Here is a 280,732-nt window from a genome sequence, read left to right on the forward strand (position 1 = left end):
CAATAGGATTATGCAAACTGAAAGAAGAGAAAACAGTGTTACTGAAACACTCTGTTGCTGACGGGAATAGTTGAATGTGTTAAAGGAATGATGGATGAAGAAAAATTTATCTCTTTAAGTATCAAGGCTGTTCTTAAAAGGAACAACATTACTTATGAACAGGAAAAGAAAGTCTGACTTGAAGTGGACAATTATTACAGCACTTGTCATGACTCCTTTTTAAATGGATTTCATCTCATGAAGAATTTGATTCTTTTACATGGATATTAGTAATATTCTTCCAGCGTAGGAACAAATAGAATCATCACATGTAGTGTTGAAGATGAAAGGAATAAAAATTGATGCCAATACTCTTTTTTGTCAGTGGACAACATCGTGTAAAATTATTGACCAAGAGATGCAATGTAATACTGAAAAATGGAAAAGCAAGTCATGCCATGAAAGATGGTATTTGCTTCAACAAACCAAATTTGAAGAGCAATTGTCAGGGTTGTTAACTTATCCTAGTACATGTTCAGTATACTACTGGTTCATGATGCAAATTTTGAGCATGTTTTCTTATTAATGAATGTTCCACAGACAAAAAAACTAAATAAGTTATATGTGACCACTGTAGAAGCTATGATACAGAGAAAATGAACATAGATTATATCTGCACGGAATTTTATAAGCAAATTGCACAAAATGAGGAACTATTAAAGAGAACCAAATGGTCAGAAAAATATAATTTTAAAAAAGAAATATATAATTTAGATACTTATAATTTATTTCCTATAAAGACTTTTTTAGTATATGTCCCATGTCATGCAGTATTTTTTTATATTACTGTACATATGCATAAGCAATTAGATATAATTCCAATTTAACTGGGCCCCCTGTTTTTCGTTTGCTAAATCTGGCAACCCTAATCACGGATGGTCTGAGATACTATAGGTAATCCACTTAACAAGGGCCTTAAAAAATTTTTTTCCTCAATAATCTTCTTTCATGGAGGTATAATTTCCTTACAATAAAATGGATACTAAAATGTACAGTTCAATGAGTTTTGACAAATGTATACAGTTGCAGAATCATTGCCCCCCTCAATCAGGATACAGAACATTTCCATGACTATAGAAAGTTCCTTAGTTTTGTTTGTTCTTGAAATTTATGTAAATGGAATCAGCATAATGATTTTGAGATTCATTCACTTTGTTATACATATCAGTGGTTTATTCCTTTCTACTGATGAGTAGTATTCCTTAGTTTGGACATAACATAATATGTTTATCCATTTGCTGGTTGATGGACATTTGAGTTGTTTCTAGTTTGGGGCTATGTATAAACTCCTATAAACATATATGTCTTTGCATGACCATATGTTTTAATTTTTCTTGGGTAAATACTTAAGCATGGAATTGCTAGGTCATATGGTACATGTATATTTATCTTTATAGGAACCCATCAAACAGTTTTCCAAAGTGGTTGTGCCATTTTACACTCCCACCAGCACTATGAGAATTCCAGTTGCTCCATATCCTCAGCAACACATGGTAGTGTCAATCTTGAACTTTAGTCATTCTCTTGGGTATGCAGTGGGAACATTTTCTCTCAGTCTGGGGGCTGCATTTTCATTTTCTTAAGGGTGTCTTTTATAGAGCAGACTGTTTTAATTTTCACGCAGTCTAATTTTTTTTTTTCGCTTATTTAAGAGGTGAATGTGGCTGTCTATTGTGTTTGGGGGTGTAGGAACAGGGAGAAGGGGGAAGGCCTGGACCAGCTAAGAGACCTTACCTAAAGTAATGATTCCCCTCCCCTCAATGCCTCAAATCACAACTTGAAGATGCAAAATAATAAAAGCTTGAACAGATTCAATTTTGATTCTTTTGGCGAGACTATTTCATAACTGCCTATGGTGGTCTGGAAGGCTCCTCTATAGAAGTTTCTCTGTATGTTTGTGCAGGGGGTCCAGAAGATGAATGATACAGATATTATTTAAAAACACACTGTAGGGGCTGGCCCTGTTGCCTAGTGGTTATGTTTGGTGCACTCTGCTTCGGTGGCCTGGGTTTGGTTCCTGGATGCGGACCTATACTGCTTGGTGGTGGCCATGCTGTGGCGGCGACTCACATACAAAATGGAGGAAGATTGGCACAGATGTTAGCTCAGGGCTAATATTTCTCAAGCAAAAAAGAGGAAGATTGGCAACAGATGTTAGCTCAGGGTGAATCTTCCTCAGCAAAAAAAGAAAAAAACCACACTGTGTTCTAAGCACCTTTCATAAAATCCTTTGTTGTAGCCAACCTCCAAGATGGCCCCCAATGATCCTCACCTCCTATATTCATGCCTTTATGTAGTGTCTTCCCACACAGAATCATTTCTGGCCAATGACCAGTAGAGTATGGGGGAAGTCACAATGTGTGACTTCCAAAGCTTGGTTATAAGACACACAGGTAGCTTCTTCCTTAGCTCACCTGCTCTAGAGAAAGGCAGTTGCCATTCTGAGGACACTGAAGCAGCTCTATTAAGAGACCTACATCGTGAGAAACTGAGGCCTTCTACCAAAACCCAGCACCAACTTGCCAGTATGTGACTGTGTCATCTTGGAAGCAGATTCTTCAGCTCCAGTCAAACCTTCAGATGACTACAGCCCCAGCTGACATCTTGACTGCAGCCTTATTGCGAGACCCTGTGCTAAAACCAGTCAGCTAAACTGCGCCTGAATTCCTGATCCACAGAGACTGCTTAAGATAATAAATTTTTTTGTGGTTACAAGTCACTATGTTTGGGGGTCACCTGTTATGCAGCAATACATAACTAATATATCCTCACAATAGTTCTATAAGGTAAAAATTAGGTACTTTCCATTATCCAAATAAGGAAACTGAGAAAAGTTAAGTGTCTTGCACAAGTAAGTATCAGAGCAGGGTTGGGTTTTTTTTGACAATTTAAATTTTTTCACAATTTCCATGGAGAAACAATAAAGAGAAACATCACAGCTCAGATAACAAATCTCCTCAGCCCTCCTTTTACCTCTTTTATTTTTACCCGGAGTTTCATTGTCTTCTCTCAAACACCTTCAGGCCTGCCCAACTGTCCACTCCCTTCTCTACATCCTATCATCTTGTATTTCCCACTAAGCAAAGCAAACACTGGCTACATTAGACCTGAGTTTTGATTCTAGCTCTATCTTTCTCCAATGCCCATGTTCCCAAACACTCTGCTTTTTTGAAGGGAGAGAATACGGGAGAGGCATTAGAGGCAGAGAAAAGAACAAATACAAAGAAGTGAGGGTTTGACAGAATCCAGCTGCTTCTGAGGGAACAGAAGGTCAGTGGTTCAATGTGGCTAGAGATTAAACTTCCCGGGAAAGGAGACAGCAGGGTGAGGCAGGAAAGAAGTTGGTAGCTGGTATGGAGAAACATGTAGGCCATGCCAACAATTTTGGATTTCTTTACAATAAAAGACTTTAGGCAGGAGAGAGATGTGCTTATATCTGAGTTTTCAAAAGACCCTTTCGTGGTTTAGCAGACACTGTTGGTGCTCCTTGGCATGCCGGCCCACCTTCCATGTCAGCAGGCTGGAAGGGCTGGGGAATTAACGCCCGCTGGAAACTCTCAATCAATGACTGAAGGGAGTTGTTGTATAAATACCCCAGTTTCTCACCCTTCAGGTGGGATGACTCTGAGGCACACGTCCCACAGCATTTCTTAGGGTTCCCCAGGATTAAGCTCCATTTGCTCACAGTGATAACTTCCTTGAGAACGTGCACTTTATTAGCTGCTTTCCCTTCCCTGGCTCTCTTCCCCACTCTCCTGCTGGTTTTTCCTGGGATTACCTCCCAAATAAGGTACTTGCACTCAAATTCTTACCTCAGGGTTTACTTCTGTGCAGGGGGAGAGGGAAGACTACAAAGTAAAACAGATGAAATAAGAAGCAACATATCCCATGTTTATTCAAATGCCCATTAAAATTCTTCCCAAATTACTCAATGAATTAAATTTAATTTCCAACAAAATCCTAACAGGATATTTTGAATGGAACTTAAAAAACTGATCCCTATGGTCATTAACAGCAAAGTCAATTGTGGAAAAGAAGAAGGAGAGGGAACTTGCCCTACCAAATAGCAGGATCTATTATAAAGGTATTAGTAATTAAGATTTACTATAAAGCCACCATAATGGCACAGGGAGAGATAAACAGACCTAAACATATATGAGACTTTGTTTTATAATAAATGAGGCATTACAAAACAGTGGGGAAATTGGAGGACTGGTCAACAAGTAGTGCTGAACATTGACTACCCATGGGGAAAAGAATTAAATCTCTATGTGATATGATATACAAAATAAACTGCAGCTAATTTAAATATGAAAAACAAAAACTTGAAATTTTTGGAGAATACCCTTATAACTCAGGGAAAGGGAAGGATTTCTTAAAAGATAGAAAAATCAGAAATCTAAAAAAAAAGACTGATCTATTTGACTAAATCAAAATTCAAAACATACGTACAATAACGCCTAGTATAACCAAGTTAACCATCCATACAATAGCCTGGATGGAACTTGAAAGCATTCTGCTAAGTGAAAGAAGCTAGTTGCAGAAGACTGCATATTGTATGATTCCATTTTTATGAAAGATCCAAAATAAGCAAATCTATAGAGACAGAAAGTAGATTAGTAGTTTCCAGGGGCTTGGAGGAGAGGGGGATCAAGAGCGACTGCTAATAAATTCAGGATTTCTTTCGGGGATAATAAACATGCTCTAAAATTAGATTGTGGTGATGGTTGCACAACTCTGACTAAAACCCAATGATTTGTACACTTTAAATGGGTGAATTTTATGGTATGTGAATTGTTTCTCAATAAAACTATTTTTCATATAGGCAAGCCACACACTGGGAGAAGATATTTGCAATGAACATTACTGGCAGAATATATCAAAGAATCCTATAAAGCAATAAAAATGACAAATGATCCAATATAAAAATGCACAAAGAATTAGAATTGGCAATTCAAAGATGAAGAAACTGAGGAAACATATGTAAATATGCTCAACATCATTAGTAATAAGAGAATAGAAAATTAAAATAATGAGATACCATCACACCCATTAATTTGGGAAAAAAAATTTTAAAGCTTGACATTATTTAGTGTTGCCAGAATATGGAAAAATGGGAACCCTCATACACTTCTGGTGGTAGTATAAATTGATATAACCACTTTGGACAACAATTTAGTAAAATCTAGTAAAGCAGAAGATGCTTATATGTCCCTACAATCCAGCAATTCCACTTCTAAAGAAACTCTTTCATATGGGAACATGCGAAGTAAAAGATGTTTATGTCATATTGTTTGTAATAGTAAAATTTGGGAGGGGGGATTTAATATCTATCAATAGGAGATTAAATGTGAAATATGAATCAAATTTGCAATATTCATTCAATATTATATGACAATCAAATGTATATGGATAAATCTCAGAAACACAGAGTTCAATGAGCTACAAAAGAATATTTGCAATATGACACCTGTATTGATCAAGGTTTTCCAGAGAAACCAAACCAGTTTACCTGAATTATTATAAGGAATTTGCTCACACAATAAGGAGGCAGAGAGGTCCCACGATTTGCTGTCTGCAAGCTGGAGACCCATGAAAGAGAGTGGTATAGTTCCAGTCTGAGTCAGAAGGCCTGAGAACCAGAGTGCTGATGGTATAAAAATTCCAGTCCAAGAGCAGGAGAAAACTTAAGTCTTAGTTCAGGGCAGTCAGGCAGAGAGAGTGAATTCTCTCTTCTTCCACCTTTTTGTTCTCTTCAGGCCCCCAGATTGGATGATGCTTACCCACATTGGGGAGGGCAATTTGCTTTACTTAGTCTATTGATTTGAATGCTGATCTCATCCAGAAACACCCTCACAGACACACCTAGAAATATCATTTAACCAAATATCTGGGCATCGTGTGACCCAGTCAAATTGACACATAAAATTAACCATCACAACGCCATTAATGTAAATTAAAATAAATATACCTGAAATGATACTATGTACATTGCAGCACCCTTAAATCCCTATGAAAGTATACCCCATAGAAAATGGACAAATGATACAAACAGGCAATTTACAAAGAAAGAAATACAAATGGCCAAAAAAAAAAAGAAAATATGTCCAACCTGGCCAGAAATGTGGAAAAGGAAAATTGAAATGACAATAAAATGGTTTTTTGCTTTTTTTTTTTTTTTTTTTTTGCCTGGAGAAGATTTATCCTGAGCTAACACCTGTGCCAATCTTTCTCTATTTTGTATGTGGGTTGCTGCCACAGCATGGCTGACAAGTGGTGTATGTCTGCGCCTGGGATCCGAACCTGGGAACTCAGGCTACTGAAGCGGAGCACGCCAAACTTAACCACTAGGCCAGGGGCCAGCCCCACTTTTTGCTTTTTAAACTAATCCATCCTAAAAAAATAATAACCAATATGGAGAAATGAACACTCTGATATCTGCTGAATGGAGTATAAATGGGCATGATCTTGCTGGAGGGCGCTTTGGCAAAATATATGTAGCAGATTCTCAAATTCATTTTCAATCTGGCTTGAATGTTGGATTGATTAGGATTACACTACCCTGTGAATAAGTTTGACCCTGTGAAGGTCAATTAACAGTAGTTTGACCTGGGTAGAAGATTATACCTCTCTATGTTGAAGGTGTGGTGGCTGTGGGTCACAGTGATCTCAGGAACCAGGGCCCCTTCTAACCTGTGCCCGTGCTGGCCTTCGTTCCCTAGGTCACCTCACAGTGCTAGATGTCTGTTCCTGCTCCATTCATCACATATGCGTTCAGGCTGGCAGAATGGAGGAAAGGACAAAGAAGAAGGAGCAAAGGGTGATACCAGCTGTCTCTTAAGGAAGCTTCCTGGAAGCTTCCATATAATAATCTGACTTCATCTGGTGTCCAGAACCTAGTTATATGGCCATGCCTAGTTAGAAGAGAGTCTGAGAAATGTAATTTTTATTCTAGATCAGCTAAATTATCTTGGGTTTTTTGTTGTTGTTGTTTGTAAAGGAAGCAGGGGAGAATGGATATTAGGAAAGAAATAGCAGTATTTGCTATGGATATGTAAAGAAAATATAATAATTTTATTTTGAGATGGTCTTTCATGATCCATGTATTAGATGCTGTCAGTGCCCCTTCCAGATCCCTTTAACCCAGCTACTGTACCCAATCCCCAGCTGTTGTGAGATTTTGTAGATCTCAGATCACAGCCCCTCCTTTCTTTAGGGAATTGCCTCTGGCCTACAGCTGGCATCTCACAAAGAAATGCCTGGGAAGTTATACTCATCCCAGGGGACAGAGAGACAACCAATGATTTACTGACATAGGGGTGAAAAAGCCTAGTTCTTGCCTCAAGAGGAATACCTCTGTAGTACAATTCCCCCTCCAGAGCTCCCCTATGGAATCAGGCTGAGACTGGACTCCAGCTGAGACCACATTCTTCACTCCCTCTCTGATACACATTTTTCATTCCTGATCTCTTCCTTCCCCTTTCCTATCCTTGTCTCACCTCCTGACATGTTTCCCCTGAAAGCACTTTCTCAGTAAATTATGTACAGAAGCATCCCCATCTGAGGCTCTGCTTCTAGGGAACTTGACCCACGACAAGTGCCTATCTACTGGGTACAGGAAAAAAATGAAATTTCTGTCCTCTCTAGCAATCTTAGTCTAATATAATAATTTGTATGGTCTTTTTAGGTAATGCCTAGTCCATGCAGTAGATTGGATTATTGTTCCCAATTTGTCACTCCCTTCCTGATATACGTTATTCAGTCCTGCCCCATTGACTTTGGACTTGGCTGTGAGACTTACGTTGGCCAATGGAATGTTAGTGGATGTGATATGAGCAGAGGTTTTAAATGTGAGTGTGGTTTGGCTGGGTCTTTTGCAGTCCTGTCCTCTGTCATGAGAAGAGCACGTCATAGTAGCCACTAGTCCCAGAATGAGGAGAACTGTGGAATAGACTTGAATCCTACTCATGGCCTGGATCCAAGTCCAAATGATCCCAGGTGAAGCCAGCAGAGCTGCAACTGAACCTCACACCCATGAGTAAGGAAAAAGCTTGTTGTTAAAAGTTCACTGTGTTTGGGGGATTATTTGTTCCACAGTAGAAGTATGACTAAAAGAGTCTTTTGGGAATAAATGCTCAGATTCTTAGGTTTTTGCACCCATCTCATTTTCAAAGAGGACATCTAGATGACCAAGGTGAGGTGGACTTATGCATCTACCTCCTACCTAGTGACATCCACACCTGATGAGATCCATTCTCTTTCTCAGTTTGAGTTGGGTCTGGTGGCTTAGCCTCTCATTGGCTTTTGCTTGCCCTTTGGACACCTATTAGCCCCTATTAGCCCCTGTTCTGTCTCCTCTGTCCCTGTCTGTGGTGGTCAGTCCACCCAGCAGCCCCTGCTGTCCCAGGATGGCTCACTGGCTCTCAGCTAGCCTTCACTCCACCCAGGGATCATGGGAATCATGACAAGAGCCCAAGGAAAGCTATATCCCTGCTTGGCCACTCTGCACATTGCTCTTCACCAGGTTCAAGCAGGTTCAAGCATCGCTCTTCTACATGATGGCCTCCTCCCAGAATCCCAACTATGCAATGGAGTGATTCCTCCTTGAAGCCTAGCTGAATTCTCAAACTGTCCCTCTTTCTCCAGGCTCAAGTCTAGAACAGGGAGACTGGGTCTCACACTTCCCATATCCTGCCTCTCCCTCCTTTTCTTCTCCATAGTACTCTGAGTCCAAGGCCTACGTTTTGACAGCACACCATGGAAGAAATGCTCCAATCTGAAGCTCTTGATATGTCAAATGGGAGCTAAAGGAATTTAGAAAATTATTTACATCTTGGTAACGCTTCGCTTTGGAGCCTATTGATTTGCAGCAAAACTCTATTGTGCGTGTCCGAAGCTAAAAAAAATTCCTCTTTGCTTATTTCCTGCAATAAATCAAATCCTCACCACCCTAGTAGGATGGATGAATTGTGGTATACATGATGTGCTGCCCAGATGCCCTTCAAGGAAAGACTTGCTGCCCAGCTGCAGAGAACGTGGTTAGCAGGCAGCCTCCAGCTGTCAGCTCCTTCAGGGTCTGCCTCAGATGCAGAGAGCCGCCTCTTCAAGATCACACCCTTCCCAAGGCAGCCTACATGCAATAACCAGGTCAGGTGGAGGTGTAAAGGCCTCGCTATTTTGGTCCAATGTGCGACACTCTAATGGGCAATACTCACTCAAAAACTCCCTGCTGGGTTGGTTGAGGCTTCACTGGGCCTGCATCACCATTTGACTTCTTCCTGGGCCCAGTCTGGCTTCTGCCTCTTCTTTTCCATAATAAATGCTTCACACACCAAACTCCATCTCAGCATCCAATTTCAGAGAATCTAATCTATGACATGGATACTTTGAGCTGCACATAAATGTCCTTCTACACACAATGGAATATTATTCAGCCTTAAAAAGGGAGGAAATTCTGACACGTGCTACAACATGGATGAATCTTGAAGACATTATGCTAAGTGAAATAAGCCAGTCACAAAGGACAAACGATGTATGATTCCACTTCTATGAGGTACCTAGAGTAGTCAAATTCATAGAGGTTGAAACTAGAATGGTGGTTGCCAGGGGCTGGGGAGAGGAGAGGAAGGAGAATTATTGTTTAATAGGTACAGAGTTTCAGTTGGGGAAGATGAAAATGTTCTGGAGATGGATGGTGGTAATAGTTGCACAACAATGTGAATGTACTTAATGCCACTGAGCTACACACTCAAAACTGATAAATTTTATGTTATGTATATTTTATCACAATAAGAAAGTATTGCTTAAAAAAGTCAGCCATAAACCAAAGAATGACACACTACAGGCAAATTTATAATATATAAAGATGATTAAATACTAGGAAATTTATTAATATAATTCACCACATTAACAATACAAAGGAAAAAAAAATCTGATCATGTCCATAGATGTTGAAAAGGCATTTGATGAAATTTAACATCAATTTCTAATAAAATTCTTAATGAAGCAGATATAAATTGATTCATCTTAATACGACTAATAGTCTTTATCTAAAAACAAAAACCAGCAGTGTACTTAATGGTGAAACACAAGAAGCATTCCCACCAAAATACCAAACACTCATTATCGCCAGTAATTTAAATTTTTAAAAATCTGAAGTATAAAAATAAAAAAGTATAAAATATAAAAAGAAAAGTATAAAATTGGAAAGTATAAAATATGTATAAAAGTCAAAGACACAGAATATGAAAAGACTATACACAGAAAACATGTTCAACATCCTTCCTAATAAGAGAAATGCAAATTAAAATTTAGTTTTCGCTAAGATTAGTGAAGTTAAAACAGTAGACACTTTTATATTTGCTGATAATGTGAAAATTGGTACAACTTCTATGAAGGGCAATTTGACAACATCTAAAAAATGACAAATATACACACTGGACATATCTTTTGACCCAGACATTTCCACTTCTGGGAATTTATCTCACAGATTTTTTCACATGTGTGAACTTACCTATGTTAAACTATGCAGCAGATACTGCTAACTGTCCACCAATATCCATTTGCCTTTTCTTCCTTATAAAGGAAACTTGATCTTGTTCATGGTGACAATATGCCCAATTAAAACCTATCATCGTGCAGTCAGAGTAGCCACATGGCCCAGGTCTGGGCAATGAAATATAAGCAAAAGTCATTGTTTGGACTTCAATGAAAGTTCTTTGAGAAGGATAGAACCCATGGACATGCCTTTTGGCTCTTTTCCCTCTACTCTTTGCCTTTTTTCTGGCCTGAAATACAGAAGCAATGCCTGGAAGAGCAGCAGCCATCTTGTGAGTATGAGGATAAAAGCCACGCACTAAGGGAGGCAGCGAGGGTAGAAGGAGCCTGGCTCCCTGAAGATGATATTGAGCAAGTTTCCCTGTCCTGGAATTCCTTCCACTGGACTTCTTGCTATGAGAGAAAAATACTTCCTATTTGATTAAGCTCTATTAAGTTGAATTTTCTTTTACCTTCAGCCAAATGTAATCCTCACTGAATCAAGAGTTTCATTGTAATACCAATTGCTACGTTGTTTGTAATACCAATAAAATTGAAAACAATCTAAATGTCCATCAATAGGAGACAGTCTAAATAAATAATGTTACATGCCTACAATAAAATACTACATAGTCAAAAAGATGAATGAGGGGCTGGCCCGATGGCATAGCGGTTAGGTTCGCGTCCTCTGCTTTGGTGGCCCGGGTCCATGGGTTTGGATCCCAGGCATGGACCTACACACCATTCATCAAGCCATGCTGTGGCAGCGTCCCATATACAAAATAGAGGAAGACTGGCACAGATGTTAGCTCGGGGACAATCTTCCTCACCAAAAAAAAAAAACAAGAAAAAAGGATGAATGAGGAATATCTACAGGTATTGATATGCAACGATCTTCAAAAAACATCATTAAGTGAAAAAGTCAAGATGGATAAAAATGTGCTTATTGTGCTATCATTAATGTAAACAAAAAGGTGAGGGTGCAGTTCAGATAACTGAGGGGAGCAGGAGGTCTGCAGGAAGGCCTGTCTCCCAAGATCCCAGAGAAACAAGGGAAGCTCCTGCTGGAGGAACAAAGAGAAGTGAGGAAAAGGGAGGCTGTTGCCCCCTAAATCTCTTATTTCCCCCTCTTCCTCTTGTGGAACATTTCCTTGTGTTATAATACTCCAGGGTGTCAAGTGGGCTGATGAGAGAGTTCCAGGATGGGCAGCTGGTTGGAATGAGAAGCCTGTGACCCAGAGAGCAAGTCTGGCAAGGCAGCGCTGACTAAGCCACTTTCCTCTGGCAAGCCACTATGGACCCATTTCTTAGTTCCAAGGAGAAAGAGGCTGAGAGTGGAAACTGAGTGGTTGTCACGTAAAATCTTGATGAAATGCTGGAAGTCTAAAGTGATCCATTTGGGACCATAATGTAAGAAAGTGGTTTCAAGGTATATTTCAGCACCTTCAGCACAGAGTGACCGTGGTATTGGACAGATTTCATAAAGACAAAAGAAATGGGGCAGAGTCCATGCTCACTCTTTTCATACAGCAGAGGCCTGGCTGATGACATTTCCAGAGGGAGAATGGAGGGTTCTGAGGGGACTACACAAGAGTCTTTCCTGGTCACTTCCAGAACGTAAGGGAGGCTGTGGTAGGAGGGAACTGAAGGTTTCAAAGCGTTGATCATGTCCATTAAATAAGCTATAGTGTTTAAAATAGCTGTGATGTCATGATGCACAGGCCCCTCCCTGATTTGACCTGATTTGCTTAAAAATAAATCTGGGTCCAGAATATCGGTAGAAATATTAAGCGATAGTATGTCCATCTCACTGCATCACATCAGTCAGTTTGTCACATTAGTAATGGTGCTAAGAGTAATCCTTGGTCAAGATGGTAACCACCAGATCTCTCCACGGTAAACGTACCTTTTCCTGTTTGCAATTACAAAATATTCTTAGGGTGATCCATTCAGGCTTTTTGAATATATTTTTTCCCAACCCTTTTCATCCTAATGGTTTTATCTTTCATTGATGACTCTTGTCTGAATCAATTATTACTAGAATGTTTATAAAATGATGATTTTTTTTCCATTTCTATCATTCCTTCTACATTGACTAGTTGGCATTCTTCTATGAAGAAGAGCTTTCCTTTCTATCTCCCTTAAAATATTTTGTGTTAATATCAATAAAGATGGATAGATTCCTTTTTATTCAATATATTATAATCTATCCTGCATTATTCATCTGAGGCTGACATTGCCCCAGATTTGACATGGGGCCTCTTTAAAATGTAGATTCCAAGGCACTTTCTTCATCCTCTGAGTGTGGAGTGTGGGGTTCTATATTTATAACTGGCTCCCCCTGCTGCTACTTGTACCCATTAAAGTTTGAAAAGCTGAGGCGAAGCCCTTCTAAAGGACCATCTGAGGGGTTTTTGCTGACAATGGCTCCATGCCCACAAGGCAATACACCTAAAACTTAAAAAGGTTCCTCCTCTGAGGCAACGAAGGCCAGAACACCAGCAAATGTAAATCTGTCTTCCAGGGCTGGAGAGGGACAGTAAGAAGTGGAGATGTTGGGAGACAAGATACCTATTAATTCTTGCAACATTACAGCAATGTTTTTCTGAATAATGGGAGCCATTGGCTTCTATCCCCAAAGGTGTGTCAACTTAAAAAGCAAATTCACCTGTTATTTTATCCTCAAAACAAGTTTATGCAGGAGTAGCCAAAAGAATTGCAATTCAGGATGTGCATGCTATGGCAAACCATAGGCAAGTCCAGAAAAGAAAGGAGGGGTGCTGCTTTTATAGAGAAAAAGGGGGAGTAGGGAGGGGCTGTTCTAAACAAAAGTCCATTGGGGGAACTAACAGTTTAGGGTGGCAACAGCTTCTCATTGGCTGGGCTGATGACAGGTGGAGAGAGGAATCTTCCTTCAGTAGTAAAGTAGTTTTATCTCCTGTCCAAGATGCAAGCCTCCTTCTCTTCCAGGTTGGCGTAATTGACAATGTGTGATAGGGCATGCGAGCTCCCCCTATAGGCCTTCCTGACTTCAGTTTAGTTAAGGTTTCGTTTACTAATTTCCACAGGTGTGGAGCTCTTTCATAATTGGAACCAAACATTAATGTAATCAGGAAAAGGCCTAGATCAAGATGATGACTAGAACACATCAATACACACTGTCATTCCTGCTGAAAAGTCCCAGTGAAATCCAGAAAAGTAGTGAAAGAGGGAAAGTAAAGGTCTATAGCAGCATCAGGAAACTGAAAAATCAACAGGCCAGGCATTTTAAGCAAGTCTCGGAAGATAAAGAGCAGAAAGAAGTGTGTGGTTAAAAAAGGCAATTGAGTTTAAGTGTTTATGCCTGCCTCCTCCCCAAACCTGACTAGAATAACAGTAAATTAGATTAAAAAACAACAAAAGCACAAATCCTACAAGGATGAAAAGAAAAGGCACTGAGACAGGCAAGACCATTAATATATGAGATGTTCTTACCTGACATGGGGAGAAAGAGAAAATGAGTCCACACTTGGAAAAAAGCAAAATTATGGTTGTCTGCTTCCTGATATCTCAAGGAAACACCTTTTCAAACTGTTTAAATGAAAGCAGAACCTCCTGTCCTGAGGAATGTAATTCAATTGCTACAATGTATCTAACTGATCCACAGCTATCTAAGGAACACACAGTTTTATGGTCCTACATAGTTATAGTTTAACTTCAGAAACCAACAGGTTCTATGGTTTTATAGCCTGGTTGTGTAGTTAAATACAAGGATTTTATTGCCCTGTAGAAAGTTAATCAGTCTTAAATCTTAACTAGTAAATTGTCTTTGGGATTCTTTTCATTAACTCTAACTCTGTGTACACACACACACACACACACACACACACACACACACACACACACGCATCTCTGTTTTTCAAGCCCTGTTAAACCAGTTTTTTTGTCTACCTGCTGATTGCCTCCTTAACAAGTTAAATAAAATTTTGATAGATGCTCATAATCTCTTGGTTTCAGAATTTTGCTTTAATATTGCTTTCAGTTTTCTCAGTTCTGCCAAGTAGATGGGGGTGAACCAACAAGAGGAAAACCAGTTTGTTCTTCAGTACCCCAGAAAGGCTCAGAGGTTGGAAATATCACATAGCTCTCACGTCAGGAGTGAGGGCTATTGGAAGTGGAAGACATAGTTGAAAATCTTGGTCCTCCTTTACTAGGACAGAAAACTAGAGATTGCCATCTGGAAAGGTTGGACCCCAAAGCTCTTGGCATAGATAGATTAGGCACAGCTGAGGGTGAGGCTGTTGGCATGGACACCAGGAAATTGAGTGAAGACTGCATTCTGAATGGAGATCTTGGCATCATCCCCTGCTCTGAGCCAGGCAGATTCCACCACCAGCCATTCTCTCCCTTCCACTCACACATACATACACTTCCTCCCGTTGGGTAGAAGATAGGAGGAGCCTTCTCTAGAGAAACTGATTAGCCCAGAGAAAAATAGCTACAGAAATTGACATTTGGGGGAGTCCCCCAGTGAAACTTCCAGGATCTTGCCCATCCACTATTATGAGGCCACAATCATTAAACTCCACCTGCAAACACAAAGCTCCAGTTCACATGCATGTGAACACAGGGCGATAGGTCACCTAACATGGAAAGTTGCTAACATGGAAATTAGATATCTAAACAAACAGAAAAAAGGAACTTGAGGAAACTCTTCCCACCTTCCAGTATTCTGCCAGTGCCTCCCAGAGGCCAAGGGAGCTTAAGTTATGAGGTCAGCTACCTGTAAGCACAGAAGGGGAGGCAGGGAGTAGCTGTGTGAGCAAATAGGCACCAGACCAGCACCCCCTTGAAACACCAACTGAGTTCAGACAGAGGGAGACAGAGAGACAGAGACAGCAAGACAGACACAGAGAGACAGAGATAGACTCAGAGAAAGAGAGAGATGAGATGAGAAAATGGAGGGAGGAAATTGTAAAGGAGATAATCTAATTTCCCAAAATCAAAGGTCACAGATTTCTGGTTGGAAAGGTCCCATCAGGAACCCAGCACAATGAATGAATTTAAAAAATATAAATACAGACAATCAATATGAACTCTTGTTTAGCTTAACATAATATACAGATGGATAGATATAGAAATAACTTTAGGGGCCGGCCCCGTGGCTTGGCGGTTAAATGCGCGCGCTCCGCTGCTGGCGGCCAGGGTTCGGATCCGGGGCACGCACTGACGCACTGCTTCTCCGGCCATGCTGGGGCCACGTCCCACATACAGCAACTAGAAGGATGTGCAGCTATGACATGCAACTATCTACTGGGGCTTTGGGGGGAAAAATAAATAAATAAAAATCTTAATCTCTTAAAAAAAAAAAAAACTTTAGACATAAATATGTGGATGTTAGCCCAGGGCTAGTCTTCCTCAGCAAAAAGAGGTGGATTGGCATGCATATTAGCTCAGGGCTGATCTTCCTCACACACAAAATAAAAAGAAAGAAAGAAATGTGTGTATATGGGTAGTATACATACATTTATTTCCTAACTCTGTCTGCAGAGAGCTCCTGGGAGCAGCGACACTCCAATAGAAATAAGCACACTCAGTGCTCAGATCTTGGTTTCTAATACCATTCTCCAATAAAAAGAACCAGGACTCCTTGAGAAATAACTGAATTTAGGGCTGGGGCAAGGAAAACACAAGATGAGCCCAGAGCATTTTGTAGTACCAGAAATCAAGGAAGTGCTCAAAATCTACATGACAACAACAACAAAAAAGGATGGGACATGTCAAAGGGACACCAGAGCCACCTTGGAGCAGGTCATGGCCAAAGCTGAAACAAATTGGGAAGCAAAATAAATAATGTGGTGTTGAATTTTAACTCCAAGTATAAAACAAATATACATGAGTCCATACTTGTGTCAATAAAATGATTGAATAAATCAACAAATGGGGGAGAAAGGACTAATATCTTTACAGAAGAATTTCAAATAATATAAGTAGACACACTTCCCCCTTTGCAGAAGGTACAGTTTAATTCTTCTCTCTGTGCCCTTTGAGTTTGGGCTGGATTTGGTGATCCACTTCCAAATAATAGAATGTGGAACTTTACAATGGAGAAATCTGACAAAAACCACCTTAACCAAGTGATCATGGTTAATATCATCAGTAATATATTGTGTTGATATTATTTGCCCCCAGATATGATGTGTTAAAAAGGATGCTTCACCTCTCTGCTATGCTTCCCCAAATCCCACAACCTCAGTCTAGTCATAGGAAAACATCAGACAAACCCAAATTGAGAGACATTCTACAAAATACCTAGCCAGTACTCTTCATAAAGATAAAGGTTATGAAAACAAGGAAAGACTGAGAGAAGTTGAATGTAAAAGGATGGGAAATACATACCATGCAAACACTAATCAAAAGAAAGCTAGGGTAGCTATATTCATATCAGACAAAACAGACTTTAAGGCAAACAGAACTTCTAGAAATAAAGAGAAACTTTTCATAAGGGTAAAATGTTCAGTTTGTCAGGAAGATAGAATAATCCTAAATTTGTAGGCACCTAATAACATGGTCCTCAATATGAAAGGCTAAATTCATAGAACTAGAGGGAGAAATAGATATGTCCATGATCATGGTGAGCCATTTTAATGACTTCTTTCAGAAACTGACAGGCTAACCCCATGGCTTAGCGGTTAAGTGCACGCGCTCCGCTACTGGCGGCCCGGGTTTGGATCCCGGGCGCGCACCAACACACCGCTTCTCTGGCCATGCTGAGGCTGCGACCCACATACAGCAACGAGAAGGATGTGCAACTATGACATACAACCATCTACAGGGGCTTTGGGGGAAAAAAGAGGAGGAGGATTGGCAATAGATGTTATCTCAGAGCTGGTCTTCCTCAGCAAAAAGAGGAGGATTAGCACAGATGTTAGCTCAGGGCTGATCTTCCTCACAAAAAAAAAAAAAAAGAGAGAAAAGAAACTGACAGGACAGACGAAACAGATCAGTGAGCCTGTTGTTTGCCTCTTCCTTCTTTCCTTCCTTCCTTTCTTTTTTCTAATTAATTTGCTAATTTATTACAAAGTCAAGAATTAGCACTATAAGCACGTTTGTTAGAAATATGGATAGAAATACCAGGAGAAATAATTTCAGCACTCAGGTTGGGTGGGATCATGAAAGGAAGGTCTACTTTTCATTATGAGCTTTGTGATGCTGTTTTATTTTTTAAACTATTTTCATTCATTTCTTTGGTAAAAATCAACAATTTTAAATAAAATTTAAAATTATTGAATAAAGAAAAATGGATAGAATCAGAATTATGGAGAATAGGAGCAAAGAGAGCCACAGCCAAAAACATGCCTGTTTGTTAGAAAATGTTGAGGACCAAGTAAAAAGCAGGGCTTCCCAATGAAGTTAACTGTTATTTAAACAACCTGGTGTTGTTACAGGACTAGAAGACCAGATCAACGGAGCAATGCATAGTGAAGAAACAGACCCACATAAATGCAGAATTTAGTTTGCAATGAATGTGGCATTTCCAACCAGTGGGGAAAAGATAAGACTATTCAAATATGTAGTTTTGGGACAATGGGTTTTACATATGGGAAAAAAATTAAGTTAGATTTCCACCTCACGTCATAAATAAAAATACATTCCAGATGGAATATAGATCTAAAATGAAAATATAGTCATGTGCCGCATGATGACGTTTCATTCAACAACAGACTGCATATATGGTGGTGGTCCCTTGAGATTAGCACCATATAGCCTATGTGTTAGTAGGCTGTACTGTCTAGATTTGTGTAAGTACACTCTATGATGTTTGAATAATGACGAAATTGCCTAACCATGCATTTCTCAGAATGTATTCCCGTCATTAAGCGATGCATGACTGAATAAAATTTTATTTATTTATTTATTTATTTTTAGTGACGTCATAATAGTTTATAACATTGTGAGATTCCAGTTGTACATTATTGTTTGTCAGTCACCATATAAATGTGCCCTTTCACTCCTTGTGCCCACCCCCAACTCCCTTCCCCCTGGTAACCACCAAACTTCTCTCTGACCATCTGTTAGTTTATATTCCACATATGAGAGAGGTGATACAGTGTTTGTGTTTCACTGTCTGGCTTATTTCACTTAACATAATACCCTCCGGGTCCATCCATGTTGTTGCAAATGGGACAATTTTGTCTTTTTTATGGCTGAGTAGTATTCCATTGTATATATATACCACGTCTTCTTGATCCAATCATCAGTTGAGGGACACTTGGGTTGCTTCCACGTCTTGGCTATAGTAAATAATGCTGCGATGAACATAGGGGTTCATAAGCCTCTTTGGATTGTGTTTTTTTTTTTTTTGAGGAAGATCGGCCCTGAGCTAACATCTGCCAATCCTCCACTTTTTTTTTTGCTGAGGAAGACTGGCTGTGGGCTAACATCCACGCCCATCTTCCTCCACTTTATATGGGCCTCCAGCCTGGGTTCCCCTCATCCTGATGCTCTTAGTCCAGGGGAAAAAAAGAGTTTTTCTCTCTCTTAATCATCTCATATTTCAATGGCTCTGTCTGGGTCACATGACCACACTAAACAATCTCTGTGGCCACAGGAATGTGATTGGTCAATGTGAGTCATATGCCCACCTATGCACTCAAAGAGAAGTCACCTCCGCCCAAAGTAGAGGAACCAAGAATAAGAGAAAGGAGTAGTTTCTTCCTCCTTCCTCCAAAATCGATGTACTATTACCAGAAGTAAAGTGAAGTACATGTTAGGGAATAAACATATATTTACTACAATGTTCTTAAATGTAGCTTATGACCTTAGAGACAGATCTGCTTATCCCCAGAGTCCATATCAATGCCTCCAAAGGCTCTAGCTATGCCACAGCCATGTGTCTTCTCCTGGGCCAATCCATCATTGTGTCCTGCTGACTGGATCTTAGGTTAGGCATCCCAGAAGCAGAGCCTGAGACAGGGATTCTGCTGCACCTGATTAATTGAAAAAACCCATAAGGGAGTGAGGGAAGCAGGATAGGGCTGGGGAAGAAACGAGGCAAAGGTGAGTGTCCAGCTGCAGTCTAGCTTCAGTCTGATCTCTTGGGGGACTCTGAAGCATAAATTGCACTGCAGAATTGTCTCCCCCCACTGCTACCTGTGAGACAAAGGAGCTGTCTTTTCTATCTCCTTTTAGATGTGGAATGCTCCCAGGGGGCATATTATCCCTGGTAAATTGGCCCTTTCTTGCTGAGGGCAGTTCTCTGAAGAAAGTGCATCTGTGAGCCTTTGGCAGTAACTGAACTGGAGGATGACTGCACTGGCCAGGAAAGGAGATCTACCTGTGGCACTGACAGTGTCTACTACAATGAATTAACATGATTGGCTGGCTTGGGTCATCTGTACATTGTGACAGAGGAGATGGGCTTTCTGAGTGACAGTTCCTCCAGAACCATATGAAATGAGAGAAGGGTGATTCTGAAAAGCAGAATCAAATATTGTCTGCATTTTGCTTCTTTGACTGGCCAGCACTCAAACACACATGCCTGCAACTTTAAAAATGCCCCCATGTAAGATAATACAGATAGCTCACAATTGAAAAGAAGCTCTCTCACTTCTTGCAGCAGATGCTATCATTGCCTTGCCCAAATCCCCTTGTTGTCACCACTTTAGTGCATACGGGCCTGACTTCCAGCTGCCAGCATGTGCGCTTCTTTGCATAAGGGCTTTCTCTGATTGTTCCCTACTTTGTTACCTACACAGCAGACCAGAAGTGCAGAGGAATTAATGTTTCTCCCTTCCTGGTAGGAGCTTATGTATGAACACTCCAGCTCCCTCACTCCTTGTAGTAGAATAACACTGCGGTGCAAATTCTACACTGGCTCCCAGAGTTTTCCATGGGATTAAGCTCCAATTATAACTGGCTCACAGTGGTAACTGGCTTGATAATGCACCCTATATTGGTTGCCTTACTTTCCCTATCTCACTTCCCCCTACCAGCATTTTCCTTTATCTCCCAAATAAACTACTTGCAGTCCATTCTTTGTCTCAGGATATGCTTCTGAGGACACTCAAACTAAAACATCCCCTCCCCAGACAGAAATAGCTCAAGTCATGCCCTGTCTGCTGCCAGAGGGTGTGTGTAGGGTGGGTGTGGAGGGGTAGGAGGTGGTTTCCTTCCTAGTTGTGAGCTAGCTGCATTCTTCTAATTTAGGTCCAGATGTGGCTCCCCATGGTCCAACAACATAAATAATACTCTAAAAAAAAAAAAACCCACTCTTGGAAGGGGGATAGAAGAACTTCACTCAATAAAAACTCACATTTGGAACAGGAGAAAGAGAGAACATCGACAAGTGGTCACCAGTTCACAGCACACACTACCTCTCTGCAAGACAGGAGCAGCAAGCACTCTTTGCTTCAGCAGCAGACAATGTTCTTGGTTCAGTCCATCTCGCTGCCTCCGGGCTGCTCTCTGTGCTAATCCTCCTTGTTCATTGTCCTCCATGGCCGCGTCTAAAGGGTTTGTGGCATGGATTCCTTTCTGAATTCTGCACAGCCTTAGCAGCTCATTTCCTGTTGATGCGAGATCTGAGGCCTGAGGATACTTGAAGGTAGTGCCAGCTATAGTTGCCTGATCATAAGACTCATTTGGCGTGCTTATTAAATACATAAATTGCCAGCACTGCTCTTCACCCCTCTGAAAGAGAAGATCCTGGGAAATTGTCTTTGCCTGGATTCCCTAGAGAACAGAACAAGAAGCAAAGGTTTCATGGTAGGGTCTTAATGAGAGGTACAATCCCAGAGCATAAAAGTTAGAGACAAGGAGAAAGAAAGAAAGCAAATGTAAGGCAGTACATTACTGGGCTCACCGCAGCTTCAATAAAACATACATGGTTGCTTAGTTACACAAGAGTCTTCTTAAAAAGTTATGCAAACCCACCATGTCTTGGAATGGTGCGCTGAGGGGTGAAACGGAAAGATTATTTGCTGGTTTCTTCCTATGTCTAATCTTGCACTGGCCAAAGTTCACCCATGTAGTGTTAACTCCCCCATGGCCTGACATTCTTTTCCACTCCTACAGAAGGAGAGGCCAAGTTCCTTGACCAACAGGTTCACTAAGTCATGGGTGATAGGAGAATAGCAATTCCCTCAAACGAGGAAATGCAGGCAGAGAAAAATTAATTCACAGAATTTGCAGGTCATAGGGCAAGGGGTGATATTCAAGCTATTTAACAATCAATACACCATGAGAACATTTGAATCAGAAATTATTATAGGTATCATAGGACAAAGAAAATGAGTACTTGTGTTGATGACATTAGGAACCAAGACTCTTAGCCCACGAGAAAAGAGATACAAACATAAAATCAAAGAAGTTAGGTAAAACTTTGTAGTCCTAAATTTGAATTTGGAATATCAGTATGAACTTAAGATGCATTTTCTTTAAAAAAAAAAACAACAAGATTATTTCCTAGTTCTGTATACTTAAAAAAATATCAAAAACAACAACCAAGTCACTGGGAAGGAGTACCCCTATAACCCAGATTGTGGTCTCTGAATACTATTCTTCTCTAAAGGAATGGGCTACTTGAAGAAATGTCTGACTCCATGTCTGGGGCAGAAAATGTACAAGAAGAGCCTGAAACATCTTATATTAGGGGGAAAAAAAGACTTTAAAACACTACCGTAGGAACCAACCTATCATATGGGAAAATTTAAGCATCAAAAAGAATAGTAACTACAATGAACTGAAAGATGTCAAACACGTTGTTCATGAGTTCATAATGACATTCAAAATAAGAAAAACAACAAAATGTTTTGATTAACTTTGGAGGATGCCAGGGAATCATCTCAATATTCTGAATATTGCTAAAAAAAGGCAAATAAGTACTTACCATGCTTTTACTGTATGAATTGTACCTCAGAGTAACTAAATAGTTGATGAGAGGATATTTATAGAACAATTACAGCTAATATATGTATAAAGGTTGATAGAATCAGAGTGAAATACTGGAAATTATAAATATTAGAATTAAAATGAAATAATGGTTCTAGGCTAGCCTAATATAACTTTCTGCAATGATGGAAATATTCTATATTTGCATTGTTCAGTACAGTAGCCACTGTGGCTGTTGAGAACTTAAAATATGGCTAGTGTGACTAAGGAACTGAATCTTTAATTTTATGCAATTTTCATTAAACTTAGCCACATGTGGCTAGTTGCTATTGTATTGGACAGTAGAGTTCTAGGGCATGATTATCTTTGGCTACTAAAATCATTAGGTGAAAAGAGTGGTGGGAGTTTACAATGGATGGATTAGGATGACTACTCCTGAATTTACTGATCAGTTGTAAAATCACAAAAAGAGACAAACTGACATTAAATCTCCTGATGTGATGCAACAGGAAGTATATAATACCACCCATGAAATATTCTTGCCAAAAAACCAAACCTGAATCTGATCAAGCCTCCAGATCTAACTACCAGTTTAGGAAATGTAGGGATCAGAGGATTATGATAAACAACACCACAGCAAGAGAGATCAGCAAAATCTAGAATGTAGTAAACTCCTCTGAACAAACAATATGATTTATTACGATAACCAAATAACTGCAAGGGAAAAGAAGTGGGAGCACATGGAACCTATAGATCAGAGACACCTAAAAGACAGATCAATCAAATGTGAAGTGTAGACCTTGTTTGGAACCAACTGTGTCTTAGCCTGAGTCCCCCAGGAAGCATAACTTGATTTAAAAAAAAAAAAAAGCTATGTGCAGAGACTTTATAGAGGAATGCAATCTCGGAGCAGGATTGAGGGACACTAAGTGAAACAGGAAGCAGGTAAAGCATGATCAAGTTGGTGACCACTAAGGGTGATTCCTTCATGCCATAGACTTTCTGAGAAGCTGCATGTACTGCATCTTAGGACGGTTGATTTGGGGATGAAAGGGAAAGCAGTTGTCCATTGGTTCTCATTCTCGATCAGTCAAAGTTGCCTCAAAAAATGTTAAGTCCCTGGCACTTCTGGGTTGTGCATGCCTGGGTGCCAAGCAGATTTCTGTGGTATCCCATACTGCGGCATTAAAGAGAAGCCCTGAGAGGTGCCAGGCTACACTTGTGTGAAGCTGGCTAGAGCCTGTGCCGAATGATCTAGGCAGCAAGGGCTGAATTAAGAGACAGACGAGCCTGAGAGGATCTGGAGCTATGCGCACAGGTGTCTGATACAAAGAGAGAGGGGGAGGGAGAAAGAGAAGCAATTGGGGATGTTTGAATGCTGACTTGATATTTGGTGATGTTAAGGAATTATTGTTAGATTGTTAACTTTTTGTATAATTTTTGTTATATTGATAACTTTTTCTGTTAATGGCATAGTTGTTATGACATTTCTTCAGGGAATATCTTTTAGAAATTCATACTGGGGCTGGCCCTGTGGCTTAGCGGTTAAGTGCCTGCGCTCCGCTACTGGCGGCCCGGGTTCGGATCCCAGGCGCGCACCGATGCACCGCTTCTCTGGCCATGCTGAGGCCGTGTCCCACATACAGCAACCAAGAAGGATGTGCAACTATGACATACAACTATCTACTGGGGCTTTGGGGAAAAAAAAAAAGGAGGAGGATTGGCAATAGATGTTAGCTCAGAGCCGGTCTTCCTCAGCAAAAAGAGGAGGATTAGCACGGATGTTAGCTCAGGGCTGATCTTCCTCACAAAAAAAAAGAAAGAAAGAAATTCATACTGAAGTACTTATACATGAAATGATATGATGTCTGGAATTTTCTTCAAAATAATCCAGTTGCTAAGGAAGAGTGGATGCAGGCATAGCTGAAACAAGATTGGCCATGAGTTAAGTGCTGGTTTTAAAAACATTCACTAACTTGGCCATTCCTCTCTTCAAAAGTTAGAGCCTAATTTCCCTCCCCTTGAGTGTGGATGGGATTTAGTGACTCGTTTCTAATGAATACAAGGTGGTAGACGTGATCTGGTGTGTCTTCCAAGACCATGTCATAAAAGTTAATTCACCTTGCTCTCTTCTGGATCATTCGTTCTGGGGAAAGCCAGCCACCATGCTATGAGGACACTCCAACAGCTCCATGGAGAGATCCATGTGGCAAGAAACAGATGCCTCATGCCAACACCTTACTGGCCATAGGTGAGAGTCACCTTGGAACAGATCCTTTATGCCCAGTTAAGGCTTCAGATGACTGTAGCACAGGTTGACAACTTGACTGCCACCTCATAACAGAGCCTGAGCCAGAACCACTCAGTTAAGTCACTCCTGAAATCCTGACCCACAGAAACTGTGTGAGATAATAAATGTTTATTACTGTTTTAATTTGCGAAGTTAGGGTAAATTGTTACATAGCAATGGTCGACTGAAATAAGTTAATAATTGTTGAAGTTGGATGTTAAGCTCTTTGTATCATTCTATTTTTGTGTATGTTTATTTGCCATGATAAAAATTAAATATTGAATTCCTATATTGCATTATCATATAAATAATTTCTAGGTGGATTAAAGACTATCTGTAAAAAGCAAAAATGCCTAGTAAATTATCATCTTTGTTACTTTGAGGTAGGAAAGAATTTTTTAAACAAGACACAAAAAGCACAGACTCTAAGGAAAAGATGGTTAAATTCATCTACATTAAAAATAAGAACTATCTATTGAATTATTCCATAAAGATGAATTATACCATAAATTATACCATAAAGATGAATTATACCATGAATTATACTAATTATACCATGAACAGATGAATCAATCTGGAAAATATTTGCCAAACATATAATAAAGAAAAGATTAGTAGCTGAATACATAAGTAACTCCTACAAATTCATAAGAAAAAGATAAACAACAGAATAGAAAAATGGGCAATGGATATGAATGCACAATTCACAGAAGGGGACACCCAAATGACCAATAAACAAATAAAAGATTGATCAACCAGCATCTGCATCTCTGTGTTGGTCCCCACAGTAATCAACACCCCCTCCTCGAGCAGCCCTCAACAATGGCTGACTGGAGTTGGTACGTAAATACCCTCAGATACTCCAGCCCCCTTGCCCCTCTGAGGCGTGTGTTGCACACCATGTCCCAGTTGCCTCTGTGGAATTAAGCTCCAATTGCTCACACTACTAACTGGCTTGACAACCCATTTTGTATTGACTTCCCTTCCCTTCCATGTCTCATTTCCCCACTCCCCTACCTGCTTCCTGGGGTTGCGACCCACATTAACCTTGAATCCTTGCCTCAGTGCTTTCTTCTGGGGGAACCTAAACTAATATAAAATTGTTCAAGCTTCCCTGCCAGTATGGGACAGAGTCTGAGCCCTGGCAACTCTGTGGGAATTTTCCATATGAAAAAAACCTATAGCCTCCCTTGAAATGCATAGGTGAGAAGGGGCCTGATGGCTTCAAGCCGGCCTTGAGGGTGGGGGCCCCAGACCACACACATAGCACAGATTTCAAAGCTGCCCAAGCCTGGGACTCCGGCTCATGGTCCTTTCTGTCCTCTTTGAACCTTGTCCATAATCAGTGCCCTTGGCCCTGACTTGCTGGGGTGCATAGCTAAACTCTCCCTGTTCCCTGAGCCATTTTTGATATGCTGATCTGGCTTCAGCCTGTTTAGCCTGGTAAACACTGCAATCTGGGCCACACCTCTAGTCACAGGCCAGGCTTTTGGTCAGCTGGCTCTGCACACATGGTTACCTGCCATCCCTCCCCCACCTTGGGGTTCCTGCCATAGTGACAGTACAAGTGAATGCAAGAACCACTTTGCTGTAATGAAGACTGCATTGCTGCCAGTGGTTTCTCAGATGTAGGAGTTGGTGCCAGTGGCTCTAGAGCAACATTAGATAGGGACCTCTGTGTTGGCATCAGAAGCCTTGATCACAACACTGGCAGCAGTCTGTATCAGGGCCTTGGGCAAGCACTGAAATAGAGGTGGTGCTTCTGATGGCACCAGGATAGTGGGCTTTGATGGAAGTCAGCTTGGAGAGGAGATGGCTTCTCTATGAGCCAAAGAAGGAAACAAGGAAATGGATATCTTCCATGGGTTTGCCACATTGTCTCAGTGGTAATATCTCCTATTATGGTATTGGGGTGTATGTAGGGAGACTTCCTACTCCTGTTGCCTGTATTAGTAATCTATTGCCATGAGAAAAATCATCCCCAAATTTAGTGGCTTACAATAATGACAACAATCACTTATTATCCTCACAGTTTCTGTGGTTCAGAAATTTGAGGGCAGCTTGACTAGGCAATTCCAGCTCAGGGTCTTTCACAAGGTCGCAGTCAAGATGTTGGCCCGGGCTGCCATCATCTGAAGCCCTGACTGGGGCTAAAGGATCCATTTCCAAGTTGGCTCACACACATGTCTGGCAAGTTTGTGCTGGCTCTTAGTGAGAGTTCTTAGTTCCTCCCCACCTGGGCCTCTCCACAGGCTGCTTAAGTGTCCTCATGACATGATGCCTGGCTTCCTCCAAAGCAAGTGAAGAGAGAGAATGAGGGAGAGAGAGAGAGGAAGAGAGACAGATAGACAGAGGCTATCCTTTGTATGACCTAGCCTAAAAGGTCACATAGCATAATTCCACCACATTCTAATTGTTAGAAGTGAGTCACTAAGTCTGACGTATATTCTAGGGAGGTGAACTAAACTCCAGCTTTTAAAGGGAGTATCAAAGAATTTGTGGACATTTTTTAAAAAATCACATTACTTTTAGTTCTGTAGCTAACTATAACTTGGATTATAAGGTCTTTTCCAGCTTCTATTTCTAACTTACTCCATTTTTCTATTCTTTCCTTGTGTAATCAGTAAAGTACAAATTGTGAGTTGGAGATACAGTATGGTCAAGTCCTATTTCTCTAATTAATAATTAGAACACTTATCTGTCCTTATTAGGAGGAAATCCAGTATCTTCCTCTTGAATTCCTCTCTCTTTTTTAGTGAATTACCCAAGAAACCTGGGGCTTATTCAGTCTAAAGTGGCCATCCAGCTTCCAAACAAGTCAGCCAAGCCACGGTTGTACATCTAACTTGTGAAAAGTAAGACATCTAGAGAGGATACTGATTGAGAAGTTATCCCATTCATCTCCAAAGAGGTGGTTCGAAGGAATACTGCCAGGTGTGGCGGCCGTGAAAATGTATTGCTTGGATCTCCTGCTGTGGGAAGCTTAATTGACTAGCAGTCCACCTGCTGCCCCTCTGGCTCTGCCACCACATTTGTGCTAATACAAGCCCATTCCTGCAGGATGCAGGGCTCCTCCAACTGGTAACTTTGGCTCCAAGACTCCCCATTGGCCTGGAAAATCTTTCTTGGAACTTTGCTGCTGTCTGAGACTCTTCTTAACCAATCTTTCCTTCCCCCTTTCCTTCACAGATGTCAGATTTTTATTCCAGTCTGAATCCTCTCCCTGCCTTTTCCTGCTTCCTTCCTCTTTATCCTTCACACACATTTCCCATAATAAGTCTCTTGCATGTCTAATTCTGTTTTGGCATCTGTTTCTCGGTAGACCTCCCAGGCATACATACAGTGCTGGAGCTGGTTCCCACTGTCTTGTGAGAGCAGATTCTGTGCATCTCTTCCCAATTCTGCATTTAGTGACATGATGTTGGTAACTTGAAATAGGTTATAGTGGGCGTAGTTACACCATATAAGTCAACAAATGCTACACACGAGGGCTTTCTTCCCCCCGAGCGAGCTGGTTGTTAAAACATTTAACAGCATACCTCTGGTATATACCCAACAGAAATGTGTACGTATGTTCACCAAGGGGCCTGTACCAGATTCCTAGACTGTTCACAGAATCATTATCCATAGCAGCCTCAGACTGGAAACCAACAAAATGTCCATCAGCAGTAGAATAGATAAGTAAATTGTCATATTATGGTATGTATATATTTTTACCATGGAATATAGAAATGAAAATAAATGACCTACTATATATAACATTAGGGATGAGTCTCACAAACATAATACTGACTGAAAGAAGCCAGACACAAAATAGTCCATACTGTAGCATTCCATTTACACAAAGCAAAAAACTGGCAAAACTGATCTATAGTGCAAGAAGTCAGAAGCGTGGTTCCCTTGTGGAGGTAGTGACTGGTAGTAACTTGGTAGGGGCGAAGTGGGATCCTGTAATGTTCTATTTCTTGATTTGGGCCCTGGTATACAACTGGGTTTACTTTGAAAATTCATTGAGCTGTATATGTATGATCTCTTCACTTTTCTGTAGGTATGTTATACTTCAGCAGAGAGTTAAAAAAAGAAGCATACCTAATTAGTTGTTCCAGGAAGGCAGGGATTTTTTAATATAATTAAAAAAATGTTTAGTTGTGATAAAACAAACAACATAAAATTTACCATCTTACATTTTTAAGTGTACAGTTCAGTAGTGTCAAGTACATTCACATCTTTGTACAATAGATCTCCGGATATTTTTCATCTTGCAAAACCGAAACTCCATATCCCTTAAACAACTACTGCCCATTTTCCCCTCTCCCCAGCCCCTGGCAACCACCATTCTACTTTCTGTTTCTATGAACTTGACTGCTTTAGTTACCTCATATAAGTGGAATCATATAGTATTTTTCTTTTTGTGACTGACATTTCACTTAGCATAATGTTCTCAATGTTCATCCATATTGTAGCATGTGTCAGAATTTCCTTACTTTTTAAGGTTGAATAATATTCCATTGTTTGTATATACCACATTTTGTCCACGTTTTGTTTATCCGTTTATCTGTTGATAGACATTTGGGTTGCTTCCACCCCTTGGCTATTATGAATATGTTGCAGTGAGCATAGGTGTACAAATATCTCTTCAAGATTCTGCTTTCAATTATTTTGGATATATACCAAAGAAGTGGTATTGCTGGATCATGTGATAATTCTATTTTTAGTGTTTTGAGGAACTGCCAAACTGTTTTCCACAGTGGCTACACCATTTTACATTCCCACTAACAGTGCACATTGGTTCCAATTTTTCCATATTCTTGCCATTTGTTATTTCCTGTTTTTTTATTTGTTTGTTTGTTTTTGATATTACCCATCCTAATGGGTGTGAGGAACAGCAGGGGTTTTCATATGCTTTTTCACTACTGCCTCTCCAGAGCCTAGATCTGTCTCTGGTGTATAGTAGCCACTCAATAAATATTAGTTGCATAAGTGAATGAATTGAATGAGTTGACTTCCTGTGTAAAAAGATTGTGGCTCCCCAAAAGATATGTCCACATCCTAATCCCCAGAATCTGTGAATGTTACTGTAGTTGGAAAAAGGGTCTTTGCAGATGTAATTCATTAAGGATCTTGAGATGAGGAGATCATGCTGGATTATCCAGGCGGGGGCCCTAAATCCAATAACGAATGTCCTTATAAGAGACACACACAGGAGAAGACAACACAGAGGAGAAGCCAATGTGATGATAAAGGCAGAGATTGGAGTGATGTGGCCACAAGCCAAGGAGGTCAAGGAATGCCAACAGCCATCAGAAGCTGGAACAGGCAAGGAAGGATTCTCCCCTAGAGTCTCAAGAGGGAATGTAGCTCTGCTGACACCCTGATTTTGGACACTCTGATTTCGGACTCCAGAACTGTGAGAGAATAAATTTCTGCTGTTTTATGCCACCAAGTTTGTGGTAATTTGTTATAGCAGTCACAGGAACTAATACAGGTTGTTACCTAGAATTCTGCGAAATTTTTATCAAAAAGGATGGCTTCAGTTGGAAAACCTCTAATCTGAAGTCATTCTTCATGGCGGTATTTAGCAAGGCCAATTGTCTTTTAATGCTATTACTGTTTTCATAATATCTTATTCATGTATGGGAGAAGCCTTTTAGTTCTCTATTGCAGCAATTTGGGAGAAGGGCCATGCATCCAGCTCATCCAATAGAAAGTCCAAGTCCTCTGCCTTTAAATTGGTGATCTCTTCCCAAGGCTGGGTCTTGTTTCTTGAGCCGATATAAAAGCCACTTCCTGTATTTGTGGGGCTTGTCTATGGAGGCCACCAGGAGCTCTGCCAACAGCCTCCCCCATCTGACTGAGGTCTTGCCAGAGGGTAGTACCATGTCTTTCATTTCCCTACTTTATCCTACATAGTCCCATGTAGGACACTGCAGCAAAAACATAACCTGCAAACCAGAATGCCAGTGCTAGGTCAAACAATAGGTTTCATAGAGGTATAGGAGGGATGTGTATGTGGAGATCTGGGGATGAGGCTGTTGTGCAGTTCAGCTTCACCAGGCTTGAAGGGGATGCAGAGTGAGGAAGGTCAGGACCTGGGTATGTGCGAGGGAGTACGTCCCAGAATCTTAGAATTCTGTGCTCTGAGGTAAAGCTGAGAGGCTCCACAGGTACATGAGGGGCTTTCTTCGTCTCCCAGGGACTGCAAGTTGCCCAGTCTCTGAGCTGGCTGCCATTAGGAATATTCCTCACAGCACAAGGCTTATGTCAGACAATGTACTGGTTATCTAGCGCTGAGTAATAAACCTCTATAAAACTTAGAGGCTTAAAACAGCAGCTAGTTAAGCATTTCTTAAGATTTTGGATAAGGCAACGTAGGAAAGACTTGTCTCTGTTCTAGGTAATGAGGAACAGCCCAGATGGCTGCAACAACCTAGATGGTTTCCTCCCTCAATGACGTCCCTCAGCTGGGATGGGTCCACCAGGTTCATGTGTCTGGGGTCTCACTTCTTGGTGATACCTGGGTCCCTCCTTTTCCTCCATGTAGTCTATGGGCCTTTCTCTTTCATATGGTCTCTGCGTATGGTCTCTCTACAGCAAGGAGGAAGAGGGGCAGCCGCTCAGAATTATCAAGAGCTCAAAATCAAGGTTGCCAAGTGTTCTTAAGCTCAGACATGGAACCGGCACATGGTCACTTCCACCACATCCTTTTATCGGTTAAATCGAGTCACAGGTCCATTCCAGATTCCAGGGTTGAGGATCACATAAGGTTATACTGCTACGAGGTATGTTTCATTCGGAGTCACCAAATTAACAAACTAGGTACCTGACAGGAAGGGCTCTACGGGCAGAGGTGTGTGGGCTGAGGGTGCTCCAATGCCTAATTTTATGCTGCCCTCTTTTCAGAGATGATAGGAGGGCAAATAGCGGAGAGTAAGGTAACCTCAAACTTCTTCCACATAATTAAAGGTGGTGGTGGGGGTCTGGTCTGCTACTGGATCAGCCTGAATCAAGGGAGGCTGGGCTGTGTCTTCATTCAGTCTATTAGGCATTTATCAAGCATAGCCTATGCGCTAGGTTCTTAACACACGAGTTAGGTCATTATCCCTATTTTCCGGAGAAGAAAGCAAAGGGTCGAACGCAGCACTCCTTCTACGGTACCGTAGCACCTAGCATCACACCAGGACGCAGCTCCCTGGGCCCCTTCTGCTCGGCAGCAAGAGATGGGGTAGAGCGCTGACGGGCGCCGGGGTCTCCGCGAGGGCAGCGCTCGACACGGCCCGCTTGGCTAGCAGAACGGCCGGCTTCCAGGCAGCCCCCAGGAAGAGGGCGCTTCAGGGCTGCTAACCCGTCACAGCCGTGTCTGGAGAAGGGCGAAAACTAGAGCGCTGGGCCGCTTCGAGATCGAGGCCCGAAGGATTCAGCAAGCCCCACACTCAAGATCAGCGAGTTGCCTGCAAGCCGCGCGTGCCGGAGCACGGCGCCTGCGCGCCGCGCTCCGCCCACGCAAGCGTCGGCCCTACCTTCCGCGCAACGCGGGTCCAGCCCTCAGGATTGACCGCCCGAGCCACCGTCCGCACAGCCCCGCCCCGCACGGCCAGGCGAAGCGGAGCCGGCCGTGCGGTGTGTGTGTATGTGTTCGCGGGCCGCCGTCTCAGCCCCGGGAAGATGGTGGCGGCGGCGGCGGCGGCGACTGAGGCGAGGCTGAGGGGGAGGACGGCGGCGACGACAGCGCCTGCGAGCAGGAACGGCGGGCGGTGCCGGGACTGGGACGCGACCCGGGCTGGGAGGCCGGGGCAGGGGGCCGGGCTGCGCCTCCCGCGGCGGCGGCTGCTGCTGCTGCTGCTGCTGCTCCCGCCGCTGCTGTTGCTGCCCTGGGCGGCCGAGGCCGCGGCGGCAGCGGCTGCGGTGTCGGGTTCAGCCGCAGCCGAGGCCAAGGAATGTGACCGGCCCTGTGTCAACGGCGGCCGCTGCAACCCTGGCACCGGGCAGTGCATCTGCCCCGCCGGCTGGGTGGGCGAGCAATGCCAGCACTGCGGGGGCCGCTTCAGGTGAGTGGGGGTTGGTGTCGGAGTGTCGAGCCCAGGGTGAGGCTGAGGCTAAGGGGCGCCCGAGACGGCTCCAGGTCGGAGGCGGGTGCCAGACAGAAAGTGGGGAGGGGAGGGGAGGGCCGCCCCACGGTGTTTGAGGACCGTTTGCTTCCTGGGAGATCATCGTCTGGGGCCTGGGGTCTTCCTGTACTGGAAGATGAAAAAGGTGCGAGGCAAGGCTGGGGGCACCCCAAAGGGATTTGGGTGCAGCAGACTACATGGGAAGAAAGGTTAGGGTCCCAAAGAGTATCAAAGCTAGTCTCTGAAACTGGGCCTTTTTCGGATAAACGAGGTGTAAAAGAAAAGGTGAGAGAGCCAGTCTTACTTAAACACTTCGTTTTAACATCCTGTTGTTCCCTAGGGCCTGATGAGTTCTCCTGATTGGAGATGTGGGGTGGTCTGAAGAAACAGGGCCCTGCAAGTGATTTGTTGGATGAGATAGAATGGAAAGGGTAGGACTGTGAGATATTAGAGATAGAAGAACCAGTGGTTGTTGGCTGAAGGAAAGTGAGGAAACTAGTCCTTTGAAGCTCACTGGAGGCAGCAGATTGGAACAAGGTCTGTTGTGGAGAGGGCATAGAAGGTTCCCGTTTGCCCTGGTTTCTGGAGAATATGGAGTTCTGAGTTGGCCTGGTTCAGAGCAGTACCTTTTGGAGAGATCATAAGGTAATTAGTAGTTATTTATTATTTGCTTCAGTTGTGCAAGGCTTTCTGGTAATACACACAAACAAATAGATTAGGCAGACTTTGGCCTAGTACACAAGGAGTTTGGAGTATAGCAAGAGAAAGATATGTACTTAAATAATCCGTATCATAAGGGCTACAGAGTCATTCAAGCCTTTGGCAGATATTTGCTGAACTTTTTTGATGTCAGATGAGGAGGAGTGGGGGAAATATGGAGCACAAGACCGACAGGGTCTCTGCTGTCATGGATCTTACATTCTAGTGGGGGAGACAGGTAGTTAAGTAAATAAACAAGTGAAGGAAACAAACAAGATAATGGTAAATGCTGTCAAGAAAATAAGACAGGATGGTCTGATAGAGAATTATAACCCATGGATAACTTTAGGAGAAGTGGCTCCTTTGAAGTGACATTTGATCTGAGACCTGAAGGAGGCAATGGAGAACCTGTGGGAATTCAGGGTTAGAGAGGTTGTGACTAGCTGGGAGGATGCAAGGAAAACTTTGTGAAGGAGGTAACATTGGGTTTGAGCATTTGGGCTAAGTAGGATTTGGAAATGTGGAGCTGGGGAAAAAATTCCAGATGGGAGGAAGGATGCAAACAAAATTGTGGAGACCAGAAAGTAAGGTATTGCTGGTGCCAGGGTATGTAGAAGAGAGTTGTGAGAGAGAAGTTTGGAATGGTGGAATTGTAGAGTCATGTAATGTCACATCTTCAGGGGAACTCAGAGAACCTTGAAGAGATGAGCTCTTTATTGTTATGGAGAAGCCAAGTGATTTCACAACCAGGATGTAGTGGGGCTGGTCTTGTAACTTACTTAGGGTGTTCTGATTTATGAACTACATTAATCTACACATCTTTTTTGTTTTTTTGTGAGGAAGATCAGCCCTGAGCTAACATCCATGCTAATCCTCCTCTTTTTGCTGAGGAAGACCGGCTCTGAGCTAACATCTATTGCCAATCCTCCTCCTCTTTTTTCCCCAAAGCCCCAGTAGATAGTTGTATGTCAGAGTTGCACATCCTTCTAGTTGCTGTATGTGGGACGTGGCCTCAGCATGGCCGGAGAAGCGGTGTGTCGGTGCGTGCCTGGGATCTGAACCCGGGCTGCCAGTAGCGGAGCGCGTACACTTAACTGCTAAGCCACGGGGCCGGCCCAATCTACACGTCTTCTTAAGGGCTACTCTGGGTTAGGTTGTGAGATACAGTGGTAAACAAGATAGACAAAGTCCTGCTCTTATGGAGCTTTCATTTTAGCTTGGGAATAAGAAATCCAATAATCACTTTATTATGATTTTGCTTAAGGCTGTGGAGGTGAAGAGCAGGGGACAGAGAACTTGACTTAGTTTGGAATGGTAAGGTTGGTGACTGAATAAGTGACTTTTGAGTTGAGATCTGTGGGGTGAGATGGCACTACCTACATGAGGGGTGGGTACTGAGGGGCCAGCATGTACAGAGTTTTGGGGATGAGAGGGATCATGGCAGGCTGGATAGAAGTCCTCGTGGCTCGAGTAGAGAGAGCAAAGGGGAGCATGGCAAGACTGGAGAGATAGGCAGGGGCCAGGCCATGTGGAGCCCTGTTGGTTGGGTTAGAATTTTGACCTTTAGTCCATGAGCAGTGGAATGGCATAGTTCATTTCGTTTTCACAACATTACAGGCTTTTAGATTGGAGCCAAAGCAGGAATGGCCTTGGAGGAGAGGCCAGAGCATTTTGAATTTGAGGAGCTTCCAAGATCAAGTGAATGGATGGTTGGGTCAGAGGAGAGTTCTTCAAGATGTGAAGATCTGGGATGGTGTGGTAGGCAGTAGGGGCCCACCATGTGGGGAGGAACATACGTAGCAAGATAAATCTATCTAATGTTCAGAGTAGGTGAACTCACTTTAAGCGTGAGAGATGATGGGCAACTAGGTTGGAACTGTTGGCATGAGTCAGGACAGCAGTAATGAGAACTTGAGATAGACTGTAGGAATGGAGGCAGGGATAGGGGCTAGATGGTATTGTAGAGATAAGAGATAGGTCTTTGAAACTGGTTTGCTCTTGGGAAGAGAGAGAGGGATGGTGAGGGAAAGAAAACTGCATCCTGTCTTGGGTTATTGAGAGGATGGTGATACCATTAACAGACACAGGGACACAGGAGGAGCAGATCTGGGAGAAGTTTATTTTTGCACACACTGAGATTGGGGTGCTCTGAGGATATCCACCTGACAGGACAAGTGTAAGCGTTGTAGTCATCTACTTATGAGGGAGATTGCCAGGGAGAGAGAGCAGATCTGAGTGTCCACATGGACAGTCCAGAGGATTGGAGAAGAGCCATTTGTTATGGCGAACAGGCAGTCCTGACACTAGTTGTCTCAGATCGTGTCACGCATGAGTGAAGGGGCTCCCCTGGTTATTGTGGATGCTCCCTTTGAGCTGGTGTCAGTGCCTTGGGACAACAGTTAAGACTTTGGTCCTCATAATTCCATTACATTTTGTGGGCTTCTGGAATTTGCATTTTAAAAAATGAAAATAAGAGGAACCTATGTCCCCTGCCTTTTAAAGAAACTTCATTAAATTTTTAGTTGAAAGATTTTTTAGGGGAAGAGTGAAATGTTGGTTTTGATTATAGTGGTGTGTACCTTGATTTAACTTACAAACCTCTTTTTTATTAAACTAAGAGACATTAAAGTGAATACCTTTCTGGTTTGGAATGGCATCAAGTTGGTGTGTTTTTAAAGCTTTTTAGTTCCATAAATCCTGTGTTATAATTGCTGTTATAAAATCTTTTTCATTAATTGAAAGGAACATAGGGTAATAAGAGGATTAGATTTCACTAAAGTTATCAGTGAGTGCATGCTGTATGCCAGGGACCTGGTCAAGCATTTTCATATACATTGTGCCCTTTCATCTTCAGGACAACTGTGAGGATGTTGTATAAAATTTGGATTGTGTGGTTGTAGTTAGAAAATCACTTGATTTTTTTCCAAATGAAAGATACTGTAGAAATGATTAATTATAGAGGATAAGGTTATTGGTGTCGGTTTAATAAAAATAACTGTGGACTCTTTGGTGAATGATTTCTAAAACAGTGCTACTTTCATTCATTTTTATATGACTTCCTAATTCAGTGATCATTTTTTTCCTATTTGTGACATCACCATCGAAATTTTTCTTTGGATGATAAATGCATCCCATCAAGTTAGAGAATAAAGATATTAAGCCCATTTATGAAATTAATATGCATTTAATTCTTTTAAGTTTTTGCTATACAAAACTTTGGGAGGAAAGACTAGAATAACATAGTGAATTGGAGCCTTATAGATACTTATGATGTTAAGACTTACCTTGTATAGAAGAAAAAGAAAAGAAAGTAAGCATTAACTGAGCATCTGTTTTGTGCCCAGCACATGTGGTAATAGTAGTAGTAGTTGCAGCAGCGGCTGCCACCATTTCTCCTTTTTTTTCCAGGTGTTGTGTCAAGTGCCTTTTAGGAATTACCCCTTTTAATCTTAGAATGAAGTTATTCCCATTTCACTTATGGGTAAACTGAAGCTTGGAGATATTGAATAACTTTCTCAAGGTCACACAACTTGTGAAAAACTGGACTGGGACTTGAACTCAGGCCTTGTCTAATTCCCAAACCCATGCTTTCCATTGTACCATTTGGCCTCTCATTTTTTCTGGGTCCAGTCGCCCTTTATGAACGTTCTTTGGAAGTGCTGACCTAATTCCAACAAACACTTTGAGAAACAAGGGAGGGAAAATAGATTTGTAAAAACAGGAAAGCTAGCATAAAAAGAAACTTAATTCACTTGAATCTGTCTGGTGCTAGTCCGAGGACATAAATACCTTTCTGGCTAGTAAAATGAAAATTCTGCAAAATAAAATTTGAAAAAAGAAAAAGGTGAAAAGAATTTTTTTGCTTATACTATTAAGCAGTATTAGCCTGAAGCCCTAAATTTATGTTTGTGAGTCAGATTGAGGCCTCTTTTCCCTAGTGGAATATAAGTTCTGTGAGGGCAGGGATTTTATCAGTTTTGCTCACTCTTTTATTCCTAGAGCCTAGGACAGTGCCTGGGACATAGTGCTCAATAAATATTTGTCGAATGAAGGAATGAAATTCTGCAGTGTATTTTTTTATGACTTAAAAAAGTCATCTTTACCTATGTGACTGCCATATCTTTTTTTTTTTTTTTTTGAGGAAGCTTGGCCCTGAGCTAACATCTGTTGCCAATCTTCCCCCGTTTTTCCTTTTTTTCTCCCCAAAGCACCGGTAGATAGTTGTATGTCATAGTTGTACTTCCTTGTAGTTGCTCCATGTGGGACGCCACCTCAGCGTGGCTTGATGAGCGGTGGGTAGGTCTGCGCCCGGGATCTGAACTGGGGAACCCCAGGCCGCCGAAGTGGAGCGCTCAAACTTAACTGCCAAGCCAGCAGGCTGGCCCCCTGTCTTTTGTTCTCATATTTCTCCTGAACTTCATTGTTTTATCTTTTCCTGTTTGCTGGGCATCTTTATTGGGATGTTTTACTGCTATCTCATAATGAGCCATGTTTAAGACCAAATTTCTTATCCTCATTGAAAGAAATAGTCTTTTCCTTTGTACTTCCTTATTTCAGTAGCAAATCCTACTTTAAATAACCAAAGGTCAAAATTTAGGAGTAATCCTCTGCTCTTTCTGTTTATTCTCTCTTCTCTAAAGTGTTAGAAATTTGTTCTTTATCATTCTTCCTGCTGCCATCCTAGTGCACCTGGCCCTTCACCTCATTGCTGACCTGCCTCTGTTGCACCCGACTGGTCTCTTGAACCTCCAGGGTCCAGTCTACACTTTGTCATATAATTTCGCTGAAAACATGAGTTGCTCAGAAATCTTTTTTTTTTCCACTCCTCTTATTACCTATAAAATGACTCTCACCAGGAGGCTCCTACTGCCTTACACACATTACGTTTTCCCTAACCAAATCCTTCTACTTTGTAGTTTTTCTGCATATTTGCTAAATTCGGCACTTTTCCTCCTCCCTGCCCCCACATTCTTTCTTCTCTCCTTATGTAGATTCTACCCCAAGATCCATCTTGAGTTTTCTATAATCTATAATAGCCAATTCTCTGAAATCATACCTGTTATCCTCTTTTGAGATGTCATCAATGTGTTCGATTCATAGATAGCTTCTGAATGATTATTATGTGTTAGCTACTGTGCACTGCCTTGAGGATATGAAGGTGGGTAAGAATCAGGCCTTGCTGTCCCATTGGAGAGCTCATAATTCTTTTTTTTTTTTTAAAAGATTTTATTTATTTATTTTTTTCCCTCCAAAGCCCCAGTAGATAGTTGTATGTCATACTTGCACATCCTTCTAATCGCTGTATGTGGGACGCGGCCTCAGCATGGCTGGAGAAGCGGTGTGTCGGTGCGCACCGGGGATCCAAACCTGGGCCGCCAGCAGCGGAGCGCGCGCACCTAACTGCTAAGCCACGGGGCCGGCCCCAAGAGCTCATAATTCTGAAGGGAAGACAGCTATGTGCACAGGCACTTAGAATTTAATAATAAAAATATAGGCAATATGTGGTGCTGGACTAATATGTGGTGGAGAGACTAACTCTTTTGGGGGCTCTGGTGGAAGGCATCACAGAGAAGAGAACATTTGGGCAGATCTGAGAGGCTTAGTGTGAATAGACCATCAGGGGGAGAAGGGCATTCCAGAAGGAGCAAAGAGCTTGTGCAAAGGCAAAGAATCGTGGACTATCATACTTACTGAGTGTATTAGCTTCCTAGGTTGGTTGTAACAAAATACCAGAAGCTGGGGGGCTTAAAACAACAGAAATTTAATCTCTCACAGTTCGGAGGTTAGAAGTCTGAAATCAAGGTGTTGGTAGGGCCATGCTCTCTCTGAAGGCTCTAAGGGAGAATCTGTTCCATGCCTTTCTCTTAGCTTCTGGAATTGCCAGCAATCCTTGGCATTCTTTGTCTTGTAGATGCATCACTTCAGTCTCTTCCTTTATCACTTCAATCTCATATGATACTCTCCCTGTGTGTCTCGTTTCTCCTTATCAAGATGAAAGTCATACTGGATGTATGAGTATGATCTCCTCTTAACTTGAGTACATTTGTAAAGACCCTGTTTTAGAATAAGGTCACATTCACAGGTTCTGGGGGTTAAGACTTCAGTGTATCTTTTTGGGTGACACAGTTTAACCCACAGCACTTAGATAACTAAACCTGAGGAGTGTTGTTAGAGTATAATTTGTGAGGGGTGCATTGGAAGGGTGTGATACTGAAAGGTGATAATGGCCCTCCCTCTTCCCTTCCTAACAACCTCCAGCTTCAGGGTACGTGCTTGACTTAGGCTAAGCCATCAGGGCATTCTAGTCTCCGGCTGTAGTGATTGTTTTGAGGTAGGCATGTGACCTACACTGACTCAATCAGAGTCAATCTCAGGGCTTTTGCTGGAGACCTCTCTCCTCTGTGGGTGTTTATGAAGGAAATGCTTTGTCATCTTCTGTTTATGTGGTGAGGATGTGAGGCCTAGAACTGTTATAGCTACCATTGCTGTTGTGATAGGAGCCCATGTGAGGTCAGAGCAACTACTAGAAGAGGGAGGATGGCAGAGTAATGGAGCTGGAGACTGGATGACTTTCTGAATCTCTAGATCAAGCCTTGCCTGAAGCTGTACTTTTTGATTTTGTGAGGTACTGCAGTCTATCTTTTTCTTAAGCCAGTTAGGATGGGATTTCCTGTCTCATACAATATAGAACAATTTCTAACATACAGAGGGACATAGGGCCAGCTCAAGAAAGTCTTTATATTCCACACTGAGGAGTTTGGGCCTTATCCTCTTGGAATTGATAACATGGTCTAAATTCTTGACATTTTACTACCAAGTCTCCCAATGTTCCAATCTTGATGGGTGCGTGATCTGAACTCTGAGTTACCACAGGCAATATTTTAACTTGTTTCTTTGATACTGCATACCTGGGATTGCCAACTTCCAGCTGGGGATGAGGCTGTTTTCACTACCCTGTACCTCAGCTCTATTTAGCCAGTTTCACATTTGAGGACTCATTAATTGTCACTCTATTCGTAAATTGTATTGGATATGGTTTCTATCAAAGTTCTTTTAGTGCCAGACACCCAACTCAGACGAGCTTAAGAGAAAAAGGTGGGAGAGACTTATTGGTTCATGTGACGGAAAAGTCAAGGGGATATTGTTGGCTTCATGCATGGCTGGATCCAGGGGACTAATTGGTCTCTTTCCCTCCATCTCTTAGCTTTGCTCTGCTCTTTACTGGCCTCACTCTCAGGCAGACTCTCTTAATGTGGTGTGTCCAGAAGCCAGGTCAAACTGGCTTAGCATCCTCCACTGGGAAAGAGTGACTCTTCCTTAGGAGCTTGTAGCATATAAGGAGAGGTGAGAGTCTCACTGGTCCCTTGTCCTTTACTGAAGCAGTCACTGTGGCTAGGATCATGGGAAGGTTCTGACTCATCAGACTTGAGTTGAGTACCTGTTCTGGAGCTGGGGGGTGAGATCCAGCTCCATTAGATGGCAGAGACTGAGAAAGGGGGAACAAGGAGAGGAGAAATGATAACACATGTAACGTTACCAGAGTCTGGGCAGATGAGAATAGTGACATGCTTGCGTATTCTTTTTTTTTTTTTTTTTTGTGAGGAACATCAGCCCTGAGCTAACATCCATGCCAATCCTCCTTTTTTTTTTTTGCTGAGAAAAACTGGCCCTGGGCTAACATCTGTGCCCATCTTCCTCCACTTTATATGGGACGCCGCCACAGCATGGCCTGACAAGCGGTGCGTCGGTGCGCGCCTGGGATCCGAACCCGGGCCACCAGCAGCAGAGCGTACGCGCTTAACCACTACGCCACCGGGCAGGCCCTCCTTGCGTATTCTTAGAACCTGCCATTTGGTGAATACCCAGTAAGTGTTGATGAAGAAAATTGGAAATAGTCTGGAAGATATTGTATTAAGTAATGAGATGCCGGTCCCCCAGTTAATTGGGAATTCACTCAGTCATTGTGAGGAGTTATGAGGGACCCACTACATGGAATGCATTATGCTGGCTGTTTGAGATTACTGCAGCAGGGGCTGTCCTCTGTTGTTTCAGTCTAGTAGAGCTAAGTCATTGAATGGTACTTATTAATCCCCTGATTTTGTGATGGGGGAAATAGGATTATGAGAGGAAGCAACAAGATACCTGTTTATATTGTGTGAAATTATATTATATTGGCTGAAAACTTAACTTGATGTAAAATACTTACATAATAGACATTTAAAGTTTTTGGCTGATTCCTGGAAGATAGAGTTTACTTATTTGAAAAGGTAAAACATATGTTTATTGAGTAAAAAGAAAAATTGAACATGAATGTCTTAATATAATTGCATAAGTTACGATATGTTTGAAAGCCCATATGTGACATTTAAACTTTACCTCTGTGAAGGGTTCCCAAGATGGGCAAATGCTTCTTATTTACTACAGTATAGAGGATAGACAAATATATAGGAGAAAAGCAGAGTATGTTGATGATCAAAACAGATTTTACTAAATATGATTAACTGATTTAATAAATTTGTAGGTTATTTTTACCTTGAGAATTATAGAGAAGTAGGTACCTGGTACTGTGGTTAAACAAAAATCATACTGGTTTTTCTCTTTAACACAATCTTATTTCTAAAACTGAAATGAAACTGTAGTCGTACTTTTTGAAATAATTCTATCTGGAAATTTATCAGGCACTTATTATGAAACTTGTTTCCCACTTATACTCTTTACCATCTTCTGTGATTTCCCAAATGCATTGTGGCAAAAGTGACTCCCATATAATATATACTAATCTAATCCTTCATTTCGTTACTTTCTTCCATTTTTCCTTTCTTCCTTATACTTTCAAATTTTTCTCCTTAGGGTGGCTTTCTTGTATTTGTCTCGCTTTTTTCTTTTTCCTCATTTTATTGATGTCATATCACTTTAACTGCCTTTTTTTTTTGGCACTTGAGACCCTGGTTTTATTTTATTGTTTCCAATTTTTAATTCTTTAAGTTTTCTGTTTTTTCAAGTTACATTTTGAGTGAACTTCAGTTCTAGCTATTTATTTACATATTTACTCATCTAGAGTTCTTTTTCACATGTAGAAGTTAGTTTTAGTCATGGCTGAATTGCCTATTTATCTTTTTAGAATTTGACTTTAACAGTGTACAGTTATTAGGTTGAATGAATTTTCCAGTTAATTCCTCTTGCTCTTTTTTGCATTCTAATTAAGAATTTTCCAATTTATTAATAAGCCTATAAGCATTAAGGGCTAGGATTCTGTCAGGTGCTATTAAGAGACACAGACGTCACCTCTCTTGATTAGTGTTTTCTATATTTTTTGATTCACAAATCCTTTCACAAAAATGTATAATCCTATGGACTCTCTCAGGTATTTAAAAAAATAACTTTTAAAAAAGTATCCTATTTTTGAAAGATGATTTTAAGTAGAGTAAAAAGTAATTTCTTAATAAAGATTATAACTTACATTTTAAATACAATTTATTAGATATTCACAATATAAAAAGAAAAATTTGACCTTTTCCCTGTTTAACATGTGGTACATGTTGTTTAATGTATTTTAAATTACTTATATAAGAGAAAACATGATGTATAGACAAATAAAAAATGGCATTTAATTTTGGGATCGAATGTATATTAAAATAGAGATTGAATTTGACTCTCCTTTGTGTTATAGAAATAGACAACTTTCGTGTACTAATGTTTGGTATTCATACATTTGTGCTTTCAAAATTATTTCTTAGAATTTTTTTGTGTGTTTTGTTTCTATATGATAGCAGTTTTCAACTATTTGTAAGCATTTCTCTGCAAATAGCGTATTTCCTGTGTGGATGGTTTTTTTCAAAATTGAATGAAAAGGCCAAACTAGCTACAATTGTCATTTAATTTTTCCCTTTTAACATTAGTTTTTGAAGTTCTAGAGACGTCTTGCAAAGCTATACAAGGATTTTGATCAGAAGGTTTGGCAAGATGATCTTGAGGCAAATTTGCAGAATTAGATTTATTTTATGCCCTTCTATTCCATAACTTGTATTTCTATACCGTGTCTTATGCTTCTCTTTTTTGGTTAGAAAGATTGGCCCTGAGCTAACATCTGTTACCAATCCTCCTCTTTTTGCTTGAGGAAGGTTGTCGCTGAGCTAACATCTGTGCCAGTCTTCCTCTTTGTACATGGGATGCTACCACAACATGGCTTGATGGGCGATGTGTAACTCTGCACCTGGGATCTGAACCCGCGAACTCCAGGTTGCTGAAGCGGAGCGCACCAACTTAACCACTGTGCCACTCTGCTGGCCCCACGCTTCTCTTTTAATAGATGCTATTACTGCCTTTTAGTTGGAACATCATTTGGACCACTGGTTGAGAAACACTGACCAACCCTGATCAAGTAACTGGTTGCTTTAAAGCAATCATATTTTTGGTGCTGGTTCAGTCTCTGGGCTAACTTTAACTTCCTTTTAATATGAAACATTTTAAGCCTGTGGAAGAGAGAGAATAATAAAGTGAACATCTGTGTACCTACAACCTAGCTTTGCTGAATCTCCTTTATATTAATATTATTACTACATATAATATTACAAAAATATTACTACATATAAAATATTACGATACCAACCAAAGTCTCTGTTACCCTTCCCCTAATCCTCTTCACCTTACTCTCCTCCCAGAGGTAGCTAGTATGGTGAAGCTGACATTTATTATTTCCCTTGCATGTTTCTACTTTTACTACAGATACACACACACGATGTCTTGATTCCAAAAACAAGATCATGTTTTCAAACTGTATAGATAAAGTAATTATTCTGTAACTTTTTTTTCACCCCAAAACCCATTTTTTTATGCTTTTGAGATTTGTTTGTGTTGATAAATGTAGCTCTGGTTGATTCTTATCTATATTCATTACGGAATTCCAATTTATTTACTCATTCTCCTGCTGATGGGTGTTTAGATTTTTCCAACTTGTGCTATTACAACAGTGCTACAATTAACTTTCTTTACATATTTCTTGTGCATCTGTGTATGATTTTTCTCTAGGGTAGTAATCTTCAAACTTTTGAAGCACTTCCAAAATAATTTTAAAATTCTGTTTACTTCCTTGTATACTTTTAGATTGACATGCAGTTGACATACACCATTTTAAAAAAAGTAGATTTATATAGTCGCAAAGAATGTAATTTCTGGTGTATTATAAATAGAATTACTGAAAAAAACCCATTATATTACTTTTTAAAATTTATTGGGTGGAATCCAAGTTCCATAGTAGTTTGATAACCATTCTCATTCATTTAAAAAAAATACACGTGTAAGGTCTTCTTTAACAGTCATTTTTCGCATTGTTCCTTTTTTTTTTTTGCTTAAATTCTTATTTTCATTCTAATTCCTCCATGTAATTTTTTCTTTCTGGGTTATGAATTCTGTCTACTGATTTGGATATCACACACCACAAATTCCACCATTTTATTTTATTTTATTAATATTTTTTTTTTGTGAGGAAGATCAGCCTTGAGCTAACATCCATGCCAATTCTGTTCTTTTTGCTGAGGAGACCGGCCCTGGGCTAACATCCATGCCCATCTTCCTCCACTTTATATGGGATGCTGCCACAGCATGGCCTGACAAGCGGTGCGTCGGTGCGTGCCCGGGATCCGAACCTGGGTGCCAGTAGCGGAGCACGTGTACTTAACTGCTACACCATGGGGCTGGCCCCCAATTTTACCATTTTAAAGTGTACAATTCAGTGATTTTTAGTGTGTTCATAAAGTTGTGCAAGCATCATCACTATCTAATTCCAGAATATTTTCATTATGCCTAATAGAAACCCTGTACCAATTAGCAGCCATTCCCCATTTCTCTTCCTTCCCAACCCCTGACAGCTGCAATCTACTTTCTGTCTCTGGATTTGTCTCTTCCAGACATGTCATATAAATGTTATCATACAATATGTGATTGTTTGTGACTGACTTTTACTTAGCATAATGTTCTCAAGATTCATCCATGTTGTATTGTGTCAGTATTTCATTCCTTTTTATGGCTGAATAATATTCCGTTGTATGCATATACTACATCTTATTTATGCATTCATCAGTTGATGGATATTTGTGGTGTTTCTGCCTTTTTGCTATTTTGAATAATGCTGCTGTGAACTTTTGTGAACAAGCTTTTGTGTGGACATACGGATATGTCTCTTGAGTGTATACCTAAGAGTGGAATTGCTGGGTCATAAGGTAGTTATATTTTACTTTTTGAGAGAGTACCAAACTTTTTCACAGTACCTTCATCGGTTTACATTCCTACCAGCAATGTATGAGGGTTCCATTTTCTCCACATTCTCACCAATATTTATTTTCTGTGGATCTATCTATCTATCTATTAATTTATATAATGTGTTGAATAACCTTGTACACATGTCATTTCACACATTTGTGGGTCTGTCTTTAACATAGTTCTCAGAAGTAAAATCGCTTCATCAGAGGGATATATGCATTTTGAATTTTGTTAGGTATTGCCAAATAGCTTTCCATAGAGATTTCCCCAATTGACATTACCAGCAGAAATAAGTTATGGCTTGTCTTTCACTTTCTTTATGATGTCTTTTTAACAGAAATTTTAGATTTTAATGTTGTCAGTTTTACCACTCTTTTCCTTTATGATTTGTGCTTTTTGTGTTATATTTAAAATTCCTTCCCTGTACTAACCTTGTAAAGCTATTTTCCTATATTTCTTTCTCAACTTTAAAAATTTTTGCTTTTTCACATTCTGGTCTTTTATCTACCTGTAATTTATTTTATGCATAGTTTTGTTGTAATGACCTAATTTAATTATTTTTGTTTGGTAAGCAGTTGTCCCAGTCTCATTTATAAAATAGTATGTTTTTCCCTGTACAGATATGAAATGTACCTTAATCATATAAAACTTCAGATTTGTCTTGGTTGTTTTTAGCTCTTTGCTCTTCTAATTTCAACAAAAGTCCTTATTGAGATTTTGATTGGAATTTCATCTGATATTGAGATTAGCCTAGGGAAATTTGTCATCTTTTTTTTTTTTTTTGTTTGACGTGAGAATTAAAACAAGAGTTTTAATACTGTAATAGCAAAAACTGGAAAAATTTGTCATCTTTATGATATAGTTTTCCCATCCTGACATGCTTATTCCTGACATGATTTATATTTCTATTTATTTAGGTCTCTTTTATGTCTTTAAGTAAATTCTTATAACTTTTTTCGAAATGGTCTGACATAACTTTTATTAGATTTACCCCTAGATGTATAATTTTGTTGCTATTACTATAACCTAATTGATTACTGTAGTACATAGGAATGGAATTTTTTATTGTTATTATTTTTATTAGTATTATCATTATAACACTAAGTAATATTTAGCTTGTGAGTGTCTGTGGTTGTCTGGGTGACTTGGTGGATCTCTACTGAACTTACTTCTTTTTTTTTTTTTTTTAATAATTTTATTTATTTATTTTTCTCCCAAAGCCCCAGCAGATAGTTGTATGTCATAGCTGCACATCCTTCTAGTTGCTGTATGTGGGATGTGACCTCAGCATGGCCGGAGAAGCGGTGCGTCGGTGCGTGCCCAGCATCCGAACCCGGGCCGCCAGCAGCGGAGCGCGTGCACTTAACCGTTAAGCCACGGGGCCAGCCCTGAACTTACTTCTTTAGGTGTAGGCTGGAGCTTGGCTGGGCTCACCTGGTGGGAATAGGGTGTGTCAGAACTGTCTCCTCCTCCTTGGACCAGAGGCTAGCTAGGTCTTACCATCATGGTGATGGCAGAGGTGCAAACCCAGAATTGATTTTCTTATATATTGAATTTGTTTCCGGGAAACTTTCCCAAATTCTTGTAGTACTGATAGTTGACTATGGATTCTCTATGGATTCTCTTAAGTTATCTATGTTGATAATCATGCTGCCAATAAATTGTGACAGTTTCTTTATTTCTGATCTATATACTCCGTGTTTCTTTTTCTTATCTAATTATTGAGCTGTTTAAGGTCTACAGGACATTGTTGAATAGTCTTGTTCCTGACTTTAAAAGAAATCTTCTAGAATAGTGCTTGGTACATAGTAGGTGGCTGACAAGCTCCTGGATCACAGGGAATTACAATCTCTCATAGGGCACCTATAGAGTTGGCTAGCATGCTCACTGCTCTGGTTTTCATGCCTCTATTTATTTTTGGCCCTTAGTGGTCTTTCTTACTTTTTTTCAGGTCCAGCTGTGCAGTTAAAATGATGCAAATTGCATATTGCATTTTCTGCTTGATTTTAATGTAGTCAAGTGTATTATTTTTTTCCTTTACAGTGAACACTTTTTGTATATTGTTGCAGAAATCTTTCTCCACCCCAAGGTTATGGAAATATTCTTCTGTGTTATCTTCTGGACATTACATTGTTTTGTCTTTCACATTTAAATCTAAAGTCTACCTGAAATACATGTTTATGTTTGTGTGTGTATGTAATGTGAGGTAGGAGTCAGGTTTGTTTTATTTTCCTTACATATGTTCATTTATCCAGTCCCATTTATTGATAAGACCTTTCTTTCACCATTCTGCAGTGCTACCTTTGTTATAAATCAAGTGTTTAAATATATATGTCTGATCTGTTTCTGCACTCTCTATTCTATTCCATTGGTCTATTTGTCTATCCTTATGCCAGTAATACCACACTGTCATAATTAGTGTAGCTTTATATTAAATAGTTTTCCCATTTTGTTCTTTTTCAGGTTTATTTTGGCTATTGTTGGTCCATGGCATTTCCGTATAGATTTTAGAGTCACCTTGTCCATTGTGACCAAAAACATATCTTGAAAATTTGGTTGGGGATGTACTAAACCTATAGATCAATTTGGAGAGAAGTGACAACCTTTATAATTCTTAGGCTTCCAAAATAAGAACATGGTGTATACCTTCATTTATTTAAATCTTCTTTAATTTGTCTCAATAATGTTTTATAATTTTCTATGCAGAGGTCTTATACATCCCTTTCTAAGGTATTTGATATTTTTGATGCTGTTGTAAACTATATCTTTTAAGATTTCTTTTTTTTTTTGTGAGGAAGATCAGCCCCAAGCTAACATCCGATGCCAGTCCTCCTCTTTTTTTTGCTGAGGAAGATTGGCCCTGTGCCCATCTTCCTTCACTTTATATGAGACGCTGCCACAGCATGGCTTGACAAGCGGTGTGTCAGTGCGTGCCCAGGATCCGAACCTGTGAACCTCTGGGCCACCAAAGCGGAGTGCGCGCACTTAACCGATGTGCCACTGGGCCCGCCTCTAAGATTTCATTTTTTAATTGCTGCTGTTTTAAGGGAATGCAGTTGACTTTTTGTCTGTTGGTCTTGTGTCCAGCAACTTTGCTAAACTCTTTTATTGATTCTAGTAATTATCAGCAGATTACTATTTCGCTGGGAAAGAAACCTCTCCCTTGATCCCATGGCTCCTCATGTTGCCTCATTTCTGTGTTTCTTTTTACAACAAAACTCCTGAAAATGAAATTGTTGTCTGTTTTTGCCATCTCCCACTTCCTTGCTTCCAATATTCTCTTTAACTTGTTACGTTCCGAATCGAAAGGAGCAACAACTTCCACAGCCTCCCAAATCCAGTGGTTAATTCTTTCATCTTATTAAAGTTTATAACATTTCATACTTCCTTTTTGAAAACTTGGTCTGGGCTTCTGGGACCCTTAGTTTTTTCCTATGTTTGACTGACTGCTCATTTGCAAACTCTTCCTTCTTCTGGGCTCCAAAAATTAGAGTGCCTCAGGGCACTCTCTGTGTATCTGCACTCAATCCTCTTCTGTATCTACACCTCATATTCAGATGTTCTTCTCAGTCCCAGGACTTTAAATACTACAAAATGGAACCCTTGATTTTTTTCCAAGCCTAGTCAATCTTCAATTTTCTCAGCACAAAACCTGAGTGTTTTCTTTACTTATTCTCTTTTCTATGCCTCCAAACTATCATCAGATCTCATCTCTAAAATTTATCTGAGAACCTGCCGGTGTTCTTTTTTTCTCCATTTGTAGGTAGGAGCCAGATTGTGTATGTCTTTGAGTCTTTTTTTTTTTTCCTATGAGGAAGATCAGCCCTGTGCTAACATCTGCCAATCCTCCTCTTTTTTTTTTTTTTGCTGAAGAAGACTGGCCCTGTGCTAACATCCATGCCCATCTTCCTCCACTTTATATGGGACGCCACCACAGCATGGCTTGCCAAGTGGTGTGTTGGTGCGCGCCCGGGATCCGAACCGGCGAACCCCAGGCCCCCGCAGCGGAGTGTGCGCACTTAACTTTTTGCACCAATAGGCCAGCCCCTGTCTTTGAGTCTTAAATAACCATAAAAACATTCTGAAAAGTGCACGGTGGTATGCAAATAAAAAGTGTCATAGCTAGGAGGAGTTGGAGTTAAATGTGAGGATCCTTAAGCTGCTTTTGTTTCTTATCCTTGCTCATTGCTTTTTCTTTCCTTTCATTACTATATATTTACATGGACTCTTTGAAAGAGATGTAGTTACAAAGAGCTGATTGCCAGTAGGATTGGTCTTTGGTTGAATGTAATCCTATTTTGTGCTTATTTTTGCCTAATATTCAGGGCCCTGTGAGGTTATTGAATACACAAGAAAGATTGAGAGCATATACTAGAGAGGGGAAAGTGTGTGTGAGTAGCTGGATCGACTTTCCAGGGAGAGACGGGGAATGTGGTATGAGTAAAAGCACAGCAGAGATGAAAATGGGCCTGGAGTGTTGGGGGGCAGTGATGGAAACTAGCTTATCAAGGTGAGATCAAGAATTGATATTCTTGGGGCCGGCCCCGTGGCTTGGTGGTTGGGTGCGCGTGCTTGGCTACTGGTGGCCCGGGTTTGGATCCCCGGTGTGTGCCGGCGCGCCACTTGTCCAGCCATGCAGGGGCCACATCCCACATACAGCAACTAGAGGGATGTGCGACTATGACATACAACTATCTACTGGGGCTTTGGGGGAAAAAAAGGAGGAGGATTGGCAATAGATGTTAGCTCAGAGCTGGTCTTCCTCAGCACAAAGAGGAGGATTAGCGTGGATGTTAGCTCAGGGCTGATCTTCCTCACACACACACACACACACAAAAATTGATATTCTTAGTAGCCAGGATGTCAGGATCAGCAATGTAGACTTCATTCAGTAGTTTGTGTAGAGTCATTGTAAAAACTTGGCAAGGGTAGTATCATGGTGGCATTGGTGCTTTAGGAATGGTGTTGTGGCCGTAGGGTGCATAATAGACTTTGTGGGCAGGTCTTGGAAGCTGTGAAGATAGCCAAAGGCTTTGGCAATAAGACTACTGTGAATTGTTTTGATCTTGGGGTAGACTGTAGCAGTGGGAATGGAGATGAAGGGATGAATCTAAGGAAGCCTTTGATGGCAGTTGTATCATAAATCGGTCATATGTTTGATGAAGGGGATAAAATAGAGGAAGAAGCTAACAAAGGTCACACAAACATTTTGGGCCTGGGAGAATGGGTCTGTTTTATCATTTCAGGTGGACTGTAGTTGAGTGGAAAGAAATACTCCCCCCATAAGATTAATTTAATATCTCTAGTTATTAGCTAAGTATGTGTCTAGAATCCTGGAAGAAACAAGGGGACCACACAGAGCAGACCACAGTATAGCTTATGACAGAACCAGATTTTTTGGCTCCTGGTTTCTTTGTAGGGTTGAGTTTTGTTGTTTTTGGACTGTCAGTTGTTGCTGTTGCACTGCCCTTTTATGCTCTGAATTTTCATTTCTATTTAGAAAAACATAATTCAAACGATCCTTATAAGGCTGTTTAAGGGATACTTTACATAAATTACTGGACTCTCCTGGTCCTTGAACCAAACTAGGCATCCACAAGGCACCTCCTCATCTGAGGGGTTAGAGTAGAGTCAGCGTTCATATGTCTTTGAACAAAGGCTTTACCTTCAGTTCTTTAGCTTCTGAAGTGTTCATCTCTCCAGACTGTTGTGGATACACATACATATCCTGGACTTTCTTTGTAGTAAACTGCAAGTAATAAGAGCTTGAAAATTTTGTTGTGAAATTTTGCTGGAATTGATATTGTTATTCATCAGGCAGCAAACATTACATGAACATCTATGATGTTTTAGGCACTGAGGAAAAAGAGTGAATGAGAAATCATGCTAGTCTAATGGAAAGACATATTCTTCTGTATGAGTAATAATCAGACCACATCACAAGTCTGAACACAGAGAAGGCATCACTCAGCTCAGTGCAAAAAACACTGGGCATGGTTCCCAGAATTCCAAAGGACATTTGAACTGAGATCTTTTTTTTTTTTTTTTTAATGAAGGAATCATCTTTTTTTTTTTTTTTAAAGATTTTATTTATTTATTTTTCCCCCAAAGCCCCAGTAGATAGTTGTCTGTCATAGCTGCACATCCTTCTAGTTGCTGTATGTCGGATGCGGCCTCAGCATGGCCGGAGGAGTGGTGCGTCGGCGCGCACCCAGGATCCGAACCCGGGCCGCCGGCAGCGGAGCGCGCACACCTAACCACCAAGCCACGGGGCCGGCCCCTGAACTGAGATCTGAAAGAGTGGTTAGGAGTTTATTAGGTGGGGAAGCAAGAGAGAGGGAAGAAGGGAAGTTATTCTACACAGAGAAGTCAGGATATGCATGGGGATTTACGGACAGGTGAGTTGAGGGAGGAGAGTGACATTCAGTATTGCTGCAATATGGGCTGCTCAGCGTGGGGAGCAGTGGCTAGAGATGAGCAGGAGAGGTAAGTTGAGGTTGGATTGTGATGGACCTTGTTGCAGTGCTAAGGCAAGCAAAAGTTTCTAAGCAGGTTTTGACATGATCATATTGGCCTTTGAGGAAGGTGACAGATGACTCTGTAGAGAACTGGCCAGATCAGGGAGTTGGGCTGAGCCTTTGCAGGAGACCAGGCTTGGATGAGGAGCATTTGAACTAGGGCATTGGCATTGGCAGTGGGGATAGAAGAGGGACAAAAATAAGAGTGATTTTTGTAGGCTGAGTGAATGGGGTGAGGTACAGGAAGAGTTGATAAGTTTTGAAAGATAGGGTAGATGATGACAAAATGGTGAAAAGAAAACAAGAAGTAAAAGAAGAAGAGGATTTAATGATTTAAATTTTTCTCGTAGGAAATATGAGTCTGAAACATGAGTCTAGCTTTGTGCTGGAAATGTGGCTTGAGTAGCTATCAGCATATAGATGGTACATGAAGCCGTGAATGCAGATGGGATTACCTGTAGGGATCATGGAGAACTGGATCCGGGATAGGTCCAAGGACAGAATCCAGAATTTGAGCAAAAGAATGGTCTTTTACTTTTGTTGAGTCTTTCAAGGTCAATGATTTATTATTTTTTAAAAATATGAGGGAGCCATATTATTTTATGGTAGTTTTAATTATCATCATAGGTGAGTACAGTAGGATATCTTAAACATTAAAACATAGCACTCATTTGTAATGTTATATCATTTATAGTAGTTATAGATTTATTATTTTTAATAATTAGGACAAATGCTTCATCTGTTACATTTTAGGGCCGGTAGTATGAATAAATTTTCACAATGAACTTTTTTTATTGTATTTTTTTTTTTTTTTTTTGTGAGGAAGATCAGCCCTGAGCTAACATCCGTGCTAATCCTCCTCTTTTTACTGAGGAAGACTGGCTCTGAGCTAACATCTATTGCCAATCCTCCTCCTTTTTTCACCCCCCCCCCACAAAGCCCCAGTAGATAGTTGTATGTCATAGTTGCACATCCTTCTAGTTGCTGCATGTGGGATGCGGCCTCAGCATGGCCGGACAAGCTGTGCGTCCGTGTGCGCCCGGGATCCGAACCCAGGCCGCCAGCAGTGGAGCGCGCGCACTTAACCGCTAAGCCACGGGACTGGCCCCTATTGTATTTTGATTTTAAGGAATTAGATAAAAATTTTCTGACTAAAGGTGAAACTTCAGAACATGGAAATATTTTCAGTATTGGTGCCAAAATTTCAGCCACCTTAATGTCTAGAAATTCCAAGATTGTATATGGAAGATTTGTTCTTAATTTGGAGTATGTGTTAGAATCATTTAGCTTTTAAAGACACCAATGCGTTGCTGGATCCCACCTGAGAGGGGTTTGTGTTGGGGCCCCAACATTTGTGTTTTTTAAAGCTTTGTGGGTGATTGTGATGTGTATTCTGGTTGAGAACCCTGTACCAGGGGTTTGAGCAGGGGCTTTGTTAATGTATTTTGTTTCTTGCTCTTATAGTTAACTTCTTTGCTTAAAGCTGTGACAACAAAGGCCATAATACCAGCAAGTTAGTTGATCTGACCATCATGGTGAGACCATTTGAATTTTATGTGAATGTAAATTATAAAACAAAATTCAAAAGTAGTCTGGGCTCAGATCATTAGAGGACTGGTTAAGTAAAATATAGCATGTCCACACAATGGAGTACAATAAATGAGGTAGCTATAAAAAGGAACGAGGACTATCTCTATGTATGCTATGTGGTTGTCTCGAACATATATTGTTAAATGAAAAAAGCAAGGAGCAGAACAGTGGTGTTGTATGCTACCATTGTGTATATACATAGACCCACCAAAGGAATAATAAACCAAAAACTAATAAAAATGGTTACACTAAAGAGAGGGAGGGAATGGGCTAGAAGAAACAGGGATGGAACCTAGACTTCTGAATGTACTTTGTTTTGTGGATTAGTCTTTAGAACCGTACAAATTCTTTACCATATTATAAAACAATTTATAATTTATTATAATTTATAATTTGAATTATATATTATAAATATATATTTATATATTATAATTTATTATAATTTATTTATAACTTATTATAAAACAATAAATAAAAATGAGAGAAAAAAGCATTCCTTAAAAATCAAATGCAGAATGAAATAAGTGAACCTAAATGAGTATCAAGTTTGAGGCCAAAGCACATAGAGAGTATTTCAAGTGAGTTTGAAACATAGTGATTTGACCGTATGTTACTAGTGGGATATACCCCCAAGGACAAAGAACTGCAAAGGTGTCATGAACTGTTTTTAGTAATCAGATAGTTGGTAGTAATATTGATATTGTTATTCTGGAGGTGTGTGTTGTAAGGTAAAGTAAGTGGATAATTATATTGGGTTGAAGCCTTAGATTTTGGTGTGGAAAAGAAATATAATCAGAGAAGTTGGGTAAGAATCCTGGGATCCTAAATTTGAGCTGCAAATGTTAGTATGAACTCATGATGTATTTTCTTTCTCTTTTTTTTTTTTAAGTGTATTTTCTTTTTTAAAAGTATATGTCCTAGTTTCTTTCTGCTGAAATATCCCAGAAACCAACCTAGGTAGTATTAAGCACTTCTAGTGCCAGACACTGTTCTCTAAATAATAATTCTCACTAAAAGGAGCCTAGGGTACCTTGGAAAAATGGAGCCAGGAACTCTATAAAATGAGCCTGGAACATCTTTTCATATCACAAAACAAGCTGCTTGGGAGATTTCTGTTTTTATCAGTGATAGAATAGCTTTTTCTAAGCCACACTCTAACTGAGAACAACTAGAAAAGCTGGAAAATATTTTTTTAAAAATCTGTTTGAAGACTTTGGAAAGTGAGCCAGGTAGACAACAAGGACTTGAGAGACCAAAATTTTGGAGGGAAGAAAAGCTCAGAGGGGTGAGGCCAACTTTTGGTATAGCTTTTCCCATGGAGTGATTGACTGATTTGAAACGTGCAGCTAAGAGGTTGAGCAGAAAGTGGTGGCAGAAACGGTGAGATACTAAGCAGAGTTTTCTCGGTAGTTATCCAGAGTTGGGTGACAAAACTGGAGTTTAGGGCCTGCAAAGAAAGAAGGGCACTGGAAAACACCTCGGGCTTTTAGTTGGGAATTCTGAAGGATAGGCTACATCCTGTCCTTAAGGATCAGCTCTCAAAAAGGGTGAAGCCCAGCTTTCAAACACCTCAATCCTTGATTGGATTAAGGAGATCTCCTCCTTGCTTGATTGCTTGCTAGAAACAAATGTAAGTCTTCGCTGGAGGAAGACATCATTGACCATTGATTTAAGTTATCTGTATAGTTTTATATATTTAGTGATAATATATGATTTGTACTTATATATAACTATATGTAAAAATATTATATTTGTGTCTTAATAAATGTTTATAAAACTTAGTCTAGCATTCAGTAAAAAATGAGATATATAAAAATAAAAGAATTTACTAAAAATCAAGAGAGAAAACAGATAATTGAAACAGACTCATAGAGAGATTTCCAGTAGAGATGAGATGATATAGACCCATTTTCCCTGCTAAGTCCAACTGTCAATCTTGGAATTGGTGCAGAAGACAACTTTTTTTAAGAAGAAGGTGAGCTGGTTTGGGACCACAGGACTAGAAGAATAGCATAGCTGTAGGGCCTCTTGGATCCCCCCACCCAACAGAAGAAGGCTACCTAGTCCCAGTTTCTTGATCCCTCTACCTAGCAACAGAACACAGTCCAGGTAGGCTCATTTCTCTGCTAAATCAAATGGAAGTCCCTCTGAAAACTTCAGACAAGCTTGATAGCATCAGTGAGGGGGATCAGTTGGGAGCCCCACTGAATATAAGTGCTGAGGAGAATCATTGTGTTTCCCTACCTGTCTTGAGACTTCTGTTTTCTGCTGAGAGATATCAAGGCGGGTGGGCAGAACTGGCGAGAGAGATTCGAGTGCAACAAGCATTCCGGTCTGAGAAGCATCTTTGTCCTTGAGGACTCAAGACTTTCCTCTCCCACCCAAAGACACCAGTGTGAGCACTGCTGGCAAAAGGACACGGCTACAAGCAGCCTAGTCCAGAGAATTCTCTTTGGCCATGTGGGCCTTAGCTGCTGCTTCTTTACCCAGAGACACAGGGGCAGATAGGTGGAAGTGGCAAGAGAGACCCAGCTATAGCAAGTGGCACATTCTGGGAAGCCTCTTTGTCGTTGTGGGTTTAAGACTTGCCTTTCCCATTCAGAGACACTGGGAAGGCGGGGGGCAACCTGGGGTCATTGCACCCCTCCCTCACCAAGAGATACCCGGCTACCTGGCTTGGGGAAACTCCTTTTGCCCCCTCAGGCAGCACCAGCAGGGACCAGTGGGAGCCAGGTGGACGCAGATAAACAAAACAAGCCAAATAGCACCACAAAGGCTTGGAAAATTAATCTGCTTTTGGAACAGTAGCCCAGAAAAATAGGCCAAGATCCACATGCTAAAACTGGACAGCGTGACTACCTGCTAAAATAAAAACATAATAAGACCATATGTTAGTGATTTCTGATGTAATAGACAAAATGTTCAAGATACAATAGAAAATCACTTGTCATACCAGTAACAAAGGAAACTGCAACGTGAGTCAGAAAATATAATCAACAGACACCAACACAGGATGAATCAGATGTTGGAATTTTCTGACAAGAATTTTTAAGCAGCCATCATAAAAACCCTTCAAGGGGCCGGCCTGGTGGCGCAAGCGGTTAAGTGCACGCACTCTGCTGCGGTGGCCCGGGGTTCCCAGGTTCGGATCCCGGGCACACACCGATGCACTGCTTGCTAAGGCATGCTGTGGCGGCGTCCCATATAAAGTAGAGGAAGATGGGCACAGATGTTAGCTCAGGGCCAGTCTCCCTCAAGGAAAAAAAAAGGAGGGGGGAGGATTGGCATCGGATGTTAGCTCAGGGCTAGTCCTCCTCACACAAAAAAATAAATAAAAACGCTTCAAAATCAGTTAAAAATTATCTTGAAAAACATAAAAATACAATATCTCAGCAAAGAACCAAATAAAATCAATTAGAACCGAATTAGTGACAGTGACAGAGGATAGAATCAGTAAACCTAAGAACAGAATGATAGAATTCACTCAATTTAAACAACAGAGAGAAAGCAGACTTGAAAAAAATGATCTGTGGGAAAAAGATCTAACATTTGTATAATTGGAGTCTCAGAAGGAAAGGAAAAAGAGAGAGGGGCTGAAAGACTGTTTGAAAGAAACAATGGCTGAAAACTTACCAACTTTGGCAAAAGAAATAAAGCTACAGACCCAAGAAGCTGTGCAAACCCCCTACAAGATAAGCCCGAAGAAATCCACACCAAGAAGCATTGTAATTAAAATCTTGAAATCTAAAGGTGTAGGATACAAGGTTAATATACAGAAGTCAATCACTTTCCTACATTCCAGCAATGAAGTGGAATTTGAAATTAAAAACAAAATATCATTTACATTAGCGTCCCCAAAAATGAAATACTTAGGTACAAGATCTATATGAGGAAAACTATAAAACTCTGATGAACAAAATCAAGGAAGAACTAAGTAAGTGGAGAGAGGTTCCCTCCTCATGGATAGGAAGACTCAATATCGTCAAGATGTCAGTTCTTTCCAACTTGATCTGTAGATTCAGTGTAATCCCAATCAAAATCTCAGCAAATTACCTCGTGAACATTGATAAACTGATTCTAATGTTTATATGGAGAGGCAAAAGACCCAGAGTAGCCGACACAGTATTGAAGGAGAAGAACAAAAGTATTGGAGGACCAACTCTATCTGAGTTCAAGACTTACTATAAAGCTATGGTAATCAAGACAGTGTGGTATTGGCAAAAGAATAGACAGATCAATGGAACAGAATAGAGAGCCCAGAAATCTAAAGGTAAAGAAGAAGTCTTGAAAGCAGCCAGGGAGAAATTATGCATTACCTATAGGGAACACCAAATAACAGTAAATTTCTCATCTGAAACCTTGGGGGCCAGTGAAGTGCACAATATTTTTCAAGCACTGAAATAAGAGAATGGTCAATTGTGAATTCTGTATCCAGCAAAACTCTCAGGAATTGAAATAAAAACGTGCTCAGATGGTGGAAAACTAAAAGAGGTTGTTGCTGGCAGACCTACCCTTAAAGATTGGCTGAAGGAAGTTCTTTAAACAGAAAACAAATGTTGGAAGAATGAATCTTGGAGCATCAGGAAAGAAGGAACAATGGAGAAAGCAGAAGTATGGATACATATAATAGTAGACCCTCCTTTTCCTCCTGAGTTTTAGCAATCTCATTTGATGACTGAATAAAAAATATAAAACCATCTGTTACTAAATATGGTGATACTTAAAATAATGAAGATAAAGGACCTAAATGGAAGTAAGGTTTCCACACTCCACTCAAAGTGGTAAAATGTTATTACCAATAGATTGTTATAAGTCACATATATGTATTCTAATACTTGGAGTAGCCACTAAGAAAATTATACAAAAATATAAAAACAATATAAATAAATCAAGATGGAATCTCAAAAAATGTTCAAGTGACCTGCAGACAGGCAAAAATAGAGAAACAGAAGAATGAGAACCAGAGAAAACAAATATAAACCAAATAGTAGAGTGACAGACTTAAGCCTTAACATATCAATAATTACCATAAATGTACTAATAATTACCTTAAATGTAAATGCAGATTCAATGAAAAAAACATGACTCAACTATATGCTGCTTATAGGAAAGTCACTTCAAATTCAACAACATAGGCGGGTAGAAAGTAAAAGAATGGAAAAATTATACCAGGCAAACATTAATTAAAAAAAAACAGGAATGGCTTTATTAATATTTGGTAAATTAGACTTCAGAGCAAAGAAAATTACCAGAGACAAAAAAGAATATTACATAAAGATAAAATGACAGATTAAACATTGCCAGGGGTTAAGGATGTAAAGTCTGTGTGGGAGATATGGGAGGGAGGTGTGTGGTTATAAAGGGGCAGTACGAGGAATCTTTGTAGTGTTGGAACTGTTTAGTATCTTGACTCTGATGGTGGATACATGAACCTGCACAGGTGACAAAATTGTATAGAACTTACACACACACACACACACAAATGAGTGTAAGTAAAATTGTGGAACTCAGAATAAGGTTGGTTTATCAATGTCAGTATTCTGGTTGTGATATTAGACTGTAGTTTCGAAAAATGTTACCATTGAGGAAACTGGTCAAAATGTACAGGAATCACTCTGTATTATTTCTTTCTTTTTTTTTGTCTTTTTTTTGTGAGGAAGATCAGCCCTGAGCTAACATCCATGCCAATCCTCCTTTATTTGCTGAGGAAGACCGGCCCTGAGCTAACATCTATTGCCAATCCTCCTCCTTTTTCTCCCCAAAGCCCCAGTAGATAGTTGTATGTCATAGTTGTGCATCCTTCTGGTTGCTGTATGTGGGCCGCCGCATCAGCGTGGCTGGAGAAGCGGTGCGTCAGTGCGTGCCCAGATCCGAGCCTGGGCCGCCAGTAGTGGAGCGTGCGCACTTAACCGCTAAGCCACGGGGCCGGCCCCTCTGTATTATTTCTTGTAACTGCATATGAATCTATTATCTCAACTAAAATTTAAATTATTAAAAAATGCAGGTTCAGGGAAACTAAGAAGACGTGGCAACTAAATGCAATGTAGGATTCTGGATTGGATCTTGGAACAGAAAAAGGACAGTAGTGGAGACACACACAGACAGGAAAGTCAGCAACTAGAGTGATTAGAATCAGATTTTGAAATAAATGATTAATATCTTTAAGAATTTAAATGACAAGATCAATAATTTCAGCAGAGAATTTGAAAATATAAAAAAGAATTAACAGAAACTGAAAATACAGGAACTGATTTTAAGAATCTTAGACACAGATGAAGAGAAAATCAGTGAACTGTAAGATATGTTGGAAAAAATACCTGAATAGAAGCACAGAGACAAGGGATGAAAAACACTTTTTGTTTGTTTGTTTTTGTGTGTGTGAGGAAGATCAGCCCTGAGCTAACATCCATGCCAATCCTCCTCTATTTGCTGAGGAAGACCGGCCCTGAGCTAACATCTTTTGCCAATCCTCCTCCTTTTTTTTCCCCCCTTTTTCTCCCCAAAGCCCCAGTAGATAGTTGTATGTTATAGTTGTACATCTTGCTAGTTGCTGTATGTGGGATGCTGCCACAGCATGGCCTGACAAGTGGTACGTCGGTGCACGCCCGGGATCCGAACCAGGGCCACAGTAGCGGAGTGTGCGCAGTTAACCGCTGAGCCACGGGGCCAGCCCCAAAAATACTTTATGATTTGCATGCTTGCTTGCATTGGTTCTCTCTCTCATGTACACAGACGTGTACACACACAGTTTTCTTTTCCTTGAACCATCTGAGAGTAAGCTATATATATATCATGGCCCTTGACCCTTTAAATTAAAATATTTTAGAATTTATTTTCTGAGAATAGTGGTAGTTTTAAGAGACTTAAGACTTAAATCTTAAGGTACAGTTTTCACCTTCAGTAAATTTAACATTGATATAATACCTTAATCTACTGTTTGTACTCCATTTTGTCAATTGACCTAATATCCTTTATATCATTTCCCCCTCTCCGGTACAGGATCCAGTCTAGGGTTTGTATTGCATCTAATGTAGAACGCAGGTCGGCAAACCTTTTCTGTAAAGGACCAGCCTAGTAAATATTTTTGCCTTTGTCTCTATCACAGCTACTCACTGCTGTTGTAGCGTGAAGCAGCCATTGACAATAAGTAAGTGAAAGGGTGTGGCTGTTTCCAGTAAAAAAGTGGCAGGCAGGATTTGGCCCAAGGACTGTATAGTTTGCTGATTCCTGATCTAGGACATTTCTACTGCTTTTCTTTTCCTCTTTTTTTTTTTTTAATGTTATTGACATTCTTTCCTGCATACATCCCTCCTCTTTTAATTCAGTGTCTTGCTTTGCTTTTGTTTGATGTTTTCTCATGGTTAGATTCAAGTTATGCCTCCTTGGCCGGAATACTGCATAGGTGAGGGAGTCTCCTCAGGTTATCACATCTGGAGACACGCAACACCTATCTATCCCTTATTTTTTATATTAGTTTTGTTTTCTTGTTTGAGGTGTTGTCTGGTTTTTCCACTATCTACTTACTATTTTTTCTCCTCATTGCAGCCAATAAGCAGTATGTGGGGAGACACTTTAAAACCATGCAGATGTCCTGTTCCTCATCAGATTTTCCTCCTGCATTTTTTTTTTCCCCTGAGGAAGATTTGGCCTGAGCTAACATCTGTTGCCAGTCTTCCTCTATTTTGTATGTGAGCCACCATCACAGCATGGCTGCTGACAGACGAGTGGTGTAGGTCCACGCCCAGGAACTGAACTCAGGCCACTGAAGCAGAGTGCTCCAAACTTAACCACTAGGCCACTGGAGGTGGCCCTCCTCGTGTTTTTTAATGTCTCTTAATCTTAAAAATATTTTAATACTCCTCTCTCAGTAATTAGTAGAACAAAGATTTGAAAACGCCTGACCCAATTGACATATAGAGAATACTGTACTGTATAGTTGCTCTGCTCCTCTAAATATTCATGAATCAAAGAAGAAATCACCCTAGAAATTTGAAAATATTTTGAACTGAATGATAATGAAAGTATTATATGTCAAAACTGAGGTATACAACTAATGCCATGCTGAGAATTAAAGTTATAGGTTTAAATGTGTATGTTAAAAAAGAAGAAAGATTGAAAATTAGTGATCTGAGTTTTCAACTCAAGAAAATAGAAGAAGCGCCACAAAATATACTCAAAGTCATGGGAAGGAAACAATAAAGATAAGAGAGAAATTAGTTTAATATAAAACATGTGCAATAGAGAGGTTTAACAAAAGCAAGAGTTAGAAAAGACTAATAAAATTGATAAACTGCTGGAGATATTGATAAAGAGAAAAAGAAAACAAATTACTGATGTCAGTAATGATAAAGAGGACATTACTATAGATCCTGCAGACATTGGAAAATATTAACATAGAAGGATATTAGTAACAAGTTTATTCCAATAAATTTGAAAAATTTAGATGAAATGGCAAACTCTAGTAAAACCAGCTTACTAAAAAGAAAGCTTTAGGCCCAGATGGCTTCATCAATGAATTCTTCCAAACTTTTATGGGAGAAATAGCTCTACGCTTGCACAGACTCTCCTAGAGCATAGGAAAAGACCTGAAATTTCTTTCTTGTTTTTATACAGCCAGCATAATTTTGTTATTAAAACCTGACAAAGAAGGAAAATAGCAAGTCAGTCTAACTTACAAAAATATAACAAAACTTAAACAAAATATTTGCAAATTGTGTCCAGCAAAATATAAAAAGAATCATGACCATATTGGGTTTATTTGAGAACTTCAAGATTGATTTAATATTTGAAAATCAATATCATTCACAACATTAACAATAAAGGAGAAAAACCAAATGATCATTTCATTAGATACACAGTTTAAAAAAAAATAGAACTGAATACTCATTAATGATGAATCTTCAGTAAACTAGGAATGGAAAGGTACTTTCCTAAGCTGGTAAGGGTTTTGTACAAAGAACTTAGGGTAAATATCATACTGTATGGTGAAATATTGAAAGTTTTCCCTTGAGATTGAGAACAAGGCGGGAATACTTACCATCACGAATTCTTTTCAGTATCATAATGGTGATCTTAACCAGTTGTACTGGTTAAGGCAAGGAAAATAAAGTGATAAATGATGGAAAGGAAAAAAATGAAATAGTCACTTTTTACAGAGGATATGCTTGTATTATTCATAGTTTTTGCCTGGGATAACCAGGAGATTGGTGTTACCATTGTAGAGATGAAAATTTCATTGTTAAAAATATATGTAGATGGTATTTAAAGCTTTGAGACAGTATGAGATCACCTACCCAGTGAATTTAGGCAGAGAAACAGACTGCATTAGAGATTGGGAGAAGCAGGTGGACTTTTCAAAGGGAACTGAGAAGAAACTGCCTGTGAATCCAGAGTGCAGAGTTTTGGGAACCAAGTGAAGCAAGTGTTTTAGGAAAGAGAGAGTCATCAATTATTGCAGATGCTGTGGGAAAGTGAAGTAAGAAGGGATCTGAGAATTCACTTTTGTATACCTTAAGAAAAGGATTTCAGAGGAGGGGTGAGGATCATAGCCCAATTGGAATGGGTTAAGAAATAAGGAGATGAGAGTAGATAATTCTCAAGATTTTTGCTGTAAAAATGAGTGAAATAGTAGACAGTAGCCTAAGAGGAACATGAGATGAAGGGAGTTTATTTTTTAAGAAGGGAATCCGACAGCTTGTCTTATGCTGATCCAGTAGAGAGAAAAAGTGTGGGATCAGGGTTAGAATTAGGTTTGTTCTGGTATTGCCCTTGATTGAGTAGAGTTTAAGAATTCTGGACCCAGGTAGAGGGGTGTGGCTCTAGATGGATTTAGACAGTTGATCCATTGTAACTAGGGGGAAGGCAAAGTACATGCATTTGTTAATGGGAAGAAAATATAGTTCTCTCCTGATTTATTTCTTCTTTCCACAGCTATTCACTTAGTGCCATTAGGATGCCAGGCACACTTATAGGCACTGGAAATAGTGAACAGAACAGACAAAAATCCTTGCTGTCATGAAGTTTACATTCTACTGGGGGAAAATAGATATGAACAAGTGAAATAATCCACTGATCATCAGCTGAAATTGAAGAGAGGGAAGAGGGTTTGGGAAGTTGAGAGATAATAAGATATAAAAGTGAATTGACCAGGGAAATGAAAGGATTGGCTGTCCCACAGTGCTAAGAACCTACTTGAGAGGTGTGTTTCTAAATGTGAAGTGAGACCAGTCAGCACAGTGTTGTGTTTCTAGCCTTATCCAGCTTCTTGGTTGTATACACAGCGTAAGCAGAGAGTTGAGTTCAACCAGGTTTAGGGTATGCCATATGTATAGCTGCAGCTTACTAAGATGCCATGAGTGTAAAATGTACCTTTACCTTGTGTACTACTAAGAAAGAAAAAACACTACCATTTAAACTGTGACCTACTGTTGATTTTACAATGTATCCTGGTTTCTGAGCTATTAGGAAAAAAATGTTCATGTTAGAATTGGTGAGGTAAGTAGTTGGGATGCTTTTAGTTGGAAGCAACAGAAAATCCCAACTCAGCTAGACTTTAACAATAAGGAGGAGGAACATGGCAGCCTGAATGGGGCTTGCTTCCCTGGCTCTCCCAACTGCAAGCACTCTGTTTCTCTTGAGCCATCTTACTATGGGGACCTACAGGAAACTGGAGGATCTAAGTTCTGTTGTGATCTTTCCAGACAGAGAGACCTGGTATGTAGCTGAGCCAGTGTAGCAAGGGGCAAGGACCATGAAGCTGCAGATCCTGGAAAGTGGGATGATGCACCCATGGAGTGTAGTAGGTCTTCATGACCTCCACAAGGCCAATATATTGGTGAATGGATGGGCAAAATTTTACTTGTGCTTGAGGCTGGGGATTACTGGGAGACCTGAAGGCAGAGAAGATTCATACCTTAATGATGAAAGTATAAGATGGTATAACCTCTTGGGAAACAATTTGGGAGTTTCTTTAAATTTAGGTGTATATCTATACTTTGATCCAGTGATTTCACTTTTCTGTATTTATCCAAGAGAAATGTCCACACATGTCCACGCAAAGGCTTGTACACAAGTGTTCTTAGCAGTTTTATTCATAAGAGCCTACAACTGCATAATCCAAGTGTCCATCAACAAGAGAATGGATAAGTTGTGGTATATTCATACAGTAGAATACTTCTCAGCAAAAGAACGAGCAAGCTGTTGATACACACAATCCTCAGAAACATGCTGATCAAAAGAAGTGAGACACAAAAGTATCTGTATGATTTTATTAAATCAGGTTCTATAAAACTGGTTTATAGTGATAGAAATAAGATTTGTGTTGGGAGAGATTACTTGCAAAGTGGTATGAGGGAGCTTTTGGGGGCAATAAAACTGTTTTCTATCCAGTTTGAGGGGGATTACACATGTGTGTACATTTGTCCAAACTTATCAAATTGTACACGTAAGGTGGTTGCATTTTATTATTTATAAATTACTCCCCGTTAAGATTGATTTAAAAGTTTGTTTGGAAGGAATCAAATCACTATAGCAGTCATTATGTAAATATGAATAGATTATATTGTGGCAGTAAAATTGTCAGACTAGGTTAAGGAACAAAACCTAACCATGTCCTGTTTAGAAGAAATAAACTTTTGAAAATTTGATATAAGGAAATACGAGAAGTAAAGAATTGGACAAAGATCTAAGGCTCAGGAAAACAACAACAGAAAAATCAGTAATTATAGTAGTGAAAAAGGTAGAATTTGAGCATCAAACTAGGTAAATGGGTTATTATCAAAAGGGACAATTTGTGAAGATCTAATAGTCATAAGCTTACTGAATGGCTAAATACAGAAGGCAAAAATAATGTGAGTGCTATGCTGGAGCAGTCATGATATGGGATTTCAGTATACCTTTCTCAGAATTAGATCTAACAGATAACAAGTAAGAATATAAAAGAATTGAATAGTGCATTCAATCAACTTAGTTATATATGTATATTTACAAATAGTAGTTTACATTCCTATGGTAGATTGTGTCTTTTTTTTAATGTCCAAGGAACTTTGGTCAACGTTTATCAATGTCCAAGGTACTTGACCATAAAGTAAGTCTTAACAGGTGAGAAAAGTTGAGGTTTTATAGTGCACATTGTCTCGTAATGATACAAGTAAATTAGAAAGAAATAATTATAAGATTGTTTCCTTTGAAACCTACCTCCTATGGAGGGTTCCCCAATTTTCCCTGTATTTGTTTCCTCTGCAGAATTACCCTTAGCCTATTCTTGAATTGGGAGATTGGTAGAAGCAAGAAGTTAATTCTTTATATTTCTGGTCTTGTTGAAAAGTCTTTATGTTTCAGTTTGATGCCTTTGTGTGACTGCTGGTGAAGTGGGCACAGAGTACCAGTATCCATACCTAGATCACCAGTGATACCATAAAACTTGACTTGAAAGTTTAGGCTGATATTCCAGGCCTTCCCCTTTTTGGTCTCTCTAAATTTTCAGTAACCACTTCTTGGCCGTTCACTAGAACACAGAGAATTGCAAATTGAAAACTGATAAAGTTTAAAAGAAACAAGAATATTTAATAGAGAGGGGATGTGGAGAACAGCATATTCTCATATATTGCTGGTGCAAATGTAAATTGTTACAGCCTTTTAGAAAATAATTTGGCGGTTTGGCTAACAATTAAAATTCATATTCCTTTGGCTCAGTAATCCTCCTCCCAAGATTCTATTCTTAGAAATAAAAGCACAAGTAAGGCCATATGTATAGGGATATTTATTGCAGCAGTGTGCATAATGCCAACCAACTGAAAACAAAATGACTGTTACTAGGAGAAAGGCAGAAAAAAAATGATACCTCCATAGGTTAGAGTATTATGCTACGTGAAAAAGAGTGAATTAGACTAATACCTGATTAGTTGGAGAGATTCCCACAAAGTTTTGTTGAGTGAGAAAAGGAAGATGCAGAAAAGTTTATATAATAATTTGTGTAACCAAAAAATGATTTAAGAGAACCATGCATATATCATGGGCACATGAGTATGAAGAAAAATAGTTAAGAATGCTTATTAGGTGGTTAAATGTTTATCTTAGTGGCAGTGGGGTGGGTGGAGTACTTGGGGAGAGAAGTAAAAAAAGAAGAATTGTCTTTTAGTTGACCAAAAAAAGCTGTCTGTGATCATGTCTATTCATTATTGTAAAATTATGTAAATGTGTTTGTTTAAAGATACTAAGTGAATATTTAAAATAAAAATGACCTATTCTTTCTAAAAGTGGCACTGATTTGCAAATACCTGAACACATCCGTGTGAAGTTCATGGAAACTCTTAGGAGCAAAACAGGCATAGCAGAAAGCCATAAAACTTTTTGAGTTAGAAGACCCCAGAACAAAGAATCAAGGAAAGACACACACACACACACACACACACACACACACACCCGCCCCCCCCCCCCAGTGGGAAATTTATTTATCCATAAAACTGAGGTAGTCGCTGTGGTTGGTTGGTACTGTTCTTCAGGGACCTTTGCATTCCTTTGGTTTCTTGTTCTTGGTGTTGGCTTTGTGTTCAGGCTCGCAGCGTGATGGCTGCAGTACTTCCAGCTGTAAAATTCAACTCGAGCAAAGTCCGGAGGGAGAAGGATGGTCTCTTTGGACGTCTGTTGTAGGTTGGGTTTCTTGGAAGCATTTGCTGAGATGGAGTTTGGGGTACAAGTTGGTTATAATAACCCATGAGAGGAAGGGGCAGGAAGCAGAACTGGACAAAGGAAGAAGCTGAGCTTCAATGCAGGCCTGACAAAGGGAGCTCTGGAGCAAAGGTTGCCTGTCTGAGTTGTCCCATGTTGGATTGAAATGCCCCAGTCATTATACCCCCTATGGTCTGGGCTGCCCTGGGCAGGGCATGACCTGGGGCAAGGCAGCTCCCGAAGGAACTGACAGCTGGAGGCTGTCTGATGACCACACTCCCTGCTGCACCTAGCAGTAAGTCCTTCCTTGAAGGGGAGACCTGAGTGTGCACCTCCCTGTCTACCACACTTTCTTTTTGAGAAAATATTTCCTAGAAGCCCTCCATTAGACTTCCCCCCACATCTAGGTAATAGATTACATGCTGTGACAGAGACTAATAGTTACCTTCACAGTGTTCATAGCCTTTCTCTAGTAAAGAGAATCCTGATTTTTCATTGGGTACATGCTAATCCGGCATAATGGCTACATTTCCCAGCCTCCGTCTACATTTAGATGTGTCAGTAACTTTTGGCTGATGGAATGTAAGTTGAATTGTCATCTTCGACTTGGAGGGGGTGTGCACTTTGTTTTCTTTTCCTCCTTGCTGTGTAGAATATGGAAATAATAACTGGAGTTTGAGCGGCCATTTTCGATTATGAGGTGGAAGCCACATGTTGAGGATGACAGAGCAACAAGATAGGAGAACATTAGGTCCCTTATGATCATGGAAATGCCTTGTGTGCTCTGGATTGCTAACCTTTGGACTTTATATGTTGGTTAAGCCATTGCTATTTAGGTTTTTTTGTCAGTTGCATTAGAACCCGAATCTTAACTGATACACATTTCTAATCAGTTATTGGCAAGGGGCACAGGAAACCATGATTGTCTCAGACTTAGATTTGGGGGATGGAACGGATGTTGGGGAGTAAGTAACAGAGACAGCTATATCAGGCAATACATCAGAGGGAGAGAAGGGCAAAGAAGTCAAGGGATTTGCAGGAGATGATAATTGTGATGGACCATGGAATCTTCACTAGGTAAGTGGGAAAGTGAATTGTGTAGGTGGTGGGTGATGAACAAGAAGTGGTAGTTCAGTGATTAGAGGTCCCCATGGGGATGAAGACTTAACTGGAAAGGGAGAACTAAGCTAAATGAACTGGAGAGATAAGAGACAGTGGCACAGTGTAGGATGCCTAAAATGGAGATTTTGGTGGTAGTGCTATTACTGGTAACCGCAGGGCCCAGAGGAATGGGTGACTGAAGTGGGGGTGGAAGAAAGATCGTTAATGGTGAAGTTAAGAAATGCCTTTTGGATGTTGATGCAGTTGAATGGAAGGCAGTGAACTAGATGCTAATATCTTTGGTGGGTGAGGAGGAATAATTGGGATGTCAGTAGATAACTCAGAAAGTAAGGGAGGCAGATGCAGAAGAGAGCGTCTGTTTCAGAGAGGCTGACATTGTTGATGGAAGAGGGAGGAAAAATAATCTGGAAACAGCAATGAGGAAGGAAATAGCATCCTTCTTTTTTTCTTTTTTTTTTTTTGGTGAGAGAAATCAGCCCTGAGCTAACATCTGTGCTAATCCTCCTCTTTTTGCTGAGGAAGACCGGCTCTGAGCTAACATCTATTGCCAATCCTCCTCCTTTTTTTCTTCCCCAAAGCCCCGGTAGATAGTTGTATGTCATAGTTGCACATCCTTCTAGTTGCTGTATGTGGGACGCGGCCTCAGCGTGGCCGGAGAATCGGTGCATTGGTGCACGCCCGGGATCTGAACCCGGGCCGCCAGTAGCGGACCGCGTGCACTTAACCGCTAAGCCGCTGGGCCGGCCCAAGCATCCTTCTTAAATATTAAAAATTTCCGGCCCAAGCATCCTTCTTAAATATTAAAAATTTCTCTGTAGCAAAAGATACTAGACACAAAGTATAAAGAAAAAATAAATGGAGAAAATACATGTATATTACATTTAACATATAAATTAGAGCTCCTTAATATGAAAAGAGCTCCTAAACGTTAATTTGAAAAAGACAAGTTGGTAACAAAGTGGGCAAAGAATATAGAATCTTAATTCACAAAGGAGGAAGTGCAAATGGCCAGAACATATGAGAAGATATTCAAACATCAGGGTTAGTACCAGTCAAAACATTAATGAGATACTAGGATATGCTTATCATAATGGCAAGATCTAAAAACATTGATAAACTTCAGGCTTGGCATGAGTGTGAGAAGACAGGTGCTGATGTACACTGCTCGTAGAGTGTGGTAGATTAATCGCCACTTCAGAAGAAGCAGCTAAATGGCTATGATGGGTCTGTTGTGTGTTGTGGCTTGATGTGCTTGCCCATCACAGTTATGCTCTCCACAGTGTTATTGTATTGTACATTTTACTTGTAACTTTAACTGTGATCTTATTTTTAAAAAACCAACTCATATTTATAAATAAGTCCTTGGGGCCATTTTTATGGTACAAAGTATAATTTTCCCATCTCAGCTAGAAAGATTTAGATGTTTTTGTTCGTTGCTGTTGGTTTTAATATATTTGTGTCTCCTTTTCTTTAAGTGTATGTATTTGTGTCGTCCAGATTTGTGTAATGTGAATGTAACTATCCAGTTATTTTCTTCTGTTTGTATAATATGCATTAATGTACCCACTATGCTTAACTTGGATTGTATTGAGAATTAACAAAGATATTAATATATGAAATTTTGATGGATTTGTTTTGTTTTTTTTGTATTACAGACTAACTGGATCTTCTGGGTTTGTAACGGATGGACCTGGAAATTATAAATATAAAACGAAGTGCACGTGGCTCATTGAAGGACGGTAAGTAGTAATGGCAAATTTAATTTTTTTTTTAGGATAGAGCTCAGTGTGGCATTGCTTTTCCTATAAGTAAAATTAACAATCTATAGCATAAAGTACTTAAAATATTTTTTATTTGATAATTTTTTGTTTGACAAGTGAATTGGATTTTCTTATTTTTCTTAATCTTCACGGTTAATTAAAAGAAAAGTTCATGTTGATTTAATGCTGCAGATGAATTGTACACAAATGAAAACTGTATATTTTCAATTGTAATAGTTAAAAAACTGTTGAGTATTTTAAATAGTTTTCTTAAAGCATTAGAAAATTACAATATTGTGTCATTTTTCTAATATCTATTTTTATTATAGGCAGGAAAAGCAGAATAACTGTTATTGCCCATACAACTCCTTCTCTGTGCCCCCTGTACCCCTCCAGCTATTGCCTTCTTTTTCTCCTTCTCTTCATGATAAACCTTTAAAGAGGTGCTTCTCAAACTTTTGGTCTCATGACCTCTTTACACTCTTAAATTTTGAGAATGCCAAATAACTTTTATGTGGCTTATATCTGTGTTTATCATTTTAGAAATTAAAACTGAGAAAAATTGTTTATTAATTCATTTAAAAGCAACAATAGTAAACCTACTACATGTTAGCACAAATGACATATTTTTATGAAGAAAGCAACCCCTACATTTAAAAAAAAAATTAAGAAGAAGAATGGCATTGTTTTACATTTTCGTAAATTTCTTCTACTTCTGGCTTAATAGAAGGCAGCTGGATTATATTTTCTTCTGCATTTACTTTGTTAAAATATGTTATTGTGGTTGAAGTATGTGAGGAAAATTAGGGTTCACTTGAATATGTAGTAGGAAAAAAGAGGACATTTTAATAGTCCTTTTTTAATTTTTTTTTGTGAGGAAGATCAGCCCTGAGCTAACATCCATGCCAATCCTCCTCTTTTTTGCTAAGGAAGACCAGCCCTGTGCTAACATCTACTGCCAGTCCTCCTCCTTTTTTTTTCTCCCTTTTTCTCCCCAAAGCCCCGGTAGATAGTTGTATGTCATAGTTGCACTGCCTTCCAGTTGCTGTATGTGGGACGCCGCCTCAGCATGGCCTGACAAGTGGTGCGTCGGTGCGTGCCCGGGATCTGAAACCTGGGCCGCCACTAGAGGAGCGCATGCACTTAACCGCTAAGCCACGGGGCCGGCCCTCTAATAGTCCTTTTAATAATTTGTATGGTCTTCTTTGATACTCTACCAAAATTTAATTTCAACTTCTTTGATACTATACCAAAACTTGTGGTAATTTCTTAAAAGGAAATTGCTGTGTGGAATCTGAAACAATGTTAATGAGCTCTTGGAACTTGTTAAATTAAAATCTATTGGTTTTCTTGTACTTCGAATGGATCTTTAATCCGTGCATGATTTTGTAACATGATATATGGTGAGTGATTTGGAAATACTGGTTCACTGAATTATGCAGATCTTCCAAATATTGAAATATTCCGTTATATATTTTAAAAATCACCTTGGTTAAAATCACCATCAATCTCATCGGAAAATTTTAAGTATTGGGAAGTTGCATCTGGGTGGCAGATACAGATTTTCCAAAACTCTAATTATTGCTTGAAAGCTTGTATTTTATCTTTGGCAACAAATACTGTCAGCTGTTTTCTTTGAAGTGAAAGCCTTGCCTTGTTCATTGTCAAGAAAATATCTGCCGGATATCTAAGTCTGCATAACCATAGTTTGTCAGTTGTCCTCTCAAGTAAAAATGGTAAATGGTGTTCCAAGAAAAAAGCGACTAGTTCAGCTCACAACTAAAACAATTGCACAAGTGATTTCCCTTGAGACCACTGTACTTTGTTGGACAGCAAAAGTGCTTTATGCATCCTTCCCATCTTGTCACGCAGAGTATTAAGAAGACGTGTATTATGGGGCAAGATTTAATAAAACTGTTAGTTTTTAATGCTTGATAAAGATATCCTTAAATGAAACTGTCATTTTTTCTTTTCTTCTGTGAGTGTGTGGTGGTGAAGAATAAGTGATTACTCGTACAGTTTGGTGCTGCTGCCTTGCTTTGTTCTAAGGTACCAGCAGTTTCATCCACCATGCTCTTGTACCATTACCAAAAGTTAACATGGTGATAAAGGCACATGATAGCTTAGTGTTTTTGTGAACATGGTTTTAACCTCTTGGAACCTCTAAAAGGGTCTCAGGTCTCTGGCATGGTGTAGACCACACTTCGAGAGCAGCACACTTGGTTGCTCTAAGGAGTTGTCTGCCCTTGCCCTTTCTATCAGTTTACTCCCGTGTGATGGCCTTCTACACCGTTGCTCTAAATGTGCTCTCAGTGGTTGCCTCCTCGGCCCAAGCAGAAAACTTAATTCCTCCTTTCCCTTATCCCCACATTCAGCCTGTCAGTAAGTTCTGTCCATTTTCCCTCTAGAAATCTCCCAAATCCATCTACATTCTCCTTTTCATCTTCATCTCCAATTATTGTAAGAACCACTATCCTCTCTTTCATGGGCCACTGTAATAGCCTTGAAATTGGCCTCCCGATTTTTGCTTTTGTCCCTTGCCCACCTCTCACCTTTTATATCACATGATTCACTCTGTTTGCCAACTGTCGGACATGCTGATTTTCTTCATGTTTCTCGGACACATCAACTTTTTTCTCCCCAAGACTTTAAGACCCTGCTGTTCCCTCTGCCTGATACATTGTTCCCTAGTCTTTTCACATGGCTTATCTCTCCTCATTCTAATCTCCTCCAAAGGTTTCTGGGGCATCTCCCCACCACCTGTTGTACTACCATATCACATTCCTTTAATTTCTTTGCAATACTCATCACCATCTGAGTTAACTCGTTCATGTACTTATTTAGTTGTTTGTTTAGAGATGTTAATATAGACAAATAAGTGTGGGATAGAGGAGATGTCTAGGCTGGAGACATATAATATGGCATCACCAGGATATAAATGGTGTTGGTATTACTAGGAGCTTTTTGAGTGAAGTGTTTGGGTTGAAGCCAGGTTAGAGAGCAAAGGGGTGAGTGGGATATGAGGAAATGGAGAAGGCAGAGTCTCCTGTGGAGTTTCATTCTATTCAGAGGAGAAAGGGGTAACAGCTGGAAGGAGAGTTGGGCTTTGAAGCTTTTTATGTTTTGTTGTTTTTTGTAAAATATGTGATACTTAAGGAGATTTAAATGTGGCTGTGGAAGTGCCAGATGAGAGGGAGATGTTAAACATTTGAGAGATGTAAGGAGGAGTAGGTAGGTGTATCTGTTTTGGAAAATGGGAATTTGAGAGATTTTTGTCTGGATGCTAAGCATAAGCAGGGAGGTGGGACTGGATGGTTTGAAGTAGTAATTGAGAATTAGTAGCAATTGTGAAGAGGGAGAGAGAGAGTTAGTAGTAGGACTGCTCGCAGAATTGAAGTGCCATTTGCAGTTGATGAGCAGTGACCAATACTGGAGCCAGCCTACCTAGTGGTGTGACTTTTTCTAGCACAGCTTAGTTTTTTTTTGGATTCAGTCTGAGTCAAAGCAGATAGCTGGTTTCCTATAGATCAGGGCTTTTGCCAGGTGGTTTCATGAAAAGGCCAGAGGGGCAGGTGAGTTTAGAGAATCGACAGGTGTATTTGTGAAATGATGTAGTTTGTGAAGTGATGTAGTGTAGAAATTCATCTTAAGTTGAATAAGGAAGAAAACGCAGAAAGGCTAATGCGTTGGTTCAGAGGCTGTTAAAGAATGGCCACTGTATAGACTGTAAGGCCCAAAGAGCCATAGACCATGTCTCTTTTGTTTACCATTGCATGTTTAGTGGTCTCCTGCACATAGTGAGTACTATGTAAATCTTTGAGAAATGAAGAAATACTGTTTATGTGCTATTAATTTCTTCTCTCCTTGTAAGTTCTTTAAAAATCTATATTTTTGTCTCAAATGTTTGATGGTTACGATGATTATTATAAATTACTTTTTCTGTTTTTTCCAGGCCAAATAGAATAATGAGACTTCGTTTCAATCATTTTGCTACAGAGTGTAGTTGGGACCATTTATACGTTTATGATGGGGACTCAATTTATGCACCCCTAGTTGCTGCGTTTAGGTAAGCTCAGTTATATAAGTACTAGTTAATCATTATTTGATTTCTGAAGTCAAATATATCTCCTAGATTACATTCCTCCCTGATTCACCTTTATTATCACTTAACACATTTATTTCATGGAAAGAGTACTAGTTCTAGAGTCCTGTTACTTGTGTACTAGTCCTCACTTGGTTTCCTGTAGCTATCGGTTATGTTTCTGGGCCGAGTACTTGACCTCTCTTTTCAATTTCCTGTTCTATAAAGTTGTAATAGTAGTGTCAAGTTTACTGCTTCTCAGGGTGGTGGTGAAGTTTACATTTTAAAGATGTTTTGTGAGTAATATATGAAATAATATTATTTCTGTGAAAAATTTAAATCAAGAATCATGTCCATCTTGATCCTTGTGTTCCTAATTGCATAGACCTTCAAGAGTTATTTGTTGAATTCAAATATGGTTGTGTGTGTGTCTGTGTGTGTGTATTTATTATATGCATTAATACGGGTGAGGAAAACTTTTTGGGAGAATACATGTAAGATGAACAATGGTTACCCATGGGGAAATGAGGAACATACCAAGTATGTATTGTGATTATTTTTTCAACAAGTGTATTCTGGGTTTGTAGTTAAACAAAATAGCTTAACACCAAATATATGGGGTGTTCTGAAAATGTTTTGGCATTTTAGTTTTTATTAACAATAAGTAGTTGTGTTGTTTATTATATTTTTGACCACATGAGAATTCAAAATCGTTCTTTTTTTCTTCCTTCTACTTGATAGAGGATTTTAAAAACATGTTATTCTAAAATGCACATCCCCTTAGAGAGAGCCATAGTTATCAGTTTTTCATCTGCAGCTGACTTTCTGGATTCTTTCCCTCAAACATTTTATTTCCCTGACTTTAAAAAGAAATCAATTCAACAAATATTTTTGGTATTCCTCACGTGGGGCTAGTCTGGTTGCTGTCTCATGTGGGTGAGGAGGTAACAGAGAATAAACAGTACATGAGGATCAGGGGACTAATGTGCCCTTGTGTTTCTTCACTCCCTTTGGCTTAGAAATCTCTCCAACATATCTTTGAACTGAGAACCAAGGCCACTTTCTGCGTTTCAAATATTGACTTACAGGGCCAAAGAACAGAGTGGATAGGCCATGCTAAGGGTTAAAATGTCATTGGCCAAGTGTTAGGCATATATATTTTTATGCCAGCATTTGAAGCATGCCTTGGATTATAGCAAGAGGCACTCCAAACTTGAATACAAGCATGAAAATTATCTATAGTATGATGTTATCATGATAGTACTTGTTCACTTGATACTGAGTTCATTAATCAAAATTCATAGAGTCCGTGTTATGTGCCAGGCACTTTGAATCAACTTGCCAGAAGCCCTTGTGGGAACATCAGCCAAACAGATGTGCATAACCCTGTGGTTCACCCGGACCGTGTATTTGATGAGCAGACATGTGAATCAACAGCAACAATAAAACAAGCAGAAGGCTGTAATTGTTCTAGTCAGTGACTTTTGAGAGAAGCCAAAGTATATGTACAGATAACAGGAGGATTTTTAGGTTTCTATAAAAATGTTGGTTAACTGGTAGTATAAATCAATGCATTGATTGTGTTAAAATTTATCTTATGATATATTTGAGTGTGAATTTTCTAAAATTATAGTGAGAATGTCTGTTAAAAATTGACATAGACCTGAAGCACAAAACCCCTAAAGCAGTGATGTGCAGAACCATTTGAAAACCTCTGTTTAGGCCATTATGTCCTGTCACAAGATGGGAGCTGAGGAATGCTGTTGTGTCAGGAGGACTTTGGGTAGAGGAATCAACCAAGTCTTGATATCCTGGGGGCCTGGAATGGAGAGAGCCTGGCGGCAAATAGTTTACCCAATAAAGAAGAGAAGAACCACACAGGATTCAGAAGATGTGGACTTTTAATCTGAGTTCTGCCCAAGTCTCTGTGTGAACTTGAATAGATTATTTAAGTGCTCTAGTCCTCAGCTTCTAAAACCTAAAATGAAGGTGTTGTACTTTGTTTTTCTCTAGGGGTATTGCAAACTCTAAAGTTTAATTTGACTCCAAACTGGTTGATCACATTTCTCTTTTATATATTGAAGTTCTGAATAAAATTTGTTTAACAAACAGTTCCATTACTAGACAAATTTGAGAACCCTGGGGCATGGCTCTTCCAGCTTGAGGGCGTTATGATTTGGTGGTGCATTCAGTTCAACAAATACGTAAATGTAGCCTTTGTGGAGCAGCTCCTCTGCTAGGATCTGTTGGTAGGGGATGCAGAGGTGGTAGTGGTGATGGAGGAGAGTAGTTTTCCTCTCTGAGAACATTCTTCAAAGAACATTATTTCTTTTAGGGTTTTTTTTTTTTTTTTGTAAAGAAAGTCCTATGTTGCTGAGGCACTTGTTTAGACTATGATGAAGAGCTATGAGAGGAAGTCTCCTGAAAGGGGGAGTCAGTCTGTCTGTCTAGCACCCGATTGAAACTGTGGTCAGACATGGCGCACTTAGAGACGGTGGTCAAAGGCAGGCACCTCTCTCATGTTTTTGGACCCTCCTTCACCAATCAGAAATATAGACCCTGCGTGACCCCATCACCAGGCTCCAACCCCTGACTTTAAGAACCTGGCTTATCTTCCACATCTCCCTGCCCTTGAGGAGCATATACTCTAGCAAGGAGACAGATGTGTCAAACCCAGGATTACTAGTAAACTAGTATGGTGTAGTTGGTAAAGTCAGGCTGTGCCCCAGGTGTGTTCAGAGAGCCCACGTCTACCTGGCACAGGTATGTTGAATTAAGAAAATATCTTAGTTGAGCAATTTTCAAAAATGGTTCTAAACAGTAGTACTCTGTGTTTAAAAAATATGATTATGAAGAACCCCAGGGCAGGCAGTTCTTGCTTTGCTCAAGTTGAAGAACTGACTGCAGCCTAAGCTGCGCCTGCGTTTATTTATCTACCTAGGGGCAGGGGATAGAGAGGTGGGAGGTGGCTCAGTGACAGTTGAATGGCATGCCTGCAGCACTGCTTTCTCCCCCACACGTTTTCCATTGCCTTGCATGCTGGGTTGAGGCTGGATTTGTATTCATTTACTCTGTAAAAATTTATTTTTGTCATAAATCAGTTGTTTTATTTTCACACTGGGAGAAAGCAGCACATTCCAAAGCTGTCACGATTTCAAGTTTTTGAAGTGAAAAGAAGCAAACATCTAAGGCTCTCTAACAGTGGGGAAGCTGATCCCCTTTCTCCAGCATCGTGGCCATCTAGTGCCCATGGCCCTCCCTTCTGTGACTCTCTGTCCTTTCTCCCTCTACCCATTCTACCATTCATCCTACACGTTTAAATGTCCCCATCATGTAAATGATAAATACCATTAGCCATCACTTGCTGAGCACACGCTAGTGTGAGGCACTATTGAAGCACTTCCCATGCTTTAAGAGTTTGATTCTCGTTACATCGCTGTGAGGTAGATAGGATTTGTCTCATTGTGCATTGGAGGAAACTGAGTCTGAGAGATGTCGGTGACATGCACAGGCATGTGGAGCAAGGATCAGAGCTCACATCTCTTTGCTCCAAAAGTTCATGCTAAGATAACAGAGTTCAGGTCTCCCACATGTGGCTGAGGCCCCCAATCCTCTCCTGTGCCAGTATTTCTTATGGGAAGATTGCTTTTGACATATGTACCTGTGTCTAGGTGGCCCTGCTCTTGCACGTATTTACCCCTTCAGCATTTCAAGGGGTTCTGTTGTATAAAACCAATGAAAGCATGATGATGGTTGAAACCTTCCTTTTAGATCTCTGATCAAATGGCACCTCTTCCAAGAGGCCTTCCCTAACTGCCGTTTCTAAAGTAGGACTTTTTCTTCTTTTACTCTGGTCTATTTCCCTTCATAGCATTTCTCTCTGCCTGGCGTTATATATACACACCGGGGAGTGGGGGTGTATCTGTGCTTATTTGTTGTTTCTCTAACGTGAGCTCCAGGAGGGCAGGGACTTTTTCACTGTTGTGTTCCTGGTACTTAGAACAGTGCCTCACGTGTAGTAAGTGCTTAGTAAATATTTGTTAGTTGAATACATAGTAGAAAATACTTCATTGTTTTGTACTTCAGAGTCCTAGGGTTCCTAGAGTTCTGTCTTCATATTTAAAACTCTCGTTGAATGAAAATCCAGTCCCCTCCTCCTCCCCATACCCTGCTTATGTACTCTTCCATTTCATCATTTTTGTGTGTATTTACATAAATACACATAAATGTACACGTATACTAGGCCCTTTGTTTTGCAGCTTGGTTGTTTTTATGACTTGTCAGAATGCCTTGATGAGCTCTTTGTTACTCCTGTAGACCTACAGATATGTAATGATTTATTCAACTCTTGTGGATGAGCATTTAGGTGGTTTTCAACCTATTGCCATTCTGAATAGTGCTGCAGTTAGGATTCTTGTATATTTTTCTTTGTGTATGTGAGCAAGTGTTTATTCTACGAAGAAATAGAATTGCTAGGTCATAGTGATTGAGCATTAAGATTATCATAGGCCCTAAGGTGAGAGTTTACCTTGTGTGTGCTTATAAGATTGTCACAGGCACTAAGGTGAGAGTTTACCTTGTGTGTGCTCTAGGAAAGCAAAGAGACTGGTGTGGCTGGGGCTGAGTGATTGAGGGAAGAGAGTAATGGGAGGTGAGATGTTTGTTCACTGGGTGGGGTTGTGTGTATGAAGCAGATGGCATAAGGCCTAGTAAAGATTTAGGCTTTTACCAATTGAGGTGGTGGTGGTGGTGATAGTCAATTGATAACTGGGCAAAAGGTGTGAGCATACAAAGAAATGCAACAGGTAAGTAAACATAGGAAAAATGATTAACCTCAAGAGTATAAAAGACACTCAAAACCACAATTAAAAAATCACTTTTCACTTATTAAATTAGCAGAGCTAAAATAGGACTGGTAATCTTCTTTGTTGGCAAGGTGAGATGGGATGGACCCCTTCACTCTCTATTGATGGGATTTCAATTTGGCATCTCTTCTGGAAAGCAAGTTGGTATATGGATCAAAAGCTTTAAAGCCATCGTTTAGACCCTTTGACTCAGTAATTCTTTCTCTCTCCAGGCGCCCAGCACGTACTATTATGTACTGGGCCCTGAATGAGAGTCTGAAAGCTCTGAGGGAGCTTTTAGTCACATAGCAAATGCTTATGGTATATTACTTGTAGAATAGAGTATAAGGTGTAATATGTTATCAATTAGACACAGAAAATACATCAGAATGCTAATAGTACTGGGATTATGGGTGTTTATCAAACTTCTTTATTTCCATTTTTACTTTTCATGTTTTTCAATAGTATATATTTAGTGTTGATCAACTCATAAAGTTTGTTACTTTCTGTGATTGTGGAGGTTTACTCAGTTTTTCAAAGGAACATTATAAAAAGTTTTATTAAAAAAAAAAGAAAGAAAGAGTAGGGCTGTTGATTTTAAATCTCATTAGAAATATAACCCAGAATAGAGGAGAGCCTGGCAAAAGATTCAGATCTGTTCCTCAGAGGGTCCAGAACTGATAGGGTAGCACTATGCATTTGTCACAGAAATTTGCCCCTCTTCCTGGAAGTGGTTTTTTAAATTGTAAGGATGAATTCCAGTTCTAATTTTGTGTCTGCCACCATGTGATGTGTCTGTAATTGTGCTTCTCTTTATAAGAAATGTGTTTTCATTTCAGCGGCCTCATTGTTCCTGAGAGAGATGGCAATGAGACTGTCCCCGAGGTTGTTGCCACATCAGGTTATGCCCTGCTGCATTTTTTTAGTGATGCTGCTTATAATTTGACTGGATTTAATATCACTTACAAGTAAGATATTTAAGTCTAATATTTGTGATTTTATTCAAAGACTATGTATTGTTTTAACAATAATAATGACTAGCATATCGAGGCTTATAATTTGCTGGGCATTGCACTAAAAACAGTTTGCGTGGATTGTCTTATTGAAAGTTCTTTTAAAAACTCAGGTACAGGCACTGTTTTTCTACTCATTTTATAATTGAGGAAACTGGTGGGAAAATATAAAGTAAGTTGTCGAGGTAGTCAGGCAACAATTTCAATCCAGGTCTTGGTACTGTTGAGCTTCTCCTGGAAGAGAGGGGCATTTTCCTGCCAGTGGATAAAAACATGGGGATTTTTTGCTAAGTACAATTTAAAAAATAGTAGTAGTTTTTATGTACTCAATAGTTGGCCCATTGATGACAACTTAGTTGAGGTTTCAAAGGAAATGTAGACAAACAGACTCTAGGCAGCTTTTGGAATTTGTTGAGGTGGGAGAGAGGCTAACTTTTGTCTTTTCTTTTTTTCCTCCTAAGAAATGTTTATTTTCGTAAGTAGTTAAATTCATAAAATGCCATAAGCAAGGTATCTGTGATAAAGAGCTTCTGTGGGCCACAAAGCCTACAATACTATTTGGTCTTTTACAGAATAAGTTTGCCAACTCTTGGCATAGGCAGTAACCGCCATGTGTAACCTTTGTGCTGGGTTCTTTTTCTGCCCATTTTCTCAGAATCTCGGTATTCTTTCAGGCCTGTTTAAAGCCGTCTCTATCTGGAGACGGTATGGTGATTCAGTTTTCCAGGAGCCCAGGGTTCTTGACTTGGCAGCCTTGGGCAGCTTATCACAGTAGTAGCAAGGTGATTTTTAGTGACACCAGTAGGCATAAAGGCTGGTTCAGGGAAGAGGCTGTTGAGTTTGGTTGGGTAGATGTCTGAGCAGGGTCTAGAGCTCAGAAGAGCTGTCAGGGCTGGGGATGTCAGCTGGGAATCACTGGCACATGGACAGTGACCGACTGGCCTATGGGGTGTGTGCACAGTGCAGAGAGGGACAGCAGAGGCAGGTAAGGGGCAGAGGAATGCCAGTAGGTTGTGTTTTCACAGAAGCCCAGAAAAGAAAGTCTCAAGAAGGAGGGAGCTGACAGCTATGAAGTTGAGTAAGCAGAGGAGGCCCTAGGTGACCCTGTGGGTGAAGTCAGGGGCCTGGTGGGGACACAGTTCAGGATGGAAAGTTAGAAAGTCATGGCATTGAGAGTGGGACACTCTGAAGAAGTTCGGCTCTGAAGGGGAGGGGCAGAGGTGAGAGGTGGGTTTAGGCCAGAGATTCTCAAACTTCACGTGCACAGAATCTCTTCGAGGGCTTCTTTTTATTTTTATAATTTTTTTTTTTTTAAATTTTTCCTCCAAAGCTCCAGTAGATAGTTGTATGTCATAGCTGCACATCCCTCTAGTTGCTGCATGTAGGACGCGGCCTCAGCATGGCCGGAGAAGCGGTGCTTCGGTGCGCGCCCAGGATCCGAACCCGGGCTGCCAGTAGCGGAGTGCGTGCACTTAACCGCTAAGCCGCGGGGCCAGCCCATGGAGGGCTTCTTAAGACACAGATTCCTGGGCCCTACCCAGAGATCATAGCTCAACAGAGTGAGAGCCTGAGAATCTGTATTTCTGATAAGCTCCTAGGTGATGCTGCTCCTGCCTGTTCACTGTCTGCATTCTTTTGAGTGGCACTGCTCTAGCCTTCATCCAGGCCCCATTCTGGGTTCCCTGTAGGTTCCTAGGTCCGGGGCTAGAGGGCAGAAGCTTCACTGTGGTAGGGTCCCTCACTGTAAGCCTTGGGGGAGAAGAAAAACTCCAGGGAGGGAGCACCCCAGGAGAGCAGGTACTTCAAACACCTCTCAACAATGGAAGCCCTCTGCCATATCACTGGAGATCTTAGCTCTGTGGCCAGTATCTTCCCCAGGAATGCAAGTTATTCTTACCCTGATTGGTCGTTTTCTTTCTTGGAGATGAGTGTAGGGGGAAGCCTTGATCTCTCTTAGAGACCAGAATTAGTTTTTGTTAAATGTGAAGAAGTGATGAGGTTATCTTAAATTTTATTAGCTTCTTGGTTCTAAGATCTCTATTCTTTAAAAAAGAGTCCTAAAATGTTTTAGAGGTCCCAGACCCTTTACAAAGCCAAATAAAATGGTGGTCGTTATTTCCAGAAAAATGCCCAGAAGCACTTACAGAAAACATTGTTATTCATTTTCCAGGTGTCCTCAGGTTGCGCTGAATCCTAGCTTTGGGCTGACCTCAGCTGGAGGACCCCTTAAGGCTTGTAGCCACAGCTATTCAGGTGTTCCCTCATTTTCTTTTAAAAGAAAAAAACCCAGATAGTTATATTTTATTTTCACACAAACTGGCACTTGATCTTATTTCTCATTCTGAGTCATATTTTAAGCATAGAAAATTAGTTCCATTATTCCAGTTTAGATTGATATACAAGCAGATGTTTTGACGTATTACCCACCATTTTCACTTTTTAGAGATTCAAAGATAATTTTTGTTTTGAAATTTTTTGTAGCTCACTGCTTTAAAGAGTGCTCAAGATTAATTTTGGCACATGAAGTACACCTATGCCTAAGGGCACATGAGTGGAGAAGTTGAGTTTCAAGGAGAAGTTGAAGTTATACTTTCCCTCCTGTAGTTTAAAAGGTGCTAGGGGTTACTTCCTCCTCTTTGTTTTTCTATAATGTTAAGTTTTGGTTGCATGCCATTTCCTCATATATGGTTAATGAGTGTGTCTGTAGGAAATTATTTGACGTATTATTAGTGTAAGGCATAGGTTTGAGCACGTAATGGAAATGTTTTACCTCAGTTTTCTTATAGGTCTTTTATAAAAATGAAGTGTGATTGTTGTAGCCATTCCAGCATAACAAGTCCCATCTGAAATTTAGACTTGATTTTCTGTAAACTGTTGCCTTGCAAAGGGCCTTTTTCTTAATAAAGATAAATTGACCTTTATTGAAGCTTTACTCACGTGTATGTATTAGTATATAGAGACAGTAGGTGCTACTTTCTAGAGGCCTACAAGAATGTCATTCAGCCTTTTTATCAAATACTTTTTTATTCTGCTTATGGGGGCTTGAAAAATAGGCATATGCATGTCATCATATTATAATTGTAGTATAGATTATAAAAATACTGATTTATAAAATTTTATTATAGATGTATCATAGACTAATATTTGGGTGTAGGCGTGATCATTAATTAGTTTGTTTTTGTAACTAATTCCTGATTTTCTGACATGCTTTGCTACAAAGTTTCTTTTTAGTTTTCTTTACAGGCCTTAGAAGAAATCTACACTCTTAAAGTATCTTGATAGTCCAGTTATCTCCCCCTTTTTAAAATCTGAATTATGTCTTTTCAAAGTGCTGCCAATATAATTATCTTGTCACATTATTATGAGACATATTATAGTTAAACTTCTGTATTCAGTTAAACCAGCCCTCCCTTTTCTTCCATTTGAAATGAGTAGATAAACTTACTAAGGAATTTTAAACACACCAATCTGGGCAATTATCTTAAACAAATTTTATAAACTTTCAGAGATTATCCAGAGGGATATGTACAATGAGGATGGTAGTGTATTGTAGTTTGTTTTATCTTTTTTCTCTCCAAACTTTGAAGCATGCATTTGGCAATTCTGTAATACTCGTCATTTGTGGGCTACCAAGAATAGGATAGTCATCCCACCCTTGAGAAGCTAAGCTTGGATATTTTACAAGACTCTCTTCTCTCTTTGTGATTTCTTTAACTTGTCTCTTCTGATGAGAATCTAACATGATTGATTTGATTTCGTTACTTGCCCTAGCTATGCAGTGTTGAGAGACCCCATTTAGGCTGAATGGTAAGTACTGCAATTATACTTGTGAATGGACTGGAGAGACAGTGAGATTCTTAAACCTTGTGTAGGGGAAAGTTCTGCTAAAAGTGTTGCTTTGTGTTGATCTAATTTCCCCCCACTGTTTTTATAGTTTTGACATGTGTCCGAATAATTGCTCAGGCCGAGGAGAATGTAAGATCAGTAATAGCAGCAACACTGTTCAATGTGAATGTTCTGAAAACTGGAAAGGTGAAGCATGTGACATTCCTCACTGTATAAATAACTGTGGTTTTCCTCATCGAGGCATCTGCAATTCAAGTGAGATCAGAGGATGCTCCTGCTTCTCAGAGTGGCAGGGTAGGAGCTTCTTTCATTTTTATTTTTCTTCCTGTTTATAGTATGTTCTTACAGTTTAATAAATTATAGATTGACTTTATTCCTAGCTTCTGTACCATTTGTGTTAGTCAAATATTGGGTAGCATTTAAGTTTTCATATCTCTTTATTTAGCTTCTTACAAATCTCTGAATTTCATAGATGTGTGGTTGTGGTCTCTTTAGAATTGTGGAGGGGTTTGACATTCTTTGCAGTTCATTCATGGAAGTTGGAGAACTTGGTCTCAGCTATAAGAAGACATAGCAGAGAACCAAGCTGGGACAAGAGCTGCCAATAGTGGTATCTCCTCAGAAGCTTTCAAAAAATTCAGAGAAAATTGGCATCAATTATATAGTAGAATCGTAAAGCAGTCACCTAATGGAATTATGTACAGATACAGACTCTTAAAGAAGCTTAACAAATTCTTTAAGGTGTGGGATAACAGCTGTTACTGATTTAGTGATTTTCTTTATACATTTACCCCTTCCTCAGAACACTTATTTTGAAAGGAAATGTGCTTGTTTAAATGCTTTAGTTTGTTTGGTTTGGCTGACATCAAGGAGTTAAATGATTGAAGCATTTGAGTACCTATCACTGTGCAAATGTTGCAGCAGAAGGCAAACCTCCCAGGAATGGAGTTTCTTAATTTTCCAGGAAATGGATAGTTTGTATGTTTACTCTTGAGACTAGCCTTTACATTTTAGCCCTAAAGTTTTTCATTTAAATTAATAATTCCTTTGTCTGCTCTTTCCTCTGAGAGCTGCTTAAACAAGTATTTTATTACTAAAAACTCCTAACCTGGATATGGTCAAGCCATCATTAGAAAGTATGTGATTTTGAATTTTAGTAGAGATTACCCTTGCTCACTAGCTTTAAGTAAATTGAAAGCACGAATTAAAGGGATTTGTCTGATATTTAGATGCTAAGGGAAAGGCTAAGTATTCTTTAGATATTTGTTGTGTTTAGATGATTAAAACTTGAAATGCAATAATTTTAAAGCTGCATTTTGTGAAGCTAATTTGTTATGTTTTATTAGGTCCTGGATGTTCAGTTCCTGTACCAGCTAACCAGTCATTTTGGGCTCGAGAGGAATATTCTAGCCTAAAGCTCCCCAGAGCCTCTCACAAAGCTGTGGTCAATGGAAATATAATGTGGGTTGTTGGAGGATATATGTTCAACCACTCAGATTACAACATGGTTTTAGCGTAAGTTGTTGTAAACATTTTTGGAAGAAGTTTAGTTTTCCATTTTGAAAATTTATAAAGTAGAGATAAGCAAAAAGAAAAGAAATCAGAAGTAATTCCATTACCAGAGGAAAATCCCTGTTAATATTTTAGTAGTAATATTCCAGACTTTTTTGACATATTCATAGTTTTATTTTTTGGTGAGGAAGATTGGCCCTGAGCTAACATCTGTTGCCAGTCTTTCTCTTTTTGCTTGAGGAAGATTGTCTCTGAGCTAACATCTGTGCCAGTCTTCCTCTATTTTGTATGTGGGGTGCTGCCACAGCATGGCCCGATGAGCAACGTGTAGGTCTGCACCTGGGATCCAAACCCGTGAACCCTGGGCCACCGAAGTGGAGCGCACGAACTTAACCGCTGTGCCACTGTGCCGGCCCCTATTCTTAGTGTTTGAGATTGGGAGCCACAAAGAATTCATGGTTGTAGTAAGCAATAATTCATCTTTTCCAGGTACTGTCTGTCATATTTTGCTTTAGGTACATAAGGTTGGGTCTATATAAATGGTGGATTGTTTTACCTCTTAATTTAATTAACATTTCTGTAGATCAAATAGTTTGAATTTATAGTTTGCTAGTGGAAATTATGCCATTGTCTGATACTTCCCAGGGTTCAAGGTCTATTTGCTGGTCCATGTGGCTCATCTTAAAGGGAGAATATATGTTCTCACAGTGGAATTAGGTATGGAGACTGACTTTTGGGAGAAATTTATGAACACTTATTCATGCTGATTTTGTGCCCTGGGAATTTTTTCTCGGCATGTTCTGTTAGTGAAGGTTGTTGAAAACCAGCATCTGTTCTTTAAGGGATTCTGGAAATATGACAGTGGTGGCATAGTTTCTGAATTCCCCCAAATATAGTCATTAAAACACACAGAACAAGTAGGATAGCAAAATCAAAAGCACATTGGTAACATCTATAACAAAACTTGGTCAGAAGGTATCTACACGGATGGGTGGGGCTAAACCATTGACAGCTACAAGACCTGTATGGTGTCAGCATCTGTGCAGCAGGAAGCAAAAGGGAGCAGTGGGCCAACCCACAGTCTCCAGTAACCAGAAGAGATCACTCGAAAACTCAGCAGCAAGCTGCTTTGAGAACAACAGGTGGAATTGGACAGACTTTGCATATTATATTAGGGGGTGAGTTCAAGGGATCTGTAGTAGGATCTGAAGGGCTGGAGCAGTGTGTGTCTTATTGAATATTGAAATGAACTAGCCAAAGTCTCTTTGCAGGAGGAAGTTCTACACTGAGGAGAAACTGCTGGGAAGAGAATTCAAATTGAACAGGACAGGGACAGTAGAGAAAAAGTAAAAGAAATTCTGGATAACAGTCAGGGAGGGGAACAGAGCCAAGAGATCTCAACAAGGAAGCTGCCATCTATTTGAATAGTACACTACAACAACAGAAAAATGGCCTAGAGAGCCAAAAAATTAGAAAAACTGTCCTAAACCAAGCCTCCCCTGTAAAAGTTCAGGGAAAAGTAATTTTACTTAAAATTGAGCAAGAGAAAAATATCAAAGTCAAATCTCATATAAAGTTATTACAGGAAATAAGAGACTAAGGAGTAGAGCAACACCCCTTCTTCATGAAAGCATAATAGGAAATATGCTCACAAAACTGATGAAAATTACAACTTACTATTCCCAAACAAGCTGAAGTACAATAAGAAAGTGATATAAAACATGAAAGAACAATATAATCAAAACTAGACAAATTTGGAAATGAGATGATAGAAATTAGGAAAGAATTTAAAAATAATTTCAGAGTTGATGACAAACCTAGAAAGAACACAGAATAAATAAACACAACAGATACTCCTTTAGAAATAGAATATGAAAAAGGAAATTTTAAAAAATCATAAAGAAATAAAGGTTACTTTCTCCTATTCTTTGTGGTAAGTACAGTTGAAAACCATGGACACTATGTATAAAACAAACATGAGAAGACTCTGAAAGGTAGAGAGAAGTCAGTCTGTCTAGGAACCTCAGGACCCACAGGATGACATAACAGTAAGTTCCAAGGTTTGTCTTATATATCCCAGACTTGATGTCGGAAAAATCAGCAATCTGGAAATGCCAATAGGCTTAAGCTTAAAACCTCCCAAGAAAAACCTGTTCTTTCTAGCTCGAGGACCAGGAAAGGGGCAGCTTGGCCAGACAGAAAACTTTTAGACAGTAACCACTCTACTCCAGCCAAACACCGCGCAAAGAACTGTGGCCCCACCCTCACCCCTGCTAGCAAAGTCTGAGTGGAGAGTCTAGATTTCCACCCTTGCCAGGATGTAGTGAGGTGCTCCAACCTCCCGCCAGTGTAGTGTTAGAGAAGGCCAGTTAGGGAGCTGGGACTTTTCTTCTCTACCAGGCAGTAGTGAGGCCTCTCCACTCCTGTGACATCAGTGGAGACTATGTGGGGAGACTGGATTTCTACCCCTACCTGGCAGTAACAACAGTAATGAGCTGACCTTCCCCCTCTCTGCTGGGGTGGTGTCAGAGGAGGCCTGCTATAACAGAAGATTTAAATAAGATCCAGAATTTCATGTTGTGGTACCCAAAATGTTCAGATTTCAATTGAAAATCATTTGTCATGCCAAGAGCCAGGAGAATCTCAACTTGAATGAGAAAAGGCAATCAAGAGATGCTGACACCAAGGTGACATAGATATTAGAATTATCTGACAAGAGTTTAAAGCAGCCATTATAAAAATGCTTCAGCGAGCAATTAGAGACACATTTGAAACAGATGAAAAAGTCTCACCAAAGAACTATGATATGAATGATAAAGAAGAATCAAATGGAAACTTTAGAACTGAAAAATATAGTAACCAAAACAAAAATCTCACTGGGTAGGCCCAGCAGCAGAATGGAGAGGACAGAGAAAAGAATCAGTGAACTTGAAGATAGAACAATTGAAATTCATCAATTTGAACAACAGAGAGAAAATAGCATATTAAAAAAACAGAACAGAACCTCAGAGACCTGTGGATTATAACAAAAAATCTTAACATTTCTGTCACTGGAGGACTCCTGGAAGGAAAGGAGAAAGATGTGTCTGAAAAAGTATTTGAAGAAATAATGATTGAAAAGTGCCCAGTATTGGCAAAAGACATGCATGTACAGATTCAAGAAGTTGGGTGAACTCCAGCAATCAATCCCTGACTCCCATAGGGGTTCACAATCCGTTGATTTCTTTCTCATTCCTTTTCTCATTCTCCTGCTCAGCTGTCATACTTTCTTTTCATTTTTCACATCTCTACGTTTTCTCCTATTTTCATTCTCAGCTAATGGTCTTGCTTCCTATTTCTATTTTGAAAGATAAAGGTTATCAGAAGAGGACTTGGACAAACTCCCACCACCACATTTAGCCATTACCTGTTTCTGTGTTCATTTATTCTGTCTTCTGTTTCTGTACATCGGAACTGTCCAGTGGACAGTTTCTGTTTTAGTCGTGATGGAAATCTTCTATATTTACTCTGTCACGTCACACTGTCGTGTCACTAGCCACATGTGGTTATTGAGCACTAGAAATTTGGCTAGTGTGACTCAGGAGCTGAATGTTAAATTTTAAATTCTTAGTCCTGGTCTTACTTGATCCTTACCAACGTTTGATACCACTAGTCCCTCCTTCCTCTTTTAAACACTTTCTTAACTTGGCTTCCAGGACTCCACATTCTCTTGATATTTTTTCTAACTGCTTATTCCTTCTCAGCCTCCTTAGTTGGTTCCTCTTCAGCTCACTGGTTTCTAAATGAGGTTGTGTCCCAGGGCTCAGCCCTTGGTCCTCTTCTGTGAGAGAGTATGTTCACTCTCTTGCTGATCTCATGTTAATATCTTGGCCTTCATGCTTGTGAAGTTCCTTATCATTTGGGCTTCCTCAGTATGGCTGCTTACTTCATCAGGCCACAAGGAGAGTCTTTAAACTGAGTCTTCTAGCAGAATGGATGTTATGGAAATGACATTTCATCATCTTTGCCATATTCTGTTGGTTAGAAGATGTCATAGATCCTGCTCACACTTGAGGATGGCAATTATACATGGGTATGAACACCAAGAGGCAGAGATCATGAGGACCACCCTGGTGTCTGTCTGCCACAATAGTTCAGCAAATCTTGTTAGCTCTACCTTTAAAATCTATCCCTACTCTGACCACGTCTCACTACTTCTAGTGCCATCCTCGCTTGAGAAGTAAAGGTAAAATTAAAAGTGTGAAGGTGATTGTCACTTCCACTGTTATACTAGATATTATGAGAGTCATATATTCTACCATTTATTTGATTTTTACTCTTGTACCTGGCATCATCCTCTCTCGAAGCAAGAAATCTGTGAGTCATTTTGATACTTCCTCTTCTTTACCTCCTCCTATCATAATCTCATATCAAGCCCCATCAACTTGGTCATTAAATACATGTCATATTCATTCTTTTCTATGACCAGCCTGCCATTATCTTTCCTAGACTTCAGCAGTAGATTCTTACCAAGTCTATCTGTATCCATTCATTCCTCTTAATCTATTTTCTAAATATCAATTTAGGGGGGCCAGCCCAGTGGCATAGTGGTTAAGTTTGCATGCTCTACTTAGGTGGCCTGGGGTTCGTGGGTTCGGATCCCGAGTGTGGACCTATACATCGTTCATCAAGCTATGCTGTGGTGGCATCCCACATACAGAATAGAGGAAGATTGGCAACAGCTGTTAGCTCAGGGCTGATGTTTCGCACCAAAAAAAATTTAAAAATAAATAGATGTCAATTGGGATGATTTTTTTTAAAGTATAAACCATATCATTTAATACCATCTTAAAACCCATCAATGGCTCCCCATTGACCATAATGGGCCTACCTGATCTGACCACTGCTTACCTTCCCAGGCTCAACTTGTTCCCCTCCTGCCTTCATTTGCTGTACTCCTGTCCTACCAGCCTTCTTTCTTTATCCAGAACTCACCATGTGCATCCTTACTTTAAGGGCCTTTGTGCTCACTGTTTCTCTGTCTAGACTATTCTGCTCTTGTACCTTAGGGCTGGTTTCTTCTCACCCTTTAGCTCTCAGTTAACTGTCTTGCGGAGAGATCTTCCCTCATCATCCGGTTCAGACAGGTTCTCCCTGTTCTTTTTCATAGCTTTCATTTCCTTTAGAGCAATTTTCATAATTTTTACTTCTGTCTGTGCCCATCGTTGTGCTTGCTCATTTCCTGCCTTTTCCACTCTACGTTCTCCAAGGTTAGAGACCTTGTTTACTTACTCAAGTCAGGGCTCGTTAGAACATGCTCAAATAAGTATTTATCAAATGAACGGGAGAATAAATGAATTATTTATTTCCTTCCCAAATATTTGTTCCTGGAGCTATTAATGTCACCTGTTGCTTTTATTTGACTGGTGTACCTCATGAGTCACATTTTGTTTTCTAGATTGTAACATTTCTTCTACTTGTACTTGATCAAAACATGATTTTTACAGCTTTGTGTATTTTATATAAATATTAATGTAGTTTCAAATAAATTTTTACTAACTCATGAAAAGTCATAATAAGACTCATAATAATAAGAGTCATAAATATAGTGAATCCTTTTAGAAGAAGTATTTCTGGAACTTAGATTGTAAATTTTATCATCATCTATACTCATATAAACATATTTAAGGAATTGTGCTTATTCTCTATTTTCTCCACAACCCTGTTAACCCAAAACTTTTAAGTTGCATTGAAAAGCAGTTCTTGTTTTACGTCACCCAAAGATCCTCTTGCAAAACAAATGGTCTTGATTTCCCGGGTTAAGATTTCCATTTGAAACTTTGTCACTGAATTTCCTTCCTTTGAACAAAAAAGTTTTCACACAGTTAAAAAACATAGTAAGAAATTGAGCAACAAGTAACCAAATAAGAAAAGGGGTGTCACTTAATCCAATAAACTTTAAACAGACTCACAGGGACAACAAGACTGACCCCTTCTCCATCCCGTAAAAACCATAGGAGTGAGATTCTGGGAGTTCTCACTAATAACCTCAACTCTAGAAAGAAGTAAACTGAATGTTTTTTTACTCTTTTAACTGAAGAGTAGGAGAAATCGTTGCTGGGGAGAATCAGGTAAAAAAGGGAGAGATTTATCAGGTGGCTGACTCTCTACCCAGCAGTCAGGGCTTCTATTTAATTTGGGGTATGCTTTGAACACTGGGGTAGGACACTTAAAATCTCAGAGGAGAGTAGAGTCGGGGTATTATATTCTAATAGACTGCACCCTCCCCCATCAGAGCCCCAACATTTCCTCAGACTTAGGAAAGTGGATAGAACATAAAATACCAGCTCTCACAGTAAAGCTAGGGTGAATAAGATAAACTTATCTTAGATACAGTGGAAAAAGAATTAAATCACCCACACTTTGCAAATAAAATATCTGGAGAGCAATGTTTAATCACAAGCAAGGTGAAAGAAGTGACATTGTAGCTAATGCAAATATTCTGTGATGAAAAAATAAAGAGAAAGAAAGAACACAGCATGTAAAAAGCTGACAAGAGCTGATCATAGAAGAAAAGTAACTTCAAGGATCAGGAGATTCCTTCCAACTGCTTCATGCTATAGATCAACTTGATGAGAATTTGAATTCAGGAAAACCAGCTGAAAGACAAGAAGATGATAATAACAATGTGAGATGAAATGGGAGACTACACACCTAAAGAAATATAAATGTTACATACAGCAAATACTAGAATGAAAATTGAATTAGTGACAGGTTAATAGAGATGATTCCAGTGAATACAGGCCAAAAGGTTGAAATAATTAGAGAAAAACAAAAACACATGGAAGATAAAAGATGATCTAATGTTAAGATAATTACTGTCACTGAAGAAAAGAACCTAACAAACAGAATAAAAAGATTGAAATAGCACAAGATGTTTCAGGAAAATTTTATAGGTGGTCAACAAAAAGACTTGATTTGATCAAGTTATTGAACTTTTAGGATAAAGGACAAATTACTGGGTAGGAAGCCTCAGGTAGTTCTTTGCCTTCTGCTGGCTGGGGTCACGTCCAACCTCCACAGAGCCTTTGCTGTGGGTTTTGGATGGCCAGATGCTGTGGTTGGAATACCAGGGCACTGTGGGTGGTGGAGCATGTGCCCTGTGGCATGATGGGCATTGTGTTACCAGCCATCAAGGAGGAGTTTGTGAGAGAGATGGCTGCAGTTCTATGAAAGACACCTATTTCTGAATTCCTGAAGTTTGTCTTTCTTTGCTTATCTTCTTGTCCAGGTCTTAGAACTAGTTATTCAGTATGCCATTATCTTGGACTCAGCTCCCAGAAGAAGGAGCATTTATTTGGTGCTTGGCATTTCTTATGTTTTATTGCATCAACATTGTTCTTGTCTTGTGTTTGCTATTCTGTGTTGTGAAAAGAGTGGCAGCCTGTTATGTAAGTATCTTTTGGCAGTTCATCTTAGCCAGGTTATGGGGACCTGCCAGCACCTTAGTGTCTCTGACCAGCTCTTGGGCTGACATACTGTTGACTGAGGAAGGGCAAAATGCCTTCACAAAAAGATTGAGCACCCTCCGTGTCACTTGAAAGAGATATGGATTGGATCATCTGGAAACTTGTTTCTGTGCTCCGTCTGTTTCTTTCCTCTTTTTCAAGCTTGCAGAAACAGGCCATGCTTGAACATAAGGTGTACATGATATGGTATATGAAGCCATGGTGGTCTTTCTCAGGAAACACTTTCCATAGCCAGAACTCCATCAAAGTGTTGCAGTGGTATACAGTCCATTTTGTAAAAACATTTCCCTGGATGGATTTAAGTTATTTCTACCTTAAGTAAAGTAGAGTATTGTGTCTTTAGAAAATAGTGAGAGAGAGATATATGTATACAGAGAGAGAGAAAGGGTGGGAGGGAGGAAATGAAGGAGGGAAGCAGGAAGAGAGAATGAGAATGATTGAGACTTCTTTAGGCTTCCAAGCAGAAAAGCAAACCACATAAAAGGGAAAAAAAAAATCAGACTGGCCTCAGACTTCTCCATAGCAAATGCAATACCAGCAACATTCAAGGGAGCAGTATCTGCAAAGTTCTATGGGAAAGAAAGGATGGCCCAAGAATATTATACCCAGCCAAGGTGTCATTCAACTGCAGAGCTAGCAAGAAGATATTTTTAAACATGAAAGAAATTTAGGCAATGAAGCACAGATGAGCTGTACTAGAAAAAAGCCACTTGACAGTAAAATTCAGCTGATTAAGAATTAAAGACTCAAGAAAGGAGAGGTTGTGGTAAGAGGACTGTGAGGAGATTGATTCAGCTAAAGTACAGATCTGGTGTAATTATAGAATGGAATGTGAATGTTATGAACCTGGACATTGTAAAAATTATATAACAAAAATTGGGAGAAGAAATGGGAGGAAATGTGGATGGTAAGATTTTCAACCTTCACAGTACAAGTTAGTGGATTCTGTCCAAAATCAAATTATATGTAACTTAAAAACTAAAGTGAATTCAACCTCTAAATAATTTTTCATGTATTTTTAAAAATGTAGAATATTAAAAAAATACATAAAATAACTGGTATTGATTTATCTACTATTCATATTTAATAAATATCACCATTTTGTTATATTTGCTTCAGATCATGTATAAAATATTTAAGGAAAAAGGAAAGGTTTGGAGAAAAATAATGAATACTAATGCATTCACCACCCAGGTTAGGAAATAAAACATTGCTAATATAGTTAAGCCCCCTGCATGCCCCTTCAAAATCCCAGAGATAATCAATATCCTGATTTTGTGGTGTTGTTTGTTCACATCTTTATACTTTTAATATATAGGCACATATATTAGAATTAATAAATTTTCTGTTTCTAGTCTTTATAGAAACAATATTCTGCAGTTTGCTTTTTTAGCTTAATGTTGTTTTGGGATTTATGTTGATAATAAGTTGCTTGAGTAGTATATTTATTTTTCACTCTGTATAATTGTTTTAGTATATAGATATACTATAATTTATTAATCCATTTTCTATTGATGAACATTTATTTGTTTTCTTTTTTGCTATAATGTGATAAAACTTTTACATCTTGTCTACATATAATAATGTTTTTCTTAGTTTTTAAAAAACTTGAATTATTCGGAGAAACTTATAGAAAATTAATAAACATTTAAAGTGTAATAATAACATTGATTTCCCTTTGAATTTTTTCTGTTAAATTATATAAAAATTAAAATTAACACTATTTATTACAAGTATCATCTATAGGGGCTGGCCCTGTGGCTGAGTGGTTGAAGTTCTATGCACTCTGCTTTGGCGGGCCAGGTTCATGGGTTCAGATCCCAGGCGCAGACCTACACCACTCATCAAGCCATGCTGTGGCAGCGACCCACATAGCAAAGAGAGGAAGATTGGCACAGATATTAGCTCAGGGCTAATCTTCCTCAAGCAAAAAAAAAAAAAAGTGTCATCTATAGTATGATCCCCTTGGTATAGATATATATTATCAATCTATTCTTCTATCTGTATATATCCATAGAAAAATATCTGGAATGATATTTACTTAATGATATTTATTCATCTCTAGGTAATGGAATGTGGGGTCATTTTTAAGTTTTTAGCTCTTCTTTTTTTTTGCGTTGTTTACATTCTTCATAATGAGTATGTATGATTTTAATGAAAATAATAGAGTGATGTTTTCCTCAAAAACAAAGTGAATATTCCAAGATATTCAATGTGATTAATGCTGCAATGCAAGATTGCATTTCTTTGGGGGCATTTTTGTATTTTAAAGGTCTTTAAATGTATTCATAGTATAATTGAAATGCTGTAATGATATTCTAGTTTTCTTGAAAATATGACTGTTGAAATCAATTGGATAAAGAGAAGATTAGAAATTTTATTTAATTATCATCCCTTTTTCAGTACGTATCTTCAATTTCGCATGATTACGTAAAAGAAAAGTTATGGTAATAAAAGTTTAAGTCCCTTGAGTATAAAGCAACCTTCAAGTGATTTAGACAGTGTATAGATGAGGTTTTCAGGAAGCGTTAGAAACATCATTAGATTTTAATTGTTTCTTGTTCCAGGGCTGTGCATGCTAGCCCCCCTTCCACAGTTCTCACATGCCCAGTGGGCCCATATGTTAGGTTTGTTTGTCCAGATGCCTCCCCGTGCCCATGGCAGATTTAATGAGCATCTTCAAACTGGATTATATCGCAAATAAAAGAGTACAAAATGTTCTGTTTTGTCATTTGGGTGAAAATATGATCTGTTTGTTTTGTAGGTATGACCTCGCTTCTAGGGAGTGGCTCACACTGAACCATTCTGTGAACAATGTGGTTGTTAGATACGGTCATTCTTTAGCATTATACAAGGTAACGCTTCTCCACTCTGTACTAAGCTAGAAACTCAACTCTTCCATGGTTACTTTATTGTATTATGTGGTTGAAAAGCAGTTAGTGTTGGGGTTTTTTCCGTAATCTTTTTTATTGTGGTAAAATACGCATAATGTAAAATTTACCATCTTAACCATTTTAATTGTACAACTCTGTGGTATTAAATACATTCATAATGTTGTACAACTGTCACTACCACCCATCTCTCTAACTCTTTTCGTCTTCTAAAACTGCAACTCTGTGTCCATTAAACAATAATTCCCCATTTCTCCCTTCCCCCAGCCCCTGGCAACCACCGTTTTACTTTCTGTCTCTGTGATTGTGACTTCAATGTTGGCTTGTAATTGGGGGAAAACCTTTTATTTTGGAAGGGTGTGTAATTGGCTAAATTATAAGTGGAAATTAAGGTTGAAACTAATTTAACCTGAGAGATTTTAATGGATTCAAATTGTACTGGGATATTATGATTGTGGTACTAAATGGTTAAAAATCAATACAGTGTGGATTAGCTTTTATGTTTATTAGCAAGTTTAGGCAAGAATAGCCACATGGTAATACAACTGAATAATCATTTTCATTTCCTTGTTTTTGTGGTTTATGGTAGGATGGGGGAATGTTTCAACTTTATTTTTCTAAGTCATTTTTTACTGTAAAAGATCTCATATGAGAAAGTCCAAGAAAAGGGGCAAAGTGTTATAGGTACAGAATATAATTTATTTTGTTCCTTTCTCCATCCTTTTCGTAATAATTCACTGAAAGGTGCATTTCACTAATGCTTTTTAAGTTAAGAATAGTATCGAGGTTTTGAATTGATCGTTTTTTGTTCTCAGATTTGATCCTTTCAGTGTTTTTTAGAATTTTATTTACATTTTTTCCCTAGGATAAAATTTACATGTACGGAGGAAAAATTGATTCAACAGGGAATGTGACCAATGAGTTGAGAGTGTTTCATATTCATAATGAATCGTGGGTATTGTTGACCCCTAAAGCAAAGGAGCAGTATGCAGTGGTTGGGCACTCAGCACACATTGTCACATTGAAAACTGGCCGAGTGGTCATGCTGGTCATCTTTGGTCACTGCCCCCTCTATGGATATATAAGCAATGTGCAAGAATATGACTTGGGTAGGTATATTTTTTCCAGTGGATCTTTTTCTGAATGTTACATTAAAAACCTTTACCCTTCTTATTATGACTGTTTAACGAGATTCAACCTAACCTTGATCCAGTACTTCATCTTGATCTGCAGTTAACATTTATGTATTATCAATGAAATACAGATTATTGATGCTGCTATGTAGCATATATTTGTTACTGTCAATTTGGCAAGGAGCCAAAGATGGCACTAAATGCTTTGGGTGTTCTAAATAAATAAAAATGATTCAAAACAACAAATATTCTGAAGAAAAAAATTTTTGGCTAGCCCTTTAGAGTTAGTTTAATGGAGTGTGATTTCCTCTTAATATGTAATCTTTCCTTTGGTTAAATTTTATTATATCTGTTGTTGTGGAGTAGGAGTACCAGCTATAATTGATATTTGGAGAAAGGAAGCCTGTAAAGTACATCTGTGTATTGGTTACTAAAGGTCATGGTGAATTAAGTGTTCAATTGAGGGGAATCTGAGTCTTTTAAATTTAATGTAATTCTTTTCCTACATGCCATATTAGAACATCTGAACATTTAACAGATTGAAGTTTGGCCGCCTGGCTTTGTTATAAGTTTTAGGTGGCCTTCCTTTAAAAATAAAAAGACAAAAGAAAGTTATATGTATCAATTCTCCTGAAATCTCTTCTCTTGTCCTAAGCTATTTGAATATTTTAAGTATTAGAGAGGAGGAGCCTGCAACATTTGCCTTTAACTGTCTTCCCTTTCCAGATAAGAACACGTGGAGCATATTACCTATCAATGGTGCCCTTGTCCAAGGGGGCTACGGCCATAGCAGTGTCTTTGACCACAGGACCAGGGCCCTGTACGTTCATGGAGGCTACAAGGCTTTCAGTGCCAATAAATACCGGCTTGCAGATGATCTCTACAGATATGATGTGGACACCCAGATGTGGTGGGTGGTTTTTCTTGAGCTTTCACTTTAAGGTGTGAATTCTGGCAGTTGCTGGGAAAATATTGTGCTATATTTTTGTTTTCAGGCCTAGCAGATAATTGTCTTCAGTGTTGTAAATAGAAAAATTGGGAAATGAGCAGGAGGTAGTAAAGTAGCTAGTATTTATTTTGTTGCATTCTATAGTTTTGTACTAGGTTGATTAGAAAATACTTGGTATTTTTTGTCTGGTTTTCAATTTTTGTATACTCAGTACCACTGTAAAATTTTAGCCCTTTAGAATCCTAAAGAATAAATTGTTCTACATAATGGAATTTATGCACACTTTTGTAATTAGGTAGAATATATCCATTTTTTAACCTTTTTTTGATGACCAAGGTGTCATCATTGGAGTTAGTTACTGGCATCATTCCATGAAATCATCAAACAGAGGTGGTCTCAGTACCTAACAGATTAGCACTCTCCTTATTCTGAACTATATATTGGTCTATGTAAAGTATGCTAATTTTAATAAATGTAAAGCAAATTTGAGTTAGAAAATAATATAAAGCAATGGTTTCTCTTCTTTCATTTCATATTTCCTCACATATTTGAGACCATGCAATGGATACCATTTTATGTTCTGTCTGTCATCAAAACCATCATTTTTAGTGGCTGTATAATACTCTGGTGTGGTTGTACTGAGCCTGTACAGTTGGAAGTTTTGGTTTCTAGCTTTTATCGTATCAGTCAAGCACTGTGCATAAGCCTCTGTCTGTATTTCACGTGATTTCTACCCGGAAACTGGAATTTTAGGGCCATAGGGTATGAACATTTTTAAGGCTCTTAGTATATGTTGTCAAAATTCTCAGAGATCTGTAAGATTTTTACAGTTTATGTATTGTTAAGAAAGTTACATATATAGGGAAAAATCTAGAAGTATTTTCACATTTGGATCTGAAGTTAAGAAAATGGTTATGTTTGCATTGGCAACTAGATGATAAGTATTCTAAAAAACTAACCTTGTATTTATTATTTTTAAATAAACTCAAAAGGACCATTCTTAAGGACAGCCGATTTTTCCGTTACTTGCACACAGCTGTGATAGTGAGTGGAACCATGCTGGTGTTTGGAGGAAACACACACAATGACACATCCATGAGCCATGGCGCCAAATGCTTCTCTTCAGATTTCATGGCTTATGACATTGGTAAGTTTCCCAAAACCATTTTATCTTCAAGAATCTTTTTTGTCTATAAGCAGCATTTTAAAGGAAACTGAAAATATTGATACTTAAAAATAGTTAGGCCGGGCCGGCCCAGTGGCCCAAGTGGTTAAGTGCACGTGCTCCACTGTGGCAGCCCAGGGTTCGCTGGTTTGGATCCTGGGCGCGCACTGACTCACTGCTTGGCAAGCCATGCTGTGGCGGTGTCCCATATAAAGTGGAGGAAAATGGCCACAGATGTTAGCCCAGGGCCAGTCTTCCTCAGCAAAAAAAAAGAGGAGGATTGGCAGATGTTAGCACAGGGCTGATCTCCTCACAAAAAAAAAAAAAATAGGCCATTTGAAAGAGGTCTGAATGGTATTTTTTATATTCATTTAACTAATGTTACATCTATTAAAAAGCATTACTTCTATATTAAATCCTTTTTGAAGTCACTCCCTTTAATTGGTTGAATGTTAATCTTTGAGGATGAGTTGGGGTAACTGGGTCTTCCTGTGTTACACATGCCTTACGTAGTAGTGTTATGTAGTAGTGACCACCATCATTGTGTTAAGTTCATTTACGTATAGCTTTATCTCATTCCCTAGAACCTGATTTCACACATTCTTGACGTATACATTTCACATGGAATTTTAACATTTTTGGTGTGGTAATATATTTGACCAGAAGAGGGCAGTATTTGTTCATGCAAAAACAAATACTAGAAATTCTCTTGTATAAATATCATCAGATGTTCTTTTTTAACAGGCATTTATGTGCCAGCCGCTGAGCTTGTACATTGGGAATTGTAAGATGAATAAGTTATAGTCCTTGGGCCTCATGGTGGGGGAGACAGAGAACGGAGCAGACAGTATAATTGCAATTCAGAGGGTTACTTGCTCTGAGATGAATGTACGAGAGCACCTATGAACATCCCTTAACTCATGAGGGGATAGAGGTTATAGACAGGGAAAGCCTTCTTGAGGAGGGGGCTTCCAGGCTGGGTCCTGAGGAACGCTGGGAAGTCAGCTAGGCGAAGTGAGGCAGGACTTCTCAGGTGAAGGAAGCTGTGTGTGCAGACACACAGGTGGAAAGAGACCGTGCCACATACTTGGGGCCTGTGACTAGTTAGTTTTGGCTGTATCATAGCAGCACATCCGGAAAGAGTGGCTTCAAGCAGAACTGGAAAAGCGAGTAGCTGTCAGACAGATTTTGAGGCACCTCTTATGTCACACTGAGGAGCTTGGGCTTTTTAAAGAATTTTACAGGAGAGGTGACAGAATTGTATTTGTGTTTTAGGAAGATCTCTTTGTGGCATGTGATGAGTAGTTAGGAAGGGGCAAGACGGGAGATGAGGCTAAAGTCCTAAGGAAGTTATGAACCAAGGCTGTGAAAGTGACAGTGAGGATAAAGAGATAGATGGGCTTGAGAACTACTGGGAACCTGAGGATTGTCTGGAGTGTGTTTTGAGAGAGATGAAACCATCTTTATTCCCAGGTATCTAGTGCAGGCCATGGTAGATGGTGCTTTTTTACCAAGGCTGGGAATGGAAATAGAGGGACAGGATCTGTGAGGAAGTGAGTAAATTGATGTTGGAGGCATATGTTCAGCTGGAGACACAGCTGGGACAAGCAGTGCGGAGGGCACTGAGAAGCTCCAGGAGGGAGCGTGTGTCATCAGGGATGAGCATCGAGCCAAAGGATAGATTGATAAAGAAGTCTGAAAGAGAATGGAGACTGAAAACACGTCAGAGGAGTTGGAGGAAAGTGAGGCAAGATTGGTGACTGTGAGGGAGCAGTTAACAGTGGCTGCACAGAGATTAAGTAAAATAAGGACTGGAGAGTCTTTCAGATTTAGCAACAAGGAGGTCATTTGTTACCCTCTAGGCATGGAAGAGTAGTCCAGATTGCAGGAGGCTGAAAAATAATGTAAGATGAGATGTACACAGTGAATGTTGGCTATTTTAATTAAAAAAAAACTTGTCTGTGAAGGGAAGAAAAGGGGTGAGTGTAGTGCCTCCTTGGGCATATTTAAATGTTGTGGTAAAAGTCAGATGGGATAAGAGGAAGGGATCCCTGCCACACTGTGGTTTTAGGGAAAGAAGCAAGGTGGGTGGGCAGGAAGCTAAGGGAGTTGATGGCCTCTGTCCTCCATGTGAGGAAGACCACAGAGTCTAGTGTGGGTAGGAAAAGGAAGTGAAAGCTATTGTTGAGGGTGAATAAAGGTCTGGATCCAGTGGAAGAACCTTTGCTTAGTGAGTGTGAATGTCTGAGTGTCTCAAAGAGGGAGACAGTGAGTGTGAGGTTGGTGTAGTTCATCAGCGCCAGTTGGTGTTAAGTTCCAAAGAGCAGTTACTAGCATGGGTCAGAACAAAGGAAAATTGGTAGATCTAGGGGATCTAGGAAAGGACTTGTAAAAAACTAGATAAAGTTTGAATTTGAATTAAATAAAGTTTTTTTTCTTAGTTTCAATTTTCCACCTATATTTTCCTGTTTTAGCTACTAAGTTTGGGCAAATCAATGTAGAATGGAAAATAATTATGGAACCCACATGTTTTACTTATATAAGCTTTGAAAAGTGTAAAATTTGCTTAAGTTAAAAAACATTCTAGAGCCAGGCCTGCTGGTCTAGTAGTTCAAGTTCAGCGCTCTCACTGCTTCAGCAGCCCAGGTTCATTTCCCAGTTGCAGAACCACACCACCTGTCTGTCAGTTGCCATGCTGTGGCAGCTGCTCACATAGAAGAACTAGAATGACTTACAACTAGGATATACAGCCATGCACTGGGGCTTTGGGGAGAAAAAAAAAAGAAGGATTGGCAACAGATGTTAGCTCAGGGCAAATCCTTCCCTGCAAAAAAGAAAAAAAAATTCTAGTGGGTAAAATTGACAGGCCACAGAATGAGTGATGTGGGTGTCATGAGTGTTGGATGCATTCACGCATAATTATGCATTATGGATGCATAATTCATGATTAGAATTGCCACGTGGTCCTGCCTTTCTTCCATGCCCTGCTCTTCTGCTGCTGCTGCATTTTACCTCAGAAATAATGGTGTGACTAAGGAAAACTGAGAGAGACATTTTATGAGGTTGTGTTTATTACAGTCTTATTCCCAAAGAAAATGTCAGTTCCTATTGATGATGAATGGTGGTCCCTTCTGAATGTGTTTTTCTTGCTCCTAGCTTGTGATCGCTGGTCAGTGCTTCCCAGACCTGATCTCCACCATGATGTCAACAGATTTGGCCATTCCGCGGTCTTACACAACAGGTAATTAGAGAAGAAGTGCTTACTTCTTTTCTCTTGTGTTTAAAGTGAAAAAATATGAGCAGTTGGAATTGGACTTACATATTATTCACAGGATTCCCTCATCCCATTAGTTTTTCAGAGTTATGTAGGCATGAATTTCCTGATTTATATTTAAAATATTTGATATGGATTTGAATTACTTTTAATGCCATGTTTGTTGACGTGGTTTTGTTAGCATGCGGGAGTGTGCTATGTTTGGTGTTGTCTGAATGCATGGGGCAACAGAAGTTATGTGCAGTTCTGTCTTATACCCTCTGCTATTTGCTATCATTTGTGGTGCTTAGGTTGTCAAGTTTCTCATAGTTGTAGCTGAGCAGTAAGGAGAGATTTGAAAAAAAGGAGAGAGGGCACTTCAGATGGGGGATAAGGAAGGTGAACAGAGATGGGGAAATTGGGGAGCTTCAGATAGGTCAGGTCTGTAGTCTTTGGATAGTCTGAAGTCTGCACTGCATTTTGTTGTATTGCTCAGAAATGACTGGTACAAACTAACAGCTCCTCACAAATCTGCCCCTGGAGAGGGCTCTGTTGTATAAGGGAGAGCCAGAGTGGCCAATCTACCTGTTCCTTACAGTGTGCTTGAAAGATTTTTGATTTGTTAAATGGCCTAATCATGTTATTAATTTTTCTCGTTTCGTTTCTGCTGTTATTACTGTTGTCTGCTTCACCTTTTAAAATTCTAGATCTTTTCAATCCTGGAACTGTTTAAATGGTGTAATGCCGATATTATGTTAGGAGGCTTTACACTTTCAGAATTTCTCTTGTGATGATGTGAGTTAGATGAAGGTTATTCAGCTTGGATTAGGAAAGATAAGAAAGCAACACATCTTGGAGATGTGCGAAGAATTCACAGGATAGAAACACTTAGATATTGAGAAAAGGTGACATCTTCTATAAAGTAATCACTTAGCTGAAATTTAGTGATAAATGTGGTTTTGCTGCGAGAACATTTAATAGTTACAGATTAAAATGGAAGGATTTTTGACTACTTTACTAATCTGAAGTGTTATCTTAAATTGTACCCTGATACTTCCTCAGTAAGGAAGACCCTTACAGTTTTCTAGTAAGTGCTTCTTGATATTTTCATCTGAAAAGCACCAGGACCATTTTGTCATCATCTTGCCTGTGGGTACCTGGCCTCAGCTCTGTTCATCTTTATATTCCTGGTGTTCTCCTAGCACAGGGTTTGGCACATAATAGGCGTTTGCTAAATGGCAGCTATTATTACAGTGATGGTAACTAGCAAATAAATAAATCTTCTATTAAAACATTCGGAGGTTTTTTACAAACTCAGAGAAATTGACAGTTTACCATAAGATGTAATTTAACCATGAATCAAAATTGGGACTGGCTTGCCTGAGTTATAATAATGTTTGTATTTTTGTGTAATTTCAGTGGTCTATTTGAGCCTGTATGTGAGTATCTGTGTGTATGGGGCAGGGGTGGGGGGGGCCAGGGGATGATGAGAGAGGCCATGTAGTAAAAGGCCATGGCTAGTTGAATTTTATGAAGTAATTTACTGAAAGAGAAACTTTGATTCACATGATTTCTTCGTGTTATGAATGGTGGTTCTCCTAATCGATCAGCAGCATTGGGTCAGCTGTGCGTCGGGTCACTTAGTTGTTACCCTCATGGTTTTTGAGGGAGGCAAGAAGAAGAGCGGGCTGTGAGGCATTGAGACTGCCGTGGATGCAGCTGATCTTTCAGTTGCCTGCTCCAAGCCTCTTTGAAGGACTCTGCCTACCCTCACATAGTGGATATGTAACCAAATGGATTCAGAATTGCTTGAGAATACCAGTGTACTGGGAGAGGGATGGAGTTTATTTGGTTTAAGCAACAAATTGACTAGTTGAATCCATACTGCTTAATGTGGTACTAAGTAAGCCAATCATGAGGTTAAAAATTAAACCTGGGGGCTGGCCCGGTGGCTTAGTAGTTAAGTGCGTGCGCTCTGCTACTGGCCGCCTGGGTTCGGATCCCGGGCGTGCACCGACGCGCCGCTTCTCCAGCCATGCTGAGGCCGCGTCCCACATACAGCAACTAGAAGGATGTGCAACTATGACATGCAACTATCTACTGGGGCTTTGGGGAAGAAAAAAAAGGAGGAGGATTGGCAATAGATGTTAGCTCAGAGCTGGTCTTCCTCAGCAAAAAGAGGAGGATTAGCATGGATGTTAGCTCAGGGCTGATCTCCCTCACACACACAAAAAAATTAAACCTGGTGTTCATTTTTTGGTTATTGCTTGATGTCTCAGTTTTCAGATATAGTAACAAATAGTTAAGAGAGCCACAAAATCTTTATGCTATTGTTAGTCCTCTGTTGATTTGAGGGAAATTGAGGCATAGTGAGAGTGAATTACTTGATACCTCATTGTGAGTTAGTACTAAACTTCCTGGAAGACCATAGGATCTCATAGTTGGAAGAGATCCTTGAAATCACCTGTTCCAGACTCCCACTTAATGCAGGCATCCCCTTTAAACATGTTCAGGGGTGGTGAAAATGCCAACCAAAGACACCCTTTTGAACATGTCCATGATTGGAAAACTCACATAAGAAGGAAGCTCCAGTCATTAGCAAGTTCTGCTTTATATCATCTGAAATCCACTTCTATATATCTTCTGCCTATTGGTCTTATTTCTCTTCTTCTTCTTCTTCCTTTTTTTTTTTGGTGAGGAAGATTGTCCCTGAGCTAACATCTGTGCCAATCTTCCTCTACTTTGTATGTGGGACGCTGCTACAGCATGGCTTGATGAGCGGTGTGTAGGTCTGCACCCAGGATCCAAACCTGCAAACCCCAGGCCGCTGAAGCGGAGCACGTGGACTTAACCTCTGTGCCACCAGGCTGGCCCTTTATTTCTCTTTTTTAAATCTTTGCAAGAGAAGCACAAATCCTCTGCCATGCAAAGCTCCCTCAGATATTTAAGGGTAGTGTTGTCTCTCCTGTCTACACAGCCCCTGGCCTAACTCTTTCTTCAGATTCTAATCTGACACAGTGGTTGGCAGGATTGAAGATGTCCCAGTGAACATCACACAAGAGGCACAGAGATATCATGTCTGTGGCAGATATGGCCCAGTGTCCTCTGTGATACAAACTGTATCATTTTGATAACCTTGTGGCCTTGTCTCCCACAATAGCATTCTAAGAACTTTTCCTGGAGCTATTTTATAATTGCTTTTGTTTGAATGTGTGAGATTCTGCGTATATGACCTATTAACAGCTTTATTGAGGTAGAATTGATATACACAGTAAACTGCATTATATTTAAAGTGTGTAATTTGATAAATTTTGACGTAATTATATGCTTGTGAAATCATCACTACAATCAAGAAAACATATCCATCATCTACAAAAGTCTCTCTCTGCTCTTGTTCAAAAATTTCCCACCTTTACTCATGGAGGATATTGCTCTGTAGTTTTCTTGTGATATCTTTGTCTGGCTAATACTGGACTCATAGAATAAATTGAGAAATGTTCTTTCTCCCTCTGTTTTCTGGAAGAGTTTGTAAAGGATTGGTATTAAACTGCTTTAAATGTTTGATGTTTGGTAGAATTCATTGGGGCCTGGGCTTTTTCTTTGTGGAAAGATTTTAAATTGCTAATTCAATCTCCTGTGATAGGTTTGTCTATTCAGATTTTCTATTTCTTGTTAAGCAGGGGTGGGTTTTTTTTTTTTTTGATATTTGTAAAATTATAGTAAGATATTCATAACATAAGAAGTACCATATTAATCATTTTTAAGTTTGTGGTTCAGTGGCATTAAGTACATTTACGTTGTTGTACAGCTGTCACCACCATCCATCTCCTTTTCATCTGTAAAACTGAAACTCTATTAGCAGTTAAACAGTAACTCCCTTTTCTGCCCCTCCCCCTGCCCTTAGCAACCACCATTCAACTTTCTGTCTCTGTGAATTTCACTACTTTAGGTACCTCATATAAGTGGATTTATATAGTATTTGTCCTATTGTGTCTGGCTTACTTCACTTAGCATAGTATCTTCAAGGTTCGTTCATCCATGTCGTAGCAAGTGTCAGAATTTCTTTCCTTTTAAGGCTGGATAATATTCCATTGGATATATATACCACATTTTGTTTATCTATCCATCAGTGGACACTTGGATTGCTTCTGCCTTTTGGCTGCTGTGAATAATGCTGCTTTGAACAGGGGCATACAAATATCTGTTAAAATCCCAGCTTTCAGTTCTTTTGGATATATACTCAGAAGTGAAATTGCTGGATCATATTGTAATCCTGCTTTTTAATTTTTTGAGGAACTAGTCAGTTTTGATAATCTGTGTCTTGCTAGGAATTTGTCCGTTTCACGTAAGTTGTGTAATTTGCTGGTATAAAAGTTCATAATATTTCCCTGTAATGCTTTTTAATCTCTGTCAGGTCAGTAATGATGCCCCTTCTTCATTCCTGATTTCATTAATTTGTGTCTTCTCTCTTTTTTCTTGTTCAGTCTAGTTAAATAGTTATCAATTTTGTTGATCTTTTCAAAGAATGAACTTCTGGTTTTGTTCATCTTTATCTACTATTTTTCTGTATACTTTATTGTTTTTTGCATATTCTGTATATTTTATTGTTTATTCTCTATATCATTTCCTCCCTTCTGCTTGCTTTGTGTTTAGTTTGCTTTTCTTTTTCTAATTTCTTTTTTTTGGTGAAGAAGATCAGCCCTGAGCCAACATCCGATGCCAATCCTCCTCTTTTTTGCTGAGGAAGATTGGCCCTGGGCTAACATCTGTGCCCATCTTCCTCTATTTTATATGGGATGCCGCCACAGCATGGTTTGAACAAGCAGTGCGTCAGTGCACGCCTGGGATCCGAAACTGCGAACCCTGGGCCGCCAAAGTGGAGATCGCGCACTTAACCACTGTGCCACCAGGCCGGCCCCCTTTTTCTAATTTCTTAAGGTGAAAGCTTAGGTTATTGATTTCAGATCTTTCTTTTCTGATATAGATGTTTAAAGTTGTAAGTTTCTCTCTAAGTACTACTTTAATCCCGTCCTGTAAATTTTGGTATGGCATATTTTTGTTTTCATTCATTTTAAAATATTTTCTAATTTCCCTGTGATTTCTTCTTTGACCCATAGGTTATTTAGAATATGTTATTTTTCAAATATTTGTGGAGTTCACAAATTTCTGCCTATTGCTGATTTTTAATTTAATTTCATTCTGGTGGTCAGAGAACATACTTTGATGAATACCTTTTTTTTAAATTTATTGAGTTTTTTTATAGCCTAGCATATGGTCTGTCCTGGCGAATGTTCCATGTGCACTTGAAAAGAATATGTATGCTACTTCGTTGGGTGGAGTGTTCTATAGATGTCAGTTAGGTCTAGTTGGTTAATAATGTTGTTCAAGTGTTTTGTATCCTTGCTGATTTTATGTCTAGTTGTTCTCTACATTATTGAATGTGAGATATTGAAGCCTCCAACAATTATGGTTACTTTAGTATTTCTCATCAGGCAGACCTGCTAGCAAAGAATTCTCTTAGTCTTTGTTTATCTGGGAATGTCTGTATTTCAGCTTTATTTTTGAAGAATAGTTTTGTTAGATAGAGAATTCTTATTTGACAATATTTTTCTTTCTACAGTTTCACTATGTCATCCCTCTGCGTTCTAGCCTCCATTGTTTCTTAAGCATTAATCTTAGTGTGATTCTCTTGTGTGTGATGAGTCCTCTTACTTTTGTTGCTTTCAAGATTTTCTCTTTGTTTTGGGCCTTCAGCAGTTTGATTATAATGTGTATAAGTGTGGATCTTTTTGTGTTTATCTTACTTGGAGTTTGTTAAGCTTTGTGGGTGTATAGATTAGTCATTTTCATCAAATTTGGAAAGTTTTCAGCCATTATTTCTTTAAGTGTGTTTTCTGCCCTTTCTTACTCCTCTCCTTTTGGGATTCCCATTATATGTACATTGAATGTTCGACGGTGTCCCAGAGGTCTCTGAGGCTCTTCTCATTTTCTTCAATATTTTTTTTTCTTCAGATTATATAATCACTATTGATCTGTCTTTAAGTTTGCTGTGTCTTTCCTCTGCCAGCTCATATCTGCTGTTGAATCCCTCTAGTGAATTTTTCATTTCATCTGTTGTACTTTTCAACTCCAGAATTCCATTTGGTTATTCTTCGTAATTTATATCTCCTTATTGGTATTCTCTATCTGTTGCGTCATTGATGTCATACTTTCATTTAATTCTTTAGACATAATTTCCTTTAGTTCTTTGACTATAATAGCTGCTTTGAAGCCTTTGTCTCCTGAGTTCACCATGTGGACCCCCTCAGAGACAGTTTTGATGGCCATTTTGTTTCCTCTATATATGGGTCACACTTTTTGTTTCTTTGTATATCTTGTAGTATTTTCTTGAAAACCAAACATTTTAGGTAATATTTTGTAACAGGTCTAGATACTGATTCCTCCACCATCACTACTAGAGGTTGTTGTTGCTGTTTGTTTGTTTAGTGTCTTACCTAGACTAATTCTGTAGAGTCTGTCTCCCCTAGTGTGCCACTGCTGATTTTTATGCCTTGTTGTTTTCTCTTGTTTTTATTTTTAAATCTGATTTCTAGAGATTGCTTCTAGGTCAGTGTTGTTTAGTGATCAGCTAATGATTGGTCAGTGGTTTTGCTTAAAAAAATTTAAGTCAATAAGGATTCCACTCTTTGCTGATGGATCTGGGTGTGACTTGGGGAATGTGTGCAGAGTTCATGAAGTTTACAGGTCTGCCCTGGCTTTTATATTCTGTGTTTTCAAAGCCTCATATTCAGCCAGGAACAAGTAGATAGCTAGGGCCTTCTCCATTGTCTTCTGGGCTTCTTGCAGCCTTGTTCAAACACACAGCCTTCCAAACCACCAGTGATATGTAAAATCATTATTAAAGGATACTATGATCACCATGTCTCTGAGGGGGAATTGAGCTTGACTTGAGGCTGAAAATCTTGGCACTGGACCCAAGGAGAACTTTCACTTCTGGCACCAGCCAACAAAGTCTCCCAGTGAAAGACAACTAAAAAGTATACAGTAAGGACCTAACAAGATAATGAAGAACTATTGGTCGGAAACTAAGAGATGAATAGAGTTCAAAGAGATAAATTGAGCTACTTCATCCTGTGAGAGTTTTCTCATCCAGTTGAGTCAGCTGAGAGATGAAGCTAAGGTTTTGGTGACTCCCCAGCCTGAAGGGACAGAGACTAGAGATTTTTTTGTACATAGTACATACTAAATATATATTTCTGGATGAATGAGTAAATGGATCGGATGGTTTGGATTTTGTTCTTTTTAGAGACAGATACTATAAATGATCATACTAAGATTTTTTTTCACCCTTAGACTATAAGCAAAATTAAACTCATTATTACATGTTAATATGCAAGTGATAATAGACTCATTTGTAATATTAGCCCCAAAATTTAATGTAGTCCTTGAAATAGAAAAGAGATTTAGGCAAAATGCAGATAAATCATGTACTGTGGGGTTTTTTTTTTTTTCCAAAAAAAGTCAAAAGTTTTTATTATGGAAATTTGAAACACATGCAGAAGAGAATAGTGTAATAAAACCCCATGTACCCATCATTCAGCTTTAGCAGTCATCAACTAATGGCCACCCTAACTCACTCTAGATTACTTTGAAGCAGTTCCCTGGCATATAATTTCATCAGTAAATATTTCAGAATGCAGTTGATTCTCATTATTTGTGGAATAGCTGTGTTCTGTAAAGTCACCATGAACACTGAATTAGAGAATATTGAATTATTGCTCCTAGGGGGAAATACAAGGGTAAGTTCCTGCAACCCTGTGGTCACATTTTCATCAACTAATCAATTCATAACCTCGTTTTATGTGTGTCTGTTTAAAGAACCTTATTTAATGTGTATTGTTAACTTATTAGCAATGAGCTCACAGCCAACAGCACCATAACTCATGCTTGAACAAAGCTTATCTAGTGCATGTGTTTTCTCTGTAAGGCACATCGCAGGCTTCTTGTGCTTAGCAGCACTAGACAGCACTTCAGCACTATGCTTAGGGGCCATTTTAAATAGCAAAATCACCAACATAAAGCCTAAAAATGTGAAAAACATGGCACTAAATAAACCATAAAATAGACACTTGTTTATAATATGAGAACTAAAACAAGAAGGCAGAGCGTCGCTTGTGTGACCTCAGCTGGGAACGTGCATCCACGTGTGTATCCCCAGCTGAGGTCAAATTTTTCTGTACATGCACATGTCTGCGAATTACTGTGAATCTGCTGCAAGTATTGGTTTTGGAGTTAGAAATAAATTTTAACAAGTAGGCTTATTCACAAATGTGGAATCTGCAAATAATGAGGATTGACTGGGTATCTTTTAAAGATAAAGACTCTCTTTTTAAAACACAACTACAATACAGTTATCACACTTTTAAAAGTGAATAGTAATTCCTTACTATCACTCAATGTCCAATGTTCAAATTTCCCAATTGTCTCATAATTTTTAAAAATTTAGTTTGTTCAAATGAGGATCCAGTAAGATCCATATATTATAATTGGTTGAAATGTGTTTTATGTTGATATATAGGCTCCTTATCCATCATTTTTTCCCTTATTTGTTAAAGAAACTGGATTATTTGTCCTATAGAGTTTCCTAAAGTCCAGATTTTGATTTTTGCATCCCCATGCTTTCAAATAACATATTGATCTCTCTCCTGCACTTCCTACAAATAAATTAGCTCGGTCAGATTCACTTCAATACGTATTTTGGCAAGATCAGTTCGTAGGGTTGATTCTTTCCCTTTATCAATTTTCAAATCATTGACTGATATTTTAGCATTCTCCAAAGATGACGAATAAGGTTTCTTTTTGGGGAGAGAGGGCATGTATCATTATGAACTCATGCATTTAAAAATATTTGATATGTTTCTTGATGCAAAAATCCTCAACAAAATATTGGCAAACCGAATACAACAATATATTAAAAAGATCATACACCATGATCAAGTGGGATTTATACCAGAGACGCAGGGATGGTTCAACATCCGCAAATCAATCAACGTGATACATCACATCAACAAAACAAAGAATAAAAACCACATGATCATCTCAATAGACGCAGAGAAGGCATTTGACAAGATACAACATCCATTTATGATAAAAACTCTCAATAAAATGGGAATAGAAGGAAAGTACCTCAACATAATAAAGGCCATATATGACAAACCCACAGCTAACATCATACTCAACAGGGAAAGACTGAAAGCCATTCCTCTGAGAACAGGAACGAGGCAGGGCTGCCCACTCTCACCACTCCTGTTCAACATAGTACTGGAGGTTTTGGCCAGAGCAATTAGGCAAGAAAAAGGAATAAAAGGAATCTAAATAGGTAACGAAGAAGTGAAACTCTCACTATTTGCAGATGACATGATTGTATATATAGAAAACCCTAAAGAATCTGTTGGAAAACTATTAGAAACAATCAACAACTACAGCAAAGTTGCAGGGTACAAAATCAATCTACAAAAATCAGTTGCATTTCTATATGCTAATAATGAACGAACAGAAAGAGAGCTCAAAAAGATAATACCGTTTACAATTGCATCAAAAAGAATAAAATACCTAGGAATAAATCTTACCAAGGAGGTGAAGGACCTATACAATGAGAACTACAAGACATTATTGAGGGAAATCCACGATGACATAAAGAAATGGAAAGATATCCCATGCACGTGGATTGGAAGAATAAACATAGTTAAAATGTCTATATTACCTAAAGCAATCTACAGATTCAATGCAATCCCAATCAGAATCCCAATGACATTCTTCACAGAAATAGAAAAAAGAATACTAAAATTTATATGGGGCAACAAAAGACCCCGAATAGCTAAAGAAATCCTAAAGAAAAAGAACAAAGCAGGAGGCATCACAATCCCTGACTTCAAAACATACTACAAAGCAATAGTAATCAAAACAGCATGGTACTGGTACAAAAACAGACACACAGATCAATGGAACAGAATTGAAAGCCCAGAAATAAAACCACACATATACGGACAGCTAATTTTTGACAACGGTGCTAAGAACATGCAATGGAGAAAGGAAAGTCTCTTCAATAAATGGTGTTGGGAAAACTGGACAGCCACATGCAAAAGAATGAAAGTGGACCATGTGCTATCGCCATTCACAAAAATTAACTCAAAATGGATCAAAGACCTGAAGGTGAGACCTGAAACTATAAAACTCATAGAAGAAAATATAGGCAACACACTATTTGACATTGGTTTTAAAGGAATCTTTTCGGATGACATGCTTACCCAGACTAGGGAAACTAAAGAAAAAATAAACAAGTGGGACTTTATCAGATTAAAGAGCTTTTATAAGACAAATGAAACCAGAATCAAGATGAACAGACAACCAACCAGCTGGGAGATAATATTTGCAAAACATACATCTAACAAGGGGTTGATCTCCATAATATATAAAGAACTCACACAATTGAACAACAAAAAAACAAACAACCTGATCAAAAAATGGGCAGAGGAAATGAACAGACACTTCTCCAAGGAAGATATACAGATGGCCAATAGGCACATGAAAAGATGCTCAACATCACTAATCATCAGGGAAATGCAAATCAAAACAACACTAAGATACCCCCTCACGCCTGGTAGAATGGCTATAATCACCAAGACAAAAAACAACAAATGTTGGAGAGGATGTGGAGAAACAGGAACCCTCATACACAGCTGGTGGGAATACAAACTGGTGCAGCCTCTATGGAAAACAGTATGGAGATTCCTCAAAGAATTAAAAATAGAGATGCCCTATGACCCAGCCATCCCACTACTGGGAATCTATCCAACGCACCTGAAATCAACAATCCAAAGAGGCTTATGCACCCCTATGTTCATTGCAGCATTATTCACCATAGCCAAGAAGTGGAAGCAACCTAAGTGTCCCTCGACTGACGATTGGATTAAGAAAATGTGGTATATATATACAATGGAATACTACTCAGCCATAAAAAAAGACAAAATCGTCCCATTTGCAACAACATGGATGGGCCTGGAGCATATTATGTTAAGTGAAATAAGCCAGAAAGAGAAAGACAAACACTGTATGATCTCACTCATATGTGGAATATAAACCAACACATGGACAGAGAAAACTGGACTGTGGTTACCAGGGCAGTGGGGGTGGGGGGTGGGCACAAGGGGTGAAAGGAGTCATATATGTGGTGATGGACAAACAAAAATGTACAACCCAAAATTTCACAATGTTAGAAACCATTAAAACATCAATAAAAAAAATAAAAAAAAATATTTGATATGTTTCAATTTATTATAGTTTTTATTCTTATTAAATTTCGAACATTTCCCAGTTTTGGCCAGCGAGCACCTCTTCATGTTAGCTCTTGAGTCTTTTTGATACTACCCTAGTCTTCCTTTCTTTCTGGCATGACAAGGTCTTCCACGCCCATCATGAACATTTCTTGTCACAGACATGAAATTAGATTTTTCTCTAAAGAGTCTTAGTTTTTTTGAGGGGTGGGGGAGAGAATGGTTTTTAGATACCACAGTCTAAGTACTAGTCATGTTCATTGCTGCTGGGTTGGTCATTGTTTCTAGACCTTTTAACAAGACAAGTTAAAGAGAAACTTTGTTGTTGTATTTGTTGTTAAAATGAAAAAATGAATTTGTGTGTGTGTGTTTTTGAGCTCCTTCTTCCCTCAGTAGATAAATGGTTGCATACTCTATATACTTTTCTCTGCATTTTGTTTTTTTTTCACTTAACAGTATATCCTGGAGATCACTCCATAGCAGTATGTAGAAATCTTCCTCATTCCTTTTTACATCTACGTACTGTTTTATTGTGTGGTTGTAGCATAGTTTATTTATCACATCCCCAATTGATGGACATTTTGGGTTGTTTGAGTCTTTGCTCTTATCATTAATGCTTTAGTGAATAGCCTCATGTACACTTCTTTTTGTATTTTTGCTGTTATATCTTTGTGGTAGACGTCTAGAAATGTGATTTCAGGTTCAAAAGATAAATACATAGTTTTGTTAGGTATTGCCGGATTCCCCTCTGTAGGCTTGTACCATTTTGTATGCCCAGCAGCAGTGTATAAGAGTGCTTGTTTCTCCATAGCCTCACCAGTCCATATATTGTTCTACTTTTGTCTTTTTAGGTGGAAAATGCTACCTCAGTGTAATTTTAATTTGCTTTTCTCTTATGACTGAAGTTAATTATCTTTTCGTATGCTTGATGTTTTGCATGTTTACCTTGCAAACTGGCTGAAGCTCTCTCTATATTACGGATATTCTTTTTCTTGCAACATAACTTGTAAATAATTTTTTATAATGTATCATTTTGCTTATAGCATTATTTTCTATGCAGAAAGTCTTTTTGATTTATATAATTGAATTACCTTCTGGATTTTGAGTCATAGGGATTTTTCTTCTACTCTCAGGTGATAGGGTAGTTAACCCATGCTTTCTTCTATTGCATGTGTGGTTTTCTTTTTTCAGGTTGTTTTCTGGGCCGTTTGGAATTTATCTTGGTGTAGAGTGAGAAATGGATTCAATTTTATCTTTTTCCGTGTGTTTATTTAGTTATCATGCTACCACTTACTGAGAAGTCCATCTTTTCCCCACTAGTTTGAGATGCCACTTTTACTGTGTACTAAATTTCCATGTGTACTTTTATCTGTTTCTTATTGGTCTATGTATTCATTACACAGTTTTAATTAGGGAGGCTTAATATATGCTTTTAAAATTGTACATATTTATTTTTAATATTTAAAAACGTGTTAAAAATATGTAGATGTAGTAATCCATGCAGAAATAGAAGTATAATGATGTACACCTGAAATTTATACAATGTTATAAACCAATGTTACTGCAGTGAACAAAAAATAAAAAAAAAATATGTAGGTGTAGAATTATGTGTTTAATTTTGAAAGATATTAACTTACCCTGACACCAGAATATTCCAGGGAATCATGGTTAAAAGTCACCAAGTTATTATGAGAACTTTTCATATAGTAGCTGTAAAAAGTTAGTGGATTATTGGAACTATTCTGGGGAGTCACAGGTCAGGAAGAAAGGTTGGAATTTCGGAGGGAAGGGTAGAAGAATGTTTTTTGAGATCTTGGAAAATAATTTCTTATAGGACTTTTGATATGTAAGATTTATGTGAAGACTGTAAAAAGTATATCATGTATTTGTTTAAGTTTTTAGTAAACTACTTCTCTCCCTTTTTTTTTCTTTTAGCACCATGTATGTATTTGGTGGTTTTAATAGTCTCCTTCTCAGTGACATCCTCGTATTCACCTCAGAGTGGTGTGAAGCACACCGGAGTGAAGCTGCTTGTCTAGCAGCAGGACCTGGCATCCGGTGTGTGTGGGACACAGGGTCGTCTCAGTGTATCTCCTGGGAGTTGGCAACTGAAGCACAAGAAGAAAAGTTAAAATCAGAGTGTTTTTCCAAAAGAAGTATGTTTTTTCTCTTCTTAAAATTTAATTAATTTGAGATCTCATTTTATCTGAATTATGAAGGTACTTAGCATATGTACACTTTTTATGTTCATTTTATTATCCAGAATTATTCAGTAATAACTTATGCAAAGTCTTTATGGGTATTTGAAAATTGGTTTGTAAACATCTTTACAGTGGATGGGAATATGCCATGTGGCTCCTAGAAGCTATCTGCAAATGATGGAGACAAAACCCCTTTGGCATTGTGTAGACTTTGGATACCAACTCCAGAACCTGGCTGCAGTGGGTCTGAGGCAGTGCAATCCAATGACCTTTTTTTGTGATGATGCAAATGTTCTATATCTGCACTGTCCCAGTGTGGTAGCTACTAGCCACACGTGGTGTCAGACACTTGAAATGAGATTGGTGTGACTGAATTTTTAATTTTAATTAATTTAAATAAAACACTACATGTGGCTAGTGGCTACCATATTGGATTATGCAGTTCTGACCTTAAGGATGAGATTAAGAGGACCAACTCAGAAAAGCTATGTTGGTGTAGATTGTTCTAGTGGATAGAGGTAGAGTTGCTGTGTTTGCAAAGTATTCTTTTCTAGCTTGTCTACTTGGGCACGGCAGTGATGGCAAGACAGACAGTTGCTGAGGATGAGAAGTGATCCATGCTATAGAACCACCCCTTATGTTTTCCAGGCTTTCTTCATCTTGCCTGCTTAGCTTATTACCCTTTGGTCTGACACATAGCACAGTGTAATTCAGTGAAGTAATATTTGAGACAGTCTTTTAAGAGTTAGAAAACTGTCTCTGCAAAACATTTGTTTACTTCAATTAGTTTAAAAGATGTTGACTGAATTTCTTAACTATTAGGCTTGGTGTAGCAGTTACCGTGAGAGTTATGGTGGATAGAGGCAGCTTTCACTCTCCTGGAACGGTCCAAAGTAAGCTGAACATAAATCCTCAGTAAGAATACCCAGGCAACTTCCAGGTTCATTGGTGGGCCAGTAAATGCTAGAGAACAAAGATGACCTGGTACGGTTAGTCACTGTCTCCTAAAAGGGATAAAATCAGTGAAATAGTTATTTTTTAACCAAATTTTAAAAGTTCAGGGCCGGCCCCGTGGCTTAGCGGTTAAGTGCGCGAGCTCTGCTGCTGGTGGCCTGGGTTTGGATCCCGGGTGCGTGCGGACACACCGCTTCTCTGGCCATGCTGAGGCTGCGTCCCACATACAGCAACTGGAAGGATGTGCAACTATGACATACAACTATCTGCTGGGGCTTTGGGGGGAAAAATAAATAAATAAATGAAAAAAAATTATAAAAGTTCAAATTAAATGTGCAAGTTTATAGGAAATAATATTTAATTACCTTAGGTGGTTCTGTGTGAACCCATTTGCTGTGAACTCATCTCAAACGTCACTTCCCTGGTTCACTCTGCTTTCTGTGTGGGCCCAGCCCTAGGGGTAATGACCAGGGCAAGAAGAGCAACCTAAGGAGCAGGCTGCTGGGGTCTTTGTGAGGGTGGGCCCCACCTTTTCTTGTCCATGGATTCCACCATTTGCCATGTCCACAGGTGGTTCAACAGATGAGGCAACATGGTTGTGCACCTTCTCTTTTGTTGTTGACTTTGGCATGTCTAGGGTCAATAGGAGATGCAGTAGGTCTGTAGGAACCCAGAAGTTCTCAAACTTGCACTCTAGGATTTACATGTATGTGTACAAAATGCAGCTCAGCCTAGTGCCTCCTTTGAGATTCTGTGGTGCTACTTACGTCTTGTACTCAGATTAGCCTTGCATTTATAACTGGGAGGAGTGGCTTGGTCTCCTACATTCCTTTTTTTGGCTCCAGGTTACCTCTTGGTGTTCATTGTATTGGTAGTTGATCTTTTCTTGGGAAGAAAAGTATTCAGAGAACCAGACCTACTTCCATTATATCTCGTTGTTGAATTACATTAACCTATCTTTGTTTTTTACTTTCTATATACTTTTGTTGAGGGGGTACAAAATAATGTTTCTTTAGGTTCTTTACTTATTTCTAAATACTATTTTTTTTTTTTTTTTTTTTGTGAGGAGATCAGCCCTGTGCTAACATCCGCCAATCCTCCTCTTTTTTTGCTGAGGAAGACGGCCCTGGGCTAACATCTGTGCCCATCTTCCTCCACTTTATATGGGACGCCGCCACAGCATGGCTTGCCAAGCAGTGCGTCGGTGCGCGCCCGGGGTTCCGAACCAGGGAACCCCGGGCCGCCGCAGCGGAGCGCGCGCACCCAACCGCTTGCGCCACTGGGCCGGCCCCTTCTAAATACTATTTTAACCTGAACATGCTGATATATTTTCCCTCCAGTTTCACTCCTCGTTTTACTTCCCAACCATTGTTACACTTTTTTTTTTTTTTTACCTCCGTCTCAGATTGTGCTCAATAGCAGCTATAATGTCCTGTGACTTGTCTGAGGAGCAGCTGTCACAGTTGATGAGTTTTTCTTCTCTTCATAGCTCTTGACCATGACAGATGTGACCAGCACACAGATTGTTACAGCTGCACGGCCAACACCAACGACTGCCACTGGTGCAACGACCATTGTGTCGCTATGAACCACAGCTGCACAGAAAGCCAGGTCAGGGGCCGTTTCTCAAGGATTTCAGAGGATGGAAAAATCCTGAATGGGGTTAGGTGTGGATTATAGTGTGTATGGTGTAAATACTGGTCCAGAATTATTTTTCAAACCTTTACTGTAGATTTGGATTTTATTATTTCTCAGGTTTTCTTTTAGGAAGGGATGCTCTATACATCCTAATTCCAAAGGTCTTGCTAGCCACAAGGATTGACGTGTGGTGTTGTAGAAGAAGGCAGGGCTGTTATTCCCCAGTCCATAGGCATGGCTGTGGCTAAGTGCTACTAGATCCTTGGTGTGAGGTTTGTAATGATGAACTCACTCTACCTGTGCAAGGTTTGGGGAGCAAGTTAGAACTCGAGACAGTGCGTCAGGTGTGTAGCAGCTATACTGAACTGTGGAAATAATAGACTTTGCAAAATCTCCTTGTTGTATGTTATATCTTGGCTTAGCATAACTTATGCTCACCATTTATGATTTTTCTTTAGATTATAAGGCAAAAAAAGATATGATGACTCAGCTTTTATAGTTTTTGACAGTTTATAAAACAGTCTGTAAAGCAGTCCATAAAATATAAAACTTTTAGACTGGCAGGCATTTGAAAAGCAGCAAGTTCAACATCCCCATTTTACAGATGAGCGGATTGAAGCATGGTGTTTAAGAGTGCACTGCTTCTTTGCCGCGTAAAGGCATGTCCTTGAACAGAACATTTCACTACAGTGTTTCCACTGCAGTGCTGTTTCATCTGCATCTTATTTATCTATTTGCAGTTTTTTTTCCTCAATTAGATTTTGTTGTTCTTAGTACCCCATTTGTCCTCACTGTAAGTTCTCTCTGTGGATATGAGAGAAAAGCTTTTGTCCATTGTGTTCTAGATCTCCATTTCCAGATATGAGAATTGCCCCAAGGATAACCCCATGTACTACTGTAACAAGAAGACCAGCTGCAGGAGCTGTGCCTTGGACCAGAACTGCCAGTGGGAGCCCCGGAATCAGGAGTGCATCGCCCTGCCCGGTAGGCTTTTCGAGGACCTCTGATATTTGTGAATCCAAAGACTTCACACACACATCCCCAATACTGTGCAGCCTGGATTGAACCCAGCAGAGGGAACAAACTCATTTTATCCATTCATTCCCCATACCACTATTATGGTTGTTATTTTTATTTTTATTATTTATTTATTTATTTATTTTGTGAGGAAGATCAGCCCTGAGCTAATATCTGTGCTAATCCTCCTCTTTTTGCTGAGGAAGACCAGCCCTGAGCTAACATCTATTGCCAATCCTCCTCGTTTTATTTTTCCCCAAAGCCCCAGTAGATAGTTGTATGTCATAGTTGCACATGCTTTTAGTTGCTGTATGTGGGACGCGGCCTCAGCATGGCCGGAGAAGCGGTGCGTTGGTGCACGCCCGGGATCCGAACATGGGCCGCAAGCAGCGGAGCGCTCACACTTAACCGCTAAGCCACGGGGCCAACCATGTGGTTGTTATTTTTAAAAACAAAAACACGATTCTTAAATACTCCTACTGTCCTTTAAAATAAAGTGAAGTAGGCCAGCCCAGTGGCATAGCGGTTAAGTGCAGACGCTCCACTGCGGCGGCCTGGGGTTCACAGGTTCGGATCCTGGGTGCGCACTGACGCACCGCTTGTCAAGCCACGCTGTGGTGGCGTGCCATATAAAGTAGAGGAAGATGGACGTGTATGTTAGCCCACAGCCAATCTTCCTCAGCAAAAAGAGGCAGATTGCCATCGGATGTTACTCAGGGCTAATCTTCCTCACCAAAAAAAATAAATAAAAAAAAATAAAGGGAAACATCGTCTGCTGCTTTGGAGAATCGAATGGCAGCGTGGCTCTGTATTATCGAGCCTGCTTCATTGTCCCCACCCCACTCTGCTATGGTAACCTGGGAATAGAATGCAGCAGTCTCAACAGCCAGTCTGCTAGGCACTTTATGAAGAATACTTCTTGTGGACCACTGGGATTATGTTGTCAGCACCTTCTGACAAGAAGAAGAGGAGAGATGCTTCTGTCAGCAGTACCTCATGGGGTGATCTCCAGCCCCAAATACTTCAATTTATGGCACTTCTGAGGTTCAGTGTTGGGGGCTGAGGCCAGCCAGTTATGACTGAAACTCTGTGATATATTTGCTCAACCAGATGTCCAGGAAGGGGGACATCTGTGGCTCTGTGCAACATCTAAGGCATGTGCAGGGCAGTTGTGCTCTCCCAGGCCCCTTTTGAATGTCCTTTGGAAGTACTTGATTCAGCTTGCATGAGTGAGCTTCTTGTTCTTTATCTCATTGAGTTCTTTATCTCAAACTTTAATGCACAGCAGATCACCTGAGAATCTTATTAGAAGGCAGGTTCTCGTACAAATCTGAGGTGGGGCCCAGGAATATACATTTTAACAAACAGTGGCACTAATGCCACACTTTGAGGAGCAAGTCATTATCTGCTCTTAAATGATCCCTTTCCCATCGTACCTTCCATTTATCTCACTGACTGTTAATGAACAATGGTTGATGGTGTCGCCAGGGTACTTTTGTTCTAGTGAAGTTGCTTCTCTCATTCACTGTCTTCCAGGAAGCATTCCTAGCTTATGTGCAGCTCTTTAGGTGGGCTCAGGGCAGTCACAAGGGCAAACTACAAGCTAGCCTTGTGTGCTGCAGCCGTATCACTTTGGTTTTTTCCCAAAGAGGATCCTTCCACCTCACTTTTGGGATGTTTTGTGCACTTGATTTTACTTTCCACTTGATGATAGGAAAACAATGGAATTTTTGAAGACTGTAGACTTTTTCATGCACTAACTCATTTCTGTTCTTGCAGTTTTCTACCCTACCCTTCCAATATGCATATTCATTTTTCTACTCCTTACGTAGGATTTTAGTCTTATTTCTAATTGTTCTTCAAAAGGAGGTTTATAAATCTAACACTGGCACCAAACAGGTGTTTTTTCTAAGATGTAGGAGGGGTTGACCTCAGAATATGCATCTCGAGATCCAGGAAATATGACTGATAAACATTTTTTAAATTCTTGTGTTTCGTATTTGGTCCTTAGTAATGTGTCTGATGTCCTCACCACATCCTAATGAAGTACCTAGAATTCAAATTGCAAAAACCATTTAGGTTTTCTGTAATTTAAACTGGTAATATAGTAGTTTTATGTGATTTCTAAAACTGTTTTTTTTCTCTTCCCTCTTTATGAAAGAAAATATCTGTGGCACTGGCTGGCATTTGGTTGGAAACTCATGTTTGAAAATTACTACTGCCAAGGAGAATTATGACAATGCTAAATTGTCCTGTAGGAACCACAATGCCTTTTTGGCTTCTCTGACAACCCAGAAGAAGGTAGAATTTGTCCTTAAGCAGCTGCGAATAATGCAGTCGTCGCACAGCATGGTGAGTTAAAATCCTCAGAACTTAAGTTTCTAGTATCCACTTTTCTACTGAGGGCGTGAATACAGCTTACCTGTGATGTATTTGGCAGGAGGAGGAATGCTAGTATGTGCAATGTAGTAGACGTGGAACTTCACTGTCAAATTCTCTTCCTTTAATACCTTCCTTCTTATCTTAAAATTTTTAACACTTTATTAGTCATATCTGTTGAATTATAAGATATATGAATAATTACGTGTGTATTGGATAGTAACATGTGTGTACATATGCACATATCCTGGTGACATCAGTAGATGATTTCATACCTGTTTTATTCCTAGGTTCTGCTGGGAGGGGGGGGTGTCACTACTAATTAGCCAGGTTGAATTAAGCCACCTGAGTCATTCAGATTTCAGGTATTTATTAAGGTGTGTAGTATGATTTAATGTTAATCACCCTAAGAAATGTATATCCATTTGTGTCTTTCTTAGGCCTGACCAGCCCAAAAAGAGAAGGCATTTTCTTTTCTTTTTTTCTTTTGTTTTTTTTTGGTGAGGAAGATTCACTCTGAGCTAACATCTCTGCCAATCTTCCTCTTTTTTTGTTGAGGAAGATGAGCCCTGAGCTAACATCTGGAGAAGTCAACTTCTTATCAAGAGTTTCTGAGCACAGAAAGGCCCCAAGTTCTCTTCCTGTCCACCCAGTGCTCTCAGGCGGCTTGTAGTTGATATTCCAGTCACGTTGTGTTCTCTTTCAGTCCAAGGTCCTAGAACTGTGGTCCTACCCTCAGTTAAGTAGATACTCACAGGACAGAGCTCTTTCAACAACATTGGCTTTGGTACAGAGCAGTTTGGGGGAAATGTTCTTCTCATCAAGCAGGGAGGAGGAATGGGCAGCACCTCCTCGGGTGCAGCCTTTTGCAGAGGAGGACGTGGAAAGTGTGATCTGGGTCCTGGCTACATGTGGCCTCTGTATATCACCTAGAAGGCCATTCTACAACTGGTAGGAGGTGCTCTATATTTTACTTTTCTCCAATTAGTTTTTTTTTCCAGTGTAACTTCGGTATGGTATGGACACTCAAACATTGGTAATACAGTATAAATATGGTTACCCCTGTGGTTATGGCCACATTTGATATTTTATATTTTGAAAGCTTTCCAATTTCGTAGTCTCCTTTGGAGACTGCCCATGTTGTTTGTTTCTCTTTTCCTTACCCCCAAATACGGGCCTCTTCCAGTTCTGTCCTTGGCTGTTGGCTGATCTTACCTATAGTCACTACTTCAGAAAACTGATGGTTGACAGCATTGCTCATTACCACTGACTCCCAATTCCATGTCTCTGAAAGAATACCTGGTTAGAAAGGTTCATCTATCCCAGTTGGCCACAGATAGCATATCTTCTGGTCCCTCTTCTCTCTTCCTCAGATTTTCTAGCTTTAGAAGGTTCTGGGTAGTCTAATCTGCTGGGACCACCTTTATAGAAAAGGAATTCATAGCCTTGTGATAAGACTGACAGATGAGAGACAACTAAAGTGTAATATGCTTCCACAGCTGTAAGTGTAGGCTTAGAGCCCAGACTTGTATGGAAAAAAAGAAAAGAAAGCACGCAACCTGGTCTTTAGGGCAGAGACTGGCTGATAGACAGCCAGAAAGAGGTAACTCGTGAAGACGGGGAGGAGTGAGTTAGGAAGGTGAAGAGGGAAGGGCTGTTTGTGCGTTGGTATTCACACATGCAAGATGCAGAGACTGAGGGGTGAGCTGCAAGTAGGTTTGCATGGCTGGCTGGAAGCTGGGTGGAAGGGAATTGCTGTAGCTGGGCCTCATGAGGGATCAAGGCCAAATCCTGAGAGGCTTTGTCTACAATGCTAATTGCTTTTTATTTTATGAAAGCAAAGCGAAGCTATTGAAGGACTTTTAAAAGGTATTAATTTTTTCTTTCCTTAAAAAAAATACATATTTCAAAGGAAATTTAGAAAATACATTAAAAGTAAGAAAATAAATATCACTCATTACAACTAAAAATAAGTACTTTTGGATGTGTTTATTTCTTTTAGATCTTTTAATAGGCACATATATTTTTTTCCTCGCAAAAATGGAAATACATTGTACATTTTGTTTTGTCACTGCCAAAATTAGGAATAGCTTTCATTTCTGGACTAAACTCTGTACTTTGATTAAAAAAATTTTTTTAATTGTAACAAGAAGGAAATTGCAGTAGAGCAGGAGACAGAGACTCTCCCAAAGGTTCACTGTCCTATTATTCCCTGTAAAATTCAGTGCAAACAATACACACCAGCTGAAGGTGAGACTCTTCAATCATCTGAACTGGCTGGGGCCCCAAAACAAGCTTATTTAGTTAATGATCTGAGGCATAGGTACATAACCAATATTTTGTAAATATTGGTAAGATGATTTCATGTATGAATAAACATTTAAACCAAATTGAGGGGTGGCTATTTCTTCATAGCATTTGTCATAGGATGTAGAAATTTAGGAACTGATTATTGCTTTGCTATTAATCTTTGTGAAAATTTTGATATATCATCTTCTCTGAGCTATATTTTTGTCCTTTGTAAAGTGGCCATATTGAAGTGTCAGGCATGATAATGTAATATAAAAATGATGATCTATCCTGGTCTGCCATGGCGAGGGAATAGGGAGGTTTTCCTGTATTTGTGGGGTAAATGTAACTTAGTGGTTTTTATCTAGAAGCCTGTTTTGGTCAAGACATTGATTATATTCGTAGCTGTGTCTGTTTTGCCTGTAGTCCAAGCTTACCTTAACCCCCTGGGTTGGCCTTCGGAAGATCAATGTGTCCTACTGGTGTTGGGAAGATATGTCCCCATTTACAAATAGTTTGCTACAGTGGATGCCGTCTGAGCCCAGTGATGCTGGATTCTGTGGAATCTTGTCAGAACCCAGTACTCGGGGTTTGAAGGCTGCAACCTGCATCAACCCACTCAATGGTAGTGTCTGTGAAAGGCCTGGTAAGTATACAGGTGAATTATGCGTTATTGGAAGTTCATTGAAAGAGAAGCCGTAGGAGGCATACTTAAGTATTGAGATATGTGAAATATTCATGAAAAATAGATGGAGTATTGATTTCAAGCATACAAAGCAGAGTATAACCCAGAATTTTAACAGCAGAAGGAAAGAGTCTCTGACTCTGAATACTATGAGCATAAGCAAAACCAGAAACAACTAACACTACTCAGAGAACCAAATATTCTAATTAACAATCCGATTGATTAGTTTGTTGACCACAAGAAGTATTGAGAATTGCCCTGAAAGGCAAATTTCTTGGTGTTGGCAGAGAAATACTATGGAAGAAAGAACAAAAAATACAAATAAAAGCACAAATTAGAAAAGCAAGCAGGTCACTGCAGGGACAGTGGACAGAAAGATGGTGTCGGTGGGGAGAAAAAGCATGTGAGCAGTTCTGTGACAGGAAACAGAAACAGCAAACCTGAAGCACACCAGAGCTGTGGGAGAGTACCGAAGGAACAAACACTGAGTAGCTTCGCAGGTTTGAATCTCTCCTCTGGGCTCCATTTAGGCTTTGTAAAGGCAGGCACAGGGGCAGCATCATGCGGGAAAGCCCAAGACAAGCATCTTCCTCCTGCAGAGAGACTCACAAGCAATAGGTGTAATTATGTGGCCGCTTTTGGGGAGGCTGGACTCCCCGGAACTCATGTCTTAGTTTAGGAAGGTACTGTAATTTGTCTGAGGAATATGGAGGTGTAGGAGAGAGTTCATAGCACTGTAGGAGTAACTGTCAAATACAATCTCTAAACTTCCTGTAGGGGAGCTTTTTAGCCATTTTGGATCCTGAATGCTCTGATGTATTTAATGAATGATATATTTAATGAATCCCCCCAAATATACAAAGATATGATTTTGCATATTCAGGTGAGTTGTAAAGCCCTGAAGTTCATCCTGGGTCCCGTATATTGTAAGGAGCTTTAGAATCCCTACTTTTATGGAAAGATTAGCTTGTTCTCTCCTGTGTGTCCTTAATGCTCGTTGAAAAGAAAAACAGTTCTTTTCCCCAAGTATATAGGTATACTTGACTAAACAGTATGTGGTGACTCTAATGTTTCCTGTCTTCTCCTTCCTTTAGTGTAGCCCACTGAGTTGATTTTATAATACACTGGTGGGTCACAACCCACGCTGAAAAGCCTTTGACCTTAGCCAACATGGTGGAAGCTCTAAGTGTCTCTCTTGGGTTTACTTCACAGCGAACCACAGTGCTAAGCAGTGCCGGACGCCCTGTGCCTTGCGGACGGCGTGTGGAGAGTGTACCAGTGGCAGCTCCGAGTGCATGTGGTGCAGCAACATGAAGCAGTGTGTGGACTCCAATGCCTACGTGGCCTCCTTCCCTTTTGGCCAGTGTATGGAGTGGTATACCATGAGCAGCTGCCCCCGTAAGTGAAAAGTGAGCTCTGGGCACTCATAAGTACCCTGTGTATGGGTGACAACTCCTGCTCTGGGGCAGTTCTGTCAGCCTCTGAACGTTTTAGGGACAAGACTGGACTTGACCTTCTGCTCAGGTCTGTCCAGAGATTGCCTGATGGGAACCTTCATACAGAATCAAGCACAGTGACACAAGTAAATAAGTGTAGGATAGATCACAGAGTACAGAAATAACTTGCCCAACTTCAGTGTCACATTGCTCAATCCGTGTAATGTCTCCACATCTTAATCTCCTAATTCATAAAGTAAGTGCTTTCCAGTGATGACCTCTAAGATCCCTTCTGCCTCTAACATCCTGGGATTGAGAGAGGAGGAGAGGAGTCCCTCTTACATGTTGGGCAAGATATTGGGCTCTTAAATTTTATTATCCCATTTAATCAATCACAATAGAATAGGAATTTTGACTCACAGTGCTTGAATAGTCTTTTAAACAAAAAGGTAATTTAAATACAATGAATTCACATCTACATGTGATAATGGATTGCAACTTGTGTTTTTTTACAGCTGAAAATTGTTCAGGCTACTGTACCTGTAGTCATTGCTTGGAGCAACCAGGCTGTGGTTGGTGTACTGATCCCAGCAATACTGGCAAAGGAAAATGCCTAGAGGGCTCCTATAAAGGACCAGTGAAGATGCCTTCACAGGCCCCTACAGGAAATTCCTATCTGCAGCCCCTTCTCAATTCCAGCATGTGTCTGGAGGACAGCAGATACAACTGGTCTTTCATTCACTGTCCAGGTAAGATGCCTTGTGTATCCAAAATCAAGTGTTTCACTCCCTATTTACGAACAATAAATCCTTGAAAGCTATGTTATTTATATGGATTTCCTTTAAGAAAAAAATACAAGAGATCATTTTTAGGAGAAATAGTTTCACATGAGAACCAGGCCCTGAGAACTTCAAGTGAGTTGTTTTGCTAACTTTCATTACAAAAGTAATGAAATGTTTTCATTATAAAAAATTAAATATTACAGATGTATATAAAATTAAAACTGGAATTTCTCTTCTCATCTCCAGTTCTTCATAGAGGTAAAAACTTATAACAATTTGATATAGATACTGTTACCGAACCAAAGTGGGTCTGCTTCTTGGTGAGTTGACATCAAAGCCTTCACCAGAAGTAGTTGTCACACAAAGTAAGATTTATTTGCAGCAAATAGAGGCCATAGGGAATCGTTTCCAAAGCTGTGGCACCTGAGCAAGGGAAAGCAGGGGTCTTTTATTTTAGATGGGGAATGAATATTCAAAAGGGAGAGGTGGGTATTTGCGTGGGCTTAATTGGAAAACATGCTTCCACATACATCAGATGTTATGGTAATAAGGCCTAAACTCCTCCTGGGGTGGAGATCTTAACATTAAAATGAAGCAAAGGTCATCTCTTGTGGTGGGATTTGGACCGATTCAGGGTGGTTGGTGGTTGTGTCTCTTAACATAACTAAAAAAACAATTTGGAGAAACAATTAAGTGCTTCTGAAACCTCCTTTAAGTTACTTGGGGCAATTAATTGGTGACAGTACCTCCAGAAATACCAATGTATATTTTTAAAAATAAAAAATACTATGTATATGATATATATTGTTCTACAGTTTGCTTTTTACTTAAAAATACATCATGGCAATGGTTGAGGGAAAAATTAAAAATAAAATCTGCCAACCCAGAAGTTCCTATCCACAAATACAGGAAAGAACGAAGGAAAATAGTTTCATTATTGAATAAGCGTTAAATCAGACTGTGGTACACATTACAGACAGTCCACTAATGAGATTGCAAAGACAGAGAGACATCTCACCCTTGTAAATAGCCAAGCGTATACAATCCATTATATCCATGTTATCAAGATGAACAATCACTTCTCCTCATGTGAGAGAATTTGACAGCACCATTTGCTATACATTCATTCATAATTCATCCTAAATTCACCTGGTAATTGGGGTGGCCACTTGTGTTAGTTAATTGCCTTTATCCAAAGAAAAAATAAAACTTCTTTTATCTTTATGGCAAGCAGGTTATTATAGCTTGGCACAATGCACTTAGGCTAAATTCCCAAAATGACAAGGAGATGGGGTGCTGTCTTCCTTGATGTTTACATTTCAAAGAGATGGCTCCCAGGCCGTTAAGAAAAACATTCCTGGATTGTAGTGCTGACAAAAGGCAAAAGGTTTTTTAAAAATTTACGTATCAAAGGAACAGAGGAAGGATTTATAAATGCAGGTTTTTCTTAATGAAATGCTCTAAGAAAAGGGAGAGGGGAAAAAGATCACTCTCTTTTGGCAAGAGGATAAATTCATCTTACATACCTGCTTGCCTCCCTCTCTCCTTCCCTCTCTCCCCCTCTCCCTTTTCCCCTCTCCTGCCCTCTTCCCTCCCTCCCTCTCCCTCTCTCCCTTTCCTTCCCTTCTCCACTGGTTGGTTCAAGAAGGGATAGACTATGATCTGGCCTAAAGCCTGGGCCTAGACCTACTGGGAAGGCTGCCCTAAGAAACCAACCCTGATAAATTGGCGTTTGATTCAGACTTTCTGTAAATACTCAAGAATGTGTTGGTGGGCTTCCAGAACAGTTGGGAGAGGCTAGGCAGGTGCAAAGACTCCCAAGAGGTTAGTGGGTAAGAACTTCTCCAAAAGCCTGTCAGATACTGCCAGTGACAACAGAGCTCCTTGTGAGGACTTCTGTAAGGGAAAGACCACTATTAACAAAGATAAAAGGCATGAGACAGACTGGGAGAAAATATTTGCAGCGTATGTAACAAATGATTATCATCCAGAGTATGTAAACCTCCACGCTCCAGAAAAAAAGCTAACTGTCAACCCAACAGAAAAAGTAGGCAAAGGGTGTAAAGAAGTCATTCTCAGAATAAGAAGTAGAGAAAATAGGGAAATACAAAATAAAATGAGAAACCAGTTTTTTATCTGCCAAACTGGAATAAATTTTCTGTGTTCCCTTTTTTCCTAAGATTTTAGAGAATCTACAACTCTATTTCTAATCTACTAGTAGTTTAATTAAAATGTTTAAATCTGTGCTTTTCCATTAATGTCAAGAATATATCAGGCGAGTTGACAACCTACAGAATGGGAGAAAATATTTACAAATTATGTATCTGATAAGAGTCTAATGTCCAGGATGCGTAAAGAACTTTTAAAACTCAGCAATAAAAAGACAACTTAATTAAGAACTGGGTAAAGGATTTAAATAGACATATCTCCAAAGAAGATATGTGAATGGCCAATAAGCATGTGAAAAGATGCTCAACATCATTTGAGAAATTGGAACCCTCATATGTTGCTGGTGGGAATGTAAAATGGTGTAGCCACTTTGGAAAACAGTTTGTCGGTTTCTCAAAAAAGTTAAGCATCGAGTTATATCATATGGCCCAGTGTATACCCAAGAGAACTGAAAACATATGCCTGTATGAGCATTGTATGTGAATGCTCATAGTAGCATTATTCATAATAGGCAAAAGTGGAAACAGTCCACATGTCTGTCAACTGGTGAATGGATAAACAAATGTGATATATTATTACAGTGGAGTACTATTTGGCAATAAAAAGGAATGAAGTACCGACATATTCTACAACATGGATGAACCTCAAAAACATGCTACGTATAAGCAGCCAGATGCAAAGACTAAATATTGTATGATACCATTTATATGAAACGTCCAAACAAGGGTAAATATATAGTGATAGAAAATAGATTAGTGATTGCCTACGGCTGAGGGTGGAAATGAGGGATAATGGGCATGAGATTTTCCAAAGTAGCTGCACCATGTTTCACTCTCACTAGCGATGTGAAAAGGTTCACATTTCTCCACATCCTCACCAGCACTTGTGTCTGTCTGTCTTTTTGATTGTAGTTGTTCTAGTGGATGAGAAATGGTATCTCATTGTAGTTTTGATTTGTGTTTCACTAATGACTAATGAAATTGAGCATTTTATTGGCCGTTTGTATGTCTTCTTTGGAGAAATAGCTATTCAAATTCTTTGCCCTTTTTTAAATTGCATTATTTGTCTTTTTATTATTGACCTATAAGAGTTCTTTATGAATTCTAGATGCAAGTTCCTTATTGGATATATGATTTGCAAATATTTTCTCCCGATCTGTGGGTTTCTTTTTACTTTCTTGATGGTATCTTTTGAAATAAAAAAGTTTTAAATTTTGTAAGTCCAACATATCAGTGTTTTTCTTTTATCTCATGTGTTTGTTTTCTGTCTCATGTGCTTTTGGTATTGTATCTAAAAAATCATTGCCTAACTAACCCAAGATTACAAAGATTTACTCTGTGTTTTCTTTTTAGAATTTCATAGATTTATCTCATATTTAGATCCATGATCCATTTTGAGTTAATTTTTGTATATGGTCTGAGTTAGGGGTCGAAATTCATCTTTTTGCATGTGGATATACCATTGTCCTTGCACCATTTGTTGAAAAGACTATTTTTTTACCATTGAATTTTCTTGGCACATTTGTTGAAAATCAGTTGACTGTAAATGTATGAACTTATTTCTGGGCTCTCATTTCTATTCCGTTGACCTATGGATCTGTCCTTATGCCAGTATCACCTTGTTTTGATTACTGTAGCTTTGTAGTAAGTTTTGAAATTGGGAAGTCTGGGTCCTCCAACTTTGTTCTTATTTTTCTAGATTGTTGTGGCTATTCTGGGTTCTTTGCGTTTCCATATGAGTTTTAAGTTGAGCTTGTCAATTTTGGCAACAACATCAACAAAAAACCAGCTGATATTTGATAGGGATTGTGTTAAATGTATAGATCAGTTTGGGGTGTGTTGCCATCTTAACAATATTAAGCCTTCTACTTTATGAACCTGGAACGTCTTTCTGTTTCTTTAGTTCTTTACTTTCTTTCAGCAATGTTTTATAGTTTTCAATGTACATACCCTGCACTTATTTTGTTAAATTTACTATACAAAGTATTTTATTCTTCTTCATGGTATTGTGAGTGGAATTATCTTCATTTCATTTCTGATTGTTCATTGCTAGTGTATAGAAATACAATTGATTTTTGTATGTTGATTTTGTATCATGTAACCTTGCTGAACTCATTTAATATTTCTATCACTTTTTTAGTGGATTTCTTAGGGTTTTCTACATATAAGATTATATTGTCTGCTAAGAAAGCTAGTTTTACTTTTCCTTTTCCAATATGGATACCTTTTTTGTTTTTTTTCCTGTAAGGAAGATCAGCCCTGAGCTAACATCCGATGCCAATCCTCCTCTTTTTGCTGAGGAAAACTGGCCCTGGGCTAACATCTGTGCCCATCTTCCTCCACTTTATATGGGACGCTGCCACAGCATGGCCTGACAAGCGGTACATCGGTGCTTGCCCGGGATCTGCACCTGAGCTGCCAGCAGTAGAGCGCGCGCACTTAACTGCTATGCCACAGGGCCGGCCCTTGGATACCTTTGTTTAAATTTATTTTTTGGGGCTAATTGGCCTGGCTAGAAACTCTAGTACAATGTTGAATAAAAGTGGTGAGAGTGGACATCATTGTCCATGATGTCAAGATTAGGACATCATGTTCCTAATCTTAGGGGGAAAGAAATTAGTCTTTCTCCATTAAGTATGATGTTGGCTTTAGGTTTTTCGTACTTGCCCTTTATCAGGTTGAGAAATTTTCCTTCTATTCCTAGTTTTTTTGAGGGTTTTTGTCATAATTGGGTGCTGGATTTTGTCAAATGCTTTTTCTGTATCTATTGCAGTGATCATGTGGTTTTTGTTCTTTAGTCTGTTAATCCTATGGATTACATTAATTGATTTAAGGATGTTAAACCAGCCTTGTATTCCTGGGATAAAGCCCATTTGCTCATGATATATAATCCTTTTTAATGTGTTGCTGGATTCAGTTTGCTAGTTGGGGATTTTGTGTCTATATTCATGAGGGATATGGGTCTGTTTTGTAGTTTTGTTTCTTGTGATGACTGTTTGGCTTTGGTATCAGGGTAGTACTGGCTTCATGGAATGAGTTGGGAAGTATTCTGTCTTCCTCTATTTACTGGAAGAGTTTCTGAAGGATTGGCATTAATTCTTCTTTAAGTGTTGATAGAATTCACCAGTGAAGCCATCTGGGCCTGGACTTTTCTTTGTGGGAAGAATTTTTATTGTTAATTCAATCTCTTTACTTATTACAGGTCTATTCAGATTTTCTATTTTTGCTTGATGGTTTTGGTAATCTGTGTTTTTCTAGGAATTTGTTTCATCTAAGTTATCAAATTTGTTGGCATACACTTGTTCACAGTATTTTCTTGCAGATAGTTTTTTAGCTATATGTATTCTCCTGTTTAACCTAGTGAGAGTTTTTTGTGTTGTGTCTGATTTTGTTTTATCTTTTTTCATTTTGCAAGATCTCCTTTGTGAGATTTTTTTGAGAGCTTGCTTTCTTATTTGATGGATGCAGTAATTTCTCAAGCCTCTTAGAATATAGTAAAATTAGTATTTTTCATTCTCTTAAGTTTCTTGCATTAACCCTTCCTTCAGGGTTGGTTGCTCTGCGTGTTTATCCAGGTGGTGCTTTTAGGTTGATAATTTTCTTATATTGGTGGCTCTTTGAGGTTAATTTGTATATATAACTGACTGTCTAGATTTATTAGTATTGGCCAATATTGGGTGTTCTGAGCTGTTGTGAAGGTGTGGTGTGATGTCCTAAGGATGAGGCTGGCTGGCCAGCCACAGGGTCCTCCAGCTCTGGTCTGCTCTGATGCTGTTGAGTGGTCTGTGTTCCTCCCTCAGTAGAGGAAAGAAGGAGCAATGGACTAGGTGCCTAGATGCATTTGGCATGTTCATGGTTGTGCAAAGTGCCTCCTCTGCGGGGTGTTACGGCAACCTGAAGATAGCTAGGGCATTGCCTTGATTTTCCTTTCTGAACCCAACCTCCCCCACCCCCCAACTCCACAGAACCATCCTTTCCTAATGCAGCCCCTAGACAGATGCCTCACCCAGCTGTTGAGCAGGCACAGAGCAGGTCCTGAGTCACTCACTACCTGCTCTCTTGAGCCTGCTCTGTCTCCTTGCCTCTGCTGGATTTTTCAGGTGGCAATTGGTAAAGTGCATCTAATCACTTTGGCAGTCCCCTCCTTCTCCTACATTAGGATACAGGTGTCTCAACTCCCCTTTTTCTGTCAGATTGACCCAATCTGCTTTATAATTTCTAGAATCCTCAGTCCTTCCGAAGTATCTCTAAATACTTCTGATAGAACCTTTTCCTCTTATCTCACACTCCTATTGACTTATCCTTATATTTACATTTCTTCTGTAATTTCAGTGGGATTTTGAAGGGGAAGAGAGAGACGAGCATTTGTTCAATCTTTTTATCTTGAACCAGAATACAAATTTTTTTGGTAAATGATTTCAGGTGTTACATTTTCTTTGTGTGTTGTGTTGCCCTATTGCTATATATACAGTTGCTCATCTTCACGGGAACAACGTGTATATCCCACACGTCATGAGTAATTTTGGTGCAATAGTAACTGATGTAGTCATTTTTAAGTTTTCAACTGCAGTCTATATGGAACAACTCAGATGCCTATGGGGATGGGGTAGAAAACAGGTGGGTAAACAGAACAGGTACAAGGGTACCGAAAGCTGCTGAGGTCGTGAAAAACTGCATCACGTCAATCAACTAAGACAGATCTGCAAAAGTTGCTAAGAGTAGATCTTAAATATTTTTACCACAAAAAAGTAATGGTAGTTATGTGACGTGATGCAGGTGTTAGAACTAACAGCTACGGTGATAATCATTTTGCAATATATAAGTGTATCAGATCAACACATTGTACACCTTAAATTTAGAAAATGTTATATGTCAGTTGTATCTCAATAAAGCTGGGGGAGAAAAGATCTGCTTACAGTGGCACAGGTTGTGCACTATGTGAATGGCCTCACGCGGGGTCTGCAGTGCACAGCCTGCGCGCCTGTCCTGAGCAGTCCCGATAGGTCCAGACTTTGTATGTCTTTCTAATTGTAAAGTCCTATGTACATGAGGAATCTTAGTAATTCCATTTATGGAAATGTTTATATATAAAGATAGTTATTTTTCTAAAAATGAAAAATTGAAAGCCAACTAAATATCAGAATGTAAGGAAGTGGTTAAATAACTATTATAATTCATAGAAATCATTCTGCCATTTAAAGTTTTGTTTATGATAGATGAAATAATGTAAAATAATTATCATCTAAGTAAAAAAGTCATAATTGAACATTAATATGAACACAGCTGTGTAAAACTGTATAGAAAAAATACTGGAAGGAAAGATTCCAAATGTGAAGAGTGATCTCTGGGTGGTGGAATTGTATATGATATTCCCCCCTTTCCTTATATTTTTCAGATTTACTCTCATGAGCTTATATTGTTTTTTACAATGAATAACAACAAAAAGTATCTTTTTAATGACTATGGACTTTCACCTTGCTGTAATATATTTCTGATTTTCCTGGACTAGCTCTTTTTTGATATTTTGATCTTATTTCTCAAACTAGTTTTCAGTGGGCCAGTTTTGATGGTTTTGTATTTAGAGGCAATGAGGAACTTAAATAGATAATTACAAATAAATCCTGTTCTACTTACTCCATTTCTGCCATGGGACAGGCCTCTTAAAATTCTTTTTCTTTCAGCTTGCCAGTGCAACGGCCACAGCAAATGCGTTAATCAAAGTATCTGTGAGAAGTGTGAGAACCTGACCACTGGCAAGAACTGCGAGACCTGTATATCTGGCTTCTATGGTGATCCCACCAACGGGGGAAAATGTCAGCGTAAGTCAAATCCATCAGGGTTGCTGATTGCAGACCAAGTGGAACACAGTGCTTCTATTTGACTTGAATATCTAGAAAGGAAAAAGCCACTTGGTTAGATACTGCATTTCTGAAGTCATACTTGTCAGGAGCTCAGCTGAGCCTGGGAGAGAGTGAGCAGAGCTGCCAAGTGTCAGAGTAGCAGGTTAAAGCAACAAGCCAAAAATGAAAGAGTTAAGCCTTTAATCACTTCCTGTGGTGGTATAAGCAAGAGGCTTAAACCAGAGAAAGCACTGACCCGCCTTGTTCCATTTTCCCTCCTGCAATGGCACGCTGGTTGAGCGTCAGAAGGATCAGCACAGACATGGTGAGGCTCACTGTTGAGAGAGCCTGAGCAGAAGTCTCCAGCAAAAACCTTTTATGGAGACTGGGTTGGGGAGGGAGAGTGGAGGGAAGGGCTAGGAGTGGAAAAGTCCTGGGGACTGAGTCAGAGTGGGGAAAGTGTCTTCAAGGCTTACCCCTCCTCCCACATAAGGAGTCTCAGCAGAAGCATCTGAAGAAGGCCTCTGCCCAAGGCCTCAGACAAAGAGCCCTAGGAATGAAGGCACCTGAGCTGGGAATGCAAATATGTGAAGGAGGTGGCTCACCAGAGGGTCCTGAGACCTCGACTGCAGCTCCCACCAGAGACTGCCAGGCGCTGGCTGTGCACCCAGGCTGGTGTGGGGAGGGCAGCTTTCCCTGTGAGGCCTGCCAGGGAAACCTTTATAATTGCCTGTGGTTGGGAAAAGAAAATCACACATAGATTTTTAGTCAGGAGCCAGACTCAGTATTTCTATTAAAATTTAAATAGTCCCACGTTTCCCCATACATGTCAAATAGATTCCTGCAAGCAATAGGGCATTTTATTGTTAGAATGTTAATTATATATTTTTTAAACGACAAGTGATACCGATGAACAGTTTTTTAGTTTGTTCTAGTTTCCAGTGGAAAGACCCTTCAGGTTCTGAGCAGGAAAATAAATAAGAAAGAAAAATCTCTACCTACTCCCCAAATCCCACCTCCAGACTTATTAGCATGGCCCTCAGAGCAGCCAGGAGAAAGCTAGTGTTCCAGTGTGTATCCCTTAACCTCTCTGGGGTTCAGTTTCCTCATCTGTAAAGTGGGGATAATACGGGAGTTGTTGAAATGAAAGCGGACAGAGCAGTGCGTGACATGTAGTCAGCACTCAATAGATGTGAGCAGTTACTATTACTCTTCTAATGTCATTTCTCACCACTCTTAGATAAAATGTCTTGCTCAGATTAAAAGGTATACAGTAAAAATATTTTTCCTGCTCTTTGTGAATGATCTTCATCCTTAGATAGTAATCAGAGTACCTGACATTATTGAATGGTAAACGTCTACGAGGCATTGTGCTGGCAGCCACCCAACACATAAGTGCTTTTATTATCCCCAAGATGAAGTAACCTGCCCAGGGTCTCACTGCGAGATGTGCCCACACTGGGAACCACATCCAGGATGTGTGACTTTAACTGCTGGGCCTGGTTGTGCCTCCGGGTGCCATCATCCCCATATCTGCATCAAAGGATAATAGCTATGATTTATTGAATGCTTAGTGTGTTTCATTCATGTATTATCTCATTTAATCCTCACAACAACACTATGAGATGGGACTGTTATTATCCCCATCTTATGGACGAGGAAACTGAGACTTAGGTTAAATAGCATGCCCACAGTTACACAGGAGCTAAGTGGAGAGGATGAATTCAAACCCAGGCAAACTGACTTCAGGCCTCTGCTTTTTACTGGTGCACTGCACCCCGTTTCCGTGGTCAACAGAACCAAGAGTTGAACACTCATGTTTCTGACTCCAGCATCCATTCTCTTAACCAGTGCACTGTTGTAAATTTCACAGGTTTCTTTGGGTGATTTTTTTTTTTCCTCTGAATTTATTTTAAAAGTACACCTATCTCCAGCCTAATGCCTTTAATTTATTTGGAATAAATTATTCAGAAAAACGGTGTAAAGTAAAAAGGCATTGAGCAAAAAGACTCATTTATTTCAACTGAAGCATAAAATTTGTCATAGCTCACACTTATGTGTTGGATAAAAAAGGTGGAGATGTGTTGATGGCTAGAGGAGAGAGATGATAAGAGTTGTTTTCTGTGAAGGCTAAAAAAACATCTAGGCAAGGGTGGTGAGTCCTGAAGAGCCTCTAAAACACTGACATGCCATTGGAATACCACCCCAGAGCTGGGCCGTGGTATGATTTGAAATGTGGCCATTGTGGAGAAGGCACCTCAACTGAGATGGGACGCACCCCTTCCCTCAGGGGCACTCATTGCTCAGGGTGTCTCCATTGGACCAGGGAGTGTGTCTGTGTCCCCACAACTCGGAGCCTGGCACACTGGAGATGCCTCGTAAATATTTATTGAATGAATGAAAGAATCAAAATAGGGAAAAACGGAGTCTATTGAAAAGATCAAAATAGCGATTGCTTCAGATGGCAGTGGAAATCGGCATTCTCTTTCCTCAGGTCCTGTGACTTTGGCTCCTTTAATGTTGCCTTTACATTATTTGAGATAAATCATTAGCTAAAAAACATGAATCTTACCCATTAAATGCTTTTGTTTTATTCCGTCTTTCCTGTCGAATCCAATTCAGATAAAATTTGTTTTAGGAAAAATCTCTGATAGTAGTAATCTTTTAAGCAATTGTGACCTCCATTCATTTTCTTTCTCCCCAGCATGCAAGTGCAATGGGCACGCGTCACTGTGCAATACCAATACGGGCAAGTGCTTCTGCACCACCAAGGGCGTCAAGGGGGACGAGTGCCAGCTGTGAGTACCACACTCCCAGGACCCCTGCTGCAGGCCATGCCTGGGTTTAGTGGGTCACGCCAGGTCAGCTGGGTCTGTACCGCCAGGGAGGGCCGAGAGGCTATGAAACTGCTGAACCCTGAGAACTACCCTCTTCCCTGTGCCTTGTTGCCATGAGCTCTAAGAGATCCTGAGTGAGTGATTTGGAATTTTGCCCTTTCTACTTCAGACAGGTCTAATTTGGTTGCCCTCCATACTGAGCATGTCATCAGTTTAGCAGCAATTCCTTAATGGCTCTTTTAATTCACACTTTTTTATGTTTGAGTGACACTGACATTTTCTGGGTTGCTGACTTCGATTAGTCTTTTAATTTCAGCAGCTACTTGATTTTTGTCATGCCAGGAGATGGCACCCTTTCCCAAAGATAGAGTTGAAAGAGCTGGTATTCCAGGACAGTATTTTATTTGGTATTTTGGTTGTCTGATAGTGGAGATGATCCTCTGGCCTTTAACACATCCCTCCCTGTTCTAGTATTTTCCTCGATGAAGTGTGTTAGACGTCTTCCAGGGAAGAGTCTGGGGTCCCCGTTCCTGAGAATGCAAACAAGATCAGCCAGACTTGGGGTTTCAGCCCTGGCTGTGCCTCCACTGAGCAGGGTGCTCTTGAGACAGATCACTTAGCTGCACTGAGCCTTGGTTTCCCCATCTGTCACAGTGAGACTAGTGATAATTGTTTTTAGTGTCCTGGTGAGTGGAAACAAGAGAATTGTTCCCCAACTAATATACGCGGAAAACCTCATAAAACACGTGCTCCAGGTTTACTCCTCTCAAGAAGAGACTTAAGGAAAAAATGTTAGTAGTGTCAAAACATTGAGCTGATAATGCAGATACAAGCAGATACATCATTGGTAAACTTTGTTTTTCTTAAAGAACACTAGTAATAATGTCACCAGTGATGGAGACATCAGTAGTGGTGTTCGGGAGGGAATTGCTCTGTCTACAGTTTATAGTTTACACTACTGTTTACATTTACTGGTTTCATGGTGCCTTAAAGCCAATAAGTGAAGAAAAGTCTAATCAAAGATTAAATTTAACTTTCAGATCCAGGTTCCTTTAAACAGAAAAATATAATAGTGCAAAATTAGTCACTCCTGCCCTCAGTTAGGGTATACAATAAAGAAATGAGGTGTAGGTCCAGTGAAAGACTTTCTCTTTAAGAGATTTTAGATATAAGCTGGTGCTAAAAATCCCCCTGGATAAAAGGACACAATATCCCTGTACTATTTATCTGGGAAAAGTGCTTGCCCCAAGCTTCCCCCTCCTTTCCTCATAGTGCATAGCTATGGTGCCTGCCTAAATGGCTTTGTGAAGTGGGAGACTGGGTTTTGCTGATGTTCATAGATGATATCTGTAGGGAAATTAATAATTCTTTTTGACTAGAACTTATTTTTTTCCTCCAGAGTGTTGAACCATGTTCAAGGGTTTAAAAAAAACAAAAACGTGATTCTTTGTGTTTAGCCTTCTGTCACTTGTATTTAAAGAACAGGATCAATTTATCCAGAGAGAACAGGAAAGAAGTTCGAGAAATGAATATTTGAAAAATGTTTTAACTGAACTTCTAGAAGAATATTTAGTCCACAGAAAAGTGAAAATGTGTTTTTCATGATAATAAATAGGATCTAGATTGATTATATTTGGATTTGTATAATGTGTTTTGGCAAATGTTTATCACTTGTTGGTGTGAACTGCTTGGGCAGTCAGCATTGTAAATGAATGCAAACTCTCGTTAGTCCACCTGATCTGAGTAACAGTGAAGAATGTAATTATATTGACTCAGAACTGTTTGTGGTTTATTTAAAAGGATCTGCTTGATTTTAAAATGAATGTGGATTCTGTTTTAGCTAGCAATAGAAAATAATCTTCACTTTCTTCCCCTCCTCTAGATGTGAAGTAGAAAATCGATACCAGGGAAACCCTCTCAAAGGAACATGTTATTGTAAGTTTTCCTGCAGTTCTTATTTGTCTAGAAGCAAAGTAGTTCAATAAAACTTCTTTAACATGGTTTGAGAATGGTAAGTGCTATAGGAATATAGCAACTACCCATGGAAGTGTCTCCTAATTTGATGGTTTACATTCTGTTAAGTTTACTAGTTGTATGAACACTATTTTAAGCTGTTTTAATTGTGGTTGTGGTTTATGTTACTGTGTCTATGGCAGATATCAGGAGAGAGTACAGAGATACATGTCTCTGGCTTCCCTTGTTTACATTCTCTTGAAACTTTATTTCATTTGCCATTACCTGGTTGAGGTCACCAACCTCAAACTTGGATCAACCTTTGATCTATATCCTATATATCGTATATTTTAGGATATAGATCAAAACCAGAATTCTTAAAATATAGTTTGTTATCATTCTCTCTGAAACTTATTTGTGTTATACCACCTCATTAGGAACTACTATATAGAATAAAATATCTAATGATTAAGTTACAGTGAAAGGTAAATCTGGTGAGGTAACCAGGTCCTTATGGGTAAATGCATTTTGTCCTGTAGGAGAACACACATAGTAAGCTAGATTATGGAACCAGAGAAAAAGGAGTTAATGTTTTGGCATATTCGCTATAATTATATACCTGCTTTCCCGAGTTGAACAGCAGCCCCTCAAAATTCATGTCCATCTGGAACGTGTAAATGTTGCATATATAACTGCTAGAAGAAAACAGGAGAAAAACTTCATGACCTTGGGTAGGGGACAGTTCTTAGACATGATTCCAAAAGCACAATTCATAAAAGAAAAAGTTGATTAATGAGACTTTATCAAAATTTAAAACTTGCATTTTAAAAAAACACCATTAATGGCCAGCCCGATGGCATAGCGGTTAAGTTTGCACGCTCTGCTTCAGTGGCCCAGGGTTCACAGGTTTGGATCCTGGGCGCAGACCTACGCACTGCTTGTCAAGCCATGCTGTGGCTGGTGTCCCACATATAAAAAATAGAGGAGGATGGGCACAGATGTTAGCTCAGGGCCAATCTTCCTCAGCAAAAAGAGGAGGATTGGCAACAGATGTTAGCTTGGGGCTAATCTTCCTCACCGAAACAAACAAAAAAACCATTAAAAAAATAAAAAACAAGCCACAGACTAGAGAAAATGTTTGCAAATCATATATTTGATAAAGAGCTTATATCCAGCATATACAAAGAACTCTTACAACTGAATAAGGAGGCATTTCCAGTTAAAAACAGGCCAAGATTTGAATAAACATTTCACCAAAGAAAGTATATGAATGGCCAACAAGCACATTAAAAAATGCTTAACATCATTAGACATTTGGGATATGTGTATTAAAACAACAATGAGACACACCCCTAGATGACTAGAATCAAAAGCCAATACCGTGGCTTAATAGAAGACAACTGGATTCTCACATCTGCTCTACATTCAATCTGTTGCAATACGTCTCTTTGGTTAAAGTAGATGGAAAAAACCCTGGCCTCACCAGACATACTATTGGAAAAGAATGGAGTATTTTAATAACCTTTTCAGATAATTATGGCTATTATTCTTTGATACCATACCAAAACCAGACAACTGGTCATTTCTTAAAGGTTAGTTACAGTGTGGAACCTGAAACCACATCAATGAATTTATTATAATCTGTTACATTAAAATCTATCTGTCTTGAAACATAAAAGCCAATACGAAGTTTTAGCAGTGATGTGGAGAAACTGGAACCTTTATGCATTCTTTGTGAGAATGTAAAATGGTATAGCTGCTTTGGAAAACCATTTGACAGTTTCTTAAACAGTTAAAAATAAACTTACCAACAACTCCCCATTTCCCTCTTCCCCCAGCCCCTGGCAACCACCGTTCTACTTTCTGTCTCTATGAATTTGACTACTCTAGGTACCTCATATAAGTGGAATTATACAGTATTTGTCTTTTTGTGACTAGCTTATTTCGTTTAGCATAATGGTTCATCCATGTTGTAGCCGGTGTCAGAATTTCCTTCCTTTTTAAGGCTGAGTAATATTCCATTGTATGTATATACCACATTTTGTTTATCCATTCGTCTGTCGGTGGACACTTGGCTTGCTTCCACCTTTCAGCTGTTGTGAATAATAGCTATCTATGATCCATTTGGCTGCTATGAACATGGATGTACAAATAACTCTTCAAGATCTTGCTTTCAGTTCTTTTGGGTACATACCCAGAATTGGAATTGCTGGATCATTTGGTAATTCTTCGTTTAATTTTTGAGGAATTTCCATACTAGTTTCCACAGCAGCTACACCATTTTACGTAGCCACCAGCAGTGCATAAGAGTTCAAATTTCTCCACATCCTCACCAACACTTGTTATTTTCTGTTTTTTAATAGTAGCCATCCTAATGGGTGTGAGGATGTATCTCATTGTGTTTTTTATTTGCATTTCCCTAGTGATTAGTGATGTTGAACATCTTTTCATGTGCTTATTGGCCATTCATATATCATCTTTGGAGAAATATGTATTCAAGTCCTTTGCCCATTTTTATTTATTTATTTTTTTGGGAGGAAGATTAGCCCTGAGCTAACATCTGTCGCCAATCCTCGTCTTTTTGCCGAGGAAGACTGGCCCTGTGCTAACATCCATGCCCATCTTCCTCCACTTTATGTGGAACGCCGCCACAGCGTGGTTTGACAAGTGGTGCCTTGGTGCGCGCCCGGGTTCCAAACCTGGGCTGCCAGCAGCGGAGCGCGCACACTTAACTGGTACGCCACGGGGCCGGCCCCGCCTTTGCCCATTTTTAAATTGGGTTGTTTGTTTTTTTGTTGTTGAATCTTAAAATAGACTTTTTAGAATTAAATTATACCATCTTTGGCCAGTAGACTTTCTTTCAAGCGTGTTCTTTTGCTAAGTCACATTAGTATTTGAATGCTTTCTAAAATAAGATAACCAAGGTGCATATTCCTTGCCCCAGACCTGGAATCAACCATTTTTCCATGGAGTCTTGGTTCCTTTTATACCATTAATTTATAGCTTTCTATCCTTAAGCAAAACTTAGCATGAATAGATGTTCAATTAGTATTTGTGGGCGAATTAGGTTGGAACCTAAAATCTCAACCAGGGTCATGATATAAGGAGGTTTTGGTGGGTTAACCCAAATAAAATGATAGTGCTCACAGACTTGATTTCTAGTCCCTGCATATTGAGCCAAAAGTACTTTGCTGGCTATTGAATATTTATGAGAAAATCAGTGTGTATCTCAGAGACCTGTTCTGTTTTGTTTTGTTTCAATTTTTAAATATGCATTTCTTTCTTTCCATAGATACTCTTCTTATTGACTATCAGTTTACTTTTAGCCTATCCCAGGAAGATGACCGCTATTACACAGCCATCAATTTTGTGGCTACACCTGATGAAGTAAGATTTTAAAAGTCTTCTTACTTTGTTTTGAATTTGTACGGGTCTTTTTCTTGGTCATTATGGACAGAAGCTCTGTCTTAGCAGTGGTCTCCAGAGTGGAGTATGCAGGATGTTGTTTACAGGTACAGGAAAGAAATATTAGAATCTACATTTTATTTATTTTCTATCTAAAAGGCAAGAACAGTGTTGGGTTAAGATTTACCAGGATCTGATATACAGACTGACATTGAGTCCACACGTACTTGGTTTACCCATCAGCCCATCGCAGCCCCATACAGAAAAGGAGAGGAGACTGCAAGGGGAACTCCCCTGCCAGAGGAGCAGGTGGCAGAGCCCAGATTTACTCTCTCAAAATGGACCAGAGGCTCAAAAAGTACCTGCAGAGAAAGTATGAGTTGAAATTAATGCCGGTGATGCAAGGAAGGTGGCAGAGGTGACACTTCTGCTCCTAGAATGAGTTCTTAGTCTCATTAGGAGGTAAAAACAGTGGCGGTTTATTTGGGTACAACAAGAAGTCAGCCAGAAATAATTGCAATTATTAAGACGATTATTTGAAATGTGGTTTTATATCTGCTGTCGTTCATGATGAACCCCCAACCAGCCATAAGGTATTAGCTCGTGGTGGAAGGGAGCCAACATAGCATACCCATTTAAAAGTGAAACATCTAAAACATGAGGACATACCTGTAAGATTTATTCAATGAAATATAAAGTCATTCAATATTCACTTCAATATGTAATGAAATTTTACTAAACTTGATGACGAATTATTTAGGAGCCTCTTTGGAGGTTTCTTATTTCTCATCAACATACACAAAGCCATTGACCATTACAACATTCCTGTCACAATAAATATGCCAAATAATGCATAGAAAACAATATGACGATAGCCAATGTGTATTCCTTTGTTAACAAATGTTATCAGCAAACATTACTGAATTAAAAAAAAAAATCAATAGTAGAACAAAGTCCACAATGTAAGGTGTTTGCTGTGCAATTAAATGAAAGTAAGATGTGTTTTTTATGTTCCATTTCAATGATAAAAATAAGAGATGTACTAGAAAAGAAACAGTCTCATGAGTGAATAGCTTTTTAAGTAAAAATAATAAATGACTTTCAATGAAAATATTTTGTGGAAAAACTGTGTAGGCATATCATTTGAGTGGCTGTGTTGACTGGAATTTAAAAAAAAAGATTTTGCGGTAACATTACAGCAAAAGTACCACACATGAAATTTATTTACTACCTTATTCGTAAGCAAGTGGTTGAAGTGTTCAGTCCTTCAGGATGTAATTGATGCTGTTAATTTTATTTTAAATAATCATGGTAGACTCTTTGTGATACTTCTTAATGAGGTGGGGAGTGACCATGAAAATCTTTGGGCTTCTTTGGAGTTCCCTGTTTATCTTATGACAGAGTATTTAATAGCGTTATACAATATGTATGTTCTGTGTTTTACAAAAGCACTAGAATTTCGAGTTTATTAATCCTTTCCATGGAAAGAAGTAATTGTTAGTAATGTGCTGCCAGCAAATATTAAAAATAAATAAATAGATACTTGAGCTGTCCTTTAAAGAGAAAGGTGAGGTTTTAAACTATCAAAACAACACCCTTAAAAATCTTAATTTTCTAACCTGTTTTAAGATCTTTCAAAATGAAGAATTTCGGCAGGATTGGATCCATTTCTAATATATAAATATACAAAATCTGATTCATTTGCAAAAACAATTCTCTAACCCCAAGAAAGAGATTTATTAGCCAGATTTCAGTGAAAACTAAAAATCAGTGTTATAATTTCCCCAGCATGGCCAACAGTGCACTTCTTCCAGTTGACTCCACACATTTCTCAGAGATAGCTTTTTCAGTCATTGAAACCAAGAATCAAAATGAATTAAAGTAGCTCTTCAAATTGCTGTCTCTCTACTTGGTAAACAAGGTTTTCAAAGCTAGTAAAGCATATTCAATCATATTTCTCTTGAAATAATATTTTTAGTGAGAGAAAAATATTTTTGAAATCATGAATGAATACAAATTATTTCTATTTAGTTTATTGTAGCTTTATATGCTTTTTTTTTTTTTAGCCATTTCCATTTTGGAGAACTTTACACTGTATATAATCCATCAGTTAAGAAGTACATAGGTTTTATTTTTAAACACATAAATTGGGGCACTTGATCAAGTGCTTTACTGATAGGAGTGGGCTCTCCAGATGTTTGGAAACAGCTGCCCAGAGGATCCTTAGGAGGCTGACTCTGCTAACATAGGTCCTAGGATGTAAGTCACTGTGCTCTGGTGAGGGTCTTTTTAAAAGATCCTTTTTCATGGAGTTAGGCATTTGATAAAGCATTAAATTCCATATGCTGTAATGGGAGGGAAATGAAATTTATTTGGGGTATATTGCTTATATTGGTTAGAAATTTTGCTAACTCTTTAAGTGTGAGTTCCTCTTAAGACATTGTAAAATACTTGTTTTATCATTAAGAAAGTTGAAAGTAACAAAATGTAATTACTGCTTTATTTTAAAATCTGGGAAATTTTATAATTAATTTTCTAATTATCTGCACCTCTCATCAGCAAAACCGGGATTTGGACATGTTCATCAATGCCTCCAAAAACTTCAACCTCAACATCACCTGGGCCCCCAGTTTCTCAGGTAAAGACATACCTAGAGAAGACCTTCTGAGTGGAGGTAATAGATTGAGAAATGTAGGAGTTGAGAAAGGGGGCTCTGGAGACAGACAGATGGGTTTGAATCCTGCTTTTGCCACTTATTAGCTGGGAGACCTTGAGCAAGTATCTAAACCCCTCTCTAGACCTTCGGGTTATTCATTGTAAAGAAAATCTCCTAGAATTGTTGTGTAGATTAAATTAGGTTCTACATGCTAGTGGCTACTGTGATATCAGGCTCAGTGCATGCTCACTACCCCAGCCCTACTGCCACCACTAGTACCACTGCTGCAGCTGCTGCTCTATCATCATTATCCACATCCATGCTTCCGAAGTGAAAAATGACTCATGGTTTCAAGAAACAGAAACATTTTAAAGAATGAGATTTTAGTAGGTACAGGGAAGTGTACTTTGAAAATTAAATCAAGCTCTAAGAGCACGGCTTTTTCTGTCTTGCTTCTCTTATATGATTCACTAAAGATCTGTTGGGCAGAAAATCTACTAAAGAAATAGAGTGGTGGAGGAAGATGGGCATGATTGTTAGCCCAGGGCCAGTCTTCCTCAGCAAAAAAAGGAGGAGGATTGGCAGATGTTAACACAGGGCTGATCTCCTCACAAAAAAACAAAAAGAAGTAGAGTGGGCCTAATGTAGTGGTTAAGAACATAGCTTGACAGACCTGGGTTTGAATTCTGCCTGTTACTTACTATGCTGTTGGGCAAGTTACTTGAGCTTTCCGAGCCAATTTCCTTGTGTATAAAATGGGATAATAAAAACACCTCACCATGTAGAGTGTAGAGATAATAAATGAAATACTCAATGTAGTGCTTGAAACTTGGTAAATTCTTACTAAATGAGAATTTAGCTATATTTCACCATCATTATTACTATTACAATATTTTTTGGTCAAAACATGATGAGTTAGACTGATACAAAATAAGAACGTTACCTTTGCACATCACTTTATAGTTATCATGTCTTAAAAGATTGTATAGAATTCAGGAAAAGTTCAGAAACTTGCAGTGAGGAGAGACATTTAAGAAGATGTCTGAATTATTGGAGCATTTGTCTGGAAAAAGGCAGCCTCTCTGAGCGTGTGAATGATTTGCAAAGACTGTCTCAATGAGGACCTGACAGTCTGGGCTCTAGTCATAGGATTTAACTCAGACATGGGGAAAGTCCATTTCATGAATCTTTATAGACACTAGAATTCCTGGCTAAGGGAGAATATGGAATGTTGAAGGACTGTGTGGGAATAGGATGGGTTTATACCACATTGGAGGGACTTAAATACAGTTGTAGCTGGTAGCAGAAGGGACTGAGTGACATTTCTTGCTCTTTCGTCTCCGCTACTGTTGAGACTTAAGGTCACTGCTAGTTAGGAAGTGAGGGGTGAATCAGTGTGCCTGGTATAGGGGATCTGAGCACTGCCAAACAGATGTAAAGGGGAAATGCAAAGAAATTGAAGTGTTGTGGGCAGAGATAATGCGATTGCTTGTTAATAGGATACTAGTGGTATCCGTATTTTCTCTAACACAGGTAGCCTGTTTCAGTGGAGGGGAGTTGGCAGGGGTTCCTGGTAAAACCATTCTGGTTAAAGGCATGGACTTTTGTATCAGCTTGCCCCGCTTCAAATCCCAGCTCCACTTCTTGCTGGCTGTGTGACCTGAGCCAAGTTACTTAATTTCTGTGAACCTCAGTTTCCTGATCTGTAAATAAGGATAATAATAAGATTGTTGTTAGGATTAAATGAGATAGAGTTGTTAAAAGCCGTTCCTGGAACATAGTCAGTGTTTAGTCAGTGTTTAGTAAATGCTATTATCCTTATTATTAATGAGGGCAGATCCTGTCCAAAAAAAGTCTCTTCTATTTCATGCTTTTCTTCCGAACAGCTGGAACCCAGGCTGGAGAAGAGATGCCTGTTGTTTCGAAAACCAACATTAAGGAGTACAAAGATAGCTTCTCTAATGAGAAGTTTGATTTTCGCAACCACCCAAACATCACTTTCTTTGTGTATGTCAGTAATTTCACCTGGCCCATCAAAATTCAGGTAAGAAGTGCTTTTTGGTCTCACCTGCAGACATGGTGAAATCTCTTTAGCAGAGACTAAATTCACTAATTTAGTACTTGCGGTAAATGAGATGTACAGTATTGCTTTGCCTTTGTAATATCTATGGCAAAGGAGTGCTGAGCACATGAATATCGTAAAGAAGACTGTAGGGGGGATGGCTTAAATCACTTATGAAGGAAATTTATAAGCACTTTGAAAACAAGATGGCATATAACAAATTTGGTAATTATAACTGTATTCATTTCTTCAATGGGCACTTGCCATGTAAAAGCCTGTAGAGCTACAGAAAGAGTTTTAATTCTGGAGTGAGTAAAGTGGGTGTAGGTGAAACAAACACACATATAACCAGTGAAAGCCAGAGTGTGGAAAGTGCCATATGAAAAGATCCCCCAAGTGCTATCAGAGTTTAAAGGAGGTTAGGATGGAGTGTAACAGGAGGCAGTGTAAGGTCGAACTTAAGAACGTAGACTTTCTAGTCAGACAGACATGGGCTTTTGAGTCCTGGATCACTCCTATACAAATCATGGAGCCTCTCCAAGTCTCAGATTCTTTGTGCATGTGACCTGAAAGGGTAGGTCTAAGAGTTCATGTCCCCTGCTGCAGCCACTGCTGTTATTAACCTGCTCCTTTTCTCAAGGGTCCACTGCTCTCCCTCTCTCTAAGACCCATGGCCCAATTTGTGCTTTTCATAATCATCTGCCACTGTCCTCGAGTCCTTGCCTCAGTACTTTCCACTTTTACCCCCTTCATTTTGGGTAAATGTGGAGTTCAGGGATGAGTGGACTTTCAGGGACTGGTTCATCTTTAGCCATGGAAGTGTGGTCACTGCACTGGTCTGTTTGCCGACTTCCATGATCAACTGAAGCAAGTCGTCAATGATCAATTAGGATAGATTTGAAATCTAGTTCTAGTGGTTTTGTGTTCATGCCTGTGACTGTGACTAAAGAACAGTCTTTTCCTTTCTGGAATGTGAGGGACAGGCTCTGTGTTATATCTTTACTCACCACCCTCTTTCTTTTTCCTGTCTAGATGGTCTACAGATTTGTTCATCCTCTAATCTACTTCTCCCTTTGCTCTTGAACACTACTTGCCTCTTCAGCCAGTCTTCTTGTAACATTGACCAAATTATCTATTTCTATTTCCTCTTATCTATTCACACATCAACCCACAACAGTCTTCCTTCTTCCCTCACCACATCCTGAAACTGCCCTGTCATGGTGGACTCCAGTGTCTGAGTTCTTCAGTCCCCTTCTTCTCATTGCATGATTTGAGTTACTGTCTTTCTTGCCTTCCCGGTCCTGTCTTTCCCTGATTCTCTGGCCAATCTTTTTAGAGTCTTCTTCCTTAAACATTGGGAGCATCTGGGATTCAGGCCTTAGTTCTCTCTGTCTTCATCTCACACAGTTTCCCTGGGTAATTCCATCCTGCTTGTGTCGGACTTGTGGTACTACTTTTGTACTGGTAATTCTCAGTGCCCTGTCCCCAGCCCAGCTTCCACTTGAGCTCCAGAACAGTATTCTTGGTTGCTGCCTAGACATCTCTACCTGGACATTTACAAGCTTCCTGCACTCAGCGTATAGTCGTTCTTGTGATCTTAGCCCCAAACCCCTCCTTTCTCAGTGAATGGCACCACTATTCGTCCTATTGCACAAGCCGGGACCCTGGAAATCAGTTGCATTCCTGAGATAAACTTGACTTGGGCATAATGTATTATTTTCTTACTTTATGCATTGCTGGATTCAGTTTACTAATAAGTTGGTTAGAATTTTGTATCTACTTCACGAATGAGAATGTCTGATAATTATTCTTTCCTATCCTTCTTATGGTTTTTATATCAAGATTAAACTAACCTTTAATAATTATAGATTGGGGAGTTTTCTCTCTTTCACATTTCTAGAAGAGATTATATAATATTAGAATTATGTGAACCTTAAATATTTGGTAGATCTCTTCTGTAAAATCATTTGATTCTGGTGTTTTATTTGTAGAGATATTTTTTTAAACTGCTGGTTCAACTTCTGTTTTTTTTGGCTTTGTAGCTTTTAATGTCTTTAGACTTAGGCTGGGTGTCAGGTGCCTTTTCCAGAATAGGCCAGGGAAGATAAGTCCAGTTTGGATTTTAAGGCCTTAGTCAGCTCTGTGGTCAGTAGCTCGTGGAAGGACAGACACACTGTCGTGGGAGTACACCCAGTTTTTTCCAGTCCATTCATAATGCTTGGGTCCACTGGATGGTGAAGATAGTCAGATTTGCTTGTTTGGGGTCTGCTTGTTAATCACATAGGTTCCCAGATCTCCACCCAGTTTAATTGTTAAAACACCACTCCCAAAGGAGACATCATAGTCTTCAAATGTGTAAGGTTTGTCTGCAAGGTCTACAAAAAACTCTGCTAAGGAGTCCAGTGTCTCTTCTGCCAGTTTTTCATAGGTGGTCTCATCTAGAGAGCCCGGGTCTCCCAAAGTTCCTGTTGTCCTCAAGTTCACCAGACAGACACTCTGCTTTTTGACATTCAGAATCTGGTTGAGGCAGTGGAGGCTCAAACTGGCTTGTCTGGGCATGCAGGCCGCAGTGGTCCTGATGCGCAGGCCCCGGTGGCCAGGGAGTAGGGCATCCTTCAGTGGCCACTGGGCCCTGGCATGGGCCTGGGCCAACCCCAGAGCACAGAGTGGGTCAGGAGGCTGGTTGCCGCTTGGTGCCTGAGCGTTCTTTTTTTTTTTTTTCTTTCAGTGAGGAAGATTGGCCCTGAACATTCGTTGCCAATCCTCCTCTTTTTGCTTGAGGAAGATTGTCTATGAGCTAACATCTGTGCCAGTCTTCCTCTGTTTTTTATGCGGGACGCCACCACAGCATGGCTTGATGAGTGATGTGTAGGTCCGCACCGGGATCCAAACCCGCGAACCCTGGGCTGCTCAAGCAGAGCACACGAACCCAACCACTATGCCATCAGCCCAGCCGCTCAACTTCTTGAGTAGTTCTAGGATATTTTGGATTTTCTCTTTTTATTTGAGTCACTTAAGATAGTTTTTTCTAGATAGTAATTTATTTCATATGTTTTCAAATGTGTTGACACAGAGTTGTTCACTCTATCCTTTTATCTAATCTGTGCTTAAGTGTACTGAATCATACACTTAAAAACGGTTAAAATGATAGATTTTATCATATTTTTTAGCTCAATAAAAAAAGTTTAAGGCAATCACAGCAAGATTTTTTTGGTAGATATAGACAAGCTTATTCTACAATTTATATGAAAAGGCAAAGATTCTAGAATAGCCGTAACAGTTTTTGTTTTTTTTGTTTTTTTGTTTTTTCCCCAAAGCCCCAGTACATAGTTGTATGTCATAGTTGCACATCCTTCTAGTTGCTGTATGTGGGACTCGGCCTCAGCATGGCGGGAAAAGCGGCACGTGGGTGCGCACCCGGGATCCGAACCCAGGCCGCTAGTAGTGGAGTGCGCGCACTTAACCGCTACGCCATGGGGCCGGCCCGCCGTAACAGTTTTGAAAAATAGGAATAAAGTGAGAGGAATCACTTACGCAATGTTAAGCTTGCTATTTAGCTACAGTAATCAAGTTATATGTGGAGGGATAGACAGGTATCAATGGAATAGAACAAAGAATGCTGAAATAGAGCCACATTTAGTATGTCCAACTGATTTTTGACAGAAGTGCAAAGGCAATTCCATGGAGGAAGGACAGCTTTTTCAATAAATGGTGCTAGAATAATTGTACAACCATAGGCAAATAAATGAACTCCTCCTAAAGCTCACATTTTACACAAAAATTAACTCAATATGGATCACAGATTTAAATATAAAACTATAAAACTTTTAGGGAAAAAAATAGGAGAAAATCTTTGCATCCTAGGGGTAGGCAAAATATTTTGACTTGACAACAAAAACATGATCCATAAGAGGAAAAATTAATAAATTGGACCACATCAAAACCAAAAGCTTTTCTCTGTGAAAGACGCTAGTAAGAGGATGAAAAGACAAGCTACAGACTGGGAGAAAATATTTGCAAACCATATTTCTGACAAAGCACTTGTATCTAAAATATAAGAAAAACTCTCAAGACTCAACATTAAAAAACAATCCAATTAGAAAATAGACAAAAGACATGAAGAGACATTTCCAGAAAGGATATACATATGGCAAATAACCACATGAAATGATGTTCAGCATCAAAAGCCATTAAAGAAATACAAACTAAAACCACAATAAGATATCATTACACACCTATCAAAATGGCTAAAATTAAAAATAGTGATAAAATCAAATGCTAGAGAGGATGCAGAGAAATTGGACCCTGCATACATAGCTGGTGGGAAAGTAAGAATTTTCCATTCTGGAAAATAGTTTGGCGTTTTCTTGTAAAACTAGACTTGCACTTACTGTACAATCTAGCAGTTGCATTCCTGGGCATTTATCCCAGAGAAATAAAAACTGATGTTCATACAAACACTTGTACGCCAATGTTTATAGTACCTGTACAGCAATATTAAGCAGCTTTATTCATAATAGCCACAAATTGGAAACAACTCAAGTATTCTTCAGCAGGTGAATGGTTAAATAAACTATGCTATATACATATCATGGAATAATACTCAGCAAAAAAAGAAACAAACTAGTGATACAACAACTGGGATAAATCCCAAGGAAATTTTGCTGAGTGGGAAAAAAAAATCTTAGAAATTTATATACTGTGTAATTCCGTTTGTATAACATTGGAAAATAAAAATTTTAGACCAAAAATAGATATGAATATAGATGTATATACTGAAGCTTCAGCTGTTTCTGACTTCTGGCTCTGACCTCTAGACCCTCTTTGTTTTCTTTTTGGCGAGGAAGATTGTCCCTGAGCTAACATCTGTGCCCATCTTCCTCTGTTTTATATGTGGGATGCCGCCACAACATGGCTTGATGCACAGTGAGTAGGTCCACACCCAGGATCTGAACCCGTGAACCCCGGGCCACCAAAGCAGAGCACGAAAACTTAACCACTACATCAACGGGCCAGCCCCTAGACCCTCTTTTAAAAGGAGTCATCTGATTAGGTCAAGCCCACCCACGCTCAAGGGGATGGGATTATACAGGGTGTACACACCAAGGTAGTAGGAAACTTGGGGGTCAACCAGGGATTTAGGTTGTTTGTCTGACCCTAGAGAGGTTGAGCTCTAGGCTCCAATCAGTACAATTTCAATTTGGTAACATCTCCTATCACTATCAAATTATATATCATATACATTTGTAAAATACTTGATTTGGGTTCTAGTAAATATCATTTATTGACTTGTTTTAAGCTGAGATTGTTTTCATACCTCATTATATTCTGAATCCGATTGAACTTCAGGGCTTGTTGCTTATAGCTGAACGATGATAAATAATAAATATTTTTAAGATTCTTAGTGAAAATCTTGACTTACGCTGCTGACGCTTTTCCCATTTGGAAAGAGGACTCCGTGCGTATAAACAGGCTTTTGTGCTGGAGATAGCCTTGCTTTGCCAATGCGGAGTTCCAGTTTTTTTCCTCCCAATGCCCTGTTGCTCCACCCCTCTGAAAGTCACTGAAATAATTTTAGAGCATTTCCTTCTAGAGGGATCTCTTCCCCACGATTACTTTTAAAAAGTACTAATTTTAAATTTAAGAATCAAAGAGATGTCAGTTTTCTGCCTGATTTTTTTTGGTGCTCTTTACCTGGGCTGGATCACTCACTGGAATAAGATCCACTTATGAAAGCTACATTCAGGAGTGCTTTTGAAAATAAACTATGGCGTGCTCACCATTTAGTTTGCCAAGCTTTGCTTGAAAAAGCAGGTAAGTTCTATTGAAAATGTGTCTTTTTGGTCTTTGGTGCAACTAACTGCAGTATTTGCAGACAGTGTGAGTAGACCTGTGGCATCGTGTGTTCTTGGTGTCTTTGTGTGAGCGCCTGATCAACACTGCTTCTCTCTGCACTTGGGACCGTACCTGGCTGTGCGCTGTGTGGAGGGCTGAGCTTGCATCTGCCTGGGCAGATGTGCTCGCATTCTTGACCAAGGGGGCTGTGTGTTCCTTTATTGCTCGATTTTCCTCTGAGTGTTCGCTTTTCTAGTCATAGTTAGCTCTTAATCACGCCCATGCACACTTAGACACTGTACAAATCAGTAACAGCGTAGAGACTTATTTAAGGAAGAGAACAGGGAAACGTCTAAGTGGTGTGGTGTAGGCCATTTAGTTAAGTTTCCGTGTGGCTTTCAATGCAGGCGAAAGCCTTTTTTGTCTTTGATTCTCATTTTTTAAAGCAAAATAACAGGAAATCTAATTCTCTACTGAGAAATTCATGTAAACATTGGTACTTTAAAAGTGCTAATGCTAAACTCAAGTTCCTTAACTCTGAATGGGTCCCAGAATTCTTTTCCGTAATTAGGAACAGATCAAAACCTATAACTGCTAACTGAGGGAATTTGAAACTAACTAAAACAATCTTTGTAGATGCAGTTTAAAATAAAAAAAACTCTCCAAACTGAAAAGGCCAAAGGCCTGTGGTGGGTGTGTTGGGGCCAGTCGTGCCTGTTTTCTAGTCAGTTGCTCCTGTGGGTGAGTGCCCCTCCCTCAGCCCCTCCTTTCTGAAAGCAATCCTAAGTGTTCTCCCCAGTAAGCAGGGACTCCGCTGGCCTAGCCATGCCCTTAGTTTTGGAGGGTAGGTATTCAAGATGGAGAATGGACAGGCAGATGTTGTGGTGAGGTAGGAAGGTGGGTGGTGAAGCTGGGACTCTCGCTTGGTACTGGCTCTGCAACAGAGGTTGTTATTGTAATGTGGAACTAATATTAGAGTTAGCCCTCTCCATGCTGAGTGTTTCAGCTGCTAGTTTATGTAAGAGGCTAGTGTTCACAAGTGAAGGCAACACAGATTTGTATTGAGAACTGGGCATTCATTTTGGTTTTAGAGTTATGTTTATGGGTGCTAACAGGATTGCTATACTGAGCAAGGATGTATGAAACTTTTGTTGACTCAGATACACTTTTTTTAGTAACAGCTTTATTGAGATATAATTCACATACCATACAGTTCACCCATTTAAAGCACACAATTCAGTGGGTTTTGGTGTATCCACAGAGTTGTGCAACCATGACCACAATCAATTTTAGAATATTTTCATCACCCCAAAAAGAAATTCCGTATCCATTAGCAGTCACTTCCCATTCCTCCCTTTCCCCAGCCGCTGGCAACCACCAGTCCACCTTCTGTCTCTATGGATTTGCCTGTTCTGGACATTTCATATAAATTGAATCACATAATATGTGGTCCTTTGTGACTGGCATCTTTCACTTAGCAAAATGTTTTCAAGATTCATCCATATTGAGTATGTTTCGGTACTTCATTCCCTTTTAAGATTGAATAATATTCCATTGTATTGATATACCACTTTTGTTTATTCATCTCTTGATGCATACTTGAGTTGCTTTCACTCTGGCTATTATGAATAATGTCAGATAGACTTTTAATGTTTATATTGTATAATAATAATTATATAATAATAATTATATAATACATACCTCCTGGTGTTAGATATCTGTACCTTAAGAGTTTTAAATATAAACCCATGAAATAGATTTATAACTATACTACTTAAAGTATAGTCTTTGTTTCAAGTGGCATTTAGGATTCTTGTACTACCTTGTGATTTTCATTATGATCATTATTTATGATTCCTTCTTGAAAGTCTCTCTTCTGCTTTTCACCTGTGGCTTTGGCTGTTTCTTCTCAGCTCTTCAATGCCATTGTTCCCTTGGGTTTCCTCTGGACCCTTTCTCCCTGGACAGTCTCATCCACAGTATCTGTGAACACCACCTGTGGTTGGGACGGATAAATCTCCGTCTCTAGCAGACCTCTTTCTTGTTATCTCCATAGCTAGGACCCGCTAGGCTTCCTGTAACATCCACTCACTTAGCAGACTTTCTGGCCCAGAGCAGCAGCCATGAATGGACAGCGGGAGCTATATCAGACACCGGGTGGTGGGGTGTGCCCTTGTGCTCCTGGGATCCCTGGAAGAAGAGAGGAGTGTTCCGTGTCACCTGAGTCAGAGTGAAGAGAGGCAACACCAGAGCTGAGTCCTGGGGAACATGAGGTCAAGGAGTGGGGGTGTTTGGGGTGGGGAAAGGACATGTCCAATCAATTTCAAGATCTACCATGAGTGAAGCAGAGCTGAAGTGACAGTGCTGTGAGCAAGATGCTGGAGAGCAAGGCAGAGGCTGTCATGAAGAGACTGGAAGTTTCAGCTGAGGGATTTGAACTGTAGCCTGAAAACTACTGGGAGTCATTAAAATGTTTTAAGCCAAGAAGTGACCCAAGATCAGTGTTTCTGAAAGACTCCTCTGACAGCAGTTGGGAGAATGGGTTGGAAGGAGCCAGGCCTGAGTTGGGGAGTTCAGGTAGAATTCTTGTTTAGAAACCTAGAAGAGGGTCCATCTGATAACCCTTAGGCATACCCCATATCAACTTCCCTTCCGCATGTGTGCCACCACAGCTGTAGACTTGTCTGGTTTTTCACTATACAAAGATTTCCATAAGGACAAAGACTATGTTTTATATTTCTGTGTCCTCAGTGTCATGGCATAGTGTTAATAAACTGTAGACGCTCCAGAAACGTGTACTAGATGGATGCATAGTTGTAGGTACAACAGCTTTAGGGTCGATATCTGAACTTAGTTCTGGGGCTGGTCCGGTGGCGTAGCGGTTAAGTTCGCGTGCTCCGCTTCGCCAGCCTGGGGTTTGCCGGTTCGGATTCTGGGCGCGGACCTACGTACCGCTCATCAAGCCGTGCTGAGGTGGCGTCCCACATAGAGCAACTAGAAGGATGTACAACTATGACATACAACTATCTACTGGGGCTTTAGGGAGAAAAACGGAGGAAGATTGGCAACAGATGTTAGCTCAGGGCCAATCTTCCTCAAAAAAAGAAAAAAAAACCTAAAAAAAAACTTACTTCTTTTTTGCAACTTCTGTAACTTTTATAAAGGTGCTGACAGCTTTTTTTGATATTGTCAGAGTGATTGCTGACCAGTGCTAAGGAGCCAGCTGGAGTTAGAGACCAGAATGTGTTGTCTTCAGTCTATGCAGTGTGATGTTAGAGGATTGAATTGTTCTAGGTTGGAATTTTGTCAGAAGAGTTGAGAGATAGCAGAAAAGGAAGGGATGAGGACACAAACATCCCTAATTTTACAAAGAGGTAGTTAAGAGATACTATCTGTATTGAAATACTTAAGAATGAAATGATAGGAAGTCTGGGATTTGCTTCAAAATAATATGATCGTGGGGAAAGTGGGTAGAGTATGGATGAAATAAGATTGGCCATGAGCTGGTAATTATTAAAGCTGGTGATGAGCACATTGGGTTCATTATACTATTTTCTCTAGTTTTTAAAAAGTTTTAAATTTTCCATGAAAAAAGATAATACAGGTGATAGAACAAGAAATAAAGGTCCAAGTCTATTATTTAAACTCCTAAAAGTAGCTACAGGAATATACCTCAGCTGGACCTGCAGCCTAGGCCAGCTGGAACATAGCACATCTCAGAACTGACCTTCTGTCTTACTTTGCAGGAAGCACACTGCATTGTACTAGGGTTTTACCAGCTATTGGCCACTGTTGGGTAGTCTCTAGAACAATCTGGGGTCAGGAGCAAAAACCCCTCTCTCTCAGCCTCTTTTTTCAGCCCAGCACACCTCACCCTGGTGAAAATGGCAAAAGGAGCTTCCCGAGAGCTACTGACTTCACCCCCAGGCAGGGGTGCGTCTGAGGCCCGAGGGCTCTTCCCTGTGGGCTGTGAGGCCTGGGAAGCTGCCTTCCAGTGGGCTGTGGCTGCACTGTCTCCTGCAGCTGTTTGTGGGTAAGAGGTACATCCTCTCCCTGTATCCAAGTGTCCTATATCCATTTCCTGTCTGTTGACGCCTTTCTATCACCATCACCCTCAGGATAATGACACAAACTAGCAGAGGCACTAAAAACAGTGATGTAACTATATCCAAAGGAAGGGAGGGGATGATGGCCTAAATCACCTTCTATTGTGGTAGGAAGTCAGTAAGCGATGCCTAAAATGGCTAATCAAGAAATAACAAATTAAAATAAAAGTATTAGTGATTAAAAGGTAACCCCAAGAAGAAATGAAAAGAAATATAATTGAAGGTGGGGTCCTTTGGAGAGAAGTCTTAAGAGAGGGAGCAGGAACCATTGCTTTGCATGATTAGCCCTTTGGTACTTGTTGATATTTCAACCAAGTGTATGTAGTTCTTAATGATTTTTAAATTATGAATGAACATGATAAAATGGAATAAGAATTCTGGAGAGTGGTGAAAAGGAATGGCTGGAAGGAAATTTGGGGAAGAAAGCACAGAGCAGTATTGAGGTGGGTAGTTGGGAGTGGACAGATGGTGAGTGTTAGCTTGCACGTCAGGAATGAGTGGCTCAAGGGTATTAACTGGCCTTGAAGCTCCGACCAGAGCTTGGGTATACAGTTTCTGTGCCAGCACAAACCAGCGTTAGGTGGGTAGTGTGTGAGGCCAGGTGATAGGCACTGGGATCCAGTCCAGGGCTTGTGGTCTCAACAGAGAATTCCATAAAGAACTTTGGTTTTTCGAAGATATTTTTTGTCACAGCAAAACTTAAGGAGGTGGCAGCATTAGACACAGATTAGAATATGCTCAGCCAGTAGTCACAGAATCTTTCATCCTTGGCACAGCTGAGGCCTGAGTGGAAATCTGTAGACAGGCCTAAGTTCTTATGGGAGGAATCAGTCCTCTCCTGGCTTCCAGCCTTGCAGTGTCCAGAACTGTGTGGCAAGATTGGCATGGTGAAGCCAGGAGCCCAGATGGCAGCTATGGCCACTTAGGCCCTCTTTAGTCCTGATGTGAGATCTTCAGTGTCTGCAGAGCCTGGCCTCTCAGAGAGAGTCAAGTTGCAGAGGGGCCCTGGTCTGGACAGGCTCCCAGACTGGGTGGAGCTGAGCCTCAGGGGGCCATGGGAGCAGCCCACAGAGATTCTGCCAGGCACACAGAGACCTTGGGTTTTCTCAGAGCCTGACAGGTGCTGCCTCGAAGCTAGAAAGCGTCACCTCACAGGGCAGCCAACTGTTCTTACCCATCCTCTCCCTGTCTTGCATGCTCCTAGCAGTAAAGCTGGTGCTTGGTGGAGAAGATAAAGGCAAATTAGAGGTCCTTCCTTCTCTCTCTTCAAACCTCCTGTATTAAACAGTGGTCTTTTTCTATTCATTCAATATTCATTTATCCATTCATTCACTTAAGTTTTTGAGTACCTACTTTGTGGATTGCACATAGTAGATGCAAAATACATATGTTAAAAAAAAATTTATTCCGTGGTAGTTGAGTATAAGAAATGTCTTATTTTTCTTATTTTTAGAGTATGCTTGGGGGCCCGGCCCCGTGGCTTAGCGATTAAGTGCGCACTCTCCGCTACTGGCGGCCCGGGTTCGGACCCCGGGTGCACACCGACCCACCGCTTCTCCGGCCATGCTGAGGCGGCGTCCCACATACAGCAACTCTAAGGATGTGCAACTGTGACTTACAACTATCTACTGGCGCTTTGGGGGAAAAAAGGAGGAGGATTGGCAATAGATGTTAGCTCAGAGCCGGTCTTCCTCAGCAAAAAAAAAAGAGGAGGATTAGCATGGATGTTAGCTCAGGGCTGATCTTCCTCACACACACGAAAAAAACTAGAGTATGCTTGGGCTTAGCCTTTACCCACCATAGTTGATCAGAAATTCGTTCTCAGCCCCTGTTTTCACAGAGCTCCATACCCTTCTCTCCGAGACATGCAGAAACCTGCAGGCTTAACTGAGTCCAGAGATCTGGAGGAAGGCCCTCTGATCTTCATTCATTGACTGCTGATCCTGGTACTCTGGCCCATAGCCACGAGGTTTGTTTGAAGGCAGCTGTCCTCACTCCCATGTGACAGGCTTGGGCACAGAATAAATGCTGAGGCCCCAGAGCCTCCCCAGGCCAACCATGCAATCACTCCATATTCTCTGGCACTTTCAAAATTCTAAAACATCCTCTCCATTCCCTCCCTTTCCCTCCATTCCCTCCATTTCCTGGTCTCAAGGTTTGGGCCATGCCTCTCTCTTTGTTTCAAAGCACTATCCTCTCTTCCTCTACCCTCATCCTTCCCCTCACCCCTGCCCGCACCGCTGGGGAGGATCCAAATTAATTTCTTTTGGGGCCAAACCTTCCAAGTAAAAATGACGAATTTTTTCAGTACAGTTCTTGAAATGAGAAAGAAATGGTTCAGGGGAAGGAGCGAGGGAAGGGATTTTTTTTTATAATTCCTTATTTCAGAGTTTCCTAAAGTGTGTCCTCTGGACACCTGCATCAGAGTCGTCTGGGGAGCTTAAAGCTACAGGAGTAGGAATAGGCCCGGGATTCAGACTTTGTTTGAAGCTCTCCAAGGTTTGAGAACCATGGTCTAGTTATTGGAATACAAAGGTGTATCTGTTCTTGTGTAGGAGATAGGGCATTACCTTTTTATTCTTTCTCCTGCAACAACAGTTAAAAAGTCAGAAATTGATATTTTTATAGACAAAGGAATACAGGAATCTTCTTTTCCAAGAATCTCTGTGTACACAGCCGTAGCATAAGGTAGATAGCATATGATGATCTCATACTCTGAAAGGAAAGTGGATCAAGTGCTGAGAGATTGTAGAGAAGAGAGAGCCAATTCCCATTGGAGGACAGGGCTCCTGAATGAGGGAGGGAGCGTTTGTGCTGGGCCGCGAGGGGCGGGGAGGACCCACGCTGCAGATGGGCAGGGAAGACACTCTGGTGACGGAAGGATCACGTACAGTAGTGGTCCAGCCACCTGAAAATATTTGTTTGGCTGAAGCACAAAATTAGTGTTTAGATAGTGTAGGTCCACAATATCCTACCCCAAATCTTGGGGCTAACTGGGCTTCTGAGTTTCATTTTTCAGAATTTATTTGACACGGCCAGAAAGCCCCCTGGGCAGGCACACCTTATCCAAACATATTGCTGGAAGTTGAGTCAGCAGCAGGTCGTGGAAATGTAAGGGGACAAAAATTATAGATTTCCTGGAGTGTGGAGAGTGATATCTACTGTTTGGAAAGGGAGAAGAATGATGTCATGTTTCATTTATAAATAGCAACGAGATTTTCTTCTTTGTATTAAATAGATTTTATTATAGGAAGTCCTCATTATCTTCAGTATCAGAAAAGCCCACAAACACATTTCAACATTTTCATAATAAATCATGAAAGAAAGGTCTGATTAGGATATTATCTTAGAAAATGAAACTCAAAAGGATGAAAAATGTTAATTTTAATTTTACAGTTAACAAATTTAAATTATGGTTGCAACCATGAGCCAATTCTTAGAAGAAAGAAAACTCAGTTAGGTCTTAGTGAGTTTTAGGGGGAAGTGGGGTCATTATTTTTCTGATTATCATATTCATTTATTCAGCAAATATTTATTAAGCACTTCTTACATGCCAGTCACTGCTTTAGGCAGTAGGGATAGTAGTCAGTGGCAAAGTTCCTCACAGATTTTATTTTCTAGTGGAACAAAAAGACCATAAATAAATGTACATATGAGGGCTGTGAAGAAAAGTTGCACAAGATAAGAAGATAGAGGTGTGGCTTCAGTTGTCCAGATGGTGCTCAGAGATAAGACAGCATGAATGAGTCCTTCACTTCAGATTTGACTTCACAGCGTGATTTAAAAATAGTCAAGGGCATCATCAGTTTTCCCAAGATCCTCTCTTAATCCTATTCGGAGTATTTTGAAAGACTTATGTCTTTATCCTTCATCCCTCTTCTGTTGATAATTTGAGCGAGTCTTTGTCAGTGTGATCAATTATCCAACATTGCTTTCACTAAAATCTCGTCTTTTGCAAGGTTGATTTTGCAGTTGGTTTGTGTTGTCTGACAGTCTGTGAGTAGGTCAGCCCAATTCCTGCCTGTTATCCTAGTGTGATTTTTAATAGCACTCTCCTTCACTCTCAGAAGTTGTCAATTTGGACAATAAGTTCATCACCCTATCAATGAAAGATTAATCAACAAAGACTGACACAGTGGGTGGGGTGTTAAGCAGGGCTAGATGTTTCTAAGTGGTCAGTCCATTCATAAATGTTTTTATGTTGACTTTTGCTTCCGTATAAAACCTTGTAACTGTGGAGACTTAGATGATAAACATTCAACAAAAGAGGACCCCTTATAGAGTAATGTGAGTCTTGGGTACCAGCCACACTGGCAGCCAGTTTATATAGATTCTTTATGATTTTAAATTGGACATGAACGTGGTACCACCCTGCTTTAGCAAGAAATCAGGCTAATGGTTGGGATCCTAGAGCTGGGGGAGCTGCCCTGAGGAGTATTACGTGGCACAGGGCATATGGACACCTGATAGTTTTTCAGAAGGCGCCATTAGCATCCAAACTTTTTAGCACCCCACAACAAGTAAAAGGATCTCATGGATTTCTTTAAGTTGAAACTCTGAGGACGTACTAATGTTTTAAAAGATTAAAATCTAAACAGAATTGGATGGACTAGAATCTGTTTCCTTCTCCTTCTTTATGTGTTGTAACCTGGAATCTTCATTCCTTAAGATTGAATAACCTTGTTTATATAATCGTTCTTCTTCAGTCTTATTGAAAAGCTTTTATGTGAGAACTGAGGCCATATTCTGCAGCTTACCTTCTGTCAGGGAACCTTCTTATTTAAGACTGGTTACTGTAATAAATGAAGGAAAAGCAGTGGGTTTCTCCTTATCTATGATATGAAATCTCTGTATCTTTGTATTTCTGATTATAAATGGTGGCTAGAAGGAGATCACAAAAACTTCAGTTTAGGTAGTATTGGAACTTTATTTATGGAACATCAGAAAGAAAATAAGGGGCCAGCCCCGTGGTCTAGTGGTTAAGTTCTGCGCACTCCGCCTTAGCAGCCCGGGTTTGGTTTGTGAGCATGGACCTACACCACTTGTCAGCAGCTGTGCTGTGGCGGCGACACACATACAAAATAGAAGAATGTTGGCACAGATGTTACATCAGGGAGAATCTTCCTCAAGCAAAAGGAAGATTGGCAACAGATGTTAGCTCAGGATGAATCTTCCTCAGTAAAAAAAGAAAAGAAAAGAGACAACGACCATCAAAAAGGCAACAGTGGAAGCCTCTTCTGCCTCTGTGCATCTGCTGTAAGAAGAACGCAGCATTGTCTTGTCACTGTACTGGGGCCTGGGCTTAGCACTTTTCTTGCATTACCATAGGATAGGGGTTGACAAAGGTGGGGTGTTGGGTGGGATTAGGAAAACAAGATGTTAATCATTTGTATCTGTGATTCTTGTCAAACTTAGTGTCTGTACTTGAACACTTATCATCTTATTCAATGATTGTTTCTTTTGTAGTACCATTCTCTCTCCAAGGAGGGCTGTGTTCCCTTAAAAAACCGGGGAACACACCATAACATCTGGCTAGTACTACATGTATCATAGGTAATAATAAGGACACAATTGTCATACTTAGTAATAAATCTTGAGGTGCACATTGTTTCATATTCTAATATCTCTGAAATCATGATGCATCTTACAGTCAATGATTTTAAAAGCATTATGTCATAGTTTAATTGGCAGTGTTTTTTCTTAATAGTACACAAAATAATGCCTCTCTTAGTGGTGTCTTAGATTTGATGAACTACATTAGGGATTTTTATATTCTTGGTATAAAGACTGTTAACTACGTAATAAAATTATTTAACTGGTGTTATATTGATGGTCAGATGATATTCAGTGTGGTAGAACTTGAGATATGGTTAAAAAATAAATAAAAGGACGCTATCCTAAAGTGAGTACACACTGAGCACATAAGTGTCAAAGAGATGAAGGGCACAAGATGAGGCTATCCACCTCAGAGTAGCGCCAGGAGTTGGAATTTGAAGCAGACGAGGAGAGCGTTTGTCTCGATGAAGGCACAAGGGGCAAGCAAACTGCCTTGCTTGTCATTGGGGTTTTCATGTAGGAGGGTCTTCACAGTCAGACTAAAGGAACGCAGATCTGATGTCAAGAGCAGAGGGATGCTGTAGGGGTTTGTGTTGAAGCCTCAGAATAGTACTTTTAGGTAGGCAGTTAAGCAAGAAAAGAAACTAAAGGGATGAGGCACTTTTCCTCAAGTGAAAAAAATTTCATTAATCTCTTCTTGAAAATTTAAAGTATGCCTTTCAGCTTAACTCTTGAACCAAGAAGGCTGAGTTAATGGTGCTGTTTTGTAACCTACTAATCACACTACTTGTTTCTCTGTCGCAGATTGCCTTCTCCCAGCACAGCAATTTTATGGACCTGGTACAGTTCTTCGTGACTTTCTTCAGGTAATTTCACTTATACAAACTATATCTGTTCTTTTGATTCAGGCACTTAATTCCATTAATTATCAGCTAATGAAAGATAAATGAATAATCCTATCTGTTTGCCCAACAGATCGAACTAACTTTATATATGTTCCTGAAAAGTTACATGTCAGTTACAATAGTGTAAATTCAGTCCAATCTGATAAATTGAAAACATTTGGTTTATATGTTCTGGCTTTTTGAGAGAGCTTCTCATGTACCCTATACTAAAATGTAGATAATTTGGCTCTTCATATGGGGACAATTTGGAGTTGAAACAACACTTATTTACATGTGCTACATGTATGATTCCTCTTGTTCAAGAGATGATTCAGGTGATTATCCAGACTTTTAAAACTAAAAGTGACTTGTTAGGCCCTTGGGAATCTTTTATTTTTATAGATTTTTAAGTTTAATTTTGTTTTTAGGAAAATACTATATACACATAATTGAAAAAGACAAGTGCTGCAGTGCTTATAAGAGAAAGCAGCAGCATCCTGCCCCACACCTTCCCATCCCTCACTTCCCTCCAATTTACATTGTTTTAGCTTTTTTTACTTCTCCATGCTTGCACTACTTCTTGATTTTTTAGTTCAGTTAACTTTTGATGTCCTACTGTAGAAGATGAGGATTTATTATCTTATGTTACCTCACCCAACAACTCTCCCCACACCGTAAATGCATACAAAATCCCCTTTCTCCCACTCATGTAATATAGTTACATCACAATACTTGACTAAATCAGTGATCCCTGTCTATACCATGATAACTGTAAAACTCCTATTCACAGCTGAATTGAACTATAATTATACTTCTCCATCTTTTGGATGGGAGATCACTCTTTGCTTAGCCTAAATGTAATATTTGCCATATTTTGGTTTTTTAATTGCTTGGTTTTCTATGTAGCTACCGTTGGTTTATCCCTGTACTCTGACAGAACTGAAAAATCTCTCAGTATGGTCAAACACAAGCAGTTACTCTCTTGGTTTTAGTTTCTCTTGGAGATGTCTGTCCTAGAACCTTCCAGCCTGCCACTCCCAGGTGCACTAGTTGTTCTTAAGGCCTACTGCACAGCTGTCATCTTGGGAATTTCTTTTGCCTTCCTCTTATATTGAAATCTCTGTTTCCTGGATCTCACGTCTTCTTCTCCCTATTTACTCTCTCCTTTTCCTGGGCACATTCTCTAGGAGGTTTCTGAGAAAAGACATGGGGAAGATAACTTTTCTGTGACCTTCCATGTCTGAAAATGTCTTAATTTTATCCTCACATTTGATTGAAAGTTTGAATACAAAATTTTAGGTTGGAAATCATTTCCATTAGAATTTCGAAGGCATTATGCTGTTTCTTCCTGCTGCCAGTGTTAATATTGAGAAGGCTAATAGCATTATAATTCCCAACCTGTGTATAAGAACTATTTTCTCTCTTAAAAAAGTTATATCGAGGGGCGGCCCAGTGGCTTGGTGGTTAAGTGCGCACACTCTGCTTCGGCGGCCCAAGGGCTTGGTTTGGATCCCGAGCGTGCACCAATGCACCGCTTGTCAAGCCATGCTGTGGTGGTGTCCCATATGAAGTAGAGGAAGATGGGGCCGGATGTTAGCCCAGGGCCAATCTTCCTCAGCAAAAAAAAAAGAGGAGGATTGGCATCGGATGTTAGTTCAGGGCTGATCTTCCTCACACACACACAAAAATTATATTGAAGTATGATATAAAATATCAGAAACACTTATAAATCATAAGTGTCTAGTTCAATGAATTATCACAAATTGAACACAGTCATCTAACCACTGCCCAGGATGAGAGATATAATATTACCAGGACCCTAGAAGTTCCCCTTATGTTTTCCTTAATGACAACCCCCTCCATTTTCCCAAACAGTAACCATTTACCTAACTTCTAAAACCATATATTACATTTGCCCATTTTAAAAATTTATATAAATTCAATCACTACAGAAATTTTAAAACAATTTGAATAATGAAGAAAACATTAAAAACTTGTGGGATTCAGTAAAAGTTGTACTCAGAGGATATAGCTTTAAATCTGTGGCTCTCAACCTTAGGTGCACAGTAGAATCGCTTGGAGAGTTTTTGATGCCCGAGCCACATCCCAGACCAGTTTCATCAGAATCTCTGGGGATGGGGCTCAAGCATTTGAAAGCTCCCCAGGTGATTCTGACATGCAGCTAAGGTTGAGAGTCGCTGCTTTATAAAAGGATATACTGGAAAAGAAAAAACACTCCTCTCAATAAATCAGAGAAAGAACTGCTAATTAAACCTAAAGAAAGTAGAAGGAAGGAATATAAATAGAATAAAACTTAGTGATATAGGAGAAGAAGTACAGTAAGGATGATTAAAAGAACCACAAGTTGGATCTTTGAAAAGAATAAGAATAATATTGATAAATTCCTGGCAAAATTGACCACGAAAAAATGAGAGAAGGTATGAATAATATCAGAAATTAAAAAGGGGACATTATTCCAAAAAGGAATCCAAATAGGTAACGAAGAAGTGAAACTCTCACTATTTGCAGATGACATGATTGTATATATAGAAAACCCTAAAGAATCTGTTGGAAAACTATTAGAAACAATCAACAACTATAGCAAAGTTGCAGGATACAAAATCAATCTACAAAAATCAGTTGCATTTCTGTATGCTAATAATGAACTAACAGAAAGAGAGCTCAGAAAGATAATACCATTTACAATTGCATCAAAAAGAATAAAATACCTAGGAATAAATCTTACCAAGGAGGTGAAGGACCTATACAATGAGAACTACAAGACATTATTGAAAGAAATCCATAATGACATAAAGAAATGGAAAGATATCCCATGCACGTGGATTGGAAGAATAAACATAGTTAAAATGTCTATATTATCTAAAACAATCTACAGATTCAATGCAATCCCAATCAGAATCCCAATGACATTCTTCACAGAAATAGAAAAAAGAATACTAAAATTTATATGGGGCAACAAAAGACCCCGAATAGCTAAAGAAATCCTAAGAAAAAAGAACAAAGCAGGAGGCATCACAATCCCTGACTTCAAAACATACTACAAAGCAATAGCAATCAAAACAGCATGGTACTGGTGCAAAAACAGACACACAGATCAATGGAACAGAATTGAAAGCCCAGAAATAAAACCACACATATACGGACAGCTAATTTTCGACAAAGGTGCTAAGAACATACAATGGAGGAAGGAAAGTCTCTTCAATAAATGGTGTTGGGAAAACCGGACAGCCACATGCAAAAGAATGAAAGTGGACCATGTGCTATCGCCATTCACAAAAATTAACTCAAAATGGATCAAAGACCTGAAGGTGAGACCTGAAACTATAAAACTCATAGAAGAAAATATAGGCAACACACTATTTGACATTGGTTTTAAAGGAATCTTTTCAGATGACATGCCTACCCAGACTAGGGAAACTAAAGAAAAAATAAACAAGTGGGACTTTATCAGATTAAAGAGCTTTTATGAGACAAATGAAACCAGAATCAAGATGAACAGACAACCAACCAGCTGGGAGAGAATATTTGCAAAACATACATCTAACAAGGGGTTGATCTCCATAATATATAAAGAACTCACACAACTGAACAACAAAAAAACAAACAACCCAATCAAAAAAAAAGGGGAGAGGAAATGAACAGACACTTCTCCAAGGAAGATATACAGATGGCCAATAGGCACATGAAAAGATGTTCAACATCACTAATCATCAGGGAAATGCAAACCAAAACAACACTAAGATACCACCTCATGCCCGTTAGAATGGCTATAATCACCAAGACAAAAAATAACAAGTGTTGGAGAGGATGTGGAGAAACAGGAACCCTCATACACAGCTGGTGGGAATGCAAACTGGTGCAGCCTCTATGGAAAACAGTATGGAGATTCCTCAAAGAATTAAAAATAGAGATGCCCTATGACCCAGCCATCCCACTACTGGGAATCTATCCAACGAACCTGAAATCAACAATCCAAAGAGGCTTATGCACCACTATGTTCATTGCAGCATTATTCACCATAGCCAAGAAGTGGAAGCAACCTAAGTGTCCCTCGACTGACGATTGGATTAAGAAAATGTGGTATATAAATACAATGGAATACTACTCAGCCATAAAAAAAGACAAAATCGTCCCATTTGCAGCAACATGGATGGGCCTGGAGCGTATTATGTTAAGTGAAATAAGCCAGAAAGAGAAAGACAAACACTGTATGATCTCACTCATATGTGGAATACAAACCAACACATGGACAGAGAAAACTGTACTGTGGTTACCAGGGGCAGTGGGGGTGGGGGGTGGGCACAAGGGGTGAAGGGAGTCATATATATGGTGAGGGACAAACAAAAATGCACAACCCAAAATTTCACAATGTTAAAAACCATTAAAACATCAATGAAAAAAAAAAGGGGGACATTATTCCAAATCCTACAGACTTTTTTTTCCTCGGAAGAGTATTTTATGACCAACTTTATGTGAATAAATTTGAAAATGGAACAATTGAAAAAAAACAAAAACTACACAGCTTACTAAAACTGACACAGAAGAAATAGGAACCTGAATAGTCTTATATCTATTTAAAAGCAATACATAATTTAAAATTTTCCCACAAAGGTAACTCTAGGCCCAGTTGGATTCATTGGTAACTTACAACCTTTTAAGGAAGAAATAATATCATTATGAACCAAATCTTCCAGAGAACAGAAAAGTAAGGAATAAATCCCAGTCCATTTTGTGGACGTAGCACAACCTGGCAAGAATATTATGAGAATGGAATTTACAAGCCAGTCTCACTCATGAATGAAAAAGCGAAAATTCGCCAGTGTTATCAAAAGCCGGCTATATCATTACCCAGTTGGGTTTATTCCAGGAATTGCAAGGTTGATTTAGCATCAGAAAATCAGTGTAATTCACATTAATTGCATAAAGCAGAAGAATAATATGATCATCTTAATCAGTGGGGGAAAGCATTTGATAACATTTAATATCATTCATTAAAAAACTCTTAGGAAACTAAGAATGGAAAGAAACTTCTTTCAGTCTGATAAAGGAGGAATATATAAAGCCAGTAGCAAACCACATTCAATGGTAAAATGTTAGAAGCTTACCCTTGAGTTTGGGAACATGACAAAGATGCCACTATCACTTCCTTCTTTCAACATTGTGATAGAGATTCTAGCCGATGCAGTAAGACAAGAAAAATAAATAAAATATATAAGAATTGGAAAAGAAAAAAATCATCTTTACTTACATGATTGTATTCATAGAAATTTAAAAGAGCCTACAGAAAAAATATTAGAATTAATAGGTGAATTCAACAAAGTTTACTAAACACAAGGGCAATATTAAAAACCAGTTCTATGTTGTTCAGAGGCATACATCTTTTGCAGCTCTTATCAGTAAGGGCAGACGCTGGCATGAAAACCATACAATTGTATTTCCCATAGTAAACCATTCAGCGCCCTCCCCTCCTCTGTATGGTGAAAGGAGAAATCCCTTCCTGAGTGCTGCTGGAGAGCAGATGGCCTTGTGTCGAGATTCATCCACATCCTGATGGGACCATTTCTGCCTGCTGTAAGCTGATGAGGTTGAGAAAGAGAGTTGTCAAATTACCATGTTGCCCTTTTTGATATAAAATTCACTTGTAATTTTTTTTTTTACTGTGGTTGCCTAATGCATTTCATTCTGCAGAGTGTGAGAGACCCAGCATCCTGCATAGCTTTAATTAGTTTCTGGATGATGACATCTCCACTGAGAAATAACCGTTGTGTCCCTCCAATCTTGGAGGGAGATAAGAGAGTCTAGTAAAGACATTCAATATTTCTAAGGAAAAAAAAATCAATTATATTTCTACATTTCACCAACAGAAATGAAGTTTACATATGTTTGTGTTAACTTTGTTTAAAAAAATTATTCAGAGCTACAGCATATCTAGATCAAGAAAGAATGACCACGAAAAAATAAGGAGGGTGGGGAGACAGACCGCTATCCTTCCCAGGTAGTGAGCATTTTGTTGAGCTATAGTGATCAGTGTGGCACTGGCACAAAATCAGATTGACCAGTGGAACCTATTACATAACCAAGGAAACAGAGAAAGTTTAAAAGGTTCAAATTTAAGTGATGAAAAAGTAAATGGAAATAAAAGCTAGATAGTAACAAACAAGAAGCGAAAAGCTTAGTATAGATTTAATGGTCACTAGTCACATGTAGCTTGTGAGCACCTGAAATATAGCTAGGATGACTGAGAAACTGAATGTTTCATTTTATTTAATTTTAACTAATTTAAATATAATTTTAAAACTGATAATCTGATTCAATTATCAGAAAACTTTTAAGTACTTTTAGAACAACCTAGATATGTGAATATACTTTTTCAAGTGTGAATTTTATGAAATCTAAATACAGATCAAATATTTTCTGGTAAAAATTTAGTGTTCAGATTAAGATGTGCTTATAAGTGTAAAATACACACTGGATTTTGAAGACTTAGTAGAAAATAAGAATGTAAAATATCTCAATTTTTATATTGGTCACATGTTCAAATGATGTTTTGGCTATCTTGGATTAAATAAAACTATATTATTAAAATTAATTTCACCTGTTTCTTTTTACTTTTTAAATGTGGCTACCAGAACATTTAAAATTACATATGTGGCTCACATTACATTTCTATTGGACAGCGATAATATGGATAATGCAAAAGGAAAAAATTTATAGGGACAACATAAAAAGATATGATGAAATAATGTTAAACTAATACAAGTATTTTAAAGCAAAATGTTAAATCTTCATTCAGACTTTTTAAAGTAGAAAATCAGCATGAAGACAAGAATTCTTATATTATAAAATACCAAAAGTTAAATTTATGTTCATAATAAAACTTCAGACAACATAAAAATACAGTAAAAATTCAAACTTCCCCTAATCCTATTCCTTAGTAATTACCACTGTTAATATTTTGGTGTATATGCTTCCAAAATTTTTTCTGTGTGTATATACACTGCATGTAAATTGTGGTTTTTCTGATTCTTTGGTTTATAAAATGGGCTACCTCCTTATGTGTTGTTCTATAACTTGCTTTTTTACTTAGTGTTCTGTGGTTAACTTTTCCCGTGTGGAGATTCACCTAATTTTTCTAAACAGCTTTTCCCATAGTATGAGTACTATATTTTATTTGCCATTCTTCTTTTGATTGACTCTTGTCCTCAATTTTTGTTACATATATCCTTGCGTTTTTCTATGACTATCTCTCTGGGATAGTTTTTTATCCTATAATTGCTGTATCAGAGTGTGAAAACACTGCCAAATGGCCCCTCAGAACGGTTGCATGAATTTATACTCCTACAGCAGGAATGTAATTTCTCTTACTATTTCTGCCATTTTTCTTACTACTGCTATTACTGTTTCTCAGCAACTCTGGAAATTGTCATTATTTTTCATTTTGTCAATCTGGGAGGTATTCCTGATATCTTGTTTTAATTTGGATTTAATTATGAGTGGTATTTACTGATCTCTTAGAGTCCTTGTTTTGAATTACCTGTTCATACCTTTGCTCAAATTTCTATTGGGATATTTGCCTTTTTCTTAGTGAAATTTAGGACCTTGTTGTATTTTGTGACCATTAACATGTATGTGTTCAGTTGTTTGTCTTTTAACCCCATTTATGGGATTTTTCACCAAGCAGATCTGTCAGTCTTTTCCTATATTTTCTTCATGAGTATTTTATCTGTTGTTGTTTTAGGTCTTCCTTTATCCATCTGGAACCTACTTGGTTATAGCTTTATTATTTTTCCGAATGGGTAGACTTTAGAAACTGAATCTGAATCAGTGAATCAAGGCAGGATGTTAATTACTTCAACTCAGAGGCCACACCTCCACTAGGCCAGGAATTCACTCTCTATTTTATTTCCTTTTTCCCAGTATGCCCAGCTTAGGTCCTTGGAGCTGAGTGGGCACCACAGGACTTGTGTCCCAGCAATATGGAATGCTGGAAATTTATGAAACTTTCCCCTATTCACAAGGAAATCTCTTCTTTCCACAGTAATGTAGATTCCAAGAGGAAACTGCCCTCTCCTGTGTTGCCGCAGAAAAATTAAAATCCCAAGATCTCTTTTCACCCCTCCCAGCATTTTTTTATTCTGCTTAGTGCCGGGCAGCCAGGACTCACTGACAAGAGCCATCTTCCATGATTCGTCCAGAGTGGAGCCAAAGAATAATCCTGTATTCTTGCAAACCTAGTATTTCATGAATCTGCCCTGTGACTTCCACCAAATTATGAGTCCCTACAAGATAGTTGTCATTTCCTTCCTTTTTGGCCACGTGAGCAGTAGGGCCTAGAGGGGTGTTGCACTTACCTAGTTTTCCTCTACATTTGCCTCACAGGTACTTAACCCGATCCCACTGACCTGTCATATTACTCCTTCAAAACCCAGCCTAATTGCCTATTCTGTGAAGTCTCTTCCAGACACATTCGCCCTGGAGTCCACCCCTTCTTGGACTCTGCTCTACTCATGTTTTTATTAATAGTGCTTAATCACCCTTTAATGCAGTTACTTAACAGTCTGGAGTTTAAGGGTAGCTCATACTTAGATGAACCTACAATTTGACACGCAAAGATGAACAGGGCCAATTAGAGGCCTCTCCTACAAGTTTTAAATTGGGTTCTGAGAGCCTGAAACAGTTATCTCATGACTCCCAGCCCTGGCTATACCTTAGAACTACCGGAGAAGGTTAAAAAAAAAGAAACAGCAGTCTCCCGCTCTCCCCCAGAGATGCTGATTTAATTTCCTGGTATAGGACCTGATCATTCTGATATCTTTTTTTTTTTTTTTTTTGTGGGGAAGATCAGCCCTGAGCTAACATCCATGCCAATCTTCCTCTTTTTGCTGAGGAAGACTGGCCCTGGGCTAACATCTGTGCCCGTCTTCCTCCACTTTAAATGAGATGCTGCCACAGCATGGCCCGACAAGCAGTGCATCGGCGCACGCCCGGGATCCAAACCCGGGTTGCTAGCAGCTGAGTGCGCACGCTTAACCGCTATGCTACAGGGCGGGCCCCTCATTGTGATATCTTAAAGGCTCTCCAGTGATTCATATGTTCAGCTCTCGTTGAGAAACCCTGAGTTAGCTGCAAGTTGTGTGAATTCAGGGGCTGGAGCAGTGTTACGTCCATCTATATGCAAGCTAAAGCATAGGAGGTGTGAGATGGGAAGGAAGATTATATAACTACTGAGGGGATGTGACCATGGCCTCAGCTCCTGGCAGCTTCATGATTCCAGTTTCTACAAGAGCTGGCTGCTTTAGGGCTCTGAGAGAGCTTCATAATTACTCCCCTGCAACCCTCCAATTACTCCCCTGCAACCCTCCAGTGACCTCCTAGGTAGTGATTATCTAGGATTTAAATTCTAGATTGTAATTATTTTACATTATATGGGAACAATTTTTACAGATCTCTTTCTAGTACCATTTTATGTGTCCCATGTCTTCTGTTTGTTGGATAATGTTGTTATGCAGAACTATGTCCTAGAGTAATTCTCTCAGAAAAGATCTGAGAAAGAATTTGATACTTGCGGGGAACTCTTTCAGTCTGAAGCCTGGAGTTTTGAGTTTTGCAACATTGTCTTCTTTCTATTTGTTTCCTCCCTTTTCATTCTATTTGCTTGACTTCTGGAATTCTCTGTTAGGTGAATGTGGGAGAATTCTGGATCTGTCCTCCATATTTCTTAACTGAACTCTCATTTCTTTTTCATTTTCCTTTTGCACTGCATTCTAGGTGAGCACCTTAGCAGTATTTTCCAGCTTATTAATTTAACCCAAAATTGAGTCCATTCTTTTGTTGAGCCCATCTGATGAGTTTTTTTTTATTTTAACGTTTGCATTTCTACTATATTTTTCCTTATAGCCTGTTTCAGTTTTATGAATGCAGTTTCCTTTCATATTCCTTTGTGAGATTAATAATATTTTATTTTGAAGTCTTATTTTGTGCTATTAATAACTGTCTCCTCAGATGTTGGGGGGCATTTGTTGCTGGTGATGTTTGGTACCTCCTTTCACGCTGTTGGTTTTCCTCAAAATGTCTGATTTTGAGTTGCATTGAAGATTCCACGTTTGCCTGTGTGTGGATGCTGTTTCAGTGTGTCAGAGCTTCAGTGAGTGTGGAGTAGGGGCAGAATGTGCTGCTGTGTGGGTTGTACTGTTAGCTTGTCTTCTGAATGAGAGAGCCCCCATCCTCTCCGGCCCCAGGGCCAGAACTCACTACCTTAGCTGCTGTCTTCCATTGCTCAGAGTGGGGGAAGAAGCCATCTGGTGCAGCCGCTCTGAATGCAGCTCCCGCCAACACTGGCGGTTCCCCAGGGCCCCATTCCTCCTCATGTGCATTGACTCTAAGCTTGGAGCACCATTTATTTTATTTTAATTAATTAAAATTTTTAGAGACTTTATTTGTTTAAAGCAGTTTTAGGTTTACAGCAAAATTGAAAGTCCAGAGATTTCCCATATATCCCCTGCCCCCACACATGCGCAGCCTCCCCAGTTATCAACATCACTCACCAGAATTATACATTTTCTACTAAGGATGAACCTACATTGACACATCATAATTATCCAAAGTCCATAGTTTTCCTTAGGGTTCACTCTTGGTGTTGTATATTCTATGAGTTTGGACAAATGACATAATCTATCATTATAATATCATACAGAGTATATTTTCACTACCCTAAAAATCCTCTGCCCTGGAGCTCCTTTTTTACTTTTCAGCCCTCTCCAATCTGGCTTCCATCCCCACACCCTATCTAAATTTTTTTTTGTTGAGGACGACTAGCATATCTCTGTTGCCAAATCCAAAAGATACTTTTCAATTCTCGTCTTTTTGACTTCTCAACAATATCAGCCAACTGACCGTGCTGTCCCTGAGACTCTTCTTGCCTTCTGTGGCCCCTGCTGCCCTGAGGCCACTCCTTCTTGGCTTCCCTTGCTGAACAACCTTTTTCTGTTCAACCTCTCACTCTTGTTATTCTTCCAGAGCTTAACCCTGGCCGTCTTCTCACTCTGCCATCCCCGTCTGCAGCAGAACATGCCCAGAAGTAAATTTTTTGATCACTAACTGGCGACATCATGCTGCCAGTTCCAAGTCACTTATCTCCCTTTCACACCCAACAAGCACTCCCTCACCACGCTCAAGTTCACATGCTCTGCTTCGGCGGCCCGGGGTTCACAGGTTTGGATCCTGGGCACGGACCTACGCACCGCTTATCAAGCCATGCTGTGGTGGCGTCCCATATAAAGTAGAGGAAGATGGGCACAGATGTTAGCCCAGGGCCAATCTTCCTCAGCAAAAAGAGGAGGATTGGCAACAGATGTTAGCTCAGGGCTAATCTTCCTCACCAAAAAAAAAAAAAAAAAAATCCAGAGGAGACCTTTATTTTTATTTATTTATTTTTTTAAATAATTTTATTTATTTATTTTTCCCCCAAAGCCCCAGTAGATAGTTGTATGTCATAGTTGCACATCCTTCTAGTTGCTGTATGTGGGACGTGGCCTCAGCATGGCCGGAGAAGCGGTGTGTCGGTGCGCGCCCGGGATCCGAACCCGGGCCGCCAGCAGCGGAGCGCGCTCACTTAACCCCTAAGCCACGGGGCCGGCCCAAGAGGAGACCTTTAAAATCATGAATTAGTTTATGTCTATCCACTAAACCGTATTCAGTGGCTTCACATTGTATCTAAAGTAAAGACCAGGGGGCTGGCCCAGTGGTATAGTGGTTAAGTTCACGTGTTCCACTTCGGTGGCCTGTGGTTCGCTGGTTGGGATCCTGGGCACGGACCTATGCACCACTCATCAAGCCATGCTGAGGCAGTGTCCCACGTAGAGGAGATACAACTCTACAACTGTGATACACCACTATGTAATGGGGCTTTGGGGAGAACAAAGAAAAAAAAAAAGAGGAAGATTGGCAACAGATGTTAGTGCAGGGCCTCAAAAAAAAAAAAAAGCAAGCACATGTAATAAAATTTAAAAATTAATAAATTAATTAAATTTAAAAAAAAACGAGGTCCTATGTGAACTGGCCTCTGGCTTACCTCTCCCTGTTTGTCTTATGCTCTTCTCCTCTGCATTTCCACAACATGAGCCTCCTTCTATTTCTTCAGAAGCACCAAGCTCTCTCCCACTTCACAGCATTTGCACATGCTTTTCCTTCTTTCTGGAACACGCTTCTCCCTCACTTCACCTGTATCCTTTTACCCATTGATTGGTTTTTCCAAATAACAACCAGTTCTCTGACACCAGCTGGGTGTCCTACAATTCAATTCAGTTCTGACGCTAACCACCTGGAGCAAGCACAGACCCCAGAGGTTAAGGGCTCAGTCAGACAAGGCTGCTCACACTTCTGCCTGGCCAACTATAAGATTCGACAATTTGCTAGAATGACTCACAGAACTCAGGAAAGTAATATACTTAAAATTACAGTTTTATTATAAAGAGTACAACTCAGGAAAGCCAAATGGAAGAGATGCATAGGGCAAGGTATGGGGGTGGAGGGAGAGCACAGAGCTTCCATGCCCTCTCTGGGCAGGACACCCTTCCAGCACATCAGTGTGTTCACCAACCAAGAAGCCCCCCCAAACCTCATTGTTCCATGTGTGATTGATGAAACTGCTGGCCATTGGTGAGTGAACTCAGTCTTAAGCCCCTCTCCCCTCCCTTCAGGTTGGGAGAGATTGGGGGCTGAATGGTCTAACCCCCTAAGCACGTGGTTGGTTTTTCTGGCAACCAGCCCCCATCCTGAAGCTATAGGGCCTTCCCTCCCATGAGTCGTTCTTTAGCGTACAAAAGATACTCCTGAATTAAATCTCAATAAACCTGTTATAAAAAATTGTTAATTCAGACTCAGAGACTCTGTCGTTTTTTATTATACCCTTCTGTTTTGTATAAATTACTTTGTGCAAAAAACTGGTAAATATATATTTTTAAATAAAAAAAAAATAGTTCATTTCTTTTTAATGCCAGGTAACCCAGGTTCATTCCCCAATCAGAGAACCACACCATCCATCTGTCAGTTGTCATACTGTGGCGGCTGCGTGTTGCTGTGAAAGCTATGCCACCAGTATTTCAAATACCAGCAGGGTCAGGTGGACAGGTTTCATGGAGCTTCCATACTAAGACAAACTAGGAAGAAGGACCCGGCCACCCACTTGCGAAAAAGTTGGCCATGAAAACCCGATGAATAGCAGCAGAGCATTGTCTGATATAACGTCAGAAGGCTAGAGGGTGGAGAAAAAGACTGGGCAGGGTTTCCTGTGCTGTACACAGAGTCACAGGAAGTCGGAATCAACTTGACGGCACTCACAACAACAATATTCTCTGTAAAGATAAACCACAATTTATCTGTTCACCTCTTGATGGACATTTGGTTTGTTTCCAGTTTTTGACCGTTACAAATAAAGCTGTTGTAAATATTTGTGTAAGAAAGCTGGGAAGTTGAGGGGGACATTCCTATCACTTAGGAAATTTCAGGGGTTTTAGGAGCTCTGTGCCAGGAACTCGGGACAAAGACCAAGTATGTATATATTTTTTATTATGCCACACTCATCCTTCAGATCTTGGCACAGGGTCACTTCCTCCATGATTGTATCCAGGCGCATCCAAATGAAACTGTTTCCCCTTGATTTCTCCCTTGGAACCATGTTATTTTTCATCATGGTACTTGTCACAGTTTTTTACTCATTTACTATGTTTGTCCACAGTTAGACTCTAAGCTGCAAGAGCGCAGGGACACTGTCTCTTTTGTTCACTCCTGTATATACACACACCTTCAGCATCTAGCACATAGTCATGCTCAAATAATATATTTACTCAATTACTTTGAGTGGAAAGTAAACTAGACCTTCAGGAGAAGTACAGAGTCATAACCATAGGCACCAGCCTCTCTGAGGGAAAATACCTGGTGGTGCTGTTTGATAGCTCACTTTTACAAGGATGCAAAGGCCATATGCTAATTCAGTAGCTCCAATTAGCAGGTTTGTTATATTCTTGGAACATGTGTATGGAATGAGATGACACTGCTGCCAAGTACCAACCCAGTGAGGATTAGTCACTGCTGCTGATTAGTGGAAGACTGAATGACATCAGAATTGATCAGGGAACATCTTTAGTGACCATGGAATCTTGTGTAGTAAACCAGGACTGATGGTGTTTTTATCACTTCTTCCTTTGGAAGGTGGAACCTTTAGAAAAGAATCCAGAACTTTGATTTTTCTGGATCATGTTTAAGAACTAGGAATGATGAGCTTTTGGCTGAGAATAGAGTCCTTTTCATGAGCATGGGGAAGAAAATATTTTCCCAGAGCAAGTTAACCAGGTCCCAAAAGATTTACATGAAACATGTAAGGGGAGTAGGAAAGGTATCCAGATAATCCTAAGCACTCTGAAGAATAGCTCATATAATAGAGAAAAGAGAATTAGAGTTTAGGGGTGGGGGGGTGGGCTTAATGGTTCACATGAGAAAATCAGTATGAGGTGAGTTATAAAAAGTACTTCTAGGCTCAGGTACAGGAAGTAAACTCTAGATCCTGAAAAATCTGTTAATCCCTCTTTGTGTCTTAATGAGATGCTTCTCCAGACTCCAGTAGGAGCCTTGTGTATAAAGAGGGAAATAATAAGACCTGCTTGCTTGCTCTGAGAATCAAATTGTTACCACACCAGGTCCGTGTTTGCCCGCCGCCCAGCAAGCCAATCACTGAGACGACAAGATTGCAGAGAGCGAGAGTTTAATCACAAGGCAGCCAAGTGAGGAAAACGGGAGAACAAGTCTCAAATCCGCCTCCCCGAAAATAGGGAGTCAGGGGTATTTATGGGGAAGGGGCCACGGTGGTCTGAAATGATTGGAGGTGAGGAGAGATGAGGTAATTGATGATCTGCGCAAGCGTAGTCAGTCTTCATGCCTCTTCGTAGGACACATGTTCAAAGAATGGCGGCATTAGCATGCCCTGAGGGTGGAGTTCCAACCTCTTGCTGTCAAAAGGGCCCAGTTGATGGGTTGGTGGTCTCAATCTGGCCTGAAGTGGACAAGGGCTTCAGTCCCTGAAAAAAATGGCTCAAACATCTATTACCATAGTGACCCTGACTCCAGGGGGATGTTACCTATAGGAACCTTGTGGGAGTCAGATAGCGTATTACCTAAACAGCACAGTTAACAATAGGTAAGTTTATCATGGAGATTTGAGTCCTCATCTTCTGTTCTGATAAGTTTCTAGGTAAGGCTATGCCCCCCTTCTTCCTGGTACACGGAAGAAGATACCTTTACAGATGGAGCTTTTCTTTTCGAATGTAAATGTCTCATAAAGTGTAACCAGAAGTAAGAATGGGCTTAGCACGGACCCACTCAGACACCAGGGATGTCTGTGGTGATGGCCTATTCTGGGGGCAGGCCTCCCATCCCAAACTCCTTTGGTTAGTTAGTGGGGGTGGGGGCCAAAATGTCATTCAGGCAGAGACATATTCTGAGCTGGCAAATTCCAATCCCCCACAGTTACTAGCTGCTTAATCATCAATGGCTGTTTGCCGGTTTCAAAATGAGGTAATGTATATGAAAGGGCTTGCATCTGGGAGTGTGCTACTGTGGTCAGGATGATGACTTAGTAACAGCAGAGATAGACTAACACTCTGCAAATTGGTGTGGCTGGGGTTAGAGGTGCCTGAGAGGGCAGCAATTGAGTGAGGATAAAAAGGAGAAACAGGTGATGTCAGGCACCTGCCAAAAAGAAAGAGTGTCATGGGAATTCCTGATGTAGGCAAGATACAATGTTTTTGTAAAACTTAATTATCTGAACTTCTGCTAAGACTCTTGCCGGATTGGCAGCAGACATTTTGACAAATCCATGCCTTGTTGACCATTTCATTTTCCAGAAGATAGAAGTGATATGAGGTCCTGCCACTCTGGATCTAATTCTGACCAGAATGGTGAAGTGCAGATCACGGGAACTTGGAAAGAAGCAGTGATATCCCTGTGTTCAGGCTGGCTGGAAGGTCAAGGGCAGGCCAAGAAATACATTCATAGTTTTAGAAAGGCTAGACTTATAAGGGCAGGGAAAGATAACCATTATTTAATGGCCTTGCCCTCTGGAAGGAAAATTCAGGACGCTCTCAAAAATCATTCCTGCTGCACAATTACAGTTAAGCTGGTGAGAAACAGACAGATGTCCCTAAACACTAATCTCTCAAACAAATTATGAATTTTCAAAAGACGTATACAAAATATGGAAAGAAAGACCTAGAATCAAGGCGTAGATTTTTTGAGAATACTCTCAGGAAAGTGTAAACCTTAGATAAGCAGGGACAGGTTTAGGAGAAAAAGGCCAAAGGACTCTTGTTTGCTTCTTAGATACAGAGCTGACAGGAAATGAGAGAGCCTGGGGCCAGTGTCCTAGTGTTGAAATACACTTTTTAAGAATGATCTTTGAATGACATTGGCAAAATGTTAATTGTCAAGGCTAAGTAATAGACATATAGAGATTCACTAGATTGTTCTCTACATTTGTGTATGTTTGAAAATTTCCATGATGTAACGTTTCTTTAAATTACATTTGTATTGAAAAATACGGAAAACAGTTGATAAGGGGGACTATGGTAGGGTGAATACTGAGTCACAGCCCCACCTGTACCCAACTTAGTGGTAGGAAAAGAAAGAAGGGAGGGATATGGGCGAGTGCCACCTTTTTTGTAATAACTAGTAAATTCTTCGTTGTTGTATTATCCTAGGAAATATATGTAGGTATCAGCTTTGAGGGACAATCACTGTGTGGTGGTATGCTGTCTGTGTCACTTCTTAGAAAAGCTGGAACAGGTGGAAGGAACTGGGTTGTTAGTGTTTTGTTTTTTTGTGTGTGTGAGGAAGATCAGCCCTGAGCTAACATCCATGCTAATCCTCCTCTTTTTGCTGAGGAAGACCGGCTCTGAGCTAACATCTATTGCCAGTCCTCCTCCTTTTTTTCCCCCAAAGCCCCAGTAGATAGTTGTATGTCATAGTTGCACATCCTTCTAGTTGCTGTATGTGGGATGCGGCCTCAGCATGGCCAGAGAAGCGGTGCGTCAGTGCGCGCCCAGGATCCGAACCCGGGCCGCCAGCAGCGGAGCGCGCACTTAACCACCAAGCCACCGGCTGGCCCTTAGTGTTTTTAACAGGTCTGCACTGAAGACAGAAGCCCCACCTAGGCCTGGGGGGAAAGGGGCACAGCCCTTCTGAGCTGCACTGTTACAGCTCTGTATTGAGGGTAGTCCCAAGAGAAGTCTCTAAGTGACACCAGGGTCCTTGCCTCTGAGGTCAGCCCTGTACTCAACTGCATCAGCAATGTCTTAACCAGCTTAGAAGCTGTTCTCATTCACTTCATGCCCTTCTCTGTGGATTTACTGCCTCCTTGTGTTTATCTATTAGAATAAAAATAACAAAAAGCAGGATTATGCATAGAAACCAAGCAAGACTGAGAAAATTACTCTTCTCAGACTCCTTTACTGCTTCTTCTTGTTCTCCCCAGCTTCTCAACGTTGGGGTGCCCACCCAGGACATTCTTCCCTATTTATGTTCACTCTCTTCGTGACCTCATCCAGACTGATTACTTCAAATACCATATCTATACCGATGACTCCCAAATGCCATCTCCAGCTCAGACCTGGCACCCAGCCTCCAGCCTTGTATATCTGCCCATGACGTCTCCCCTTGGCTGTCTGGTGGATATCTCAGAACTCAGCATGTCAAAAATTGAACTGATCTGCTGTCTTGCACCTGCTCACCCAGAGCCTTCCCTGTCTAGGTTGACGATAGGTCCCTCAGGCCAAAAATCCTGACCTCTCTTCCATACTCTACATCCAGCCATCAGGAAATCCTGTTGTCTCGACCTTCAGATTATGTCCAGAGTCCAGAGTGCTTTTCACATGACTGCTACCACCACCCTGGTCTGAGCCACTCATCTCTCACCTAGACTACTGGTCTCCCTATTTCTTTCCTTGCTACCCTAAAGGTCTCAGCATGAGTTAAATCATGATACTTCTCTGCTCAAAAACCTGCACTGGCTCCTCATCTCACTCTAAAATCCTGCAGAGGCTACAATGCCTGCAGAGCCCTCTATGATCTGCTCTCCTCTTACCTCTGTGCCTTTATCCCTGGCCTAACTCCCCCCGCATCAGCCACTCTGGCCTCAGGTTCCCCAAGCAATCCCAGGCACGTCCTTGCCTTGGGCTTTGCACTGGCTGGCCTCGGTACCCAAGGGCATTTCTGCTGACTTCCACAGAGCCAACTCCCACACCTCCTCCAAGCCTTTGCTCAAATGTCATCTTCTCAAGTAAGGCCACCACCTCTGACTATTCTGCTTTAGAGTGCCACTGGCACTCCTGAACCCCTTACCCTTTTTATTTCTGTAGCATTTACTCCCTTTTGACATACTCTCTAGTTTGCTTGTTTATGTTGTTTACTGTTTGTCTCCACCTGCTGGAAGGTAAACTCCATAGGAAGAGTGAGCTTTTGTTCTGTTCATCAGTGTGTTCCATGAGCCTAGAACAGGACCTGGCCCAATAAAGTACTGACAAAAAGAAAAATAGAGACTGTCAGGGAGGAGGAAGGACTGGCAGCATCAGGCCCAGCAAGATAGGAACTGAAGGCTCTCCCCTGAGTGGTGACCCTGGGGGACCCCCTTCTCTTTTGTCAGGGAACCATTGGAGGGTCTGCACACTTGTGTATCTTGGGGAAGTGGTGGGCTGCAGGAGCCTTGAGGTTTCTATTTGTGAAAGGGCAGAAGTTCAGTCATCCTAGCATCTTAGAGTGCCTTTCTCTAGCCAGCCTGGGAGGCCTGCCTCAGGGTCAGCTCTTGAGTCCACTGAGGCTGCCATTCACGAAGCCAACCCCATCCTGCAAACACAGATAGACCTCAGCAAGAGGGTACCTGACCTCACGGGCTGAGAGGCTTGTCTCTGCATGTAACATGATGGAACAATGCTTTGCTTGTAGCAAGCCCCTCTTACAAGTTAATGAGCGACAATACCTGTTTTAAATTTACTTAAGCAATTATTTAAGAGGTTTATTTGTTAGGTTCCTTCTTCCTTTCACCAGAAGTCAGTCCTCTTAGCTGTCACAGTAGCTTTTCAAACCATTCAACACCTGGTTTACAGATGAGAGAGTGTTGAAATCATTTGCAGTTACAAGACCACTGGGAGTTACTCTCTCCAAATACTTTTTGGCTTGAGCTTGATCTTTTTATTTTATTAAAATAATATGTATTTACTTGGTAAAAGTATAATTGAATATATATCATTACACACAAATTTATTTCTTCTACGTTTACCTCTTCCTTATGAAAAGCTGATTGTTACTTTAATAATTAACTTTTCTCCTTTTTTCTGACTTTACTAATAAATATTTGCTGATTTGATTAAACAGCATGCTTAATATTTGTCATAATTATCTTGGAATTATTTTTCTTTTTGGGATAAGCCATGATGAGCCATTCTGGTAAAGGTCCACTGGGAGGTCAGGGCTCTCTCCCAGCACTTTGTAGGGACAATACAGAGGTCGAGTCAGGAAGCTTAGCTTATGAAAGTCTTCTCACACTTTGCTTCCTATGAACCAGGACATGGTTGTGATGACTCATCAGAAAGGAGCTTAGAGTTGGTATTTGGGGGACTGTTTCTCTGCCTTGCCTGAGATGTGGGTGACAGTGGTGCTGATTCTGGGGGCTGGGATAGTAACTCAGTACTTTCCTTTTTCACAGTTGTTTCCTCTCTTTGCTCCTGGTGGCTGCTGTGGTTTGGAAGATCAAACAAAGTTGTTGGGCCTCCAGGCGGAGAGAGGTAAGCCTCAGTGGATAAAGACTAATGAATTCCTGTAGGAGCTTTTTTCCTTTCTGTTTCTCTTAAGCAAGTCAGTGTTAGCTATTTAGTGATAATTGATAGACATATCCACAGTGAGAATAATGCTGCCCTTTCTGTAGTCTATGGTCAGTAGACTTTGATTAGTGCTATATAAACTATAATTAATTCTGATTCACATGGTTTTAACTTTCTAAAAGGAAACTCTAGTATTGACTTATTGGTGCCGATTTTACTCTTCATACCAGAACCCCTGTCCTCAGCTCAGGCTGGAGACCTGAGGGCTCAGTAGCACGGCCTTCACAAGAGCCTTTCATAGAATGAGAGTTGAAATCAGCCATTTAAGCATCTCAAAAATGTCTCCTTTTTCAAGGAAAGATAAATGTGTGTGTAATTAAGTTTTTGCTTGAGTTTTATTTTTTAATGGGTCTTGATTTGCTTCCAGAGCTTCATTCCAAAAGTAATATTAGTAAATCAAGCAAATAATTACAATTGACAAACTAAATAAATAAACTTGGTTAAAAATTACAAGATAAAAACTTTGTTTATTGCAACTTTCGCTTGTGTTATTACTTTGCCTTTTAGTCATCATCTGTATTGCATTGTTGATAATGGAAATGCCCAAAGATCTAGACTTACATGCGCTCCTTGGTTTTCTGTATCTAGTCATGTCTTTTTCTATGTAAAATTGATCTATAGACAAGATTTAGCAGAGAACAGGAGTTTCTACAATCAAAACTCACAAGCATTCAGCATTGTTCATAGAACATTAGTGTCTATAATGGGGTTAAGATAGACTCCAGGATATGGGCCTCTTCCTGGGGGCCATGACACCTTTTCTGACCCACATAAAGGTGATGTTATCATAGAGGTAATGTTACATCCTCTTTATTATTGTTTTAAAAATTCAGAAGATGACATATTCAAATATGTTATATCAGTGGGTGAAAAGTAAAACCTAAGTTTTTAGTAGTGGCCAAGTAATCATTTAGTCATTTATTGAAATTCAACACCTGTTTCTAATTTAAAAACAAAACTCTTAGTAAACTCAAAAATAATCCCTCCTTAACACTATAAAGAATATCTAGATAACCAACATCACGTGTGATGAGAAAACACTAGAGGTTGTACCAATAAAATCCAGACAAATTAGTTGTCTGAGAAGAGCTGAGATGAGCATCTCTAAATTCCAGGCACTATTCTAAGTGGTTTTATATAGATTAACTAATTTAATCTTCACAACAACCCTATGAAAGAGTTGTTGACACTAGCCATGTTTTACATATGAAGGAACTGAGGCTCAGAGAGGCAAAGTAATTTACCCATCATCACACAGTTACTAAGAAGCTGAACTGGGCATTAAACTTGGGACTTCTCCCATTGCAGGCCGTGTTCCTAATTATATTGCAGTCCCCACAGTCACTTAATTTTGTTCTGGGTGTTCTAGTGTGTGTACTAAGAAAGAGAAATAAGACGTTTTGTTACTATTGAAAAGGAAGAAAAATTGTTATTTTCAGATAAGGTTATTGAAACACGATATAGTAGAGATTTGCCTACATAAAAATTAATAATTAAGAATATAAAAAATAAATAAATGAATAACACAGAAGACAGCCAACTGGAAATTATTTGCAACACACATGAAAGAAAATAAGGAGAAAGCGAACACCTTGTAGAAAAAAAGTTTAAAAAAAAGTATGTTTATTATGCAGTTGATCAATAAACTAAGCTTTTACCCTTGTGAGTTAGAATTTGTCTGTAACTGTGAGCCTAACCATTCAGAATATATTTCATTGTTTCTAAAATGTCAGTCATGATTTATTCCCCCACAGAATTGTAGAAGAAATGATTTTATTTTACTTATAACAACAAAAATAATAGCAGCTGACATGCTTCAGTCCTTGCTATATACCAGGCCCTGTTTTAAGTGCTTTTACTCACATTATCTCCTGTACTCTTCATGAAGGAACTGGAATGGAAACTGGAGGAGAGTAGGCACTCTGTCCTACTGTGACTCCAACACTTGGAACAGCACAGAACCCAGAGTCGGGTTGCTGCATACATTGGTTGAATAAATGGACCAACAGCGTTATGAGATGTAGGAATGTTATTATTGGTATTTTAAGAAAATGTTTAACATAAAAATGCCCTTCTAAAACAGATCCATAATCTATCCAGCCCAAGATTCTGTCTCCTACAGTAGTTCCAAGGGAGTGGTTTGAAGTAAGGCCTGATTGTCTTCTGCGGCATGACCTCACAGCTTGAACAACATGCCCAGATCTCTGATATCCTCAGTGGTGTATGATTGACCACCCACCATGTGCTAGGCAGTGTGCTGGTTAAAGTACCTCATTTGATCCTACTGAGACCCTTATGGGATTAAAAACACATTTCAGAGAGGAGAGAACTGAAGCCCAGAGACTTGAAACCTCTTTTTTGAGGTCACACAGCTGGAGAGCTTGGGAGCAGGGATTCACATCCAAGCCTCCCTAAATCCAGAGCCCCTGTTTGTCCCTTTACTCTGCAAAACTTCATGTTTGGGTATGTTTTTAGCTTACACCACGTCTCTGGATAAAGAGCTCTTTCAGTTTCTGTCTACTATATAATGAGGGACAGGTTTTTGTTGCTGTGTAATGCTTGGTTCAAGTTTTAGCAGGAAGAAAGAAAACCTGGCTTTAGTCTAGTAATAAAAATATGAGGAGTTACGGCTAGATAATTTATTTCCTGTATTTATCAAGCAGGCATCATAGCATTATATCCATCAGTACTTGAGTATGTATCTCTAACAGATAAGGACTTTTTCTTTAATATAAAAACAATACTGTCATCACATCTAACAAAATTTAATAAATCCTAATGTTATCTAATACCTGGTCCACGTTCGTTTTTCCCCAACTGTCTCAAAAATATCATTTTGGACTTTGTTTGAGTCAGGGAGGATAAGATATTTTTAATATGTAGTATTCTCTACTAAAATCCCTTCAGTACTCATTGCATTAATGCTTGTTGTATTACTCATCAGCAACTTCTTCGAGAGATGCAGCAGATGGCCAGCCGTCCCTTTGCCTCTGTAAACGTTGCCTTGGAAACAGATGAAGAGCCTCCTGATCTTATTGGGGGGAGTATAAAGGTGAGAATGTGATTCAGAAGTCCCTATAACTTAACTTGTCAAAACTCATGCTTCTAAGTCTGGGAAACCAGAGAGCAAGAGCCTTATTTGACTGCCTCTTATGTTTTCCTCTCTCTCTTTTTAACAATAAGCCAACACACTGAAGTTGCTAGGTATTCTTTTGCTTCCATTTTCCAGTCTTTGATTCATGTCGTTAAGCAGGCTCATGGATTTTAAAATATAAATGATTTATCTGATATTCTTGTAAGTATTCTGTGGCATAATACTTTAAAACTTGTATTTGAAAATAGCTAAATTGAACCATTGTTCTTTATAAGTATTTTGTGGGATTTTTTTAAGGGGCAAAATCATAATTCACTATGAATTCTGTGGAAAATAAATATTTCTCATCCCCCCTCAAATGACTTTCTCTTTTGACAAAATGATTAAATATTTCAAATACTCTGGGGAAACAGCTGTATGTCCTGAAGAAAATATGCTTGTTAAAGCATTACTGAGCTCACAGGAAGTTAGGTGAAATTTCCAGGGACCACTCTCCTTTCCCTCCTCCAAAAAAGAGCAAACCATTAACCAAAATCAGAACGATGAGTGATCTAAAGTGGTTCCAGATTGGTAACACACCACAACTCTCAGCTGAAGTAGGTGCATATTCCCTCTGTAGAAGAACATCCCCAATTCAGCCCTGTAGGCGTTCCGTAGATGATGATCAAGCAATCAGAGATCGTCAAGGACAAGAAGAGATAAGCCCCTATGAATAAGAGTCACAGAAACAACAGGTGGTAGATTTAGACAGGACTTCAAATGTTAGAATTGACATCTAAAGAATATAATACAGCTGTGTGTGAAATGTTTAAAGAAATAAAAGACGGAATCATAAAGATGAGGAAGCCATGACAGTCAAGAATGGCAAGCAGATCTGAAAAAGAACCAAATGCAACTGTTAGAAATGGAAAATATAATAGTTTAAAATTTTTAAATAACTCAGTTTACATGTTAAACAGCACATCAGGCAAAAGTGAGGAGAGAACTTTTGACCTGGAAGATGAATCTGAAGAAATTAAACAGAATGCAGAGCAGTGAGACAAGGAGACAGAAAATATGACAGATAATAAGAACATGGGGATAGAATGAGAAGACTTAACATATATATTATCAGACTCCCAGGACGAGTGAATGGAGGAGAGGCAATATTCAAAGAGATAGTAGCTAAGAATTTTCCAGAACTGATGGAAGACATGAATATACAGATTCCAGAAGCAAAACATATCACAAGCAGGATTAAGAAAAGAAAGCAGAGGGAAGGCAGGAGAGAAAAAAAAAGTACAGTTGGATTTATCATAGTGAAACTGTAGAACTCCAAAGGTGAAAAGAACATCTTAAAATCAGCCAGAGCAGAAGAAAGATCACTACAATGTGGAGAAATTGGAACCCTTGTGCACTGTTAGTGGGAATTTAAAAATGATGCAGCCGCTGTGGAAAACAGTATTGCTCTTCCTCAAAAAAATAAAAGAATTATCCTATGATCCAGCAATTCTACTTCTGGGTGTATACTCAAAAGGGTTGAAAGCAGAGTCTCAAAGATACATTTGCACACCCATGTTCATAGCAGCATTATTCACAGTAGCTAAAAGATGGAAGCAACCCAAGTGTCCGTTGATGGATGAATGGATAAACAAAATGTGGTATATACATACAATGGGATGTTATTCAGCCTTAAAAAGGAAAGAAATTCTTATATGTGCTACAACATAGATGAACCTTGTGAACGTTATGCTAAGTGAAATAAGCCAGTCACAAAAAGACAAATACTGTGTAATTCTACTTATATGAGGTACCTTGAGTAGTCAGATTCAGAGACAGAAAGTAGAAGGGTGGTTGCCAGGGGCTCGGAGGGAGGAGGGAATGGGGAGTTACTGTTTAATGGGTACAGAGTTTCAGTTTTGAAAGATGAAAAGAGTTCTGGAGATGGATGGTGGTACAACAATGTGAATGTTTTTAATACCACTGCGCTGTACCCCTAAAAATGGTTAAGATGGTAAATTTTATGTCATGTGTATTTTACCACATTAAAAAATAACTGGGAGGGGCTGACCCCGTGGCTTAGCAGTTAAGTGCACATGCTCTGCTACTGGTGGCCCGGGTTCGGATCCCGGGCACGCACCGACGCACCACTTCTCCGGCCATGCTGAGGCCGCGTCCCACATACAGCAACTAGAGGGATGTGAAACGCAACTATCTGCTGGGGGGAAAAAAAAAGGAGGAGGATTGGCAATAGATGTTAGCTCAGAGCCGGTCTTCCTCAGCAAAAAGAGGAGGATTAGCATGGACGTTAGCTCAGGGCTGATCTTCCTCACACACACACAAAAAAGTAAATAACTGGGGGAAAAAAAGAAAAAGTTACCTACAAAGGAGTGACAAAGCGACAGCTGACTTTTCGTTAGTAACACCAGAAGCCAGAAGTAGGTGAAAGAATGTCTTCAAAGTACTGAAAGACAAGAACTGCCAGCCTAGAATAGTGTGCCCACCAATTGCCTTCCAAGATCAAGGATAAAAGAAAGATATCCCCAGATTAGAAGAAAAGCTGAGAGTTTGCCACCGACAGACGTGTACAAAAAAAAAGGTCTAAAGGATGTGCTAGAAAGAAGGAAAATTACCCCAGGAAGATGGACTGAGGTATAAGAAGGAATAGTGAGTAAATAAAGTGGTAAACTGGGGCTGGCCTGGTGGCGCAAGTGGTTAAGTGCGCGCACTCCACTGCGGCGGCCCGGAGTTCGCCAGTTTGGATCCCGGGCATGCACCGATGCACCGCTTGTCAAGCCATGCTGTGGCGGTGTCCCATATAAAGTAGAGGAAGATGGGCATGGATATTAGCCCAGGGCCAGTCTTCCTTAGCAAAAAAAGAGGAGGATTGGCAGATGTTAGCTCAGGGCCAGTCTTCCTCACAAAAAATAAATAACTAAATAAATTGGTAAACATGCATAAATCTAAGCAAACATTGTCCTGATAAAATAGTAATAATCTGTGGGATTAAAAAGAATAGAACAACAATTTATTCTGAACAACACCATATGCCATATGTCAGCAGTATATGACACGATTGGCTGTTCCTTAAAACACTTTCTGGACTTTCCTTTCAGGACACCACATCTCACCTTTGGCTGTTCTTGCTCAGTGTTCTGTATTCAACCCTCTTCATCTTCCCAACATCGTTTAACAGTGGGTTTCATCAGGCTCGGTCTTTGGGCCTCTTCTCATGTCTTTTGCACCTACTCCTTTGGTGATTTTCTTACTCTGTTTGGGCTGCTGTAACAAAATACCAGAGACTCAGTGGTTTAGAAACAACAGGAATTTATTTCTCAGTTCTGCAGGGTGGGAAGTCCAAGATCAGGGTGCTGGCAGACTTGGTGTCTGGTAAGGGTCTGCTTTCTGGTTCATAGATGTTGCCTTCTAGCTGTAACCTTATGTGGTGGTAGGGGGCAGGGAGCTCTCTGAGGTCTCTATTCTAAGGGCATTAGTGACCTCCCAAAGGCTCCAACTCCAAATACCATCACGTTGGGCGTTAAGATTTAACATATGAATTTTGAGAGGACACAAACATTCAGACCATAGCCGTGATCTTTTCCATCATGAATTTAAACAGCATGATCTCTCCCCTCAGACCTCTCCTGTGAGCCTCTGACTCATATATCTAGTTGCTTACTCAGTATTCCCACTTGAATGTCTTAACAGGCATCCTAAACTTAACATGTCCAAAACTGAGCTCTGGATTTTATTCCCCACACCTGCTCCCCCGGCATATCTTCCCTAAGTCAGTACATATCACCTCCAGCATCCTAGTTGCTCAGGCCAAAATCATGGAATCGTCCTTCCTCTCATTCTCATTGGACAGCCAGTTCGTCAGCAAATCTTTTTGGCTCTATCTTCAAAAATATTTCCTGACCGCTGTGCACCATCTCCACCACTGTGACCACCTTGATCTAGGCCACTGTCATCTCTCACCAGGATTATTGCAGTTATATCATAACTGGTTTCCCCAATTCTGCCATTTCACCCATCCAGTCATTTCTCTGTGCCACAGCCAGAGTGGTTCTGGAAATGATTTTCTTCAACTGAGTTGAAGAACTTGATGACATATTTGGGGGTCTGGTAGGCAGGATTCTAAAGATGGCCGCCAAGGTTCCCACCTCATGGTTATTCAGTCAAACACTACTCTAGGTACTGCTATGAAAGGATTTTGCGGAATTAATAGAAGTCCCAAGGTAGTTGACTTTAACATATGGGGAATTTTTTTTTGGCTGGTGGCAGAAGAGGAAGCATGAGAAGGACTTGACAAGCCGTCACTGGTTTGAAGATGAAGGGGCCATGTGAGGAGGAATGCAAGTGATCTCTCTAAGAGAAGAGAGTGGCCCCTGGCTGACCACCAGCAGGGAAATGGGGCCCTCAGACCTAGAGCTGCAATGAACTGGATTCTGCCAACAACCTGAATGAGTTTTGAAGCAGATTCTTCCCCAGAGCCTCCAGATAGGAGTGGAGCCCAGCTGATAACTTGATTTCAGCCTTGTGAAGATAAGAGCTGAGACCCTTGAGACCTTTGTGAGATAAGAGCTGAGAATTTTCCAGAACTGATGGAAGACTAGAATAGACCTATGTCCCTAGGCAGAGAACCCTACAGAGCTCCTGGACTTCTGACCTACAAAACTGAAATAATGTGTTGTTTTAAGCAAGTCTGTGGTAATTTGTTACACAGCAATAGAAACTAATATAGAGGGCGTCTTTAAAAATCACATCTAGGGGCAGGTCCGGTGGCGCAAGCGGTTAAGTGTGCGTGCTCCGCTGCGGCAGCCCAGGATTCGCCAGTTCGGATCCCGGGCGCGTACCGACACACCGCTTGTCAAGCCATGCTGTGGCAGCGTCCCATATAAAGTGGAGGAAGATGGGCATGGATGTTAGCCCAGGGCCAGTCTTCCTCAGCAAAAAGAGGAGGATTGGCAGATGTTAGCTCAGGGCCGATCTTCCTCACAAAAAAAAAAAATCACATCTAAAGGCTACAAGGTTAAAGCTTAAGAAACACCACTTTAGGTAATTCTTTGTTTTCTTCCACCAGACTGTTCCCAAACCCATTGCCCTGGAGCCATGTTTTGGCAATAAAGCTGCTGTCCTCTCTGTGTTTGTGAGGCTCCCTCGAGGCCTCGGTGGAATCCCTCCTCCCGGGCAGTCGGGTGAGTAGATGAGGGTCAGTGACAAACACGGTTTACATTTTAGAGGTGTGCAGGATCCTTGCCTTGCATAGAGAACTTGGGTAGAGGCGATATTGAATAGTTCCTATCTCATGTCCTTGTGAAAGGATTTGATGTGATGATCCCCTTGTCACTGATATTCCCTAACCTGTCTTTCCTGAGGCCACTGTTCTTTCCCGGGAAAAGTCCTGAGCTCTCCTCACTGTGCCAGCTTCCCTAGACTCCCGGTGGTATTGATGCTTCCGACCACACCTTCCTTTGCCACCAGTGTTTCCGGTCCCCTCTGGCTCCGCTGCTCCTTTCCAGTCTCCTTTGTCTTGCTCTGCTCCTGAACTTAGGCTTTCCTCCCTCTTCACTCCATACGCTCTTCCTCAGTCATCTTACCTACTCTCATGACTTCCAGCCAGCTCCTCCTAGCTGGTGATTCTCAAAGTGGTATTTCTAGCACTGCTGCATTTCTTTTGCTTTTTCACTCTATTTTAAATGTAAGGCACAAACGGCAATTATGACAGCTTAAAGGAAGTTTTTGAAAATTTACTCACAGTTCTACCATCCAACACCCACCAATTTTCACTCTTCTGTTTCCTTTCCAGCCCTCGCCAGCAGTTTAGTTGAAATGGTTGTACAAATCTAATTATTATTCTTTTTTCCTACAACTATCATAAACATTTTTACAGCTTACTACATAATATTTTGCCAATGTCTTTTACACTATTCCATTAAATACATGAATCATAGTTTAGATAAACATCGTCTTTTTGTTGAACATGAGGGAAAGGAAATACAGTTTTGGACACATCTTGATTAATCATGGAGTATTTTAGGGGGATGCCTCAGATAATATGAACGTTTTAGACAACTTTCAGTTGAGACGATTCTGGGGGTCAGGGTTGCTTAGCCAAAGAAAACCTTGTAACTATGTGGAAAGGGTGTCCCAGAATCCTTGCTCAGGCCCTGAGCTCCACAGCCTCCTGAGTGTAGCCCTCAGACCCAGAGGAGCTTCCAGCTCAGCTTTCAGAATAGCCTGGGTCTGCGGTGTCCTCATGAGGGAGGCCTCATGAGGGCGTGGCCAGGCCTGGACGTACTGTCTTCATTTCATAGGAGAACGGCTTGATTTGGCCACACCTAGGGATTCCTATGAGTTGAGCCCCTAACTCAGCCTTGTCTGTGTTGAAGGCAGGATGACCATTGGCTGGACCCTCTGGGGCAGTGTCTCCTGCCACCGCCCAGCTCAGCAAACATTGGCTGGTGCACCCTGAGTGCAAGGTGCTGGCTGGGGTGGGGAGGTGACAGGCTTGCAACACTGTGGCCTTTCTTGCCTCAACCTTTGCCTGACGTGCCCCACCCCCCTCGACTCCTGAAGAAGGCCTGCTCACTACTTGAGACTCACTCCAAGGGTGGAACCATCCCTGCCACCTCTTCTGTACCCCCCATTTTAGACGGTGCCCTTTCTGGACTACCAAAGCACCCAGCTCTGCCTTTGCTGTGGCACTTGTCACTGGTGTGGATTCCCCACTGCATGCCAGGCACTAAACCTGGCACTTAAAAGCGCCCCCACCTTTCCCCATTTTAGAGGCTCAGCGAGGTGTAGTGACAAGCTCTACTTACACAGCTGCTGTGGGCCTCAGTAGGGCTCTGAGCCTGGGCTGGGCATTCCCATGCATTAGGAGTCCAGCTCCCCCAGAGCTGTGCCTTCCTTAATGAATGTCAGATTATACAAAAAGGAGAATGGAACCACCAGTCCCTAACATCCCTAATGCAAAAGTGGTGGTAGAGGTGGTGGGGTGATGAGCCAGTACCGTTCTAAGACTTACATCCATTCAGTCATTGACTCCTCATACAAACCCTGTGCTCTTATTATCCTCATCTCACACATGAAGAAACTAAGGCACGGGGAGGTTAAAGAACCTTGCTTGTTCTAAAGCCTGGCTCCAGAGTCTGTCCTAACGTGTATCATGGTATAGATATAAAAATAACTAGTGCTGGCTGAGCAATGTGGAATGAATCTGAATTTCATCGTAAAGAGTGCTACTTTTCCTTGCTGTTTGAAGGCAGGCAGGAGAAACTTAGCGCTTAGAACATGTTTGCAATCTTATTTAAAGGATCCCACCACCAGGCAGAGCATTTTGCTTCACTGATCTGCTGAAAAGCAAGCTACATCTTTTTTGTAAAAAGTGGGGAAAGGAGAAAAATATGTATTTGTATTTGCATAACTAAACCCTGAAAGAATATCTATAAACTAATGAAAGCAGTTACTCAGATGGAGGGGGAAAGGTGGAGGGAGGCACAGAGTGGAAGTAAGACTTTTCCCTGTATACTTTCTTTCTTTCTTTATTGCACCATGGGAAAGTAAAAAGAAAATTTTTAAATTATTTTTTAAACAAAAGCAAGCTGCTCCTTAACACGTGTTCCCTGTGTGGGTTCTTCCAAGGTCTCGCAGTGGCCAGCGCCCTGGTGGACATTTCTCAGCAGATGCCAATAGTGTACAAAGAGAAGTCAGGAGCAGTGAGAAACCGGAAGCAGCAGCCCCCTGCACAGCCTGGGACCTGCATTTGATGCTGGGGCCAGGGACTGTCCGTGAGCGAGGTGTGTCATGCCAGAGCTGTCTGCAGGGAGGGAGCAGGCAGGGAGACTCTGTGCAGCGGGGCAGAAGACTGGAAACCCTCGAAGCATCTGACTCATCTGCATGTTCACAAGCTTTCTTTTGACGGTTTCTCCCATCTGTACTCCAGCATCTAACCTTTTACTTTTGCATAGGAAATAATTGATTTAATTACAGTTCCAGGGGTGATCTAGTTGTTGCTAGAGGAGGCCAGTGAAGAGCCAGTGAGAGAGCTAAGAAGGACACTCAGGTTCACTTGTGGAAAACTGTTCTTGGGGCTGTCTCAACTGTGCAAAAAACAAAAGATGTAGTGTTTACAAATAGACATTTCTCATCAGTCGTTCTTGAACATGATCTTTTAAAAACTAGTCAGATGAATTAACTTGTTTTCGTCTGAAGCCTGCTATCTTTTTAAAAAGATGTGCTACTTATTCTTGCACGATTTAGGCAGATCTCTCTCTTCCAGGGAGTAGCTTTTTTCTAGTTGAGAACTAATAATGGTCCATCTCTTTTGAATCATATCAAACTAAGATAGAAGGGGGCTATTTTAAATGTCGAGGTCAGCACTGTTACTTAGAATGTAAACTGATGTAATAGGTAGTTTTCTATAGCAACTTGATTAATTTAGTCTTAATCCATTTGAAATTCTTCTCTTTCTCTCTCTCTCTCTCTCACACACACACACACACACACACACACACACACATACACTAAGTGCCTAGACTTTAAATAGATCTAGCAATTGGAAAGTTAGTAAGCCTAAGTTTTTACATAATTGCATTCCTACATTCTTATAAAATTTAAATAGCTACCATTGGCAATCTGCTCTTTTTCTAAAATCTAATTTGCAGCCAGGAAAGAATTTTCTCACCCCAAGGAACATTTAACGGAGCAGCAGGGACTGTGAGGAAGGCAGCGATGAACTAACTGTGAAAGCTCCTGTTTTTATTGTTGTCAAAAAGGACAGTAATCAGGCATGGTCCCCATGTGCCTCCCTGTCCCCTGCCCCCAAGGTCACTCTATGTGTGATGTCACTTCAGCCCTTCTGGCGTCCTACTGCCAGGGCACCACAGAGGAAGGGATTCACTCATGTTACATGTCTCCCTTGAGCAGAAAAGAGCATGACAGCACTTGGGACCCCTGGATCAAAGAGTGACTCTTTGTTCCTGTGACCTGCTCTGAGCATATGCGCCACTCTCAGGCTGCAGGTGGAATCACACACCAGGAGAGGGACAGTCTCCCATTATCGGCAGAACCTGCCCCGGAGCGTGAAGAAGGACCTGGAGCTGTTTGCTCTCTTCCCCCGAGGAGAGGCTCGGCTCTCTTCTGTCTTCCTCCCAGACTCAGGTGGTGCCTGTGGGGAGGGCAGTGAACACTGATAAGAATGAAAAGCACATGGGAAAAATGGACGAGGAGGGAAACGATACCAAATGGAAAGTGACCAAATGTAGTGGGGTAGAGCAGTCCCTGCCCTTCTCCGCCAGGGCACTCCCTGGATGTCATGTTGTCCCCACCTATGGTGCTCTGTCTTCTGGCATTATGCAGCAGCCTCCCAAGATCTCTCTTCTGCTTCGAAACCTGGAGTTCTCTGGCATTACCCTATTGGGATGGACCTCTAGACAACTCAAGTTTGTGCAATTGGAGAAATTAACACTCAAAAGAGCAAAGACTGTGGCATTTCACCTTTAAATGAAGTGCCTAGAGAGGGAGTATTGTCTCTTCCCCAACACTAACCCCACTCCCATGAAGAATTGCCTGGAAGGAGGTTTTCAAGGAAGTTGAACGATAAAACTCAGATGCACAAAACACCTCTACTTTGAGACTTGCCTCTCAAAAAGCTGCTTTTTCACGTTATTGTTAAAGAGCAGACGGTTCTAGAAAAGACCCGTCCTCTTACTAACTCCCCATATCCCTGCTCCAGATCACAGCACCCACAGAGAGCCTGCCGTGGCCTGGCCCTTCACCCCTGTAATTACCATGAGGCTTCTTGGCAGAAAAAGAGGGAGGCCACGGGAGAGGGTCTTCCCACAAGGGAAACCCTTGTTTGTTCAAAGGACCAGTGTTTGCTTGGCCAAAGAAGTCTCTTCCCCGTGGTAGTTCCATGCCTTGAAATAACATGTCCCATGTCTCCTAAGCACCTGGTTATTTCTTTTTTTTTTCCTAAAAAATAAATGTTTATTTTTAAGAAGGAAGGAAGGAAGGAGCAAGTGAAGTTTAATTCTGCTCCAGCAGTGGAGAAACAGCTGAATCCACCTGCTTCTCCTTTGCAGCCAATAGCAAACAGCTTCCTCCAGGCTCCGGCCAGAGGAAGGGACGGCAGGAGAAAGAAGCAGTCAGCTTAGAGCCAGTTACCGGGAGGGAGTCACCTAGAACTTCAGAGAAATGCCTGCATGTCACGGGCATTTATATGAGAGCCTGTATATAAAAGTAGTCATGAAAACATTGATATTGCACTTGTACATATCTATACAGTAGTGTCTGGAATGTTCAGACATTCAGAGTGTACATAAAACAGAAAAATATCTTAATGTATTTTTATTAAATGTAATGGTGTCTGAGTTTCACTCAGTATGTTTTTGTGCCACGTACTGGATATCTAAGTTTGGAGAAGTCCTCTCGTTAGTCCGTGATACATTGATAACAAAGCCATGAAAGGCATCCCCATCGTGCTGATGTGTTCAACACATCTGGTACCAATTGGATAATTTAAAACAGGAATCGTCTGTCAGTACACATATGAGAAACTGGGCAGCGAGTCCATTTAAACAGCAGTATGTGAGGAGACTCAAAGGCAGCGGGACTCTTTCTGTCGCTGTTGTTGGCTCTGCAAGTACATCGTGAATCTTTCTGTCAGCCTCTTGGTGCTGTGAGTGGCCAGGGATGACCAATCTTGTCCTGAGAAATGATTCTCTTAGTCTCTGAATTCAAAGACTATACCTGTGGAAATCAGATTTTCCAAAAAGGGGTTTTCTAGGCTGCATTTTGATGTGGTTTTCTCCAAATTTTTAAAGACCATTTCCCAGGACCATAGTTTATTATACTGAAAACTGGGAGTGGGAGAGGGGTGGCTAGTTCGTTGATAAATAGCTCCTGCTTTCCCATGGAGAACTGCACACACCCTGGCCTCCTGTCCACCTCCTACCCCTTCACCACACACAGTGTGGGGAAAAGTCTGTGCTTCCCTGTGAGGATCACCTCTAAAAGGTGGAAGGGGGTGTGGAGAGAAGGCAGCCCATACTCCCTTGAGCTAACCCAGAGGGAAAGCAGCCCTAGAGAGAAGACTGTCAGCAAAAGGAAAATATCGGAATATCTGTGGGTGAGGCGTAAGGTGCAAGACTGGAGACGCACCAAGAAATCGGGCCAATGAGAAGACCAGAGCACAAGAGCTACCTTTCAGTGCAGCTCTTGCTCCGTCAACTTCATGGAGTGTATTTCAGTATTTCAGTACACTCCATTAAGGGGGCGGGAGTGATTTACTTCCTGGGGTGGTGGCGTTTTCATGAACACCTTTGATCTTTCAGTTTCACTCACCCATCTGTTCATTCAAACATATTCACTAAGCACTTGCCAACAACCTAAGTTAACACTCAGGCAGTGACCAAGATGAAAAAGAAGCTCTTCAGAATTACAACGAAATTCAGCTCCTCAAGCCCCACATGCCAGGAGATCTTTCCTGGTGGTTTCTGTGAGAATTGGCCATCCTAAGGACAGACCCAGGAAGGCAGAGGGTCTGCCCTTGGGCCATGCACCGGCTCTCAGTCTGAAATGTTTGCCCAATTTACCAAACCATAAAAATCATCGTGATGGTTTGTAGATCACCAGGCCCACCAAGAGACTGTTCCCCGGAGTCATTCAAACTCATAAACACTCTTGCCTGCAGGGAGATGATGTGGAATGGAGAGGAAGACTGGCGCCTTCTCTTTTAAAGGCAATAATGGAATCAACTTTCGTAACTGAATTTGTGCACAAGACATTCTAAACACTACACTAGTGAAGCCTGTTTCGTTGAACTAATTCTGGCTCTAGAAATGTTTTTGTTTTATAGTTATTTACGGTTTTATTTTGGTTTGGATTCGAGCTTAGTTTGTTAATATGTATAATTTAGCATCTATTGCACTCATGTAAATATGGAGTAAGTATTGTAAACTATTTCATTGCTGGGGACTGTGGGTGTTATACATACATTTAGGACTGCAATTTTTGGTATTTTTTGTATTGTAAAATAACAGCTAATTTAAGCAGGAACAAGAGAATTAAGGGAGGTCTGTGCATTTTAAACACAAATGTGAAGAACTTGTATATAAACAAAAGTAAATACTATACTATAAACTTCCTTCTGAAATAAAAGTAGATCTGGTAAAAATGCGGTTTTCATTCTGTTTAATTTTTATTTTGTTTCACTTATTTTTACAATTTGGTCATTAGAACCTTAAGAAATGGAAAAAATTGTTTTAAATGGTTATCGGTTTTCAGACTGCCTCAGAGGAGGCACTTGGCAGTCCGTGAAGGTGTAAAACCAGCAGGGTGGGCACCTCAGACACCTCTGGGAGGGGGCCAGAGAGCCCTGCACAGCTTGTGAGCAGACTTCCCGAGGTCGCCACTGTAGTCTTTGTTGCCCGTGAAATGACAGTGCTGGGGAAGAGGCTGGTGTGCAGAGCAGCTCGGCCCTGGCGTGGGGAGGGGCCCTGGCGGAGCGCAGTCCATACTGATGCCTGGCCAGCTGCCCTTGGTCTTTCAGCCTCTTGTCTTCATGGGCTTCTGAATGTCTCTCTAGGTTTTCCAAACTACTAAATGTCAGGTATGCTGACAGGTTTAGTCCTACATGGCTACGGCATTGTCCTTGGTCTTGAATTTTTGATGAAGTTATTTCCATTCATAAAGCCTTGTCTGCTCGCCGCCTTTGTACAGCTCCTGCCCTCAGAACAGGGTCAGAGCAGTGCATTTCAGCACCTGGTGCAAAGTGCCGAAGGCCTAGAAGAATAAGACCAGTATAATGGGAGTTGAGAACATCAGAGGAAACACAAGAAAGGGCAGCAGTTCATCTAGGGGAGGATGGGTGAGGCACAGGCCTGGGTCTGGGAGCCTGGAGGAGGCCAGCCCACCAGAGCTTGGGTCTGGGCCAGGGATGGAAACAGTTGGACTGGTGGCTGCTGCCAGGTTGGAGAGGACCTCGAAACTGTTCTGGGAGGGCTGTGGAAGCCACCAACTGTTTAGGACAGGATAAAAACGTGTGATTTAGTGGTATTGTGGCAGAGACAATGCTGTGTGTTCACCAAACTTGTTACATTTGCCATTGGACCCACAGGTCAACATTTCCCAGCCCCCTTGCCATTAGGTTGGGACCATAAACTAAGCTGTGGCCAAAGAAATGTTGGAAGAAGTGATGTACACCAGTTCCAAACTGGGCACATCCCATACTCCCACGTGGGACTCCCTGGAGGTCGGATGTTAAAGATGTTGGAGGGAACATGGGTCCCTGAGTCACCAATTAGAGGCAAGCCACCTGATCAGCAAGGGCTGTGTGCTGTTCTTTGCATCACTGAAAAGCAAACTTTTCCTCCACCAACCCCCTGAGATTTGGGGCTTTATCACAACAGATAGCTTTTCTTACTCGAATACACAAATTTACACCTTAAAGTGCAACACAACGGTAACCAAAACCTAAAATGTGTGGCATTGGCTTAGTTAGTGGCCAGGTGGCAGGTAATGAGAAAACAGATGCAACAGGCAGAACAGCTGGGGATCCCTGTCCAGCAGTGGCAGAACATCTGGTATGGTGGTTATGTCCGATAATTTAGAAGGCAAACTATGTGTCTACTGAGTTTTTTACAAACTCGAGAGGAAGAAGTTGAAAAAATCCAGAATGTGGTATGTGTTGATTGTTATTGGCTGCTTGTGGCAAGGCATCACAAAACAAGAGTTGAGTTCCAGAAGGAATTCGCCAGTTTACAAGCAAAGGGGAAAAGGTGGAGAGGCCTGAAATCCAGGGTCTTACAATGTTGGAAAACCCAACTAATCTTGCTTCTAGTCTCCAAACACTAAGAGGTGCTTGTGAGTAACAAGGAGCTGGGGAGACTTAGTGACTCAGCTTCCTGGTGAGAATCAGATGAAGGGTGTGGTCTTCCTGCTTGAGCCTGGTAACGTCAAGGCCATCATCTTGAGGGTCAGGCGTGTGGATAAGGAAGCAAGAAACAAAGCAAACTTGAGGACAGTGTCCAGGAAAGAACCAGGAATGCAGTCACTGATCCTGGACCTACACTGACCCAGTGTAAGTTTTTGAGGGAATTATGTTGCCAAAGAAACCATTAGCCTGACCTTAAAAAACAAAAACAAATACCTGGGGCCCGCCCGGTGGCGCAGCGGTTAAGTGCGCGTGCTCTGCTGCGGCGGCCGGGGGTTCACAGGTTCGGATCCCGGGTGCGCACCGACGCACCGCTTGTCAAGCCATGCTGTAGGGGCATCCCATATAAAGTAGAGGGAGATGGGCACGGATGTTAGCCCAGGGCCAGTCTTCCTCAGCAAAAAGAGGAGGATTGGCATCGGATATTAGCTCAGGGCTGATCTTCCTCACACACACACAAAAAACACCCCGGTGAGCTGTTGAGGAACCCTTAATTAGAACCACCTTCAGGCAGGAGATGGTTGTGAAGGCTGTCTCTGATGAGAGCACACAACCCAATGCCACCTCAGATGTGGCCCAGAGAGCACATGGGGGCCTGGTCAGGAACTGTCCCACCCCAAGGCAGGACCCAGCAGGATTTCAAAATTGCTGTGGGCCAGTGATTGCTGTGTGTCTGCCATCCTACTCCTTCCTGTACAGGCAAGTTATGAGGCTGCCCTGTCCCATTTCACCACTGTCTGTTGGCCAGGTATTGTGTAAGGACCAGGGATTTCACAGTGAACAAAACAGACAAAAATCCCTGTCTTTGTGGAGTCTACAGTCTAGTGGGGGAAACAGATAAGAATAAGTTCTGTGAAGAAAGGTAAAAATAGGGTTGGAGGTAGAAAGTGCTGAGGGGACTGCTGCTTTACATAGTGGGGCTCTGGAAGACCATTCTAAGGTGACACCTGGGCAGAGTGCTGCATGAAAGAGGGAGCTAGCACTTGGATGTCTGGGAGAAGAGCATTCCAAATAGAGCAGCAAGTGTGGAGGCCCAGAGGTGGCAGTCTGCCTAGTGTGTCTGAACAGTGACCAGTCAGCCAGGGTGGCTGAACCAAAATGGGCTTCAGTAGTGTGGTAGGAGCTGGGGCAGGCCGGGTAATGTAGGGCAATAGTTCTCAACTGGCATAGGACTGCCCCCTAGGGGACATCTTGGAAATAGGTGGGGGGATCTTGATTATTGCATTGAAGGGGCAGGCACTGCTGTGATTTAGTGGGTGGGCCTAAAGGTGGTCATCCTGCGACATGCAGGACTTCCCACCCAACAAGGAGTTGACCCATGTCCCACCCGATTTTCCAACGTCTTGCTGGATATTTGTGTAAGTGAAAAAAATCTGTTTCTAATTAATTATTTTAGTGTAGAACCCAACCCTGTTATAAACAAGTTTTCGAGAAATGCAATTACTGTGTAAATCAAAGGAAGACCGAACTTTGTTTTCTTCAAAACTACCAAGAGCTGGTCAATGTTTTAGACATTGCCATTGGTCACCAATGGCAGTGTCATTCCTGGTATCTGAGACCCCAACCCCTGTGTGGGTTGCATCTGAAGACACACACCCTGCAGCCCTGTGTTACTAGCTGTGTCACATGCCTGGCAAGAATTCTCTTCCATTCTGTGTCCCCAACACAAGGAAGGGACTAGACTAAGTGATCCCGATGACTGTATGAAATGTGCTGCACAGGGAGTTGGGGATCGGCTCTTGCTGCTGGGGCCCATTTGCACTCCCTGTAGACCTTTCCTCCTTATTTGCTTAATCTCGGTCCCTTGAGGGCTCAGTTTCTGAGGTTTTTGTTTGTATTTTATTTTCTTATGTGTGTGCTCATCTTAATTTTCCCCTCTGTATCTTCTGCCTTGGAATGGAGGCTCCTTTGGGTGTAGGGTGCCATGTCCTACAAGAACAGCTTCCCAAGACATCCTTCAACCCAGGCCTTCCTAGGCCTGCAGCCGAGCAAGGCAAGGCCATGTCTGCCTCCTTTCACATGAGTGCCAGTTTGGCACTTTGCTGTCCAGCAGGTGGAACTCTCCTGAAGCCCTGCATAGCCTCTGTCCTCCTGCCCCTCTGGAAATTTCACCCACCAATGTCTACTTCCTGTAAAAATGAGCCATGGATTTGTCCCTGACTGACTCAACTGGGGATGGTGGGGGGAGGGAGGTGGGCAGGGAATGGCTTCCACTCAACCCTGCACCTGGGTAGCAGGCTCCAAGCCAGAGCAGGCATTCATGAGCCGTGAACTTTCCACCAATAAATCCACGATGCTTCCGGCACCTGCCTTTCTGCCTCACCGGCTACCCTCAGCCACCTGCCAGCTAGAGGCTCAGTGTTGACAACAGCTAACAGAGAGCCAGTCACAGGGATGAGGCCAGGGCCAGGACCGCAGTCTCCCAGAGCACGCATGAGAGTGACAGCAAGCAGGCTACCTGGCAGGATGCGGAGGCCAACACTCAGATGTGGATGAGCAAGGCAGGACTCGTTCCTGGTCATGGGGGCCACAGCTAGACTCAGCCTTCAGGCATTTGGCCAGACTTAACACCCTGTATGGGCCAGGGCCTTTTTAGGCAGAAGTGACAAACACCAAACTCAGACAACTCTATTAGTTTCCTGGGGCTGCTGTAACAAATGACTCAACCTTGGTGGCTTAAAACCATACAAACTTGTTCTCACAGTTCTGGAGGCCAGAAGTCCGAAATTATGGTGTTGGCAGGGCTGCGCTCCCTCCAGAGGCTCTGGGGGAGACTGTTCCTGGCCTCTTCTAGCTTTTAGCAGCTGTTGGCATTCTTTGGCTTGTGGCTGCATCCCTCCAGTCTCTACCTGTCTTCACGTGGCCCTCTCCTCTGCGTGTGTGTCTCATCTCCTTCTGTCTCTCTCTTATAAGGATGCATGTGACTGCATTTAGGGCCCACTCGGATAATCCAGGATAAGCGCCTCCTCTCAAGATCCTTAATCACATCTATTGCCATATAAGGTCACATTCGCAGGTTCCAGGGATTAGGGTGTGGACATATCTTTGGAGACACCATTCAGCCCACTATAGCAACAAAACCCTCAGAAAGTTGACTGGCCCAGGGGTGGCAAGACGGTGGCCTTTGCATGCCACAACGCCTCACCCTCCTCTTAGTTTTCTCGTTAGAGCTGGCTGGGTCCACGCCCAGGATGGCGTCAGGCCTCCCACACAGAAATGTGCACTCTGGGAAAAAGAGCCAGGAAACGGGCCCTGTGACCTTTCATTTTCCCCTGCACAGTCTGATGTCAAAGAGGCTCCATCAGGTAAACTCTGTGCTTGAGTCAGAGAAGTGCTGCAGGAAGCCGGCCAGCTGCCAGTGAACAGTTTCGCTATTTTCAAGTAGGTTCTGCTCACTTTTATCTTCCCAATCTTTGGGAAGGTATATGCCTGTATTTTACTCTGAGCAAAAAATGAGTAGTAGAGTTTAACACACTCTCACACAAGGCAAATCATTTAGCAGACATTTAATTCTGCGTTTGGGCCACCAGGCAATCATGGTGAGCAGGGCAAGGCGATGCATTCACTTCCCTGCCCCACCCCCAACGCACACACCATCCCTCCCCAGCCCACTTACAGGTGTCCATTCCCATGCAGGTGTAGGTGCATATTGAGACTATACCTTCTTAGGAACTGAGAATAGGTTGGACTCTGAGCTTCACTCTGTCCAACACCTTCTTTTTTCCATTGGAAAACTGTCCCTCCAATTCCATGTGATCCTGGTAGACTGATGTCACTCCCTAGGTCACTGGAAGAGGCTTATAACCCATGCTGGGCCCACCAGGGTCCTGCCAGGGACATTCCATGAATCCTGGGAAAGAGAGGTGCCTTTTTCTGCTGAGATTGCTAAAAGGAGAGATTGCAGATCTCTGGAGAGATCATAGAGGCTGCTGGTGACATTCCTACCTACCCCATGGTAAGAGCCTGCGTGGCTGCAGAGGGAAGCCATGCACAGACCAGCAGGGGCAACATCATTCGAACTCCTGGAGAAAAGCTGTGCCTGAAACCCGAACTGCTCAGACACATGCTCAAGCCAGTTTGATTTGTGTTTGGCTCCGATCAGGAGAGTACTGGCTGAAGCTGGGAGGCTGGCTGACAGCTGCCACAGGCAGTGTCTGTGGGTTTGCTATGAGTTGCTACATACACAGTCTCAGAGCTGGTGGCTCTTTTTCTGGTCAGGACAGCCCCAGGCCTGAGCTTTGGTGTGGTCTGTACCTAACCCCTGTGTCTTAGGTTAGGTTCTGCAGAAGCTGAGCCCAAGACAGGGATTCTCAGGCCATGATATAATGGAGAGAGTGGACTCAGAGGAACCTCTGAGTGAGGGAGCTAGGAGGGGGCAGGGGAAGGAGCTGAACTAGGATGTGGTCTCAGCTGGGATCTAGGGGGAGCTCTGGAGCATGAATGGCACACAGAATTGTCCCCCGCTTAGGCAAGCAGACCAGGCCTTTGTACCCCTGCCTCAGTCATTGACTGCAGTCTGCCTCAGGGAGCAGAGTGTAACCTTACAGGCATTTCTTCTAGAGGAAGGGGCAGCTGAGAGCTGGGAGCAGTCAACATTCCCGGCAGCTTGGGGATGGGTTGCACCGGCCCAGAAAGGTCTCTGAGCAAGGCACCAACAGCCTCCACTTGCCTGTTTCATGGCCCCTGCCAAACCTCAACTAGATTTGAGAAGGAGCTGCCTGGAGACATGGTGGCCCTTCACTCATCGGAAGTCTCCAAGCTTTTGAGGAAGAAGGAGGCGGGCAGAAGGCTTAGTACCTGGCCATCGTTCTGCCTTCTCCTCTTCAAGTTCCTCTGCAGAACTGCAGTTTAACGCAATGCCCTCAGCATTCGCTGGGTCCACACCGGCCACACACATACATGTAGTGTTTGTAAAAACCTTTACGATAAATTTCCTCAACTCCAGGAAAGAATTCAACTCTCCACATGGATAGAAGCAGTTAGAATATGCAGGAATAAAAAACAAACCCACCATCACCCCTTCTTTCAAGTGTCTGTCAGGGCCGGGCTCTGTGAGCATTGAGGTGTGGCTCCCCTAAGTGAGTACCCAGGGTGATCCTGGGGCTCCCAGGCACCCCAGAGGTGGGAGTGTATCAATCAGGGCCTATGTTTGGCTGCAAATAACAGCAACCTGGGGAGAAACTGGTTTAAACAAGTTAGACATAATCATTTTTCTCACATAATGAAGAGTCCAGAACGAGGCAGATGGAGGCCGGTGCAGTGGCTCGACAATGTTGTGTGGCTCCATTTTCAAGATGGTGCCCATACCCCCAGGCATTGCCACCAAGTTCCAGGCAAAAACTGGGGAGAGTTGAGGCTAAAAGCTGAAAGGAGCAGTCAACAAGTCTGTTCCTGTTTAAAGAGCTCTCCTGGGGTGGGCCCTGTGGCTTAGCGGTTAAGTGCGCCAGCCCCGCTACTGGAAGCCTGGGTTCAGATCCCGGGCGCGCACCAATGCACTGCTTGTCCGGCCATGCTGAGGCGGCGTCCCACATACAGCTACTAGAAGGATGTGCAACTATAACATACAACTATCTACTGGGGCTTTGGGGAGAAAAAGAGGAAAAAAAAAAAAAAGGGAGGAGGATTGGCAATAGATGTTAGCTCAGGGCCGGTCTTCTTCAGCAAAAAGAGGAGGATTGGCATGGATGTTAGCTCAGGGCTGATCTTCCTCACAAAAAAAAAAAAAAAAAAAGAGCTCTCCCAGAAGCCTCATCTGTGAATCCTACTCATTGGCCAGGACTGTGTCACATGACCACACCCTGTAGCTGCAAGGGAGGCTGGGAAATGTAGTTTATCTGAGTACTAGCAGGGAAAGCAAGAATAGACAAAAGCAACCAAAATCCCTGCCACTAAGACCTGATAGTTGTTTCAGTTTGGCATCTGCAGGTGAGGAGACGGAGCCCAGCGAGGTCCTGAGGTCATCTGAGGTCACACAGGCCAGCAGAGGCACACCCTGTGGCCATCCCTGGTCTCCAGGCTCCCAAAACATAGATCACATGAAAACAAGGTCAGTCTCAGTGCATGTGGATTTATTGAGCTGTCGATGCCATTCCTAGTGCTGCGTGAAACCATGGGGAAGACAGCCATGTGGCCAGTGCAATGTAGGGGACTGGATTCTCACTCCTGGTGGTGCCCACCAAGCAGCATATCCTGGACAGGAAGCATCTGCCAACGTTAATCATGGGGCGGAGGTGGCGGAGGTTAATCATGATGGGTGGTGCCGAACTGGGAGGGTGCCACGAAAGTCTGCAGTATTAGGGGGAGTTTTGCCTGCAAGTGTACAGATGCACTCCTTAGAGCATGATCTGCTTAGAGGGCTGATAAAATTTCCCAGAATTCTGGGAGTTTGGATGGTGTCTGACCTTCTCTAGTTGATGTAGGGCCCTGGTGAGGCCTCAGCTACACAGATGACCCCTGCCCATGCCTACCCTCTGGGAGACCCCAACAGTTCCAAGGTCTCTGGAGAAAGGGAACTACAACCAAGAAACCTCTGAAAGGGAAACCTTGGGCTTTGCAGTCAGGCCCTCAGCCTACAGCCCCTGCTCCAAGGTACAGGTACATAGGGTGTCCAGACCTGCAAAGGGGAACGGGGAGAGAGCAGTCCCCTTTCAGTGGAGCAGTAGGCCACAGACATGGCCCAGTACTCCAGGCAGCGTGGGACAGTTGGCTGTGTTGTCCGAGGTCTGCTGTCCTAGTCACAGCAGGGGCTGGAGAGCCAGGACAGGGAGCATGGAGAGCAGGGAGCTCCCCTCCAGGGGCCTGTCTGCCGAGGACACCTTGGGGAGTGGGAGCAGAGCGTGGACTTGAGGCAGAAGCCTGGCTCTGCTCTCTGCCTCCACCCCCATCCCAGGCCATTCATGCCTCCATGGAGGCCCACCTGGCATAGCAAGGTGGAAGGAGGCCCTGCAGGGGCTGCCAGCTCACCATCCCCTCCCTGTACCTACCTGTAGGAGGCTGTGTCCAGGGTCCTGGAGGGAGTCCAACTGGTCCTGCAGGATTGGGGGCCACCAGCTGTCAAAGGCCTGTATAGCGCCATCTATGAAGAGAGGGGTGCAGGGCAGGCTTGGGAAATCCTAGCTCAGGGCCCAGCTCCTCCGGGAAAAACTGAGAGACCCCTGGCATCCTGCCTGGGCCCTCCCCACACAGGGACGGGAGGATAAGATGTCTGCAAGGATGGGCTTCTGGGACGCAAGGCACAGGGTAAAGAATGACGAGGACAACTGTGCTAAGAGTGCCTTACAAACTGTACAGCCTTCCATCCTCACAGGGGAGGGTGACAATTATCTTCTCTATTTTACAGATAAACACAAAAAGGCTTAGAGCAGTTAACTAACTCGCAGCTAGTAAGTGGCATAGTGGAGCTTCAAACTCAGGCCCCCTAACTCACACACTGGGCAGCGAACCACCGAGCTATTCAGACTCGAAAGGCAAAATTATCAGTAGGGGGAGGCAGGAGTGCCTCATCTGAAGCAGGAATCCCGCCTTGTTCCATTCCAGGCCCTCGGAAACTTGTTTTAACTGCCCTCCCACCTGCCCGCAGGGGCACCCGCCAAGACACCCCTGGGCTTCTACTTTGGTCTGTGACCTGGTCTCTGGAGACAGCTGGGCGCAGATTCCCCGAGGGGCAGAACGACAGCAGAGGGAGATGTGGGCCTGTGTGACAGCCGCAAACAGCCTCAGTTTCCTCATCTCTAAAATGGGCTCCATAGCCAGGCGGCTTGGGAGGGGGCAGTAAGCGTGGACTGGACTCCCGCGTCGCCCCGCCCGGGCCCCTCACCCAGGCACCGGTTCCTCGTAAAGAGCCCCCGGAAGGCTTCACACTCCTCACGCCGGTTTCCGCTGGCTCCGCAGTCGCACCAGGGTGCCACACGCGCGCTCGCGTTGTCCACGTAGTTGGGGGTGACGGCGGTGCCTGCGGGGACCCAGAGGGCGGAGTAATCGGCCCACCCAGGCGAAGGCACCTCCGAGAGAGCCCGCGGCCGCAGCCGCGGCCGCGCCGGGATCCCGGCCGCGCGTACCCACGAGGCCTGCGTAGGCGCGCAGACAGCGGGGAGCCTGGTCCGGCAAGCAGCCGTCTGGGGCGCTGGGGGCGGGCGAGCAGGAGGCCTGGAAGGTCAGGAGGCGGGGCCTGCGCAGCGGGCGGGCGGGAGGGCGGTGAGCCGGTGGGCGGTAGGCCCCGCTCCTGCCCCCCCCCCGTCTCCCATCCCGTCCTGCCCTCCCCACCACCCCGCACCTCCCGCACCTGCAGACCCGGCTGTGCTCGCAGGCGTCTAAGGGCACGAGGCAGGAGGGCGGGGCGGGGCCGGGCCCGGAGAAGGCGCAGGCGGGCACGAAGGTCTGGCGCCGGCGCTCGGCGCACGCGGGGCCCGCGCACGGGCAGAAGAGCAGCGCTTGGGTGAGCGCGGGCGGCCCGCGGGCGAAGAAACGGCGCAGAGCGCGGCGGCAGCGGGCGCGGGGGCAGCCCCCGGGCCCGGCCCGATCCAGACACCGAGCCACGAACTCCGTGCGCAGCCACTGGCACCGCGCGTCAGCCGTGCACGCCTCGGCTGCGTCCACGCATCGGTTCCGTCCGGCGGAGCTCGGCGACCCTGTTGGGGGAGCGGGCGGGCTGCGGTTGGTGGGGGCTGCGCCCCCGCCCCCGGCCACACCCTCCGAAGATGTGGGGCGCTCAAAACCCGAGGAGGCAGAGTGTGACCCGAAGGCCTGATTGACTGGCCTTCTGTCGCAGGGATGGGCGGCGGCGGGCTCTGGGGATTCTTGCAACACGTCAGGGATGGATGGGGCGCACCGAGGCTGGGCCTGGCCTCCCCCAGAAGCTGAGACCCATCCTTCCCAGGCACCACTCCAGACAGGCCATACCTATCCAAAGAGGGGTCCACGGGATTCCTCCCTCTCTCACGGACACCGCACCCCCCTGCGCGGGAAACAACAAGACAGACTTTTGGGGACCTGGCTAATGGAGACATCAGAAATGGCGTTGAGGACAGTGGCCGCTCCTCGTCCTCTCTTTGGCACGCTGGGACGCCTGGGCTTTCTTCCTATCCCTTCTTTCCTCCCCCATGAAGACGCTTTGAGTGTGTCTCCAGGTTTCTGGTTCTCCCTGCCTCCTGACCTCCTGCATCTCCTGCTGCCTCCTGCCGCCGGCATCTTCCCCCTCCATTCCCTTCTGATGCTGCCTCTCGCCCGTCTAACCCGTGCTGCCCCATCTGGACTCGCGTGCTCCTGGCTCCCCCACCCTCCACCAGCCGGATGAAAGAGGGACTGACTCCTCACAAGGGCTCTGGGCACTGGAGGGCCCGTTTAGGCCTGGGCTGGCAGGGTGTGGATTCGAGAGAAGTCCCTGATGGCAGGCCACAGGCCTCTATCCTGAGCCACAGGGACCAAGGGTCCATGATAGGTGGCACTCCGCTGGGGGCAGAGAGCTTGCCTAGCACAGTAGAGTCACACACCAGGGGTCAGTTGGGCAGAGGGCGAGCTCTGTCAAGACATGCCACAGGCCACGTCTAAATCCAGCCAAGCCAGGGTCTCCGGGGATCAAGACTTGGCAGCCCCTTCCTAGGACCTAGGTAGGTCGCCCAAACCAGGCTACCCCACCCCTTTGCTCCCAGCCCCCTGGAAGCACCGCAGTCTGAGGGAAGTTTCCCAACCTGGCCCTGCACCCATCTTGCTGTGTGTGTGGAGGGGGGTGTCCCCCGCCTCAGGCTGGAAGCAGTGCTGCTCCCTGGCACTGGCCACCTCTTTCGGGGGCCTTGGTGATTCTTGCTGTGGCTTCAGCGCCCTCTGCTCTGCAGGGAGGACGAACAGACACTAAGGACTTGGAATGGGTATGTGAGTGGATGGGCTAGACAGGAGAGGGGCGAGCCCTCCCTTCCTCTCTCTTCTCCTCCCCTCTAGCAGAGCAGCAGGCAATCTTCCCCCTTCTCTCCCAGCCAAGTACGTCACATCCCCAGGCCACAGCCACACACAACAGCACCTACTGTCGCCATGGGTGTTGGTCCAGCTCTGCCCTTTGCTTACCTGTCTCCGTCTGCCAGGAGCTCCCTTACCTCATCTCCACTCTCAAAACAGCACATCTCAGCTGCAAGATCTCCTCTGCCTTAAACTTTTGCCCGATTCCATTTTCCCCACCCCACCCCACCTGCTAAAGTGACCCCTCCCTCGGCAATGCCCCAGGTGAGGAAGGGGCAGTCCCCAGTAGGTGGGACAGCAGGTGCATGGCACGGCAGACTCTGAAGATGCAGAGGAAGGAATCAGTGTGAAGCTCCAAGACTGAAGGCAGGGGGCTGGGGCTGGGGGGAGGGTAAGAGAGGTGGGAGAGGGGCAGCAGTAGGAAAAGGAAAGCTTCTGGGGCAGGAGTACCAAGGCGGGACTTGGGAGGGGGGCGCCCTCATGAAGGCGGGAGGCGAGGTGCGCAGCTGCTGGAGCATAGTGCCAGGTGTCCCTGCACCCCACCCCCCACAGGTCTCTCGCCCATGCCCCTTTTTACACTCCAGCTTTTCCTCGAGTCACCCTCTTGCCCTCCCACCCTGTCCCTGAGAATGGGGACAGGGAGGCCAGGGGGAGGAGGTAGCCACTCACCCAGAAGCAGTAGCAGCAGCAGCAGCAGCACAGGCCCCAAGCAGCAGGCCATGCTGGGCAGCGAACAGAGGACAGGACGGAGGCAGAACCCTCATCTGACAGGTGCCTCGTTCCCAGCACTGCCTGGGCTGGAGCTCCTTGGAAACCCAGGTGTCTGCACTAACAGGAGCACTCATGCTGGGAGGAGGCTTTGCATGACTCCCCGCCCCCACTGAGTCTCCACCTCAGGCTGCACCTCCAGTTAGATCTGGGAGCCACTGAATCCAGCACCTGAGTGTGTCTAGATGGACCCCAACACACTCTTTCCCATCCGCACAAAGCAACACCCACACAACAACCCAAGGAAACCTTGTCTCTCCTATGCTAAACCATTAACCTTTTGAAACAACATTGTTCTTTACCTTCTTTTATAATTTAATTTTTTTTTCCTGAGGAAGATTCGCCCTGAGCTAACATCTGTGCCAGTCTTCCTCTATTTTGTATGTGGGTCGCTGCCACAACATGGCTGCCACCGAGTGGTGTAGGGCCGTGCCTAGGAACTGAACCAGCTGCAGAAGTGGAACACCCCGAACTTAACCACTAGCTCACAGGCTGGCCCTATTTTTCATTTTTTATTAACTGATTTTAGACTTGCAGAAAAGTTGCAAAAATGTTAGCTTTTCCCTTAGACCCTTCATTCGGGATTGCTTTGGCTACTTGGGGTCTTTTGAGGTTCCACACAAATTTTAGGATTTTCTATTTTTTGTGAAAAATGCCATTGGAATCTTAATAGGGATTGCATTGAATCTATAGATGGCTTTGGGTAGTATGGATATCTTAACAATATCAATTCTTCCAATCCATGAACATGGTATATTTTCCATTTGTTTGTGTCTTCTTCAATTTCTTTCATCAAAGTCTTGTAATTTTCAGTGTACAGATCTTTCACCTCCTTGCTTAAATTTATTCCTGTTTTATTGTTTTTGATGCTATTGTGAATGAGATTGTTTTATTTCTTTTAAAGATATTTTGTTGTTAGTGGATAGAAACACAACTGATTTCTGTATGTTGATTTTGTATCCTGCAAATTTACTGAATTCATTGATTAGTTCTAACAGTTTTTTGGTGGAGTCTTTAGGATTTTCTATATATAAGATCATATCATCTGCAAATAAAGACAATTTTACTTCTCCCTTTCTGATTTGGATGCCTTTTATTTCTTTTTCTTGGCTGATTGTTCTAGCTAGGACCTTCAGTGCTGTGTTTAATAGGAGTGGTTGGAGTGAGCACCCTTGTCTCGTTCCTGATCTTAGAAGACAAGATTTCAACCTTTCACCGTTGGGTATGATGTTAGCTGTGGGCTTGTCATATATGGCCTTTATTATGTTGAGGTATATTCCTTCTATACTCAATTTGTTGAGTGTTTTTATCATGAAAGGATGTTGTATTTTGTCAAATGTTTTTCTGCATCTTTTGAGATGAGCATATGATTTTTATCTTTCATTCTATTAATGTGGTGTATCACATTTATTGATTTACATATGTTGAACCATCCTTGCATCCCAGGGATAAATCCCACTTGATCATGGTGTATGATCATTTTAATGTGCTGTTGAATTCAGTTTGCTAATATTTTGTTGAGAATTTTTGCACCTGTATTCAGCAGGGATATTGGCCTGTCATTTTATTTTCTCGTGTTGTCCTTATCTGGCTTTGGTATCAGAGCAATGCTGGCCTCATAAAATGAGTTTGGGAGTGTTCCCTCCTCTTCAATTTTTTGGAAGAGTTTGAGAAGGATTGGTGTTAATTCTTCTTTATATGTTTGGTAGAATTCACCAGTGAAACTACCTGGTTCTAGGCTTCTAACTTCTTAGCTTGGACTCTTATCCCATTAACTTTCAGCCTTCCTTTGAATAAAAAAGATGTATGTCTATAAATTTCCCTCAAAGTACCACTTTCATGGCATATACAACTTTTGATTGTTCAATTTTTATCATGCAGTTGTATTTTAAAACATCCAACATGATTTCTTCTTTGACCCATGAGCTGTTTAGAAGTGTGTTATTAAAGTTCCAAGCATATAGAGATTTTTAAATTAATCATTTTATTGACTCTTAATTGCTTTGTCATTAGACAGTGTGGTCTGAATGATACTAATTCTTTAAAATGTGCTGAGACTTGCTTTAATGGTGTGATACTTGTGCATATGAGGAATGCATATTCTCTGTCAATTGTAGAATTCTGTCCAAGTCCTTTATCTCAAGGTTTTTAATTGTTATGTCCAAGTCTCCCACATCTTTACTAATTTTTTGAGACTGCTTTACCTATCAAAAATTGAGAGAGGGGGCGTGCCCAGTGGCTCAAGCCGTTAAGTGTGTGCACTCCACTTTGGTGGCCTGGGGATCATGGGTTCGGATCCCAGGCACGCACCGACACACCGCTTGTCACGCCATGCTGTGGCGGCATCCCATATAAAGTAGAGGAAGATGGGCACAGATGTTAGCTCAGGGCCAACTTTCCTCGGCAAAAAAAGAGGAGGATCAGCATCGGATGTTAGCTCAGGGCTGATCTTCCTCACAAATAAATAAATAATTAATTAATTAATTAATAATGGAGCCAGCCTGGTGGTGCAAGCGGTTTTGCACACACTCCGCTTCAGCAGCCCGGAGTTCGCGGGTTTGGATCCCTGGGGCACACCAACACACTGCTTGTCACGCAATGCTGTGGTGGCATCCCATATAAAGTAGAGGAAGACGGGCACAGATGTTAGGTCAGGGCCAATCTTCCTCAGCAAAAAAGAGGAGGATCAGCATCAGATGTTAGCTCAGGGCTGATCTTCTTCAACAAAAATAAAATAAAATAAATAAATAAAAATAGTAATTGAGAGAGGTCTGTTGCAGTTACCACTATGATGGTGAATCGGTCAATTTATTCCAGTAAAAAATTTTAGGCTATTTTGTTTGGCACATTCATGTTTATAATTGTTAAACTTTTCATATCTTATTATGTAATGATCCCTCTCTGCTCCTAGTAATGTCTTAAAGTATATTTTGTCTGATGTTAAAATAAGCATTCCGGGGCCCGCCCCATGGCTTAGCGGTTAAGTGCGTGCGCTCCGCTACTGGCGGCCTGAGTTTGGATCCCGGGCGTGCACCGATGCACTGCTTGTCCAGCCATGCTGAGGCAGCATCCCACATACAGCAAGTAGAAGGACGTGCAACTATGACATACAACTATCTACTGGGGCTTTGGGGAGAAAAAGGGGAAAAAAAGGAGGAGGATTGGCAATAGATGTTAGCTCAGGGCCGGTCTTCCTCACACACACAAAAAAATAAGCATTCCAGTTTTATTTTGTATTTGTGTATTATAGCTTACCCTATCCTATTTCTTTCTGCCTTGCTTTGAATTTAAGTTTTAGATGTATCTCTTTTATTTCAAATCTGACAATCTCTCTTTTAACTGGCATGTTAAATCCATTCACAATTATTATATTATTGACATCTTTGGACTTGTTTCTATTATATTTGTGTTTTCTATTTGTCTCATTTTTATCCTATTTTTATTATTTTTTTCTCTTTGAGTTTTTCTATTCCACTTTTTTCTGTTGAACTGGTTTAAAAGTTAAAGTTATATCCTCTATTTCAATCTTTTTGTTTCCCTTTGAAATGCTACTTAATTAAAGCACTAAATTAACCACCTGTATCTTAACTCTCTTCTTGAACTATAAAAGGACATAGAACATTTCAACCAAAGTTACCCCTTCTGGGCTCAGATGCTATTGTCTAATATTTTGTCCAGTCCTTTTATGACACCATGAATTAGCCATTACTATTATCATTTTATAAAACATACAGATAATGTTTGGTATAAACACATTTTTACAAAGCAAGCTGACACTGACAGAACTGCTGGCTTGGGGACACCTCTGCCTCTCTGTGTCTCAGGCAGGCCCAGGCCCCTATTGAGTGAATGGAATAAGATTCTGCAAGTTCCTGGAGAGGATGGAGGATTATAGCAGTGAGACTTCCAGGAAGTCTCTTGGGAAGACTTCCAGAGCTAGACTAGAAGGGCAGCCTCACAAGAACATACAATGGAGAAAGGAAAGTCTCTTCAACAAATGGTCTTGGGAAAACTGGACAGCCACATGCAAAAAAATGAAAGTAGACCATTACCTTACACCATACACAAAAATCAACTCAAAATGGATTAAAGACTTGAATGTAAGACCTGAAACCATGAAAATTCTAGAAGAAAACATAGGCAGTACGCTCTTCGACATCGGGCTTAGCAACATATTTTCAAGCACCATGTCTTACTGGGCAAGAGAAACAATAGAAAAAATAAACAAATGGGACTACATCAAACTAAAAAGCTTCTGCACAGCAAAGGAAACCATCAACAAAATGAAAAGACAACCTAACAATTGGGAGAAGATATTTGCAAACCATACATTTGATAAGGGCTTAATCTCCAAAATATATAAAGAACTCATGCATCTCAACAAGAAAAAAACTAACAACCCAATTAAAAAATGGGCAAGAGACCTGAACAGACATTTCTCCAAAGAAGATATACAGATGGCCAACACACATGAAAAGATGTTCAAAATCACTATCAGGGAAATGCAAATCAAAACTACAATGAGATGGGGCCGGCCCGGTGGCGCAAGCGGTTGAGTGCGCGCGCTCCGCTGCGGCGGCCCGGGGTTCGCTGGTTCGGATCCCAGGCGCGCACTGACGCACTGCTTGGCAAGCCATGTTGTGGCGGCGTCCCATGTAAAGTGGAGGAAGATGGGCACAGATGTTAGCCCAGAGCCGTCTTCCTCAGCAAAAAAAAAAAAAGAGGAGGATTGGCGGATGTTAGCACAGGGCTGATCTCCTCACAAAAAAAAAAAAAAAAAAAAAAAAAAACTACAATGAGATATCACCTCACGCCCGTCAGAATGGCTATAATTAACAAGACAGGAAACAAGAAGTGTTGGAGAGGATGTGGAGAGAAGGGAACTCGAATACACTGCTGGTGGGAGTGCAAACTGGTGCAGCCACTATGGAAAACAGTATGGAGATTCCTCAAAAAATTAAGTATAGAACTACCATACGATCCAGCTATTCCACTGCTGGTATTTATCCAAAGAACATGAAAACACCAATGCGTAAAGATACACGCACCCCTGTGTTCATTGCAGCGTTATTCACAGTAGCCAAGACTTGGAAGCAACCTAAGTGCCCATCAAGGGACGAATGGATAAAGAAGCGGTGGTATATATACACAATGGAATACTACTCAGCCATAAGAAAAAATGAAATCCAGCCATTTGTGACAACATGGATGGACATTGAGGGTATTATGCAAAGTGAAATAAGTCAGAGGGAGAAGATCATATACCATATGATCTCACTCATTAAGTAGAAGATAAAAACAACAACAAACACATGGAGACAGAGATTGGATTGGTGGTTACCAGAGGAGAAGAGGGGAGGGAGGAGGGCAAAAGGGATAATTAGGCACACGTGTGTGGTGATGGATTGTAATTAGTATTTGGGTGGTGAACATGAGAACATAATGTAATCCATGCAGAAATAGAAGTACAATGATGTACACCTGACATTTATACAATGTTATAAACCAGTTACTGCAATAAACAACAACAAAAAAAAACAAAGGCGGCCCCAAGAGCAAATACTTCACATAGAAGACATCCACTTTTGTCTTTCCAGCATTCTCTCTTCTAGTAAGAAAATATATCTCTTTGTGGAAACCACCCCTTCTCAGTCTCAGACCTTGTGGCTCTGCTGGGTTGACCCCACCCTGGGACTCAACGTAAGCCAGCGTGATGACTCAGGCCTGGCTAATGAAAGCCCAGTATCTCTCAGCCTACAGTGATTGGCTCATGCATGGACACGTGACCCAAGCTGGACTAACCACGGTTAATTCCGGGACTGTAAAAGGTGCACTATTTGCACTGGATGAACTATTCTGGAGGAAGATGAACCTGAAGCTATCAGGAGTATCTTTGGTGGAACTTGCCTGAGTGAGAAGCCATCCAAGAGGAAAGTACAGCTAAGAGGAAGAGGGAAAGAATGCAGGACCCAGTGATGCCCCAGTCACGAGAGCCCATAAACTTTTTTGTGTGTGTGTGAGGAACATCAGCCCTGAGGTAACATCCATGCCAATCCTCCCCCCACCCCCTTTGTTTTTTTGCGGAGGAAGACTGGCCCTGGGCTAACATCTGTGCCCATCTTCCTCCACTTTACATGGGACACTGCCACAGCATGGCCTGACAAGCTGTGCGTCAGTGTGTGCCCGGGATCTGAACCCGGGCCACCAGCAGCAGAGCGCGTGCACTTAACCGCTACTCCACGGGGCCGGCCCCTAAACTTCTTTTTTTATTACAGCTTCTTTGAGTTGGATTTCTGTCACTTAATCAGAAGACCCTCTTAAGAACCAAAAGAGGGTTCTGAAATCTGAGTTCTTTCCCTACATGATTTTTGTTGTCCCTACTGACCTTTAAAATTCAGACATTCAACATATATTCTAAGAGCCACAATCAGCTTGGCTGCCCCTGGGTATGGTACTACATCTATCTGTGGTTGATTTCCTAATTTGTTTCATGAATTGGGAGGCCACAATGCTGACAGCCATGGCCACTGAAGCAAAATGCAAACCATCCTGCCTTTGCAGTCGGCTATGTTTAATTCTACAAAACCCACCTGTAAACTGACACATGGAAGGAGAAAGTACACGAAGGAAGGAAACTCAAGATCAAGCTCAAGCTCTGACTACACAGGGCAAGTGTGCCCTCTCCCATCTGTCTTTTTGGGCAGTCAGAACTTGGGCGGTCAGAACCACTTGGAGGTGTGAACACCTCCATTCTATAGCACAGAGGGCCTCCAAGAGGACGGAAGGGAAGAAGGGCCAATAGATGACTGCACACTAGTGTCAGAGCAAGGAGAGTCCACCCCAGGGGCAACCCTGAGCAACTGGAGGTTGGGTGGCCTAAGAAGTCATAGCTCGTGGGGCTTGCTCATTGCGCCTGCCCAATGATTACTGCCCGTCGGAACCCCCTTGCTCAGCTCTCAGTTATTGTGGCTGAGCCCTCTCCCCTCCTGTCCTCCATTCACCTTCTGCTCTCCTAGTGCTTCTAAGGTTGACCTTATGCCAGCTCTGTTCTCCTGTTTTCTTGAGTTCTCCGCCACAAGCCAGGTGATCCCAGGCCCCAGATGCTCCTCTCCCCTCAGACTGAGATTTCTCCTCCCACTGCCCTCCTTCCTTCCCAACTGGCCCTTCCCAGAGCTCTCCACTGGGCAGTCTTAGGTAATAGTCATGGATGGACACGTGACCCAAGCTGGGTCAGAGATTGGCAGAGGGCAGAGATCGGCGCCCTTTAGGGTCCTTTGTAGCTGGAGTACCATGGGGCCCAGACACTCCTTCCTGAAGAGTAAGAGTGTGGGGAGGTATATTAATCAGGTTCTTTATTTTCTGCATTTTATGATGCTTTGACATCTTGGTGGGAGGTGGGAGGGCTTGCTGGCTGGGGGAGAGACTGACCCTCCCAGGGCTAGCTAATTCCTAGAGATAATAAAAACTTGCCTGTGACAGAGAAAACTGGACTGTGGTTACCAGGGCAGTGGGGGTGGGGGTTGGGCACAAGGGGTGAAGGGAGTCATATATGTGGTGAGGGACAAACAAAAATGTACAACCCAAAATTTCACAATGTTAGAAACCATTAAAACATCAGTAAAAAAAAAACAAAAAACAAAAAACAAAAAAACTCGCCTGTGAACATGCCTTTCATATGCAAACCAACCACTCCTGAGTCCATACCCCGAACCACCTCCTTTTTTCTAACTCTGAGGCACCAAGCCAGTATTTCCCGTACCCTAAATCACCCCAGGGCCAGGTACCAGACAACTAGAGACCACCCCTATACCCCAGAGCCAGACAGAATTATTCAAATTAGCTAATCCTGAGCTGTTTAGCCTGCCCTGCTTTCCTTTCCCATGGAAACCCCAATATAGGCTCTCCCCTCGCTCCTGCTTCTGCCACCTCACCAAACCTGGTGCATCCCCATGTGGTCCTGCATGGCATGGCGTGCCCCCTTCTCTCAGGAATTGTAAGTAATAAAGACTTCTTTCAGTGGCATTAACCTCTTCATGTCATCACTCAGTCATCCTATAAATCAAAGTCTCAGAGGTACAATTAGGACAGAAGGGATCTTTAGAAAAGAGTCTCATTCAACCTCTTGGGCTGGTGGAGTGAACGCAAGCCTGAGTCTGGGCTGCCTCTTCTCTGCTCCAAAGCAAGGAGTGGGTGACTGCAAAAATTCCCCACTTCTTCACACTCCCTAAAATTTGATTCTACTGCTCTTCCCATCAAAAGGTAGAGTTTTTCTCCCAATCCCTGAAAACTGGGCTGCCCCTGTGACTTGCTTGGGCCAACAGAGTGTTATGGAAATAAAACGTGCCAGTCCTGGGATCTTCAAGAGGCCTCGCAAACTTCCACTTAGTTCCTTGCAGGGCTCATAGGGTGCGGTTCCAACATGGCTTGGCATGGCATGGTTACTGATCTGGTCTACAGTTAAAATTTTGATATTTTGTTCACTGTGGATTTTTTGCATTAATTCTGATCTTTTAAAAAATTGCATTAGAATATTACTTATCTTGATTACCTTTTTTTGTGCCCAAGCTAAGTGCCTCACTCACCTCACCCTAATCCTGGTCCTGCTTTCAGGACCCTCACCAGCTGTCATGTGAACAAGCCTGGGCTAGCCTGCTGGAAAATGAGAGACACACACCCCCTAAATCCTCATCACCCTAGCCAGGAGCCAGCCAATCCCAGAAGCAGAACTGCCCAGCTGACCAGCAGTTGACCGCAAACACATAAATGAGCCTTGCCGAGACCAATCAAGCCACCAGCTGAGTTCAACCTAATTTGCCAATTCACAGAATTAGTTTTTTTAAGCTACTGAGTTTTGGAGTGGTTTTGTTATGCAGCAACAGCTGGCTGATACAGGTCACTCAGCAACTCTTGCATGAAGCAAGAGGAGAGAAGTGGCTTCTGAAAATGTCCCAGGGAGGCAAGAGAGGTGGGACAAAGGGATCATTCAAGCTAGGCAACACCATCTTATGCCCAAGTACCTCTGGGGCCCTGGCTGCCATCTGAGGCTCATCCCACCAGCCCCTTGTGACCCTCAGGGAGTCCCAGGGGGTTGCCTTTACAGACAGGAAAGACTCACAGAAGCCCAAGGGCAACATGTCTTTTTTCTGACTTCAACTTTAGTGTCCTGTTTAAAATGGCCCCCACTGTCCCCTTCCACAGAATGGAGGAGAGGCTGAGTAATGTCCATAGTGAGGGGGCTGCAGCAGACCCCACACTCCTCCAAAACCTCAGGTGGAAGACTAAGAATGGGGAGGTGGGGGCTGACGAAGCGTCTGGGGGACAAGACAGGGCAGGAAGAGGGAAGAAGGAAGGTCCCAAGGATTTTGTTTGTTTTGCAGGTGCCAGAGGCCAGGGGCAGTGGACTCAGTCTGAAATGTAGGGCCCCTGGAGTCCAGGCTTCTGGCCCAGCAGTCACTGCCCTCTGCAGGGCTGGGTCTGGGTAAAGTGCACGTAGCAGATACCCAGGCTTCCCAGACAGAGGCCTCCCCCAGTGCCCAGCATGACCCAGCCTCCTTGGTGACAGGAGGTCAGTGATGACATGACCGTTGCTTCTCGGACTGATGGATTCTTGGGCTGGAGTGTGTGTCCTAGCAGAATCCTCCAGCCCTAAGGAACAGGGACAGCACTGGGCAACTTCTGATGAGACTCTGGGGTCCTGGAAGCAGTAGAGCAGTGCTCAACTCAGGGAAGAAACTTGCAAGCTGCCTGAAGGTGCAGGAAGTCAGCTGACTCGCTGGCTCTGCCCCTGGGAGTCCAAGTTCCTGGAGTGGCTGTCAGTAGCCATCTGTCTTTAAATCTCCTCATTCAGGAGCCCCCTCTCACCAGAGACAGGATCTTGGCTTCTGGACTTGACCTGCTGAGAACGCAGTGAAGGAAGGGTCGTCCCCCGAGGTCTGGGACCCCAGGCAGCAAGTCACGTGGCAGGGACTCCCTGTCCTCTCCCAGTGAGGACCAGTGACCCAGGGAGAGCCACAACTTCTCCCTTTCCCACCCCAGGGGCTTCCAGCATCAGGTCTCCATGATAACACTTCTCCACAAGGTTATGTCTCATTTCCAAAATAACCCAAGCTCAGAAAGCTCAGAGTAGGGGACAGAGAGCAAGATAAGCGGCAACAGAGGTGGGTGGATGAGCAAGAGGAGGGGGAGGTCCCCACCTACCTTGGGGGTGCAGGCAGGACTACAGGGCACAGGCTTGTCAAGGTGGCTGTTGGGCTCTGGCAAAGTTCTCAAGGTCTGTGGAGCAATGGGTGAGTGATTGCTGTGAACACAGCTGGCAGGAGTCCCTTGGGGCAGAATGGGGCACAGAGGACTCAAAGTGACTGGGTGCTAAGTGGAGAGGAGGGAGCCCATCCCTTCACTTCCCTCCCCATCTCCCACCATGCCTCACTCACCCAGGGGCCGGGACTCTCCAGTGGCTGTGGGGCCCAACTCCATGGGGTGAACACTGCCCTGGGGGTGGTCCCTGCATGGGCCATCTTTGGGCCTGAGTGGCGGGAGAAGAGGCCAGGAGGTTGGGACAGTGACCCTGAGCAGGGTGCACCCAGCCCAACTTCTGCCTTGACTGAGTCTCCACCGTTCTGCTCCAGGTCACTCTCTCCAGCTCCTTTTCTGCTCCCTCCTGCAAGGAGCCCTTGGGGGGTCCAGGTTCCACTGGAGACTCACGCCCTTCCAGGGCTGCTGGCCCTTCTCTCCAGCCCCGACATTTCTCCAAGCTCTGGCACCACTCTAGCATCCTGGCACCCTCCAGATGCTGGCATCACTCAGGTCCCAAAGAGGGGTGGACTTCCTCGCGATTTGGTGGCCATGCTGCCCTTGATGACTCCAAGTCATGCTTGGCTGTTTGTGCCCCTTCCCCCAGGGGCTTGTCACTTCCTTTGATATGTCTTCAAAACAGTCTCCACTGCCCTCAAGATTCTGCCCTGGGGATAAGATGTGGTTGCTGCCCCCACTGCTGACCCCCTGATGCTGACACACCAAGCTCTGACCACCTTGCTCCTCTGCCCACAGACCCATAATCACTGCTCATTGTGTCAAGGCCCTCTCAGCTGGCACCTGGGACCTGGCTGGTGCCCTGCCCATCTGGAATGCCCTCTGCCCCAAACTCTAGCTCAAACCCTGCCCTCTCCCTCAGCTTGCCTGGAGCACTCACAAGGCCAGGCTGTTGTCAGATGTGGATCTAGGGTGCCAGCCTTGCCCAGTGCCCCACTGAAGGGGCAGCCCAATATCGACTAGGCTTGGTTTCAAGTGACCCTCCTTCCTGGTCACAGACCTGGGTTAGGGGCAGACCCTTGGCACAAGGGCAGCCAGTGCCATAGCTGACCAGTGGTGTGGAGTGAAAAGATGTGACAGGCCCAGCATTTGGGAACTTGAAGGGAGTAGCAGCAGAGATTTAGGCAATGGAAGTGGCAGAGGGCTGAAAGCTCATGAGGGAGAGAGGCTAGAGAGACCCTGAAGGAGCTGGGGAGCAAGAACTGCCTTATCGGCTGGTGCAAAAACGGGGCAAAGTCAAGGATAAGGGCAGTCCCCAGGTAGGAGAAGCAGGGGAGGTGACAAGAGCGGCTGAACCACAGTGATGGGGAGCCTGGCTTCACTGGGACGCCACGGGGGCCTCCTGCTCAAGGCTCCTTTCTACTGCCTCTGCCTACCTCTCTGCTCCTGGGGGCAAGGGCTGAGATCGTGCTCCAGCTCCCCCAGGCCCAGCAGAGCTCTGAGGAGCAGGAACCACAGGAGTGGGCTCAGGAAGCAGAGACTTGAGTCCTCAGAGCGTACCCACTGCACGCAGGGGTCCTCCTTGAGCCCCAGAGGCATCGCTGGAGACAGGATCCCGGCCTCCGGCAGCAGCACCAGGCCAGGCCGGCCCCGAGGAGCAGAGGCAGCAGGAAGCTAAGGATCACGGCCAGCAGGAAGGTATCGTGGTCTGCGGAGGACAGGGTGGGGCTGAGTCCTGCACAGATGGACAACCCCAGCACCTCCCCACTTGCCCCTCATGGGCGCACTTTCAGGCTGCACAGGGCCGCTGTCCACGCTGCCACCAAAGCCTGGCTTGTCGCAGGAGGGTGGAGCCCAGCCTGGAGCGCAATGGCAGTTACCGTTACTATTGCAAACCTGCAGAGAAGAGAGAAGGTGGGTGGCATGGGATCAGGGACCCCAAGGTCACTCTCTCCCCTACTTTTTGGGCAACTTACCCCACGGCCATGGCAGGCAGTCAGGCAGCGCTCCAGCTCCAGGAAGGTAATGTTCTGGCAGCGCCTGTCCTGGCACACCTGTGGGCAGTGGATGCACTGGGCAGTGAAGCTTTGGCCTGCAGGACTCAAATGGTAGGGAGGGGTCGGGTGGACAGGGCTCACCATTCTAGGTCCACACTGGGTGCCTGGCTCTACCAGGCCCAAGTCAAGCAGGTCCAGCTGGGCACCGGGCAGCAGGAAGGCTCCCCTGCAGGTCACCTCGTGGCTGTCTAGGCGGATGATGGAGTCCACCGGCACCGTGTGTGGTGTGAGTGGGCTCTGCTCCCCGCCCTGGCACTGCAGCTTCCCACACTGTGCATCCCTGGGGCCAAGTGGAGGGCGGTCAAACAGCAAGAAGCGTCCCACTTCCCCCAACCCACTCCCAGCTTCCACTGCCTCCGCTCCACTCCCCACCTCTGCGCACAAGGCACGAAGCCACCCTTGCCGTCCTGGCCGCAGTTTCCCTGGGCGTTTCCCGCGGAGTTCACAACCTGGAAACAGGCCTCCGGCGCCGGGCTGGAGCCTGAGGAAGCACGGGCAGGGCTGGGGGCAGCCCAGACCCGGACCACGCTTTGCCGGCCTCAGTGCTCCCACCCCGTCTTCCCTAGACTTGAAAACTACGCAGACCCGAGGACGGGGGCGTCGTCTCACCAGGCCCCCAGAGCTGCTGGCACTGCTGCTCAAGCGTGGGACACGCGCCGTCCCAGCAGTAGCCCCGGCCGCTGGCACAAGGCGAGCCATCCAGCAGGTAAATGTCCGGGGGGCAGTACGGGGAGGCGCCCGTGCAGAACTCTGGGAGGTCACAGTCGCCCACAGCCCAGCGGCACGGCGCGCCTGCGGGCTTCAGCTACGCAGGTGACCCCGGTGGAGGGAGGGCGGCCAAGGCACAGAGAGACAATGGACAGTGAGAAATACAAGCCAATAGCGCGGCTCAGAGGCGGGAGGGCCAGGTGGGAGGGCCAGGGGGACGCACGCACAGAGGGGGACCTGCGGGCGCCAATCAGCCAAGACCGACAGGCCGGCTCCCAAGCGCTCCCTAACCCTCACCCCCGAGCCTCCCATGCCCTCACCAGGCAGCGCGCGCAGCAGTCTCCGTGGGTGCACTGGGCCCCCGCACGCAGCGAGCAGTTGTGGGCGAAACAGCAGGGGTCCAAGCACTCCTGGATCCGGAAAGGCGAGGAGGCACCAGGTGAGGGCGCAGCGCCCCGACCTCGGGGGACGGGCCGGCGAGGAGCAGCCTTGGCCCCCGGGGGCCCGGCCGCGGACCTGACCTGGCTGGCGCCGCAGTCGCACTCCTCGCCCTCCTCCACGAAGCCGTTCCCGCAGCGCGCGCGCGGCACCAGGAGCCCAGAGTCCGGCGTGTTGGAGAGGCACGCGCCGCCCCCCTTGCGGAAGAAGGCGCGCAGCTGGCGGCGGCTGCAGGCGCTGAACACGCGCGGGAACGGGTGCCTACGGGCGGGGAAGGCGTCGGGCGTGCGGGGACCACCCCTCTCAACCCCCTTCTCGTCTCCAATGCTCTCCCACCACCACCACCCGTTGCGTGGCCACACAGCAGCAGAATGCGCAGACACCGTCGGACCGACAGACGGCTCGAATCCTCTAGAGGCAGAGCCCAGAGAGGAGAAGTAGCCCGCGCTAAGTCACGCAGCGACTCTGAGGCAGGAGGATGTGATGCCAGGAGCGGGCAGCCCAGGACTCAAAGTCGAATCCCGACCAAGCGCTGCTACTCCTGGGGTTGGAGTAACCTCGCTAGGTTGTTCCAAAAATAATCTTCATGCTCTCGAGAATCCACTTTACCTGCGTTTTCTCCGTTTAAGCCTCATAAACAACTCTCAGAGCAGGTACTATTATCATATACCCATTTTACAGAAAAGGAAACTGAGGGATCCCCATAGCCCAGCCTCCTCTGCAGTCCGTACCCCCCACCGCAGCGTCCATACCCAGTGGCCGCTGCCATGACGCAGCCGCCCTGCTCGGCCGCCGCCTCCACGCAGCAGCCGTCGGGGTCGTGGCTGAGGCCGAGGCTGTGGCCTATCTCGTGAGCCATGGTGGCCGCAGCGCCAAGGGGGAGCTCCGAGTGGTCCTGGGAGGGCGTCGGAACGGTCACTGCGGGCTGCGGGGATGCCCCCCTCCCCCAGCACCTCTCCTCCGCGTCCTGTCCCTGGCGGAGCTCACCGTGCTGACGCCTCCTGAGCTCTCGGCGCGGCACATGCCCTCGACGGGCGCCAGGCCCACGGTGGCGCCCCGGAAGGCGCGGCCCCTGAGGGCGGAGCGCGGCATGACCGGGCGGGGCTGGGAGTCGGGGGTTCCCGGCGGGGGACCCGCGTGGGGGTCGGAGGCACCCACGTGAGCAGCTGCGCTGAGTCGTGTGGTCGCCGCGCCCACAGCCCCCGGCGCCACTGCAGGAAGGCCCAGAGAGTGGCATTCGCGTCCAGCGTGACACGGCTCTGGTCCTGTTCTGTCCACACTTCCAGGCCGGTCAGCGCCACCTGAATGTCCAGAGTCCTGAGAATCTGCGGGAGGGGCGGGGCTGAATCGGGGACCGGGCGCGCCACAGCGCCCGTGCTCCTCCGTGAGGGCGCCCCTCTCTTCTCCCCTCTGTTCCCTCTCCTCATCTCCAAGCCTGCCACGTCCTGCTAGGACCTGCCCGCCCCTGTCGCGGTCACCTCCATTACGGCTCTCTCCCTGCAGCTCCCAACCTGGTCCACATAGCTGGCGACCTCCAGGAACCGCTGTTTGGCGTGGTTCAGGTTCCGGCGCTGGGTCAAGAACTGGAAAGGCAGCAATATGGCGGTGGGAGGGGCTGAGCTGGGCCCATCCCCGCCCTGCCACCCCCTTGGGTCTCCTCTCACCAGGGTGTGGTCAGCCACTATGTACAGCTCCAGGTACCTCCAGCTCCTCCCCGCCTCCCGCCTGTCCTGGGGAGAGGCAGTGGTGACCCTGAGTGGCGGGCTGCTGGCCTTGAGCCCTCACCACCAATCCCCATCCCCTGAGCACAAAGTTAACTTTAAAAATTTGCTAGAACTTGTTTCTTCAGCCTCCAAATAAAAATATCAGGACAGGAGGGGCGTGAACTGGGCTGTGCATTCCTGTCTCTTCTGATTTGGAGGGCTACGGGTAATGCATTCCCCCTCCCACCCCTGTCTCTGCCCCTGACCCTGATCTGGGTGGTGTGAGAAAGGCTGGCCATGTCCCCTTTGTCCCCAGGGTCCCTGTGGCCACAGGCCCCTTTCCAGCTGAGCAGCTGCTCCGTCCGGAAGATCTTGTGGGTGGAGAAGTCCTTGGAGCCCCCAGCTGGCCAGGGATGCACATAATAGCTGGAATTGCTGCTGAGCGTGATCAGGCCCCTAGGGCACAGAGGGGTGCAGAGGGGGATGTGAGGGAACTCCTTCTCCAGCCCCAGGCCCTGCCCCCTCCCCTAGAACTCCTCACCTCATCCCAGAGCAAGTGCTGAGGACTACCCAGGAGTCGGGGAAGCCCCTCACGCGCCCATGGTAGTGGCAGTGATCCTGGAGAGCAAGGGACCCAGCCCCAAATCTCAGCCAGGGAGCCCACTTCAGTGAGAGGGGCAGGAGAGAGGGCATGGAGCGGGGCTGGCTCTAGCCTCTCTTTAGGAACAGGAGGAGAATGGGGGAGGAACGGTGGGGAGACCCTCAGGGAGTGCATCCCCCAGCACCCCCACCCTGTCCTCAGAGCCCACAGAAGTATCTCACCATGTGGTTGGGGACCAGCACCACTGGCTGCCCATCTGGGCTGTAGTGGGTTTCTGTGTATCCCGGGGCCAGCAGCCTGCTGGGAGGGGATGTTGTAGGAATCACCTAATTCAGCCCTGCCTCCTCCAGGATGCCCTCCAGCCTTCCTCCCTGAATGCTAATTGAGCAGCTCTAGGAGTGAGGCACAAGGCTAGCACTTAAGCACCCAAAGTGTGTCTTAGGGAAGGGACAGGAGTGACTGTGTGTTGCTCAGCTCAGAAAATCCTTGGGCTAGAGGGAGAAAGGTGAAGGGCAGGAAGGATGCTTGCTGATGGCTTAGAGGTGGGACGTGGAGTGTGGGAAGCACCAGGGAGGAGCAGAAACAGGGAAGTTTGGGGTCCCTGTGGGGCCTGCGGCAGGCAGCTGGATCCACAGTCCTGGGGCTGGGCAGGAGGGGAGGATTCAGGAGACACTGCAGAGGAGGTGGGACTTGGAGCCAAGGAAGTGTAGTGAACTCCCTAGGTGGCCCTGTCTGCTGCCTACTCTTGTTGGGCATCTGGTCAACTCTCTCTCTGGTCCACCTGCCAGCCTCAAAGATCCTTCAAATCTTCTCCTCTGGCTCCCAGAGCCCACATATCTCCCCATCTGTCCTTCAGTGATGTTCACCCGCTGCTTCCAGAGAAAACAGAATCCCCACCTGCTCCTGCCCTGCCCGCCTGAGCAGGGATCCCCATCCCCACCTTCTCCAGACCCCATTCCAGTAATGATTCCATCTTCAGGCTCCATCTCACCAGGGGCCTTCCCACCAAGAGAGATCAACCATAAGTCAGTCTCTCTTCTTTAAAGAAAATCCTTGACCCCACCTCACCTTGGCCTCTTTACTACCAGACCACCTCAAAGACCTGTGATGCTTGCTTCTCTTCCTCCCAGTCTTTCCTCCACCTTCTCCAGCTTTGTTCCCCCACAGCACACACACACACAACCCCAGGAGGTAGGTGATGTGATCACCCCCATTTAATGCGTGGGGACATCGAATCCCAGGGTAACCATAGTTAGGCATGGTGGAACTAGAGATGGTTCCCAGTCTATGTGACTCCATGGGGAGAATAAAACACGTGGAGAGTGCTTAGAACAGTGTCTGCAATGAAACAAGCAGTCCATATATAAAGAACGGCTGATAATATAGTCTGGATGGTCTCAAGACCCCACGCTCCATCTAGGACACCCACATCACCCAGCCCAGCTCTGCCTGCTCATTCACCAGCTCAAAATCTTTGGCTCTGCGCTGTCCAAGACACTCAGCACTAAATGGCCTTCTGTGATCTGGCCCTACTGGGATTTCCCAAATTCGTTTCTTGCAGCTCCCCTCCCTGCAGATGGAGACCCTCCAGGCAGGCCAGACAAACTGCCGCCCCCTGAATGCGCCTTGACCTTTGTAGCCACTGCACCTTTGTCCCTGCCATTCCGTTAGCCCAGAGTACCCACCCATCTTTGGACTGCATCTTGGGTTCTCTTTTGACTCAACACACCCTGTAAGCACCTGCTAGGTGATGCTCATTCATTTCCGGCAGGGAGCTGACAAGATGCTCCTGGGGCTAGGGGCAGGGATGTGCCCCACAGCAGGGCCGACCATGCCTCAACAGTCCACTTCAGCCTCGAGGGAGCCAGTCATGGACTGGCGTGACTCTCCCTGTCCCCTGCACTTCCTCGGGGCCCTGGCCCCCTCCAGCCTCCCTCATGGGTTCCTGTCAGTACTGCCCAGCACTGGTTCCTCCCAGAGAGAGGGGCTGTTCTGGGCTCCCAGACCCCTCCCCGGCCTGGTACTCACTGGTTCTTCTCCAGCTCAAGCAGGAGCTCCTGGCCTTCAGCCTCCAAGGCCACCAGCCCTGTGTCTAGCTTCAAGACCTGGGCAAAAAGGAGTGCAGGGCTGAGACAGCAGGCATCCAGGCCTCCTGCCTGCCAGGGAGCAGGTGTGATGTGGATTTGGCTGGCGAGGGAGTTCATGGGGAGAGCATGGGGGGTGGGGCAGGGGGCAGTAGGCTCCCCACTTGCCATGGTGAGTGTGGATGGGCGAGGTGGGGGTGGGGGTGGGGGTGGTGAGAACAGGCAGACAAAGACATTGCCAAACTCAAGATGTTGGTTATTCTGACAACAGCCATTTCACATAGCCTGCTAGGTGCACACCACATCCTCCCTAAAGAGACGAGGGTCCCAGAAAGGTGCCCTGCCTTGCCCAAGGTGACTGGGCCCTTCCTCTGGCCCTCAGTCCTCTTCCATGCCCAGAGGCTTCTTCTAAGCAGGGAGGACAGAGGGGTCCTGAAGACGTGGCGGCGGGGGACATTGGGTAGGAGGCTCAGGCCTCCTCACAACCTCTTGTTTCTGTGCCTTGCTGCTCCCCACTCCCTCTAGAATTCAGACTTTACACCTCCATCTCCAATTCTGACAAACTGCTCCCTGCACTGAAGTTTTCCTTGGATTCAGCAGGCCTGCCCCACACCTGCTTCACTGAGCCCATGAAGTAAACACCGACCCCCTTCCCAGGCCAAGAGGAAAACACTGGCTTGGCCAGCCCGCCGCTCCTTCCCCCTACCCTCTTTGCCCCTTCCACCGTATGGGAATATCCCATCTGCCCTCCTTGTCCACTCAGCCTGGCTGGGGGCCCAGAACTAGAGCCTGCCCAGGAGCCTCCTGGAGAGCTGCTGTGTCTTCGGAATGCTCCCCCCCACCCTTGCTGGCCCTCTCTTTCATCCCACAATGCACTGGGCTGGGCCCCAGGCCAAGGAGCTCAGAGTCTTTGGGGGTCCTCCCTCTGCAGGTGGGGAACAGACCGCCCCCGTCCTTCTGGTCCCCCAAGGCTCCAAGCATGAGCTCATGTGGCCGGAATGCCACTTGCTTTATAGGAGAAAGGTTTGCACTAAGGGAAGGCAGCAGCCCAGAAGGAAGGCCTCCTCCCGCCCCACCCCCATCCCCAGGGCTCCTGTCTCTCTGCAGCCCCTGCTGTCCTCACTCCTTGCCCTCCTAGTGACCCTGCCCCTCACTATGCACCCCACCCCCGACCTGAAATGTGGGTGTTTCCCTCTGGGGAGGACGCTCTGCCTCAACTCTGTCTGCTGTCCTCATCTTGGCAGGCTTCCTGGAGGCAAGAGCCTGTAAGTAGGGAAAGCAAGGTCCCCTTGGGGTTTCCCATCGTGGTCCCAGCCCAGGCCAGACAGAGAGGGAGGTTCACAGTCAGGATGACCCCAGCATGTGCCTCACCTTCTCCTCTGCTGGTGATGTCCAGGAGAACAATCTCAAAGCTCAGGCCAGCGCCATTCTTGACTACTTGAATGTGAGCCTCTAGGGTCCAGCAGACCCAGTGAGGGCCCTAGGTTGGGAGCAGCTGGGCCTGTGGGGGCCTCCCACCCTTCATGGCAGTGCTATCCTTCCTTCCTCCTCACTAGCTTGGACAGCGGGTTGTCCTCTCTGCCTGAAAATTCAGGATAAAGAGGGCTCTCTAGACTTAGGAACATTGGTCAATGGTTTAAAGTCTTTAGATCTTAGCAGGTCCCAGGCTGCTGGGCTAAAGAGCTGTGTGACCTTGAGCAATTGCCCCAGCGTCTCTGGGCTTCAGTTTGCCCCTCTGTGAAAGGGGCATACTAAGGCTGCTGGCCTCCTGGTTTGCAGCACAGCTGTTGAGGCACACACAGATGGGGGCGTGGTTATTCTGGAAGTGTATAATGGGCACGTGTTGGGAGGAGGCTAGGACAGCAAAAAGGAGAAGGAAAATGGGGTTAGCTTGCACCTGGTGGGCACCAGGAGAGTGACCACTGCCCCCTGGCCAGAGTAGATTCTGCATGAGCCAGTGAGGCTGAAGTTTCAGGTCCCTCAATGGCAGGGTCCTGTAGGGGACAGCAATGTGTCCACAGGGTCACACGTTCTGGTAAATTTTGCAAAAGGAAGATATTTTGGTGTTTTTTTAAAGAGGTCCCTGAAAAGCTTCAGGCCCCATACACTCCGACCCCACCTCTGCCTGGTGGGGTGGGGGTGGCCCAGATAGTTCTGGGAAGGAGGGACGGGGGGAGGGGAGAGGAAGCCTGAAAATAACTTCCATGTGTGCAGGCTCACGCAACGCGCTGTATCCCTGCCCCCTGCCTGCCAACTCTTTGTGGAGGGGCCTAAAGGAATCGAGAGATCTAGGGACCCCAGCAAAACTGCCACGCTGAAATTTGGGGAGGGGCAAAGGGGCTAGGAGACTCTGGGCCCCTGCAGAGGAGGGGATAACAGGGCACTGACCGGCTCCTCCAGGGTGACCATGCGCCAGGGTCGTCCATCCAGGACCCAGTGAGGGGTGACTGGCTCTCCAAGGGTGCTTCCTGGGGTGAGGACAGAGCACATGGTGAGGGGGACCTGAGGAACACAGGGGACTGGGAGACAACAGAAGGATGGGGTTAGAGGACGGCAGCAGGGAGAAAGGAGAGACTCCATCTTCAACACTCAAATGTTTAGCCTGGAGAAGGTGGGCACCCGTGGGGCATCCTTGGAACTGAGGAGCCACCAGGGAGGTGGCAGAAGAGAGACGGAGGAGCCTGGAAAGGACAGCTCAGCTGGAGACACAGGAACCAGGCTGACGGGGGGGGGGGGGGGGGGTCAAGGGTCACAAGAAAGAGACCAAGGCCCTCAATGCAGAGGGGAAAGGAAGCGGGAGGTAGCCTCGGGTATTTTTAGATTGGGCAGCAGATGCCTTCAGGATGAGAAATCTGTGAAGAGAGGATGCCTGTGTCTGCCCCACCGTCTGAGGAAAACAGCCAGATGTTGTCTTGCCCAGTTTGTCCTGCTCACTTTGCCCAGAGCTCCTCTTGGGGCCTTCATGCTGGAGGCAAGGCTTCCAGGGACTCTGGCCCAGAAGCCGCCTCCTCATGTCTTCCAGGTGGGGGCTGGGGGACAGCCTGAGTGCTCCCAGGCCGGGTGTGCCTAACAGGGGTCCAGGAGGAATACCAGAGCCAAGCATTACTCAGAAGGCATCTGGAATGCTCCCCTGGAATGCTCCCAGCACCCCCCCCCTCCCCGAGGAGGCCCCAGCAACACTCACCACACCCACCCTGCCTGAGCAAGGCCCCAGGCGGCCCAGAGCTTGCAGGCAACCATCCCATCCCTCTGGCACCCAGTGCCTGGGGAATCCCAGCTCCCAAAACTGACAGCCTCCCAACCCCCACCCAACCCTGGCCACAGTCCTGCCCAGGCTGAGATGGCTGCCTAGGAAGTGGCTCAGCTACTCCTGGGCCACCACAACTCCTTTCTCCTCCTCCATCTCCTCTCCCAGACCCCCGGTCATCAAAGACCTGGAATAGCAGCAGCTCCAGGAGCTCCCTTTCCCCAAGAAGCCCTGCCTGACTGGATGAGTGAGTTGCCACCAGGCAGATGGGGATGGGGGCAGGGGCGGGGTGGGGGCAGGGAGGCATGGCCTTGAAACAGAGGCTAAAGGGCCTGTGGGGAGGAGTCTGAGTGTGTCTGGGGGAAGGGGGTGTTTCTCACCCAGAGAGGACTTAACTGGATGTGGAGAACCAGCAGAATGCCTTGAGACTGTCCCCAAAGGCATGAGGGTTGTCATCCCTCCCCCTCAGGGCTCCAGGACAGAGGAAGACCCTATCCCTATTGGGTCCCCATCCCCCAGTGCTCTAGAACCCACCACCGTCAGGCTGCCCAGCCCAGCCCTTCCTGCCTCCTCCCCGGTTGCTCTCCCTGTGCCTTCTCAGGCACTTGAAGTACAGGACCCGGCCAATCCTCCCACCCACTTGGAGAGGCTGTTGCTATCCGCCCTGGTGCACAGAGGGTTTGGGGAGGTTACACTGGGCAGAGACGAGCTGCAGTCTTCCCCCAGGGCCCCAGCTAAGAGGCACTTTCTGTTTGAGGCCGTCCTCTATCTAACCAAACAAGGCAACAATATAACCAACATACACACCACCTCCAGGCCCCGGGATGACGGGGTGAGCATGGGGTGAAGCACGAGCGTGGAGGCCACAGCTAGTCCACTAGGCTGAGGCCACAGCAGGGTCTCCTGGGGGCCAGTGGGCTGGGGGCTTCCCAGAGGAGGGAGACCCGCTGAGCCCTAAGGGGCTGAGGTGCAGGGATGTTCACAGTGGCGGATAGGGCCAGGGGGTGGTCAGAGCAGAGAATCCAGACAGAGGGGTTGGGGGGGGGGGGAGATGCTGGGCAGCTGCTCAGAGGGGAAGTGGCCCTGTGCTCCTGGTCGCACAGTCCCAGGGGTTCAGACCCTGCATCCCCTGACTGGGGCCTCGCCTGCCCCTCAGGACGCACCGCCCAGGTCCTCACCTTGAAAAGTCTCAGCCCCCCGCAACAGCCACCGTAGCCACAGTAGCAGCAGCAGCAGCAGCAACGCCGGCGACCCTCGAGCTCTCCGGGGCCCCGGGCCCATAGCTGTGAGCGCCTCGGCTCGAGGCTGCGCTCCCGGCTCCCGGCTCCGCCCCGGCTGGACCGCTGCCGACCCACGCCCCGTGCAGCCCGGCCCGCCGGCTCCGGACCTTCCCGCGCCCCCTCCCGGCCCGCGCCCCCTCCCTGCGCGCCGCCGCCCGCCGCGCCGTGGGGAACCAGGACGACCCTCCCCGGCAGAGCGGCCGTCTACGGGGTAGAGCTGAGCGCGCCGGGCGGGGGCGGGAATCTGCGGGGGCCCCTCGAGGACCCGCCTGCGCCCTCCCGCCCGATAGATCTCGTGGGGGTGGAGGATGGGGATGGGGTGGGAACCCCCCCGGAAGGACCTTTGAGGACCAAAGCGGGAGGACAGAGGCCAGGGCTAGGGGGCCACCTGTTGCTGCTCGGGTCCGCCCAGGGTGCGCCCTGCTCTGTGGCCTCCTGGGGCGGACCTCTGTCCCAGTCTTTCCACCAGTCCTGCCCAGAGGTGCCCCGGCAAGAACCGGCGGAAGTGCCCCTCGGAGAAGGGGCAGCCCCTGTACCCGCGGCGCGGGTGGGTGCGGGGAGCGAGCGGAGGCCGTGGTCCTGTGGGCTCGGTGGCGGCAAAGGCGAGGCGGCGCGACAGGCGTGCGGGGGGAGGACGGCCCTTAGTCCCCGGCCGCGGCAGGCGGAAGAACTCTCCAAAGCCATAGACTCCCAGACGGGGGGATCCTTTCGGCTTCGGTAACATCTGTTTCTTGTTTTAGAGCTTCGTGTACTAAGTAGTAAATTCTGATAGCGAGTAGCAAGTATTGCGATAGCGAGGGATGGTAACTCTTAAGCAAAACTATTTGTTTTTGAGAATTCAAAATGCGCCAGTTCGGTTAGTAAGAGATCCAGCAGCGAGAGAAACCTACGTTCGCCTGATTCAAACATCAAAAAGTAGGATAAGATGTTTAAGAAACATCTCTCCCTCTTCTGTCTCCATCCTCTCAGCCCACATCCCCCAACAGGAACCAACTATTCTTAGCTTCTCCAGGGCTTTTATTTATTTATTTTATTAATTTATTTTTTTTGATGAGGAAGATTGGCCCTGAGCTAACATCTGTTGCCAATCCCCCTCTTTTTGCTTGAGGAAGATTGTCCCTGAGCTAACGCCTGTGCCAGTTTTCCTTTATTTTGTATGTGGGACGCCCCCACAGCATGGCTTTATGAGCGGTGTTGTATGTCCCCACCCACGATCCGAACCCACGAACACCAGGCCGTGGAAGCAGAGCTTGAGAACTTAACCACTATGGCATCGGGCGGCCCCTCTCCAAGGCTTTTAGATTATTTTATGTAAACCTAAGATAATACAGATATATTTTTTCTCTTATTAACATTTTTCTGCACTGTGATTTTTTTTTTCACTTAATACACCTTGGAGACCCTTCATATCAGTGCATTTAGAGTGGTCTCATTATCACTATTCTTGTGATTATTGCTATTATCCTATTATTATTACTTTGGGTTTTTAAGTCAACTTTATTAAGGCATAATTTACATACAATAAGATGCACCTATTTTAAGTGCACAGTTAGATGAGTGTTAATAAATTTATACACCTGTGTTATCACCACTGCAATCCAGATACAGCATTTTCAGCACCTCCAAAAAGTTCCCCTGTGCCTCTTCCCAGTCAGTTTCTCCCACTCCCAATCCCAGGCAACCACTGATCTGCTTTCTGTCTATAGATAAGTTTTGCCTATTCTAGAACCTCATATAAATGGAATCATAAAGCAGGTATTCTTTTGTGTCTGGCTTCCTTTTTATGTTTTTAAGATTCATTTACATTGTTTTGTATGTCAGTAATTTGTTCTTTTGTAGTGCTGAGTGTGTTCCTTGGTATGAGGGAAGCACGATTTGTCTATTCCTGAGTTAGTGATTTGAGTTCTTTTCCAGTTTGGGGCACTTCTAAATACACCTGCTGCAAAATTGCTGTGTAAGTCTTTGTGTGGACATATGTTTTCATTTGTCGTCTGCAAATACCCAGAAGTAGAATTGCAGGGTCATATGGTAAGGAATATTTAATTTTTTAGGAAACTATTTCTAAAGCGGCTGTACCATTTTCATTCCCACAAGGAATGTATGAGAGTTCCAGTTCCTCTACATCCTCACCCACATTTAGTGTTGTCAGTCTTTTTAATTTTGGCCATTCTAGTGGGTGTGTAGCATCCTCCTTATTTTTTATAGTTGAATGCTACCATTTATTGGTCCAGCCCCCTTTGGGGCATATAAATGGTTTCCAGTTTCCCTTTGCTATTACAAACAATGCTGGAATGGATAATCATACACAAGTTCATCTGTGAGATGACTTCCTACAAGCGAGATTACTGGGTCAAAGAATATGCGTATTTGTGATTTGGGTGGATTCCGTCAAATTGCTCTCCAGTTTGTGTCATTTTACAATCGCAACAGCAATATCTGGAGTGTCACTTTCCCACAGGCTTACCAACACAGTATGGAACTGTGATATTCGCTAGTCTGAAAGTGAAAGTGCAGTCTTAACGTGCATTTCTCTTACAAGTGAGGTTGAATGTTTGTTCAAACACTGAAGAGCCATTCGTATTTCCTTTTCCCTGATTACCTGTTCATATCTCAACCCACTTTTCTATTGAGTTGTTGGTCTTTCTCTTAACAACTTGAAGGAACTCTGTGTATAAGGGAGATTAACCCCTTGTCTGGAGTATGAGTTGCAAATATTTTTCCCAGTTTGTGAAATGTATCCGGCTTGTTGTGTGGCTTTCACTCAGTTATGTTCATTGCTGGGTAGCATTCGACTGGGTGAATATAACCACTTTTTTTTTTTTCATTGATTCTACTGTTGCTGGACGTTTGGGTGGTTCCTAGTTTTGAGATGTTACAAAAAATGCTGCTATGAACATCGGTGCGCATGTGTCCTTAGCTTCCTCCCTTCGCCTGTTCTGTTTCCTCCATCCCTTTACTGGTCTCCCCTGGGAGCACATCCTGAATAAGTTACTTGCATGTGAAACCCCATCTTGGGGAACCAGACCTAATACAGACATAGATGGCTTTGGTCATGCTGGGGGCTCCAGTGTGGACAAGCTGGAGAGGCATCAACCCCTTCCTCTGTGGATGACTAAAGGGGGTCACCATGGGTGCTGACAGTAGCAGAGGCCACCCCTCCAGGACAGAATTCCCTGATTCTCCTGCTAGATGAGCCAGGGGGCAAAGAGCAAGGAATCCTGTCACTCCCAGGGTCCATTTTACTATCTCTTCTCATGTTCAGGGACGATTTGGGGAAAAATAGGAGTGGACAGAGTGACACAGGCTCCTTCTTGAACCAGGGGCACAACTGGAGATTCCAAAAGAGAATGTGGATCCTGAGAAAGAGGAAATTATGAAGATACAGGTCCTAACCGTGGTAAAGGAAACAGTACTGAAGAGGAAGAGAGAGGCAGCTAAGAAAGTCCTGGAGATCACAGTGACAGAACAACACCAAATATGCCTGGCAGGGCCTGGCGAGGGCTTGGAGGTGGCTCGAGCCCCAGAGGAGCTGGGCACCAGGAAAGCAGAGCAGACCCCCACAGTGGCCAGACTCTTAACATGGAAGGGGTAGCTTCAGCGCGAACATCAGGGAGAGAAGAAGGCAGGGCCCTCTCTCCTCTGGTAGGAATACAGCCAACTGGTGAACTCCTGCTCACACTGCAGACCAAAGCTCTGGTGTCTCCTTGTCAGGGATCCTCCCTGACTCAAAGCCCGGTTCCCGTCCCCTGCACTGTACCTCTCGCTGCGCCACATTTCACATGGCGTTTCAGTTGCCATTTGCTTGTCTCTCTGCCCCAGACCCTGAGCTCCATGAGGTCTGGAACTGTGTCCTTTGTTCACTGCTTGGCACAGGGCCTGGCACACAGCTGGAGCTAATTAAACGGGGGGGGGATATGTAGCCTAAGAACTGGGTGGGGGCTTGGAGTCATCTCTACAATGTGGACGCCTCTCAAACCCAGATGAGCTATGTTTCAAGCATGCCAGAGGAATTTTCTGCTGAAGTCTCAGAGCAACTGTTTATTTACATTTGGAGGTTGCAGAGGAGGAGATGGGGCCGTTGGCCCAAAGTTGAGGAAGCTGGATCCCGGAAGTGCCACTGATCATAGTGTTCATGCCTGATAACACCGTGGGAGAGATGATGTATCAAATGGCTTGTTGGTGTCACTCTCCAGAGGGGCATGTGTCCTGGGAAGAAGGCGAACCAGTGAGAGTTAAACTTTTGAAGTTCTCACATAATGGGCGACACTCACCATCTAAAAACAGAACTCATCCTGAAGAGTGACCAGAAACAGGGTATCTGAGTGAAGCGCTGCCAACTCTGGCCCACAGAGTTATCCTGTGTGGCACCTGGAGATGACAAGCCAATGCTTGGGTGCATCAAAAAAAGTCACACTTGTGCATGGAGGGCCCCAAAGGCACAGTCAAGACTCTGGTGCATCTAAAGGGGAACATGATGTCTCTCGGCAAGATGAAAGGGGTGCTTTAAAAAAAAATGTATTATCAGCTGGAATTTGGGTAGACTGCCCTGGATATCCAACATAAAGGTAGAGATTTTTGAAAACCTTCTTACTGAAGTATAACATATTTTCAAAAAAGTGTGTGTGTCCTAAGTGCCCAGCTCAATGACTTTTCACAAAGTGAACACACCATAACACCCGCCCCCAGACCAAGAGGCAGCACACTCTTGGCCCCCTGAAAGCCCCTTTGTGGTCCCTCCCAATCACAACCTTCCCCCATAAGTAACCACTGTTTTGACTTCCGTCACCATCCATTAGCTTTGCCTGCTCTTGAACTTACAAGAATGAAATTGTCTGCTCTGTTTAGTGTCTGACTCCTTTCACTCAACATTATGTTTGGGAGTATTGCCCATAATGTGTGTAGTTGTAGCTCCTGCTCACTGCTGTATAATATTCCATTGTATGAGTGTAGCATGATTTATTTATCCATTCTATTGTTGATGTGCATTTGTTGTTTCCAGTTTGCGGCTATTATGAATAACATGACTGAACATTCTAGTACAAGTCTCACAGTGGATATAAACCCTTAATCCTTTTAAGTAAATACCCAGGGGTAGAATTTCAGGGTCATAGGGCAGGAGTATTTTAGCTTTAATAGATAGTGTCAAACAGTTTTCCAAAGTCATCGTACATAATGTATGATTCCATTTATGTAAGTCAAAAACAGGCAAATTAAATCTATGGTGTTAGAAGTCAAGATAGGAGTTACCTTTGGGGCGTTGTGACTGGAAGGGGTCACCAAGGAGACTCTGGGGTGCTGATAATGGTCTGTTTCTTGATCTGGGTGCTGGTTACATGGGTGTGTTGACTTTTTGAAAAGTCATTGAGCTGTACACTCATAATGTATGCACTTTTCCGTATGTGTGTTACACTTGAATTAAAGGTTTATTTAAAAAGTTTTGAGGAGCCTCAGACTCTGGGGGTGGACACAACTAACCCCTCTGAGAACCGTCCAGTCCCAGGGGGGCCTACGACTCCTTGGAGGTGCACAGAAGCAGATGAAGACTCCCAAGGCAAATGTTCCCAAATCCCCCAGGAGCCACCGCTTCCGAGGCTACCTGTGGGCCTCTCCTCACCCCCCTTTCCCCAGACAGCTTCAAAACATCTGGCTGCATTTGGCTTGCTCTCTCCCTGACCCACCTCTGGATTTAGCCCACACTGTCCACCCTCCCACTCAACAACAATGTAGAAAAACCAGTGCTTATTTAGTGCTGGTCATTGTGGGCAGTGCTGGTCATTATCTTGTGCTGGTCATTGTGGGCAGCAGAGGGGAACAACTCACAGAGCCTCCAGGAGCAGGAAGGGGCACAAATCACTTGAGCATAAGGTAGTTTATGGTAAATGTCATGTAATTTGCAGCCGCTGGCCACCTCCTGAAGACAGTTTCCCAGAATAAACCCCACTCACGTTTGAATCTTCTGTGTCCCAGTCCAGCAGTTTGGGTTCCAAGAAAGAAACTCACTCCAGTGCATCATAGGATGGAAGTTTTTTGGGAGGACATGCAGACAGGCTCCTAGGAAGAGTCTGGCAATCAGGCACTAAAAGGAGTGAGACCTGGGACCACAGAGGGTCCAGCCTCAGCTACACGGAGCTCACCTGACCTCTAATTTCTTCCCAACTTGTTAGCTCCTATGCATCTCCCCACTATTCTCCATGTTTCTCAACCCAAATCCCAGAGCTGCCAGCTCTTTGCTCCTCCCACCGTTTGCCACCAGGCTGCCAGGGGAGTCACTAGCCCACCGGAGAACTGGTTCCCCTCAGGCCCTGACTTCTCAGGAGCACTTTATCCCTTCATAGTGACCCTCATTTGCACAAGCATCCAGGATGAAGCACGGAAGCTCACTTGATCATGGAGAGGGATGCACCTGGAACAGAAAGAAGGATGCTGACGGCAACATGTCTGCTCCCCACGTCCCTTGGGGGTGGGAGGTGGGAATGGGGGCACCTCTTCTAGGGGCCAGATCTGGCACAAGATGCTTGCTCAAGCAACCCCACTGCCCAGCATGCCTTCTCCCTAGGGACCTCCAAACCTTCTTGATTTCCTCAGCATTAGTAAGTGAGAGGGATTACCTCCTCCAAGAAGCCCATGACTCAAATGGCCAGGGACACACCCTAGCCTTCAGCAGATGGGCACTGAGACAGAATGTGGCCTGCTGGCGGCATTCTCATCAATGTCAAAAGTCTCAGGAATGAGTCCATAGTTGGGGGTGGAGGAGCGGTCCTTTGGAAATAGAATAAAACTACATTTCCCAGCATCCCTTGCAGCTTGGAGTGTCCACGTGACTAAACTGTAGCCAATGGGAAGTGAGTGAAAATGACGTGCAACTTCTGGATTGTGTCCACATGGGAATGGGTGTGCTTTCTACTTCCACTCTCTACTTGCTGGAAGGCATATGGACACAGTGGGGTTATCGTGAACCTCACAATCAAAGGCAACATTTTAGGGATGGAGAAAAATACAGTAGTCTCCTTTATATGCAGTTTCACCTACAGAGGATTCAGCTACCTGCGGTCAACCTGGGTCCAAAAATGTTAAATGGAAAATTCCAGAAATAAACAATTCCTAAGTTTTAAATCGTGTGCCGTTCTGAGAAGTGTGATGAAGTCTTGTGCTGTCCCACACCCTCCCGCCCACCCAGGACATGAAACATCCCTCTGTCCAGCGGATCCACGCTGTGTACACTTCCCACTTACTAAGTCACTTAGTAGCCTTCTCAGTTATCAGATCAACTGTCATGGTATTGCAGTGCTTGTGTTCAAGTAACCCTTATTTCACTTAATAATGGCCCCAAAGCCAACTTTATTATTAGTTATTGTTAATCTCTTACTGTGTCTAATTTATAAATGAAACTTTATCATAGGTATGTATGTATAGGAAAAAATATAGTATATATAGGGTTCGGTACTATCTGCAGTTTGAGGCATCCACTGGGTGTCTTGGAATGTATCTCCCATGAATAAGGGGGGACTACTTTAAGACAGAAGGATCCAGAGCTCTAACACCTTAAACCACCATAACATACCCAGACTGGTATAGGAGAGAAAAATAAAATTCTCTCATGTTGAAGTAACTGTATTTGGTCTTTTGTTAGAGCAGCCTAACTTATATTCTATCTAATACAGAGTGCCTTGGCCAGCCTGTGAGGTCGCAGAAAGCTCCTCTTTTATTCTAATCCATCCAAAGGTCCAGGGTGGGCTTGGAGGAGAAAGATGTGAAGGGGCATGCATTGGAAGAGAAACGGAGAGATGAGATCCAGAGAAAAGAGAAAGAGAAGTGGGCAACATGATCAACTCATTTCTCTTCAGAGTCCCCAAGGGTCAGCACCCTCCTGGGTAGACCTCTTGGGTTCACCTCCACCTCTCACCACCCATTTTTCCTGGGGGTCAGAGGTTTGGAGCCAGGTCATAGAAAGTCAGATGTCACACCACTGTTTTCACAGAGGCAGGCAGGCCCCAACGCTGCCTTGTTCACAGGGCCCGAGTCATCACAGATTCCGTCGATCTTCTCCTCCTGAGGGCAGGCAAGGCTACGGGTCAGCTCAGGGGTGGAGCACAGGATGAGGTCTCAAATGTGGCTATATCAGGATCAATAAACTTCCCACATAAAAAACCCTGGCCACAGGAGGACTCTGGGAGCAGTCATCACCTGACCCCTAACTCTGGAGGGCAGTCCCCCAGGCTCCCAGCCTTGGGTAGGGGTGCCAAGGGGATTGGTGAGAGTGTGCATGGCTGTAAATGTGACTGGGAGCCCTGGCCCACCAAATGGATTATCTGCAGAAGGGGACACATCAGGGGGAGGGAAAACAGACTTTCATCCCTGCCCAGGTGATGGGCAGACTCAGGGGTGGGGAAAAGAGACCTCAAAACACAGGTGGAGTCCTGTGTTCCAAAATGTGTCTTGAAAGTGGAGGTGATGCTGCTAAGTTCAGAATGTCTGCTCCAGTCATCCACCCAGCCATGCAGCAAATACGTGGCTGCTCTCTACCCCAGTCAGAATATGTCTCCCCCTGTGTTCTCAGGGGGCCCTGGTTCTCTACATTCTCCCGCCAATCCCTCCCTAGACCCAGACACCATCCTATAAATGAGAGTAGTCTCTCGGTGCCAGCCCCCTACTGAGGGGTAGCTGGGCGTTAGGTCTGTGTGTGCCCACTTGGTGAATGGATACCTGTGTGGCGTCCTTCTGTGAAGCCATCTCCACCGCATTCTCACCCATGCTCAGCTTATGAAAATACTTCCTTCTGCAAGTGCAAGAATGGGCTCAGAGAGCATCCCCCTTCCCCCTACCTTCCCCACTTCTCTTCCCCACCCCACAGGCTTGGCCCCAGACTGCTTACTGCACAGAGCTGTGGGGAGCCTTGTGTAAAGTGGGGTACCTTATCTTTCTTCCTCCCCAGCCCTTTGTTCAGCAGAGAAAGAGCAGAGATAAGGAAAGAAGAAAACTACAGCAAGGTGGATTTAGAGATGATTCTAGACGGGATTCCCAAATTTGTAGCAGGGAGGGAGGGGGACAGGCTAGGAAGTATAGAGCCTGTGAATTTGGTAGGAGGGACATGGGAGAATGTTGGGGGAAACAGAGGGAAGGATGAGGTGGCCCCATCCACCTGCCAGCTCTGGACCCACCTCCAGGCGTAGCAGGCCCCCAGGCCCAGCAGTAGGAAGAGGACCAGCAGGCCCAGGACCCAGAGTAGCTGCTGGAACAGACGCAGGTGGTACAGGGCTGGAACACAAGGTGGAGCTCAGGGACAGCTATGGCTCGGCCTCCAATGCTCCCTCCCAAGGGGACTCCCCAAGATGAAAGCCATCTAACTTTCACTTTATCTCAGAAGCTTCTTCATGCAAAGGAGCTTCAAGCAACCAGTCTAGACTAGACAGACAAGCTGGTTGCAGCAGAAGGGATTCAGGGAAGACCTCAGAAGGAAGCTTTCAGACCTGAGAGCTGGGCCTTCGTGTAGAGTAGCCTGGGAGATGGAGCCCCACTCACCTCTGGTTCCGAAGTAGGTGGAGGCAGAGGCAGAGCCCAGGGCATTGGAGGCAGAGCACACATATTCCCCCTGGTCGCTGGGCCTCAGCTCCTCAATGTCCATCCTCAAGGCATTGGGGGTGGCTGAGATGTGGATGTGTGTCTCAGAAGGAGCACCCTGGGACTGGCTGGAGGCCACCAGCCGACTGCCAAGGTGAAGGGTCAGGCTGGCTAGGGGCTCGCTGTCCACTCGGCAGTACAGGATGCCCTGGATGCCACCCTCAGGCTCCACAAAGGCCGTCATGGTGGGCGTCTTGGGAGGGTCTGCGAGAAGACAGGGAGTCTGGTGATTGCACAAATTCCTCCCCTCCCTGTACTCATGCAAGATGACTTTGCTGCTGCTCCTATTAAGGAGTAGAGCCTATTCCTCACTCCTTGAATCTTTGACTTGTTTTGACCACTAAAAGGCAGAAGAAGTGTCATTGTGTGACCTCAGTGCTAGACCTCAAGTGGCTTTGCCACTTCTGCTCTCCTTGGAACACAACCATGTAGGAAGCCCAGGTCGGCCTGCTGGACACATGTGGCCCAGCCAACAGCCAGCCCCAACCGCCAGCCATGAGTGTGAAGCCATCCTGGACCATCTAGCCTCAGTTCAGTCACTGGACAACTGTAGCCACATGAAGTCAGACCAGCAGAAGAACTACCCAGCTGAGCCCAGCCCAGATAGCTGGCCCACAGAATTGTGAGCTAATAAAATGGCTGTTATTTTAAGCACTAAGTTTTGGGATGGCTTGTTACACAGCAGTAGCTGACTGATATGGCATGGGCCTGGGGGGGAAGAATGGAGTAGGGGATCAAGGCTGATAAGGGCCTATTGTGCACCAGGCACACTGCTTGCTTCATCTCCTACACTCCTCACAAGGTGAGGGGACTGACGTTTTACAGAAGAGAGAACCATGGCATGGGTGCACAGTATCACACAGCCAGTTAGTGGGAGTCCTCCAACCTGGGACTCCATACCTGTGAAGTCCTTGCTCTTTGAAGACAGAAGAAGAGGAAGACCTGAGGTGGGCTGTGAGATGTGGGGAGACTGAGGCAGGGTAGGGGGTGTCACACTCACAGAGCACACGCAGCATGACTGGAGTAGAGGTGGTGGCCCCAGTAGGGAGCTGAGCCCGGCAGTGGTACATCCCAGCTTGGGCACGGGCCACGTGGGTGAAGGTGAGGGTGGGCACAGTCTCCACGTGTAGTCGCCGGCCATTCCAGAACCAAGTGAAGGTAGAGTTGCCCGTGGGCCCAGGGCCACCAGGGAGGCGACAACTCAGGTTCAGTGCTGCACCCTCAGGCACGTTTAGCCCTGGCTCAGCCACCACACGCACACCTGCAGGCCGAGGACCGGGAGGTGGTCAGGGATCTGTAGTCCTGTGGGAGCCAGAGCCTCTGGACAGGATCTGGGCAGCTGAGAGGCCCCTGAGCATTATGGGAAGATCTGATCTGACTTAGGATCAGGGCTCCTGGAAGGTGGGACTGTCCCTCCCTCATCAGACTTTGATCTTTGAGAACAGAGCTATCTCTCATCCTTGCACTGGGGACCTCCAGGGCAGGGCTGTGCCTCCCTCTCATCAAACCAGGCTTTCTGATGGCTGAGGCTGTGTCTTGCCCTCAGATTGGACTCCCCAGGGGTGGGGCTGCACCTCTGCCCTCAAACTGGGCTCCCTGAGGATAGGGCTGTGTCTCTCTTCCCACCCCAGGATTCCCTGGAGCAGGTCTGTGGCCCCAGCCCCAGACTGCGCTCTGTGAGGGCAGGGTTATGTCTCCCCTCCGCCCAAGCTCCCCTTGGGCATCACTACACCTCTGTCCTCGGGAGCCCTCCAAGGGCAAGGCTGTTTCTCCCCATTGAGCTGAGCAACCTCCTCCAGTGGGAGTTGTTCCTCTTCCACCGGATTAGGCAGGGCTTGTATCTAATCCTTCAGGCCAGCGAAAACCCTCTCGTGGGAGTCCACTCCTCGTATGGACTGACCCCACGACGCCTGAGCGCCTTCTCCTCCCCCCTCGCCCACTCACCTTCCCCCTGCGACACCTGAGCGCCTTCTCCTCCCCCCTCGCCCACTCACCTTCCCCCTGCAGCTGCGCTGTGGTGCTGACTGAGCCCAGCGAGTTGTGGGCTGTGCAGACGTAGGTGTCCTCGTCACCTGAGGGCACATCTTGCACCTGCAGCCGCAGGACATTGCGGGCCACCTGGACATGGCCTGCCTCCGATGCCAAGCCGTGCACCCCATGGCTGGTGGCCAGCACTGTGCCATCACGAGACAGGGCCAGCTCTGCAGGAGGCTCGCTATCCACAGTGCACTGTACCACAGCCATGGGGCTGGCCCTCGAGTCCCGGAAGGAGGACAGGACAGCATCCCGAGGGGCGTCTGGGGACAGAGCAGGGCACAGATGTGGGCCTTTCTTGGAAACCATGTACTGCCCATTGCCCTTTTGTCTGGCTTTGGCAAGACTGAAGTCTCTGGACAAGTGGTCACCTCCTGGAAGTGACGTCTTCAGGATTCCTGTGGGCAGACCCCTCCAGGCAGGGCTCGCAGGGCCCTAGGGTCTCTTTCCTCATCACCTATGTCCTTCTCTCCCCAGGCGTCCATTCTCGAGTTCTCTGCAGGCCTGTAACTACCCCCACTGGGGCCCGGAAGCGCCCTCCACCCACCCTCTCGAGCACCCCAGCCAAGAACCCTTGCTCACAGAGGACTTTCAGGGCGGCTGGCCGGGAGCTGCGTGTGCCCTGGGCATCCTGGACCTGGCAGGAGTAGGCGCCTGCGTGAGCCCGCATAACCACCAGCAATGAGAGGGAGGCAGCTGGCCCCTCTTGCAGCCAACGGCTGTTGTGGTACCAGGTGTAGAGGGTGGGTGGGCGGGCAGCAGGGTCTTCGCAGGTCACTGTGACAGGGGTCCCCTCTGGCACAGTGGCCGACGGAGCCAGGGTCACCTGCACACCTGTCTCAAGAAGACCAGGGTCAGCTGGGCCCAGCCAGACACCACAGCTGATCCTACCCCTGCTGGGCTTGGCCTGGGCCCTGTCTTACCCTCCAGCCGCAGCTCCAGGGACGTGTTGGCCTGGCCTAAAGGACTGTGGGCCGAGCAGCTGTAGAGACCCTCGTCACTGGGCCCGGGCTCCCACAGCTCCAGGCGCAGGGTGTTGGGGACAGAGGCTGCAGTCGAGGAGGCCAGGAGGCGGCCAGCACGGCTGAGGGCCAGCTGGGCGGGTGGGCGGCTGTCCACAGTGCACAGTACCAGGGCCAGCTGCCCGCTCCGGGTCTCCAGGAGGTAGGTCAGGTGCAGGCTGCGGGGTGCGTCTATGGGGTATAGAAGGAGTTCAGAGACCACCGCCTTGAGAAGGCAGTTTGCAGGTGGCATTCAAACCAGGAGGGCCCTGGCTCCCCACCCTGAGGGCCTCCATTGCCCAATCTGGGTCACTGCTCCTCTGCTCAGACAGGACCTATCCTCATTGCCCCCCGACTCCAACGCTCCTTGTCCAGTGCTCCATTGGTCGGCTGGGTACTAAGCTCCTGGGTTGCACACCTGTGGGGCTCTGGCCATGCCCTGATCCCTGTGGGCTGCTGTCATTTCTTCCAGCTCCACCCTGCATCCCACCACACTCACAGAGGACGTCCAGGGTGACGGGTCTGGAGAGCCGGGGTGCCTGCCCAGGGGTCAACAGGCCACAGCGGTAGGTGGCGGCATCCGTGACTGTGACGTTGGGCAGGAGGATGGAGTGGGCACCTGGGCGCTGCTGCCCGTCCTGATACCACGTGTAGGTGAGCTGGGCCAGGTGGGTAGTCCATACAAGGCAGGTCAGGTTCACCAGCTGCCCCTCCCACACGGTGGCCTCCGGCCACACCTGTACACTCACAGCTGGGGAGAGAAGAAGGGCACCGGGACAGCAGTGAAAGTCGTGAGGCTGTGTACAGCAAGCCTCCTGTCTCCATGAGGGTGGGAAGCCCCTCGGCCTCTGGGAAGCACAGGTGGCTCAGAGGTGGAGCTTGGGAAATGGCTCATCTCTTGGGCGGTCCCTAGCAGAGTTCTGCAGAGCCCTGGAGTGCCCCGAGCCCTCTCTGACCCCAGCAGAGGGCACATAGGACAGTATAGGCCTCCCCTACACTGCTGTGGCTTCTCCTTGAGTGCCTCCTTTCTGATTAGTTTTATCCACTGAGCATCCATGTGAAATTCTGTTTTTAAAAAAGTCTCTTCAGTGAAACCCAAGTCTGGAGACTGCTGCCCTTCAGAAGGGTGGGAATGGAAACTGTCCTTCCGTCCTGCCTGTGCCCCAGGCTTCCAGCTCCCTCTGCAACCTCCTCTCCTCTTAAAGGAGCCACCCACGCATACACTCACACCCTCACACTGACCCTGGGCATCGAAGTTGGCCGAGGCCGAGACCCGGCCCAGGGCGTTGGCAGCCTCACAGGTGTAGACACCCTCATCCTCCAGCACCGCGTTGTGGATCTCCAGGCGCAGTGTGTTGGGGGCCACAGCCACCCGTAGCCGGGGAGAGCTGCCTGCAAGTTCCCCCACACCTCGAAGGGTGGAGGCCACGAGGCTGTCCCCATGAAGCAGTCGTAACTGGGCTGGAGGGTCGCTCTTCACACGGCACAGGAGGAGGCCCTGTCGCCCGGGGCCTGTGTCCATCAGGGTGGTGAGCGTGGGCTGGCGAGGGGCGTCTACAGAAGGCAGGGAGTGGTCAGGGCCTGGCCAGGTGGTTCCTCATCTGGGGCTGTCTCTCAGAGAGAGAGCACCAGGACCAGGGGCTTGGCATCCCCTTCCCCACTGTGCCCTCGGCTCCCTCACCCCCTAGGAAACCTGGATGAAAGTGCTTACAGGACACGTGGAGGCTGATGGGGGCGGCCAGGCTTGTGGTGGCTGAGCCTGGGGCTTGGGCTTGGCAATGGTAGGCCCCAGCTTGGCTCAATGTTATGGCTGCAAAGCGGAGTGTGGCCGAGGTCGACTCCTCGAGGGGCTGGCCATCCCGATACCATCTGTATGAGGTCCCCTCCAGGACCCCCGTGGGTACCTGGCAGCTCAGGACCACAGCCTGGCCCTCCCGGAGCTCAGACGATGGTGATACCTGGACCCAGGCTCCTGCAGGGAGAAACCGGGAGCAGGTGAGGGCCCTTCGCCCTCTCCTCCCACAGTCTGGGACTGTGAGTGTCCACACCAGAACTGCATGACCCCAGCCCTGTGTCCCGGAGCCACAGCTCCCGCACTGGACCACCGCCGAGGGCCCCACTTCAGCCCCGTGCCTCCTCCTCTCCTCTCCCGACTCCCCTGCACCAGTTCTGTCCTGGTATTTGCCACCCACCACCTTGAATTGCAGTTTCGCTCTGTCAATCACATCTCGCCTACCAGAGGGCGAGCCTCGTGAGGGCCCAGCTTGTGTGACCTGTAACCCCAGTGCCAGGCACAGTGCCTGCACCTGTTAGCTATTGACAAATGTTGGTTTGACCACCATAAAGTGCTGAAACGAGAAGGGCTTATGTCACACCGCGTGCCATTGTCCTGATCATGATCTGCACTCAGCATGGGTGAGTGAGGGCTTGGAAAGGGAAGTTAGCAGCTGTGTGATCTTGGGATCCCCCCCAGTCCTCTCCAGCCCAGCTATGCACCCAGGCTCCAGGTCATGAAAGCCCAGAAACTGCAGACCGAGCAAAGGGCAGTCCCTAGTGCCCCCTGGGTCCGAGGCAGAAGGAGACCAGGGTAGGGGGAGGAAGCAGGAGGGACTACTGAAGTGGCGATTGAGAGTACGGGCTGTGCGTGGGGCCAGGCCCTAACTGGTCCAGAGTGAGCAGGGCCCCCTTCTAGTCATGTGACCATGACAAACTCCTAAAACTCTGACCCTCAATTTCTCTGCCTGCAAAATGGGTATGATAAATAAGAACAGATATACAGAACCAAGGCCCAAGGAAAGGTTCAAAAATGGATGTCTGTCATTTGAGGAAAAAAAAATGTGTGTTTCTTTGGCCTTTGCAGCATTAAGGGTATTAACTTTCCTCTTTCCAGGCTTATTCACTTAGGGAGGATTTTTATTTTTATTTTTATTTTTTGTGAGGAAGATCAGCCCTGTGCTAACATCTGCCAATCCTCCTCTTTTTTTGCTGAGGAAGACTGGCCCTGGGCTAACATCTGTGCCCATCTTCCTCCACTTTATATGGGACGCTGCCACAGCATGGCTTGCCAAGCGGTGCATCAGTGGGTGCCCGGGGTCAAAACCGGCGAACCCTGGGCAGCCGCAGCGGAGCGCGCGCACTTAACCGCTTGCGCCACCGGGCCGGCCCCAGGGAGGATTTTTATAGAAGAATACACATGTATATATACACATACATATATGTACACACACAATATATACATATGAATATGTGTATTAATGAAGAATATGAATATATTCTCATGTATGTGTGTCTTTATGTATGTGTATATATGTGCGTGTATACATTCATATACATACATTACACATATATGTGTATACTGTACATATATATTAGGTTTTGTATGAAAATTCTGATTACATAACAAAATTATATTATCATAAAAGAAGTATCTGTCAGAAAGTGCTCCAACCAAGCAAGCCACGTTGTGTAATTGCCACTGCCTCCTGGTGGCTGCCACAGTTATTACAGATGAAAATATCCAGCTGGAGAAAAGGGAGGCCTCCTGCTAGCAGGCTGGAAGCTGTCCGGTAACCATGGCTGAAAGAGACACACATTTCTGCACAAAAACCACACGACCCAGCCAAAAGCCTGGCCAGAGTAGCTCCCAGGGCACCTGGGTCTGCCACATCTTCAGAGGACTGACACTCACCTCGGACCTGGAAGAAGAGGGAGGTGTTGGCTGATCCGAGGACATTTGTGGCCTCACAGCGATATCTGCCAGAGTCCGCAAGGCCCAGGTCTCGGACCTCTAGCTGCAGAGAGTTGGCCGTGGCTTTGGCCTGGAGGCGGCCATGGGATGGGAGCTGGGGCCCTGGGCTGGTGGCCAGGAGGCGCTCCTCATGGAACAGGGCCAGCTGGGCCATGGGGCTACAGTCCACAGTGCAGACAAACACAGCCATGTGGCCCTGGCCCATGTCCAGGAGGGCTGACAGCTTTGGAGGGTCCGGGGGATCTGCAGTGATGGGGGGAGCTCAGGCCACACCCCCAGCCCAGCTGCCACACTATGTCCCACTCCCCCTCCACATACACAGTGCAGGCCCACCTTTGCCCAAGCCCAAGCCACATTCCTGCCTCCCCAAATTCACCCCAGCCCTGTTCTCCCAGACCACCCCCTCCACCCTCCAAGTGCCCACTTTGCCCTTGCCCGTCACCTACAGAGCACACTCAGGACCACTGGGGCAGACAGCTGGGTATCAGCCTCAGTGAGGATGCGGCAGGCATAGAGGGCTGCATCCGTTCTGGCCACAGGCAGCAGCGTCATGGTCTCCAGGGGGCCCTGGGCCCACAGCGCCCCATTCCGGAACCAGGAGAAGTTGGCAGGGCCACTGTCGGCTTCCCGGCTCACATTACAAGTCAGGTTGGCTCCGGTGCCCTCCTGCAGCGTGTGCGACGGTGTGATGACCAGGACAGTGGCTGGAGAGCAGGCAGCACAGTCCCGTTCAAGACAGGCCTCACCTTGACTGCATCCCCCCAACCCCGGGGGGCCAGCGGTCCAGCCTCCCAGCCTGGAGGGGGCAGGAAGGAGACCCTCTGGGGTGACCACAGGGCAGAAGGAGGAAAGCGAACTCCCACTACTGAACAGAGGTGGTTTTACCCAATAGACCCTCCTCGCAGCTGAAGGTTGCAGAGGAGTAGGGTCCTGAGTACCAGCCCCTGACCATGAGCCACCCATTCTCTGCCCCGACTCACCCTGGGCATTGAAGGTCGCCGAGGCGGAGGCATTGCCCAGGGCGTTTCTGGCCTCGCACAGGTACACACCCTCGTCCTCCAGCACCGGGTCATGAATCTCCACACGCAATAGGTTGGGGGCTCTGGTGACCTTTGTACGCCAAGAACAGCCCCCACAAGTGCTGCAGCCACCCCCTGATGGCAGGGAGAAGGCCACAATACGGTCCCTGTGGAGCAGCAGCAGCTGGGCTGGGGGGTCGCTGTCCACACGGCACAAGAGGAGGCCTCGCCGGCCAGCCCCGACTCCTGCAGCATCGGGGTCCAGGCGGGCGGTGAACGTGGGCTGGCGTGGGGCATCTATAGGGAGGAAGAGCATGGGCACTCATCGCATGGCCTCTTCCAGGCCCCCACAGGTCCACTCAAGGTTGGCTAGGCTCCCAGAACACACTGGACAGAGGCATGTGCCCAGAGCTGCCACAAACAGCTGTGCAGGCTGTGCACTGCACAAAGACAGCCAGACTGGGGTGGGAGGAATTCAGCCCATGCCCCTCGTGCTAAACTGTGCTCTAATGCTGAACTGAGTCTTCCCAGAGGAAAGAGTGCCATTTTCTAGCTCGGACAAAGGTGCTGTGTGGGCTAGCAGCCACCCTGTATAACCTGCACATGTTCCTGAGCAGAGTGCTCACATAGCAGTCTCTGGAGTCTTGCTCTCTGCTCCCGCTCTGCACCCCATCCTTTACCACTGAACCTTCCCCCAAGACCTCTCTGCCTCTTATCTCTGATCTCCGAGCCAGCTCCTGTGATAATGGATAACGCCTGAAATGCCCTCTTCCCAGAGGCTTCTGGCGATGGATGGTCAGAGACAGCCATCACCCCAGACCCCGACGTGATCTCACTCTGACACTGGAAAACCCCTAACAGGCGGTTGCTCTTCCCCACAGTCCCAGGACATCGCTCCCGCACAAGTCAGGCTTTCTGGAAGCCAAGTGTGCCCTGAACGTTGGTCGGCCCCTCGGGCTCATATGGAGCATCCACCCTTGACAGGACGCACTCCCTGTGCTGAAAGCTTCTGCCTGTGTGTCTCTGGGACCCTGTGAGGGCACAGCCTATGGGGCGTGTGCACATATATAGGAGTATGGTATCCCAGACCCAGCTCAGGAGGACAAAGCTTGGATATGGTGCCCATGGTGTATTTGAGGCTAGGAGCAGAGGGATTGGAGGATGGGATGTGGGGAGGTAGAGAAAGCCCCAGCCTTGTTCCCCAAATTTCAGCACTCGGTGGAGAGGTCCATGGTGCACAGCCCTGCGGCTGCCCTCCTGATCTAGTCCCTGGGGCAGGACAGGGTCAGGAGGGCGCAGAGGAGGTGAGAGTGGCTGGTGGGCCCCAGTGGGCTGATCCTCCCCACAGCAGGCAGGGTGCGGTGGGAAGGCTGCTCACAGAGCACTGTGAGGACGGCAGGCGAGGAGGGGCCGCTGGCACTGTGGCTGTCCTGGGCCCGACAGTGGTACGAGCCGGCGTCAGTGCTGGAGGCCGCAGGGAGCAGGAGGCTGCTGCTGGGCCCCTCTAGAAGCAGGGCTCCGTTCAGGTACCAGGAGAAGCGGGTGTCAGGCGTCAGGCTCAGGCCGCTCCTGCAGCTCAGCGTCACTGCCTGCCCTTCCAGCACCTCTGCTGCCGGGCTGATGAGGAGGCGGGCCGCTGGTAGAAGAGGGAGAGAGGGAGGCTCAGTCCCCCTGCACATCTGTGGCTCCATGCCACCCGCTGCAGGAAGCCCTCCAGGCTTCTCCTCTCCCCACACAACTGTAGGTAGGTCTGTGGCATCAGCTCTGTGCATCTCTTGATGATCAGGAGGGTGTGGCCTTTAACGCCAATTCTGATCTATTGATAGCAGCTGACTGCAGCATGGCTGGGAAGGATTCTGACCCAGAGCCTAGGCTTATGTCAAAAACCTGGCTTGATCGATTAGCTATGTCTGCCATGGCCCCAGAAGTAGGGAAGGGCAGCACATGCACCAAGAGTTGGAAGACCCTACTTCTCTATTTTGCCTCCTGCATCTGACTCCTAGCACAGAGCCTGCCCCAAACGTTTGATAAATAAAAAACAAATGAATGCATATGAAGGACCCTTCAAGTTCAGAGTCAGAATGTACACAAAAGGACTAATGCAACCTCCCTAGTTTCCTTTTTTGCCTTGACTTCCAGGAACCTCCCAAGTTGGGATGACTGTATAGCCCAAGTGTTTGATGTGATTTTTACTAGCCAGCTAGTTCAGCCCCTCAGTTGAACCCTCTGGACTCCTAGGAGGAAGAGGCCAGAGCAAGCCTCCTCGTTGGGCTCCCTACACTAGCCCCCTGTGGCCGTCTTACCATTGGCGTGGAAATCCAGGGTGGAGGATGCACTCCCAAAGGAGTTGGTGGCCGAGCATGTGTACTCCCCACTGTCAGCTGGCCCCAGGTTTCGGATCTTCAGGCGCAAGGAGTTGGGGGCAGAGGAGACACTGAAGCGTGGGCTGTTGTCACCCTCCCCAAGGGTGGAGGCCAGGACAAGGTCCCCGTGTGACAGCACCAGGGTGGCCAGTGGCTCGCTGATCACAGAGCAGTGAAGGATGCCCACCAGCCCTGCCTGTGTCTCCAGGAAGGCAGTTAGGTCTGGAGCAAGGGGTGGGTCTGTGTGGAGACAAGTGGCCTGTCACCCTCAGATAGGGGCACTCCCTGGGTCCCCCTTTGGCCCACAATGCCCCGGGAGAGGGGACAACCTCAGCAGCCCTGAGTGCCTGCTGAATACACTTTTGTCCCTGGGCCGGGCAACTCACTTTGTCATCCCAATTAATCCTTCTGGCAACCCTACAAGTAAGGATGGGGGCCTCACTTTAAAGATGGGAAAACTGGTAGAGAGACCGGCAGTGGACAGCACCTCGACCAAGGGATCCAAGTGAACACTATCAGCAATGGGACAAACTGACATCACATCACATGCCCCATGATGTGATGCAGTGAGACGGACACGGCATCACGTCTGCGGTGGTCCTGCCCAAGAGCACAGGCTCAGTCTACTCGAACCAGACAAATGCAAACTGAGGGACATGCACAGAACAACTCCCTGTGCTCTTCAAGTTTCAACGTCAGGAAAGACTGAGGAACTGTCTCATATTAAAGGAGAATTCAGGGATATGAGAACTGAATGCAATGTGGGAGCCCAGATTAGATCCTGGACCAGAAAAAAATAATTGCCATAAAGGACATTATTGAGTCATTTGGTAAATTTTAAATATGAACTGTAGATTAGATAATAGTCTCGTATCAATGTCAAATTTCCTGACTGCAGTCATTGTACTGTGGTTATATATGAGAATGACCTTAGGAAATACACACTGAGGAATTAAGGGGTAAAGGGGCATTATGTCTGCAACTTTAGGAATATAAACGGATAAATAGAGAGGTAGATAGATAATATATATGTGTGTATGTGTACATATAGAGTGCATATGTGTATATGTGTTTTTAGAAAGAGTGCATTTGTATATATGTTTACAGCAAGAGAAAGTACGTGTACACACATGCACACATGTATGTGCATATGTACATGTATATATGTATGCACATATATACACACACATACATATATGATGTTAATTTTAAAAGAGAGTGAGAGAGAAAGAAAATGTACCAAAATGTTAACAAATAGGGAATCTAGGTTAAAGGTATGTGATAATTTTTTGTTCTCTTGTAACTTTTTCTAACTTTGAACTTATTTCAAAATAAAAAGTTTTGTGAAATAGGAGAAAACTGAGGCCCAGGGAGGTCAAAGCCCTGCCCAGGTGTGCAGAGCTGGGACATGAGCTCAAGGCCACCCGGGCCTAGGCCCCCAACCCATGGGCTCCACCCTTTGGCCACCCCACCCTGATCACTTACGGCTGACCACCACGCTAACCGGGCCAGAGCGCTCTTTGCCCAGGGCGTTCTGCACCTCGCAGAAGTAGAAGCCGGTGTCGGCCCTGGTGGCCGAGTGCAGCTGCAGGGTCTGGCCGTGGGCGTCCTCCACCGGGGCGTGGTTCTTGTACCAGTGGTAGCGCAGCTCACCGGGCGCTTCTCTAGGCGTGTTGCAGGCCAGCGTCACAGTCTGGTTCTCCCGGATGGTGCCTGCTGGGCTCACCTGGACCTTAGCCACTGTGGGGGCGGCATGGGGCACACTGGGGGATACCCAGCCGACTTCCAGGCCCAACCCCCCAGGGCCCCAGGGTTGCAGCGAATCAGCCTAAACCTCTGCACAGTCTCCATCATGCCCCTTCTGCAGGGGAGCCTCCTGGATTGGCCCTGCCTCTCTTTGTCCTGTTCACCGGGGGCTCCCGACATCCCACTCTGCCAGGGAGGTTTGTCCTCTGTCTGAGGCAGGGCTGGGACTCCACACCCACGTCCCAGGAGGCACCTCGGCCTGGCTTCCCTCAGCCCCAGCAGCCTGGACCCCTCCCTGGCCTCTGGTCAAGACCCAGGCTCACCCAGGACTCACTGAAGACATGGAGGCTGACAGGGGGCGAGACCGAAGAGCCCACACCATTCCCAGCTTGGCAGGTGTAGACGCCAGCATTGTCCCAGGCCGCCTGGGACAACTGCAGCACATGGCTCCGGATTTCAAGCTTCGTCCCATCCTTGACCCACTGCACAGAACTGACCTCGGGGTAGCTGTTGTTCACCTGGCAGGTGAGTGTGACCAGATCACCTGGCAGGATGTTCCGCCCTGAGGGGCTGAGGAGGATCTCCACACCCCTTGGGGCATCTGCAAAGCACGACAGAAGGGGTTGGGTATGGTGCCCAGGGAGGACAGGGAGCACTTCTCTTCTCCTCTTTCAACACTCTGACATAAGGAAGCCCCCCTAGATAAACCATCAGTCCCATTGGTTCCCCTGTCTGGGGTGGGCACTGCCCCCGACCTTGTGAGGAATTCTCCATCCCTTCCTTTTCCATCGAGAGCCTGATAATGCTTGGTCTAGCGTCTAGCCTACCCTGCCTCCTATGGCCTTCTGCCTCATGACACTGTCCATTGTCCTCTGTTCTATTTGGGCCTTTAGTGGCCTGTGGTAGCTGCTGGCAGGGACAAACCACCTAACAGAGGGTGCCAAAAGCAGAGTCAGATTAGCTCTGAGAATGGTTGACCCATTTGTAAGGAAGGTGCCAACAATACAAAGAAATTCCATTTCTTTAAATCTTGTTCCAAAGCCTCTTGCTATGTAAATGTGCTAATAAAAGCTAATAATTTCAAGTGCTTAATGTATGTAAATATGGAAATAATAGAAGCTAATATTTTCAAGTGCTTAAGATGTGCCACACACTCCTTTCATTTTCGTAACAATTCTATGAGATAGGAACTGTTTATTGCTACCATACAGATGAGAAAACGGAGGCTCTGAGAGGCAAGTAACTTGCCCAAAGTTTGCTCATCTCGTGAGTGGTGGAGCCAGCAGCCTGATGCCTGTGACATCTAGAACATCAGCTGTTCTAGAACAGGCTGCCCTGTTTCTCTCTGATGGGAAGATGCATAATCACATGGAAACTTGGGCTCTCTCCCATGGCCTCTTTGCCATGTGCAGGTGGTACCCTCATCCCTCTGAGCATAAGGAGCCTTAGGCAGGAAAAGGGTGAACCCCACCCCCCAGCATCCTCCAGAGCTGGGCTGAATCCCAGGGCCCTCGCTGCCTAACCCCTAATTCTCTGGCTCTTTGTGTCTCCCCTTCTCTGCCCTCCTAGACTGGAGGACAGGAGAGAGAAGGGAGCCATTAAACGTGGCTCTTAGGGTTTAGCAGTCTCTTTCCACCTGCCCCATCCCGGAGGTCTGAGTGTGGCCTGGCTTGCCTCAGGGAGAAGGGCTCTGTTTCTATAGGCTGGAGAAGGGACTGGTTTCCACCGGGGAGCCACAGGTGTATGCTCGGGAATGAGAGTATGGCCCCCAGCACACTCACACTGCACTCGGAGGTGAATCTCGCTCTGAGTCCTGTGGTTGGCCACCGAGAGCTGGCAGTGCAGGGTCCGGCCGTGGTCCTGCCAGGACAGGGCCATGTGAAGCGTCTCCAGGTGGCTGACGCCTGTGGGTTCAAGCTTTTGGAGGGTGGAGGTGACTGAACGAGCGGGGTCCTGGCCGTGCCACTTCAGGCTGACCGTCTCCTGGGGGCATGCGTAGGGAGTGGAGCAGTTGAAGTCCACCTCCATGCCCTCTCGAAGTTCAGCCGGTGAGGCAATGGTGGGCACACTGGGCTTCTCTGAGGACAAAGACAGGAAGCTCAGGACTCGCCTTCACCACGCCTGAGACCTCCTGCCCTGGAAACCTCAGCCGAGGAGCAAGCCCTGGGCAGGTGTCTCCCAGGAGAAAGAGAGGCTATCTTCTATCCCCAGGCTCACTTGTGGTGAATGCAAGGGGGACACAGGGCCGGGGCTAGGGCTCAGATCTGTGGCCATGATTGGGGCTGGGGTTGGGGCTGTGAGCCAGTGGGGCCAGGAGCAGCTTGGGAGTCCCTTCCAGGCAGTAACCAGGCCACTGTGCTCCTCACCTGTCACAGTGACCACAGTGCCTTTGGTATCTGACCAGCGGTTGCCCTCACTGATCTCGAAGCGGTAGTTATAGGAGCCTGAGTCCTCCAGCCGCAGGTCCTTCAGCAGCAGGCTGCACGTCTTGAGCTCGGTGTCCCCCACCAGCTGGGTGTGACCGCGGAAGCGTGACTCCACCAGCTGGGGGTCTGCCGAGTGGCTCACCACCCGCCGATTGCCCGAGTAGTCGTAGTACCAGATGGATGTGATGCTGTCAGGCACCTGCACGTTGGCAGGGAAGCTGAAGACGCAGGGGATGATGAGGCAGGACCCCTTCACACCCTGTACCCCCTGGGGACTGGAAACGTCCCATGAGGCCAGGCCTGAGGGAGAGATGTGACAGAGAGGAGGGTGCTGCAGGCCTAGGGTCACCACTGAGCCCCAAGATCTGCCCCATGGAAGGTGCCCCAGATGGGGTCCAAAACCCTGCCCTGCCCCCAGCAATGCACCCCTGGAGCAGCCCCTCTGGGGACCCCAGGGAGGGTCATTGCTCTCTGCTGCTGCCTCCTTGTGCCCTCCTTCAACCTCAGCAGCCAAACCAGGCACAGGCCAGTCTGCCCTGGCCAGTGGAGGGCTGGACTCACCAAGGTTGGGCCCTGTGAGACGGGCAAGGCCAGCGAAGCTTACCCGCTGGGATGGCTAAGGCCAGGGGGAGAAGCTGGAGCAGGAAGTCCATGGCAGGTTCTTGCGCTGGTTCTGGTGCCTAAGAGGGTGGTGCGCACTGTGCTGGTTGGGCATCCAGGGGCTCCTAGGGCACCTCAGCCTCAGAGCCTGTTGAGAGTCCAGCCCTGTGTCCCTACATCCTCCGCAGGCCAACCCAGTGAGAGGGCTGGGCTGCCAAGGACCTCAGGGGCGGCTGCCAGCAGGGAGCCAGGAGCCCACGTTCCCAGCTCAGGCTGTGCCCAGGAATGCCCTCACTCGGTGGCATGCCCTGAAAAGCCCTCTGTGTGTACCTTAGCTCCACCCCAAGTTCTGCTTTCCCAGCCCCTCACGGACACTGCCCCAGAGCAGATGAACAGCTGTTTCTCCCCTTTCCCTTGCTTCCCTGCCCCTTCCCTGCCACCCAAGCCAGCAGGAACTGGAGCCCAGAGAGACTCAGTGACTTACTCCAAGGCACCCAGCAAGAATGATAATGTCTTTCTTGAGATCTGTTCCTCTACCACCAGCCTTACCAGCTATGGACACAACGGGGCTTGACTGAGCACTTACCAAAGTGCTGCCTTTAAGAGTCACTCCTCTGCTCAAAAACCTTCTGTGGCTCCCCATTGTCCATGAGATATAGGCCCCAATACATCCCTGCAAGATCTTCATTTCCTACTTCAGGCTCTGCTCCCATTCCCTGCTCCCTACACACCACCCTGGGGCCAGCCCTGTCTGCCCATGGGCTCTCCAGCTGACCAGCTCCTTCCTGACCACAAATGATCTTTGCCTGCTGAAATCTTATTCAGTCTTCAAGGTGTAGCTTGAAGGTGGCTCCTAGCTGAAACTTCCCCTTTGGGGTCCCTGTAGGCACCCCAGAACCTTCTCTGTCCCTGCCTTGTCCTCAGCAGCCTGTGAGCACCCGTTTCTCAGGACCTGGGACCGAGGGCATGTGCCCTACAGCAGTGCAGAGCCCCCCAGTCCTTGCATCGGTGGGCAAGAGAGGGGTGTGGTCCTTGGGGGTTTAGAGCTGGTGGCAGGGCAAGTCTAGGTGCAACAGGGGGCACAAGGGCCCTGCACAACACATATCCCACAAACATGAGTAAAATGCCTACTGTATACCATGCACAAGAAGATGGGCCCTCTGCCATGGTGTGATCCTGGTGGGGATGGGGGCTCTAAGGGGTGCCAGAGATGGGAATCCAAAGGGGAGAAATGCCAGAAACACATATAACTAAAACTATAAAACTGTTAGTAGAAAACTTGGGTGAAAATCTTCATGACCTAGAATCAGGCAATGATTTCTTAAGCATGACATCAAAAGCACAAGCAACAAAAGAAAAAATAGATAAATTGGACTTGATCAAAAGTAAAAACTTTTGTGCATCAAAGGACGCAAGCAAGAGAGTGAAAAGACAACCCACAGAATGGGAGAAAATATTTGCAAATCATATAACTGATAAGAGATCAATATCTAGAATATGAAAAGAACTCCTACAACTCAACAACAAACAACCTCAAGCAACCACAATTCAAAAAATGGGCTAAGTACTTGAATAGACATTTCTTCAAAGAGATGATATACGAATAGCCAATAAGCCCAGGAAAAGATGCTCAACATTAGTCATTAGGGAAATGCAAATCAAAACCACAATGAGCTATCACTTCCTACCATTAGAATGGCTATTAACAAACAAACAAAACCAGAAAATAACAAATGTTCACAAGGATGTGGAGGAGTTGGAAGCCTCAGGCACTGCTGGTGGGAATGTAAAATGGTCCAGCCCCTGTGGGAAACAGTTTGGTGATTCCTCAAAAAGTCAGACATAGATTACCACGTGATGCAGCAACTCCACTCCTAGGTATATACCCCAAAGAATTGAAAACAGGGACTCAAAAGGATACTTGCATATCCATGTTCACAGCAGCATTACGCACAATAGCCAAAAAGTAGAAAGAACCCAACTGTCTATCGACAGGTGGATGGATAAAAATAATGTGGTATATCCATACAACAGAGTATTATTCAGCTATAAGAAGGAATGAAATTCTGACACATGTTACAACATGGATGAACCTTGAAAATATTATGCTAAGTGAAATCAGCCAGACACAAAAGGGCAAATATTGTATGATTCCACTTATATGAGGTACCTAGAGTAGGCAAATTTATAAAGACAGAGAGTAGAATGGAGGTTACCACGGCCTGGGGGGAGGAGGGAATGGGGAGTTAATGTTTAATGGGTATAGAGTCTCTGTTTTGGGTGATGAAAAAGTTCCAGAAATAGACAGTGGTGATGGTTACACAATATTGTGAATGTACTTAATGCCACTGAATTGTACACTTAAAAATGATTAAAACAGTAAATTTTATGTTATTTATATTTTACCACACACACATATCAAAACCCATGTTGCCAACTTTGCAATCCTCCGTGGCCCTAAATGCTGACTCGGCAGAGTGACAGTGACGGGGAAGGCCTGGGGAGGCTGGAAGTGGGGACAGGAAACTCATGACATCTCCCAGCCCCCAGCCCATCAGCCTCAGGGCTGGGGCCCAGCTGATTCTGGTGGCTACCAGGGAGCACACCTTGGGAGGGGCTGAGTGGACACCAGGGCCTAGATGGGGCCTGAATTGCTTGTCAGGATGATGAAGCAGTACTCAGCCAAGTGTGAAGGGAGGAGGGATGTCCTTGCAGGGAGCATGGGAAAGGCAAAGGTGTGGGAAGGCCAGGAAGAGCCCAGTTCCTCAGGGGACCCAGCCCTCTGGCTGGGCTGCTCTAGCAGACAGGTCTGGTCATTTGCTGAGGCCCAGTTCTCTGGGTAGTCCTAGGCCTGCTCCTCTCCCAGGAGGATGTACCCACACCCTCCATACCTGATCCTTGGCCACAGGCCCAGGCTAGACCCTGTGACCTGGATGCTATGGCCCGGATGCTGGGCTGAAAGGCAGCCTGCTGGGCATGGTTGGGGGCAAGTGTGGCCCTGAGACCCAGAGCCATGCTGGGTATCAGAGTCAGCTCCTCCACAGCCAGGACATCAGTAAGATATGTGCGTGTTGACCCCAGCAACCCTCCCGTTCCCATTTGGGGCCCCGGAAAGGGCACGCTGAACCTATAGGAGGAATGGTGGGGTTTTAGACACACTGACCCCAGAATGCAGCAGGAACTTTTGGAATGTGTGAGAGGACCTTTCTAGAACCATCCAAAACCACATCATGAAGATGTCATCTAGGGCCGGCCCCGTGGCTTGGCGGTTAAGTGCGCGCACTGTGCTGCCGGCGGCCCGGGTTCGGATCCTGGGTGCGCACCGACGCACCGCTCCTCTGGCCATGCTGGGGCCGCGTCCCACATACAGCAACTAGAAGGATGTGCAGCTATGACAGACAACTATCTGCTGGGGCTTTGGGGGAAAAATAAATAAATAAAAAATCTTAAAAAAAAAAAAAAAAAAAAGATGTCATCTACGCTTAGCCCAGCCCTACCTCCAAAGGAGTCAGTCCCCCCAGAGTGCAGCTTGTTGGCTCAGCCTGCAAAGACCAGCCTCAGCCCAGAAAACTTTCCAGGAAAAAGAAAGGGCAAGAAGGACCCCAGAAAGGGAGCCTCTGGTCCCTGTTTGAAAGCCTGGTGGTGTTGAGGGGTAGCTGCCCCTAGGGCTTGGGTTGACCTGCGTGTCCTAGTGTGCACCTAGCGCCCCCTGGTGGTAGAGGAATGACTGCAGGTCCTGGGGAAAGGGGGTGTATTGGGGGGACAAGGAGCACCGCAGCCCCGAAAAAATCCATCCCCTGGGCAATGGCTGTCCAGAAGGTCATTGCCTTCTAGACTGGAAGTCCTTAAGGTTCATCCTTCTATCTCCAATCTTGGACACTCTGAAGACAGAGTTTTAAATCCTCACTCCTAGAATTGGTATGTGTTGCATCACGCTTGGGGTGGGGTGGCCTGGCACACAGTGGACACCCATGTGTGCCGCCTGTGTGAAATCAAGTGTCCTAGGACATCTGGGGATGGCGGGCTGGGACCACGATTCCCTGACCTCCCATTCCAAAGGCCAAGTCCGGCCTGGGGATGAAAGGGCAGAGGCAGTGTCACTGTGGGCAGCTGTGCCCGGGTGTGGGATTAAGTTTCTGTTTCCCAGCCCCAGGGCTCCCCCACAACTTCCCTATTAGGCTGGACAAGGAGGGAAATGGGGTGACATAGCCAGCTGGAGAGCTCTGCCCCACAGATAGGAAAACAGGGTACAGATGGGCAGTTCTGAAAGTGCATTATCTTCATAATAGTGGAAAGCCCCCAACAGAGGCCAAACATTTAACTCTGAAAGCCATATAATCCATAAATGAGGTCTATTGTCTTTGAAATGTCACATTTCATTCTTCAGTCTGGCTGTAAATGCTCTCAGCCCGAGTGAGCACCCATTCCCCGAGCTGTGAAGGATGGTGCTGCGCTCAGAAGAACGAAGGGGTGATGAGTGGAGTGGAGTGGGATTGGGCTTAGAGTGAGGAAAGATGAGGGTCAGGCTGCAGTTGAGCTGGGATTTGGAATGGAATTAGGGTTGAGATTGAGGTTGACATGGAGATGAGGGTGATGGGGTTGGGATGAGGATGAAGGTTGGGACTGGGGTTGGATGGAGATGATGGTTAGTAGATGTCTGGGAAAGGGATGCAAGTTATGATGCAAACGAGAGTGAGGTGAGGCTGGGATAGGGACAGAGCTGGGCAGGGCAGGGGTCAGGATGACAGTTAGGATTGGCATGTGGGTTGGGGAGGATTTGGGCTGTTGAGGAGTTTGGGTTATGAGTACAGCTTTGATTAGTGTTTCGGGCTTAGGTTGGTTTGGGGTCCAGCACCCACACCCGGACACCTCCCAGCAAATCTCAGCCCAGCCTCGCTCCCAACCCTTTGCTTACCCTCCAGGTCCAGGGATGGGAGTACCGGCTGCTCCACAGGGGAAGTGGTGGCAGGGCTGGTGAACCACAGGAGAGACAAGAGGAAGGAGGACCAGGAGCTGTTGGTGCAGCTGGCTCTCCAGGGCTCTGCCACCCCAAGAGAGGAGCTCCAGCCTCAGGAGCTGCTTCCTCTTTTCCTTGGTCAGGGAGGCAGCTGCAGGCCTTGCGCAATACCGAGACAGGAAAGCCCTCCTAGGCCAGGGAAGGCCCTCGCAAGGTCCAGGACTCAGGCACTCGAGCAAGCAGAAGTGGGATCTGGTCCCACGTTGGAGACTCTTCTTAGGCAACATGGGAAATGAGGGTTCCTGTCCACCAGCCGTGTCCATACTCCTCTCTTTCAGGGCCACTTGGCCATTTTTGGGAGGTCAAGAGAAGGGGAGGGAGCTTTCTGCACAGTATTCCTCTTGACAACCAGGAAGGAGGCAAGCCCAGCCTGGGGCGGAGGAGCATTACAGGGTAACCAGATTCTCCAAGCCCTTTGGGAACCTCTTGGGACCTCGCTGCCACCTGGATACTCTGAGAAGAACCTCCCAAGAAGCAAGCTCTAGTTGTGGGAAACACAGGGGACCCAACATCCAGGACACTCCTCAGGCTAGAGGAGCGTCTCTGATTCCTCTCTCCTTCCCTACTGTCCTATACCCTACTCCCCCGATCCATGATTTCAGCAACCCGCCCCCGACCCCGGCCATGGTTGAGTTACCATCATAAAGCTGGAGCCCATTTTACTGAGGGCCTACTATGTGCCAGGCACTTGACTTTTGGGGCAGATGTTAATTTCTCCAAGCAATCTTGGATACAAGTGACAACACATTTCTTTGTTTTGCAACTCAAATGTAATTCAACTCAGCCCCTGCCTACCTGCAGTGGTGGGGAGCCACAGGTGCAGATCAAAAAGGAGGTGAAACTCTGAGTCAGGATGGACCCAGGATCTCAGGCCACAGTAGTCCAAAGCAGAAGTCTGCTGACATCTATCCTGAAATCCTCAGGCCCCAGAGAGATCAGGTCTCTAACACTCTGCTCTCTTTGTAGCCCTTGCATCACTCCTAACCTTGGGTCATTTCCTCTTTTGACCAAAACACAATGGGTTCTTCCCGTTGCTTTCTCCTCCAACCCCAACATAACACCTGTTGGTTCAGAGGCCCCCTGTTCTTAGGCCTGTGAGATTGTGACTTATTAGCCCCAATCCTTCTGTCTGCTGTAAACTGTATACATTTACCCCATGGCTTCACGATGGGTGAAGCATCTTCCTTCACCCCTTGATTTTGGTCTTAGCCATGTAACTTACTCTGGCCAATGGATGTAAATGGACATGACATAAACAAAGTCTTGAAATGTACTCGCATGGCTGGCCTTGCCCTCTTGCATTTCTGCCACTGCCAAGCAAAGGACGTACTGCAGCTGGCCCACTGGCTCAGAGGATGAGAGAATGTGGGGCAGACCCGAACCAAACCCACAGCCTGGATTGAAGCCCAGCTGAGCTCAGCCTAAGTCAGCCAGACCTGAGCCAACCTGCAGAGATGTGTTCATTGGTGGATGCCACTGAGAATTCTGCAGTTGCTTGTTAGGTACAGTAGTAAACTGACACAGGCCTAAGTGCCAGATCAGTGTACACAGAACTTGCTTACCTTTCCTTGGGGTAAGGCGAACAGAGACTTGTCCATCTTGCCTTGTCAGGGAATGTTACCTTTTGTTGTTTCTTTGAATCTTCAGCTGGCAAAGTAAATTTAGAAATTATAATTCCTAGGTAATTTCTCAGTAGGTCACACTGCTACACATACTTTTAACTTTTACAGACACTCTGTGAGGTGGGTACTATTGTTCTCATTTCAGGTGTGAGAACCAGGGCATGGGGACGTTAGGAGATTTGCCCAAAGCAAAAATGTTTGGCTGCAAAAAAATAAATAAGACCTCACCAAAGAGACATACAGGTGGTAAATAAGCATATGAAGAGATGCTCCACATCATATGTCATCAGGGAAATGCAAATGAAAACAACAGTGAGCTACCACTCCACGCCTATTAGAATGGCCGGAATCCAGAACACTGACAAGGCCAAATGATGGCGAGGACGTGGAGCAACAGGAACTCTCATTCATTGCTGGTGGGAATGCAAAATAATCCAGTCACTTTGGAAGACTGTTTGGCAGTTCCTTACAAAATGAAGCATAACTTTTACCATATAGTCCAGCAATCATTCTCCTTGGTATTTACCCAATTGAGTTGAAAACTTATGTTCACACAAAAACCTGCACACGGATGTTTATAGCAGTTTTATTCATAACTGCCAAAACTTGGAAGCACCCAAGATGTCCTTCAGTAGGTGAAGGGATAAATAAACTGTAGTATGTCCAGACAAGGGAATCTTATTCAAAGTAATAAGCTATCTATCAAGTTATGAAAAAAAATAGAGGAATCTTAAATGCATTTTACTGAGTGAAAGAAGCCAAGCTGAAAAGGCTAAATACTGTAGGATTCCAAGTATATGACATTCTGGAAAAGGCAAAAATATGGAGACAGTAAAAAGATCGGTGGTTGCCAGGGGTTGGGGGGGAGGGCTGAATAGGTAGAGCACAGAGGAATTTTTTAGGGCAGTGAAACTATTCTGTATGATACTATAATGGTGGATACATGTCATTATACATCCGTCTAAATTCATAGAATGTACAAAACTGAGTGAACCATATCGTAAACTACAGACTTTGGGTCATTATGATACGTCGATGTAGGTTCATCAATTATAACAAATTGGTGAGGGATGTTGATAATGGGGGAGGCTATGGATGTGTGGGGGCAGGAGGCATTTGGGGAATCTCTTGTACCTTCCCCTCATTTTGCTGTGAACCTAAAATTGCCCTAAGGAAAAAAAAAAAGAATAGAAAATAAAAAACAGAGGTTATTCCACTTGCTCCATTTGCTGGAGTGAGAACTCAGAAATTCTCCCAAGAATTTTGGCCATAAACGGTAGGCACTCAGCTTGACATCTACTTCCCATCAGATGAAACCAATGCCAGCTCAGGCCCTTGACTCTTTAGACAACTGACGTTTTCAGCCTTGAGGCAGGTGGCTGAGAGTAGTGTGCATAGCTACTTTCATATCCATAGTGTTTAGAGGTTGGAATACAGAAGGAATAAAGGTCAGGAAAAACTCTTTAACAAATCTCGGACTTCTATATCCTGAAATTCCATCTCATTGTAATTAAACATATTAGAGCAAAATCTGTCCCAAGAGTGGCAGATCCTAAAATAATAGAACTTTTTAGAATTGGGAAAGAGCAGGAGCAAAAAAGACAAACAATATTTTTTAGTGGCAATGCTTGAAATGTGAAATCTTGAATATGAAATTAAATCTGGCTAATAAATGAATTTATTTCATGGCTCAATGGTGTTAGTAAAATTTTGATAATGTGTTTTACTTTTGTTCTGAAATAACAAGCATAATTTTTTTTAGTGGAAAAAAACACGTTTGGCTAAAGTACAGAAAACCCAAAATAACAGTGGTGTAAATTAGATAGAAGTGTATCTCCCTCTCCTTCAAGTAAGTGTTGGCATCCAAGGCTGATACGGCAACTGCATGATCATCATGAAACTACACTCCTTCTTACTTTTTTGCTCTGCCATCTTCAATGGGCTGCTTCCACTCATGGTCCAATATGGCTGATTGATCTCCAGCTATTACATCTGCATTCCAGAAAGCAAAATGGAGGAAGGAACAAAGCAGGTCATGCCCCCATCTTTTAAGGATAATTCCTTGAATTGTACACTTCATTTCTGCTTGTATCACACTAGCGAGAAGTGAGTCACACAGCCTTATGTCTTTATTCCAATAGATGAGGTGCCCAGGTAAATATTGGGGGCTCATTACTAAAGAGTGCGGGGGGATGAGGCCCCACCCTCATATGGAGCAACCAGGACCCTAACTAAATCATTTATTCCTTGGACCCACTCAGATCCCAGCCCCAGGCCACTGACCATTTCCTTGACAGCATCTCTGCAGAACCCCCCAGCTCCCCCAGAGGGCGCCAGAGCTCTCAGCTTCTTTGCCTTTATTGCTTCAGACCCACGTGCAATATCTGAGGGGTGGGCGGCTCAGTCAAGAGTGGCCTAAGGGAGATCTTCGGACCCTGCTCTGGTCAGCATGCCGGGAGGTGGGAGTCTTGCAGCTCAGTGGTGAAGAGCCTCTGCCCTGCATAGAGCTGAATTTAAATCCAGACATATCATTCACCAGCTGTGTGATCATGGGGAAGTCATACAAGCCCTCTGAAACTGGAGCCCTCCAAGAGCTTGTGTGCAGAGCTCCACACAAGGCCTGGAATGTCAGAAGAGCTCTGTGACTGCAGAGTGAGGGTGGCTGAAGGCTTCCCCCACCAGGGTGCCTCCACTCCCATAGCCACACCTGGATTGTCATCCATTCAGTCACCCCCCCACAGCCTGTGGTTTGTCCCTCTGGCTCTCCTTCCTTGCTCATGCTGATCCTCCCCTAGTACTCACCCAGAGTGAGGACTCCGGGGTTCCTGGGGAGACTGAAGGCCACACTCCTCCTTGACACAGCCACTAGGTCAGTGGGATGACCCATGGAGGGACTGGCTTTGAGGCCAACAGGCTTCACAAGAAAATAAAAAGGCCTAAGGTATGACCCACCTCCCCCCACCTTTTTCCTTCCTGTGCAGGGTCTGAGTGTCCAGTGTGAGCAGTTGCAGGCCCCACGGGGCCCCATCAGTGCAGAGCTGGATGGAGTTAGAAATATTTAAACCACTACACTGACTACCAATTCAAGATGGAGGGCTGAGAACATGTCCCTACCACCCCAAGCCTCTCAGATACCACCAAAAGCACAGGAAGGAAAGAGGAAAGGAAATAAATCCACAGAAGGGCTGAGAACAGGATGGCTGGGGAGGTATCAACTGTCCAGGGCTCTTGATTTATTTCCAGAAGATAGAAAAAGGGCAGATTGCCATGAGGGATAAATGGGGGCAGAGGAAACCACAGCCACACATGCCTGAGAGAAAGCTGCTCTCAGCTTTCTGAGAGGGATGGAGCACAGGGGTGGGCTGTCTGTGGGAGACAACACACCTCAAAGGGATGGCGGGGGCACACGGCCCTCTCTGCCCCCACTGCTGATGCTCAAAGGCAGAGGAAATACCCCACATCAATGCCAATACCGGTCAGCCCTGCCCTTCGTTCATAAAGATGAATTGGTCACCAGGTATTACCAGATAGCTAAGAAAAACCAACAAAAGGAGATGGATTAAGAAAAGAATAGCAAATAGCTATTGCGTGCTTACTGTGGGCCTGGCAGTGGTCTAAGCGTTTTACATTTAGTAACTCCTGTAACAACCACCTGAGCTAGGCGCTATGGTTATCTCCACTTTACAGGAAACTGAGTCACAGAAAGGTAACATAACTTGGCTGAGGTTTGCACAGCTAGTAGAGGGCAGAGAGATGGAACCTGAACCCAGGAAGCCTGTTTCCTGCGTTATACTTTGAACGACTCAGCTACATTGCCTCTTTAATAAACTAAACAAAAGGCAAACAAACTGATCCCAGAGGAAACAGACAATTCAAAAAGCAGACGAGAACTTATAAAGAGTCTAATGCTATCACATTCATAAAACAAAAAGAGGCAGCTATGAAAATAAAGCAAGAAATCATTCTTGGAAATTTAAAATGGAATCACTGAAATCGAAAGAAATGGGGAAGTGTGAACATCTATGGTTTGGGTATCCAAAATGAACTCACTCTTCTTTTGGTAAAAATACTCTGATTTCCCTCCTGTATTTCTAAGCCCTGTGGATTGGGTAGGATTGACCCCCACTTCTTTCCCATCTGCTGCGTAAGAGGAGCACGTTGCTGTTGCATGCAACTAGGAGGAGCCAGGGGACGAAGACAACACTGAGGGCAGAGGAAAGGTATATAGTGACCCTGGCTCCTTGATCATTGTAGTCCCTAGATCAAGCCTTACCTGAAGCTGCAGGGGTGAGTCCTCTCTTTCAATATCCACTGGTCAAATCCTATAGAAGGACTCCAATTATCCTTGCCTCAGTTGTGTGTCCAGCCCTCTGATGAGTCACCATCAAGGTAAACTGCCAGGCCTTGGATACAAGCCCACCCCTGAAGGCATCGCAATTGGAAAAAAAATTCAAGTCACACAACTGGACTGGAGGAGCAGCATTTCACCAAAAGAAAGGCGGGGAAAGGGAACGCTAGATAAACACAACAACAGCTACCACGTCTCACCACCCACGCACAGGACCCAGGCACGGGAAAGTGTGCATGGCAAGTAGACTTTGTGGTAACATAATGGAGACAACATCTGTTTCTTCTCTCATAAAGAAAAAAAAAAAAAAGGCAATTAGAAACCCGCAAACAACAAAATCTATTCCAGGGGCCAAATATGAAGCGAACACGTGTAAGGCCTGATTTTGAGCAATTAGTGGAGTGTAAGAAAGGAGACTCTACTTGACCTTGACGTTCCAGACAGCAATGCCAGGAAATAGCATTGCATTTCCTTCTCAATGGAGCTTTCGCGTCACTTGGTTCTGCAGTAAATAATGTTTATATAATCATAAAATTGGTTGGTTTTCAGTTTTCAGAATCAAACTAAAGATAAAGAATGGAAGATTTAATTATAATTACAGAACAGAATGTAAGTGTTATAAACTTTGACCATGGAAACGTAAAGATAAAACCAACAGAAATTAGAAGGAGGTGGAGAAGGAAGGTGGCAGATGGCATAGAGGGGCTAATTATTCCTCTATAGTGGTGGGGCTCAAGAAATCCTGTGTAAAGTTGATGGAAGAGGAACTAAGTTTTAAATATAGATTGTTTAGAACTATAAATAATACCAACAAAAGACTGTAATAATAATATAGCTAACACAACTGAGAAAGTAGGCTTGGAGATGAGATTTAAATAGTGTGATTTAAATTCTTGCTTTAGGGCCGGCCCCATGGCTTAGCAGTTAAGTGTTCGTGCTCCGCTGCTGGCGGCCTGGGTTCGGATCCCGGGTGCGCACCGACGCACCGCTTCTCCGGCCATGCTGAGGCTGCGTCCCACATACAGCAACTAGAAGGATGTGCAACTATGACATACAACTATCTACTGGGGCTTTGGGGGGCAAAAAAAATTATAAATTCTTGCTTTAATGATGAGGTATCATTAGATACCTTCTTGAGTTACTAAATCAAGAAAGAGAGGTAAGGCATATTATTTAGAACTATGTTGTTAAAACTCCAGAATACCTGAAAATGGAAAAAGTTCTGAGGTGTGGAACCGTGTGTAGGAAATTTTGCTTTTCATTTTGTCATTCTGTACTGGTAGAATTTCTTTACCCACACGAACTACAACACATCAGCAGCCCCCCACCCCCGCACTGGGCTCTCCCTCCTATGTTTATATGCAGGGTTGACACTCAGACCCATTCCCACCTCCTTCTAGTTAGTCTTCCTGTACTGCAGAGGCTGGAAAACTAAAATTACATTTCCCAGACTCCTTTAATACCACCACGCTATCTAGCCATGATTTAATTTCCCACTTCACCAAACAGGTCAAATAATAGTCTTTCCCAAAAATCTGGAACTGGGACTAGGAGACACTATTTGGTGTCTGCTTGTAGCTGAAATGAAGGGCAAATAAATTCAGGGCTGTGGGATGAGCACGTGCATGGAGAAGAAAAATCAATAAAAGGCAATCTGTTAAGAGAATGAAAAGGCAACCATAGACTGGGAGAAAATATTTGCAAAACATGTATCTGGTAAAGGATTTGTATCCAAAATATACAAAGAACTTTTAAAACTCAACAATAAGAAATCAAACAACCCCATTAAACAATGGGCAAAAGATCTGAACAGATACCTCACCAAAGAAGATATTAAGATGGAAAATAAGCATATGAAAAGATGTTCCACATCATATGTCACTGGGGAATTGCAAATTAAAACAACAATGAGCTACCATTACACACCCATTAGAATGGTCAAAAGCCAGAACACCAACACCACCAAATGCTGGTGAGGATGTGGAGCAACAGGAACTCTCATTCTTTGCTGGTGGGAATGCAAAATGGTGCAGCCACTTTGGAATATAGTTTGGCAGTTTCTTACAAAACTAAACATAGTCTTACCATATGATCCAGCAATCACGCTCCCGGATATTTACCCAATCGAGTTGAAAACACGTCCACACAAAACCCTGTACAAGAATGTTTATTGCAGCTTTATTTATAATCGCCAAAAACTGGAAGCAACCAAGGTGTCCTTCAATGGGTGAGTGGATAAATAAACTGTGTTACATACATACATACAATGGAATATTATTCAGCGATAAAAAGAAATGAGCTATCAGGCCATGAAAAGACATGGAGGAAACTTAAATGCATATTACTAAGTGAAAGAAGCCAGTCTGAAAAGCCTACATATTGCATGATTCCTACTATTTGACATTCTGAAAAAGGCAAACTATAGAGACAGTAAAAAGATGAGTGGTTGCCAGGTGTTCAGGGGATAAATAGGTGGAGACAGGGGATTTTCAGGGCAGTGAAACTACTCTGAATGATACTCTGTTTGATACTGTAAGGGTGACAGGACATTATGTTTTTGTCAAAACTCATAGATGTACAACACAAAGAGTGAACCTTAATGTAAACTATGGACTTTAGTTAATAATATAACAGTATTGGTTCATTAACTGTAACAAACACATGGTGATCCAAGATGGTCGTAAGAGGAGAAACTGTGTGTGAAAGAAAGGATAGATGGGAACTCTGTACTATCTGTTCAATATTTTTGTAAATCTAAAACTTTTAAAAATAAATCTATTAATTTTTTTAGAAAGGCAATCTGTAGCAAGAGAAGAATTTAGCAGATATGCAGAGAGCAGCAGAGAAGAGAGGCCATGTAGCAACAGAGGGAGGAAAGAGGCCAGGCCACAGTCCCCGGGCTGCTGGCATATTTCCAGTTCCTTGTTCCAGGCCCTTGTGAAGCTCAGATGCACCGCTCTGCCATAGATTGTATAAAATCCAACCCGCTGTGTCCTTGACATAAGCTTCTCCTTTACTTACGCTGCTCCGATGGGTTTTTGTTATTTGTGTAACACTTTAAAGCCATCATTCAAGTGGACAGGTCTCGAGGTGATATTATGACAGAAGAGGTCCAGTCTAGCAACCAAAAAGTAATTTCAAGTTCTCTGTGTTTCCTTGAATACCACGAAAGGGATACACGCATTACAGCAATGTTATAAAACCCCCCTCCTTTCTTCTCCGATCCACACACCATAGCTGCTCTTACAATTCTCTCTTTAAAAACTCCTCAAAACAATTTCCCCCAACCCTAGTCCATACACCTCTCGTCTTCGCCCTGCCTCCCAGATCCTGACTCTGGATCATAAAAGCCAAGAAGTGTTCTGGGGAGACAGAACCCTCCTCATACGATGTGGGAAGTGTGTGGATGAAACTGAGTGGCAAAGCCAGAATCATCTTTCGTGGGCAAGGGGGTGGGGTGGGCAGCCCTCCTCCCTTCTCTTTCACAGCGCACACCCCGCCTGGGTGATCTCATCCGCTCTCATGGCTTCAATTACCATCTCCACGAGGATGACTGCCAAATTTATACCCGCAACCCAACACTCTGCTTTGAGCTCCAGATCCATATACCAACTGCCTAGTCAACATTTGTCCTTGGGGTCAAATGAGATAGGATTACATCCTGCTATGAGTAACAGAGACTGAAAATACAGTGTCCCAAACAAAAGAGTTTCTTTCTTTTGCATTTAAAAGTCTGGAAGTACACAGCCCTGGGCTGGCATGGGGACACTGCTAAGGTGCCACTGTTCTGGCCACTGTTCTGCTATCACCAGGGTGGGTCCCTCAACTGTATGGTCCAACACGGTGGTTAGAGCTCCAGTCATCCCATCAACATTCCAGGCAGCAGGATGAGGAACAGGAAACAACGGGCAGCCAACAGCAGTGTTTAAAGGCTGGAAGATGCCACATAACCCTTCTGCTTACACCTCATTAGCAGGAACTTAGCCACGTGGCCATGCCTAGCAGCAAGGAAGGCTGAGAAATCTATTCTTTATGCTTGGTGGCCTTGTACATGGCTAAAAAGAGAAGATTCTATTACAAAGAAAAGGAGAATGGGTGGGGCCAGCCCCACGGCCTAGTGGTTAAATTTGGCACGCTCTGCTTTGTTGGCCCGGGTTCAGCTTGGTCGTGAACCTACACCACTTGTCAGTGGCCGTGCTGTGATGGTGACCCACATACAAAACAGAGGAAGACTGGCACAGATATTACCTCAAGCCGAATCTTCCTCAGCAAAAAAAAAAGGACAAAAGGAGAATAGATATTGGGGGAGGGCACTGCCAGATTTGTCTACACTGCAGCTCCACAATCTCCTCCAACTTGACTTGGCTGAAATGGAAGTATCATCTCGCCCCAACATTTCCTTTTCCCTTAGACTCTTGGTCCTTTTCTGTACCCCCACACCCTACCAGAGGGGCAATTCTGTGGGGCAGGGGCTGGCAAGGGGAGATGTCACCCAAGCTAAGTGAACGGGTGAGCAGAGAGAGAATTGTGCAATGAAGCTGACCTCCCGGTGGTCCAAAATAGAAACCGAAGACCCCAAACAGAAGATGCCCAAGTGGAGCAAGTGGGGTTGAAGGTGTCTGCTGGGGTAGGACACAAGAGTAGGTCTGTATTTGAAAGCACCAGTGACAAACACGCCCAGCCCCTCACCCAGCTGGCTGCCGAGCCTGTAGGTTCCATTCTGCCTCCTGCTCACTCCACCCTCTGCGGCTTTGTCTGCACTGTTTCCTCCTCCGGGAATGCCCTTCCTGCTTCCCCACTGAGAGAGTGGATAACTCTCTCAGTCATCCTTCAGGGTTCAGATGAACCTCCTCTGGGAAGGCTTTCCGATGTCCCTGCTGGGAACTCTAATAACATCCCCCTGGAGAAGGGGCTGCAAGTGGGGCGGCGTTGGTGCAGAGTTCCGGGAGATGGGCCAGTTCTGGTGCTCTGGGTGTCATTTGGGGCAGGGTACTGCGGAGGTTCAGCAGGAAAGTGGGACCCCAGGGCTTTCTTTTTACGAAGAAGGAGGTGCCAGCTGCCCATGCGACAGTGGAGGCGGGGCACCACCAAGGCTGAGCCTTGAATTCCCGGCCACGGGCTGAGCCTCTCGTACTCCCATCTCCAGTGAGGAAAATGATGCAGCCCGAAGCTCTGGGCCATGGAAAGGAAGTCCAGCTGGGCAGGGGCAGGCAGAGTAATTCCTGGAAGGAAGCTTGCACCTCAGGAATCCGTTAAAGGAACACTTTAGAGGCCTCTGTCCCAGGAGCCACCCATTGCCCATCCCCAGGAAGGAGCAAGCAGGGCTGGAAAACCATGCAGAGGGGGCGCCTCTGGGTGCCCAGAGATCATTGTCCCTTCACCAGCCTCCTGTAACACGTGGCACAAGCAACAGCACAGGCTCTGAGGCAGCTGTGGGTCTGAATCGGGTGATGCCTTGTCCTCGCTAAGACACAGCTTTCTCCTCTGTAGAATGAAGATGAAGAGTCCTCCCCGGAGGGTGTTGTGGCAGCAAAGTGACAGGGTAAGGTACCCAGCTAGGCACCAGCACACTACGAGCTGCAGTCACCAGGATCTACTGGTCTACTGCCCACCCTTCTTTCCCTCCCGAGACAGGCTGTGGGCACAGAACTGTCTTCCCCTGGGTGTGTGCGTGCATGCATGTGTGCGTGCGTGCGTGCATGTGTGCGTGTCTGCCCCAAGCTCTGGGGTGGAACAGGCAGCCAGGCCTGGGCAGGAGGGAGGAGACTGAGAAGTTCTCTCCACAGCTCCTCAGCACACATGGGCTTAGATGAAGGGATGACATGGCCTAAAGACAAACATCACCCTCTGCCCTAAAACTGCCTGTCAGGCACCAGGCAAGAGGAGCCTTCCAAACCCAAAGAATCTTCCTGAAAGCCCCACCTAGTAGTGACCAGGGCCGGGGGATCTCCAAGCAGACACAGCACCCACAACAGGGTCCGAGGGGCCAGTTTCTCTCCAAGGGCCTGAAGGAGGGAAGGATGTTGCTGAACAGGTGAGGGCTGGAAGCTGGCCCAGGTGGAACGAAGGATCGGAAGCACAGAAGGTAAGTTGTGCTTGAGGGGCAGGAGACGGGGTTGGAGGTTAGGGCTGGGAGGGGGAGCTGGAGAGGTGCACGCCTTCCATCACTTGGATCTTTGTCTGTAGGTAATGGGGAGCCATGGAGAGTGTAGGAGTGGTGAGGCAACGGGACCAGATTTGCCCTTTTGAAAGTCTCCTCCAGTAGCACGACAGAGATGGATTGGAGGGGCAGGGCTGGGAGCCAGGGCATCCACAAGACAAGGAGATCCCCAGCAAAGCCCAGAGGAGGGAAGTCTGGCCTGGAGAGAGGCTGTTCCTGGGAGGACACCCTCAGAGACTGATCCTTCCTCGAGCTTCCCCCACCCAGGGAGAAGCAAGAAGCCGGCGAGGTCAGTGGGTGGGCCCACAATGGCAGTGGAGGGGAGAGGAGGGAGGTGCAAGGGCACAGAGAGGACAGTAAGGGGCAGGGCTCTGCAGGACCCTCATCCATACCCACCTGGGCCCAAACCTGATGGCAGCTGAATGGAACTTCCTCTGACACAGAATGAGGATTCACTGGGATTGTTTGCTGTCTTTCTTTTCCGTCAGACTGGAAGCTGCCCAAGGGTGGGGCCTGTGACTCCAAGTCAGACTGTGGGGGCCTGAAGTGGAGGGAACAGAAGGCTGCAAAGCAGGAAGGTGCCAAGGGCTGGGGACCCCCCCAACGAGTCCTCACTCTTACTCAGAGCCTGTCGCCGTGGCCCTCAGAGACGAGCCAATTTGTGGAGCTGAGGATGGGAATGGAGGAAAACTGGGAGTGGAAGGGAAAAAGAAAGGCAAGAGGCAGGTTGTGTTCAAGGGGCCAGACCCTTCACCCCTTCCTCATATACCATGTACAGCCTCACTTCCACCCTCCCAGGCTTTGCTCAGCCTCTGGAATGAGAAGAAGGCCTGCCTGCCCCCCATCACACACCTGTCACACACTCACAGACAGACAAACACACTCACACACAAAGACACAAGACACAAGGCACCCATATGTAATACACACAGACTCACAAACATGCGTAGACACATAGACACAGTCACACAGACATCCCAAGAGACACACACACACGAACAGAGACACATATACACAGTCATAGACACACAAAGACACACTCATACACACAGACACACCAACAGACACACACTCATACAGACACACATTTGGAGCAGCCAGTGGAGACTGCTGATTGGACACCTTGCTGGCTTACTGGCCAGGTACTGACATCCAAAACTGCCTGCTACAGCACACCCCCACCTGGCCCCATTGCAGGAGGCCCCTAGGGCAGTAGTCTTGACAATAAGGGCAAGAAGACTAGCAGAGGTGACACTTTAGCTGGGAGCCTTTTAGACAGGGAGAGAGAATGAGGGAAAGTATTCTAGGGAGGGAAAACGGCTCCTGCAAAGGTTTGGGGTGCAAAGGCAACTGCAGTGCTCAGAGAACTGTGGGGGCCTTGTCTGCAGAGGGGGTGGGGGAGCAGACTGGAGGCCAGCCCCCCTAGCCTACAGAGACTTGGCTGAGAAGCAGCCCTTGGCCCCCATTCCATCTGTCCCAACCTGAGCCTCTGTGGGGGCACACTGGGCAGAGGGGAAGGGGCTGGGCCCAGGCCTTGCCAGAATCTGGTGTGTGGATGGGGGGCGCAGGGTCTCGGTGAGTCAGCTGCCTTAGAGGGGCCCAGCAGAACCGAGTCTCTACCTTTCTGGAGGCCACATCCCAGCATCCCCGAGAGGGCCTGGGTTAGGACAGGAAGAAGGCTGTGAGCCTCACAGGACAGGGGCTGGGTGCTCTTTGCCGAGGCCAGATGAGTTCTGAGTGATCAGCCCTTGCCAGGACTGGGGCCCCAGCCTGTGAGAACACTTCCCTCACTGCCCCAAACTTCAGCAAGGACAGAACTAGGCCCCATCCTGGGACCCAAGGGCCCGCCTTCACCCTCAATTCAGCCTCTGCTGTCTGACCACTGGAGACCAGGCAAGGGAAACTTCACAGGGGTGGTTTGGGGCAGGGACTGGAGGAGTCTGGAGAGGGGTCTGTGAGGGGTCTGAGAGAAGGGACTGTGAGGGCTCCGAGGGAGGAGACTCTGAGGGTCTGGGGCAGGGGACTGGAGGGGTCTGGGACAGGGACTGGAGGGGTGTTGGGGAGGGACTGGAGGGGTGTTGGGGAGGGACTGGAGGGGTCTGGCGGAGGGACTGGAGAAGTCTGCCAGAGGGACCTGAGGGGTCTGGGGCAGGGACTGGAGGGGTCTGGGGCAGATTTCTCCCTCCCCAGCAGCTAGGCTCTCACAGATGGGCTGGCCTAGGCTCAGCCCCGAGGTGGGCCTGTTGCTGCGGGCGGGCGGGGGAGCCCTCCGCAGCTGGCCGGCAGGAGGCCGACGTGGGGTCTGGAATTCCTCTTCCCCTCCCTGCACCTCCCCTCCCACCCTTCTCCCCCCACCCCTCCCCAGCCCCTGGGCTGCTCACGGAGCGGGGGAGGCGCAGCGGCGGGGCCGCCGGGCGGAGAGGAGCAGGAGGGGCGCAGGGAGGGGCCGTGGACGCGGGGCGAGGGTGGGCCCCTCGGCGGAGGCCCGCGCAGGCAGGCCCCGCCCCAGGCTCGCACATCTGGGCTGGGAGCGCGGGCCGACCCGGGGCGCAGTCGGCGCGGCCATCCGGCCTGGGGGAGGGGGTGGCGGGGGGGGGGCGCGGCGGCGCGGGGCTGGGCGCACGTCGAGGGCTGCGGCAGCGGCAGGGCGCGACCACCGGCTGCGGTCCGGGCACCGAGGCGGCTGGACAGAGGTCGAGCTGTCAGGAGGGCGGAGGTGAGTGCTGGGGCGGGGGGGCCGCTGGGATCCCAGAGGGAGGAGGAAAGCGACTGGGTTTGTCGTCCTGTCCCCAGCTGTCGGCTGCGACCCCACCACAGACTTCCCGACCCTGAGGGGCCACGTTGGGGACAGATCTACAAGCCCCTCTCTGCTGAGGGGCTGCGGTTTCGGGCGGGCAATGGGGGAAGCGACCGGGGGCTCCCATCCCGGCTTTGGGACCCCACGAGCGCTCTGAGGAGGGTGGGGTCTGGAGGGACTCCTGTGCCTGCCGGGCTGGGGGCTGCTCGAGGGAGCCAATTTGCGGAGGAAACGGTGCTTAGGCCTGAGGTAGAGACCCAGGAGTTGGGTGTGTGTGTTGGGGGGGCACCTGGGAAGGGGGACTACTTCTGTGCTCCAGGAAGTTGGAGAATAGCTGGGTGGCCGGGGTGCCAGTGTCTCGAGGCTGTGAGCTGGCCTCCTGACCAGGGACCTCTGTTTCTCTCTGTGAGGCCAGCTTGGGGGTCCAGGTAGAGTGGGGTCTAGGCTTTCTGTGGGGGCAGTGGCACCGACCTATGAGTCAAGCTTGTGTGGGGGAGAGGGAGGAAGGGATTGAGCTTGAGAGTATAGACTCCCGGTGAGAGCAAAGGCAGCCCTGGAGCCCCAGAAGGTAAGGGAGGTGAGGGGGACTGGGGGCCAGAGGATGGGAGGGGCTGCAAGCCCTGGGCTGTGTGGGATAGAGGTTGTTTGTGAACTGGCTGCTCCCATGATTAGGACTCACGGGGGTGGGGCAGGATATATGGAAAGAAAAGTTGAGGGCAGGGAGGGGCCATGTGAGGCCATTTTCTGTCACCCCCTGCCCTAGCACAGGAGGAGGCAGCCTCCCACTGGTCCCTCTCCTGGAGGGCTCCTCTCCAGAGACAGAGTGGGGCAGCCCTTTGGGGTTTCTGATCTGTCCCTTGGGCCTTCGTTGGCCCAATCTGTGGCTTGGGAGAAATGCCTGTGGCCTCTCTTTGCCTGCTGACAGAGTTCTGTTCCATTAAAGGGCCATTAAAGTGAGTGGAGTGGAGAGCAGTGGATGGGAAAGGAAGGGTCCCAGTGAAAGGAAGCCTTTTGGGGAGGGGGGGAGCTGTAAAGATCTGGGTGGGCTCTTTGTCCTCATGGGAACAGGACAGGTATGTGTGGAGCCCTGAAATCCAGCAACACCACACACCCCCAGTGCCTAGAGGGCATAAGTACCCAACCTTAACATCCCCACCCCAGGAAGAGATCCTTGGTGAATTCTCTCCTTCAGGCAAAAAGTCCTAGGCTTTTGTAGGTCTGGGGGGCACTCTGGGATGGGAGTCTCCCGTTTCGAGTCCCTATTCCACCACACCCTGGTCCCCAGTGACTCACAGGTCATGCCTATTGGGTAGGAGTCAGGGCCAGGGGCCAGGGTGAAGCTGAAAATTAGAGGTCAGTATGAGGCCAAGGGCTAGGGGTCAGTCCACGGGCAGGCAAAGTTAAGAGTCTGTCTGTGCGCAGGGTAGGGGTCAGGCTGGAGACTGAGTTTGGCATGTGCTTGTAGCCAGGAAACGAAGTTACTTACTGTGTAAATCAAACTGCCCCACCCAATTATTCTCAAACCCATA

At 43.8% G+C, this 280,732-nt stretch overlaps 4 protein-coding genes and 1 pseudogene across 5 annotated transcripts; 1 reads left to right on the plus strand and 4 right to left on the minus strand.

The window, feature by feature from the left end:
• Positions 1-32,336: 32,336 nt before the first annotated feature.
• ATRN (attractin) lies at positions 32,337-199,864 on the plus strand. Of its 2 annotated transcripts, XM_058563122.1 has the most exons (29): positions 32,337-32,781; positions 70,352-70,435; positions 74,409-74,522; positions 80,221-80,349; positions 84,329-84,534; positions 85,587-85,755; positions 96,025-96,115; positions 97,017-97,260; positions 98,011-98,194; positions 99,226-99,380; positions 102,555-102,639; positions 115,920-116,140; positions 118,629-118,750; positions 119,623-119,761; positions 121,956-122,146; positions 124,889-125,108; positions 126,360-126,545; positions 127,099-127,332; positions 135,215-135,352; positions 138,078-138,171; positions 140,093-140,145; positions 143,456-143,550; positions 146,128-146,206; positions 148,111-148,268; positions 164,588-164,649; positions 184,436-184,514; positions 187,555-187,662; positions 192,767-192,881; positions 195,331-199,864. In XM_058563122.1, exons 1-29 carry the CDS (start codon positions 32,399-32,401, stop codon positions 195,453-195,455), a joined length of 4,263 nt encoding a protein of 1,420 aa, XP_058419105.1. In that variant the 5' UTR covers positions 32,337-32,398; the 3' UTR covers positions 195,456-199,864. The 2 variants fall into 2 exon arrangements, with proteins under 2 accessions (XP_058419105.1, XP_058419106.1); XM_058563123.1 differs by lacking the exons at positions 184,436-184,514; positions 187,555-187,662; positions 192,767-192,881; positions 195,331-199,864 and adding an exon at positions 170,133-171,256.
• Positions 150,359-154,312, minus strand: LOC131418765 (frataxin, mitochondrial-like; annotated as a pseudogene).
• A 7,645-nt stretch (positions 199,865-207,509) lies between the features above and the next one.
• Positions 207,510-212,291, minus strand: GFRA4 (GDNF family receptor alpha 4). Its single transcript, XM_058562204.1, has 7 exons — positions 212,240-212,291; positions 211,309-211,446; positions 209,904-210,249; positions 209,680-209,789; positions 209,439-209,573; positions 208,606-208,697; positions 207,510-208,437 (listed from the first exon to the last, which is right to left on the minus strand). Exons 1-7 carry the CDS (start codon positions 212,289-212,291, stop codon positions 208,357-208,359), a joined length of 954 nt encoding a protein of 317 aa, XP_058418187.1. The 3' UTR covers positions 207,510-208,356.
• An 8,060-nt stretch (positions 212,292-220,351) lies between these two features.
• On the minus strand, positions 220,352-234,734 carry ADAM33 (ADAM metallopeptidase domain 33). The gene is made up of 22 exons (XM_058563124.1): positions 234,603-234,734; positions 232,566-232,696; positions 230,122-230,198; positions 228,315-228,393; positions 228,034-228,110; positions 227,759-227,948; positions 227,454-227,519; positions 227,301-227,372; positions 226,948-227,114; positions 226,777-226,861; positions 226,542-226,684; positions 225,873-226,050; positions 225,672-225,761; positions 225,253-225,448; positions 225,016-225,124; positions 224,725-224,923; positions 224,563-224,640; positions 224,374-224,482; positions 224,147-224,294; positions 222,769-222,860; positions 222,536-222,660; positions 220,352-222,233 (listed from the first exon to the last, which is right to left on the minus strand). The coding sequence occupies exons 1-22, from the start codon at positions 234,703-234,705 to the stop codon at positions 222,168-222,170; spliced, it is 2,580 nt and encodes an 859-aa protein (XP_058419107.1). The 5' UTR covers positions 234,706-234,734; the 3' UTR covers positions 220,352-222,167.
• An 8,083-nt stretch (positions 234,735-242,817) lies between these two features.
• On the minus strand, positions 242,818-259,312 carry SIGLEC1 (sialic acid binding Ig like lectin 1). The gene is made up of 20 exons (XM_058562151.1): positions 259,264-259,312; positions 258,600-258,959; positions 258,015-258,311; positions 256,568-256,834; positions 255,973-256,227; positions 254,428-254,727; positions 253,503-253,760; positions 252,086-252,421; positions 251,552-251,809; positions 251,046-251,348; positions 249,069-249,329; positions 248,600-248,911; positions 247,857-248,108; positions 247,280-247,549; positions 246,939-247,190; positions 246,317-246,619; positions 245,323-245,583; positions 244,224-244,526; positions 243,863-243,959; positions 242,818-242,836 (listed from the first exon to the last, which is right to left on the minus strand). The coding sequence occupies exons 1-20, from the start codon at positions 259,310-259,312 to the stop codon at positions 242,818-242,820; spliced, it is 5,013 nt and encodes a 1,670-aa protein (XP_058418134.1).
• Positions 259,313-280,732: the final 21,420 nt, after the last annotated feature.

The sequence above is a fragment of the Diceros bicornis genome, chromosome 19, assembly GCF_020826845.1.
Source record: "Diceros bicornis minor isolate mBicDic1 chromosome 19, mDicBic1.mat.cur, whole genome shotgun sequence".
NCBI classification, from domain to species: Eukaryota; Metazoa; Chordata; class Mammalia; order Perissodactyla; family Rhinocerotidae; genus Diceros; species Diceros bicornis.

Coding starts and splice junctions, on each gene's coding strand:
- ATRN (XM_058563122.1), top strand. CDS start 32,399: ATGGTGGCGGCGGCGGCGGCGGCGACTGAGGCGAGGCTGAGGGGGAGG. Junction 102,640..115,919: donor TCCGCGGTCTTACACAACAG/GTAATTAGAGAA, acceptor TTTTTCTTTTAG/CACCATGTATGTATTTGGTG. Junction 143,551..146,127: donor TTGTGGCTACACCTGATGAA/GTAAGATTTTAA, acceptor ACCTCTCATCAG/CAAAACCGGGATTTGGACAT.
- GFRA4 (XM_058562204.1), bottom strand. CDS start 212,291: ATGGCCTGCTGCTTGGGGCCTGTGCTGCTGCTGCTGCTGCTACTGCTT. Junction 211,447..212,239: donor GCTGCTGCTACTGCTTCTGG/GTGAGTGGCTAC, acceptor TCCTCCCTGCAG/AGCAGAGGGCGCTGAAGCCA. Junction 209,790..209,903: donor GAGCACAGCCGGGTCTGCAG/GTGCGGGAGGTG, acceptor CCCGCTGCGCAG/GCCCCGCCTCCTGACCTTCC.
- ADAM33 (XM_058563124.1), bottom strand. CDS start 234,705: ATGGGCCCGGGGCCCCGGAGAGCTCGAGGGTCGCCGGCGTTGCTGCTG. Junction 227,373..227,453: donor TAGTGGCTGACCACACCCTG/GTGAGAGGAGAC, acceptor CTGCCTTTCCAG/TTCTTGACCCAGCGCCGGAA. Junction 227,115..227,300: donor TCGCCAGCTATGTGGACCAG/GTTGGGAGCTGC, acceptor CCCCTCCCGCAG/ATTCTCAGGACTCTGGACAT.
- SIGLEC1 (XM_058562151.1), bottom strand. CDS start 259,312: ATGGACTTCCTGCTCCAGCTTCTCCCCCTGGCCTTAGCCATCCCAGCG. Junction 254,728..255,972: donor GGTTAGCGTGGTGGTCAGCC/GTAAGTGATCAG, acceptor GTCTCCACACAG/ACCCACCCCTTGCTCCAGAC. Junction 245,584..246,316: donor AGCGCAGCTGCAGGGGGAAG/GTGAGTGGGCGA, acceptor CTCGGCCTGCAG/GTGTGCGTGTGGTGGCTGAG.